This window comes from Tachysurus fulvidraco, chromosome 22 (assembly GCF_022655615.1).
Source record: "Tachysurus fulvidraco isolate hzauxx_2018 chromosome 22, HZAU_PFXX_2.0, whole genome shotgun sequence".
Classification (NCBI taxonomy): Eukaryota; Metazoa; Chordata; class Actinopteri; order Siluriformes; family Bagridae; genus Tachysurus; species Tachysurus fulvidraco.
This window is the reverse complement of record NC_062539.1, coordinates 9737360-9961030: the sequence shown is the minus strand read 5'-3', so window position 1 is coordinate 9961030 and position 223671 is coordinate 9737360. Positions and strand designations below refer to the sequence as shown.

The following is a 223671-nucleotide window of genomic DNA, read 5'->3' as shown; positions in this document are numbered from 1 at the left end:
ACCTTGTTTCCTGTCACAGAGTAAACACTGGGATTTTTTTATTGGTATAAAGAACTGCAAATGACAAATGAGTCTTTTTTTTACATTTCTATTGTTAGAATTAAGTCAGCTACCATTTACTTGATGACTGCATTTTCAATACTTAAATTACTTTATAATTTAATTACTCTTTACTTTTATACTCTTTATTTCTACTTGTATTTCATCTCAGGTGTTTTCAGCTATAGTTTTAATGTATCAGACACTTCCATTCATTCAGCATTCCAGCTTTCACAGGGCACAGAGACACATCTGGCAGCCACTGTGAGCCAATACACGAATTCCAAGGGGCCACTAGACTTACTAACCCTGAGTTAAATTTGAGTAAATTCCTTGGACCTCACACCTACTAGCACCCCTACATCTCCATTGTTCTCCAGCTTTTGTTGTGCAAACACCCCCATCACCTGTGAGGCCTGGCTCATTTGCATTTGTTCACTCCGAGTAGCTCAGATCCAAGGCAGACCAAACCTCTGTGTGTGACATAGAACCCTTCAGAAATGCCTCTATACAAAATAGTCCGTTTTATTTATAGAACATTTTGTGCTAAGGTTTGTCATTGCCATAGTACATATGATATTTATATAACCCTTGTGCAGACCTGGGGTCTATTTGACTCATCTGGAAAGTTGTGAAAATGTGTCATAACTTGGGTTTCCTTCCACATATTTGCCTGAAATTTACCAGGATTGTTCCAAATTATAGTAAAATTAATTTTGTCTTTTTGTTGAACTATGTTCATAAAATAAATACTTTCCTCCTCAAGTCCTCCCGAGTCAATTTGACTCGGCCACATTTAGTGGGGCAATAGGTCACACTTTAGATATGCCTTTGCCTATACATTTGTAAACATTTCACACACACACACACACGCGCGCGCACACACAAATTGGGCAATGCATTTCATTAGGCCTCCAGAAAAAAAAGCTACACTTTTGTAAATATTTCACACTTTTGATATGCCTTTGCCTAGCATAGGGCACACCTCGGGACCCGCACCAGAAAATAAAAAAGTCAGTAAATCTAGTGTTAAACCAAAAATGAACACAACAGCGAACCACAATTTAATATTGACAATAAGAACACATGTATATTTATATGTGGGTCGCCACAGCGCACGTGTGATGTGTCTACATTGTCACCATACACAGTATTAACATGACACAATGTACAGAAATACAAAGATTTATAGGTATAAATGAAGAAGGTGCATATGTGGGCATCTACACAGTATATGAGGGACATGGTATCACAGTGTGGTCCCTGCGAATGGTCAATTGTACAGACCACCCTGTGATGTGGTTCACGTGTTAGTCTTGCCATCATCAGATGGCTGCAGACCTGGCTGCTTCTTCCTCTTTCTTTTCCCCCAGTAACAACCTGGAAAGAAGAGGATGATGATTAGTGTGTTTTATTGCTGATCCCAAGACATCAAACAACATACATTCATAAACGTACTCCACTGTACACATGCTCAGAGACGCTTACCTGGCATGCTGGCGCACAAGGTGACATCCTGTCCTGGATCCCTCACTGTACAGCAGCTGGGTCCTTGGTAGATGTTCCGTCCTTTGTACATGTGGTATCACATGTGTCTTCCCCAGCTCCTTAGAGAAGATGTGCCTCTTGTACCGCTTTGACACGTTGGACTTACAGTAGGAAACATCTCGCATGTGCTGCTTTCAGCATTTTTGTGCAAAGTGCTCATGAGAATAAAGTTTTTCCCTTGTTGGGGCAGTAAGACATTATTGTTGTTACTGGCTGTTCTGAACAGTACTGTATGTGAAGACAAACATGGACTTTCTCTTTAGAAGCTCCTGGCCCAGGTTGTAGTTTGTGAACAAATTGTTTCAGGTTATGTTGTCTCAATCAAAAGTCATAACAAAACTGCATTTTTGCACCTTATAGATGATGTCAAGACAATACAGGAGAGTGTGAGACGTAAATATGTCTCACAGCTGCAAAAAAGTCCTACAGTATATGACATTTAACCATACAGTACTCTAACCCTACGACTGTAGGGAGGGTTGCAAATATGTGATGTTCACCAATTTTAATTTACATTTTGAGGAAGTTTTAAGCGGAACAAATACTTTTAACTATTGGTTTAATTTTTTAAAAAACTTGTAGATCAATTTGACCTGCAACATACTGTAATAAGAGGGTTAAACTCTAAACAGGTCCTAGATGCATGTCCTGAAAATATCTTGTCCAAATCACACTCTTGGCATACAGTACATTTGTCTTAGTTTTCATTTTGGTAAGTAAAAATGCATTAAATTTTTAAGAATGCTTGATGGTAATAAATGATCCGAAATCATTCTTTTTTAATTTAAGCATAATATGTCTGTGAAGATTCTCAGTCATCCAGGTGAAGTTTTCTGAAAGTTGTTCTCAAGGCACATCATTCTCCCAGAAGACAGAACAGTAGGAGGATGGTGAGAACATTGCTGATAACACGCAGCTCTGCTGCCCTAGTAAGCATAACAAAGGGGTGTTATCTCCCTCACGTCTCACAGATATTGTAGGTCAATCTGCAAACTCTGGTATTCACCTCCTGCAAATCTGAGGATTCCTATTAAAACTGATGTCTCTAATAGTGCAGTGTTGTTACGCTTGGTGATGCATGTTTATATATATATACACATGTAAAATAAAAACTGAATTTAATTTAATTTGCACAAGTTCAAAACCCACAGTGTCACCAAACACCAAATACAACATCCATCTGTCTGTCTGTCTCTCTCCAGTGTGTGATAATGACATTAAAGTTTCAGGTACTTCCTACTATCTTCCTGCTGGACAGGTACAAGGTGAAAGAGAAAACTGCTTCTATACTCTTAAAAAAATGTTGTCTCTGACCTATAAAGTCAGGGTCAGAAAGTGTTTGTGAGCAAAGCCCCATCTTCTGGTTGTGCCCTGGAATTGCATTACAACAGCTAAAAATGGGGGTGGCTACATTAGAATATTCACACGTCCTTGATTGCCTGTAGAGAGGGGCTCATGACAACCGCCTGATAAAAGTGTGATGAATGTCTGACTAGGCGCAGGAAAAGAACAATTTTGAGCCGCTACATCTGTAAATACTGCTGTTCGGCGAAGCCCTCAGAAGTGTGTTTAGAGAATATTAGTGAACAAACCGCATCATGAAGACCAAAGAACACACCAGACAGGAGCACTGTTCGATCCATCATCCGGAAATGGAAAGAGTACGGCACAACTGCAAGCCCACCAAGACATGGCCGTCCACCTAAACTGACAGGCCGTGCAAGGAGAGCATTAATGAGAGAAGCAGCAAAGAGGCCCATGGTAACTCTGGAGGAGCTGCAGAGATCCGCAGCTCAGGTGGGAAAATCTGTCCACAGGACAACTATTAGTCATGCACTACACAAATCTGGGGTCTCATTTATAAAACTGTGCGTAGGATCCCTACTAAAAGTTTACGTACGCCCAAAAGCCAAAAAAAAATCCGATTTATAAAACCGTGCGTACGCACACCTGTAAGCAATGTTTCCGCAGATGTGAACCAGCCTCGTATCCTGCCCTGTACGCCATTTTTACACGCCTATTACACGCTCCACAATTGCGCGGGAACGAGAGTGGACCTCGTTATAATGAGTTTCCTCTGTGTTCTGCGGGTTTAAAAATGGGGTGAGGAGCCAGCGTCTCAGGGGGTAGCCACTGTCGCCTGCAGGTTATAATCATACTAAAAGCAACATTGTTATAATTATATTAAAAACAAAATTGTTACAGTTTCTACTTTTTAATATTGTTAAACATAAGCAAATTCATTTTCAGATAGTGCCCTTATAGCAACATGAGTGCAGTCAATTGCGCCGATTACATTTGGGAAACCAGACATTGCTGCAAATTGCATTTTAATTTCGGCATATTAAGTACCATTCAAAACGACAGATATTATGGCACTCAGGGACGGCTGTGATATACCAGACATATGGGGTAAGATGATATATTCCAATAGAATTATTTCATATACAGAAAGGTCTTAGAGACAAAGTTGAGGATTACTTATAGTTTTTTTTATATAAATAATTTACCTGTCTGCCAATTCCCGTTGGAAACAGCCGGTTGCCAAGAACCCCAGAGTGGTGAGGACTTGTATTTGGACTGGGATGGCATGGTTCCGGCGTGTTGCCCTCTCTAATACTGGACCCAATTCAGCACATAGATCCAAGAGCACAGCTCTAGGGAATCTAAATCGGCTTATTAGCCAGTCATCATCATGGACCAGGAAATCATCATGGTCCCTGAAAACTCGTTCTCTCCTTATTCTGCCATTGGCGTAATCCTCCAACAGTGCCAGCCATCATGAAGCATTACATACCCTGGTCACCGGAGGATTTATATGTTTCTAGCAATTAGATTGATCGTTAACACATTGACAAAATCACAGAATTAATTTGTGGGCGAAAATTTAAGACGAAAATGTTATACTGAACACACTTCTTCATGACGGTTTTGTAATGAACACCGTAATAGTTAGGACCGATGATGAGTAGCGATTGTGCTTCATGACTGTATTTGCAGACTTTGACATTTTATGATATATGTACATTAAGGAAAATATTTTGTTTTTACACTGTGTTCTGCAGTTCTCTAATAAAAGGGTATTTCATGCTATTCTGTATGACATAGACGCGCCATCTCCTCCTGCGCTCCCGTTGTGGACAATGTGACTGTAAGGCAGCGCTGATTATTCATTCATTCATTCATTCATCTTCTACCGCTTATCCGAACTACTCGGGTCACGTGGAGCCTGTACCTATCCTCAGGCGTCATTGGGCATCAAGGCAGGATGCACCCTGGACGGAGTAGCGCTGATTATTTTTATTATTATTTTATTTTTAATACATTTTTTATTACGTTTGGATTTTACTAGAACAATCGGTACAAATAACACTGTTGGATTTAATCCTCATGATAATGTGGATATAACGTATGAAATGGAGTGAAAATTTAATGTCATTCTTATAATCGTTCTTCTCACATGAATTTTCTACAATCTAACTTCAGTTCACGACCTCACCATCTGTGTCGCCAATTCCCTTTGTCTCCAGAATGTGCGTACGCACGTCTCAAAGTTTGCTTAAAGGTGCGCACATTTTCCCGTCAAGTTTGTTTTTTATAAATCACAACCTTTGCGCGAAAACTGGCTTACGCACGTTTCCAGCCCCGTTTTGTGCGTACGCATGCTTTCTAAATGAAACCCCTGGTCTTTATATAAGAGTGGCAAGAAGAAAGCCATTGTTGACAGAAAGCCATAGGAAATCCTGTTTGCAGTTTGCGACAAGCCATGTGGGGGACACAGCAAGCATGTGGAAGAAGGTGCTCTGGTCAGATGAGACCAAAATTTAAATATTTGGCAAAAATCAAAAAGGTTGTGTGTGGCGGAACCCTAAAACTGCATGTCACCCTGAACACACCATCCCTACCGTGAAACATGGTGGTGGCAGCATCATGTTGTGGGGATGCTTTTCTTCAGCAGGGACAGGGAAGCTGGTCAGAGTTGATTTGAAGATGGATGGAGCCAAATACAGGGCAATCTTAGATGAAAACCTGTTAGAGTCTTTACTTGAGACAGGGGTGGAGGTTCACCTTCCAGCAAGACCATGACCCTAAACACAGCCAGAGCTACAATGCAGTGGTTTAGATCAAAGCATATTCGTGTTAGAATGGCCCAGTCAAAGTCCAGACATAAATCCAATTGAGAATCTGTGGTGAGTCCAATCCAATCTGACTGAGCTTGAGCTATTTTGCAAAGAAGAATGGGCAAAAATTCTAGATGTGCAAAGCTGGTAGAGACATACCCCAAAAGACTTGCAGCTGTAATTGCAGCAAAAGGTGGTATTGTCTCAGTGGGGCTGAATACAAATAAATAAACCTTTCAGATATTTATTTGTAAAAACAATTTTGGTCACCATTTATCATTTTCCTTCCACTTTGTGTTGGTCTATCACATAAAATCCTAATAAAATACATTTTTATGTTTTCAACGTTTCAAAATGTGAAAAAGTTCAGTGGGTATGAATACTGCAAGGCATTGTATGTGAAAATCAGTTCAGTATAGTTAATAGGCAGTATGTTATTTATTAAATAATTAGACCATGATCAGCACCTTGGTTTGCTTAGGGGTTTTTGCGTTAACTGGCAGTGTAGCATGTGAGAAACGTCATACAGTAACATAGATATATTTACAATTAAAAAACAAAGGATCACTGATTAAAATAAACAAAAAGGTATTCCGAGCAATGCACGTATGTTTGTTTTAAAAGCTATTATGAGGGATCTGTGTCTTACTGGGCTCAGATGTCTATGTAATGAAAAATTTAAATATTGAAATTGCTAATGAACACAAAGTTTTGCATGTCTTTTCTTTCAAATTTTTCAAACTTGTATACATTTTGTGATTTTTTTTCCTGATTCATTACTTCTTGCACTTGCTAAACAAGATAAAACAGCTTTTAGTTATTTTTTTAACTTTCCTATAAATGATGGTATATTATATATAATATTATATAGAAAATGTAATAGTAATATTATAGAGAAAAATATACACATGTATTTATTATTCATTTACATTTCTGGCATTTAGCAGACACCCTTATCATCCAGAGTGACTTACAATTTATACACTTGAGGGTTAAGGGCCTTCTTCAAGGGCACAACAGTGGCAGCTTGGTGGACATGGGATTTGATCTCATGACCTTCTGATCATTACTCCAACACCTTAACCACTAATTAAATTAATTACATGTTTCTGAAAGGCACCGATGTTTAACAACTGAATATTTACCATTAGAGCCTTTTCCTAATCACATGAGTTCTGAGGTTTTACAAATTCTTGTGCACTGGACCTGAACACAGCCTGAGTGTGTGGAACACAGCCTGAGCGCTGTTTCTGATTGGCTGAGTGGTCGCTCCTGGTAACGCCCCTCTCCCTAGTTTATTCTAAGGAAGTGAGATCACATAATAAACATTCTCTTAAAGACGTAGGCGTAGGGCCTTAAAGTTTTTACTACTTTCTTGATTAATTGGGAAAGCGGAATCAAACCAGAATCAGAACCACAAGGAATTTGGTTCCAGCTGTTGGTGACTCTCAAAAATACAGCATAAATAATACTATAACTGTACTAATAATATATACAATAATATAATCGTGCTGTATGACGATGTGTTCGCTTGCTCTACGTTGGCGTGGTTTTTTAACCCACGCGTGTAAGAGGAGCTGCTACGAGTTTAACACAGCGAGCAGAACGCAATGGCTACAGACTCACAGGAATAAAACAACAAGCCCGAAAAACTTCACCGACTACAACAGTCTGATGCTTTTACCCAAACCGAACATCCCCTCATTCTTCAACTTCGCTAAAGATGTGCTTGACTTCTGGGAAGAAAAGGAAAAGGTACTACATTCTGTTAGTGAATTTATTACTAGCTATAACTATTAATAGCCTACACATGTAACAGCAAAATAAAGTGGGTATTAATAAAGAAATAGTATTTAATATATTATTATTATTATTATTATTATTATTATTATTAATTATAACTAATTATTATTATTATTTAATAATAATACAATCTTATTGTATTATTAATTATAAATAATAATAATCATAATAATAACAATTATTCTTATTATTTTTCTTCTTCTTGTTATTATTCTTTAAAAATATGTTATAATTCAATTATAAAACCAATGGGCTATAATGCACTAAATATGAATTTAGTCTGTCAATATATCATTTACATTTCTTGCATTTAGCAGACATCATTATACAAAGTGACTTACAGTTTATACAACTGAGCAGTTGTTAAGGGTCTTGCTCAGGGGCAGCTTGGTCAACCTTCTGGTCAGAAGTCCAACAGCTTAACCACCAGGCTACGACATCCCCATTTGATTTTTAATATAAAATTTTTAATATCAAATTAAAAATACCATGGTCCAAATATTTTAACATTACTATATATGTAATACTTTATACTTTGAATTATAATTTCTAAGCATAGTTTACACAGTTTTGTTAGCATAGTTCATGGTTCATATTATTTCATGTTTCACATTGTAATTATTTTAATGAAATATAATGTAGTGTTACAGGGGGGTACGGTGGCTTAGTAGTTATCACGTTCGCCTCACACCTCCAGGGTCAGGGTTCGATTCCCGCCTCCGCCTTGTGTGTGCGGAGTTTGCATGTTGGGGTTCGATTCCCCCCTCCGCCTTGTGTGTGCGGAGTTTGCATGTTGGGGTTCGATTCCCGGTCCGCCTTGTGTGTGCGGAGTTTGCATGTTGGGGTTTGATTCCCGCTTCCGCCTTGTGTGTGCGGAGTTTGCATGTTATCCCTGTGCCTCAGGGGTTTCCTCCGCGGTCCAAAGACATGCTGATTGGGATCTCTGGAAAATTGTCCATAGTGTGTGTGTGCGCCCTGCGATGGGTTGGCACTCCGTCCAGGGTGTATCCTGCCTTGATGCCTGTGACCCAAGGTAGTTCGGATAAACGGTAGAAAATGAGTGAGTTAGAGATAATGTAGTGTTCAGCTGTGTGGAGCAAACTGTCAGTATAGTCAGAAAGGTCATAATTTAATTTAATTGTTAATGTATTTCTTAGTCATGTGCCCCTTTTCACATTAAATATAAAAACAATAATAGTAATAATAATAATAATAATAATGTAAAATGATACATTTCTTTTTGACTTGTGCAAGTTGCATATCATTTATGCTTAATACACCTGGCACAGTGATCCAAGCTGAACAATGTCTGTCTTTTTAGGCAGGTGGGAAGTCACCTTGGCCTGCGCTGTGGTGGGTCAATGATAGAAATAAAGAAGTCAGGTGGAGTTTTGAGGAGCTGGGCTTCTACTCTAGAAAACTAGCTAATGTTTTGATTGATAAATGCCGTTTGGTAAGAGGAGATCGAGTCCTTCTCATCCTGCCAAGAATCCCAGAGTGGTGGCTGGTCAATATTGCCTGCCTCAGAACAGGTAATCACACTTTTGCTCATGCCTGCATGAGGAATATCACAGTAGTCATAATCATCACATACTGGGCCTTCTATAACAGAAAGAAAAGAGTATGTTATTATTATGACTACTGTGGTAGTCATAATCATAACATACTAGGTTTTCTATAACAGAAAGTAAAGAGTAATATAATTTGCAGTAATATAACAAGTGCAATTTACTATGTTTATTGTGATTGACAGTAAGAAAAAAGTAAATAAGTCATAAATAATACACTGTGGTGTTCAAAAACCACCAGACAAGTGGATGTTTGTGCTTGCTCAGTCTCATGGGTTGCTTGCCTAGAACATAAATGACCAGGCTAAACAAAGTTAGCTAACATAAAATAATAACCTATGGGCAGTAAGTTAACTAGTTATGTGCCTTAATACAAACTCTGGGTAATAGACAGATATGTGAATTGAGTGACCTGACATCTGTAGTCTATGATCTTCAATAGCACATGATATTGACCCGCGAGTTTTAATAAATTTCAATTCAGTTAAAAAAAACTCTAGTGAATTTCATGAACAAATGAAATGAAAACAATGGCACCTTTTTTTGGTCATTTCTGACCTTAAACGAAAATAATGTTTTACCACTTCCACATTTTATGAGGATTAGTTTTAGACCTGAACTGAGGACTTTGACATGATCTTATGTAGGGAACAGGGCCATTTCTTCTTATGCTGTTGAAAAGACATTTTTGTGCTGGTCTCACACACTTCTGCCTGATAATCATCTACATGACAAAAGTGACACATACCAAAACCAGGCCTCATAAATGTGTTATTGTAGATGCCAGTAGTGGTGGAAGGCTTATCAGTAGGCTGTAAATGTAAAACCAGAGAAAACAGGGATTTTCAGTAAACACCAGTAAAAGACAACTGATTTATGTGTCTTAATTCTTGTAGAGATCTAAAGCTTCTATAAGCTTATTTAAGCTTCTATAAACTATATGTGCCGCCAAGAATCTGTAAGAATCTGTCACTGAGTGTGAGTATGCTTTCGTTATTAAGTTTGAAACAGTTTACAAAATGACCTGAAGACAAACAATGTATATTAAGAAACTGAAATTCTAAACCTTAATTGATTTGCAGGTCGAACACCGTATTATTCTTTCAATTCAATTCACAGTATTTCATAGATTTCATTGATTTATTAGAGGCAAGAGGTTCATACAAATATTCTATAGTCAGATTATTATGAGCACTCAGTGTGTTACCAGTGTGTTTAATCAACTACTATGTTTTAGCTTGACAAAAAAAGCTTAGCTACTTTCTTTGCATGAGGTTTACAATGACGTAACCATTATTCTTCAATTGAGCTTATAATTCATTTTCAGTTTTACATGGCACGTCACTTAAATGCATTCAAAACAAACAAAAAAGAGTGACACAGGATGTATTAAAGTGCTCAGCTCCTTAGAATTAACAAATTTCCAATTGTTCTGTTAAAATTTACCAGAATAAAAAATGTTTATGTAGTGTCTACAGGAGTGCCTTTCTGACCCCCTGCCACCCCTGTGACTAACTTGCACAGGTATTCTCATCTGAATCCTACAACAAATTGTTCAGATCCATACACACTCACTATTCTCTGACAGGTATAGTTCTGATCCCTGGAACATCCCAACTAACAGCCAGAGACATCCTGCATCGTTTGCAGGTCTCCCAAGCAAACTGTCTGATCACAGATGAGAGTATGGCACCACTGATAGAGGCTGTGACTCCACAATGTCCCACATTGACCTCTAAGCTTCTGCTTTCCAACAAGGAGCGACCAGGCTGGGGCAACCTTACAGCAGTAATGGGGTGAGAGTGTAGATTATGTTTCCTCCTTTACATTCCTGTTACTGTCATGCCTAAGCACACCCTTTACTCTTATGCATGTATGTTGCATTATTACAGATGTTACTAATGAAAGAACATCTGCATTCCTTCCTATTTGTGAATTCCAACACAATACTTAATTCATATAATTCATATTCAAATATTAACATATATAATGGTATATATAGCCTATCCAGTGAATACCAATATATGAGAGTGAAGGCTAAAACATGCTCTCCTAGGACATTTAAAGTCACTCCATCTTTATGACCTGCAGGAGTGCTTCTGCTGAACATGTGTGTGTGGACACATGTAGTGACGAGCCTATGACCATCTTCTTCACAAGTGGAACCACTGGGGCTCCCAAAATGACAGTTCACAGCCACTGTAGCTATGGCTTAGGGCTCACCGTCAATGGCAGGTGTGTGAGTGTGTTTGTGAGATAAAACTGCAGAAGGTTGCATTAAATAGAAACACAGAATAAATCGGCTTCCGTTCATTAAAATATGGACTGTGACCAGATTTTAATTGATTTTAAACTGAGAAAAAAACTAAAATTTCAAGGATCATAATTAGCATTTATTATCATCAGTAATATGAATCCTAATTTTATGTGTAACTTTATATGTGTGTATATTTTCGTTTTTGTTGATGCAGGTACTGGTTAGATCTTACTGATGACGATGTGTTTTGGAACACCTCAGATACAGGTTGGGCCAAATCTGCATGGAGCAGTGTATTTGGCCCCTGGACCCAAGGAGCATGTGTGTTCACACACCATATGCCACGCTTTGACACTAACACTGTCCTCAAGGTGTGTTTATAATAAATCAGAATGATAGTTTGATTGAATGATAGAATGATTGTTGCTTATTTTATGATTATGGAACAAACACCTTCTCCTTCTCCTCCTGTTTTAGACATTGTTTGTTAGTGTATTGTGTGTGTGATAATATGAAACTGTAATACTTCTAGATTATCATACTGTAATAAAGTCAAACCAAAACAACCCAATGTTTGTTTAAATGCCAAAACATACACGCCAATATTTTAGTGTATGTTTAAGTATTGTAATATTCTAGTTAATCTGAAACCATTTTCACTTTGTCTTTTAGACTCTCTGCAGATATCCCATCAGCACATTCTGTACTGCACCAACAGCTTATCGGATGTTAGTACAAGAGGATCCATCCAGGTGATACATCAACAAATTTTACCTCAGCTTTGCATTCATAAGTTGTACCCACCAATAACAACACTTTATTGTACAATCACAGTAGGTTTTCTCTCTGTATGAATGTAATTTTGTTGGCCAAACACTGCGGTGGCCATTTGTGCATCATGTGCGAGCAGAAGACCACACTGACACCATCACACTCCAGGATGATAACAGCAGTGTACTTAGTGCCAAGATTGTGTGTGACTTGCTGGAACACTGGGACAGTTTTACTAGTCTGTAAAATAAACAAGTATCAGCACAACGAACATGCTAAAAAAGAGTGCATATTAGACTAGACATAGCAAATGTCTATATACCTTTATTGGCATAACCAGATCTCATGTTTTGTCTTAATTAACCCTGATTACTATATCTACATAAACTAAACTGTCAGTCTGTGCCGTGTAGCAGTGACAAGAATCAGACTATACTGATTGGCCTAGAATAGAGTGCTGTGTGTGTGACAGGTTCCAGTTTCAGGCTTTAGAGCACTGCCTGTGTGCAGGAGAGCCCATTAACCCTGAAGTGATGAGAAAATGGAGAGAGCTCACAAGCCTTGATATCTACGAGGGATATGGGCAGACTGAGACTGTGAGTGAATGAGGGAAGTGTTTTACTCTTGCTGTTTTAATGAAGCTTGGTATTGAATTTGATTTCAATAACACTATCAGCAGCGGGTTCATTTATAAGTAAGAATTGTTGATACTATTCAATTCAATTTATTTGTATAGCGCTTTTAACAATCCCCAATGTCTCAAAGCAGCTATACAGAAGTATGGAAATAGAAGCGAGAGAAATAAATATCATATAATAATGAAAAAAATAGGGATAAATAAACTTCAGAACCCTCCTAATGCTAAAGGCTAAACCAATAGAACACAGGCTAAATCCAACATACAGCTGAACAAATCAAAGTATCTATTTCTCATAAGCATATTATCTTCTATTTTGTATTCTACAAGCTGAAAACTTTGAGACAATTTTTTTTTTGCTTCAATCGTATTTGCTAACCTAATGTTGGATGATTTGGCTGTGTCAGTGTTGATTTCAGTCAAAGCACAAATTTGATTTTATTTGCCTTCAGATAACAATATGTGCCTGTGCCAATGTAGATGTTATATAATGTTCTGTAAACAGTCATTAAAGTAGCAGCAGGAGAATATTATTCATTATCTTTATAAAACAGAATTAAAACAGAGCCGGACCTAATTCTATAAGATGACATTAGCAGGAACATAGTTGGGTCTATTGTATCTGTAAACTGTAATCTGAGATTTTCTTTTTGGTCATTTATCAGGTTTTAATTGCTGGCACATTTAAAGGTATGGAAATTAGACCTGGTTCATTTGGCAAAGCATCACCAGCTTATGATGTGCAGGTAATTATAATCTCTGTAGACGTTGCTTTAATATTTTTTATTCTGATAATGTATTTTATTGTGTTTGGTTTGTGAAATGAATGTAAATGAATGAATTAAACGAATTAGCACTTGTATTTCATTTATAACTCACTTTGTTATGATATATGTGGTGGTTATAGGTTATTAATGAAGAAGGAAATATTGTTGATCGGGGAACAGAAGGAAATCTGGCTATCAGAGTGAAACCAGATAGACCATTCTCTCTCTTCACTGAATACTTGGTATGTACTTTCTGTTTTATTTTGACACTCCTCTTTTGTCTATCTTTTGATAAAATCATTATTCATTACATATTGTGACACATCTGCAATCTGAATAAATATCAGATATACGAGATACTTCCATAAAATGATGATTAAACTGTCATAAATTCAGTCTTTAACTGTAGATACACTGGGTGCAGAATGTGTCTAGACCCCTTTTGTTGCATACTTTATTGAGTTATACATTTAATTTAAAATATGTTCTTTGAATGTCCATTAATGTACACAAAATAAGGAATGACAAAGAATGAATGAATAAATAAATAAATATCATGTACTGTAATAGAAATAGGAAGACTGGTCAGAATTGAAGGAAGGAAGATCACAGCCAAATACAGTGAGGTTCTTAAAGAAAACCTTTACTAGATAGTTTAAAATCCATAAAACATGACAACGAAGCAACTTATACAGCCATAACAAGTCTCTTACAGGCCCAAGAAAAACCTACACTTGAGTAGCCCTAGTCAAAACCCTGTAGAACATCTATGGAAAGACCTACAGATGGCTGTTCTAAGATAGCCCTAAATCAGTATGTTTGAATATGAGAAAATCTACAAGGATGAATTGGAGAAACTGTCTAAATCTGGGTGTGTGAAGTGGGAGTCAAAAGTAATTGCACAAAAAATGATAAAAAGGTCTGAATACCTAGATAAATTAGAGATTCTAGTGATTAATTTGCAGAAAAATTGGTAAATTTGGTCCTGACGACATCCCGATAGAGGTCTGGAAGTGTCTAGGAGAGGCAGCAGTGGAATTTTTAACTAGTTTGTTCAACAGGGTTTCAGAGAGTGAGAGGATGCCTGAGGAATGGAGAAGTGTGTTAATGCCGATCTTTAAGAATAAGGTGACGTGCAGATTTGCAGTAACTATAGGGGGATAAAGTTGATGAGCCATACAATGAAGCTGTGGGAAAGAGTAGTGGAAGCTAGGTTAAGGAAGGTGGTGGAAATTTGTAAGCAGCAGTATGGCTTCATGCCCAGAAAGAGCACAACAGATGCAATTTTTGCTCTGAGAATGTTGATAGAGAAGTATAGGGATCTTCAGAGGGAGTTGTACTGTGTGTTTGTAGACTTGGAGAAAGCGTATGACAGGGTGCCAAGAGAAGAGCTGTGGTACTGTATGAGGAAGTCAGGAGTAGCAGAGAAGTATGTCAGAGTGGTACAGGACATGTATAAGAGGAGCAGGACAGTGGTGAGGTGTGCTGTATGTCAGACAGAGAAGTTCAAAGTGGAGGTGGGACTGCATCAGGGATCGGCACTGAGCCCCTTCCTGTTTGCTATAGTGATGGACCAGTTGTTAGAGGAGGTCAGACAGGAGTCTCCTTGGACGATGATGTTTGCAGATGACATTGTGATCTGTAGTGAGAGCAGGGAGCAGATGAAGGAAAACCTTGAGAGGTGGAGGTTTGCGCTGGAGAGAAGAGGAATGAAAGTCAGTCGTAGTAAGACTGAGTACATGTGTGTGAATGAAAGGGAGGGAAGTGGAACAGTAAGGTTAGAGGGTGAAGAGGTGAAGAAGGTACAGGAGTTTAGGTTCTTGGGGTCAACAGGCCAGAGTAATGGAGAGAGTGGGAAAGAAGTAAAGAAGCGAGTGCAGGCAGGTTGGAGTGGGTGGAGAAAGGTGATAGGAAAATATCATCGAGAATCAAGGGGAAGGTGTACAGGACAGTGGTGAGACCAGCTATGCTGTATGCTTTAGAGACCGTGTCACTGAAGAAGAGACAGGAGTCAGAGCTAGAGGTAGCCGAGCTGAAGATGTTGAGGTTCTCTTTGGGATTGACAAGATTGGACAGGATTAGGAACGACTACATCAGAGTCCAACTCATGTTGGACGTTTGGGAGACAAATTTAGGGAGGTGCTTTCACATCTATAGTTCGGTTCATTTGGACCAAAAGCAAAAAATTATACATTGTAGCTTTTTAGCAGTTTTGGTTCCTTTTCACACCACACTGATCGTTCTGTTCCGCACCAGTTGAAACGAACCAAAATGCAGTCATGTGATAACATCCACATCACTCATTGGCCACATGTCTTTGAGCGTATTTCCTAAACTGCTTCTCGATTGGTCAGAATAAACATGCGGGAACTCCAACGAAACTCCGGAACTAAACAAAAAGAGGAAAATACAGGAAAATACAGCATACACCATGGAGAGACGACTGCGTGCTGCAATTATGTTCGTGGTTGTAATCTACTACATTGCTTGTATACAGCCCTCTATGCAAAGTCTTAATTTTCAGAATGAAGCGCGGATGCGGCTTGAAAATAGCATTTTAATGCACTGCAAACGGCGAAGACGCATCGCAAGACGGCGAGCATTACTTTTGCGAAACTGTGACATGCTCATCTTTCGAAAATATTGCCAACAACCCACTATGGCAGCTGGTTTGGTCCAAAATGCGCAATACTTTTTGCAGTTAGTTCTGTTTAATCTCGGACCATGTTCTCACCACAAATGAACCGCTCCAGAGTTTGCTTGAAAGCGTACCGAGACCAAGAGGAAGGCCAAAGAGGAGGTATATGGATGTAATTAATGAGGATATGAAGCTAGTGGGTGCAAGTGTTGAGGATGTGACAATAGAATATAGGGATAGAATATAGGGATAATATAGGGATAGGTGGAGAGAGATGAAGAAGAAGTCAGTTTAAATACATTTTCTAACAAAATCAATTTGTTCAAAAAACAAAAGGGGTCTAAATACATATAAACTCACTGTATCTATTTGCAACAGAAGCAGATATGTTGCCTATAGAGCGTTTGTGTTTCTCAAACTTCTACATTTATTCACTTATACTTGCGTACACAAACTAAGTGACAGAATGGGACCACTTTGTCTAAGCCCAAGAACCAGTTAAAGCAGCTTATGGACCAAATTTTTGAGTGCTTTCTGTTGCAGTTTTCATACTGTTTGTAGGGAGAGCCGGAAAAAACAGCAGACTGTTTCTGTGGAGATTTCTACCTCACAGGTGATAGAGGGATTATGGACGACGACGGATATCTGTGGTTTATTGGCAGAGGTGATGATGTCATACTGTCTGCAGGGTAAGAGTGGCGTCAAAAAAGTTTCCCGGGTGTCATGATTCCATTATTTCTGTCTCAGATTTTCATTATCATTAAATGTAAAATAAATGAAATGAAATATATTAAACTCATTATTGATTGACCTTCTGAAATGACGTGTAAAAAAGCTTAAACTGGCTTTAAAAGATTGTCCCCTGCTACTAATAAACAAACTGTACCTTTTAATCAAAGGCGTGATAGATAACAATAGACTAAATATTGTTCAGGTACAATTGTTCATGTGGAGTCTTAGTAATATTTTATTACATATTGTAAAAACACATTTATTTTAAGCATATGACAGATCTTATAATAATATTTAATTAAATGTCTTTTAACATTTTTAATAATTTTTAACAGCATTGTCTTGTATAAAAACAACAGGAAACAGTTATTTTCATTATAGGTTATTATACATTATAAATCTCTTAACTTCGTTATTATTCAATTATTCAAATTAAAGTCTACTCTAAAATAGTCTACAGTGAAATTAAGAGGAAGGTGGTGGAATTTGGACATTAAGAAATATATGTCCAAATATATTTTAAGTAGGGGTTTAAGTAGGATTATGACAGTGAAATGTCAATGTACCTTTTCTTCCATTCTCTTTTTGATTCACTTTTAATTCTCTTTTGGCTTTCTCAGATATCGTATTGGCCCATTTGAGGTAGAGAATGCTTTGATCGAACATGATGCTGTGGCTGAGTCAGCTGTGGTCAGCAGTCCTGATCCAGTCAGAGGAGAGGTAACATACTGAAAACAGCCTGCTTCCATCACTTATTTTTTATGGAGCTGTTATTTTGTATGGATTATTTACATCACAGGCTTACAATGTGAGAGAAAACAGCAGTCTGCAGTCTACAGTTTATATGAAGGTGTTTAAACTGCAAGGTTATGTTTTTTTGCATTGGTATCTTTTAAAATGGTAATATGAAATCCTTGGGGGGCACGTTCGCCTCACACCTCCAGCGGGGTTCGATTCCCGCCTCCGCCTTGTGTGTGTGTGTGTGTGTGTGTGTGTGTGTGTGTGTGTGTGTGTGTGTGTGTGTGTGTGTGTGTATGTGTGTGTGGAGTTTGCATGTTCTCCCTGTGCCTCGGGGGTTTCCTCTGGGTACTCCGGTTTCCTTCCCCGGCCCAAAGACATGCATGGTAGGTTGATTGGCATCTCTGGAAAATTGTCCATAGTGTGTGAGTGTGTGAGTGAATGAGAGTGTGTGCCTGTGATGGGTTGGCACTCCGTCCAGGGTGTATCCTGCCTCGATGCCCGATGACACCTGAGATAGGCACAGGCTCCCCGTGACCCGAGAAGTTTGGATAAAAGCGGTAGAAGATGAATAAATGAATGAATATGAAAACCTGAATGTTATAGTTGTAGCTCTTTTTATAGCCCTCATATTCACTCCTTTTCTCTCTTTCTCTTATTTAGGTAGTGAAGGCATTTGTTGTGCTAACTTCAGAATATAAACACAGAGACCAAAATGAACTAATCAGACAATTGCAGACACATGTGAAAAAGGTCACAGCTCCATATAAATACCCCCGCAAGGTAAACACACACACACACACACACACACACACACACACACACACACACACACACACTTCACACACACAGAGTAAAAATACATCAATGAATATGGTAGTGGATAGCAAACTGTATGTTCAACAACATACAACTGTTTAACAGGATATAACTGATTTAAGTGAAGTTAATTTAAGTTAATTTTTAAATGTTTGTTTCAACAGCTCACACATCCAGTGCAAATCTGGAAGGCCTGTTAATTATCTATCTGAACGACCAACATGTATATTGATTTGCCTCTAGTTAAACATAATTTATGAGCGATGTGACTACCAAAAGAGTTCTTGAGAACAAGAAAAGTGAACATCACTCCCAGCCTATAGTCCTTACACTGGTTTCCAGTATGTCTACAGCCATGACCAAATCAAGGAGAAGCTGCATGTATTTTTATGCTACATAGATGGAGTTAACCTCCAGAAGACCCAAGCTCAATCCCAATTGAAAAAATGCAAAGAAGTCAAGGTTAATTAGAAAAAAAGAAGACATTTATTGTATTTTTTACTTTGTTTTTAATTAAAATGGATATTTATCTTACTATTTATATATTTTATTGTGTTTATTGCACAATATTTGACTTATGTTTTATTCTGTTATACTTTGACTTGCCAGTAGCTTTGAAATCATTTGCCCTGTTATTGCTGAATGCAGAACAGAATACATTAGGCTTGCCACTGAAACTAATTGTCTTGCCACCTTGTCATATTATTATAAACTTCATTGTGACCTTGCAGAATATAACTCCCAGGCCACTGTTCTACTCAAGGAAATGCATTTTTACCTGTGCAAAAAGAATTTTTTTTGTATGTTTTTCTAATTGAAATGTGTTTCATGATAGATTGAGTTTGTGGACCAGCTTCCCAAGACAGTGAGTGGGAAGATCCGGAGGGTGGAACTTAGGAAGAAGGAATGGAGTCTGCCCTAACTTTCATAAGCACTATTTACACTTCAAATTCAAAACATATAATCCACAGAACTAAGACTGTATACCAGTGAAGACTCAAAATCATTTTTAAACACACTGTGACACACACCATCCTTTTTTAAAATGCCCTAATGAACATAAATCTGTTTTAATTTCAGTTCAGGTGATGAATGGATCTGCAAATTAAGAAAAAAAATTATCTGGGAATCAACCTTGTATCTGGATTTTCTTTCTTCAAAAGTTATTTTAAACAGGACAATCTATAGTCAGATATGGATATTTCAATTCATGTAATATTTTGTACTTGTAAACTGCAACAAAGAAATATTTCATCATTGTCACCTTCATCTACAGTGTATTTGTGATAACCACAAACATCAACATATTTCCCTGTACTAAGCAAAGTACTGAACTGACATATGCCTTGAGTGTAATAGCTTTAAATTTGCTTGATTTCATTCTTTCAGTCATATTCACTAAATCACTTCATTCTGTTCAGGGTTGCCTTGCAGTCACAACCAGGTTCACATTCACTTACTAGTTTATTCCTAGAGGTAATTAACAGTAGCCAAAACATCTAGCAGTTTTTAGGAGGTGGGAGAGAGCCAGAAACCCTTGGTGTAAGTAACCACATGCTCCACACAGCCAGTACTCAAATGTAAACATTTACCTGCAGATGGAGACATTCTGAGACAACTCACTCACTCACTCACTCATTTTCTACCGCTTTTATCCGAACTACCTCGGGTCACGGGGACTCAGGCGTCATCGGGCATCAAGGCAGGATACACCCTGGACGGAGTGCCAACCCATCGCAGGGCGCGCGCACACACACACTACGGACAATTTTTCCAGAGATGCCAATTAACCTACCATGCATGTCTTTGGACTGAGGGAGGAAACAGGAGTACCCGGAGGAAACCCCCGAGGCACTGAGTTCAAATGTTTTGAACTCAGATCTATAAAGCTATCTGTATACTTTGGTTAATAGTTTGTTGTTTTTTTTTATTTTATTTTTTTTTTTTTTATAAATTTTGCATCAATATAAGCATAAACAATCGATCACCGTAATCACTAATGTAGCTGCTTCTAGTATCTACAGTAATAGCTCCCAGATCTTTATTTCTGTACATTAGTGAGGTGACAACTTGAAGCTATCCCTAGATGTGGAGGATACATGTATGGCTGCACCCCTGGTTTCACCCTGTATCCTGTATTGTCACTATATTAATGAACTTGGTCACTTTGACCAGTGTTTGCATTCTGATTAGATATTGCGTTACACTGTACACTTTACTTTGCTGTTAATTATTGACACTTTATGAATGAATCATAAAAGAGTCCCAAATCTATGGACACTAAGAACTGTTTTCATTTATGATTAGAGGATGGATGGAATTGAATTCATTATTCTGCAGTCATTAGAAGTCATTTCTGTAACACAGCAGGAGTCCTTTGCTTTTCGTGGCTCGTTGTCAGATTTGTTATGGATTTTTCTACGTCCATGAGAGATCAGTGAACACGTGAAATGAGAGTGTAAAGCGTCATGAGCGTGCATTTTTGCTCTCAGCCCTGTTCGCTTCATAAGCAGCACTAGGATTCACCCGTTCTGAATGTGACAGAGCAAATTCTGCATTTTTTTTTTATCTTTTAGTTGATTCATTTTATTTTAGTTTTCTTTATTTTAGTTCCATTTCTCAGATCATTATGGCGTGGCCGTGCATTAGCCGGGTCTGCTGTCTGGCGCAGTTCTGGAACCAGTTTGACAAATCGGACCTGTCCGTCCCACTGACCATCCAAAACTACTCTGATATCGCAGATCAGGAGATCCGATCGGTCACCGGACACGTTCCCACCGAGCGAACGCAGACGCATTGTCACGCCACTCCGGAGCACAGACACGTTTCCGCGACTCAGGACGGCGGAGTCAACCGAGTGCATCGCAAGCGCGCGGAGGCGAGTTACAAACCGCCCGAGGACGCGCCGTTCCCCAGCGTGACCCAGTACAAACAGGACTATAAACCGTGGCCCATTCCAAAAAAAGACAATTTTCCATGGATTATTAAAAGCAGTCCTGGAAAGCAGAACCAGCTGCTGGCAGGAAAAGAAGCGCGCACAGCCAGAGAGAAACACGTTGAGAGCGAAGCGTCCAATACAAGCTCTTACAGGTAACAAACTAGAGGAAGGAGTGTTTCCACACCACTTACTGTACTGGATCAAATCGGCTACAGATGCAGTGTGAGGACGCTGTCTGTGATGAGTGATGAGTAATGTCAGAAATAATTTCTCAGAGAAATAGTAAGCAAATGGAAACATGCGTAAAATCAGTGTATAAGTAAAATCAAGAAACGCCTGGATAAGGGCTGTTGCATTGCAGTGGTTTAATATCGAATAGCCAAATGTAATGCAGTGTATTATGTAATGCACTTTGTTAACTGTGCCCCAAGCGAGGGATGAAAAAGAGGCACCGAAACCTTAATAATGACTTATAATGAGGCTGTGATACACTAGGCTGATCTCCTGGCTCCTAAATTGTGCTGTTCCCCCCCCCCCCCCCCCCATTTTCTCATAGCCCATGCGAGGAGATAAGATCCGATCACACACTAATATAGTGAGCCATCTCGATAGTGTGCACTAATAGAAAACGCCAAATCTAATCAGCACATACAGTAATGATTCAAAACGCAGGCCTTAAAAGCACGATTAAGCTGCACATTAGTTCATGTAAGTGCTGATGTGGCCCATTTCTCACAGTTGTTACTCACTGTAACACTCAACATTGCTTCTTCCTCCTTCATGTAATGAAGACTAATTATTTATCCTTTCATTTTTTGCTGCAATTGTGAAATTATGATGTTCTGATGTTACAGTCTGCTTTCAGAGACAGCAACTTATCCCCAGAAAATTATGCAAATATTCCTGTACGTGTGGAAATGCATGTCTTCATGGTTTGAATGTCTAGCAGCGATCACAGGGATTTTTGTACTGATTATACACCGATCAGGCATAACACTGTGGCCACTGACAGGTGAAGTGAATAACACTGATCTCTTCATCATGGCACCTGTTAGTGGGTGGGATATATTTGGCATCATGTAAACATTTTGTCCTCAGTGCTGATGTGTTATAAACAGAAAAAATATGCAAGTGTAAGGATTTGTGAGAGTTTGACAAGGGCCAAACTTTGAAGGCTAGACAACTGTGTCAGAGCAATTCCAAAAGTGCAGCTCTTGTGTGGTGTTCCTGGTCTGCAGTGGTCAGTATCTATCAAAAGTTATCAAATGGTCAGTATCTATCAAAAGTGGTCAAAGGAAGGAACAGTGGTGAATCGGCAACAGGTTCTTGGGTGACCAAGGCTCACTGATCCATATGGGAAGCAAAGGCTGGCCCGTGTGGTCCGATCCAACAGACGAGCTGCTGTAGCTCAAATTGCAAAAGAAGTTAATGCTGGTTCTGATGGAAAGGTGTCAGAATACACAGGTTTTTTTTGCATATAGGGCTGCATAGCTGCAGACCGGTCAGGGTGCCCATGCTGTCCCCTGTCCACAGACGAAAGCGCTAACAATAAGCATATGAGCATCAGAACTGGATAACGGAGCAATTGAAGAATGTGGTCTGGTCTGGAATGACGTTTTCATCGGGAATACATTGCACCAGGATGCACTATGGAAAGAAAGCAAGCTGGCAGAGGCAGTGTGATGCTTCGTGCAATGTTCTCCTGTTAAACCTGGGGCCCAGTTATCCATATGGATGTGACTTTGACACATACCACCTACCTAAGCATTGTTGCAGACCATTTACACTCTTTCATGGAAACTGTATTCCCTGTTGGCTGTGGCCTTTTTCAGCAGGATAATGCACCTTGCCACAAAGCAAAATGGTTAGGAATGGTTTAAGGAGCACAACAAGGAGTTTAAGGTGTTGACTTGGCCTAAAAAAACCCTTATCTCAATCCAATCGAGCATCTGTGGGATGTGCTGAACAAACAATCTGATCCAAGGAGGCCCCATTGTTTGTCTCAGCATTCTGAGTGCACATAGAGTGAATTAAAGACTGCTTTTTAAACTGTATAATGCACACTAATACTGCATAATTGTCAAACTGCTTAATGTAGATGCTCTCCCTGAGACCATTAGACACATCTAGATAGCTAGTGTTGTGGAAAATCTTACTGAATAAAAATCAATACCTCTGATGACAAGGGGCTTAGTCTGCCAAAAGCCAAACTATTGAGAAACAACAAAGATGAGACTTCTGCAGATAATCTGAATCAATAGAATTTTGAACCAGCCTTTTATACAACCTCTTTTTATACGTGCCACAATTATTTCCTATTTTCTTATCTTATTCACAAACACGATAAGAGCCCTGTCATTAAAAAATTCTCATCAGCATAGCTATCCATACCCACACTTACTGTATAAATTCTGATTGAAATAATCAGACTAACATCAATGTTGATTTTCTTGAGAATAAAGTAAATCTATTCATTCTCACACTGAAAATTGCTGATTTTCATTCTTTGTGTTTTACAAGGTTTCATTATAAATTATTTAAATGTTGACTTGACATTCATGATTGTAAGCATCAATATACAGTAGCTCTTGTGAGGCCTTGCTAAATCATAATTATTGTACTCAAGCCAAAATTATGTATATATCTGTATATGTTAACCATGTTAAATATTTGGTTCAGTATTCTCATCAGGATATATTTATATTTATCTATATATTTCCCTTCTCTGGGACTACCTACATCAAGTTCTACCTACCTCGAGAGCATCCAACCTTTCAGAAATTAAATATTGTGTTACAAACTTTGCATGTATTAGTTTCAGTGCTTGAATAGTTGTTACAGTTATTTAGAGTACACATTATTCAGTCAAATTTGTGTAGTCACCTACAATTATATCATATTCAATTACAGAATCATTCTTATTACAACAACAAATCAAATATTTCTATAAAATCAAACAAGTAAGATTTTCTATCAGCATTACAAGCAAACAAAAGTATTATCATCCTGAAGTATTCATTCTTTAGCAATAATTCACCTTGGTGTTGGCTCTTCAACCCAAATACTTTATTAATGGTAGAGAGAAAACATTGAGGAGAGGTTAGGCTAGCACTTTCAGTGGTGTGAAAAAGTGTTGGCCCCCTGTAAGCATCAATATACAGTAGCTCTTGTGAGGCCTCTAATAAGATCCTCAAAAGCTACACAGCATGCCAGGATCCAAAGAAATTCAGGAACAAATGAGAAAGGAAGTAATTGAGATCTATCAGTCTTGAAAAGGTTATAAAGCCATTACTAAAGCTTTGGGACTCCAGTGAGCCACAGTGAGAGCCATTATCCACAAATGGTGAAAACATGGAACAGTAGTGAACCTTCCCAGGAGTGGTTGGCCGACTAAAATTACCCCAAGAGCGTGGCGTTGACTCATCCAAGATGTCACAAAAGACCCTACAACAACATCAAAGAACTGCAGGCCTCACTTGCCTCAGTTAAGGTCAGTGTTCATGACTCCACCATAAGACAGAGACTGAACAAAACTGGCCTGCATGGCAGAGTTCCAAAAAGAAAATAAAGGCTTGTCTCAGATTTGCCAGACAACATTTTGATGATCCACAAGACTTTTGGGAAAATACTATGTGGACTGACGAGACAAAAGTAGAACTTTTTGGAAGGTATGTGTCCCATTAAATCTGGCATAAAAGTAACTTGTATGCTTGATTGCAGTTCTTTCAGCTAAGGGTGGCCCAACCAGTTATTAGGTTTAGGGGCAAGCACTTTTTCACACAGGGCCATGTAGGTTTATATTTTGTTTTCCCTTAATAATAAAAAACATTTAAAAACTGCATGTTGTGTTTACTTGTGTTATCTTTGACTAATATTTAAATTTGTTTGATGATCTGAGACATTAGTGTGACAAAAATGCAAAAAAAAGAAAAAATCAGTAAGAGGGCAAACACTTTTTTTCACAACACTGTACATCCAGTGTATGGCTCAACACATTTTCTTCTTTCTTTGAGGTACTGGAATCCAGATTCTTTGAATACTCAGAAATCCAGTCCAGAGTACAAGATCAAAGGATCATGCTTTAGTTCATAAATCTCTTCCTTCAGTTCATTGTTCTTATATAGAGCAGTGTTTGTAATTGTACCAGATCCAAGAGCCATCTGTTTAACAGAGGCCTGTACATGAAAGGACATCAACAAGGAGCCACAACTCCGCATAATGCTTGTTCCACAGCAGTTAACATTACTCCCAGCTTTACACACATTTTCACATCAAGTCAAGACTCAAGAAGCTTTAATTGTCATAGCTGACGCAGTACACAGGGACACACAATGTTTCTGGTTTTCCCTGCCTCTGGTAAAAGTTTTTCCAGGTGCAGTATTGTTTGGGATTTTATTACAACATTCATCGTTAAAGTGCATAATATACCCCCTTTAATGCCATGAACCAATTTAGTACCTGCTTGTTTTGCCATGTCATTTTACTAGATGAACGTCTACCCCTTTTCCACCAAGGCAGTTTGTGTCCTGGTTCAGAGCCAGAGCCTAATTTAAAATCAGTTCTTTCTTTTTCAACACCCATAGCACCGGCTCTGAACGAGGAATAGTGGTTCTTACGTAGCACCAAAACGTTGCTGGTTTGGTTGCCAATGTAGTTTTGCAAAGCCTTGAGCATTAACAGTAAAGCAACATCCACCATTGTAGATGTGTTTATGTTTGCCGCTACTGTGCTAATGTTGCTGTATAACGTTGTATACAGTGACGTAACACTTGGCTCAGTGTTGGCTCTCTAACCCAGAGAAAGGCAAACTTTGAACCAGCACTAACTCTGAATCAGCACTCAGTTCTTTCAGGTGGAAAAGGGGCATTAGCGGTTCTCCCAAAACAGGCAGTGCTGCATCCGTATAGTTAATTCATTTCTGGTGCTCATCTGGGATTCCTCTTGGCTGCTCTGTTCAGACTTTGTACAGGCTAGGATCTGGTATGTAGCCTGTATACCCAAATTATACCTTAAGCAATATCCATATGATCAACTCCTGCATGATTTCAAATCAGGTCAAAGGCATGTAAAACTAATGAGTCAGATTTACTGTCATATGGTTGCCCTTTAAATGCCAAGGGAATCATGGTATTTGTGTTTTTTTTAGTTTAGACCTACAACATCTTCTAGCTTATCCATCATTGGAACTGGCATATCATCCTTTATTCCTTCTCTGAATAATATGGTCATAACAGGATCTTCTTCAGGATCACTTTCTGTATTGTTTCCATAATTGTAACTGTATTTGAACATTTGCATGTGGGATTTCGGTTTCTCCCATCTGTTCTCCCTTGAGAGCTCTTAGATCCATTCAGGATGGATATTCTTTTCTAAGTGCTTGCCGTAGAACAATATTGGTCAAAGGCACTTCCACCTATCTGCTGAGTGCTTACAGCCGGTGTCATATATGCTACTATGTGAACAGCTACCATCTTAGTTGTTCCCAAAATCTTTGCAAGCAGTTTCTCGTGTCTGTTATAGCAAGCAATCTGCCCATTGTCTCTTCTTCAAACACTGTGATCCTCTTCCCACCCCCATTGTGGATGTCAAGATCGAGATCATGTGTGGCCCAGGGTACATTATGTGCCTGTGCACTAAACTAGGAAATAATGCTGTTGCTGTTCTGTGCTTAAGAAATGGATCTCAAAGGGGACTCAATCTACCTGGCACTGCAAAGAAACTGAAAAAAACAGAGAACAGACATGTGACTTGCAACAGTGGTCTCTATGTAGTAGTAGTAGTAGTAGCCTTTATTGTCACTGGTCACAGGTACCAGTGAAATTAGCCATCAACCTGCCCATACATACAATACGTACAATATGACAAGGGGGGAACCGAACAGGAAGACAGGGAATTGAAAAGAAATACAGCATAACACGAGGGAAGGGAGGAGAAAAAACAACCCCCAGACTATGCTCCGGTGGGGAGTACAGTGTGGGAACAGGAAAAACACCTCAGCAACATAAGCACATAAACAGTACGCCATAAACACATGACTTGCAACAGGCGAGGGGAGTGGATGTAATCCAACACAGGCAAGCAGCCATCAGGTCCTGCAGCCTTTATCTTTGGCGCTGGTCACAGACCCGCTTGTCAGACTGGCGGTACGAAGCGGCGACACGTGGGATGGGGGGGGGGGGTGTTTGCATATGTGTGTGTGTGTGTGTGTGTGTGTGTGTGTGTGTATGTAAAAGTGTAGGCCTGGAGAGTTGTCGCTCCCGGCATCAAATCTTGGTGCCTCAGTCCGCAAGATTGTCATAGCGATACACAGCAAATTTCCATGGACACAACCTTGATTAGGTCTCAGAGTCAACAATCAGAGGGTGTCTGTGGAAGTGGGGGAAGGAACGCAAGAGAGTCTCACTGCAGTGCTCTGCCAGGGGGAGTTGTTGTTCCAGCAGCGGCCTTGGCCGAGGCCAGTGCTGGTTGAGGGGAGCCTAAAGCAGATAAGTTTGGAATTGTTTGGTCTTGGGGCGAGTAGATGCATTCCAATTTACACGACTACTCTCTTAGTCAATTCTGGTCTCCATATCGATCCATTTTTCTTTCCAAAGCCATGAGCTTCTCCGTGATGTTAACCAAAGCAATATCCAAAGCAATGAGCTTCACCGTGATGTTATCCATATTGCGGTTATTAGTCCCAGCCTCAGTGCTGACCGCTCTGCCTACTGCATCAATCATAACGGGCAGCCTTGGGAGATTTTGAACAGCTGTTGCCATTTTCTGATTCTCTCGATAACCCAGGGCAATGCCTAATTCAATCAGCAGAACTCCTGTTATCATGGTTCCGAATAGGTAGATATCTTCAATGTCCTCCACGGAAAGAGGCGCCAGACACACAACCTGCCACGACCTGCCCATACCAGCTTCTCCTTCAGGGGTCTGACATGTGGGGTTGTTTGATTTACAAATTGTGTCATGAAAGAAACTCACAATATACAAATACAAATTCATCAGTTAATATTTTGAATATCAACTATGAACAAACAAAACACAATTTAAAGAGTACATTCATTTTTAGTCATTTTAGTTTTTCCTGCAGTAGTTCCTTCAAAATATAGAGTTACTCTGACTCAGAGGAAATCAAACACAAAATATTGTGTGAATGAACAAGTTATAAATATGAATGAAGTCCTAAATTATAAATAGAACAGTGTTTGTCATCATGGACAATTGTCCAGTTGGGGTCATTTACCCAAGAAGTTTGGGAACGTATTCTAATCCATAATATTTCATTTCTATCTGGATTCAGAGAGGAATACAGGCCCTGGGCAGGGGTGCAGTCATCCAAGCCTGTTCAGAAAAGGCCTACATTTCTGGCTACAGCGAACAGTGTGCCTCCTCCTGAGACCAGCTACCAGGCTGCCTTCAGTGCTGACACACACAGGCACTCAGACATCAGTGTGATGGACATGAGCGCACACTCGCAGCCCAACATCCCAGAGATGGCAGGCAGGGCTGAGGTCAGTTCCAGACCAGAGGTGAGTCGGAGTGTGGTGTCAAGTGTGTTTCCATATTGTTGATTTTATGCCTAATTTAACACACATTTGTTCTTTCTAATTAAGTTCCCCATCTAATTATCTTATTTCCTGAGTTGGCTCACTTGTGTGGCAGCACTTCATTATCATGCTGTGCTGTGACTGTCCTAGATTTGAGAATGAATAACCTGCCCTAATGTTTTCCCTGCACTTTCAAACTTACTCGGCTCATTATACATTTCATAAGCTGAGGCCTGTGTTAAGACAAAGCAAATGATCTGTGTAAATACTGTTAAATAATTTATTTTAGGGAATTTTTAGTAGATCTGCATATATTTTGGAAATGCTGACTTTTATTTTTCTCATTTGTTTTTTATGCCAATGAACTGTAAATGATTAAACATATATACATTTAGTGACAGCCACAGAACTACATAAAAGGCAAAGAGCTATAAATGGCAAAATGATGACTAAACAGCAAAAGAATAGGTTTGACTTCTGTCTATACCTTTAAAGAGTGCTGACTCCATTGTGTTGCACAGCCAACTTGTAAGCAAGCAGTCATCTGAAGAAAAATAAATAATTTATAACTGTCTGTTCCTACTTAATTGCAGAACTTTTGACATAATGTTGCATTAACTTACAAAGTACCATCGTCTTCTTAGGTCGGTTCTCTATTACCCAGTTAACAAAAATTTACCAAAATGCGTTTATGCAGGTTACATGTGAGTAAACTGTTCTCTCATTGGTCAGAGTGAGCATGTTTATGTTCCAGGGTTCTATTCAGTGATCATCCATCAAGATAGTCAGCAGCTCTGCAAGCTTATTGTGGCTTTCTTTTAAGCTGTTACTGTCTCTCTTTATTGAGAGATTGCTGTTTCAATGGTCTGTTTTTGAATTGCCACCACACTAAGAATTCTTTATCAACAAAGACCTATCAGAAACATTAACCTTCGATTTATGTGTGCCTTTAACTAAACTAACACGCGATTTAACACAATTCTGATCATGCATTGCTATACTATTGTGTTTGTTTGGAAGGAAGCTGAGACCAGCTCGTTCAGTACAGGACCCAAGACTATTGTGGTGTGATTTCGGGTGCACTGGAACTGTGCCGCAAATTCCATGAATGAACTCAACTAGTACTTGGGTCTGCACTTGTTTAGGAAGTAATGTAACTTGCACATATGTTTTAGCTAATGCATCATTAGTTTCCACAATACATATGTACCATGACTGGAAAACCATTCACTTTCAGAAATATCACAACAGTTGTGTAAATGCGCCTGTGAGCAATTCATAAGTAATTTTCATATCCATTTTGATAAAATAATCTGTGATTATATCTTGAATAATAATGTTAGGTGATTCGTGGTATTTCAGAAACTGCTGATTTCCTGGGATTTCCAAAATATGAAAAGTAGTCTATAGACTTTTCAGAGACACAGATAAAAACAACAACAAACTTAAAAGATCCCATGAGCAGCTACAGTATGGGCCACAAATCTTGGTAGAAGAGGTCAGAGGAGAATTGTTAGACAGGCTAGAGATGACAGGAAGGCTACAATAACTCTATAACCAATGAGCTGAAAAACATGTCGGAAAGCACATGTAGATTGTTAAGGAGAATGTGCTCTAACAGCAGAAGACTGGTTGTCAGATAAGATCAGGAATCAGAGGCTTCAGTGGGCACAAACTCATAAATTATTCAGCTGAAGATTGCTCCTATAATTGTGTGGTTAAAGGAAAGATTACAATCCACATCCTAACTCTTTTAATTCCCTAGTATCTATGTTGTGCAATGAATATTAGGCTGCTGTTAAAGATTACTGGCTGGTTGCTGTATAGTAGGGTTACAAGCTAAACTGTATTTTCTATCACTATTGTGAGGTGATTTTCAGAATGGCTCAGATGTTGGAAATAAAAGCTCAACTAAAATTTGCTTTACATACAGACAATAGTAGAGACTCTCAAGTTGTAGAGTTATGTGGTGCACAGTGTTCTGCACTCCTACTCTAATAATGTGACATCCACAATACATGATATGTGAACAGCTCAAAATGTTGCTGTTTTATAAGCTTTTAAACTGAAACAATGTAAGGTATTTAAGGCAAGCTATCAGTGTGATGAGTTATAATAGGCATAAGATCAGTTCAATTCAGTTCCTTTTATTTGTATAGCTCTTGATTGACTTTGTACAACACAAAGCTAATCATTTAAAATATATTGGTGGTTTTTAGTCATTGGCCTAAATCTGAGTACAATTATTCCCAATGTGGACTCACTAGATTCTATTGACCCTTGTGCATTTGTGTTCATTTTACGTCATCACAAATGCTTCTACTGTATGTCCCACAACATTCGGCATCACACATACAAACAGGTCATTTTATTTTCTGAACAAATGTAGCAATCATAATTGTATCGGGGTCGGTACAATGGTGCGCTTCCTGATCCACATGACAGCTTTCACATTACTAATTTATTCAATCTGTTTCATACAAATCTGCCGGTGTGAATACCCCCATTAATCTTCTTAATATGTAAAACGTATGCTTCAACACTGCCTGATTACAGCTTTGATATCTTTTGAAAATGGTGGTAAATGTCATGTAACACTACAGGAAATCTTCAGCTGTCTGCTTTGAGAAATGAACATTCATTCATTTTAGGCCATTAATGTTTTAACAAATATTATTTTCACCAGTTTTCCAGAAAATATGAATGTCTATGTAATTCTTCTGTATTATTGTGCAACCTCATAGCAGTGTATTAGATTTGGCCAATATTTCACATAGCCCTAATGACCAGTTGAAAAGACTTTATTCAGATTCTAAAAGATTTTATTCAATTAGTGAATCTTAGGGAATTTGGGGGAAAGAAGGGACTTATGTTGTTCGGTAGGTCAGAGCTCAAACCAGGGGCCTGTGAGCAAGGCCCATAAACCTCTCTGCTCTTGGGTCACTGTACCATGGCTGACCCTGCGCTCAGACACCAACTTCCTAACAAGTTGGGATATGCTAAGAAAATCATTTCGCTGTAATATATATGGAACAAATAAAAAAAGGATACTTCTTCTTTTCATGTTTGGCAAAAAAATCTTTGAAATAGGTGACAAGCAGAGTGAAAATGCTTCTGCTTGCTAACACTATTTTCAGAAGCTGTGTTGGCATCTTTTTTGCGTTCATGAGCATCTTTGACAGAAAGGTTGATTTCTTTTTACTCAAATCATTTTTCATTATTCGTGGTATTCATACAGCAGCTTGCATGGCAGATGATATTTTTATTTTTTTTGCAAAGATTCTAAAACCTACATAAGCCTGTCCCCTCTCTGTGCCATCTGCTCACATGTGTGATGTGTTCACCAGCTGACCGAGACACTACAGATGCCTGAACCATGTCCCATCTGGGCAAGAGATTAAAGAACATCACAGTAATATTGGGAGAGAAGATTATAATGAACAGACACTAATTCAAGAAGAATGTATAGCTACATTTAGGATTATTTCCCTTATTTATTATGTTATTGGACTTATAATAATAATAATACTAATAATATTCATATATTAATACATAGGAGAACTACTAAATTAATTGCTAATGTAAGGAATAACACACAGCAGACTGTGCAGTTGTACAGGGTATACCTGGGCAAAAAGAAACACTTCACCTGTCAGTCACAGCTTTCAATAATTTTGAATCACATGAAAAATGGGTGCGTTCAAATGAAAGTTTAAATATTTTAAGTTGTTTAACACATTATATATCAGAAAATTAAAACTTAAATTCATCTGATGTCATCTTCTGATCTAAAACAAAAACTTTTATGATGTTCCAATACATTTAGAGGGAACTGCATATATATTGTCTAATCAACTTTTGGGTGTATTTCAAAGTTATTCTGACCTTAACATTAGTTAAGTTTGTTGGATCCTGTGAATACTCAGGAAGAATCACTGCACTCACACCTAACATCTAGTGCTTGTAAAAATATTTAGTATTAAATATACAGTATTATAAATAATGCTACATAGGCCAATATTGAGAGACGATATACCCTGCTGCATTAGTTTAACAATTACCAAGGGCATCCTGGATCAATTTGTAAGGCCCTAGGTGAATACCACAGTGTGGGACAATGACAGTTAATTGATATCCCAAATTATCCACACAGTGTAATCAACATCAATTTCTTTCATGCAGTTAATTTTCAAAGTGAGTCACATGTTCTAGTTTTTTGACTACTTGTGTGGGAGCAAACAAGGTGCCATGTTATTAGTTCTTTAACATATCTAGATGTTATGTGCAGTATGCTGGAACAGTCTGAAGAAGATCTACATATGAGCATGAGGAACAGTCTGTGTTTGATGATAAATATAATTTACTGGCTCTTTAAAGTCTATTTTACTATGGGTTCTGATTTTAAATGACAGTAATTCTAGTGTTTGCAAATGCAGCTGGTTGTTGGCATAGCTCCAAAAGATGCTCGTTTACATTGCAGTTGATGTGGAATAAACCTTTTCACTACAGTAGATAACACTGCAATGCATCAGGCACACTATGCCATTTCAACCAAAATGTTAATAGCCCCATTCTGGCTGAACTGACCATGGATCCATCTGCTTAATGTTACAAAAAAAATCTTTGTGCCTGTAACCCATTAGACTGGACCAGCATTCCTAGATAAACAGGTCAATATGGCACAGCAGACCAAACAACTTGAAAATATGCATTTGGTCCTCTGAGAAAATCCCCAGCAAAACTGGCATGTTTGCATAGTCTCAGATTCACACTTATTAGTTCACATGCCCCATTTATATATGAGTTGTAAATGGAAAGTTCATGAGCTCTGGTACTCTGGGAATTATAACGAAATGTTATTATAGTTCTGTGACTGAGGCCAACTGGGTCACACAATATAGTGACCATCATAAGGTAACCTTGTTCTCGATATTAAGTCACAAATCTATGTTTGTGATCATTAGTTTTTGTAACAAATTAATTAAAATAGCCAAGATTTAGCTTATATTTCTCTGGTTTGGCTTGGTAATGTTGGCTGTATATATTGTCTCTTTGCCAAAATGCTTTCCAGTGACAGTGATATGCAATAATTCTGTGGCATTGTGAGTGAATGGAAACTGTGTGTTTGTCCTGTGCTTTAAGACTGGAGTTAAGCATCAGAATACATCAGAGTACTTGAAGAGATTATGTTGCCCTAGGCTGAAGAGGAAATGCCCCTGAAACGGATGACAATGACCCCAAACTTTATGGAGGCTTTATAGAAGTATAGAAACAGAATAAAATTTTTAAATTTTAAAGTTTAAAAGTAAGTTACTATATATCTCTAATGATTTTCCCTTATAAAGAAGCCAGGGGTGATTGGTAGCAAGGAAAAACTCCCTGAGATCATATTAAGAACAAACCTTGAGAGGAACCAGGCTCGGAAGGGAACCCATCCTCATTTGGGTGACACTGGACAGTAAATAATGAATATATAAAGAATGTAATTTCTTTGTATTTAAGTGGAATTAAGCAACCAAGAGCTCCTGAGCAATCAAAAGGTCAGCACAATTTCAGAGTTCAACACAGACTCAACACTAATTTCTCCCTGCCAAAGTCTTCAAATGATCGCTGAAGCAACAGAAGAACCCCATCTATGGCAATCCCACGAGTCACTGGCTGTCCATGCAGAACAATCCCCATCAGAGTGCACACTGAAGTACAGTATACACTAGTCATCTCTTCTGAGTGCATTTTTTTCTTTTTTGGCCAGCAACTACTACAGTCATAACAATTCTAAAGTTATAGCCGTTGGCTGCTCTCGAGTGCTGCAGATGTTTTTGACGAGTAAGCAAGCGGCTGTCTCCCACGATGATGCACAGGATATTGCAGTTTATGATACAATAAACACTTTTAACTTAAATGTGTGGCAGGCATTACTGTTTGCCAGTCTGATTCAGCCAAGACACTGTGAAGTATTGGCTCTGGTTGTGGATGATTGGATTGTTGATGGTGCATTCATAGCTCTCTTGTACACCAAAAACCACACAGACATATACTCATCTCAGTAAGAAAGGCAGAGCCCCTAGTTTGCTGTAGATAAAGGATTTCCCAATGAAATGGGTCCTCCTGGGATTAGTATTCTGAAGTAGTCAGATTGAGAGAGATTGAATTAGCCACATTAACCAGCTGGAACTGAGTGTAGTCCATCGCATCATAAGTTTACCAGCACTGTGTCTTTGCAATATTTGGGTCCTCTTGGTGTTGTTTGCCTTTGGTGTAAGCTCTTCTGCAAGCGATGTGCAGCTCATTGACTGGATCAGGTGCATTGCTGTTTGAGGGCACTCATTATGAGACCATTCAAGATAATGAATCGGATGCCTAAAAGCCAATCACTTTAACCCACTGAGTGGTAGACACAGTCACCATGATGTATAGATAGCATAAAGTGTGGCATAGTACTTTGCAATCACTCTTGTTTTAATGCTCAATTATAGGCATGCCCAGTGGTTTGAGTGTGAAAGTCATCACCAAGCACTTTTTCACTTGCTGAGCAATGGCCTCAATATACACCCACACAGCCAAATGGATGTAAAGAGCTGAATTAGCTCCCTTAGATATAATGTTCAGGCAATTATGATGAGCCATACTGCTTAAAGCAGCCTTCAGTGACAAAGGTTAAGTAGCCTTCATACTAAAATCTAACCAGTAGTGTTCACAGACCTGTTCACAAGGACAAGGGCTAAGGTTTTAACAGGGGTTCCCACTAAAAAGACTAGTAGCTAGTATAAAGAGCAGATCTAATCTTTAAAAAAATCCTTCTTCCCCATGTTAAATTTTCTTCCACTCACCAGTGTCCTCAATTTTGTCGTATCTTTCCTCTTCAGCTTGTCTTTCATATCTTATTACATTAACATTCTGCATTTCATTCATCTCTGAACCTGAACTGTCAGAACACTTTTTAAGGCAAAAAGTGTTGAAATATCAATCAAGATATTTCTTTTTTACTCTTTTTATCAGCAATACATATTGAATAAGAAATGTGGGTGTCATCGATCATGGATGTGCTCTTGAATGTTATTCATTTATTTGGTAGACCTTTATTCAAAAAAACATTACAAGTAACTGCAAGGTTTGGGGGTTTGCTCGAGAGAACTACAATGGATATCTGATTGTCTTGAAAATTGAGCTCACAATGTTCCACTAAATTTCAAAACCTAGTCACAACCTCCTTTACTCTATATGACTAAAAGTATATATTAGCTATATTAGAATTCAGTCTTCTGTGAAGGATTAGTGTTATTTGTATTTAAAGCCTGAATTATTTATTTATCAATTATTTTGCATCAATTATTACATTGTTTTAATAGTAAACTGACTTCTCATTTCTAGTAAACCTTTCATTTCTGTCTGACAGGAGCAGCTGGTGAGGACAAAGTTGTCTCCCAACCCGTCCGCTGTGTTCCAGAGTGGATCAAGAAACTTCAACATATGACTCAATGGACCAGTTAACCTAGAAAACACAAATGGATTTCAGTTTGAGACAATGCACACAGAGCTCAGTGAGGGAACTGTATGGAAGGTTTCATACGCTGAGGCAACAACCTTTAACAAACCAATGTTGCTGAAGTTTTAACTGATAATCTGATACCGGGTAATAAAACACTCAAGGCCATTCCATAGTTCAACATGGGTACAAACATTGGAGGAATGTAGGGCTAATTTCACTTAGTGTGAAATCTATGCAAGAGAATGAATTTCTGAAATTAATATGTTTCATGCCTTTAGCAAGTCTTTAGTATTTTGATATACAGTGTCTTCCATATATATTATTGGCATCCTTCATGAAAAAGAACAAAACATTACTATATAAAATCAATAATGCACTTAAGCGTACAGGCACTTTGTATAAATTTATTAAACCTTTTCTGGTCTAACTTTGGTTTTAAGTAGTGCAAATTTCACTACAAAAAATGGTTTTAAGTTACAGCACACAAGCAGCACAAAATATTTTGTGCACTGTAGAAGAAGATAGCACAAAGTCTGTTCCTGTAAGTTTGATGCACTATGTGCACGCCTCTGTTTTGAGCTCCTTTCATATTCTTAAGTTTATGCATTGAAATCCCTGTTGAATTCAGACCACAGAATTTTAAAGAGCAAAACTGAGTTTGTGGTGTTTTTTTCAGAAGTGCTATTTATGGCCAATAATAAACCTCCTGGCTGACGTCTGTATGCAGTTCTGTGTTGACATCAAAAACATGCTGATGGTGTGCATGTCCATAGACCCTGATTATGGAATCTAATGGCTTTAAATGTCTTCAGTACATATATATTTTATGTCTATGCTTGGTATTATAACTGCTTATGTATTCTCTAACCTGTGCAGGTCAACACATCCTTTTCTTTTGTATTGATAGTTCTTCAGAGTTTCCCATGGTAATGGAGGATAAAGGCATTTTACAACTGTACAGTCGTGGCCAAAAGTTTTGAGAATTACATAAATATTGAAAATTGGAAAAGTTGCTGCTTAAGTTTTTATAATAGAAATTTGCATATACTCCAGAATGTTATGAAGAGTGATCAGATGAATTGCATAGTCCTTCTTTGCCATGAAAATTAACTTAATCCCCAAAAAACCTTTCCACTGCATGTCAGGCGGATTGGGTTAGAATGGCAGACTTGACATGTTAAAAGGAGGGTGATGCTTGAAATCATTGTTCTTCCATTGTTAACCATGGTGACCTGCAAAGAAATGCGTGCAGCCATCATTGCGTTGCATAAAAATGGCTTCACAGGCAAGGATATTGTAGCTACTAAGATTGCACCTAAATCAACAATTTATAGGATCATCAAGAACTTCAAGGAAAGAGGTTCAATTCTTGTAAAGAAGGCTTCAGGGCATCCAAGAAAGTCCAGCAAGCACCAGGATCGTCTCCTAAAGAGGATTCAGCTGCGGGATCGGAGTGCCACCAGTGCAGAGCTTGCTCAGGAATGGCAGCAGGCACGTGTGAGCGCATCTGCACGCACAGTGAGGCAAAGACTTTTGGAAGATGGCCTGGTGTCAAGAAGGGCAGCAAAGAAGCCACTTCTCTCCAAAAAAAACATCAGGGACAGATTGATCTTCTGCAGAAAGTATCGTGAATGGACTGCTGAGGACTGGGGCAAAGTCATATTCTCCGATGAAGCCCCTTTCCGATTGTTTGGGGCATCTGGAAAAAGGCTTGTCAGGAGAAGAAAAGGTGAGCGCTACCATCAGTCCTGTGTCATGCCAACAGTAAAGCATCCTGAGACCATTCATGTGTGGGGTTGCTTCTCATCCAAGGGAGTGGGCTTGCTCACAATTCTGCCCAAAAACACAGCCATGAATAAAGAATGGTACCAAAACACCCTCCAACAGCAACTTCTTCCAACAATCCAACAATAGTTTGGTGAAGAACAATGCATTTTCCAGCACGATGGAGCACCGTGCCATAAGGCAAAAGTGATAACTAAGTGGCTCGGGGACCAGAATGTTGAAATTTTGGGTCCATGGCCTGGAAACTCCCCAGATCTTTATCCCATTGAGAACTTGTGCTCAATCCTCAAGAGGCGGGTGGACAAACAAAAACCCACTAATTCTGACAAACTCCAAGAAGTGATTATGAAAGAATGGGTTGCTATCAGTCAGGATTTGGCCCAGAAGTTGATTGCGAGCATGCCCAGTCGAATTGCAGAGCTCCTGAAAAAGAACGGCCAACACGGCAAATACTGACTCTTTGCATAAATGTCATGTAATTGTCGATAAAAGCCTTTGAAACGTATGAAGTGCTTGTAATTATATTTCAGTACATCACAGAAACAACTGAAACAAAGATCTAAAAGCAGTTTGGCAGCAAACTTTGTGAAAACTAATATTTATGTAATTCTCAAAACTTTTGGCCATGACTGTACATAAAAGGTCTTTTACAAGTTAAGCTTTACCTCCATGTAGAGCCAGTTATTTGCTGGATGTGAACCTCTGATGCCTCTTTCCCTATATGCTTCTTCCCTCAAAATTGACATTTATTTTTTAGCAACTTGAAACCAATGTTAATTTATTTTGTTAAGTAGCTCTTGAAATAAATAATGAATGCACTATTGAAATAAAATCTAGAATATTACTATATTTGTGATTTAATAAAAATAGTGTGTGTGTGCTGGTGAGAAAGTCACAGAAATCGCAGGTATGTTAGTGTATTATCCAAGAACATCTCTTCTTTTGTTAAAGCACTGATTCACTTAAAGCTGAAGATTGCTTTTGTATCCTTAACCTTCACACTGCTAAAGGAAATTAATTAGCTTGATCATTGACAAAACGGGTCAATCATTATTGAAATAAGTTGCCGATGTCGATTCAGATTCGACCCCAAACCTGCAAATACTGACAAGTGAATGCAAGTCGAGAGAGAAACCAGTAAGTAAACATCCTGCACTCACACAATGTTTGGTCTCACCCTCATTCTCTCTTTCTTTGTTTCCGAATGAGAAAATCTAACATCTCCATCCCTCACAATAAGAGAGAGGTACTGAGCACATAACCCAAACACGTTGTATACAATATCTCAGTAAAACATTTAGTGGCATATCTACCATTTTAATACAAGAATAGTCATTATTTTAGTTACATAACAAGGCAAAATATAATTGGTCATGTGTGTCTACAATACATTAAGATTGTTTAAACAGGTTATGACTGTTTAGTTAAGTCTGTTCGTGCACAGAGCACGTGCATACACAAAAATATACAACTGTCACAGAGCAAACAAACCTTGGCACCCACACTCAAATTGACATACATTTACAAACACGAGGACACACTGGAGAAACGCATTGCTGGTTCGTTACTTCTACATTAATCACAATGTAGAACGTGATATAGTCGAGTGCAAAAAGTTTAAATATGGGGGGAAAAAAAACCCAAAGGCAATAGGTCTACATTTAGTTATGACCACAGTGTACCCACCTAAACAAGGCAGTGTCTGACATGTGGCAAAGTTTATAACAGATGTGTCGATAAGAACAGGTCAAGGTCTAGTCAGGAAGAGTGGTGGGCTTAACAATTCCAGCTAAACAATTCAAAAGCCTGTTAGAGTATTTAAGATTGGAGGTAGTTTTAAAGGAGAGTGGGTACAGAGGTCTTTACAATTTTTTTTTATATCACATTCTGAAAAAGAGCTGCAAACCTCTGAACTGAGATCATATTCAGCGTTTTACTTCATTCTTTTTTTCTTCATTTTGTCCTAAAGTGGTGCAAATTTACACTCAACTGTATCAGCTTAGACTAAAACACTACTTAAGCTAACATAAATGGAATGAAAGCCAGGAGAATTCACCAGGCATGTCTGAGCCCATTAACTGCATTTGTTTCTAAATCAAATTTGGCTAAATTTCATCCTACAAAACTCTGCACTTTTAGAGAATTTAACACCACAAAACCTTCTGAACGAATGAGCCGTCTGCCACCAGAAACCTACCTCCTGAGCAGTTATGTTGTAAAGATAACTGCTGAATAATTTAGCTTTGTTTCATCTCCAGTGTAGCATACTAGGTTTAAATGTGGTTTAGTAACATGTACTTAGCAAGTTTGATAAGGTGTGTTTGCTCACGCAAAACCATACAATGGTGAGATACAGTAGGACAAGGTGTGAGAAAGGCTTACGTATGCAATGACGTAAAAGCACCTGAATATTAAGTCTTCAGCAAGTCTAGCAAGCACCGGCCATCTTCATAACAAAAATGCTTCAGCAAATGTTACAAAATACAACACTGGAATTTTCTCTTCACTGTGTAAGTTATCAGCTCCTAAACACACCTCCTGCAATGTTTAAGTCTGAAGATGGGCAAGACTTTATGGACCACAACAATACACAAAATGCACAACCAGCCAGCATTTTAATGCCAGCTGCTCAGTGCTCAAAAAAGAAAAGAAAAAACAGTGAATGTAGACTTCACAATAGACATGTGATTACTGATTTTCTGGTTGTGTCTCCTACAACAGCAACCCACAGATTAAGACTAGTTAATACATACAAGTACAACAGTGATCACACTACCATAACCATTCTGTATCACTAGTATTGCAAAGTATGCAGTCTACTCAGAAATGCACTAAAACTGACTGTAGAAAACCGTGAAATGAAGATGAATTTACTAACTAACTAGACACACAACAGGTTGATATATTGAGTGCCTCTTTTCCTCCCTCATCTTTGTATATAGGTGCTCGTGTAGATCTGACAAGCAGAGAATCCGTCACATTGGACCACGTTACTAAGCGCAATCTAAGTCTGAATGTGATACTCATAATAATGAAAGTCAAACAAAATACAAACATTGAGACAGATGGTTTGAACAGGTCCAGACAATAAATGTATGATCTTGTTAAACTCAACAGTGATGTCCATGTGTTGATAACTCCTGTACTGCTGTTACACCATCAAAGAGTTCAACATAACCGCTTCATTCCATCCAAACACATCTTCGGATTGTACCAGGCATCACAGCATGTTAATGTGATGCCTGTGTCTGAAGGGTCAGCCCCTGTACATTTCACACTTATTCACTGCTGAAAGCATGCCAGTAAGCATGCCAGTAATCTGTGCATGTGTATGGGAGTTTATTTTAGCAGCTCTGGAATTCCAAATCCACTTTCAGTCTTCATGGCCACCATCCTTCAGCAGGAAGCCCATGTACCTACCAACCCAAAAAAAACAACAACAAACAAACAAAAAATAAATAAACATTGACCTCAAAATCAATCCCTTAACATATTTACAAAAAATTGACAGCCATTGAACCAAATTTCTGCACTATTTTTATTATTCATTTTTAAAGCCACGAGAAACACACTAACATGATCGCCCTACTTCAACAAGAAGCTGTGAAAAAGCACATTAAATCATTAAAATAGGTAGGTAGCTGTACCTATTGGTGAGGAAATCACAGGTGGGTATTGAGCTGGCAGCCTGGTGTATATTCATGGCTGAGATTTCTCTGGGAACTCTGGGAGAAAAAAGAACAAAAGGAGGAAAAGAGAGAGAAAGAAATAAAGATAAAAGTACATGTTATAAAATTACAAAATAACCTTTATTAAAAATACTACTATACATACAACTCTTAACTCAATAGCAGCAAACCAACAGACAAAATCAAAATATAGTTGGCAACAAATTGTATGTAAATATAGTTGGCATCAAATTGCAAAGTAGCTTCATGTAGATTAGTTCCTGATGTTATGAAGCATGCTATGGCATGCATGACATCACTTCACTGAAGCGTTCATTTACACTGGCTACACTACAGTACTAGCAAATGCAATAAAAGGCAAGAAATGTAGACTTGGGTACAATATTTGCAATTTCATAAGGACACTGGGTATGTTTTATTGAGCGTCCTGGAGATTCTGTTGCACATGCAAAACTCATAATAGTAGTGTGTTGCATAATATTTTGCTTTCTGTACTGACAAACATTATTCTATAACATTACATTTTTTGTTGAAAAAGTGATTTTTTAAAATATTTTTGACTAAAAACAAATATTGTCTCTGTACAATACTGCGCATCTGGTGATGGTCTCATTGTATAACTTGTGTTCTGATGTGAGCAACAATTTGTCTCATGGGGAAGACTTTTGGCTAAAATGAGGAATGGTGGAAATGCCCTGGGTTAAACTGTTGTTTAATCATACCATTTGTAGTGTATTTTCTGGGCTTATCTAAGCTTATGTATGGCCTCAGCTGCAACTGTATATGTGTAACAAATGAGAAAACAACATGGGTGAGATTCAGATACAAAGAGTGTTGTTTATTGGTTAAACAGTGAAAAATCAAATCATAACCAAATTATGAATCGGTTCATAAAATCAAAATTCCAATCATAATTAAATAAAACAAAAGACATTAAAGTTAATACTAAGCTAAGAAAAACATGTTTAATTAAAAGTATTTTACAAAATAATGACTTGCCCATGTTAATTTCTCAGCAATGAATGAGCTATTTATCAGACACAGGTGGCGGGAAAAATCAGGAAGTATGGGAACCAAGGACTCATAATATTCTGTATGCCGGAGCTTTGATTACATCGGGAGGAAAATGTGGTAAAAATATTGCGACGACCAAAAGCGCAGCTGAGGACATAGCGAGCATAGTGCATTATAAAGAGAATGGAATAAAGGTGTATGATATTGAACCTCATTTTGTGGAAGCATGGATGTTGTGTCGAACCAACGCTGGTTGTGAATAAACTCAGATTTTACCCTGCACTCTCCAGTCTGATGAATTCGGGTCTTTTCTTTATTTTCTGCCTCATGCTAGTCAGGTCAATATGGTGATTGAATTCGGATAAATTATTTCAGTTAATCAGGTTTTCGTCTAGCTTATCAAAAACAGCATCTTTACACCTTTAGTCATTTTCAATCAATCAACTTGTCATAGATTTCAGTAAACATGGTCTTAAATAAATGAAAAGACCTTGAATGTTGCTTGAAGACAAACTAGCTTAAAACTTTTATTTAATATGGTTATTTTTATGCATGTATTTGCAGCTTTTGCATGTATGCTGCATCACCACAAGAATAAAAAGTATATGAAACAATTATGTTTCAAGTACTTTCAACTATTTCATGTGTATTGTTACAGATATAAGAGCAAACAGTTACCCTAATTATAATAACCTCTAAGCAAGCGAAAACCTTTGCTTGAATCACATATTTGATGCAATAATCTGTGGTAAGATGAAATTAATTGCCAGAATCAGTGTAGCAAAGATTTAAAGGCAGGGTTTTCGAAGCCAATGTCAACATTTGAAATCACCCAAACAAACATGCCCCTACCCCAAATGGGTCCCACCCCTTTATTGTTAGCTCCGCCCACACATACATATGTAACCCAGGCAAATAATGGAAAGAAATGTGACTATCATCACTGAAAGGAAGAGCAATACGACTGCAGATAAACAAACAAGCAAAAATGACAAGCATAATCATGCAAAGGACGGCATATATTAGTTCTGTGAAACAAAGTAAACCAACGTTACTCACCTATCAAGAAGGAAAAAAACGTCTCGGTGTAGTAAAGTTAAATTAAAGTTGAATTTCCCGAGTCAATAACTCCTGAGCTAAACACTGTTACTACACAAAACACGGTTGTAGCTGCCTCTCTACATTACTACGATATAAAAGAGGTGTTATTTGTGTAGTAACAGCATTTAGCTCAGGAGTTATTGACTCGGGGAACTCCAATCTGTGAATATGCGCCAACTTCCTGCTCCTTCAGTTCTCTCCAGGGCTGGAAAGCTGATCCTATATTAACACGTCCTACTTCTTGCCTTATTGTAATCCTTTCTTCGCTTTCTTTCATTGTTTTTAATCCTCCATGTCAATGTTAAAACCACTTTCTGCTAATGTCACACATGGGCACTGAACACTCTCTCCGCCGCATATTGACAAGCCCCGCCCCTTTCTGCTCATTGGCTACACGTTTGTTTTGATTTGTGTTTTAATTTTTGTTTATTATTCGGCGCGACTCAGTTTTCTGAAGCATTTCTCAAAAATCGGAGACCCTGCCTTTAAGAAATATACAACAGTGATAAGATTTTGCTAACAGTCTGTGTGTTTCAGAGAGAAGAGAAATGGACAGATGTGTGTGTGGGTGTGGGGTAGAGAATGATTGAGGCAGAAATGAAGATGTGTGTGAATGTGTATAAGAATCAGGGTTGTGTGTGAGTGACTCCTGAGAATGAGACCAGACAGAAATGCAGACTAAGTACTCAGCCCCATCCTTACACTGAGTTCCTGAATAACAAATAAGCTTATCTCTGCTAGCTCCTGCTTTACACACATAGCATCTCATTCTAGACAACACCATCTTGAGATCCCAGTCGCGATGGACATTAACGTCTTGAAAATATTGCATATTGACCAGACTGGCTCTTAGCAGTTTATAAAGCATACATGCGATATTGCATACTACTCTCTAACTACTCAAATATCAGTTACTGCAGTTAAAGCATTTGCTTTACACCACATGGTCAGAGTTTTGAGTTGTTACCTCAAAGTATTAGAACAGCAAGGCCATTTTTAAGTTTCGGCTATACAAAAAGGCACTTCTGTTTGCGATATGTAATTGTTGAGTGGCAAAAAATCTAGCAACATAGTTATATAGTGACATCACCAAACTGTATTCGTCTATTGTAATAAACAACTTCTTTCGGGTGTACGTTTATTCATGACGGCAGTGGACTCTGGTAAGCGAAGGCGTGGAGGTCTGTGCATTTATGTTAACAAATCATGATGCATGGACTCTGTTACTGAAAGTCATTGCTATGTTCATTAAGAGTATTTGATGATTAAGTGCAGACCCTTTTATTGACAGAGAGAATTCTCAGCCATTGTTGTAACTGCAGTGTACATTCTCTGGATGCTAACACTAAACCAGCTATGGAGGAACTGCGCGCAGCTATCAGAAAACAGCAGTCTGCACATCCCAAAGGTGCTTTCATCGTTGCTGGAAATTTCAACCCCTCCAACCTGAGATTTGTACTACCAAAATTTCACCACAATATCTCCTGTTCTACCAGAAGGGACAACACATTGGATCAGGTATACACAAACATACCTGGGGCATACACGGCCATTCCCCTCCCCCATTTGGGTCAGTCTGATCACCTCTCTTTCATGCTACCCAAATACAGACCAATGATCAAACAGGTGAAACCAGTGGTGAGGACAGTAAAGGTATGGCCAGAGGGAGCCATTTCTTCTATACAGCAACAGTTTCAGGATACTGACTGGAACATGTTTGCCTCAAAGGCCACACTGGACTCTCAAACAGACATGGACATTTACACATCATCTGTTTTGGACCATATGAACACGTGCAATGACAGTGTTACTACCATCAAACACGTGAAATGCTTTCCTAATCAGAAGCCATGGATGAACTCTTAAGTCCATCTCCTGTTGAAAGTAAGAAATGCTGCTTTTAAATCTGGCAACGCAGTGGACTACAACAGAGCCAGGGCCGACCTGAAAAGAGGCATCAGGAGAGCCAAACATACATACAAAATACACATAGAAGAGCACTTCCACAATTCTGACTCAAGACGCATGTGAAAAGGCATCCAGACCATCACAGACTACAAACCGTCACCTCAATCTCAACCAACCAGCAGTGCCTTCCTACCAGACAAAGTACACCCCCCATCACTGACACATCTACTGCTCACAGTTCACTTTCGTTCTCAACAAAGGACGTCTATTCAGCGTTTAGCAGAGTGGATGCATGCAAGGCAGCTTGACATTCACTGACATTTTCAACCTGTCACTGGCCCAAGCCACAGTTCCTACATGCCTGAAGACTACAACCATCATACCAGTGCCTAAGCACTCAGCTGCCAAATGCCTGAATGACTTTCGCCCAGTTGCACTCACCCCTATTGTTAAGAAGTGCTTTGCGAATCTGGTTCTGAATCACCTCAATGAGGGCCTACCACCTACACTGGACCCACACCAGTTTCCCTATCGCCCGAACAGGTTGACAGAGAATGCAGTTTCCACGGCTCTTCATTCAGCCCTTACCCATCTGGATAAAAACAACACCTAGCTGTTCATTGACTTCAGCTCTGTGTTCAATACAGTCCTCTCCACTGTACTGATCACTAAGCTCAGTGACCTGGGTATCTGTACTTCCACTTGCAGATGGATTCTGGTCTCTCTCACCAACAGACCACAATCTGTTAGGTTGGGCAAACAAGTATCCTCAACTCTCATTCTGAACACTGGCATCCCACAGGGCTCTGTTCTGAGCCCACTACTCTACTCCCTGTTTACCCACGACTGACTAACTAACATCTTCATCAAGTATGCAGATGACATCAAGGACTCTTCACATCCCAGTCACAAACTGTTTAACCTCCTTCCATAAAGAAGGAGATACAGAAACATGCGCACCAGAACCAGCAGGTTCAGGGACAGCTTTTCCCCCATTCACCATCACAATACTGAACTCTACACTATACCGTTAGAACACTGTAAAAATTCTGTATATAACTTCTCTAAAATTATACATACAACTTACATATCAAATATTGCATTTTTTTATACGTACATCTGCACGATTTTATTTGTGTATCTTACAGCCTTTATATTTATTTACTGTACAAATGTTTACACACACACCTCACACTTGTTAAGGGACCAAAAGTAATGGGACAGAATAATAATCATAAATCAAACTTTCACTTTTTTTAATACTTGGTTGCAAATCCTTTACAGTCAATTTGCAACCAAGTATTAAAAAAAAGTGAAAGTTTGATTTATGATTATTATTCTGTCCCATTACTTTTGGTCCCTTAACAAGTGGGATTCACATATGCAAACTGTTGTAATTCCTACACCGTTCTACACCGATTTGGATGTAAATGCCATCAAATTAAAGCTGACAGTCTGCATTTAAAGCACAACTTGTTCGTTTCATTTCAAATCCATTGTGGTGGTGTATAGAGCCAAAAATGTTAGAATTGTGTCGGTGTCCCAATATTTATGGACCTGACTGTGTGTGTATATATATATATTACATGCTGTAAATATGTTACATATTTATCTGCACTTGTCTATTTGCACAATTGCTACTCTGCACTTCTTGTAGATGCCAAACTGCCTTTCGCTGCTGTGTACCTGTACTATACAATGACAAAAAAGTTGTGTCTGTCTGTCTGTGTCATGTACAGCCATTACAATCATGGAAAGCATGTCTTTATGGACCTGTGCACAGGGCCACTATCATGCTTGAACATGTTTGGGCTACTTAGTTCTAGTAAAACAATCCATTAATGCGACTGCATACATAGACAACTGTGTGTTGCAATTGTGTTGCAACTCTATGGCAGCAATTTATAGAAGATGCACATTTGGGCAACAATAATTGGCCATACAATGAAATTATGAATACTGACAGCATACAATACACCTCCCAAAACTGTGTGGCCTCTTTGACTACAGGTCAAGAGCCATGTTCATGGACCATTAGACACAGGAATAAATAAGAATACAACAGTTTGGAAAGATATGTACAAAACTAAAAATGGACAGATGAAAAAAACAAATATTTGATGATACTTGGATTGATGAAGATACAAGAGGACTGCAAGGGTGCACATACCTGTTTTGAGGCGACTTCCCATAGGCATTTGCTAGTGATTCTCTCAGTACCTCACTGGCAAACTGTTGTGTGGCCTAAAAATAAACAATGACAGCCCAGGTCACATCAGTGAAGATGAATACTGTTCATTATTCAGCGGGTTTTTTAGGGTTTTCCCCCCAGACAATTTAAAAGTGACTGTCTAAACCTCCAGTGGACCCACACATTTTAAAAAAGGCAGACAGATTCCTGACATTAGACTGAAGCATCACTGTAATCAGCATCATCACTATAATCAGCACACTTTTTTTTAACCAAATTTAAGCAACAAACAAATAGAAAAAAAGTCTAAAAATCATCATAAAAGCAAACCAGGTTCACATCAAACCTAATGAAAGTGCTGAAGGGCATGTAGTGACAAGTGCACTGAATGCATCCTGCTTAATCATCTTCAGATTTGTCACTGTTATCTGTGAAAATATATTCAGAACTATGACAGAACTTGGCTCATGAATAAAGGAAATCTCCAGCTAACTAACTGTCACATTTTATTTAAGCACATCTGTGTCATTACCACAAATATGGATTTCTGCACTGATGAAATTGAAGCCAAAACAAACTAATCAACAGATTTAATCATAAAGTATATTGTGAATATATCTGATTATTCAGTGTAAGAATAAAGAAAAGTAAAATACATTAACACATTGTAGACTAATTTGATCAGCATTATGCAACCAAAATGAAGATACAGCTAATGCAGAAAAGTATAATTTTCTCCAAAAAATATCTACCTTGAGAATCATGGCTTCCACAACGGGAGCAAAGACATTTCTCTCCACTTCAACTGGCTGGAAACTCACACCAATCTGAGAGAGATGTAATAAAGAAAGAGAGGCCTAGATTATTAGAGGAGTTAAATGAAGTCTCCTGGAGACAGATGTAGGAACAACAGAATAGACAGGTCTAGTGATTGTCTGAATGATAAGTCACCTGCTCTGCTGTGTCTCTGACAAACTGGGAAGAGGGACATAACCCCAGGAAGAATTTGGGCTCCTCCTCTGCTTCCTCCTGCTCCTGCTTGACCTTGACCCTTTTGCTTCGGTCCTCTTCGACAGCAACAATGTCAACAGGCTCTGTGTCTTCCTCTTCTGGCTCAGTCTTTAATAACCTCTGCAACTGCTCAAGACGCTGACACAGTTCTTCACCATCCGTCAGAGTAGAGGGACACTCTATTTATACACACAGACACAAACAGTGCAGTGTTCTTACAGATTTTATAATCATTCAAGTGTAACAATGTTAAAAATCACATTTATGATCTGTTTATTAGAAGCACTTTACCTAGCCACCTAATCATAGATGAAGTTAAGACTATCTTGAGACAAGGTAAATGTACACTATCAACAATGAATCAGAGAATTTCATAGCTAACCTGTACATAACATTACTATAATCAGATCAGTGTTTAGATCAAACTACTTATCATTATGTATACAGATGCCTTATTTACAAGTTTCTTCAAACAGAAAATACCAAAAACAAATCTCCTGGCACAGGTCTTATCTTACTGATCATCAACGGTATGTGAACGTAAATGGTGACATTGTAAAGTTTGGTGTTCCACAGGGTTTTGGTTTAGGCCCACTTTGTTTTTCTTTATACATCCTACCACTCTATATCATCTTTAAATCATCTTTATTACATTATTAAAAGTGCTATACAAATAAAATTGAATAGAATTTTAAAACATAGTATGCTTAGCCTTTAATGTTATGATCACACAGTGTAATCTAAATCTTTAGAAAGTTTAGCAAGCCTGTGTTTTCAAACACACATTCACATATACACGCACGCATGTGCACCCTCCATGCAGAGAAAAAAGCACACTTGTTTTTACACGTAATAAAAACAAAAGATTTACAGTATTTTCCGCACTATAAGGCACACCTTAAATTTTCTCAGAAATCGGCCGTGCGCCTTATAATCCGGTGCGCCTTGTGTGTGCACCGAGTTCCAAAAATCTGTAAAAATGTTGTGTGACTTTGGTAAGCGCTCCGCTTGATTGACTGTCGGACCATTTCCCGCTGACACAGGGACGTAATACATACACTACGTACGTTGGCAGCGATAAACCAATCAGAGAACATTACGTAATACGTACAGTACGCTTACCTCCGCCACGCCTCCGGTAGGTACAACTACCGGTATGTTGCAAAACAACATTTGTTTCTTCCTAACCATTATGCGCTCCACACTCCAGAACAGTAGGTGGCGGTAAATGCACCTTAAGTTGGTTTGCCATCCGCCAATAAAAACCAGATGCTTACGAGGCACAATTCAAACTACAGGCTATCAGTTACACGGTTGTAAATGGGAATAGAGCAGCTGAAAGAATTCAACATCAATGAATCTATGGTTCGGAAGTGGAGGAAGCAAGAAAATGTACTGCGCCAAGTTAAGAAAACACAGTAGATAAGGACTTTGATGGATTTGTGGGAGAAAATTGATTAAAAAATAATGTGTGTGTATCGTTAAATAGTAGAATAAAGTTCAACTAAACTCACTGTTTTGCTTCTGTTACCTTTTTTGTAGACCGTATGTTTTAGCATGCGCCTTATAATGCGGTGCGCCTTATAATGCGGTGCGCCTTATAATGCGGTGCGCCTTATAATGCGGTGCGCCTTATAATGCGGTGCGCCTTATAATGCGGTGCGCCTTATAATGCGGTGCGCCTTATAATGCGGTGCGCCTTATAATGCGGTGCGCCTTATAATGCGGTGCGCCTTATAATGCGGTGCGCCTTATGTATGGGTTAAGTACAGAAATAGACCCGTAATTGAGACTTGTAGTGCGGAAAATACTGTAATCATAATCAGAGAAATTTATTTTGATAATCAGGACCAGCATCGGCTTTATGAAGCCCTACTGATTAATCCATGTTCCTTCAAATGTGGATTTATGGACATGCACAGGCACTGAGCCGCACAAACTCTGCAATTAGTTAATGAACAAAGGTCAGTATAAATGCTCTCAATCCAGCAGCTGAATTTAATCAGCCTTTTCTCATAGAAAAATAACAATCATAACATTTAATGAGGTCAAGCCCAGTTGTCACTGGGCTCAGAGCTCTGTGCAATCTAACATCTCTGTTTTTTTCCCACTAAGGTGTAGTTTAACACTAATCGCAACAAGAGGCCATTCTGGCATATCAGATTAAATCTTGACTACAACTATTAATCAAAATTCATAGTGTGCTGCATTAAACAGGCAGCTTGAGTAACAAATGGTGTGTCTCAGCAAATAATGTACCTTTTGTTCCGAATGATATAAACCTCCCTCATTGTTTTGCTCCAAAAGGTTAATTGGATGCCTTTTACCTCCCATTTTTTTGCATTAGTCCATGCAAATGTACACAAAGATTCGAAATATTAAGTAACCATTTAAAACTTTGTTTTAGATTTGTTTTAGATTTTAAAAAAATATTATAGTCAGAAGATCTTAATGCTCACTTTTATTTGGAGTTAAATAGGGCACTGAACCTGCTCTGTGGGTTATAAAGTGAAATCTCTCTCCTTGTCAATTAGAACTGCACTAGTTAATCACAAAATTCTGTAAGCTTATTAACAGAAAGAGCTAGTTGGCACGTGTCTCTCCAAGCATCTTCATCTGCCTTAGGACATGAACAGCAGTTCCATTTGCTTTGACAATTTACATTGTATAGCACAATTCAGTCTTCATTTTCCCTGACATGTAGCTGTTTGTAATAGAGATCTCAAACAGGATTTCAGTACTATAAATATTATTTTAACACCCACACACACAGAGATGCAGACCTGGCTCACTGTCTATCTGTGTTAGAATGTCTTCTATGGAGTCCTCCTCTATGCGCTGGGGTTCAGGGTCAGGTGGTGTGAATCCACGGAGACGACACCACTGGACCACTTCCCTGGTCTTAGGTGGGCTGAGGGCCTGTAGTCGTGGGTTCCGGTCTAAAATATCCTGAACTAGACGCTTCACTGCTACTGCCCTCTGGAGCTACACACACAAAATATGAGAGAATGTGAGAGTGAGCAATGATTTGACATTATGCTGACCTAAAACATATTAAAGTGCAATGACATATCTCTCGAGCTGAGAAAGAGTGAGCAAGATCCTCTTTCTCTCTGACACACACATACACAAAAGCGTGCGCACACACACACTACCTCTGCGGCTCTGCGTTTTCCAATGTTCCAGGAATAGTACTGCTCCACAGAGGTAGCACAGAACGGGTGGGAATCTTCAGCTGAGAACAAGCACACATGCGATTATATATTATGCAAAATTAAAGTGGACAGGTGGAAAAATACACAACCTGTGCCCAGACTCCCATAGTTTGCAAAGTGCAGAATCAAAGCCATTGAGACTTTGAGTTTTAATATTAGCAAGAGGGAGAGAAATGTCTCACTTTTTTCTGGGACAATCAAAGGAAATTTCTTCACTGCAGCTGTCAAGAGTTGCAACATGGTTTCAATATGTTCCGTACTGAGAGAGGGGGGGGGGGGGGAAAGATGGAGAGAGAGGGGTTATCATGATCTTGTCTTGTTACAAGGCAATATAAACACTAAGATATATACTCTAATTGTAACAGACATAAATGTAAATGCCACTAAACCAAAGGAACTGCTTTGGGTATGTGGCACATCCGTTTTTAGGCTTCTTTGCTACACTAAAATTATGATGTATCCTGTGAGCAGAGAATTTTCTGCATTTATCAGTAAACGACACAATATCAAGCAACACGTTTTACTGATAGGTGTAAACAAATTCCTCTTAGGTCTGAGATGTGGAAACTTCAAATATCTTTTAAAAACAGAAAATGAGTATCCTATATAGTATTAATCAGTCGGGAACATAATGGGTCACTGAGCTCTGTTTATGTTGATTGTTGCACATTTTATTTTATGGCATTTATACAGTGATTAACCTAAAGCGTACAGAGCAGAGAGAAGGGTCATTAAAATGTGCACAACCTGCCATGAAATGCACCTCGACTTGCTAACAATGCACTGGCAAAAGAAGCACGACTCAGTACTCAGCACCTGTGTTTCACTGCATACTGCTCTCTACCTTGTGTGTGTGCACAATTCATGGCAGGCACAATTTAATGAACATGCTCATACTGCTCTATGAGCTTAAGTTTTAACTTCTTGCTATAACCACTATTTGTATGTTAATATGTAGGCATGTTAATGATTTTGCCTAATAAATTAATTGTGGATTCTGTGGGCATGTTATTTAATTGCAAAGGGATGTAGAACATTGTAAGCAATTTGTTTAATGTTTAAAAGTGAATCAGTGTGTTTTTTTTCCTGATTTTGTGTGTTGCAGGCTGCGATTTTGGTTTTTGGTTGTTATTAACTTGATTTTTCATGTGTTGTGGCAATCCTGTGGCTGTCCTTACTTAAGAAGCTCATGTGTCGTGGTTTCTGTGCCTTGTTCTAGTTTAACAGTAGCAGAGGTGGCTGTGGGCAGGGGGGTAGATACTGTAGATAGAGGGGTAGAAGTGGGCGTTACTGGGGTTGTGCAGGAGCTGGATAATCCTGGTTCTGTCTTGACTACACAAAAGAAAATGCAAGACACAAAAGAATGTTAAAAAACAGTAGTTTTAGTACATATTTATGCATGCAGACAAAACACCTTGCTTCTCACCTTGAGCTAGAGGTGCAGTGGTAGAAAGGGAAACTCCACTCTGAGCACTGGATGCAGATTTAGACCCAGATTGCACTACTATAAAAACACGTACACAAGCTTATTACTGCCAGCCTTTGCTAGTCATAAATTGTTACAATTGTTAGGTTTTTGAAGGTTTTTGAATATTCAGAAGCTTTCTAATGGATCTATGTCATTTGGAGGTTTTATCCCCCAAAACACTTTGTATTATGCATTATCACTATGGCAACTGTGAGGCCTATTACAGGAAACAGCTAATCTAACGCCATGATGTTCATGTGCCCTTCCCACACACAGAGTCAGAACTGCTTATCATGTTGCCTTTGGACAGAGGAACAAATCAATCTGTACTGTAATTATATCCTGTAAGGGAGAGGGAAATGGAGAAAGTGAGAAGGCAAAAGAATAAATTCGATAGCGCCACTTAATAAAGAACAAACACCAGAGCACTACAGAAAGTCCACTGTTTTCTGCTTTGTGCATTTTCTGATCAAAATGTTTTAAATGAGAAAAAGTAATTAATAAGTGAAAAAATAAGACAGAACATTACTTGCACACAATGCAACTTGGTTATAGGGTCAGAGTGATGTGGGCTTAAAACCTGCAAACCCTGACAGGCTGTTGGAGCGAATGTGGGCAGAGTATGAAGTGTGTAGGATGAACAATTCTCAGGACCAAATACGCATTTTTATCCTGTTCTCATGCAAAGTGAGTTTGATTCTGAATCTCAAATGTTTCTTAATAATAAGAGAGAGAGAAGTTGATAAAGGAATAAAATAATATTTTAAAGATGTATGAAGGTAGAGAAAAAATGTGAAGAATGATTTAAGTAGTAAACATACAAAAAGTTAAGTACTCAAAAGGGCTTCTGAAATATAATACCACGTATATAGACATATACAGTCGGGTGTACATTAAAGTCTGCATTTGAATTTGTATTATTACATTCCAACAATATAAAGCAGTAATTTAATGTTTAGATTTAATCCCCTTACATTTTAAAGTACAATAAGGTACAACAATTAATCATAAATTAAACAAATCCATTGGATGAAGTGTGGATCCCCTAGATATCACCAGACTCTGTTTCTTTCCTTAGTGATGCTTTGCCAAGCTTTTAATGCAACGGTCTTTTATCCCTGCCTGCTCTTAGGGCAGTTTGCCTTTGGTCAGGAAAACAGGAAACATGGTCTTAGTCACATTAGATCAATCCAATTATTTGCCTTAAAAAAAAGTCTTGGGCTGTTTTCAGAGTATGCTTTGGGTCATTGCCCCTCTGCAGTGTGTAGCACCCTCCAAGGACTTTTATACTATTTGGCTGAATCTGAGTAGATAATATAACCCTTCAGAATTCTTACTCCTGCATTTGTCCTGACTTACTGGATCAATATATAAAGAAAACCAATATCGCTGTCAGCCATACATGCCTATATCATTTTGTCTTCTGTTGTTCTGGAGCGAATAACACAAATACGATCATGAAACAGCTGAACGCCATCTGATTACTTTTGGTCACTTTCAAAAATATGGAAGGGAAATCACATACAAGAAAGTGCTCAAAACGAACGCTGCTCCAGTTGAAAATCTACACAATCTGCAGCTCATATTCATGATTTAAATTCAATTCAAAATTACTGTGCTAGACAACTAAAAACAATTTTGTCAATGCACAAATATCCAAGGTGTCCATCAGCATTTAGCAATATATATTATATGGATAAAAAGCCTACACACCCCTGTTAAGGCCAACTTCCACCTTTAATGTGATCTAACCATCAACCAAATTCAAGTGAAAACCAAATCGAAAGTTTTCAGAAGAAAAAAAAACTACCAAACAAACAATTCTTGATCTAGGAATTGTATTCCCCTCTAGAGGGGATCTTCTGTGCAAAATCAAGTCATTCTGCAGATCTGGGCTCTGACAAGGCTATTGTAATATGTTGATCTTCCACTGAAACCATTCCTTTGTTAAATTGAGTTGCACTTTGGGTAGTAATTGCTGTTTAACAGAGAATTGCAGGTAGATTGGTGTTTGGAGCTATCCATGATTCCCTCTTACTTGATTAAAGCTGTAATCCAAGCTAAATAAAGCAGCCCCATGGCATGCTACCATCACCCTGCTTCAATGTGTGTATGGTGTTTTTGCACCAAACAAATCTTTCAGAATTATGGCCAAAATATTCATTTCTCTCATAAGACAAGAACACATTTTTTTAAATAGAAATAGATGTCAGCCCACCCTGCCTATTGATTCATTTAATCTGATTCATATTCATTTATTGAAAGATTATTGTCAGGTGGACGTATTCCTGTAGCACATTAAATTCTCCTGAATTTTATTTATATTGTCAATTTTGGAAGCATTGAAATATTGATGGTTTTAGATAATAGATGTTCCGTAGTACTTTTGACAGTGAGATCCTGTACATGATGTGCAAGATATTTGACCACGGCTTTAGCAGTTGAAAGAAACAATGATGATATCAGGAAAATCCTACAGAGACAGCTGATCTTTATTGATTTGCTCAATTGATGGCAGTTATAGGATAATTACTGATGAAAGTGAGGCTGAAAGTTAATTTCTTACATTTTCTTTTTTCCCTTTTTTCTTTTTTCCTCTTAAAGTATTCTTTTTTTTTCTTAGTTTGGCTGAATTTTGTTGGTTGCATTTATGACATTAAATGTGGAAAAAGTTCTGAAATTATATATTTGTTTAATCTTTTTATGTAAAAAAAGAGAGCAAAGCAGACATGAGTATGTCACTGAACAATGAAGTTATGCATAAAAGACACTGTATTGTACAGTTATGAGACACAGTATTCAAATGTTTTTAATGTTAATTGTCAAGGCACCCAAAATTCTTTCCATCCCTCCTGTTGGTTGCAGGCCTTATTTGCGCAGAATACTTTAGTTTATTTCCCTTTAGTGCATTGTTTATGTGCAACTTTCACAAGGACAGTTACAGCACCAACACAACAGAGAATGAGGGATATTGCATTACCTTTTCCAACAGGCATTAGGATTGTCTGGAGGCCTGTGGATGCACCGCTGATGCTGAGCTGCTTAAGCTGGTTAGCTGGAATCGTCAGAACCGTCTGTTGTGAGCCTGACTGCCCAGAATGTAGCTTTAACATGCCTACAAGATGTTAAAAAACATTGGTGCACAAGTGTGCACAGACACACACAATCGTGAATAAATTATATTTTTTAAGTTTTTAGCAGTAGTCAAAAAAGTTATACTATTTGAAATAATTTTGCAATTATAGCAATTCTGATTCAAAGCCTTGATCTTGCCTTCTATTTAAATTGTAAACTTTTTACAAAAAAAAATAATAATAATCACCTTTACACTAAACAAGATGGTGAAAAACTGTCAGTGACCTGAAATTGCAGCCGCTGCCTTCCCACTGACTGTAGCTCCTCCCACGAGAGATGCGGCACTGACCAATGAAGGACTGGCACTCTTGGGCACACTCACTACCGCCGTCCCTGCTCCCTTCGACAGGCTGATAAGCGGCATGTTGATACTTTTAGATGCCGATACAACGGCGCCTGTGTTTTTTGCTGCGTTAGCTGATGAGCTAGCACTCTTAGCGGCACTGATTACTGCAGCCTGATTGGCTGCCATCAGTAGAGGATGCTGTGCTTTAGTACCTGAGGAAGCAGAAGACACTCCAGCGACCTCTGCTGACTGGAGGACAAAACACAGAAAAGAGAATGTGTGTAATAATAATGACAATAATAATAATAATAATAATAAAGTGAAAGAATAAATACATGCAATAGAAGACAGTTTTCACCAAAATACAGGAAATAAAAGATTAAACTGTTATATATGTGCCAGAAATAAACAGCAAAACCACAGTCTAGTGCATCATCTTTTACTTTAGACATCCTTTAAACTAAAGGGTCATGTGTTCTGAACCATGCAGTAAAAATAACAATACAAATATACAGACATAAAACACATTAAAACACACATTCAAACCATGAAGATATATTTCACCTGCTGAGAAGTGGAGGTAGCGGCAGGTGAACTTGAAGTAGTTGCTGTGATGAGTCCCCCCGTCATCCTCAAAGTGGTACTGCCTGGTTTGGACAGATGTGCAGCCGTCACCGTCTTCACCGATCCATCAGACAGCTTTACCTGAGACCCCTGGGAGCCACCGACCACCTGTCAATTGAACCACACACCACGACAATGCAGTACATAGAATTTGTCAATATGAATGTAAACACCAAAATTATTTATTTATAACTTTTTTTTTTTATTATATATAAAATGCTGTTTGACGGTGAAAATTGCAGTACATAGAATTTGTCTAAAATGAAAATTAAGGCAGCAAATTAGGAGTCAACATGTTTTTAGTGAGATTTCTCAAAGAAATTCTAAAAAATATTTCAGGACAAAGCAATGCAGCATTTACAGACTTGTGCTTTGGCTGATGCATTTTGCTTATGTAATTATGTTGCAACCTCCTCAGAATATTCAGCAGACGAACACAGACTTCATCTTTCCCAAGTTTTGTTCCTATAAGAGAAACCGGTTTGCAGCAAAACTGACTGACAAAAAAGTACTTGATGAAGTACTTGATGAAAGAAAGAAAAATAATCAAGGCTCAGAGCTTGGAGAATGAGCAGTGAGAAGTACACCATAGGAGGAAGAAGGGGAGAGGAATGAGAGGAAGAGCAAGCACAAAATCAATAAGCTGATTCGCCCAAAAGGTATGTTAGGGAAAATAAGAAAAAAGGCAAACAACAAGAAGGAATTAATACACCAACACAGATTGACAGCAGGAAAAAACACAGATTAAGGAAAAAGAAGAAAAGCAGATTGTTCAATTTGCTTAATATGACCAAACGACTCATCAGGGAGGAAAAATGTCTACGACTATAGTTTAACAAGGGTCTTTAACAAGGGTCTTTTGTACATTTTACTCTTGCTACCAGATGATTAGTAGGTACAATTGGCAATGTTTATCTCTCATTATAAAAGACAAATATATCAATTTAGCGGCACAATGATACTAAACCAAATACAATTGATTAATTTAAGATTAATGCAGTTCACCCATGTGATTTCTAAAGAATACCTTGTGTTACTCAACATTCATCATGAACATGCAAAACAGGGAAACAAACACTCCCCCTATCTCTTTTATAAGAATCATTGTTCATGAGACATACCTGAGCCAAGATGGCTGCCTTCTGTCCTGCTGTAACACGAATGGCCTGCTGGGTAACAGAGGTGGGACTAGATGTGGCATGACTTGTGGAACTGGCTGTGCTCTGCTTCCCAGAACCCCCTGGTTGACTAACCAGAAACGTGCCCTGGAAAAGTCAATAACAAAAGGAATCAGTACAGTATAGACACCCTGTTAAAGTTATCTGCCAGTTGTGTTGTGTGTCAGTTTCTAATAAGAGAGAGAATGCATGGGTACTTAAATATAGTAACCGTTTTGTTTCACACGACTATGGAGTTTGTCATTCAATGTTAGAGAGTAAGACTATAAACATATACACAATAGACTCACCAGCCACTTTCTTAAAAATTACTTTGGATAATTACACAAATTGGTAAACAGACAATCATCTTCAATGGCTTCAGTTAATGTACAAAATCAGAACTGGGAATAAAATGATCAACATTGAGCATGTTTTTTTTGGGCCAAATAGTGTGATTTGATAGTCACAGAAACAGTTGATCATCTAGTATTTTTACACATGACAGTTTCTACAGGTTATACAGAATGGAGTGAGAAACAAGAAAACATCTGTTAAGCAGCAGTTCTGTTGGTGGAAACTGCATTTTGATAAGAATTGCCTAAAAAAATGGCCAGACCAAAGGCATAGGTAGGCTACCATGGCAGAAGAACAGGAATCTGAGGCTACAGTGGACACACACTTTTCAAAACTAGACAGTTGAAGTTGAAAGATAAAAAATGTTGCTGCTAAAAAGATAAAAAGAGTTCTGCTGCAGCATGCAGATGGAGCTGACCTGACTGTCAGCAATTCAGGCTGGTGGTTGTGTAATGGTGTGGAAAATATTTTCTTGGCAAACAGTTTTCTAATCAAGCATTGATTGAATGATACTATTTTAGTATTGTTGCTAAAAGCATGCATCCGTTTCTTGACATAAGATTTCCAGCAGCCTGCTACAGGAAAACTGTTCTGAGAGAATAGTGTGGTCCTACCAAGTATTGCTATGGTGTTCCTAGTAAGGTGTCCAGTGATTGTAAATCATTACAACATTACTGGTACTGCTAGTCATTATTCAGAATATTTAAACCAAGCAACAGCCTTAAAAAATTGTATTAGAAGTCTATCGGATGAAAGGACATACGGTTCTCCATCGAAGCTCAAGTTTTTTTTATTGTGACTGCATATATGTGATGCATAAAAAAAAAAAAAATACAAGTTGACAAAGATCATGCTGGCCAAAGGAATACAAAAGTGACTGTCAAGGGGCACTATTCTTTATTATGGAAGTAAGTAAGGTGACAAATAATGAAACGGCACTGTGTTGCAATGGTGTCACGATTAATACAAACCAGCAAGAACTGCTGAACCTGTCTGATGGTAAACAGACTGTGTATAAAAACACATTATGTCTTACAAAAGTAGAACAGGGGACTTTGGAAATAGATTTCTGTTGCAAATATAAATTTACGAACACTAGAATAGTATTTGAATAGTGTAACGTGTACTGACAATGTTAATGTGGATGTGTGTGTCACCTGTGGGGTCTGTTTCAGTATGTACGAGGTGCAGGACAGGCTGGTGGGCAGGCTGCTGGATCCAGAGCTGCTGCCGGACGACTGAGCAGAACCAGAAGAAGAACTCTGTGACTGGTGCCCTAGAGAGAAAACAAAATATAGTGAGTGCTGTTTCTAGGATTTTACCATAAAACCACAAGCTTAACAGGATTAGCGTTAGAGAGAATATGACACTGAAATGTATTAGTGTACACTGACCTGTGCTATTTGAGGCTCTCAGGATGGCTCCCTGTGGGATGAGCAAGAGTTTGCCCTTGCCTGATGGGTTTTTGCTGTTCGTGGTCAAGTAGAGCTTGGTGCCCGGAGGCAGGTTGGCCAAATTAGCCAAATTATTCACCGGTAACTGCAGCGTTGCCATTACTGAGGAGAAAGCAGACAATATGATGGCAAGAGAATAAAAAAAAAAAAAAAAAAAAAAGATAAGAGGACACTGCATTATTATTCATTCATTCATTTTCGGTAACCAGTTAATTTTGGAAAACATCAGAGAATCTGGAGCCTATCCCAGGGCGCCTTATGCGGACACACACGACACGACACATTTATTCACACTTGGAATTATCCTCCAATCCACCCACTGACATCTAAGTAGAAGAAAATATACGGACCTTTCACAAAAAGTCCACAAACACCATGTGTTTAAACCAGGGACCCTAGAGCAGTGAGGTACCAACACTATACACTACAACATTCTGTCAACTTTAATATAATGCAGAAATAGTTAATATTACAATCATAACACCAGGTCCAGCGAGGAAGCTAGATGCTACTGTCGCTAGTGTAACTACTAAACGGTAATTTCAGGATTTTTCCTCACACCAACATTTATTAATTTACTCAAAAAAATAAATAAAAAAATAAAAAAATATATATATACACATACACCTGTTTCCATGTTCTAGTAACATTGAAAAATGTGGGACTAATAAGGAGTGTTGATTGCACATTGTAATATTGCTCATATCTCTGTAACATCAGATGGAACTTGGATTACATTTTATAAAATCGCTTACTTCTTAGCAATTTCACATCCCTCAGTCTCTCACTTCCACACTTCCCACTTTGTTCCCAAAATACACAGTGTGTCTCATTTCTGTATATATTTATACACACACACACACGTATCTTGCATGAATATGACAAGAAGAGCTGTTTGCTCTAGTCTCAAAAAAGAAACCTTAGGTGATTGGCTGGCACAAAATAAATGATCAACAGATTTTGGTAATAAGCGTTTCCATTCCTATTTGTGCTAATATTCATCAGTGGTGTCATTTAAAATGTTCAGAAAATTAATGCCATTTTGTGTTGTCCTACAAGGTCACATTCATTGACGTGTCAACAAATTTAAATTACATGACTGCACTTTTCTTTGAGGAGACATAAAAGACTTGAACGCTGACCTCCACTCTTGCCACTGCCTCCTGATCCTCCTGTTGATTTGGCACCGGTGTGCACCTGCTGTACACACACCCCACTTCCGGTACCTGTTCCGCCCCCACTGACAATTGCTTTAGCCACGCCCTGTGCCACCACCTGCTTCTGTCCCATTACCTTGGAGACTGCAGGGCTTGACTTAGCAACCAGGATTTGACCACTGCTGATGGCCACCTGCTTTACTGCAGACTGCAGGGCAGAGCCAACTGGAATCCCCACCATCTACAAACAAGGGAGAGGGAGAGAGGGAGAGAGAGAGGCAGAGAAGAGAGAGAGAGCGTGAGAGATACAGAGCAAGAGAGGGAAGAGCGAGAGAGAGGAGAGGGACAGAAGAAAAACAGGGAAATAGTAAAAGAGATTGCATTATGGTGCTGAAAGTTGTGAGCAGGTTGTAAACAGACTATTGCAGATAGCAGATTTAAATAGTCACTCTGCACATAACCAAAGATAATAGATGAAAACCAGTATACTGCCTGGTGCACTGCAAATTACACAACAAAATATTTTTATTCCAATTTCTAGGTAGTTTGAGGGCAGAAGGCTCAACGTGACATAAGGGGTGGCTACAATAACAATAATAACTAGAATGTACATTTCCTGAAGAAAATGTGAATGATGCTTGCACGTGGCAAGTTCCCCTTAACATGCTGAGTGTTTTGATATATGACATGTCCATGTTGTGCTTCTTTTGGGGGGCGGGGCTACACGTGACGTCACATGAATACCCGGTGGGGTGCCAATACTTTTGGACAAAAGTTGCTACTGAAATAAAAATTTGTCCGGAGTAAGTTCCTAAAGGAGCTGGTCGAGTTTGGTGTAAATCGCTTGAAAACTTGCTGAGTTATAAACCTCCAAAATTTATAATGGAAGTCTATGGGGGGAAAAAAAGCCACTTTGAGCTTCCGTACCGGGAATTCTGGAATTCCGATAAACCGATATACCCTTATAAAAGTCATAGCACACCTCTCCTCAATGAGCCAGTCAATTTGACACCTCATTCATGGGTCTAGGACAAAAGCTGAGGGATAAGTTACGCACCGAAATTTTGTCCGGCACAATAACAAGAATGTTGCTTTGCAAGCACCAATAATAGTTTCACATAAAACCTGCATCGTTTACTCACTCAGGAAAATGTGAAGCCCTGGCATTCTAAAGACCAAAAAGATTTCATCCCACATATGATCATGTTCATGCATTTGAAATTTACCTTGAAATTTGAATTTTTTTTAGTCATATCAAACAGATGAACGATCACACAACCACGTTTAGGTAGAACTCAAGCCAACTGCACTGAAACAAACAATTAATAAATATATGATCCTGAATTAAATGGTCACCTTGGTAGGTGTGGCTCCTCCTCCTGCCCCCACCCCACTCTTCTGGGGTGACACAGCAATCATGTGACCCCCTTTCACAGTCACATACTGCTGTTGGGCTGGTGCTGTGGATCCAGGCTGCTGTTGTGAAGATGTCGATGTAGTTACTTCTCCTGGTTCCTGCTTAATGATCACCTACAACACGATGAATATTGGTGTGAAGTGATTACAGTCAAATTGTGCATTCGAGAAAACCTAATAAGCTGCTCTACTTCATTTTCAGCACGAGACAAGATGTTGTTAGAATGCATTTAATCAACCTTTATGGTGTATGCATGGTGACTGTGTGTGGACTTTAACTATTAAAGTATTAAATGGTTACTGGTACATTTAATGCCCTTATTAATTCATTTAACTACACAACAGTAACAAGAAAAAAATCAAATATCAGCTGAATATGATCAAGCATTTCAATCTCAATAAATAAAAATGATATTTTTAAATGAGATTATTTTTTACATTTTCATTAAAAGCAAAGAAAAGTTGCTGAAATACATGAATACGTTAGAGGATGATAAAATATGTGTGGAATTTATATTGGATATTGAGTACCACAAGATGTAATCCACTTTCTGAGGCTTTAAAGGTGTAGTGGATGTTGCTAGAGGAACTTAATGATATTTAGAAACTTAAAATACAGAAACAAATTCAGCTCCTAGGTTCAGAGCTCCCTCCAAAAATACACACATGCTGTGTAGGCTAGAAATGAAATCTGGCTGAAAGGCAAGAAGAGATGCACCCTTGTTCTGCCTGGTTGGTTGATGCCTAGAGTTTTGTACTGACAGCTGACAAAATAATAAACAAGAAATATTACAAAAGAGTGGCTGTGATCGCCCCAGCACAAGTACATTATCAGACACACTAATCTAGCGATTCTACAAGTATACTTAACGGACAAAAAAAAATAATCCGGAGGTCTTTACATGTACAGTATCAAGTATGTCTGGAAAAGACTGCACAGGGACAACATCAGGTTCAGTTTACAGAACTGACAGGCTCTCTAATGCACTCTCTCTGTCCCTCCTTCCCCCTCACACTCAGTCACACACAGCTGCTACAGGCGGCTCACTGCTTAACCTGGAGAGATCCATTAATATCTTTGTGCATGAAAATAGCCTGTGGTGCCAGGGGACAGAAAACACTGCAACAACCTCTGAGCCTGTCCCAGATAGAGTAAGAAGACACCTTAATCTACATTAACCATCACTGCACTAAAGAGCAATGCCAGAAGGCTGTAATGGATTGAAGGCCTAAAGAAAAATACAGAACGAGATAGAAAAGGATGGAATGAGGACCACAGACTGGAGATAGAGGAATCTGAGAAATGAAAGAGAAATCTGAGTAGAACAAGCCAAGCTCAATGCTGACACCATTACAGGGATGTCTCAACCACCACCAAGTCTAATCCTTCTTGATACTATTTTGTAAGGCAGAAATACTGTTCAAATAACCTATAAAAACCACACCAATACACACCATTAGGGTCATCGTTACTACGTCAACACTGACTGAATCACTTATTCCTATTTCAGAACTGAACAGAGGTCATGCAAGCTGTCATGCCATCAGAGCACAGTTAACATTCACTAATTACATTTTCCTAACCACTTGGTTCAACAAGTCTGAAACCTCAAAAGCTAAAGCTTCTAACATGAGCTGAGGAAGCTGTAATAAAATCTGTAATAGTCAGTAAGAGTTGCTTTAATTTCTTTAAAATGGGATGGACAGGAATGGATTCAATTTATCTAATTATCCACCAAGTGTTTTTTTCTGTGGAATACAATTTCTAGTCATACTACAGGTCTGTTAATGAATGGTGCTGGAAGTTGTCTAATAATTTGAGTCATTTTTGTAAAAAAAAAAGAAAAAAAAAGAAAAAAAAAGAAAAAAAATCCAAGTTAAAATGCATACACTGTTGCCTCCATTGACTGTGAAACTCCAAGTGTATATGAACAATCAGCAGCAAAAAATTGGAACAGTAGACCTTGCTATAATTAATAGAAGCTGGCCAAGAACCGAGCCAAGAACAACACCGTGAGAGAAGACGGATGTCTAATGTAAAACCTCCACATTTTTTTTATTATATTTACAATATAATACTGCAACAGCTGCTTTCTGCCACATTGTGGTTAAATCAGAACTTAAATAGGACAGTCAGTACAGGAATATAATAAGGTGCAGGAATAACACTTTATAAAAATCAGTAGGGTCCAGCAGTATGTTTACGTTCAGCAACGGTTTCAGTACTTTGAGTAGAGTTACTAGCGAACACTGAAGTAGCTTGCCCAGAACAGTCAGGTCAGAAACAGTTCTGCAATTACTAAGCTCTTCTGGGTCAAGCCCTGGCTTTTTTTTTTTTTTTTTTTTTTTTTAAATAGTGATTGCAGCCAGTTTTGGGTTTGAGGAACAGAATCAGTCTTGATCATAGAGAAGAAAAAGCTGATTTAACTACACCATTAGGTGAATAGGCAAGTGTTGTGCTTTGATCAGCAAGGCAGGAACCGGTGGGTAACATTATTGTCACCTGTGTGGGATCATAAGTTGTGCATGTTGTCTGCTGTTAAATCTGCAAGAAGATCTTTTCTATTGTGTCGTTTTTAAAATTCAGAAATTTACAGGGGAGTTCCAACAAGTCAAATAGTTTAATGAACATCTTTGTTAACGCATGCATGGTACGGCCTGAGAAATTGCTGATGTGTTCCATTTGGTGACCAATAGCTTTCAAACTGCAGACTCAGGATAAACTCTGAGGCACAAGGTGTGAAAGTCAGAGTTCTCTGGGAGGAGCAAGTTAATTCAGGGCAGCAGTGAGAAGCAGCTTCTCTCGGTAAAGACTGGAACCTGCTCAAGCATGCTCATTAAAGCGTTTTAGATTTCGTTTAGAAAGGTGTGTTGAACATCTTGCAGCTTATGTTCACAGATACCGAACTCCATGCCACACAGGTTAAGAGGATAAGGACCTAACATGCAAAAAGTACTTAACACATTTTGTTGCATCAACCTAACTATTAATTGACAGGAAGGCAGAACAGAGAGGTGAAGAACTATGTTTAATGATAAAACAGGTGACATGTAGGGTAAAAAAAACATCCTACAGGGATTATGGTCCTGTGTTGTTCAGAGCAAGATGCTGATATTGTTTTAACCTTTACATAGATTAAAAAAAGAACATCATGTCCACCACCTCAAGAAGTAGCATGTGGTTTATACTTGTACTGTACTTTAATGCTTGGTTCTGAACATTAGACTGTTGTCTAATAAAGTGGAGTGTAGTTACACTGTGCTGTGACTAATACACTTGACATGCAGCTAAGTCAGTATCAGTGCTAGTAGTGGTGGCTTATAGATAAACAAATTGTGTAACAATACGCGTGTTACAGTCAGCAATTTTATTCCCCCAATGCACAGTGGCAGGTTTGTGTAATAAAATGTCCAGTGAGTGAAGTTCCCCTTCTAAACTGACAATAGAGCGCATGCTGAGCAGATTGTGATGAGATACACACACACACAGTGCAGACAGTACTGAACAAATATGGACACAGACAACTAAAATATCAAACAGAACAATTTATCCTCTTTAAAAGCATCACAAAATGGCATACGCATACTCATACACTCAGGCTAATGACAAGCAACACTAGTGTGTGTGTTAGTGTGTGTGTACAGTCTACAGCATCACCATCCTTACAACTGGATACAATGATCCATGTTTACAAGTATGTTCTATTTTCTGCCACGAATCAGAGCAGATTCTTCCGTCCGTTATGTGGAAGTAGAACACTAGGCTTTTTCTTCGCAAACTGCAGCACACACTCCCATCCCAATTTCAGTGTGTGCATACAATATGCTCAAATTGGGATTTAGTGTCACACCTATGCATCTTCTCTTTCTGTCATTATGTTGAGTGGCCAATATTGCTAACAATAAAATTCCAGCTGCCAGAGAGAAAATCTAGAAAAAAAAGAGGCTACTGGGGTGCAAGACGGATATAAATTCTAAAAAGAGATGTTGCACTGTTCCAATGAAAGGAGTGAAATACTTACTTGATTTTTTTTGTAGATTCAGAATTTGTCTCAGAAAACGGAACCACAAAATAGTTATTTGCTGAATGACATTAAATGGTGACCTACAGCACAATCCACTCTGCGCTCTCAGTCAGAAAACACAAATATGTAATAGTTGTTTTTCAATTACTTGTGACGCCTACATAACAATTAGCAGCTTTTTTTAAATGATCCAAGAGATCACAGACTACCTACTTTCACATGGCTTGTAAATGCACATGTCCAAGTTCACCCAGTTAAAGCTGCATCGCAAAATGAAAATAACTAGATGCAAATGAACAAACTCTATTGCTTACAATTTCCTGCTTAAAAAAAAAAAATACACCTCCCCGTTTCTGTTCTCTCTTACCTTGACTCCAGATGAGAGGAAGCCGCCTGAGTGGACTTTCGGAGCAGGTGAGCGTGCACCCTGTGCAGCACCACTCTGTTTGGCTGATGGACTTCCTAAAGAAAAAAGAAATATTAAACATGTTTAACATTGACAATTCACTGCCAAACTAATTCCCCACAGTTTCAAAATTTCTGTCATCATACATGCATTCCATGTGAAAAGAAAAAAAACTGTCCATCACTATCTGACGTATACATTCACTGAACACTTTATTTTAATTAGCAACAACTGTACACCTATGACCCAGTGTGTGTGTGTGTGTGTATATAATATATATATATATATATATATATATATATACACACATACATACATACATATACATACACATACATACACATACATACATATATATTCTCCTCAGACAGAAATGCCTGAAAGAATAGCCAGGCTGTCAAATGGCCAGTCAACAAAGAATGCTGGTTCAAGTTGACAGAAAGGCTACAGTAACTAAGTACAGATAACCACCATGGACAATTTTGGTTAAGAGAAAACATGTCTAAGAATGATGAGGAACAAGCTCAACAAACGTGTAGAAAATGTATCCTGGTCTGATGAATCTCAATGTCTTTTAAGGCACACAGATGGCAGGTTCACACCAACAGCATGAATTCCTGAACCCAACTTTGTGTCAATAGTCTAGGATGGTGGAGATAGTGTAATGGTGTTGAGAATGCTTCTCTTTGGAACTTTTAACACCAATCAATCATTGCTTAAACGCAACAGCTTATTTGAGTATTATTTGCCAACCGTGTGTGTCCCGTTACAGGGTTTCCCGCAGCACTTTGCAGTTCGGGCGGCCCGCCTAAGCTGGGAAGCACTACCGCCTTAACTAGGTCGTCCAAAAAAAAATAAATCCCGCTGCCCAAAAGGCCGTCAAGTGCATCTCGGTGAATAGCGCGGACGCGCTTCACACCGTGAGTGGGCACACGCACCACACAGCCGAAATGAGAGAAAGACGTTGTCCGTCACTGTCTGGAGGATAACTAGCCAGTTGATAATACACGTGTCTGTGAGAACTGTAAGTGGACTTATGTTTTGGGTTTATTTTAAGCCTGTTATTGTATTAGTCTATAGTTCTTGCAAATTTAAAGTAAGTTAGCTGGAGATTTTGTTGTTTGAGTTCTTCACCTGCTAGCTAGGTTGCATGTGCCTGTTTTTAATAATTGTTAAATGTAGTACAGAGTCTGTGGTCTCTCTCACAAAGAAGCCCCCCCAACCAAAAGGAAAAAAAAGAAGAAGAAATATAGGAGACAAAGAAGAAGAAAAAATAAGGATTAAAAATAAATAAATGAATGTATACAAGTAAAGTTTAAAATTAATTTAAAAATATTAACTTAAAATCAGAAGGGAACCCATCCTCATTTGGGTGACATTCTACAGTAAATAGTGTAATTGCATTTAGTAAATAATTTCCTTTCTACAACAGTTAATGAAAGTGCAACCGAGAGCTCCTGAGGAACTAACGGGTCAGCACAGACCTGATTGCTGATAAAGACCATACAGCTGACTGACAAAATATTAAATATAAGATCTCTTGCATCTAAAGCTCCTATTGCTAATGAAATGATTACTTATCAGAAGTTTAGTGTTGTGTGTTTAACAGAAACAAGGGTCAAACCCAAACCCGAGTTTGTCGCATTAAACGTAGCTTTTCTGCCCGGTTATAGTCATATACATCAGTTAATACACAGTTATTCATGACTATAAGCTAGGCATCAAGCAAGAATCTAGACATATGTTTAGCTCATTCAAAGTACTTCATACAAACATATGTAGCCACAAAACCAAGTCTACTGAGTCAGTTCCTCTAATTATTATTTACAGTCCTCCTGGACCATATTCTGAATTCCTCTGTGAATTTGCAGATTTCATTTCAAACCTAGTTGTTTCTTTATACAAAGCAGTAATTGTTGGAGACCTGAATAGTCATTTTGATACATTAGAAGATCCTACAAGAACAGCAGATGTTTCCATCTTAGATTTGGTAAGGGTTAACCAGAAGTAATGAAAGTAAGTAGAGAGAAAAAACTAGCACCCTGGTACAATACACAAACTTTAAAACAATTGCAACTAAATGATCAGTATTTCGATTAGCATGGAAGGAAAGACTTTTGCTGGAAACTCTTTGCTGGTGTTGCTTGATCTTAATGCAACATCATGTTAGTGTTAAAGGGGCAGCCCTCTCCTGGATAAGGTCATATTGGACGGATCACTATCAATTCGTAGATATAAATGGTGACTACTCTAAACAAACTAACGTAATGTTTGGGTGTTCCGCAAGGCTCTGTTTTAGGCCCATTGCTTTTCTCCCTATGATGCTACCTCTTGGTGCAATTAATTACACACAGTATAACCAAATTATACACAAACATCAAACTGTAACACTGTAACTCCTGGCCACCACATATAAATTAGTCATGATAGAAACACATCTTCATAGCAGATAAAGATCCATGAGGGGGAAACAAAATGCAGTGTAATGCAACTTGATATAAAATTGTGTCTCTTTAGGAGTTTATTGGGCTGCTTGAAACGACATGTGTTATGTTTGTCATTGAAAGTTAAGATTATGCCAATTTTACTTGCTTAACATTTTCTTTTCTCTCACTATATACTTGTCTCTCATTTTTTATGTCTCCTCTCTCTAGTCAATTCTCTTTATTTCTCTTTACTTTCATTGCACTACATTAACAACCGAGTATCATATTATAGGCGATTTACATTATGAGCGGATTTGCATTCCTAACATGTATTTATTTAAAAATCATACAAGTAATAGATCAAATAATAATTTTGAAAAAATAATAATAAAAAGTTATTACAAGTAATAACGCTGTACATGAAATACCTGTAGTGGGTGTAGTCATGCTCATCACCTGACCTGGCTTGTCAGTACTGAGATACGGGTTGTTTACAGATGAGCTGGTCTTCATGTGTACAGGGGTGGAGGTGGGTGTTCTAGACAGGGGAGAGTGACTAGGGGTAGAAATAGGGGAGCCTGGAAAAACATGCACACAGGTGGGGAGACACACACACACACACATCATTTTAACCTGTGAAACTTAAAAAATATGAATTTCGTGAACTTAAAATAAATATCTGGAGATTTTTTTAATGAAAAATTATTTATTATTTAAACTCTCCTCCCATGGAGTCTCACCAGATACAATTTTGCAGCTCATGGTGATTGGCTGGAAGGATTTCCCAGGTGACTCTGCAGGACTGGGTGTCTGTCCCTGGGGCATGATCTTGCAGCTGGCTGTGATTGGCTGAAATGCTGAGCTGCTATGAAAGCTCTGGGTGATTTTCTCCACCCCTTTGGCTTGTGACACTGTTCCCTCAGAACATGATGATCGCACAGTCTCGCTCTTCACACCTGGGACAGAGAAAGGAGAATAGGTAAGAAAAGGGTGATGCATAGATGCTGCATCTTACTGGTCCCTCTGAACTCAAGTTAATTAGATTCACATTGTCCACTCTCAGGTTCTAAGAAAGCACTTTTTATTACAGGGACACTCACTTGTGTACAACTGGTTCACCTGTTGAATTAATCATACAGCTGATATTAGACAGTATATCAGCTGTAAAACGAATATGCTGAAATTTGCAAGTGCCTAATTAGAGTATTTACAGAAATGAGCTGTGCTTATGTATTACAGTGTGATCATCTCTATTGTTAAAGTAATCAGTGATCATAGTGATACCTTTTTCTGAGTTAGAGTCAGGAGACAGCTGAGAGGGTGACACTGCATGGCAGGAATTCTGGGAATTTTGACTTGCAGACTTTCCAGCCAGTGTACCATGGGCAGCTGTACTTGCCAGGTGAGAGGAGGAAGATGATGATGAGAAGAAGGAAGATGGGAATGGGATGAAGTCCTCACCCAGGGAGTTTCTATGTAACTCAACATCTACCACCTACAAAAAAGAAGAAAGTAAGCACATAATTAATAGGAAACTGCACTTGGAAGTAAAAACTGACACATTAACAGACCGCGTCAACAACTCTTGAACGATTTATCGTGTTTAAAAGTCCTTCAATCAGATCTAATGAAAATGCTTTGACTGGTCCTGTCTTCAAGGTGTTTTGGGCCACTGGTTTAAAAATATACTTTGAGAATTAAGTCAATAGTTTGAGAAAAAAAAGGCATAATATTTTTATAAATATTTCAAGAATAAAGTCAAAATACTATGACAAATTGACGCATAGCTGAGCAGTTATTGTTTGTTAAAATGACATGTATTTGAAGTGATCAGGCAGTTATCACCTTAAAGGCTATTGATGGTTACATCTTTGTGCCATTCAATTTGGGGTGAGGGTGAAGTTTCACAGGAGACAATGAGAACAATAATCAAATCTTTGATCCTGAAGAAGTGGAACTGGTTCTGAAGCGCTCCGTATTAACACTCCAAAGGCATTATGGCATATGGCCTCATAGAAAAAGACCATATGCCATAACAGATCATGGGTTTGATTGTTATACTGCAGTGTAATAAAGTTTTTGTAGTTAATTCTTTTTTAAAAATACAATTTCATGCATGTTTCATTTCAGTTTAAAATAATCTGGTCATGATGCGTCATTCTTTTCTTTTTTTTTTAAGCCACTCGTTACCAAAATATATTTTTGCTGATGTAATATGCTTAGGTGGAACTAAAATACCAGTCGAAGAGCAGAATGCATGAAAACAAATTTAACCTGATTATCTCGTACTATTCCTGAGTTTTCCTATTAGCTCATACCGTTTCTGCTCCAAGAGTCTGCAGTCCTGTGTATGTCCTGTCCAGCTGTGACAACACAGAAAAACAACAAAAAAAGTCAGCAACTTGCGGGTAAAGCTTACAAAAGCTTAAAAAAAATATCAAGAGTCGAGTCTGCAATAAAAGACACACTTCACTTTTTAATTTGGAAAAGGTTCCACAGGGAAAAGCAACAGACCTTCTGTCATCTCTCTCTTATTCCGTTCCACTCTCTTAACATTATGCTTTCACGTTTGTAGATAAATTACTCAAATTGTAAACATTTTATAACCACAAATAAGCTTAGAATTAGAAGACTATAATTGCTATAAGTGCTCTCTTGGTGGAAGGGATGGTATGCACTTTCTTCCATGAATTATAGCAACACTAGCCATTTATGAGCATCTTTAAGCTCATGTACACAGAACAGAGCAGGTAATACGTTCCAGGGTGTTTCCCTGCCCTGTGATGATACATGAGCAGCACACTGACAAAGATTTCACCCTCCCTGGTGGGTAGCTGTCACATGATGGGAAGAGTTAGCGAGTCAGTGAGAGACAATTAGGGAGCACTACAGCAAGACGGATGTGGTAGCTCAGTGGTTAAGTCCCTTAACCCTCAGTTGCTCAGTTGTAAGTCACTCTGGATAAGGGTGTCTGCTAAGTGCCATAAATGTAAGACAGAGAAAAATAACTCACAGAAAAGTAGGAGTTCTGACCTTCAGATTATGGATGATATCAATACGTTTGTTCCGCTGGTCTTTAAAATGAATCTGCACACGCACAGGAAACTCACCCCAGCCGCGCCGTGTCAGGTGAAACGGGGGTTCACTGCATTACACGAGGAAACACACATACGCCCACATACACACGTGAATAGAAGCACGCACATGCAGAGAGAAAGGAGTCATTCTGTCAGCAGATACTTCATACAGGGAAGGTTCGGTTATGTAGCATGCTTTCGTTTTTTTTTGGATAGTTATATTTGTAGATGTCCAATGAAGTATAAATAATTTCACAACAATTGTCTGCCAACAGATCCAGCTTGCAAGACTGTCCTCAAAACCAAATGAGGCCAAACATACTAATAAATAAATGTATGATAATTATGAATACACATTGATCAACCATAACACTTAAACCACTGAGAGGTAAAGTGAATTACATCAATTAACTAGACAGAAAGCAAACAGTCAGTTCTTGAAGTTAATGTGCTGAAAACAGAAAATTTGGCACATGTAAGGATTTGAGAAACTCAAGTCAAGGGCCAAATTTGGATGGCTAGAAGTGTCAGAGTATGTAAAAAACAGCAGGTCTTGTGGAGTGTTCTGGGATGCAGTGGTTAGTAGCTGCAAAAAATGTTTCAAGAAGAAAGAAAAAAAAACAGGGACAGGGTCATGGGCACACAAAGCTTCTTGATGTCCATGGAGAGTGAAAGCTAGCCTGTCTGGTCCAATCTCACGAAAGTGCTACTGTAGTATAAACCGCTTAAAAAGGTTAATGCTGGCTATGATAACTGCCATGGCATCTTCTTCTTCTACCGCTTATCCGGGGCCGGGTTGCGGGGGCAGCAGTCTAAGCAGGGATGCCCAGACTTCCCTCTCCCCAGACACTTCCTCCAGCTCTTCCGGGGGAATACCGAGGCGTTCCCAGGCCAGCCGAGAGACATAGTCCCTCCAGCGTGTCCTAGGTCCCCTCCTTGAACTGCCACCTTATTGTGGTGGAGGGGTTTGCGTGCCTGAATGATCCTAGGAGCTATGTTGTCTGGGGCATTTTGCCCCTGGTAGGGTCTCCCAAGGCAAACAGGTCCTGGGTGACAGGCCAGACAAAGAGCGGTTCAAAAAAACCCTTATGAGTAAAGTAAAATCAACGTCCGTGACGTCGCCCGGTAAGGCGCAACCGGGGCCCCGCCCTGGAGCCAGGCCCGGGGTTGGGGCTCGCATGCGAGCGCCTGGTGGCCGGGTCTTACCCCACGGGGCCCGGCCGGGCTCAGCCCGAAAGAGCGACGTGGGGCCGAACTCCTGTGGGCCCACCACCTGCAGGAGAAATCGTAAGGGGCCGGTGCAATGTGGATTGGGTGGCAGTCGAAGGCGGGGGCCTCTGCGACTCAATCCCCAGACACGGAATCTGGCCATGGCATCTTTCAGCAGAATAATACTCTGGATTATAAGAGGATTGATTTGGAAGAGGATCATGAGCATCCTTGGGTTGTGCTGCACAAACAAATCTGGTCCATTGAGTTTCCCAGGTCACTTCCAGGACTAAATCTGCTGCTAACATCTTGGTGCCAGATACCACAGAATACATTCAAATGTCTTGTGGAGTCTATACTGCGACGGGTCAGAGGTGTTTTGGTGACACATTGAAGACCTACACAATAATAGGCTGCTGTTATGGCTGATCTGTGTATGATTATGTGCATTTGTTAAGAACCCTTTTTTCCATGCTCAGAAAAAGCAAACTGTATACTTCAACACCTACCTCACCTCCACCAGGTCATTGGGTTTATAGCTGGGGTGCAGGAAGAACCAAACCTTCTTCACAAAATGGTCGATGCTGGGCTCCTTCCTTGAACCTCGGACATACACCATCCACTTATGGGTGGACTGGTCATTCTCTTCTCTCTTATCAGGAGCTATGTACCTGAGAGAGACAGACAGAGAACGATACACAAAGGAAGAAAGAATGAAATCTAGATAATTTGACAAAGGCAACTGAAACAAGAGACACATGATGCCATCTAACAAGACCTATGCATAAGAAATGAAGCGGCACAGATAAATCAAATAATGTACATTTTTAGTTGTTTGAAAGCAGTCATTAAGATGCTAATTTGATTTAATATTATATTAGTGATAATATTCACCTTGCTTTAGCCATCTTTATCTTTTTTATTCATGTTACATAGGTTTTAATTTATTTGTGCTTGTATAGTGCATTTCCCATTTTTGCTCAATGTTAATGCTTAATATGGTTAACAAGGCCTTCTTCTGTGTTGCTCCTGTGATGGTTTGTAACCCGTGAACATTTGTGTACTGCTGGGATTTCAATAAAATACTTAATATGATTTTTCTGTATAGAGATGACAAATTCTTGCAAATTGTTACATATTATTATATAATATTTGTATTACATTATACACATATTAGCAGCAACTATTTGCAAAAACAAAGTTTGAAGAAAGTGGGTATGCAAAGAGCACAAATGTTTCTTGACAGCGATATGAGGTTGGCAAGATCGATCAGGATAACAAACATTAGTAAAACCACAAAACGCCAAGTAAAGACAAAAACATCACGGTGTTGTACTTTGAAACGTTGCCCACAACAATGGTTTTCTTCACGTAGAGTCGTGATGCCTCGTCTCCCGTAGTGTGGAATGTGAAGTGCTGGTCTACAGATGATGGCACACCAAATGTATCCTATATAAATAGATGCCCAAGAAAGGAAAAAAGAAAAATTTATACCTGCATGTATTATATACACAACATTACATCCTTATGTTTCATGTGATGTGATATGCCATTCTAAAGACTTTGCATTTTTCAATTGCACTTTCATTTATACTGATAATTGACTGCCCTCATGTACAAGACATCGTCAACAAGCAGCAGTACAGAGGATGGGACCATGCTGCTTCATAGCTTTGTTCATTTGGATATCTACAGAACATAAGGGAAAGCTTTACAGAAAATGCTGAGCAGATATTGTTACACACTGCCTCAGTGAGCTCACCTTGCCAGTATTGCGTCCCGGTCTGCGCTCCAGATGCCTGAGGTCTTCCTCTTTCCAGCCCTGACTGTCTCTTTCTCCTGGCTCTGTTGGCTGACTCAGGGATTCAGTCTCTGAGTGGCCTACAGAATGTGCCTCTGAACCCTGGTTTAAAGGAGATGACGAGCGAGACGGAGACTCCAGGAAGCGCTTGATAGCTGGATGGTTCAAATCACTCACTGAGGACTTAAGGTTAAGGAGAAAAAAAAAGTGTGGTTCAAAATTCAAAATGTAGTAAATTTTTATAATCAATAGTCAAACATCTTCACAAACAATTAGATTATTAAAATTATTCTGTTGTAGGATGATTTTGATCATTCTGAATACTGCATACAGGGGACTAGAACCTGCATTTCTGGCCTGATACCCTATAATTATAAAAAGACCTGAAACACTGGTTTCTTTAAAAAAAAAATAAATAAATAAAATTTCAAGTCATACAGATACAGATGAGCCTTATATATTCTCTGCTATGGCATGGGTTGTGAACTGATCTGCATTGCTCCAGATTTAAACCAGGAAACCAGAAACAAACTGCATGTGTTATAAATTCTACTGCAGCGAGCTTTCACTTTCTCGCTTTAACCAGCGAGTGTTCTGGAGAAAATTCTCTCTGATGGATATCAACATGCATTTAGGTAAATTATTTAATTGAAGGCAACTCATTGGAATAAAGTCAGAAACAGAACAATTAAAAAAGGGGGGTTACACTGAACCGTCTGAAACAAAGTGAATTGAACCTCTCTCGTGCGCTCACACACACGTAAGGTAATTTAGTGCTACAAAGCCACCTAGAGTATAACCTGAACTCGTGATCAAACTGTGGATATCAACTACACAGCAACCCCTACCCACTACAACCCCTGACAAACAATTTGTTTTATAGCCATAATCTAATAATTAGTGGTTAAGCATTAAAAGGTAACAGTCATAGCAATTTAGTCATGTTGGTCAATTATCTGTAAGTGATGCAGATGGACCTTCACACTTCAACTAACCTACAACATTTACATCTATAAATAATTCTTGCTTTCCCAACATTTACATCAGTTGACACTTTAACAAAGTGAGAGCCGTTTTACCTCAGAAACTTTCATCAGGCCAGCACTGGTGTAGAAACTGGCCACAATGCAGGCTCTCAGCTTGTCCATCATCCTCCTCGCCTCGTTTAGACGCTGCAGAGAAAACATTTTGTACCGTTCACATGCCTACTGTTTCACATGAATGTAATTAGTATTTGCTAATTGCATAACAAAGAGGTAACCACACGCACCAGCTATAAAATAGAATACTCATATGTGTATAAACAACCACAAAGCAATACTTGTGGACATGTGAACAATCCACACCATATTTCCAAACTTTCCAAATCTTATAAAGCAAATGTTTCAAAACACAGATAACTACAAGGCCCAGCAAGTTTGCCATAAAGTCTTTGAAAGACTACACTATGCGAGAGAATTTCAACTAATAACTATAAATAAATAAACACAAACAAGACACACACAGACAGGCATTACCTGGCCAATGACCTCAATCTCATGTTCCTTGTTTTTCATCTCCAGGACAAACTGGTCTCTGATGATCGCTTCGATCTTCTGTATCGTGGCATCACGTGCTTAAAAATAAAACAACAACGACGAGACAAGAAGTTTAACATGATTTCACTGCCACTAAGTTTAAAGTAGGCATCATCAGTTTAGTGTACACAAGAGCAAATGAAGTTGCATCTATAACAGGCTCTATGTGATGAACACATCGTGGCGTATGATGTTAAAATAAGAAGATAATCAACAACGGCGTGGTGTGGGTCGGTCCAACAAGATGCAAAAGTTAGCGTTATAACCTAAAGTAAATTATTATCCTATAACAGAACATCCTGTGTGTTTAATTCTACTTCTACCAAAGAATTTATGTCCATTAATAAATGCCACATCATGGGTTTTTAAAAAGCATTTACAGTTACTAGTAATCGAATGGGTTTCATCAACTACAGAAATTCTACACCATCTGCATTGTTTTAAAGCAAAAACAGACAAGTTTTACCATTCTGTTCGAGTACTTTGCTCCTCTTGCTCTGCTGCACTTGGGTTATGTCTTCATAGTCTGGATCTTTATCCTCCAGTTTCCTTTTAATTCCTGACATAGCTGTGTGAAAGCACTTAAACAGATTCAGATTGCTGTTATCTGGCTATCTTACTATCTACACACACAGACACACATACAGTGTAATAAATAAATACACAATATAATGTTTTTAAAGAGATAAAAGTTTCTGACAGCTTAATAACATCCATCACACTGACACTATTAACGTTTATGCAGTTCAGTTAGCTAGCTTGCTAAAAATTACCTGTTAGCATGCAGCATTTGCCTTTTTTGTAAACGTAAAAAACAAACAGAAAAAACCCACAATAATATAATTAGCACGACTAAAAACGTAACCAATCGCAGTTATTTGTGCACATAAACGCAACAAACTAAAGTCAGAGCGGTGCCTAAATTTGTCTTTGAGCATTTAGCGTGGTTTAAACGCGTTGTGTTGACGCGAAATAAGGGACTCATTCAGCGGGCAAATGTCTCAGGAAACATCGGTGAACGCCTGAGGCCTTAGCCTAGCTGCTGGCTAGCGTTTAGTTAGCGTTGTGTAATTCAGTTAGAACACAGCAAAAAAACCAACAGCACTTTAACTAATCACCGAGATGTTATCTTACAATTTACACCCTCCAAATTGCGATTTTTATGCACAGTGCAGGCAGAGATATATGAAACAAGCACATAAACAAACCCGAATGTAAAGTTACCTGTGACACTACAGGAGACACAGCAGAAGATTTAAACGCGGATAAAGTTACAGCTGAACACACAGCGAGTTCATTCTGCCTGCAATTCTCCAAAATATCACAGCTTCTTTAGATTATGGCCTCTCAAACAGCATGCAGGTGATAATATAGTGTTGGTGATTTGTTTTGTATTGACGCTAGCTAAAGCCCAGGCTAACAGCAGGCATTATTCCATGTGTGCTAACAGCATGGAGAATTAGGCCTCGACATTTCAGGAACAGTCCACAAGATGGCGTTAAGAGCCAAACAACTATGATTTATTATAAGGGATAGAACAAAATTGTGCCTTCCTTAATTAGAAAGGTCTGGACAAGCAACTAACACGGCTAAATGTTGTTAGTTACATTTAGTCCCTAACATTAATTGTTTAGATCATCTCTCTCTCTCTCTCTCTCTCTCTCTCTCTCTCTCTCTCTCTATATATATATATATATATATATATATATATATATATATATATATATATATATATAGATAGATAGATAGATAGATAGATAGATAGATAGATAGATAGATATAGATATAGATATATACAGTACAGACCAAAAGTTTGGACACCTTCTCATTCAAAGAGTTTTCTTTATTTTCATGACTATGAAATATAGAGTCACACTGAAGGCATCAAAACTATGAATTAACACGTGGAATTATATACCTACATAACAAAAAAGTGTGAAACAACTGAAAATGTGTCACATTCTAGGTTCTTCAAAGTAGCCACCTTTTGCTTTGATTACTACTTTGCACACTCTTGGCATTCTCTTGATGAGCTTAAAGAGGTCGTCACCTGAAATGGTCTTCCAACAGTCTTGAAGGAGTTCCCAGAGATACTTAGCACTTGTTGGCCCTTTTGCCTTGACTCTGCGGTCCAGCTACCAGAAGTGCAAAGAGTAGCAATTGTGCAAATAGACAAGTGCAGAAAATTTATTTCATACTGGTGCTTCAGGTTTCAACTTTGTCAGACTATTGAACTTCTCTGACTAATCCTTAAATATCGTTTACCCATATATATTTTACCCCTTTGAACATGCCAAACGTATCAGAAGTAAATGAAATATAAACTGCTTCTTTTAAGAACAAACAGACATAATATTATGTACACAATATATATATTATATAATATATTATAATAACCAAAATATAAAATGGAAAAAATAAAAAGAAATTAAATTAACAACAACTATACTAAAATGTAACTAATCTAATACTTGAATAATTACTAATAATTGAAAATAGATGTATATTTATAGCATTTTATACTGTACCTTTATAGTACGTTTAGTATCTTTATTATTATTATTATTATTATTATTATTATTATTATTATTATTGATCTAACAGCCAATTAAATAAATAATAAACCCATTCATGAGAATTTACATGGCCAATTGTTTGTGGACACCTAACCATCACACCCATATGTGAACATCCCAGGTTTAGTCCCCGATTTGATGTTATAATAACCCCCACTCTTTCTGGGAAGACTTTCCACTAGATTTTTGTGGCTGTGGTGATTTGTTTATTTAGACATAAGAGCATTAGTGAGGTCTAGACAAAGGGGTCTGAATGCGGTAAGCATTCCAGTTTATCCCAATGGTGTTCAGTAGTGTTGAGGTCAGGGCTTTATGTAGGCCACGGAGTTCTTCCACTCCTACCTTGGCTGTGCACAAGGGCATTATTATGCTGGAACAGGTTTAGGCCTTTTAGTTTCAGTGAAGAGTAATTGTAATGTTACAACATTGAGAGACACACTATACAATTTTGTTCCTCAAACCTTGTGGCAACTTTGGCTGCTTATGTGTGAGTCAGATGTCCACATACTTTCTGTATATAGTATAGTTGCCAAAGCTTTATTTTAGGGACACATGTTGGTGATGTCAGGGACACTTGATTGCCTGATTAAATGTTGGCTTCAAGGGGTACAACAGATATTTCTTCTCAAACAATTTTATTTTTAAAATTGGTCAAGAAACTATATTCATTTGATGTGTTAGCTATGAGAGCCATTTTGTATGTAGTCCCCCACCTAACCACAACACACACACGCACACACACACTCACACACACACACACACACGCACGCACACACTTCTGCACCTGGGCCGTTATGACAGCTCTTACATGTTTACTTTACCTGCTTTTGTACACTCGCTTTGAAGGTAAAATTGACGTTTTGTCTGCAGTAAGCCATCCCACAGTTTTTCTTCACCTGTGCAGATACAACAGCTCTTACATGTCTGTTTTACCTGCTGTCACACAACACACACAGCCACCTGCTCACATATTAATCTAATCTGTGGGAGAACAAATCACAGACACATTGCTTACAGAAACATAATTTCCTATTATCGTCCAAAATATGATAGTATATCCTGCCATTTTGAGAAGTGTCAATCTCATGTGAACTATTTTGTTTTTTCAGCGTCTTCTGGAATCTCTTTCCAAATTAAGGGCTCCAGATAAATCCTTCCTAACACACACACACACACACACACACACACACACACACACACACACACACACACACACACACAAATAATATAGTTTTAGATAGGAGGAATGACTGAAATGCTAGATCAGGGAATAGGGAACAGCTCATCCTTTTGCTATTACTAATACAACGCTAAACTAGAGTAAAATCCTTGGAGATAAAATCACAGTTTCCATTAATAAATACTTCAATATTATTATACCTTATTATCAGGTATATATATATATATATATATATATATATATATATATATATATATATATATATATATATATATATATAAACTATAAAAATAGGACTAGAAAGTAGAATACCAAACAAATGATGACTAGAAAACCAGGATGCAGGTAAATCAAAATCAAGACAGCACCTTTAATAAAACAACTAAATTAAAGTACTACAATTGTTTAAATTCATTTTGTTCTCATTAATCTACACTCAGTAGCCCATAATGACAAAGTGAAGACAGAATTCTGGAATTGTCTATAAATTTATTAAAAAGAAAAAACTGAAATATCACATGTACGTATGTATTCAGACCCTTTACTCAGTACTTAGTTACAGCACCTTTGGCAGAAATTAAAGCCTCAAGTCATTTTGGGTATGACGCACCAATCTTTGCACACCTGGAATGGGGAATTTTCTACCATTCTTCTTGGCAAATCCTCTCAAGCTCTGTCAATTTGGATGGGGACCGTTGGTGGATAGCAATTAAAATTAAGTTACTATATATCTCTAACATCTATCCACATTGAGAAAGCCAGAGGTCATGGTGGCAAGAAAAATCTCCCTTAACTGATATGATGAAGAAACCTTTGAGAGGTACCTGGCTCAGAAGGGAACCCATCCTCATTTGGGTGACACTTGACAGTAATTAATGTAAATGTCAATAATGTCCGTGTCGAGGTTAAGGTGAGTGGAAGGAACCCAAATGCAGGACATTAATTTAATTAGAAGAGTTTAATAACAGGTTGTTAAGGAAAACCAGGGTGGCAGAAGAGATGTGATTTATAACACCACTGGAGGACTTGGGACCTGAGGCCATCCAGGACATAGAGCTTGCCCTCCGGACAGCCATCGGGAATAGGCGGGTTGGATGTGACTTCTTTGACTCTATGAACGTGCTCGGCAGCGGCCTTGACAAAATCCGGGTAAAACTGATGGGAGAGGGTGTCGGGCTTGACGTTCTTGGTCCCAGGGCAGTAGTGAAAAGTTGGAACCCCCCAAAGAAGAGAGCACATCTAGCCTGTCAAGGGTTAGCCTCTTAGCTGTCCGGAGGTACTTGTGATCTGTCCAGACCAGAAAAGGTTGTTCTGCCCCCTCCAATCAGTGACACCACTCCTCCAGGACAAGTTTGATGGCCAGCAGCTCACATTCTCCAATAGCATAGTTCCGTTTGGAGAGGGTGAGTCGACGAGAGAAAAATGCACAAAGGAGAAGCTCAATGTCCTTGGGGTCCCTCTGGAACAAAACAGCTCTGATGGTTGAGCAAGGAACTGGTTGAGCATGTCCCGCAATATGCCATTGACAAGCGCCTAGAATACCGCTGGAGCATTAGTTATGCCAAATGGCATCACCAGGTACCTGGCATCACTAGGTAGTGACCAGTGGGGGTGTTGAACACTGGGGAGTGGCATGTGTAGATTGACAGAGAGGGGGGTGGATTATTAGGTATGATTGTAATCATGTGATAGACAACATACATTAAGTGCAGACAGGGTCTTCGGCAAGACTAGCTATGACAGCATAACTGAAAGGGAGATCCAGAAGGTGACACAGACATGAGGGCTTCCTGGGATGTAAAGCAACTCACCACTAAGGGTGATAAGGTGACAGCATCCAAACATCCCAGTTTACCAAACACTTTGTGCCCATGATCCCTCGGGATTTGCTCCTTTACCTAAGAAAAACTATTCATAAAAAAAGCTAGACTAAATAAATGTGTATTTAGCTTGTCCTAAAACCACTCCTGTGTTGTCTTGGGTGTGTGCTTAGGGTCAGGGTCATGTTGGAAGGTAAACATTCTTCCCAGTCTGAGGTCCTGATTGCTGTGGAACAGGTTTTTTTGAGGATATCTCTGTACTTTGCTCCATTCAGATTTCCCTCAACCCTGACTAGTTTCCCAGTCCCTGCTGCTGACAAAACTGTTGGGATAGTATTGTGCAGGTGATGATCAGTTCCTGGATTCCTCCAGACATAACGTTTAAAATTGAGGCCAGATAGTTCAATCTTGGTTTCCTTTGTTTTTTCACAATTTTGTTCCTCACAGTTTGAGAGTCCTTCAGGTGATTTTTTTTGCAAACTCTAAGTCAGAGTGACTATCAGGTTCCTGGTCACCTCTTCTACCATGGTCCTTCTCCCGTGAATGCTCAATTTGGCTGGGCGACCAGCTCTTGGAAGAGTCCTAGTTGTGCCAATTGTCCTCCATTTGAGAATTATGGAGGCCGTTGTGGTCTTGGGGATCTCCGGTGCAGCAGAATTTTTTTGTAGCCTTCCCCAGATCTGTGCCTTGCAACAATCCTGTATCTGATCTCTGCAGGTAGTTCCTCAGTGACTTCATGGGTTGGTTTTTGCTCTGATATGTATTTCTCAGCTTCTATTGGAAATGTGTGCCAATCCAAATAATTTTCAATCAGTTTGATATATCACAGGGGGACTCGAATCAAGGTGTAAATGTCAGGACTCAGCTCGGACTTTGGCCATGTGCTTTGTGTTTACGTTTTGTTTTCATGTGTCTGCCCCGCCCTTCTCTTCCTGCCTGCCTCTCTTCCACACCTGTCCCTCATGTATCTGATTAATTATTTGTACTATTTAGTTTTGCCACTTTGCCTTGAGCAGGGCGGAATCCTCTGGTGTCTTTGGTTGTTGTCCTGTCTCAATTCTGTGTTCATGTTTTCCCAGTTTTTGTTAAGCTTCCTGCATTTGGGTCCGATTTTATCCCGTGTTCATGACAGAAGGATTCCGCCAGACCAGGACTCAGTAGGAGAGCTGCAGCTTGGACCGGCCAATTGGGAGCATTTATTTTTTTTTCTCTTATTGGATTTTTTCCCCCTGGACTTTGCGGTTTTGGTGACATTGGTCAGCATTTTTCCTGTGAGGGACGCCGCGCCGCTTCCAGTTTCTCCCTGGGGGGCGCCGCCTCAATCCCTTTTTGTGGGCCATGTCACCATCCCAAGTTTTGTTTTGATTTTTTTGGTGTCTCTCGGTTCTCCTGTCCTGCTGTGGACGTCGCTCGGCCCTCCTGTTCGGCTGTGGACTGGACGTCGCTCGGCCCTCCTGTTCGGCTGTGGACTTCCTGCTTGCCTCTGCACACTTGTCCCTCATGTGTCTGATTAATTATTTGTACTATTTAGTTGAGCCGCGTTGCCATGAGCAGCGTGGAAAACTCTGGTGTCTTTGGTTGTTGTCCTGTCTCAATTCTGTGTTCATGTTTCGTGTTTTTTAATTTAATAAATCCCAGTTTTTGTTAAGCTTCCTGCATTTGGGTCCGATTTTTTCCTGTGTTCATGACAGTAAAAATATCTTAGCAATAATCAATTGAAATGGGAGGCACCTGAGTAAAATTTAAAGTTTTGCAATTAGTAGTATCGTGTGTGTCTGTGTGTGTATGGAGTGTCACTCTGAGGTCCGGTGCAGCTTCTTGTCAATGCGGTGCAACTGTGAAAAAAATTGGGCGGGGCATGGCAGTGACATCCATCAGTATGACAGTGGCAGGATCATGGCATGAACAAGAAGATTATCCCAGCATAGCAGTGACAAAATACATGAAGTTTTTTGGGTTCATCAGAGTCAAGAAGAACACAGGACAAATCATGCTCAAGCATTTTATACTGTTTTCCCTCTTTGTAGTTTAAATGAGGTTCCGTGTAAGAACTGAGTGTCTCTTAAATGGCTGGATAACACAATGTTATTTAGCCAGATTTCTTTAAATGTTAATCATGGTCACATACACCTTGGCTTGGTATTGTTACAATTGTTATCACCCATATGGTTGGTTTAAATCCTGGTCACATAGTCCCTTTGTTCATGGAATCCCTGATGTCCTGCTGCCACTCCCATACTAACAATTTAACCAAGTTTATTCATTTAGAGTTCTAAACATATTACCTTATGATACTTAAGCCTTTTTAGGAATGAGCTCTTTCAGATGTATATCTTGGAGTTGAATCTGGGTGCATACAATCTGTAATTTCTTGCAGTAGCAACACTTTTGGGGCCCCGGAGTGGAGTTGGTGGCCTTCTAGGCAGAGGGGGTGGTTTAGATCTCCGTCAGAGCTGGGGCAAGTGTAGCAAAAAGAGTCTGGCAGCATGCAGTATGATCAGGCATCTTCATCTTCATCTTCCTCATCTGCAGTTTTCAAGGGCAAATCAGTGTGGGAGAGCAGAGAACAGATGTTAGCTTCAGCTGCCTAAGGCCCTTTACCTCTCTGGAAGGGCTGCTCCCCATGCAGCATGTGCATTTTCTGGCTGAGGGTAAAGAGTTGGGAGCCTCACTCTGATTGGGTGATGATTTTTTTGGCTGGAAACTTCCACCCAACCTAGCCACCATGTGCTCTCTGGCTGTCCAAAACAAATGCGGTGCTGAAGCATCGCTGTCCTTTCAGCACCACTGCGGAAGTAGCGATATTAGCGGGAGAACGATGTTTAAGGGTGCATGCTCTCACAGTGCCCCCATTCACTTCTGAACTTAGTAAAGTGTAGCAAAAAGGGTATTCTGGTATTCTGTTTCCACAGTCCATCGGCATTCCTGTGCTGTGCACCCGCTCGGTGTTGCAACTGAAATGAGAAGTCTTGCAATGCAAAGAACCACCAAGTAACTCTGGCATTAGTCTCGTTAGCCTCAGATATCGATTAGACAGGCAAAAGGGAGAACCACATACTTCCAGTGCTCAGAGGTGGTGCTGAAGGTCATTTTTTCTTTTGCACCGGGGCGAGGGCAACTTGCCAGTATCCTTTAGTTAGGTCAGGGTGGAGATGAACCGGGCTCTATCAAGCCGTTCCACTTGGTCATCGATCCGGGGAAGAGAATAGCCATTTAATACTGATACCTGGTTGAGTCGCCAGAAGTCATTACATAGGCACAGGCTTCCATGTGGCTTCAGGAGAACCACAATGGGGCTAGACCAAGGACTGGCAGACCAGTCAATGATGCCTTCCTGTAGCATTTGACCACCTTCTGCTTCTATGGCCTGGCGGCTGGCTTCGGGGACTGTATATGACTGCTGCTTTACCGCCACCCCGGGGGGTGTCTTGATTAAGGATGTACCGATCCGATATTTTGGATCGGAATCAACGCTGATCCAAGCATTTTGAGTGGATCGGGTATCGGTGGTGCCTGACGGATCCAAATTAGATACCTGTTGTCATGGGTGTCGGAACCATTATATGTGGGTGAGACAGGACCCACCCACTTTTTAAGACCAATAATATTGCACCCACCCACTTTTATATTTTTTTACGTTTCAGAGCGCCGCCAGTCGAATCCATTCTGCTTGAGGAATGCCCTAATAAATTAAACTCCATTCTGCAAGTTACCTACAGCATTGACCACGCTCCTGCTTCCTGAAATCCATGGGCGTCGGAACCATTATACGTGTGTGCGACAGGACACACCCACTTTTTATTTTCTTCTGACGCCCATGCCCGTGGTGGTCTATTAATGAACAGCAAACATCATAGACTATTGCTTGAACTTATAAGAAAAATACACTTATATATTAAATTACATTAATGAAAATAAATATAATAAATTTTATGGTAAATATGTTGCACAACTGCCTGTGACAGACAGGCAAGTTAGCAGGCACCCTTTCCATTTACCTCAGCACGTTAAACATGGGTGCAAGGTTTACTGTTTAATACATTTTGCATTGTATTTCAAGAGTTCTAATTTAAGATTCACTTTAAAATATTGCCTTTTCTTCAGAAAGTAATTTAATTTAATAATTGCAGTATATACAGTATATGTGTGTGTGTGTCACGGTTAGACAAAGGCAAGTGAGGATCCAATTACAGTAAATCCGTTTAATGAACAAAACACGACACAGGAACACAGACAGGTAGGCAGGACTAGGCAAAACACCGGGCTGATAGCAAAGAGGAAAACATACATACCCATATAATGACTCGTGACAGGGAAGTGAACAAACAGTGTATATATATGACATGTGACATGGTGACATGAACGAATCAAGCAGCAGAGACAATGAGAGACAGAGACGACACACCTGAGGGAAAGATTGAGTACAATTAGTGTCCATGGTCACAAACAAGTGGGCGGGGCAAAACAATGAGCAGCAGGGCAAGACAGCAGACAGAAACAGAGCAAACACAGACAGGCTCATTACAATATATATATATATATATGGTTTAGATTGTTATACCACTAACTGTTAACTGTTTGCTAATGCATTAATACTTTTTTAAGGTTACTTGTGTTTTCATTTTTCATCCAGTATTGGGCATTTTTGTATGTCTTTGCCAGAAACAAATAAATCTTAATAACTAAGCGAATTGTATAAATTCGTTAGTTTAAAAGGTAGAAAAAAACACAGATATCGGATCGGTATCGGCCGATACTGGCAAACGCGGGTATCGGAATTGGATTGTAAGAGAAAAAGTGGTATCGGTGCATCCCTAGTCTTGATCTCTAGGTGGATAAGATGGGTTAGGCCCGGGGGATGAGGAGAACACAAACTGGTCAACCAACTCCGTCTAATCCTGCCGCTGGGATGGAGTGAGTTGAGCCCCCCACTGGACCAAGGTATGCTCTCTGGTATCTATGGGGGCACACGCAAATTAAAACACAGCAGAGACAGGCTCTAGACAATTTTTCAAAAGGTTTACATGATAAAGCTGCGTATCTGCGTACTTACCTGGCTGTTGCAGGCAGTAGTTGGCAGTCCCCATCCTCTTGATGACTATGTACGGGTCTTGCAATTGTGCTAGGAACTTACAGGCGGTGGGGCAAACTCTCAGTTGTGTGTGGGTGATTGTAGGCCTTTTGCCGATCTCTCTGCCATGTTTTCATGTGTTCCTTCACAATCGGATTAACTTGGTCAATACGTGATGGCATTTCTTGAATTTCTCTGAGAGAAGACCCAAACCTCACACCTGTTCACACCTGAATGGATGATGCAAAGCTTTTCGGGCCCCCAGGTGGCCTCCCAGCAGGTGAGCATGGGCGAGGTGCATAAGCAGTTAAGTTTTACTCATGGGAACCACCAATGATTAACTTAGACCTCTTCACTCCATGATTTTATAAAGGAGCCCTTGGTGGATTAGGGAGTAAGTAGCGGGCAGGTCTTGATCGTTGTACACCTTTTTGACTTCAATCTTCATCACCTGGCCCCAACAATGGCAGAAACGGTTATCCTCCTTTTGCTTCCGGCCAAAACTGCCCTCCTTGGAAAACTGGTGATACATAGCTGAGACAGGGTTATTATATTTGCAAGGTGCCTCACCTTTAGATGACGTATAGTTCCTTTCTGAGCCATATATCCTTTCTTGGGACGAGGAATGGGGGTGGTTTGGCTGAGAACCCGGGCCAATACCGACCATTACCGGAAATACCGGCAAGGTATGTAGGGCACAGCCTGTTAGCCAGGCTTTGAAATGTTTTAGGATAGGGTACTCAATGGCACTGTCATTGCTCAGGGCAAAGCAAGAGAGCTGGGCTTCCCCAGAAAGAAATGGCATCAGAACTTGGGATGAATCCTCATCAGACCATTCTTTGCACAGCGCGAGATGCTCAAACATCTGCCGAAATGCATTGATGTAATCCTCTGCCATCAATTTGGTAAGCATGGCGTCACAAGAGGTTGGATACTAATATCCAGCCAGCTGCGTGCATGCTTTTGGCCAGTTCCTTGGTAATGGCTTGCTGCTGCAGACTGGCTTCCATCAGATGCTTAAGGACTTGCTCCATAATGACGCAGGGCCATGGGGTCCTTTAACGTCGTTGCTCAGGGGCCCACCAATGAAACCTTGTTGATCCTTGAACCTACATCTTTCTGAGCAGTTGTCTAGCACTTTAACCACTGAGCTACCACTTCCCACACCTACAGTATAACCTCCACTCTTCTAATAAGGCATTCTAGTAGAATTTAGACCAGATTTATGCCAATTCAGCCACAAGAGCACAAGAGGTTGGATACTAATATCCAGTTCTTTTTTGTTTCTTTCATAATCATCTTCTCTGTGTGGCTTGGGGAGAGGGTGAAACAGTTATCTGTCAAGTCAAGTCAATTTTATTGTCAAATCACCCCAGCACATGTTCTTTGGTGAGTGAAATTCTTGGGAGCGAACTCCAGAAATCGCAGAACAATTTACATACAGTAATTAAACAGAAATTAAGAACAGTTTATATACGGGTGAAAATGTGCAAAATGCTCAATACCAGGTGAAATTTGCAAATGTAAAAAAGATGCAATATGCTCGTACACAGTCAGTACACACAGTGTATGATAAGACACATTATATTTACAATCACTACACATTATATACGATATGTACTTTTATATATAATCTTTTTAAAATTTATGATTATAATCTTGATTGCTCTAAATGGTACTTTTAACTGATTATGTATCTTATATTATGTGACCTGTATGAGTACATCCTCAGAATTTCTGAAAACTAAAAGGGATTATAAAATTTCATATTTTTTTGCAAAAGGCCTATATTTTTTTATTTGACAACTAGAGAGATGCCAGTATTAAGATTTCCCTAATAGAAATGTAGTATGCTGATAACACCAAAATGCATTTGGAATACATAGTATAAAAGCACTAGTTTTCAGAATGACTGTTTTTGTTTTCTCTTAGAGTAATACTCAAAAACCTTTATGTTAAAAAGATTGAAAACTGGGGTGTGAAACACACAAACGTTTTTCTTTAATAAAAGATAGCACTGGTAACTTGTTTATAAAGAGACAGCTTTAAATGTAATACAATTGGCTGAAACTGACAGATAAATCTTCACACTGTTTATGCTAAAATGCAGGTTGATGTGGCTGAAATAAAATCCCAGTCATTTTCATGATCTGGCTTAGACCAACTAGCTATATGGCAAGGCTGTATCGAATAGCATAGGCACTATATTCATTCACACATTAGACACCATTGCCCCAATCTGATTACAGAAGGTTAGAGATAAAATGCTTGCACCGTGATATAATAGTCATACTCACACCCTCAAGAGAGAAACTCGTAACCTCGAGTGAAAGTGGAGGAAAAACTAAATTAGAGGTTTTTAGAATTGCGTATAAGGAAAGTATAGACAGTCTCTAAAAGCTGCCAGGGCTGAGCACCTGAGCAAACTCATAGAAAATAACCAGAACAATCCTAGGTTTTTATTTAGCACAGTTGCTAGATTAACAAAAAACAGAAATCTGAACAGACTATTCCATCACATTTCAGTAGTGAGGATTTTAGTATCAGGAATAAAATAGGTGATCACCCCGGTCTCAACTAAGGCTCTAGACACACAACTACAGTGCTTTACAAGTACAGGACAGGAAGAGTTAGATAAACTTATTACTACAGCTAAATCAACAACATGTTCACTAGTAACCCCATTCCAACTAAATTACTGAAAGAAGCGTTACATAAACCTGGTGAGCCTCTTCTTAATATTATTAACTCCTTGTTATCTTTAGGTTACTGTACATCCCTAAATCCTTAGAGTTGGCAGTTATTAGGCCACTCATCAAAAAACCTAATTTAGATCCAAATGAACTATCAAATTACAGACCTATTTCACACATCAAGCATCACGTTAGTTCTGGCAGGCCATGTCCTCAAGCGTGCACCAGCTGTTAATCAGCTGTCCACGACGTGCACCAATCCGGTTACGACATCCATATTAACCGACCTTTAAATTCCCATTCATAGAGCCGCTCTAGCGCCTCGCTGCTGCTTTGATCTAAACGGCGCTTCGTTGCTGCTGCGATTTAAACTCAGTGGCTATTAAGAGTTTAAACCGCAAGCTGTCTCCCTTTGTGTTCGCGGTATGGAACTATAAGCGGTCGTGATTACTACTGTTGTGTACTTTGAGACTATATGACGCATTTATTAAAGGATGACACACACACACGGACTAAACGAGAATGTTCTTTACTCACATGTGCAGAGAGAGACAAACCGGAAAACATGAACAACCGGAAACACACGCAAAAGTGCATTCTGGGAAATGTAGTTAATTAACAGCATTAACAACATACACAACATTTCCTCCCCTCTTACTCTCTGAGGTATAACACAAGATCACAGATTAACTGTACCACTTAACTTATAAAATTTACTTCCTATTATCAACATACCTATGAACATAGACTTTTTTTTATTTTTTTTTTATATATATATACGTGAACATTGAGTCTTTATTGTTGAGTCATGTTATACAATAACAATACGGTGACCTGGGAATGAGGCTAGACTACCCCAGACCCTAGCTTACCCTTAGGGGATTATTCTGCCCCAAAGCAATAAAGGTAGCCCCTAACTAAGTGTAATCCGATAAATGCCGAGGTGGACGCCGCTCCCTTACTGGATACCGACGGCCTATTTGGTTTCCATTTTCTGCCGAGGGAGATAATGGTTCGTTAGCAAAAGAATCATTTGAGGTCATCGTAGGCTCCTTTGTGGAGACTAATGAAGTTGGAGAATTTACATCAGTGGCATCTGTGATGTCAGGAACATCTGTAACGGTGCTGGCTCCACCAAGCAACTGATCAGTATGTCTCCTCCAGGAAAGATTGTCAGCAGTCTTAACCTTGTATGACACTGGACCTGTCACACAGGCCTCCACAGTAACTGGAACCCATTTCGGACCACTACCATAGTTCCGAGCAAGCACTGATGAGCCTGTTGCAAAGAGTCTGTCTTTGGCTCGCAGATTCCGTCGCTGTACTTGATGCTCTTGTTGCCGTTGAACAGTTTCTTTGAGTGTTGCTGGTTTAATCAGCTCAAAGCTTGTCCTGAGCTCTCTGTTGAACAGCAAATGTGCTGGCGACACTTTGGTGGTTGCATGCGGAGTACTACGATAGAAGAGCAAGAAGCTGTGCAAACGCTGATGGAATGTGCCCTGCCCGAGCGACGCTTTCAAAGCATGTTTCATGGTTCAGGATGGTAGGGTGATGACGTGATATGTTGTACACCATTTGCCCGTAGAAATGTGGCCATCTCGTGAGATGTGAATTGAGGGCCGTTATCTGAGACAAGTTGCACTGGTGATCCAAATCTACTGAAAATTTCTCCCAGTTTCTCAATTGTCTTTTCGGCTGAAGTAGATTTCATAATGGCCACCTCAGGCCACTTGCTGTGTGCATCCATGACTACCAACAGCATTTTGTCCTCGACTGGGCCTGCAAAATCAATATGAATGCGATGCCATGGTTTTTCAGGATATTCCCACGGGTGCAACGGTGCGTTGTGGTGTGTTACGTATGCACTGGCATGAGGTACAGGTCCTGGCTTTTTCCTCAATTTGGCCATCTACTCCCGGCCACCAGAAGTAGCTCCTGGCAATCTCCTTCATGCGGACCATTCCACAGTGTCCTACGTGCAGCTGTTTTAGCACTGGATTGCGTAAAGCCGGGGGAATAACCACTCTCCTTCCCCACAATAAACATCCTGACTGCACTGAAAGTTCAGGACGTCGAGAGATGTAAGGTTTCAGCTCCAGGTCATCGCTCTCCCCTTTGCCTGTCATAACAATATCCAGGACTCTTGACAGGACAGGGTCGTTTCGTGTGCCCCTGCGTACTTGCGCGGCTGTTATGGGGCCCGTTCCACCTGGCTGAAATAGAAAATTTTAGCCACCCTTGCTTCCTTTACCTTTTCAGCAAGAGGCAACCTGGACAGCCCGTCTGCATTTCCATGCAATTCCGACTTTCGGTACTTGATGTCATAGGTGTGAGCTGATAACAACAAAGCCCACCTTTGCATCCTACTTGCAGCAAGAGCAGGAATGCCATGGTGTGGACCAAATATTGCAGTGAGTGGACGATGATCCGTCAGCAGCGTGAATTTCCTTCCAAAAATATACTGGAAAAACTTACGTACTCCAAACACAATGCTCAATGCTTCTTGTTCAATCTGAGCATAGTTTGCTTCTGCTTTGCTCAGACTCCAGGAAGCAAACGCGATTGGCCTCTCTTGACCATTGGGCATGATGTGGGTCAAGACAGCTCCCACACCATATGGGGAAGCATCGCAGGCCAGCTGAATAGGAAGAGCAGGGTCAAAATGAGTGAGTGCATTTGACCTTAGAAGCGTCTCCTTTGCTTTCTTGAATGATTCCTGGCATTCAGAGTTCCACTTCCAACTATTTTCATGTCATAACAATTTGTGCAGAGGTTTCAACAGTGTAGAAATATTTGGAATGAAATGGTCATAATAGTTCAGTAAGCCGAGGAAAGACCGTAACTGGCTGACGTTTTTGGGTACTGGAGCATCCACAATAGCCTTAACCTTGGATGGGGATGTATGCAGACCAGAGGCATCAATGACATGGCCTAAGTATTCAACTGCATCTTGGAAAAATTCACATTTATCCTTATGCACTCTTAATCCGTATTCTTTCAGCCTCACAAGGGTAGCATCCAGGTGTTGTAAGTGCGACTCTTCATCCGTGCCAGTCACTAGAATGTCATCTAGATAACACACAACTCCTGGAAGCCCCACTAAAATCTGATCCATCGCTCGCTGAAAAATGGACGGAGCTGACGTAATTCCGAATGGCAAACGTTTATACCGAAATAGCCCTTTGTGGGTGTTAATGGTGAGAAGTTCTCTGGACTGTTCCTCAACATGCATCTGTAGGTATGCTTGGTTGAGGTCGATTTTGCTGAATCTCTGTCCTCCTGTCAACCCCGCAAAAAAGATCATTAATGTGAGGCAAGGGATATTGTTCAGCTGACAACACTGGATTTACCGTAACTTTAAAATCCCCACAGATCCTTATGCCTCCATCCTTCTTTATAACTGGAACAATAGGTGTTGCCCACTTATTTACACTGACTGGTTCCAGCACTCCATTCCTCACAAGTTCATTTAAGCTCGCCTCTACTTTAGATCTGAGTGCGTATGGCAGGGGCCGGGACTTTAAAAACTTTGGCTGGCTTTCCTGTTCCACTGTCAATTTCACTGTAATTCCTTCCATGCTGCCTAACTCCTGTTTGAAAATTTCACTGTGTTTTTCAAGGACACCTTTGAGGTCCAGGGTTTTAGGTGTTATCTTATGTATGGTCTGCCAGTCCACCTTTAGTTGTTCCAGCCAGGAACGTCCCATCAACGAGGGGTAATCACCTGCAACCACATACAATGGCAGTTTTTTTGTTTGTCCATTCAACTCAACTGTAACTTGGGTGAGCTCTTTCATGGTCACTGATTCTCCAGTATAAGTTTTAAGGACAACATCAGGTGGTTTGAGTGGCAGGTGGCTGAGTATTTCACTGTATACCGCATCTGACACCAGCGATACAGCAGCACCAGTGTCGATTTCCATTTTCACTGGCTGTCCTTCCAGCAGTGCAGTGACTTTATAAGCCTTAGTTCCACCTGCTACAGTGAGCACATGCAAAGGAAATTCCTCATCAGATGTGTCGGTACACTCTTTATTTTCCTGTCCGACTGTAAATACGCACTTCTTTTGTTTCCTTCTGAAAACTGGTTTCTGATGTATTTTTTTCTTTTCCGTTTTATTTTTACATGCCCGCTCAATGTGTCCCTTTTTCTTACAGCTGCGGCACTCCATATCCTTAAACCAGCATGAAACAGATGAATGTCCAGTCTTACCACAACGAAAACATGGGCTTTTAATTTCAGTTTGTTTTTCTGTCTCCATCTTGTACACTTTACTGTTTGAGCGCAATTGCTGGGCTTCTTTAGCAGCCAATTCCATAGATATACTTAGCTAAATAGCTCTTTGCAGTGTCAAGTTGCTCTCAGTTAACAGTCTTTTCTGTATGCCCTCGCAGCACATACTAATCTGTCCCGAAGTGTATCATTGAGCACATCACCAAATTCACAGTGTTCATTTTTTTTAGCACTGCCACAAACACTGCTACAGATTCCCCTTCTAGCTGCTGTCGTCTGTGAAACCGAAATCGCTCTGTAATTACTAAGGGCTTTAGGGAGAAATGTGCTTTAAGAGTGTTCACTATTTGCTCATACGTTTTCTCTCCGGGTTTCTCTGGATGCAGGAGGTTGCACAGTAGTGTATATGTCTTTGGACCTATTACACTCAAAAATGTGGGTACAACTTTCTCTTCAGTAATAGCATTAGCTGCTACAAAGTACTCAAATCTTTCTGTGTAAGAGCACCACTGTTCACTGCTTTCCTCAAAAGGACCCAAATTTCCAAATACTGATGCCATTTTATCCGTTCTCTGTTGTTTAACAAGCAATTCAGTCGCTTATCTGAATCGTTGTCTTCCCTCCCCACTTAGCAGCCAAGGCGCGAATTTGCTGAAGGTCGTAATTCGCGGTATCCTCGTTGCCACTTTTGTTGTGTACTTGGAGACTATATGACGCATTTATTAAAGGATGACACACACACACACACGGACTAAACGAGAATGTTCTTTACTAACATGTGCAGAGAGAGACAAACTGGAAAACATGAACAACCGGAAACACACGCAAAAGTGCATTCTGGGAAATGTAGTTAATTAACAGCATTAACAACATACACAACATTTCCTCCCCTCTTACTCTCTGAGGTATAACACAAGATCACAGAGGAGCTACCCTCCTTCCAGGACATCTGCATCAGGCGGTGTATAAGGAAAGCCCGGAGGATCATCAATAACTCCAGCCACCTGTCCCACAGACTGCTCTCTCTGCTCCCTCAGGAAGACGTCTCCGCAGCATCTGATCCCGCAACTTGTCTTTTGAAAATCATATCGCCCATACTACAAAAACAGCCTTCTTCCACCTTAGTAAAAGCTGAGAAACATCCTGTCTGTATCTGTGTTATGATTCAGCCCGGACTTTTTCTTCGTGGGGGGCGCCGCCTCACTTCCGGGTTGCGGGCCATGTCGCCAGCCCGAGTTTTGTTTTGTTTTGTTTTTTTTGTGTCCTGTGACATCGCCCTGCATTTGTCCAGTGGGGGGCGTCGCTTCTGTGGAGGATTTTTTTTCTTTCCCACCCTCCCTCTCTTCCCGTTCCTGAGAGGTGGGACTGGCCGCGGTGCATCGGGAGTAGCACTCAGCCCGGCAGCTCGGCTCATTATCGTAGACCAGGGGTGGCCAACCAGTCAGAGACCAAGAGCCACATTTTTTACTGTTAGTTTTTTACTGTGTAGCCACATCATACACCTGTTCACACATGATCATCACATTTTTTTCCCCTGCCATTTTGAGAGCGAACTTGACACAAATTGTTTATACAAATGATCTAGCTCCTACTGGGAAACTTTGAGGTATTTTCATCCCACTCACATGCGCGTTTGATGAAAATACCGTATTGAACTCAAGCGAAGCGAACACGCAAAATAAAAAGACACACAAACTTTAATATGAAACCCCTGTCGTAGATGACCACCAGGATGATAGTGGTGAACTCGGTGAAGAAGATAACATTATACACCTGTGGCCGTATTTGCAAGAAATGTTTCTGTACATTGGAATGAAATATTCTTCCTACCGGATGAAGTGCCTCTTATGCCTACCGAAAATCACAGAAATTTTACTTTTTACTTTTACTTCAAATACTTAAGTACATTAAATATCAGAAAATTACTTTTGATACTTAAGTACAGTATATATCAGACACTTTATGAGTTTTACTTGAGTAATATTCTAAAAGGCCACTTCTACCAAAGTCTTTTTCTAGTACGATACTTGTGCTTTTACTCAAGTATTGCTTTCTAGTACCTTATACAACACTGACAGTTCAGTTAGTCCAAGATGCAGCTGCCAGTGTTCTCACAAGGACAAGAAAGTATGACCATATAACCCAAATTTTATCATCTTTACACTGGCTACCTGTTAAGTTTAGAATTGATTACAAACTGCTGCTACTTACATACAATGTTCTTAATGGTTTAGCTCCCATGTATCTAACTAGTCTTCTAACATGTTACAATCCTTCAGGCTCTCTGAGATCACAAAACTCAGGACTTCTGGTAGTTCCCAGAATATCTAAGTCCACTAAAGATGGTAGAGCATTTTCTTATTTAGCTCCCAAACTCTGGAATAGTCTTCCTGATAGTGTTCGGGGCTCAGTCACATTTTCCCAGTTCAAATGTAGATTAAAAACCTATCTCTTTAGTCAGGCATACACATAATACATCCCATAATATTGTGCACTATTACATCATACTTGCACATTTTTTATGAACAGCAGATATGTTAATCCCTCTCCACTGCTTCTCTCTTTCTACCCTTCCCGAAGCATCCAGACATTGTACCAGCTCCGATCGTCTTCCGTGTGATGAAGATTTTGGACCTCCACTGAGATGAGGCCGACTCTGTGAGAATCCTGAGACATCTAGAGATCTACCAGCTCCAGTTGGACTCTGTGATTCTAAAGAGGAGATCTGAACTCCATGCGATCCTTACACCAATACAACATTTGTTTGACTGTATATTTATAATCACACCCTCCAGTGTCACCCATATGAGGATGGGTTCCCATTTGAGTCTGGTTCCTCTCAAGGTTTCTTCCTTTAACAATTCAAGGGAGTTTTTCCTTGCCACTGCTGCCTGAGTCACCTCAGACTTACTCATTGAGGATAAATACTGTACATACACATCGTGAACTATATATATATATATATAATCTTGAATTTTTTATTATATTAATTCTTTATATTATTCCTTATATTTACATTCTGTTCTATGTTTATGTTCTGTAAAGCTGCTTTGAGACAATGTCTATTGTAAAAAGCTCTATACAAATAAACTTGAATTGAATTGAATACATATTGCTCAATGTCTGCATGAGCAACAGGCAAGAATGATTATTACCCAACAGTATGTGGCATATCATTGCCTTACAGTTTTTCTTGATTGCTAAGACACATTTATTGAAAGCTGCTCTCCTTTTCTCTAAACTTTGAACACAAAACCCAATTCTCTAGCTACATTCACAAAACCTCAGACTCTCCTTGCAAAACCAAACTTTCACCTCAAAACAGTTTAATCTGTGCTCAAAACTGAACTATGTTGTCAAATCATGCCCTGAGACAATCAAAATTAAAATCACTATGGAACAGTCACTAAACACTACGTAGAAAAATAGAAAACACAATGCTCAGGACATAAAGCTGGAGAAATAAATTTTTATTGTTCACATTTTTATTATTACTGCTAAATGCATGTTGCAAAACAAAAAAAAAACCTGTGGATTCTGCACTTGTACAAACAGACAACACAGAAATCTTGTGCATTTACACGTAGCACTTGTAAAAACAAACAGAAACCTTATGCGTTTGCCACTTGTGTACAGTAAGCCCATGTAAAAATAAAGTACAAAAATACACAAATAAGTGCATTACTCAGCCACGGCATCATGTCTCCGTACTGGGTCAGGCCATAGCACTTCATCCACATCACAGGCCACATTTTGTCTGGCCAGGCAACGGGAAAAAAAACCCTGGCATACCGTATCCAGGCTTGGCATGCCTCCATAACTATGTCACCACAGGCAAGTGCCATGGCTTGCAGGAGATGTACCCTGGTGTAAGGTTGCCGTTCATATACCTTCCACCGACATGAGGAGAAGAATTCCTCAATGGGGTTTAGGAAAGGGGAGTACGGTGGAAGGCAAAGTTTGATAAAACCTTGGTTAATATTGAACCACTCTCTAACCTGGAGGTCTCTGTGAAAACTCACATTGTCCCAAACAACAACATAGATGGGATGCTCATCCTGCTGCCCTAACAGAGCATCTCACATGCGATTGAGGAAAATGAGGAGCGGGTGAGTGTTGTAGGGCCACAGGTTGGCATGATGGTGGACAACACCATGATTGCTGATGGCAGCACATAATGTGACATTGCCACCACGCTGCCAAGTAACTCCAACAATGGCCTGATGGCCAATCACATTACAGCCTCTCCTTCTCCTTCTGGTGAGATTAAACCCAGCTTCATCCATGTACATGTATTCATGGGGTCTTTCCATTGCATCCAGTTGAAGAACCCTCTGTAGAAATAGATATAGTTTTGTGAGTGATACGGAAAAAGTGATTTAGGACACTACAGTAAATAACCACTTAGAGTAATCAACATTGAATGTGTCTGGATTTATGCCAACCTGTACATACTGGAATCTTTGCTATTTGACTCTGTCTGAGTTGCGATCAAAGGGCACTCTGTATAGCTGTTTCATGCGTAGTCTGTTGCGCTTGAGGACACGATCAACAGTAGAGGGGCTGACACTGTTTATACCCTCAAAATTTACATGGTCCTCAATGATCTTCTGCTGAATTTCACTCAGTTTAATATCATTGTTCTCACGGACCATATCAACAATTAGGGTCTCTTGGTGTGGGGAGAACATACCTGTCCTCCCACCCCCATGTGGCAGTCTTTCAATTCTACAAAAAGAGAACATGGAGTTACAAAAATATACATGGAATACTAGGCCTACAAACAGTTACACCAACCTTCCATTACAATACTACAGTACATTGGTACAGTGATGTACGGAAACCTATATTTACTTACAGTATACTGTGGTACAGTATATAGTATGTCATACAGTAATTGCTGTTGACATTTACATACTGTACTATAATGTCAAAAAAAGGTAATTACCTCTAAATCTTCGGATTATGGTGGACACAGTGAATCTACTGATGTCTGGTTGCACCCTTTGTCCAGCCTCCCTCATGCTCATACCATGGACAAGAACATGGTCAATCACAGTAGCTCTGATTTCATCAGATATTACTGTTCTTTGTCTTCACTGACCACCTCTCACACAAACTTTTCCTCTCAGACTTCTATCCATTGTAGTGCTATCTGAACTGGCTTGCTGTATATGTTCTCTCACTTTATTAGCCACAAGTGTGATCAATTTTGAGTTGTTGTGTTCAAGTGGTGACACCTGTGCTTTAATTGTCTTTGACTTTTGTCACCTGTGCTCACCATTATGAAGCAAGGATGCATCACAATGAAAATGTGTTGGCAAGTTGTGTCTAAACAGGTGAAAAGTGCTTATGGTTTTGCCAAAAGAGTGATTGATTCAATCATTGGGTTCAGGCAACTGAGCATTTGGTTCAGACAATATGGTTTAGTGTTTTAGCAATTGAGAAAAACTGTAATATATTTCTGCAACTATATTAAAATATTATAGATGTATATAATATATACACCACCAAGAAACGAAATTCACTACAATGAGATGATTATCACAATTCATTATTCAGCTTTCATTTCCTGTTATTTACATCTAGATATGTTGGCAGACCATGACATTTTTGTTTGAACATTTTTAAAAACATTTTTTAAGCAATCAGATATTGAAACCTCTTTGACACTGACAATTTGTGTGCCCTGTTAGACTGATTGTTTAAACATTATATTACATTATAATAGCTTTGAATTTCTACTCTAGAGCTGAGTTTCCCCTTTGTTGTTAAAATAGGGTAAAACATTATGAAGAGCTGTCAAAGGAGAAATCAACAATTTGGAATGCCCTAAAAAAGAAAGGGACCGGGGCGCTAGTGGGACCTCGTGGAAGATGGCCGCTTAATTGGCCGCTGTGCTGGTTCCCTTTTCTTTTTTATTTATCTTTGGTTAATCCATTTTATGATTGAAGTGTGTTGTACCAACATTAATGTCGAAGAACGAAGAAACGCGTGATTTTCCACTTGAAACGCGTGAAATTCGCTCGCTGGGAACCAGTTTGGGCAATATTGACGGTAGACAGTATTGTAGCGCAAAAACTTGAGAGTCGTCGGCCTCCCTGAGAAGGCTGAACCTATCGCTCAGTTTCTTACCAGGATGTTGCCGAAGTGGCTAGACCTCACAGCCGATCCACATTTTGAGATCGAAAGAGCTCATAGATATCTCGGCTCTGCCTCAGGAGTAAACTGCGCTCCACGAAGTGTCCTGGTTCGCTTCTTACGTTATGCGGATAAGGAGATAATACTGCAACCAGTGCGGAAAAAACGCAACATCAGCCATGAAGGGTCGCAGCTGCGTTTCTTTCAGTATGTATCTGCTGAGGTGCTGAGGAAATGTCTGGAGTTCGACGATGTTCTTCACGGAACACAGATGCATCTTTTTTTCTCCCCAGCGGACGTCACAGAGTTTCTGAAGGTTTTAGAGGATAAGTAATAAGCACACTCGAGTATCTTATTGTATTGACTTTTAGTAACCCAAAGATCACTTATTTTGCAGTTACTTTGTTATCAGGACTTTATTTCTTTATCTTACTGACATCTTTATTTTATAATAACTACAAGAAAATCGCTTTTGGTGAGGTCACGCACTGTTAGTTAAATGCTCATGCCTGGGACGTTGAACTTTGGAGAAGGGAACTGGTCTTTAGTGCCCGCACCCCCTATGGGCACCACTCTGTATCAATACTGGGTATGGGGTATTATTATCCTATGCTCGGTACCAGTCGGGTACAGTTTCATTTCTATAGCTGTGCCTCGTCGTTTGGGGATGAGGCTGGAGGGCGGGGGGAGGGGTTTTTGGGTTCTGTATGTTTTGTTTTGTGTATTGAAATGCAAAAACTTCCTTGGTCGGTTCTACACATGTTTCAGATTTAATACAGTCTTAAGTGTTCAGTATTTATTACTTTTGGTTATTCTATACTATAGTTATTCTATAGACTACATACAATACAGCCAGGTTTGTCACATGGAATGTTAAAGTGTTAGGACATGTGATTAAGAGGAGAAAGATACTAACCTATCTTAAAAAGCAGAAAACTACAATTGCCATACTTCAAGAGACACATTTATCTGATTCAGAACATTTAAAACTAAAACAAGATTGGGTAGGACAGATATTTTTTATCCTGTAAAGCAAATACCAGGAAGAGGGGCACAATTATTTTAATTAGTAAACACTTCCCCTTTATTTTAGATCAACAGATTAACGACGCCCCTCCTTGAACTGCCACCTTATTGTGGTGGAGGGGTTTGCGTGCCTGAATGATCCTAGGAGCTATGTTGTCTGGGGCTTTTTGCCCCTGGTAGGGTCTCCCAAGGCAAACAGGTCCTGGGTGACAGGCCAGACAAAGAGCGGTTCTAAAAACCCTTATGAGTAAATTAAAATTAAGGTCCGTGACTTCGCCCGGTAAGGCGCAACCGGGGCCCCGCCCTGGAGCCAGGCCCGATGTTGGTGGTGGCCGGGTCTTGCCCTGTGGGGCCCGGCCGGGCTCAGCCCGAAAGAGCGACGTGGGGCCGATCACCTGTGGGCCCACCACCTGCAGGAGAAACCGTAAGGGCCCGGTGCAATGTGGATTGGGTGGCAGTCGAAGGCGGGGGCCTCGGCGACCCAATCCCCAGACACGGAATCTGGCACTAGGGACATGGAATGTCACCTCGCTGGGGGGGAAGGAGCCTGAGCTGGTGCGGGAGGTTGAGAGATACCGACTAGATATAGTTGGGCTCACCTCCACACACAGCTTGGGCTCTGGAATCCAACTCCTTGAGAGAGGCTGGACTCTCTACTACTCTGGAATTGCCCATGGTGAGAGGCGGCGGGCTGGTGTGGGCTTGCTCATAGCCCCCCAGCTCAGCAACCATGTGTTGGAGTTCACCCCGGTGAATGAGAGGGTCGTTTCCCTGCGCCTTCGGGTCGGGGATAGGTCTCTCACGGTTATTTGTGCTTATGGGCCAAATGGCAGTGTAGAGTACCCGACTTTCTTGGCGTGTCTGGAAGGGGTGCTGGAAAGTGCTCCGACCGGGGACTCCATTGTTCTACTGGGGGACTTCAACGCTCACGTGGGCAGTGACAGTGACACCTGGAGGGGCGTGATTGGGAGGAACGGCCCCCCCGACCTTAACCCGAGTGGTGTTCTGTTATTGGACTTCTGTGCTAGTCACAGTTTGTCCATAATGAACATCATGTTCAAGCATAAGGGTGTCCATCAGTAAACATGGCACCAGGACACCCTAGGTCGGAAGTCGATGATCGACTTTGTGGTTGTTTCATCTGACCTCCGGCCGTATGTCTTGGACACTCGGGTAAAGAGAGGGGCGGAGCTGTCAACTGAACACCACCTGGTGGTGAGTTGGATCCGATGGCGGGGGAGGAAGTTGGACAGACTTGGCAGACCCAAACGTACTGTGAGGGTCTGCTGGGAACGTTTGACAGAGTCTCCGGTCAGAGAGATCTTCAACTCCCACCTCCGGCAGAGCTTCAATCAGATCCCGAGGGAGGTTGGAGACATTGAGTCAGAGTGGACCATGTTCTCCACTTCCATTGTCGACGCGGCCGCTCGGAGCTGTGGCCGTAAGGTCTCCGGTGCCTGTCGTGGTGGCAATCCCCGAACCCGGTGGTGGACCCCGGAAGTAAGGGATGCCGTCAAGCTGAAGAAGGAGTCCTATCGAGCCTGGTTAGCTCGGGGGACTCCGGAGGCAGCTGATAGGTACCGAAGGCCAAGCGAGCTTCAGCCCGGGTGGTTATGGAAGCAAAACCTCGGGTCTGGGAGGAGTTCGGTGAGGCCATGGAGAAGGACTATCAGTTGGCCTCGAAGAAATTCTGGCAAACTGTCTGGCGCCTCAGGAGGGGGAAGCAGTGCCCTGCTCACACTGTTTACAGTGGGAGTGGGAATCTGCTGACTTCGACTGGGGACATCCTCGGACGGTGGAAGGAATACTTCGAGGTTCTCCTAAACCCCACCGACATGTCTTCCACTGAGGAAGCAGAGGGCGGGGGCTCAGTTGTGGACTCGTCAATTCCCCAAGCTGAGGTCACTGAGGTAGTTGACAAGCTCCTCAGTGGCAAGGCACCGGGGGTGGATGAGATCCGCGCTGGGTACCTCAAGTCTCTGGATGTTGTGGGGCTGTCTTGGTTGACTCGTGTCTGCAACATCACATGGAGGTTGGGGACAGTGCCTCTAGCCTGGCAGACTGGGGTGGTGGTCCCTCTGTTTAAGAAGGGGGACCGGAGGGTGTTTAAGTATCAGAAGAAGAAATCTTCAGTGCAATCCAATCTATACCTGCCAACAAATCTCCAGGACCTGACGGATTCCCCTGTGTGTTTTACAAAAAGTTTTGGACAGAACTCTCTCGCATCAATTTTTTTAATTCCAAAAAAAGGAAAAGACCTTCAAGAATGTGCCTCTTACAGGCCAATAAGTCTCCTGAATACCGATTATAAAATACTTGCTAAGGTCCTTGCTCACAGGCTCGAAAAAGTATTGCCATATATCATTAAGCCGGACCAGACAGGATTCATAAAATCACGTTTTGGCACAGATAATATTCGCCGACTATTGAACATCATAGATTCAATACAAGCACGTAAACTCCCAGCCCTTATTATCTCCCTGGATGCAGAAAAAGCCTTCGATAGAGTCGAATGGGAATTTCTTTTTGCCACTCTCAAGAAATTTAATTTAAGTCCTAAATTCATCGATTTGATAAAATTGCTTTATACTAATCCACGAGCTACAGTCACTACGAATGGTTTGAGAACATGGATAAGGCAGTGCCAAAACCTTTCTGGTATAACGGTGGGAGATGAGGAACATCGGATTTCTTTATATTCAGATGACATACTGCTGTATATTTCTGAACCAGAGAAGTCCGTTCCAGCAATATTAAAGTGTATTTCAGAATATAGCAGCTTATCTGGATATAAAATTAATTTGTCAAAATCCATGGTGCTTTCTCTTAAAATTTCTGCTTCAAATGATCTTGCATCTCTCTCACCCTTCAAAATAACTACTGTTGGTTTTAAATATCTCGGCATATTCGTCACACCACTATTTACAGATTTATTTAGAACAAATTATGCCTCTCTTCTGGATTCCATTAAAAAAGACCTTAACACCTGGCAGACACTCCCTATTTCTTTTCTGGGCAGGATTAACGTGATCAGAATGAATATTCTACCTAAATTTCTATATTTATTTCAATCCCTACCTTGTCATTTACCAAATGTTTTCTTTAAAGACATCAATAAGCACTTTTCTAAATTCATCTGAAACCACAAAATGCCTCAAATTAGGTTTAACAAATTAATGAAACCAAAGGATAAGGGAGGAGTCGCCTTACCGAACTTTCGTCTGTACTACTGGTCAGCACAGGTGAAGCATATGGTTAGTTGGTACAATGAAAGGACTGACTCTAGATGTCTTAATCTGGAAGCAAGGGCTTGTGCTCCTCTCCCAATAAAATTTCTGCCTTTTATTGCAAATACCAAAAAGCTTAAATGTGCCTCAACAAGTTTCACCATTTCAAACACCCTTCGGATAAGGAGAGACGTTAAACTGTATCTTAAGATTCCAGCTGAACTCACACTTTTCTCACCTATTGCTTTTAATCCTGACTTCCCTATATCTCTGCAAAATATTGGCCTTTCAGTCTGGTCTAAGTTAGGGATCTCGCAATTATCTTATCTCTTTTCAGGCGAGGCATTAAAATCCTTCCAAGAAATATCGCATCAATATAGTATACCACAGTCCCATTTCTTCAAATACCTTCAGCTGCGTCATTTCATAAAACCTCCGTCTGATAATGGTAATGAGATGTGATCTTACTGACATAGAACAAGTTATAATAAAAAACACTTTCTCTGATCTTGCTTGAAAAAAGTGTGGGAAAAAGACCTCGGCCACGGAATTACCGATATGGATTGGTCCACCATATGGAACAATTTGTTCCCTAAATGTACATCTTTGGGTATTCACGAACTCAACTACAGATTTTTTAACAGAGTTTACCTTACACCTTCACGTCTAAAAAAGATTTACAAAGACTCCTCCGATCTCTGTTTTAATTGCAAGAAACACAAAGGAACATTCCTTCACTGCTTCTGGTATTGTGACAAAATCTTTTCTTTTTGGACTAAAGTATATCATTTTTTACAAAGGCTCCTTAAGTTGAAATTTTGTTTCTCGTTGGAATTGTATCTGCTGTATAGTGGAATTGAGACTGTGTTCGACTTCCACACAAGGCAACTGTTTTTAAATTTGGTATACCTGGCAAAGAAATGTATATTGTTATTATGGTCTTCTCCTCAGGTACCTTCTGTTAAAATGTGGTTGTCTCAAATGTCCATATTACTTCCACTTGAGAAGCACACTTATGACATACACCAAAGGTCTAATGACTTTTGGCAGATATGGACACCTCTCTGGTGCCACATTAACAACCTCTCTTGATCCTCTGTGTTACAGTGTACATTTTGTTATTTGCCTGAATGTGCTATCTTTTTCACCTGATCATCCACTTTTAATTTTTTTATTGTATACTTGAGACTGTATATCACTATGTTTATGTACATCTGAGTAATAATTAAATAAAAACCAATAATTAAAAAAAGAAAAGAAAAAGAAAAGAAAAGAAAGGAACCACTGGTGTACAAATTGTCAAAGTTGTGAAACCCAAAAAAACAAGTCAAACACCAACTCACGATGTTGACAAAAACAGAAAGAAACATTCTGCCTGCCAATTTACAGAGAAATACCTAAAATCAGGAGGAACCTAATAAAGCAGCAATAACCCAAAACACACTGCCATCTCAACAGATGATCTTATCAATGGAAGAAATGGATCACTCACCAGGCCTTAAACTTACCTTCTAAAGAAAAGGCAAAAAGGAGGAACAACATCCCCCCCCTTCCATCCCAACAATGTTCTGCTCATCTAAACATCGGGTGGTCTATATGACTAAATATGATTGTTTATGCATCACTACCATAGGCAACACTTTCAAATGACTACTGACACACAATGTGTGATGGTAATCTTAAAAAAAATATTTATTGAAAACAGATGTAGAATACAGTACAATACAGAAACAGCTCTATCTCTCCCCCACACACTTATATGTACTGAATGTATATACCTTATATTAAAAAAGCATTGTTCAATTCACATTCCACAATTGAAGCTAATTATTACTATACCCACTACCATAAAATCTGTAACAGCAACAGATGAAATTTTCTTGATGCTTTTTGATAACACATAGCAAAATCTGCTAACTTTATATCAAAACAGAACTAAAAATGAAACAGACTCTTGTATATTTGGCAACACATGGCTATTAACTTATTTTTAAATGATCTAACCAGTTAATAATCAATTTACCTAATGACTTACATGTTCACACACACACATAGCTAGGAGCAAAATATGGCAAAAACATGTGCCAAGAATGATATATATATATTATATATATATATATATATATATATATATAAAATATAAACCAGGATTATTCTGGATAAATAAACTAATGCTTGGCTTTGGCAATAATTATTTTCCCTTTCACATTTTATAAGATTGATTTCCATAATATAATTTGATTTGGAAAAAAAAATAAAAAAATTGCCACCCAAATGCAGCTTTGTCACCTTACTTATCTAAAGCTGCAGGGCACCAGGAATGTGATCTAAACAAAAGAAACAAAAAAACTGAATAGAATTCATATTGTTTGCTTAGTATGAATTCTGTTATGGAGTTAGTATAGTTCAACAAAAAATAAAAAGGGTTCCAATTCTCAAATTAAACTCTTGAAAATTAGGTCTGGCACAAAAATGGCTTGGAGTACAAACAGAAGTATAAAACATGCTAATAATATAATGCATAAAAAACACAAGCAACATATTAAAATTAGATATCATAGCACTAACAATGACACACATTAACATGACATTAAGTGCATGATTGGGGTTTCTTTAAAACACACATACACACACACACACACACACACACAAAAGGCACAATGGTTGTCACAGAGACATGTTTAAATAAAAAGAACAAAACCAAAAAGTTTCACAGCAAATATGCTGCCTGGTTCAGAACAGTCCATCTTTCTGTTTTATCACACATCGCAAGGAAAATGTGTAAACCAACAAACGAAAAACTAAAACAGGAAAACACAAGTGTCAATAAAAGAGATTCAAATTCACACATCTTGACACTGATCAAGCAAATTCATCTACAGGCTATGTAGTTATTGTTACATACTGCAAAATACAAAGTCATTATAAAAAAAACATAACACAAATGCTATTAAATACAATTATAAATGAATAATGATGAACATGAAAGCAAGATGAACAAATTGTTGAATAAAAAAACTGAACAAAAGTAAATGAAAAAGATTGTTAACATAAAGCCGAATAACACACAAGTGGGTTGAAAAAAAAAAAACGTTACACAAAAGATACAATTGCCAAGCAGCTGATATATGAATGTTGCTGCTATCGTCCTGTCTAGAGTTCATAGTGAAGCTAAAATACTACTGCATGGTGTTGCATGATAGGAATGAACACACTGCCTCAGCATGTAATGATCTTAAAAGAAGAAGGGTGATTTACATTCTTTTACTGGGGGGGGGGGGGGGGAGCGAGATAGAGCGAGAGATGAGGTAAAGAATATGAGAAAAACATTACAGAAAGAACTGCAACGGAGGGAGAGAAATAATAAAAGATAAAGGCAAAACACATCAGGTTAAAATAACAAAAAAGAAGATGGTCATAGAGGAGGTGTGCCGTGTGTATGACTGGTGTCAAAGTAAGGAAACTTGTTAAAGTGGTGAGTGATGTGAAAGGAGTGGATCAGCTCTTCTTATATTGTTTGATCACCTTCAAGAAAAGCTGAACAAAACACACAAGCTTGAGCTCATCTCTTTAACATCAGTCCAGTCCAGATTGTGTTCTGAGTGTATTAACAGATCCCGCTGTGTTAGTATTGTGTGTGTGTGTGTAAGTGTGTGTGTGTGTGGGAGTGTCACTCTCAGGTCCGGTGCAGCTTCTCGTCAAAGCGGTGTATAGTGATGCAACCGTGACAGGAAATGGGGCGGGGCATAGCAGCAACACCCGTCAGTATGCCAGTGGCAGGATCATAACACATGATACTGTCAGAAGCCACACTGTTCTCACCACGTCCCCCCAGGATGAAGATCTTCCCATTGCACACCGACATGCCGCAACACTCCTAAACAGACACAGGAACACTTCTCATGACATCCAGAGTCTCATGAGCAAGAACCTCAAATGCACCATTGTTTGACCCCTGACAAAGCTTCCTGGCAGCAAATCCTTTCTTCTCACTTTTAGCTGGAATGTTCTCGGACATCTAAGGACATCACACTTAGGCCTCAGTGTGGTAAAAGGTGCTACTAGAACCTGGATAATTTCTTTGCTTTCCCTTGACATAACTTTAAATGTACACTGATGTCACCTTATATTATAGAATGATTAGAAAAGAGCTTTTGCACTATACTGTTCTGAGCTTTGCTCAAGCTTAGTCATGGATTTGTACTGTGCACTAAAGCTATATGAAGCTAGTCATATAGTATAGAACAAAGCTTTGCTGAGATACAAGCTTCTTCCTTTTTTTTTTTAACTATTCAAGAGATCAGACAGTGCAATGTGTGAAGTAGAGGTCTTCGACCGAATCACTTTTTACCCAAACCCGACGTGCATAATTTTATTATTTTAAAAAAAAAAGACCCGAGACAAACCCGAAAAAATTAGACCCGAGTCCGACCCGACTGGTTGGCAATTTTTTTTAAGTGGTTTAAGTGGTACACCCGAGACCTTTGGGACTTTGCCGAATCAGCCTGGGGTGAGAACAGCCATGTTCCACATACAATAGGTCAGCGGTGTCCAATCTTATCCAGAAAGGGCCGGTGTGGGTGAAGGTTTTCATTCCAACCGAGCAGAAGCCACACCTGATTCCACCTGTTTAATCAGTTGTTCTTGGCTTTCAGTAGACTCTGGTGTGGCTTCTGCTTGGTTGGAATGATAACCTGCACCCACACCGGCCCTTTCCGGATAAGATTGGACACCGCTGCAGTAGGTCATGTGTGCCTAAGCTTGACTAGTGTCGCACTGACTGAAAGGGGATCTGGTATCATGTCCAACCAGACAGCACTACTCTCTTAAACTCGTAAAAGGGACTCATAAAAAATAACTTTTCTGTTATTCCACTTCACACAACAAATCCAAAAACTTCCTCTTTGATTCTAGCTGTCAGTAAGAAATAAAAAAAGCAGATAAATACTGTTTCGATGATCAAGTGCTGCAACATGTGGAGTGTGGTTGTAGAGCATGGCAAACTTAACTGTCTGTTGATTGTCGTCTCATAATGAAGCATTATCTTTAGACGTGTGTTTCTGAGTCTGTGTGTGTGTGTGTGCTGGTACCTGTCTGCTGAAGGTGTTAACCACAGGCATCCAGAAGTCCTGTGCTGGGTCGTAGCAGTAGATGCACTTGGTGAGTCCGCCACACACGTACAACAGGCTGTTCAGAGACACGGCCGTGATGTTGCGCTTACAAATGGGAATGCTGGATCGCAGCAGCCAGCTGTTTGTCTCTGGGTCATAACACTGCACCTGAGAGTCACATAGACGCATGATGAGCATGAGGATCACCTACCCAGCCGTACACATGCACATATAATGGAGAATAATAATTCATTCATTAATTTTTTTAAACTGCTCATCCTCACTGGGTCACAGGGAACCTGGAGTTTAGGCACACACAGACTCCACACAATTTAGAGATGTTCAACCTAACACATCTTTGGTCTGGAAGAACTGGAAGAATCCCCTGAAGCATAGAGGAAGCCATGCAAACCCATAGGTGGGAATCAAACCCCCAACTCTAGAGCCACAGGGCAAATTTACTTTAAAATAAAATTACTGTGCACCCCACAATAACAATTGTGGAAAAGTTGGCTGATATTATAACAAGGATACAAACACAGACATTTTGAAATAATTGAAATGCCTTTTTGTAATCACGACACACTCGGGTAGGTTACACACTGCTTCTTTGTGCTCACTGTACAAACACTGCAATGAGAGATATGCAACAAAGGGTAGATTGAGTAAACAATGCTGTTTCTTAAGAAAACTGATTCCTAAAAAAACAACAAAGTTCAAGGGCACAAAAACAAAACCGACTACGATACCAGATGAAGGATGTTAATGTGGGGAGCACTTTAGTGAATCAGAGAATCCGTGTGAACAACGAGGTGCTCTAATCTCAAATTGAAAATGACTAAACAAAAACGTGACCACACAGAGACAGATTTACATGCTTTTGAATTTGTTTAAACATACAAAGAGCACTTAAGTGGAAGGAGAAATGTTCTGGAAACTGGTAGTCTGTGGAATAATTAGTAAGATGCGTGCTGTAGACACTCTCCCGTGGAAAAAGCCGTTTCAAATTCTTTTTCCTTTTTCCTTCTTGCATGTTCTCTGCAGCAGATGGCTGATATAACGAGAGAAAAAGAGAAACTCAATGAGAGCCGTTAACATCCTGGAGACAATACACACCAGTGCGAGTGGTTACCTGACACCACAGAAAGTCAATATGGACACATTTGTTTATGTGTGTGTGTGTGTGTGTGTGTGTGTGTGTGTCAGACCCAATAAAGCAATTTCCGTTGGTTTCAGAATGAGGTGCATGGCTCCAGTTACAGAAGCAGAGTACTATACACGAGTGGCTCTTGACATTAAGGTCAACAGAAAACCAGATTACTGCACAGAGCAGCTGCTCTTCTCCATCAACCACCTCTCCATTACATTGCCCACTTTTTTCTTTCCATGTTCTCTCTTACCTAGTATCCCCATTTCACCACAAATCAAAACAGATATAGAAGAGGATTTAATATATAAACTTTTAAAAAATCGTAACAAAGGTATATATATATATATATATATATATATAAACCTTAAAAAAATAAAAAATAAAATAAAAGTGGGGCTTCACAGTGGCATGACTGCCTCACAACCAGAGTTATCAAGTACTTATGTTCATTCATTCTTTTAGCTAACACACACTACCACTAACACACTTGCTCACCTTGTCTGTGCAGCTGTTCTCATCTAGCTCTCCACCGATGACGAACAGTCTCCCAGCACAGCTGGCCACAGCTGGACAGCTCACAGCCTCCTTTAGAGGAGCCACCTCCGTCCAGCGGTTAGAGAAGGAGTCGTACACTTCCACGTTACTGAGGCACGTCTGACCATCATATCCTCCAACGGCATATGCCTGCAAACACACACACAGCTTACATCTTCCTATCCTTGTGAAGACCACGGACATAACCTGTTAATGCAGTTAATTAATGTTATGCTACACCTAAATCCATGTGAAGCAGGGATGCTGAGGTTTCTGTGGTTGCTCCAGCATCCCAGATTGCAGGGGAAATATTCTATACAAATCCTATACTTGAATATTTTGATTAGTTTTTAGAGCCATACTTATTTGTTAGCAATTACAATTCTTACTTTATTAATGAACATGTTGTACTTGAACACAAATGAACTTTTCAGAGTAAGTTTTTAATATTACAGAATCTCCTTGAGGACTGAGTCTACAGGAAATAAGAGTCTGTCCAGTTTGTCTGTGATATGCCAATCTCTGTTTATCTGTTTACCTTCAAGAGAGACTTGAAGGTTAAAAACAGATAAGTGAGGGAACAGCTGAATGTCTTTGCTGCTCTAGGAAATGAAAAAATCTGAACACCATCTGAATTCAACCCTGCTGTGGTATAATTACAATAATAAGAATCATAATACATGATCAAAATAATCAGGTGTGAGGTCATAACTCACATCAGGTTTGCTGTTTAAAAGACCAGCAGCCAAAATATGAACTCTAATTTAAGCCGCGACCCCAAAAGACCCTTTAGCTCTAAAAAGTTTTATTATATATATATATATATATATATATATATATATATATATATATATATATATATATATATATATATATATATATATAAAATACCTAAACAAACACACTACCCAGAATCATTCACTACTTTCACATGCACAAAAGTTACATACACATAGCTTTAGTTTGTCATAGTACACTTCCTCGCTGGTATGCTCACTGCTGTGTGTTTAAATTAGTTCCTCAGAACTCGACTCCTATCTGTACATCACAAGATAAGAGCTCGCTCGCTCTCACACACACACACACACACTCACACACTTCAGGTTACAACCTCCTTGAAATATTTTACAACAGTTTCATGTGCTTATTCATAGTTATTCTATCACACATACTTTAAATACGGGTCAGATAACATGGTCACCTGAGCTGAATAAATTCATCATTATGATACATTTAATTTCGACCAGCTGCTGTGGGGAGAAACAAGATTAATCAGTCAGATTATGTATTCTTCCTCTTTCTGAAAGCCAGATTAACTCCACTCTAAGCAGAAGGATAGATGGCAGGGCATGAAGAACTGGAGGTTTAATGCAGGAGCAGAGAAAAGCGAGAGATCTGGTTTGATAAAATAAAAATAAATAAATAAATAAAACCATGTCACTTCCCACTAGACTAGACCACGAGCGTAAATTTCATGCAACAGTAGGGGGGACAATAAATATAAAATTTCTCATGAGCAATTTTTGAAGGGGGGGAGGGGGGACGGACACAAATAATACAGTCAATTGTACTTATAAAGATATTTCCCCACAGTGAAAAACTTTGTTTTTATCGTTATTTTTGTAGCATGGAAACTGCATCATTATGGATATTTTCAAAGTTTTTCCTCAGGTTCAATTACAAAGCAGATTTTTCTTCAAAACTATTTATTGCATTGTTTGTGTTGTTTACAGTTAAGCCATCAACATACTGTACAATAAAATATAAACATGACTGTTATTGTGAAAAATATATATAAAATAAGTAATATTTTGTAACAAAATCAATTATTAAATAATCACTTTATAGTAACTGCTCTATGTATAAAACACCAAAACGGCTTTGGCGTGTTAATTGTAGTGCACTATGCAACAAGCTATTGTAAACAAGCTAATGTTAACTAGATAAGTAATATTTTAATCGCTAATATAGCAAATTCATGGAAAATTACATCGGTAATCAGCATTTTTGCGGCAACTAAATTATGAATGAGTCTGCATCAACTACATTAAAGAGAATCACTTTATTTAAAGTGAATAAAATCCCCCACTTAATGGAGTTGAACATTATTTAAGCCGCAGCCACACACCTGATTCGTGCGTGCAGAGTAGGTGAGATGAACTAGTGGGAAAGCAGGCAGTGGGTCAAACCACTGTGAGGAAGGGGAGGGGGAACTCAACTGTTTCTAAATGCATTTTTTTCCTACTTACTCAATTATTTATGTATATATACACATATTTTTCACAATAGAGAGTGCGATATTCTTTAAATAATTTTTTGGGGGTGACAATCCTTGGATGAGGGGGAACAACCCTCAGGTGGGAGGGGACATGTCCACTCCGCCCCCCCGGGATTTACTCCAAAGACCACTAGATAATACTTCCTGTATTTATTTTTCACTGGACATGTAATAAAGGTAGTCTATAGTGACCCTGATAATAGGACAAAACTGTCGGATGGTAGAGAGTATGCACACAAGAATGTACAGAAAACAAGCAAACAGATGAAATGCATTAGTGATAAGCGTCAGTGGAGCCTCAGGATGCTGCAGATCACAGTCTTTACACCAAACCCTCCTCCTGCTTATTTAGTTGGTTGCAAAATGCTGTAAAGATGACCTCACCCTAGTGGTCCTGGCACCAGCTCCAGGAGAACGATTGATACATGCACTAAGAACTTGCTGGCTCCTTCTCCGAACTAACTAATTTTTTTGTTTAAGTAAAAGCTACTCATTAAAAAAAAAGTATTCCTAGGCATTAACTTTACTATCTACATATGTAACATTACAAATATAAACTAATTTAGAGAGCTTATAAAACTTTTTTTTTATACACTTCCCGTGCCAAGGGGACTTGAGACAGCAAAACTCCCACTAACATGGCAGTACAGCTGCTTCACTCATGATCACAGTCACTGAGTATTTTCTATAGCACCACATTTAATTATCTTAGTTTTATAGCACAAGAATTTTTTTTCTATTTATTAAAGATTTGCCATACTTTTTATCCATTTATATGTAGGCTTAATGTTAGTTTGCTATAATCCCTTATGTTCCAGTGTCTATAAACAATTCCCTCACCAGCCTTCTTTTTGTCTTTCTCTTGCAGCTAATAAAACACAAAAACAGCTTCTCATATTACTGAGAAACATTCAAATGTCCTCCTAAAACCTCCATTACACTCAAAAATAATGGCCAGTTTCCATGTATGTTGCATTCTGGCCAATAGGACTGGATACTTTTGAACAATTCTGTACAAGGGCTATTTGTGTTGACTAACAAGAATGCCACATGGGAAATCGTGTGCTGTATTACAGGACATGCCAGAAAAAGACTACAAATAACAGTTCTATAATTGAGCAAAATAGACCTGTTATTACACACATTAAAATAGATTGCTCATCTTTTTCCACTTCTCGAGTGTAGCACACAGTTTTATGTGTAGTATGTAGCATATAGTACGGAAATAGCAGTAGCACATGATGCACACTGGTTTAATGCTCATTATAGCTGCTATAGTGAACATGTACAGTAAATGTCAATACTGTCCAACAGTTACTTTTTTTTATTTATCTAGCAATAAAATCAACTAACCAAACATTTTATTAGGAACATGACACCAAAAGTTTTGTAAGGCCTCCCTTTGCTCTCAAAATGTTCACTGCATCGATTCTGGTCTATGATTGTGCCATTCAATTGCATCGGTCATGCTGAAAATCACCTGTTCTCCTGTACCACATCCCAAATGTGCTTCATTGAATTCATATAGATCCAGTGAGCGGGAAGGCCACTGAAGAACACTAAAGTCATTGTTATGTCCATAAAACTAGTTTAGGACTTTTGCTCGTGACATGTTGCATGATCATGCTTGATGCAGCTATAAGAAGATGAGTAAACTGTGGACATGACAGTAGGCACATGTCAAGCAAAAGGGGAGCTCAGTGGTTAAGGTGGTGGACGGTTGATGGACGCGAGTAAAAATACCAGGATATAAACATAGTACTCAAACATTCTGTGGCAGTCAAGCGATGATTGATTAGTATAAATGTGTGCCAAGAAATCATGGCATGTTAAGTGTAGGGTTTCATGCTGATCGCACAAATATTCTGACCCTACAATCTACGTGTACAATCTGTCTTCAGCTGGCCAGTTTTGAGGAGTCTGTGCCCACTGCAGACACGGAACTGTTAGACACGGAAGCCAACAGGATTATCATTGTAAAAATCCCAGGACATTGCAGAAATACACAAACCATCCCCTCTGGCACCAACAAGCATGTCACGATTAAAATCCCTGAGAGCTATCCAAGGGTGCTGGACCATACCTGCATCATTTTATGCACTGCATCCCTGCCACACGATTGGCTGATTAGATAATGGCTTGAATAAGAAAAAGTGTACAGGTGTTCCGAATAAAGTGTTCAGTGAGTGCATATGTTGGGATGTGCTGTTACAATCGGCATAAAGTTGTTATTATTACTGATGTACTGATGATTCATTGATTCACAATGATAAGATACAGCTAAAACAAACTTAACAACATTAATCTGGTGTGTGTGTTTGTGTGTGTGTGGATCGAAAGAGATTTTAAATTATGTAGAGACATAAATGAGCGCTCTGTTGAACACACACACACCTCTGAACTGTGCTTGTTACTGAACTGTAATGACAAGTCAGCCAGCTTGTCCACGTTTGGCCATCAGAAACAAAACCAGTCCAACAGGAAGCAGAAAAGCGAGTAGAGAGTCAAAAAAAGAGAGAGATAGAGATAGTCATGGAGAGAGACAGATAGAGAACATGAGACAAAGAAAGTAATAGAAACACACTGAAAATCTGATAACACAAGAGCTGAATCCTAAAACCAGTCCCGTCTGGAGCTCTGTGCACTGAGGCAGGAACATCCAAACTAACATCTAGTCCAGAGTACATTGCTCTCAGACCCATGGTGTGTATCTGTGCGCTGTGTAAAACACAGATTCTGCCGATTTGTTTTAACAATCTGTTTATTTATGCGAGTTGACAAAAAAGAGACAATTAACATTCATGTCAATAAAACAGTTGAGAGAGAGAGAGAGAGAGAGAGAGAGAGAGAGAGAGAGAAAGTCAGACAGAGAGTAAGGGAGACAGAATGAGATACAGACTGCACAAAAGAGATACAGAGAGAGACAAAAAGACAGAAACAAAAGGATAGTGAGATAGAGAGACAGACTAGGGCTATTCAAAAAAGACTATACAGAAAATTGTCCAGTGGTCTCTGCTACAGCAGCATCAGTTTACAAGTAAAGAGCTGGATCAAATAAAAACAGAAAAACGGTTAACTCCGTTGCTGCTATCTTAAAATCACTGCACGCTCCTTGTTATCTAATCTAAACGTTGCAAACACTTTGGCTTCACCAAAAGCTTAGTTGGATGTTTTAAAAAAGCAGCACTGTTGTATGGTAAACCTGTAAAACGACATCACAAGCCTTGCTACACACGTGTTTAGGCGGCATGGGGAAACGTTAACCAAAGCCTGCAGCTGAAGTTTAACGGATGACACTATTGATTTGTTTGGAGCTCCTTACCTCACGAACAGTCGAAAATAAATAAAAGGAAAATAAAATTCAGGCACACGATATTAAGCCAGTTACACAATACCAGGCTGGAAGCACTTTAGTGCAACATGCATCCCCATGCTGTAATTTTTCCCAAGACACAAGGAGAGATCTAATGTAATCAGAGTGCAGAACTAACTCAGAGTATGAAATGGATGAACTTATACTTTAAAGAGTTAAAACAGTGCATTTGTTTTTGTTTAGCATATCATATATGAAGCTATCGTATAGTCTGAAATAGTACGATTTACACCCATTGTGGAGACATAGTAAAAGAGAGATAAAATAGGTGACTCTAGATTTGGCTCTGAAATGTTTTTTTTAAAATCATAAACATGTTCAAACTGGGCTAATGTTATAAATGACTGACAAACAGCAGGAAGAAAAAATTGTGAAGTGACTAAACAACAAAGAAAAATGAAGTTAAATTGTAGGGATGCAGCTATCGATTATTTTAGTAATAGAGTATTCTATTGATTATCCCATCAATTAATGGATTAATCTGATAAGATATTTTTCCTTAAAGAGGAATAATAAATATGCAAGAAAAAATAAGACAGGTTTCTTAAAACGAACAACTAATTAGTTTACTTTTTAGAAAAATAGACATGTATTGCTGTAATTGCAAATATTAATAACCGTGTAAACTAAACTTATTTACTGCATTTAATTACCATATTACGTTCTCTGGTGGAATTTTGAATTTGGCAATAAAGTCTTCAAGCCACTCTGCAATATTTGCAGCCGGGTGTCTCTCCAAGTGGCATTGTGGTTAGGCTGTGGGATTGTGTGTGTGTGTGTGTGTGTGTGTGTGTGTGTGAGAGAGAGAGAGAGAGTGAGTGAGTGTGTGTGTGTGTGTGTGTGTGAGCATGAATATAAATGCATAAATGACGCTTAGGCTTTCACAAAACTTAGCTAATTGGGGACATCATAACTAGCCACTATTTTGATTTATGGTCTTAAAAAGTCACTACATATAGCCACAATCAACATACATTTATACAGGCCTTCATTTCAACTAGCAATCAAAGATTTAGGCTAAATACGAACGCTAACTTCACCTTGTGTCGCCTACAGTAAGTGGACATGATGTGAGGACTGTGCGTGTTTTTGGATGAGATGTTTGAAGCATCGAACTTGTAGTGTTGAGGTACGCCAGTTCAATCTTACAGAAAACACTGTACAGAGTTTTCTTTGTATTTTAGCTTGAAATGATCACAAACTTTGAAAACTTTCTGCCATGTTCTTTCGCCTGAATCTTGACCTCGCCCCCTTGTAACTCCATTTTTCATAGTCTGTGTTTACATCACATGTTCAGAGATTAGCGGGTTGTGCGTCGGTGATAATGGTAAGTGGGTAAATGCAGTGCTCCGTGTGTAGTAACAGTAAATGAACTAAACAAAGCCTTGATGATTGAGCCTTGATTTTTTTTGTATTCAAATTACTTTATTAACTCGAGAAATCATTTCTTCCCTATTAAATTGTAATACATTTTTTTATGCCAGGTGTTTCTCATGCTAATAGTTTTTAGAAAGAAAGAGAAAAATATTATATTAATGTACGATGTGAGCTCTAAGGGTATTGGAAAAGACAACTAGCCATTATTTTATAGTTGAAACAAAATGTCTGCCAAATGGTGAAGCAAAAACTTCTAATAACTTCGAAAAGCACTAATAATCAGTGTTGCTTCATTATCTATACAGAAAGGAACAGAACTTTGTGGTCTAAGGAAGGTGTATAGAAGGATATTGAAAATGAATATCAAAGAAGATTCTGAAAGACACTTAAGGCACCAGTCAATAAAATGCAATCAATGTCAAACACAATGTCATCTCAGGATCACAGCAGTGGACCAACAGAGGACACGATATACACTCATACATCGCATTCATCCATTTAATCATATTCACTAACCATTTTATCCTGAACAGTGTGGAGTCTATTCCAGGAAGACTGGGCTTGAGGCAGGAAGACACCCTGCATGGGACAGCCATTAAACTGCCCCAAGCACACACATTCACTCACACCTGGAGTTATTTAGCTTGGCCAATCTACCTATCATCATTTCTGAAATGTGGAAGGAAATTGGACAACCCAGATTAAGCCCATGCAGATGTGAAATTGCAAAGATAGTAACCTGAGCTCAGTGGAGCTGTGAGGTGGCAATGCTACTTGTGATTGGTTTCATTTAGACCAGATTCATGCTCTTTCCTTTTCCGTAACCTAGCTTCATTTCTGCTGTCGTAAAAGCTAGGATTGCTGCCAGTTATGCCATCATGTCCAATGCAGCTATGCATCATATTTATAGTCTTTACATGAGACATAGTGAATTTTCCAACGTATGTAGTTAGAGAGGAGTTCAGGCTGCAGGGGGAAGTGTCTTTGTTGGATACAAAAGTCCATGGAAAAAGCAAAAACAGGCCCTTTCCAGGAACTAAAATATCAAAACAGCTGTTGGGCATATCTGTCAAAAGTCTTACTACATTCTGGCAACAACATTCATGACAACTGAGAAAGCAGTGTGCTGAGAAAACAGGAATAATTAAGAAAGGATGGTAAGAACAATGACAAACATATGATATAAGCTGATTTCATACATGCCAGAATCTTGACATGGAGTCGCCGGATTGCAGCAACTGTTCATAAGCATTTAACAATGGTTACTAAACACAATACATCTGATTCAATTTCCTTAATCATTTCTTTTCTCATCATGTTCCTGGAAAAACAGAGACTGTGTGTTATTCTTTACACACATGGCCAAAAGTACTGCATGAAACACCTGACTGTTATACACATATGTGGGTCTTCCCCAAAGGGTTGCCACACAATTGGAAACAGAAGTAAGGGACGTTGCAATGCTTATAAAGACATGGTTCACCAAGATTAATTTGGAAGAACTCAAGCGGTCCAAACCCTGGTCAACACCATGGTCCACCTCGGAGATGAACTGGAATGTTGACTATGCACTAGGCCTCCAGACTGGACATCAGCACCTAACCTCACCAGAACTCTGTTTGGCTGAATGGGCAAATCTTCACAAACATGCCTCAAAATTAGAAGTGCAGGCTGTTTTTCAATCTTATGTTGCAGCCTGATCGGTCAAATTCATTTTTTTCCCCTTAATTAATCTAAACTCAGCAGCCCAGAATGAAAGTGAAACAGAATTCTAGAAATGTCTTTTAATTTACTAAAAAAGCTAAAACTGAAATATCACATGTACATTTGTATTCAGACACTTTACTCAGTATGTAGTTGAAGCACCTTTGGCAGCAATTACAGCCTTGAATCTCTTTTGGTATGTTGCAACAAGCTTTCACACCTGGTTTTTGGGATTTCCTGACATTCTTCTTTGCAAATCATGCGAACCATCGGTGAACAGCCATTTTCAGGTCTCTATAGAAAGCAAGTCAGGGTTCTAGTCAGGGCTCTAGCTGGTCCACACCTGTGTTGTTTTGGCTGTGAGCTTAGGGTCATTGTCATGGTTGGCAGGGTTTCCCGCAGAAAATTTGTTAGTTAAGGCGGTAGGGTTCGGCGGGTGGGCAGGTTCGGGGGGGCTTTCCTTTCAACCCTGACACAGGATCTCTTGAGCATCTAGTTCCTGGTCACCTCTTCTACTATGGTCCTTCTCCCCCGAACGCTCTGTTTGGCCGGGTGACCAACTCTTGGAATAGCCCTAGTTGTGCCAAACATTGTAGATTTGAGAATTATAGACCGCTGTGCTCTTAGGAATCTTCAGTGTAGCAGACATTTTATTTGTAGCCTTCCCAATATCTGTGCCTTGCAACAATCCTATTTCTGAGCTCCGCATGCAGTTCCTCAGAGACTTCATGGCTTTTTTTGGCTCTGATATGCATTGTCAGATGTGAGGCCTTCTACCAAGAGATGTGTGTCTTTCCAAATCATCCCCAATAAATATTATTTACCATAATTTAATTTAGTCCAATTTAGTTCGCTGCCAGCCAATAGCACGACGAAGAGGCGGGGCATAGAGTGTCATGATGATCGTCCAATGGCATGCAGGCGGATATGTGACGTAATTGGAGGGGCTGAAACAAGAACCAGACACCGAAAGACACCAGTGACAGTCACAAAAATAATAAGCAAAATTCAAAACATAAAGGCGTAACACAAGATGCAGAAATGATCAAGAGAAATGGGAGTCACAGGAGATAAAGCGTTGTTGCATGGGGTCTGAATACTTATGGACATGTGATATTTCAGTTTTTCTTTTTTCATACATTTGCAAACATTTTTCACTTTGTCACTTTGGAACCGAGTGTAGATTTATTAGAAAAAAATGAATTATCTAAATTAAAAATTATAAATTAATTGTTTTATCATCAGGGTGAAACATAAAATTGAAAATAGTCAAGGGGAACAAAATATTTTCTGAATGCACTGTATATTTTTTAAACACATTGTTTGATTTTATTAAATCATGGATTAGTGACCACACATTCTCCTCTCTTGATCCAATCACCCAATTTCAAATTATCTATGTGTTTTGTGTTAATCAGTTTACTCAGTTTCATGCTAGTGCTTTAATCTATCCTTGCCATACAAATCTGGCAACCCTGGTTATAGCTCAGAAATTTTAATTCAGCCAACCAAAGCTGAACACAATCCAAAAAAAAAATATTTTCACATTTTCTACAAACTACACAGTAGTGTTTATGTTTGGGTAAAACCCAATGGAAAGCAATAATAAACCTAAAGCATATAATCTGTAATTCACGGCCACACCATTTATTCATTCTCACAAAGCAGTCTTTATTTATTAAGAAATGTATTAAAATATTCATCACTACTCTACTTAACTTCTTCTTAGTCTTTAGTGAGCTTTTTGGTGGTTCTGTTATTGACCATTTGCACCATTTCCACCATCTCATAGTGGCTTTAAAGCTGGTCAAACTGTGGTACGAGTTACAGCCTAGTAAACTCAATGTTAACTGAAGATTTTTTTTATGCATTTCAAGTTGCCAACTTCTGAAATAAACTGGTGGCCTCAGAACAGCCTACAAATTTGTGATCATATAGAATTTAATAATAACTAGATTTGTAAAGTTTGGCATGAAAATCTTTACAAATTTGTGCTGAGTGTTTTGATACATCACATGTCCATTTTGTGGTCATTTTTATTTGGGGGCGGGGCTGCACATGATGTCATTCAAATACACTTGAAGTTCCCCTCATTGTTCTGAGTGTTGTGATATGTTACATGTCAATGTTGTTGAAAGTTTTTTGATTTTGCATATTTTGGGGGTGGGGCTACGGGACAACCGAAAGGCCAGACGGTACACCAATTTAAATCTGTTTTCAGAGTATCACCCTAAAGGAGCTGGCCGAGTTTGGTGTAGATATTTCGAAAGTTTGCAGATGATGGGATTCTGAATGGGATTCTATGTAAAAATAAGGCCACTTTGAGACCTGGGTACCCATTTCATCTTATACCCATTTCACCAGAACTTTGAGGTCTTCAATCTAAAAATTTTACACTCTATGGTCCTGTGATTAAATGGAATTTGTGCAGTTAGTGCCTTTCAAAAGGTGCCCTTCCACACAAAACTGTTTTTACTTGTATTTTTTGATGTATTAGGTCCATATGTGTTTGTATGTAGCGCAGTGAGTTTCCTATACAGCAAGAATGGCTGAACGTCAATATACCTGAAGAAGCCATTCTGCTGCAATTCCAGGTGATTGTAAGGGTAGTTCCTCTATCCTAGGCTACTTATTGCGCTGGGTGAATGAATAGTCATGCTCTCATATCCTAGCGGTTAGCGAATCGGAGCCAAGTATCATAGCTCATTGAATATTAATGAGAACTGGCGCAAATCGAGCTGAGTCTTCCTGCAGGCTTTCTAACCACACTAGAATGGCTTGAAACAAGGTAACCAAGGCAAATACGTGTGTCAGGGCATCTTTAATAGTTCCACTCTTACCTTTCCTAGCAGAACGGACATCTTGTGCCTCCAGCGGCCCTTGTTGAGCGACGCCACCCTGATCCACAGGTTCAGCTGAGAGTTGTACATCCACACATAACTACTGTTGATGCGTCCACCTGTAAAACAACAAAGGATGTTGTCAGTGATGACAAATTCCTCAGTAAAGGACACTGACGTTCCCCACATATTTACTGCAGTCCTGGGGAAAAAAACTTGCCTAAAATGCATAATACAACCATGTAACTAAAACATCATGTTTTTTGAATATTGAGAACCGTCTGAAGTATAACAAATTCAGTAAATCAACAGTTCTAGACTGATCATGCCCAGTACTGAAATTCCCACCATTGTGGCTCTCATTCCAAGCGAGTGATTCTTTAATCCCAGTAACTAAGTCATGCCCAGACACTTCCACCTGTTGCCTTTCTCTTCCACTGCATTTCTCTTTCGTTTCCTCTAGAAAACGCATTACTACAGAACTACCTGACAGGCGATCACAGGCAGTTCTCATTTTCAAAGGATTTGAGATCAACTTCTGTGGTAAATTTCTATAACTATGATTGTGAATATGATTCACCGAAGATGGATGTAAATATCCACAGATTAAATCGAACATTCAGTACTTTGCTTTTTTTGAGCTGCTGTAGTAAATAAACAGATACATAAACATACATGACCCTATTCTGTTTTACGTAACACCACCAGTTTAAACAGTATAATACGTTCCTTTTTCTGCTAGGCAGCAAAATATCTGCTGACTGAATAAATTTTTTATATTTACTAAATATGCTCACCATATAGAGTATAAGATAACGCATGTAAAACAGAAAGATCGTGTAGAACCGACGTAATAATTTAAGCTTTTATTTTGTTTAATATTTTATGCAGTGATAAGATGATTATATCACAAGGTGAACAGTAACAATAAAAATGTTTATTTTTACACAATATTATAATTGCAGTTCAGTCTCTCCTTTGTAGTGTATACAGTATGTACCCTGGATAACAAGGAAACAGGCATGCATAGAAAGACTGCTACGGAGTTCCTGAGAAGAGGAAACAAAACAAAACAAAACAAAAAAAAAACCACAAGGAAGTGAAAAGAAGAAGTGGAAAAACGGTATAAAATTAGAACAGCACTTAAAACCTCAGTCAGATACGCAAATGGTCATTTCTAGAGTTACATATCGGACTGCGTTTTGCGGTGCGTGACTCCCGCTGTTAGATTATTATCTGTAACTCGAGCAGATGCACTCGCTTTGACCTGACTGGACATCTATATCCAGGGCTTTCGAATCATTGACACCTGTCAAAGATAATTCCTGAAAACGGACAGTAAGGACAGAGTGAGTGTCTGTTACATCAAACAGCAGGATCAACACAAAAGACCACACAGACACACTGCATTACTGTCTCAGGGCCTTTTACAAAACACACTCTAACAGAAGCTATTTATGTCACCACAAAGTAGCTGTCTGGCCTGAAACATAGCTAGTATAAACACACAGGAAGAGCACCACCAGCATGTCAATCATCATTATGAGAAATTCCTGTTTCGAATGTTTAAGGTGAATGAGGTGAAACGCCCACAGGCTTTAGACTCCTGCGATGACTCTAAAACACAGACAGACACCATATAGTCTGTTAGTAATCAGACTGATTTCTCAATTGGCTGAAAAAACCTCAATCAATCTGAAGTTAAAAAGGGGTGTGTAGACCTGAAATAAGCCAGTAAATGTGTTACATTTGGTCATGTTAACGCTTGAGAGGATTTTTCAAAGTCACGTTGCATCTGCACAGACGTTTTGTTCATAATGCATGTAACACAATTGAATCAGATGAACATGACTTTTAGACTCACATTCAGAATGAATTCATTTGAATTGTTGAACATAGGCGCATGAAAAATTGGTTTCCTATACGCTAATCTGTAAGAGCTATAATACACTAACAGAAAGAACAGTAATTATGTAAGATCTGGGCCATGTTGCTATAGGAAAATAAATTGGTGTTCTGTGCCCTGATGTGAAGCGATCTCTTACTGTTATTACTCTGAAGTTTACTCTTTTCCTATTAAAGCACAATATAGTTTATTCCTCTTATAGCAAAGCAATTTGCCAAACATGTTTTAAATACCATGTTAAATTGTAATGCATTCATCACATGTTCTCTATTGTTCATGTAATTGCTTCCCACTGTTATATGCTTTCATTTAACACACCAAACATAGTTTTCTTTAAAGAAAATTGAAAAGTTTAAAGAGATGATTCCAACCAGCCAAACCTGAAGTGGAATATAATGTGTATTCTTCAGGCTTGGGGTTGGGTAAAAATGTGCAACATTTTCTATGTAGTCCCTTCAGACGTCACTTGTCTAAGGTAAAAGGTGTGCATAGGCTGTCTGGTCCATAAGTATTTGGGCAGTGAACTAATTTTCTTACGTTTTTTTCCTCTGTTCACCACCACAGTGGATTTGGAACAAAGCAACCAAGATTTGAATCAAAGTGTTTAAGAAAAAATGTTGCACATATTAAATGGTTCTTTTTTTTTTGGTCGTTTGGTTGCTCCCTGTTCAGGGTCCCCACAGAAGATCACATGGTCTGCATATCAGATTTGGCACAGACTTTATGCCGGATGACCTGCCGAACGCAACCCGCCCGTTTTTATCAGGACTTGGGATGAGAGCGTGGGATCCTGCCGCTGGACCACCATTAGGCCTGTTGCACATCTTAAAAATAATCCTTCTAATTAGGTTTCTTTTGTGGCAGTGAAAATGGAGGGACTATGTATAAATGGTTAATTCCTAAATCGGGGTACTCAAATATAAACTTGAAAGGTCCACTTACCAAATTTCCATTCAGTCTGAGGTCCGGAAAAGTGATCGTCAAATTACAAATAGAGAACTCAGAACTTTCGAACTATACACAAAAAACATCACGGTAGGTCTTAGTGTGAAAGGTGACACCTTCTTTGTGCCACCAGTTGTTTAAACTTTTACATAAAAGGTGTGATGGCCAGGCGGAGGCACTGATGTAAGTGTTCATTGGTGAGTTATGCATTTTTCACCATGTTCATGGTTGAAAAGGCAGATTCACAGCAGTATGTTGAGGGAAAAATTGTGAGAATTTGGAGGGTCATCTTCTGCAGGAGAGGAACACCTGCTGCAGTAACCATCTTCGTCCAGAAGGTGACAGGGTCACAGTGAGATTCCTGCAGAGCTAGGTTATCTTGGAGCTCAATTAGCTCTGTTTGGAGTGAAGCCGCACTGGCCCATGTGAAGACTTTTGTGGCTTTAATTGAGAATTCTGCAATATCTTTGACAAGAAAAGGATTTTCGATGCACAGCAAGACTTGTTTTTATAGCAGAGCCAAGTTCAAGCAAATCATCAGCAAGCATTTCAGTTCGTCTTGCAGCAGTAGAATCAGAACAGGGTATTTGGTTTATTTTATTGATTATTTCATCCTTTGGAGTCCCTTCAAAGAGAGCAGTCACCACTTCACTCATACACTCCTTGACTATTTCAGCATCATTGAAGGGTTTCTTGTATTTTCCCAGGACCCATGCTACTCTTAGTGAGGCTTCTGTTGCCCGCTTCTGTTGTGTGGCTGATCTAATTATTACACTGTTTGTAGCTTTATAGGATGATTTCAGCTGGTTTATTTTTGTTGTCCTTAACTCTGTGTTCTGAGGGTAATTTTGTTCAAAATATGCATGCTTGGTTTCATAGTGACGTTTTACATTACCACTTTTGATGATTGCTACCGTGTCATTGCAGATTAAACACATTGGTTTTTTGCTTCCACCGGAGAGCACGAATGCATATTTTTCTGTCCACTCACTTTTAAACTCACGGTTTTCAAGATCAACTTTTCTTTTCTTATCAACGGGAAGCTTTGAACAAGACAATTTCACTTTTAGTCAGCAAAAGAAATAGATAAAAATGTCAGTTACCGATATTTGCACGATGAGTCTGCCTTTCACATGTCTGACCCAGAGCACGTTACCGGTCTGGCTGCCTTGAGCGAGCGACGTTGCTATAGTGATGCTGTTACTGCTTCTGTGATTGGACATAGATGAATCAAACAGAGTAGTAGACGCTTCAAAGATATATAGCGTGGAATCACGATTGCACGCTGCAAGGAAAACTACGCAATTTGGTTTGGGCGTCGGTCCAGATTTAACCCTGTTTGGGTCCACACACGGACCGGAGTCCACCTATTGAGTACCCCGGTCCTAAATGGTTAATGCAATGTTGTTGTTTTTTGTATGGAAGTCTACACTTCAGTTAAACATTGACTGCTTCATAGGATTCAGACATTTGTGTACCATGTGCTTTACTCAGATGTGTTATATGAATTGTGTTATATTGTATAGCATTGTTGAATCTGTAAAAATTGTGTGCTATATTTCTTCACAACAAAGTTTTAGACTCCTGGTATCCTTAGCCTGTGACCTAGCAAACCACCATCGACGTGTTAATCAACGGAGACGTCAAAGCACTGAAAGCGTCTGAAAAAGTGCCATAAACGTACACGTATAAAAAGATTTAAAGTAACCACTTAATATGCATGTCAAACTAAGAACTCATTGTTTATTTCATATATTGGTTTATAGAAGAAATTTAATAAATCAGTCATCAGAAGACCAGGTCTACTGTATGTAGATCCAGTATTGAAGTTTTATACAGAAAAGCCCAGCTGAGGAGATAAGAGTGTACACAAACAGCATACGGTCACTTATCTCTGCCCATCACGACAGGTGAACAGTTTATCTAGCGGTTTGAGAGACGGTTACACAAAGCTGCATCTCCTCCTCACTCAGTTTGCTTTTACATCAAATACTTATCAAGTCCACATTCTGCTCAGCAGCTTTTCCTTGACAAACACATACCAATGTCCACACACACACACACACACACACACACACACACACACACACACACACACACACACACACACACACACGTGTAAATCTCGTAATAATAATAATAATCATGATTAATATAAATAGAAAAAATGACCAATTGTTGAGTTTAACTCAAGTAGATAAATGTATTTTTTTTATTTCCACAATCCTACCACAATCCCCCCAAGAAGCATCTAGTAGTTACTATAAACCCCTGACTATACGTGTAGTATAAAAGACCTAATCATAGACTGACAGTTTGTTGTAAACGATAAAATTTTTTTGGTCAAAAAGTTTCACTGCCAGCCCTAATAAATATACTTGGTGTAGTTGTGGTTAAATTTACACTAATCTACCCAAGTCTAACATACATTGATAGACACTGTTTCCCATTCAAGAGCTCAAAACATTCTCAACTGACCTTCACAGAAAGCATCCATCATCTTTCAAGAGAGACAGGATGAGAGATTAGTCGTTTAAGTTAACGGGTCAGTTAATAATGGGAAGTTTGGAACACTCCTTCACCCATTTCCAGTGCCACCCGTTCATCTTCTGGGGTTTGTGTTATTGTATAACTAATGTGTATCCTCCAAGGAAGGAGAGATTTCATTCAAAGCTCAGATGTCTAAGATGTTTCACATTTCTTAGTAATTTTACAAAGAAAACATAGCAGCATGTATGAGCAAGTCTAAAAGTCTACAGAAATTGACTTCCAGAAGCCTGTACTTACACACAACACGCATTACTAACACACAAAACAAAAGACAATGGGAGAGGGCATTAACAGCATGTGTGTACTTTATAGTAGGTGTAATGAGTATCATTACCATGCAGACACTTTTTGGCCATGAATCAGCACAGACAAGTGCAAATAAATAAATAAACAAAAATAACAACCACAGCTACACAGATAGGATCATATTTTGTGCAAGATGTGAATAGAACTGGAAGTGTATCTCCTATGTGCTCAGGGTGAATCAGACTTAACATAAACTACATCATCTCAAACAAGATTACATCATTCTTCACCAATTTACGTTGATAAAGCTCATATTTACAGAACGCAGTAGTAACAATAAAACTCGACACAGACGGGACTGTGGTCAAGGTCATGTTGGGGTCTGTGCTGCCATGCAATATTAAAAAAAACAAAAACAAAGACAAACAAAAAAATATAGCTGCAAGCAGCGATGGCGGGCCCTCGCACGTTTTTTTTAATCGCTATACGATGCCTCCCAGAAAACAATGCACGGTGGGCAAGTGCATGAAGTGGGTAAATATCAGTGGACTAATTTATGTTGTTACTGACCCATTTGGGGACTGTAGGTAAATGAAACCCCACATTTTAGACAAATGGGGGCGCTAGTGAGCCACTTAAGAGACACACCTTTGTCTGACCTTTTTGTCCACACTTAACAGCTAACAAATGTGATGTATGTGTCAAATTTCAAGTTAATCTAAGCATGCCAGAAGCCTTAAATATGCCTGAAATAAAAGTTAACTTTGACACGATGCCATGGCAACAGTGTTTGAGATATCAAAAATGCCTTCACAATTTCGCATTAGATTCAAATCGCATGAATCCTCTAGGAGGGATATTTAAAAGTTCATTGCATGCAACTGTGAAAAAAATCCACCTTTGTGACTGACACACTTCCTGGTGCCTGTTGGTGGCGCTATACCCGGGACTCACAATAAGCACATAGATGCGATCGGAATCCTCGGCCGAACAGACACACAACGTGTCATCACAATGACATTTTTTGGCTCAGATAGAAGACACTTCATGTTTCTCTGATTTCGCCATAACTTAGTCGCCTCGCCATGGCAGCACCTTTCGAGATATCAATAATCCCTTCGCAATTTAGCAAGTGCAATATCTCGGCATCATGTTCACAACTTTTGGTGTCAATCGCATGAATGTCCTAGGAGGAGTATTTAAAAGTTCACCACATGCAACTGTTGTGACTGACACACTTCCTGGCGCCTGTTGGTGGCGCTATGTCCGAGATTCACAATAAGCACATCGATGCGATCGGAATCCGTGGCCGAACATACACACCGCGTGTCATCCCAATAAGACATTTTTTTAGACATCTTTAGATATTAGACATTTCCTGTTTCTCTGAATTCGCCATAACTTAGTCGCCTCGCCATGGCAGCACCGTTTGAGATATCAATAATCCCTTCGGAATTTAGCAAGTGCAATGTCTCGGCATCATGTTCACAACTTTTGGAGACAATCGCATGAATAGGATGGACTACTTAAAAGTTCACCGCATGCAATTATGAAATAATCCAAAATGGCCGACTTCCTGTTGGGCGGAGCTCATAGTTTAGAGCGCGAAAGCTGTTCGGGTCGATGAGATATATATGCGTACTTTCATACGTGTGTGTACATAATTGCCCGATCTGTGCACAAAGGTTTGTTTTTGCATTACAGGGGGCGCTACAGAGCCCCCCTGCCACGCCCGTATTCCAGCCTTTGCCCAAGCCTAGCGTCGCCCGACTCTGACGTGTGTGCCAAATTTCAAGAGTTTTCGAGCATGTTAAGGGACCACAATTGGCCAATGTGTGCAAAAAAAACAATAGGGCTTCACACCATCGGTGCTCAGGCCCTAAATACAATAATTATTTATAATGATCCTATGACTTCTATACTAATAATAATTACAATCTAGATATAAACTATAACACCAATAAAGTCTTTTTATTGTAAACAATAGATATTCTTTATTCAGTTGTTTTTGGTTGGAGACCTTTTAAGAAATATAGGATTCAACTGGAAATATGGAATAAAGGACTCCTCCTGACTTGGTTTGCGTTTTTTTTCTGTACCCGAGGCGCTTCATTAAAGTAGGAGGAGGGGCAGAATTCACAGTAACTCTATTCTTGGTAGGCACTTGCCCACTGGGTTTAGTTTGCACACTATAAACAAAAGTTCACTACTTTCTTTATCTAGAGTTTTAAGCCTCATTTTTTAAATCTCAGGGAACCTGTTTTTCCCTGCAAACCTCAATCACATGGGTTTAACTAGTTAAACCCCGCAGAAACTGTGTGTTCTGAGGAAAATGGAATCCTACACCTGATCATGCCAAGAAGAATGATCAGAAAAACAACTTGAGTACAAGTTTCCTCATATTTCTAAGTATGAATCAGGTCAAGATGTCAAAGGCATTCAACCTGTGAGTCAGAGCTCATACATTTATTTCAGATTGAAAATAAAATAGCTGGCATTTGATCTTCAGAGCATCTGATCTGATAAGGTCATGTAGAAACAGTGCTTTCATTAAGATATCACTAACAATAAACTAGCACAAAACATATGCAAATCCAAGCATGGCCAACAGTTTTACTCATTTCTGTACAATGCTATCTTTTGCTTAATCGTGACCTCTGGAAGGCAGGCATGAAGTCATTTGCTCCGTCCTCTCCAAAAATGTGCAGCCAAACACTTTTACAAAGGAAACTTGGAACGCTGCTGGAGGAACTCGAATCCACCAAGCATCTCCAACCCCACCTCCAAACTCCACTGACCCCATGAACAGTCAATCAGACTTAACTCTAGCCTGCACCTACACCAATAAGTCTATGGGTCTTGCCATGAGGGAATATTCACAGGCAGCTCTTTCCTGATCTCACAGAAACAGATGTGATCTTTTTTCCCTGAACTGTTTCTGCACGTGCCTGAAAATACTCTGTGTCAACAGGGTATGAAAATATAAACCGGTCAATGAAAAGATTCCTTGGCAAATGAACTGCTTCTGAAAAACAAAAACCCATGAGCAGAGCTGAGTGTTATATTACTGAAATTTGAGAACAGATGTTTACTTGGAACCACCACAGATCTGACAAAAAAATCTTGCATGGCTGTTCTGTGACATCTGTGTAAACTACCACTACTGTAAGGAAAACAAAGTCAAATATTTGTAGTTCCTGGCTATAAATAAGTGAAGTGGTTGAGGTTTAGGTTGGTAAAGGTGCTTACCGACATCTCATTCAATGCAGAAGAAACACACACAAGACGTCGTGTTCGGATTTATAGCAGTTATACAGAAATGCGAGTTTGATAAGATCTCGAATCAGCAACCTGGTGTAGACAATGGTGTGACTCTCCTATGGTGATTAAAAGGGCATAATTATACTTGATCACATATAGGGCACTGATTCGGATGCAGTTTTGTGAGGTGGAAATACTCTGGATGGAACAGAGGGACAGTAAACTGACCTCAGGAATCACTAAATGCTGACTCACTGTATCAAAGAAGCACACAAAGCTGGTTCTCATGGCACCAAAAACTCTGCATGCTAAATAAATAATACTCCTTATGGAAACTAGAATGGAGAACCATTTTAAAAACCATTAAGCATAGTCAAATATAGTACACCCTGATTAAATAATCTAACATTGTAGCTTCATTTTCTTTATAGAAATGGTTGGACAAATGGAAACACACACACTGAGAGTACATCATTCAAGCGAGCTCACCTGAGACGAGGATGTCATTGCGCAAGGAGCACACTGCATACTCCGACTTGGTGAACTCAGGGTGTTTGGCCAGAGACTTCCACTCGCCTGTAACAGGGTCATAACAATCTGTGTAAGGCAGGTTAAATCCTCCTGCCCTCTCGCTGCCTCCGACCACCACGATGACCTCAGAAAACCCTGTCGACCTGCATCAGACACAGAGAGACCGTCAGATTGTAAAAGTGTGAGCCAAGTGTACCATTAAGTCTAATGGAAAATGAGTCACAGAAGAGATTTGTTTAGTTAGGAGAATTCTCATTATCTGTCATCTGAGCAGCAGCTAATCTTCCACATCAAAATTAACACACAAAAAGGAGAAAATACAAAAAAAAAAAAGAAAAAAGGCAGTAAAAATGAGCAAAATAAACTAAGAATTTCTTATATTACTATATAAACATAATAATTTATAGTAAGCAACTAGGAAGTCAGATAAACCAGTGTGAATATAAACACACACACACACACACACACACACACACACACACACCTGTTACTGTCTGTTTGACTTTAGGGAACTGTTTTTGTTCTCAAATCTCTACTAGATCCAACAGAAAAGAACAGCATAAATGTTTCCTTGTAGCAATTATGAGTGGAGCTCAACAATGTAACCCGCATAACATGATTTAATCTGATCATGTATGGCCTGGGTTTGATTCAGCAGAAAGAGTGTGTGTGTGGTGCTTTGAACAGTTGAACACACCAGTTAATGACATGTTGCAAGAACATACACACACAGCCTAAGATAGTAGGGAGAAGTTCATGCAAGAAAGTAAACAAATGAGGAGAGAGACAGCTCTCTGATCTCTCTCTCTCTCGCTCACATTTGCACAAACACACACACTCGCAAGAAAGAGAGAGAGATAGCAGACATTGCCCCTGGGCTAGGCGCGCGTGCAAGCACAGAACAAGAAAACAATGAGTTCAGTTGATCTGCCTGAATAGGGCGCCAATACTAAAGCTAACTTCAAATCATTGCCCAAATCTGTCATAGCACAGGTTACTGTGAAGGTTTCTGTATGTCTGTAGGTGTCATTTTACACAATAACCACAGAGAACATTACAAAAGCCAAACACACCATTTTCAATAACATTCTTTTTTGACAGTTTCACAAATAAAGGCCTCTGCTTCAAAAAAAAAAAAAAATCTGCTACACATTATCTACCTCATCTTGATGACTCAATCTTTTATGTTGAGGATTACAGCAGCTTTTTTTTTTAGCTGATGACCTTAAATTGTCATACAATAACACAATCAAGCGTAAACGAGATTATGCTCTCCGCAGTGTTTCAGTATCCATAGCGTACCTGCGTGGCCTGGTCCGAGGTGACATCATCTCGTTCCCAAGCACATGGTAGCGTCGGGCCTCGTGCAGTAGCTGGTAACACTCGGGAGCGTTCTGGATCAGCTGATCTCCCTCCACCTTCCACAGAGACATTGGAACAGGAATGTTGTGTCAGACACCATCATCACTATTACACTATAAAACTGACAAACAATTATAGCAAGTATTCGCAATAATGGATGAAATAGAATTGGCATAAAAATAACAACAAGGCATTCCACAGACTTCAGCTTGCTTCAGTGAATATTCTCACCTGATTTCTGTAGATTTGGAAGCAAAACCTGTTGCTGTAATCATAAAAGCTGTCCTGTGTTCATCACAGGACCCAAGTATGCTTATACTGAACGTCCTTTCAACATAATCAATAATGTTTGCCTTCTATTGCAACTGTATATATGTTGAGCAGAGGATGGGTCAATGAGACAATTGAGTATATTCTGATAACGTCACTAGATGAAATGGGAAAATGAGGCAATGTGGCAAGAACATTAATACATGACAATCAAATGCAAGACACTTTAGAGATGAGATGTAATACAATGTAATAGAAATATTAATGTTGATAACATTTTAGTATATCTGTGTCTTTTATGGGTTTTTTGTGTGTGATTCCAACAGCTAAAACCTTCACTGCAGCTTTTTCCCCTCAACATTGGCAGTGTACCTCAGAATTTTTTGTGTTTTTGTGGAAACTACTTGAATCCGCAAAATTGCAAGCACAGGATCCTTCTTTTAATCTACCATTATTAAAGATGCATAAGTAATTATTTTCTATGATGCATTCATGTTCGACCCATGTGAATCCAAGAGGACTTTGTCTGAATTCATGTTGTGATGACTGTCTTTGATTTAAATTTTTTCGCAAATTTGCAGTAGTTTAAAAAAAAATTGTATTGTGACAAAATCCTGAAGTAAATGATATATGGCAGCTTTAATAATGCTACTCACCGTCTGTACAAAGTAGTTGGGGTGCAATAATGGCAGCCGGACGTGCTGGAGCAGCTCCTTTAACATTGGCCGACGGTACTCCACGCTGTGGTAAACCCACCTCATGACGGCCTCAAACACCACCTCTTCCCTGCTCACACACAGCTCCTCGCTCGCTAGGTATCCCTCCAGCTCCTCCCTGCGCAAGTCCAGGAATTCCTCATGCTGAGCCACCTCTGGAAAATTCTGCAGCGCGTAGCCTCGACAGCGTCCAGCCAGCTGCTTGAGTGAATGGGTCTCGGCAAAACGCTGCATACCAAGGCAGTTACATGGATCCAACTGATCCTCAAGGAATTTGGCACAGGCGTCTCTCAGGGCTCCAATCTGGAAGAGGCTGGATGTCTCAAAGAGATACTGCACATTTTGTGTGGTAATTGTGGCACGACCTGTGTAAATATACTGCAACAAGACTTCCATGGCATCAGCTTGGACACCGCTGATCTCCACCAGGGTTTGCCGGCTCTCACGGTGGTCGTTGCAGAACATGGCCTTAAAATAGACGCTGCAGGCAGAGAGCATGGCACGATGGCATGGAAACTCTCGTCCCTGCACACCAATCACAACATCTGTGAACAGACGATTTGTGCGAAACTCGTCAAAAACATGCAGCACGCCCTCAGCGTGTGATGAGCCTGAAGAGAAATCCATGGTGTCATCCACATTCTTGGGGTCCATCTCAAAGACTTTACGCTTAACAGCCGGCAAGTCAGGGACCACTGCCGGATCCTCACGGTTCACACGTCGTCCCAGAATCAAAACCATGACTACTGACTGAGGCTCCTTACAGATCAATCACTGACAATCCCTGTGTGGTGATAAAGTACATCGATTTAACTTTTCTTAATTACTAGCATATCGAACCATTTAAAAAAAAAATTAATATATTTAATTATTTATAATATTTGAAAGCAATGGTGATGACGGTTGACAAATCATTTAAGAAATTAGTCTTATAGAACTTACAAATTCTTTTAAACCTTAAACAAACAATTGCATCTCAACTGTAGATTGTGTACTTTTCACAGAAGCATCTCAACAAAACCAAAATGCCTACAAGTTTTAAATCATAGCCTTCTAGTATAAAATAATGTGCTACTGATCAGGACGTTGTTGGTCTTACAGCTGCTCCCTGTTCAGATTATATAGCCCACATATTTGATTTGGCAAAATTTCTCTTTTCTGCCTGATGCCCTTCCTGACGCAACCCTCCCATTTTCCCCCTTGCCCAGGATTTGAACCCTGGCCGTGGCAATGAGAGTGCGAGATCCTTCCGCTGGACCACCAGAAGGCTGTACTACTGATTAGGATATTGTTTCATATTATGCTTTCTGATTACTATTATATGGCAATGTTAAAATAATATTTGACCGATATTATTGGTTGCCAATACGACCAAATTTCAAGAAAACACTTCTGACACACACGTTCAGCACAGTAACACACATCCTGCAAAAATTGCATAATACTGTATTTCATTCAGAGGGAGAGAGAGCAAGTGGGCAAATTGCACAACGTTCTTTTTTTTTCTTTTTCAAACTGTGTCCTGGGGTTGTTTTGATTTTTTGAACATTCAGAACATGATGAATAATATTAATAATCTTATTCACACGCACGCACGCACACACACACACACACACACATGTGTATATATATATATATATATATATATATATATATATATATATATATATATATATATATATACACACACCCATATATATATGGCCTATATATGGTTTGTGTGTTTGTATATGTGTGTGTGTGTGTGTGTGTGTGTGTATATATGGCCTATATATGGTTTGTGTGCATGCATGCATGTATGTATGTATGTATGTGTGTGTGTGTGTGTGTGTGTGTGTGTGTGTATATACACACACACACACACACACACACATACAAACACACAAACCATATATAGGCCATATATACACACACACAATATATATATATATATATATATATATATATATATATATATATATATATATATATATATATATATATATATATAAAATGTGCGTGTATGTATGTATGTATGTATGTATGTATGTGCATATATATATATATATATATATATATATATATATATATATATATATATATATATATATTAGAATATTCAATAAACTGTCAATTAGTAAAAAATGTTGCAATCCTAGTAGTGACCAAGATACTTAAAAACTCAAAGGATTAAGATTAATATTACGTCCTTATATACAGTAGACTTTTACACTATTCAAGTATGTTGTATTCTACCAGAGACCAAGAAACGCAGAAGGCTGGTACCAAAACATGAGCACAAATCCTATTGTGTGTCCTACTCCTAATTCCCCTGTAAACCAAACGTCACCAACTTTTAATGATCCACTGAATGCTGCATTATAAGAGTAGGCCTACAGGCTACAACAGGTGCAATCAAATAAAATTTAGAAAGAAATATTAAGATAATTCACTGTCATTTAACTACACTGCTTAATAGGTCCATGTCATTAAACTTACTGAAATAAAAAAATATATGAGACGAATAACAAAAACAACCACGTTGTTGTCACCTGTTCAGAAACATTGGCGCTCTTGAACACAACAAAGAGATACTACACAACAGAACAACAAAAACAACAATATAGTAATATTAATATAATATTGATATTTATCAAATAAACACAATAAGAATGAATACTGACAGCTGCTGAACCTACCTTAAACAAAAGAAGCAAACTTCTCACGTTAACACGTAAATAAACAAAAGAAACAAAGAGCAGAAGAGATGAGACGCATAACTGATTTCCCAGAAGCTTAATTAGTTCGTTTAATTTGGCGGAATAGTACAAAATATATGTATTTCCCAAACTTCCCACGTCATATCTTCCACCGTGTTGACACAAAGGACTCTGTTGAGGTCAATAACGCACAGACTTTTTATAATAAAAAAAAAAAAATCCCAACGGTCAGCTGTTGCAGGGAAACTGGGAAATGTAGTTTAAAAGAGCAACAAAGTAGCGTGCTGGATATCGCACAAGAACTACGTTACCCAGAATTCTTCGCGGTGAGGCCGCCAACGTGACCGACTTTGTTTGCAAACAAAACAAGCGCAGCTAGAGACGGCTGGAGGAAACTTATTTTGAATACGTGTTTTTCAGAAAGTGCAAGATTTTTCGTCATTAACGTCTGTCATCCTACACACAGCGAAAACGTGATGGATTTACAGCAAAACGTCGTCACGTGCGCGGTTAGGTTTAGTGTTTACATAGTGACGCAGCAGCAAAACAAAACATCATGGTGAAGCTTTCTGTCCATCAGGACACACAGCTTCCTGTAGGTGTTCTCAGAAATCAGGCTTAATCTTTATGGATCGTTATTATTGATTTGATTATATTAATAAGTCATTGCATTATTAATCAAAGACATTAAAGCTTTTGTATTTCCTCTCATGTGACCTAAACCCTTGTGTATCATTGCCCTGCTATTGTTAAGAAGTTTTTAATTAATTAGCTCAATTTAATTACCGAGCATTAGATTAGAAAGTAGTTGATTATGCTTAAATAGTGCCTCGAATGCTCAAAAACCTAGATCACTAGGGATCAACCTGGAAAACAATAGCCATAATATTTACTGATTATATTAATTTGCAGGATAGTCAAAAAGATTAAATTTAACATCATTTGGTAAGCTTATTTATTACATTGCTACTTGTAAATAAGCCATCTATGCACTTCTGGTTAGATGCTAACTGCATTTCATTGGCTCTGTACATGTACCTTGCACAATGACAATAAAGTTGAATCTAATCTGATCTAACCAAACCAGTTACCAAGATAGAATATAATCATCATCATCATCATCATCACAATGTATTAACTCTAAGAAGAGTTACAGTATTGTTTAATTTTACTTAATAATTTGACTACATGGTCATGCATTCAGGAAACAAAAAACAGGAAAAAAAAAGAATTTCCCTGGAAATCGATGTTGTGTTTCTGCCTCCACCTTCTGTCCCTGTTAATAAAAGCCATTCAGCTCCTGTAGCAGAACTTTCAAATTCCCTTGAAGTTAAGGGAACAATCAACAACTGTAAACCACATGTAGTTACTGTCCAAATATTGTCTTTTGTTTACTTTCATAATAAAGGTATTATTAACTATTTATTTATTTTTTTTCTTCATCCACTGTGATCATCCATCCATTTTTTCCTACACACAATGACAATAACTAACTAACTAAATAAATGGCAGGTTAGTGTAAAAGTGAGGGTTACACATCAGCAGTTTTTGTTGACCATGACATTTAACTTCCTATGTTAAATCTGCATAGGTTTACACTGGAATTGTTAGTTTACCTGTCTGTCAACATACCATATCCCCATCTAGTATCGCCCTCTTTTGGTTATTAAAAAAATACACCGAGTTGTTGTGTGATAGACATTGACGGAAGTATAGAAATATGCAATATATACCAGTGTGTGCAGTCATGTAAGTACAGTTCTAGAAACTGAGGCCTACCCAGACTTATATAGAAGTATGGATTCCCAGTGCCAAACAACTGGATGGAAGACTAACAGAGAGTACATTAAGAAGAGACCTTGAGAAGAACAGCACTCAGATGGGAACCTGTCCTCTATGTGACATGTGATAGTGGGATTATAAATCAATACTCTTTTACAACTTTACAATGGATATAAAAAGTCTGCACAATACGTATGTATTGAAACCCAAGATAAATTATGTCAGGTGCTTCAACTAATCTTAGATTACAGTAGTAATTAGGTTAATAAGCTGGGGAGTGGGAGAACAAACAAACGAACAAGAAAAATACAGTAACCATCGTCAAACAAACAGAGGAATGGAGTAGCATTGTGTCATCACCAAAAACAGGAAGTCCCTCCAAAATGTATAAAAGGAACTTACCAGGCTGCCAAGAGATTTATAACAACATTAAAGAAGTTCTGATAATATATGCCTATTATTGATGTGGATGTGGCCACAATCTCACATAAGGTATGTTTGGTGAAAAAAGTACATTACCAAAAAAAGAACACCATATCAACAGCAGCATGTTGGTGGTCTTTACCCAATGCCGACCAACAGATTTTGTCAAAGATCATCCACTGCAAGATTGTCAAAAAGCAAAGAAGGTTACTATAACAGATTAATTAAGTCTTCATCTCAAGGAAGGATAAACAGATAGAGTACTGAAGCAAGGCTACTGGAAACCAGCTGTCATCATCAAAGCAGCCAGTACTGAGAAATCCTATCATGTGTGTACTGCTGATGGAGAGGAACATCGAAGTAACATGCCATCTCCTGGAGATCAAGGAACCCCACAGCACCATCACTGATGAAGCCCAAAAGCATAACAATAATGGACCAGGCACACATTCAGTCAATAAGAGATACCACACACTGACATTGCACACGCACTCAGCCAAGCTGTAGACTTTACCATACAGACACCACTAAATGACCAGAGTTGTTGTGGACCTGTGAGTGTGGGTGGATCGCTGTCTTTATATAAATATATGTACCAAAAAAAGTTCATTCACACAATGCTATGTTATTCAACCTTTAAAATGTTTTTAGAAGTTTTACATCTATATTTACATGCAGAACAATTTTGCCAAATAGTCTTAGAACAGGCCTAGTAATTCAGGCAGGGCCAGGGAGCAGACAAGCAACGAGTCGTCACCCAGGGTTCACAATATAGACACTGTGTCTGTTTCCCAAGCTATTAAAAAATGTATATACAGTAAACAAAATTTGTTTTAGTATTGCCATAAATTTAGATCATAGTGAATAAACAGCCAGCACCTTTGATTTGAAGCTAGGAATGTTAAATTTTTAATCTCTTGCATATAAATCGCTTATTGATAATGAAATGTTTACTGATCAGATGTTTATTGGTCTGTGCTTAATAAATAAATGGTTTAAACCAAAGTTTGTGACATTAAATGTTATATTTTATAGGTAACATTTATATACATCAGTCATACGTAAGAATCAGGGCAGGAGGTGTCAAAGTTATCCATGATGATAAGCCATGCAAAAATCTAGACATAAATTCAACACATTTGCAGTTCTATATACTAACTTAACATAGGTCACCACAAAAAATAAGTCTATTGAGTTAATTCAAATAATTCTTATTTACAGACCTCTGGGGCCATATACTGAATTTTTCTGTGAATGTGCAGATTTCATTTCAAACCTAGCTGTTTCTATAGACAGAGCATTAATTTTGGGAGACTTTATTATGCATTTTGATGTTTTGAAGTTAGAAGATTCTCTGAGAACAGCAGTTGTGTTCATCTCAGATTCAGTAGGGGTTAATCAGAACGTAATAGGACCTCACGATGAAGATCACACTCCTGATCTCATTCTAAACTTCGGATTAAATCTAGAAAATATATTCACACTGGTTTTGGCAGAAAATCCAGACTACTAATTTAAAACCAAACAATTTGATAGATAATGCTGTAGATAATAATGTTACTGTTTCTGATCAGCAGAGACTGTTTTACTCCCCTTCTAGAGACTGGTTTATTTTCACAAATTTCTTCTTCAAAATGATCAACCTGCATACTTTATCCCTTACCTACCTCTTTCTTTAAACAGATAATTCCAGTTGAATTATTGTCCGAACCCATTCTGAAAAATAAAAAATTCTTCCCTTAGCACTGGCTATGTGCCGAAATCTTTTTACTTAGTGGTTATCAAACCCCTGATACCCTGAAACCCAACCTAAACCCCTGTCCAACTCCTAGGGCAATATCAAACTTCTCCATTATCTCCAATATATTAGAAAAAGTCAGTGCTCAGCAGTCATGCTCATACCTGCATGGGAACACAGGGCTGTCAAGTGTCACGCATTGAGAGTGGCAGTCAGGTATTTTGTTCTTTTGTCATGCTCTCCCGCCACACATTGTATTTCTCACACAGAAAAACTTTTTGACTATTTATGCAGCGTCCAAAATGTATCAGTCCGCATCGCTGTCTCTATGGAACCGGGAAGGAATCATGCACATCTCCTGGAGTTCTTAGTCGAGCCTGACACTTATCAGCCAAACAAAAAAAGAGGCTACACAATAGCCAATCAGAAAATAGCACTATCTGAGTAATAAGATTTAATGCAACAACCAATTAAAAAAACATATTCAACATGGAGGGTATTTTCGATGGTGGGTTTGAACCAAACCTCAAAAAGAAAAAAGCTTGTCTCTGGACAGGACATTGTCCTCAATCATGACCCTAAAAATGAGAGCCCTGGGAACAACATTCAAAGAATGTATCAGTCAGGATTTAGGCCTCATCATAGCTCAGAGACAGCACTGGTTAAAGTTGTAAATGACCTGTTATTGGCCTCTGACCTGTGTTGTGTCTCCGTGCTGGTGTTATTTGGTCCCAGTACATCTTTTTACAACACTGACTATGCTATTTTACTTAATAGGCTAGAACATGTTGTTGGTGCCCTCTCCTTGATTAGGTCAGATGAAAGAAACCAGCTTCATAAGATTAAAGATTGTGTGAAGGATATTAGACAGTGCATGCTTACTAACTTCCTTCTGCTTAACTCAGACAGGACAGAAATGCAGATACTAGGAACACAGGCAGCCTGAAGTAACTTTCTGATCACAGAGTAACCCTGGATGGTCTTTCTGTTTCATCATGTGCAAAAGACCTTGGTGTGATTATTGACTCCTGTCTCTCATATGAAGCTCATGAGGCTCCCTGTGACCCGAGAAGTTCGGATAAGCGGTAGAAAATGAGTGAGTGAGTGAGTGACCTTTAAAGCACTGAAAGGTAATTTTTTTTTTTATAAATGATTTTTTTTTTAATGATCTGTCATGCCTACTGCAATCAAAAGATACAGGCTATTTATTAATACCTCAAATAGTAAAGGCTACAGCAGGGGGAGAGATTTTTGTTACAAAGCCCCATAGTTATGGTACTGCCTTCCAATTAGTGTTTGGGACTCAGACACAGTCTGTGTATGAGTCCAGGCTGAATGCACATTTGTTTAATGTTTTTAATTGTTTAACTTTTTTATGAATAGTGTTTCTTAGTAAAAGGAGCAGATAGGGTTCCTGGGCACAGATTGTTTAGTGAACTGGAATGTTTGGATGTTGTCACCTTGCCACCATTGCAAGGTGCTCAGGTTTGCTGACTATGGACTGGTTGGATGTTGGTTATGTGGTTAAGTGGTTGTGTCCCAGGAAGCCCTCATGTCTGTTTCACCTTTTGGCTCTCTTTTAGTTATGCCGTCATACAGTCGGATGCAAAAGTTTAGGAACCCCTGACAATTTCCATGGTTTTCATTTATAAATATTTGGGTGTTTGGATCAGCAATTTCATTTTTGATCTATCAAATAACTGAAGGACACAGTAATAGTTCAGTAGTGAATTGAGGTTTATTGGATTAACAGAAAATGTGCAATATGCATCAAAATGAAATTAGACAGGTTTATAAATTTGGGCACCCTTGCCATTTTGTTGATTTGAATGCCTGTAACTATTTAGCACTGATTAATTGGAACACACAATTGGTTTGGTGAGCTCATTAAGCCTTGAACTTCATAGACAGCTGCATCCAATCATGAGAAAAGCTATTTAAGGTGGCCAATTGCAAGTTGCTGTTCTCTTTGACTCTCCTCTGAAGATTGGCAACATGGAGGCCTCAAAACAACTCTCAAATGACCTGAAAACAAAGATTGTTCAACATTATGGTTTAGGGGAAGGCTACAAAACGTTATCGCAGAGATATAAGCTGTCAGTGTCCACTGTGAGGAACATAGTGAGGAAATGAAAGACCACAGGCAAAGTTCTTGTTAAGCCCAGAAGTGGCAGGCCACGTAAGATATTGGAGAGGCAAAGGTGAAGGATGGTGAGAATGGTCAAAAACAGCCGACACACCATCTCCAAAGACCTACAACATCAACTTGCTGCAGATGGTGTCACTGCATCGTTCAACAATTCAGCGCACTTTGCAACAAGGTGAAGCTGTACGGGAGAGTGAGGCGAAAGAAGACTTTTCTGCAAACACGGCAAAAAATGGAGTTGCTTGAGGTATGCCCAGTGCCGGTACTGGGAATCTGGTTAAAGTTGAGGGTCGCATGGATTCCACACAATATCAGTAGATTCTTGAGAATAATGTTGAGGAATCAGTCACAAAGTTGAAGATGCCAGGGCTGGATATTTCAACAAGACAATGACCCAAAACACTGCTCAAAATCTACTCGGGCATTTATGCAGAGTAGTAATATTTCACAGTACAATGTTCTGGAATGGCCATCCCAGTCCCCAGACCTGAATATCATTGAACATCTGTGGGGTGATTTGAAGCAGGCTGTCCATGCTTGGCAACAATCAAACCTAAGTGAACTGAAGATGTTTTGTAAGGAGGAATAGTTCAAAATACATTCATCCAGAATCCAGATACTCATTACAGGCTATAGGAAGCAGGGGTTGGCAACCTTAAACACTCAAAGAGCCATTTGGACCTGTTTCCCACAGAAAAAAAAAACCACAGGGAGCCACAAAACCCTTTTGACAACTAAAATGAAGATAACACTGCATATATTGTTTTTTTTTTTACTTTTATGGAAAGTATAGAAAAAACTGTAGTGTGTTGCATTTATGAAATCAATGAACTGCTACCGAGTAAAAAAAAATTATTTCTGCAAGCAAACAAAAATATTTTGAACAGTTTGAGCTAACCTTAACAAAAAAGTTGCTGAGTTGAAGGTTACTTCCAAATAAAATGTTCAATGTCTAATTGAGTCCTCTTCGTATTCGTGACATCAAAATATTAAATTGCCGGCTGCAGCAAACCAAAAATGCGTCTGCTTCTGTGTCGAATCGGCAGTTATGACGCATATTTTAAGCGACAAAAAATTAAACACAATTCATTTTAATGTTACAAGAGCATCATAATATTATAATTTAATTTTTAAAAAACTAACTAAAATAAATTTAAATTAAATATTTATTTTCCAAATCTACAGGGAGCCGCAGCAGAGGAATGAAAGCTCCCGTGCCGCGGGTTGCCGACCCCTGGTCTAGAGGCTGTTATTTCTGCTAAAGGACGCTTTACTAAATATTGATGTGATTTTTCTGTTGGGGTGCTCAAATTTATGTGCCTGTCTAATTTCGCATTTTCTATTCATCCAATAAACCTCAATTCACTACTGAAATATTACTGTGTCCTTCAGTTATTTGACAGATTAAAATGAAATTGCTGATCCGAACACCCAAATATTTATAAATGAAAATCAGGGAAATTGTCAGGGGTTCCTAAACTTTTGCATACGAATGTAGCTAGTCTTGCCAGAGTCCCTGTCTCCACTTTGTCCATTGTTTATAATCATCACATGATTATAAGCATACCTAATATTTTTCTCTCTCTCACTTTTGTCTCTGTCAAGCTATATGTGCCACTCCTGAGCTCCCAGAGGTCTGAGCTCCCAGTATGATCAGACGGTCTTTACACTGCCGTTGCGTCAGGTTTGTGATCTGGTGAACATTTGAGGACTGGCAGTATGGAATTAGTATTAAATTTCTAATGAACTTTTAGTTCCTCAACAGCTCTTGGTTGCACATTCCACCTGACTTCAAACTGTTGTACAAAGGACATTATTTACTTTCTAGTGTCACCCAAAAAGAGATTGGTTCCTCTCTGAGCTTGGTTCCTCTCTAGGTTCCTTCCTCATATCATCTTAGGGAGTCTTTCTTTGCTCCCATTGCCTCAGATTGGCTTATTAGGGACAACTTAATTTTAAACTTTAATTTATTCCATGTTTCTAAACTTCTGTAAAAGCTGCTTTGAGAAAATTTTAGGGGTGTGCACACTTATGCAACTATGTTATTGTAATATTTTTATTTTACCTTTTCCCCTAAACTGTTTCTGACTGTTTTTTGTTACATTTTCACAATAAAGACTTTTTATATAAAATGAATATAAGACAAACAGTACAAAGGGTGTTGAATAAAACATTTTATGAAAAGTTTTCCAGGACAAGAATGTTAATGGTAAAATTACAATTTCAACTGAAAAAAGACATAAAAATACAACTTAAGAGGCTTTTATAAGAATTAGGATGGTAGTTAAAATGTTTAAAGGGTTAAGTCTAAGAAAAGTTAAAGACATGTTTAGCAGTCACATCACAGGTGTTATGGCCCTAGGTCTATTCAGCCTAAAGAAATCCAGCAGAGCCCCACGCAGGTCCTTGTACCTGAGCCCATACAGGTAGGGTGCCAGGGCTTTGGGCAAAACCAACAGGATGTTGCAGAGCACCAGCGAGACCCAAAGGCCCACACTAGGATGCAGCTTACTGCTGTAGCTGTACAGCAGCAACTCAATGATCAGTAGCAGCATGGGGCACACAGACAGGAACAGGTGGAGATAGTGAATGAGAAACGTTCCTTTAGCCCGTGATGACCGCTCTCCTCTCCACACTCCGGACTTGCTGGTATGACAGTACAGAACCACATATCCAGTGACCACCAGCAGCAGGGTGATTAGGACAGCAGTGACGGTTAGCAGCATGCACACCTGCAGAGGCTTTGAGTGGCTAACAGTTAGCACTAGCACCAGAGGCAGAGAGCAGATGTGTTGGACGCAAGGGCTCATTGTATGGTACCACAGGAAGAGACCCACAGACGCAGCGGGAAAGAAGACAGAAATGACCCAGATAGTAAAGACAGCTACATAGGTTCTGGAGACTGGCCACAATATAGCATAGCGTAATGGTGCTAATATAGCCAAGGAAGTGTCCAGCACTATGGCAGTGGCACTGAAGATCCCACCACTGTAAAAGATGGCCATTAGGAAAAGCATGGCAGCACAGGCAAGGTCCGACATCAGCACAGTAGCTGCATTCAAACAGGTGGTAAGCATGTAGAGAGCCACAAAGAGTAGGTCACTAACCAAGGCATTGGTCAGGAGAAGGTAACGTGTCTGCTGCCGCAAGTGAGCTCTGGACAGGATCCGGGTCAGGATGATTGGTGTGGTTAAAATTACAGCCAGAAATCCAAGAATGGGGCAGATCTGGAATACCCTCATATGCAGAGGAGGGAGAAAAACCTGCCACTCTTGAACAAACAACTCCATTGCAGTACGAGAGGTGTTAGTCAGGGCAAATTGTCTTCCAAGGCGCTCCGCCTGCCCCGAGCTGTTGTACCAATCACCAAATGTACACAAAAGTGACAGTACGAAATCCTCTGCAGCCATGAAAAGCCTCTCTGTTCGCCCCTGCAGAAGAGCCTCCATTACTACGAAAATCTACTTAAGCAAGTGTTCAGCACTGGCAGATCCTGCTTCTCCTCACTACAGAATGACAGGCAAGCGTGTGAGCTAGGTGATATTGAACGGTTTTGGTCATGTTTCCATGGAGGTGGAGATGAGGGTAAACATCACTTTGCAGGTAAATGGAGCAGAGTGCGCTCTCTCACTACACAGAGATATAAAAACAGATAGCTTAGCCACAACTAGGCCTGTTGTATAACTTAATCTACTTCTGTACATACACTAAAGCATGTTGACAAGTCTTTATTAAAGAAAGTAATTAAGAAAAATGTTAGTTGCAAGTAAAATACAGTTTTGTCGGGTATGGATTTAATTAATGAAACATCAGTTATATTTATTACATAGTCTTTGTATGTTAATAAATGAAACGAGTAATTTTTGGTAAAAAAAAAAAAAGTATTTCTGGTAAAAAAAAAAAAAAAAGCATCATGTTCCTGCAAATAAAGCTGAAATTCTGACTAAACATTACATCATACAACTAGACTAAACAGCTAGATGTACAAGATGCACAATATTTAGCTTTGTAGTCATGGTCTGTTAATTTTTTTATTGCTCATGATAGGCAGCATATTGTTGATACACAGCATTTTGTGTCTGAACCACATAAAACTAACCTGCTAAAAAGACTTTCCCGTGGCCCCACTGAAGCCAAAATTAATCAGTTTAATTAAAAAAAAAGAAGAAATAATTCTTATACTGTTTTATATTTCCTAAATGAAATTTTAATTTGTCTAGCATATTTATTTGTCTTATAACAATTGTAACAGATTGTCACAAAGCAGCTTTACAGAAATCCAGATAAAGATTTCAAACCCTAACAAACAAGCCAAAGACAACAGTGGCAAGCTTTACACAACATGAGCAAGAAACCTTGAGAGGAACCAGAGTCAAAAGGGAAACCATCCACCTGTATATAATAAAGTGAAACAGGACTGAGTGTGTTAGAAAATCGTTCACTATAAGTAGATTTTGAATTAAAGGACTAGAATAGCACCTTTAATGTGTGTAACCGTTTTTAGTCTTGAATGCAGCATTTCTTAACAAGAATATAAACGGAGAGAGGTTTTACCATGAGAGTAAAAATAATGAGGCAGTTTCCTCACAAATGATGATGACCCTAAGCCAGTGGTGTCCAATCTTATCCAGAAAGGGCTGGTGCCAGAAGCCACACCAGAGTCTACTAAAAGCCAAGAACAACTGATTAAACAGGTGGAATCAGGTGTGGCTTCTGCTCGGTTGGAATGAAAACCTGCAGCCACACCGGCCCTTTCCGGATAAGATTGGACACCGCTGCCCAAAGCAATCATAGATACTGTGATCTGGCTTTCAAATGTTCATTTAATGCCAGATGATCATTTTTGCTAGTTGTCTTTATATAACAGTAGAAATTAGCAAGATAAGAATCCCACTGCATTGTTTTGTAACCCACTAAATTCCATTCATGTTCATGCCATGTTGAGTTTTTTTTTGTGTAATTATGCTCTTTAAGAATCTGTTGGTGTTGGCGATCTGTTGGTGGTCTGGTTGAGCCGTCTTTTGCACAGCATCAACTGAACTGTCTCATAGACCTCCCGGTAACGCAAGCCATACAGGTATGGAGCACAAGCACGTGGCACAACCATCAGCACAGCCAGATTCACTGAATTGATCCACACAGCAAGGTGCAGATGGTTAGACAACTGCTTAAACTGTGCAAGCTCCATTGTGAACACCAAACCAGGTGCGAAGTATATTAACAACATCAGAGAGTGTGCTAGCAGCGTCACCCGGGCTCGCGAGTAGCGACTGCGCCATATCCCAGATCTCCTGGTAACCATATAGAGACGGACGTAGCAATAGAGGATCAGCACAGTGCAAAAAATCACCCACACGCTGAAGTAGATATGCAGGCTGACACCAATGTCTTTTTCCAGTAATCCTAGAATGAGCAGCACCAAACACACCTTCAGGTTCTCTGGGTTGCCCTGTTTACGGACCGCCATTACGACCAGCAGAGAGAGAGGATACGTCACAGCTAAGGCCCACACAACCCCGACTATCTTCTTTACACGTGATGGGGTCAGGATTTCATTGTAGCGCAATGGCCAACGCACAGCCATAAACGTGTCAATGACCATCAGCGTGACAGTTAACACAGAGGAGCAGTATGTAGTCACAATGGCAACCATTAAAACCTCACAGAATATGTAGTGAATTTCCATGTCCAGTGCATTACAGGAGATGTTGGCGAGGTTGAAGCAGAGGAAGAGGACGTCCGATAACAGTGTATTGGCCAGGAGGAGGTAACGAGTTTCCTGCCGGAGAGATGGACTGTAGAAGATGCAGAAGAGGATTAATGGGTTTATCACTAGAGTCATGGTAGTGAGAAGAACAGCAGGGATGAGCAGGAAATTCATTTGTTCACTTTGTATGACCAGGAACCAATGTGAAGATGTGATAGAGAGGAAGGAGTAATTCATCTTTGTATCTTCTTTTCAGATAGGAGCCGTCAGGATAAACAGGTTAAATTTTTTCCTACAAGATAAAGGATAAAAACCCAAGAAAGTTAACATTTGTTTTTAGTGACTATACAAACTTTGATTATTCAGCTCTTCACTTCAAATCACTTGATTTTCTTGTGGTTTAAAGGGAACTGTGGCAAGCCAGAAAACTGACAATTTTATCTATGCAACAAAATAAGTGGACAAAGTATGAGACCCTTATACTTAGATCACAAAGCCTGAATGCATCTGGATAAATGCTTTGAAATCAAAGTATATAAATGAAAAGCACTATGTTTGGAAAGAAAAAAACACTGCATTCCAGCATAAGAACCTTAGATAAGAATCTGTGAAACATGGTGGTGGTCGTATCATGCTTTGGGCCTGTTTTGCTACATCTGGTGCAGCGAGGTGCAGATGCTTAGATAACTGCTGAAACTGTGCAAGCTCCATTGTGAACACCAAACCTGGTGCAAAGTATATTAGCAAAATTAGAGTGTGTGCTACTATGGCCTACTATGGCGGATTTATTTTTGCTGGAGATTTCTGACTTAAAAATGAATACTAATTAGTTATTAGTAATTAGTAACTGCCACATGTTAACATATTCCTTATGCCTGGCATAACACTGACTTTTACAGAAACACAACAGCTCAATTCACAGCTCGAATCTTTCACTAAACATGACATTTTGCAGCTTTAAATAACGATATATCAATATATAAATGCAACTTGTTTGAGATATTGTTCATATCTTTCAACGACTTGTGTTATCTCAAGTATATTGACCTTAACAATGTACAATTTGGTTCAAGTGACTAACCCTATCTCTCCCCACAAATATCCACTTCTGATAAGACTTGGTCCAAATTATGGCAAATGCGGTGTGTAAAGGTGGGTCTGTTTCTCACATGAGCTGGTTGGGAAGATGGGTCTGTTTCTCACATGAGCTGGTTGGGAAGATGGGTCTGTTTCTCACATGCGCTGGTTGGGAAGATGGGTCTGTTTTGCACGTGCGCTGGTCTGGAAGATGGGTCTGTTTCTCACGTGCGCTGGTCTGGAAGGTGGGTCTGTTTCTCACATGCGCTGGTCTGGAAGGTGGGTCTGTTTCTCACGTGCGCTGGTCTGGAAGGTGGGTCTGTTTCTCACGTGCGCTGGTCTGGAAGGTGGGTCTGTTTCTCACGTGCGCTGGTCTGGTTATGGTTATGGCAAGTCATGTTTTTACTGTAACCTAAATATTAGAAATAGTACGGCACATACAGTATAGTGTGATATACCTTTTATGTTGGTGAACAAACCAAGTGGTGTTGGAGTATATGTGAAAGTTATTTGTTAGCATTATAAAAACAAGCGTACATGTGTAAAAACAACAGTAAAACTCATTTACATGGCTCATTTCCCTATTTCTCCTATTTCATTGTATTGTGTGTTATATTTGGTTTATGGCATAAAAACTATTTTTATTCTATTTATGCTCTAGTGTGTGTGTGTGTGTGTGTGTGTGTGTGTGTGTGTGTGTGTGTGTGTGTGTGTGTGTGTGTGTGTGTGTGCATATTCTGGGCTTATTAAGCAGGTAGTTTATATCTAATCACTTTACCTGAACCTTTTGTTTCGATAAACATGTCTAGATATTATAATTTAAACATTAAATACATTTGACAGGTTAACAAGCACTTTCCAGTTTATTTATTTATTCATTTATATAAGTTGACACAAATCATTTTACCTTCCTCCTGACCTGTTATTCTCCTGAACATAGAAAAAGGGATTAGATTCGAGGCTCCACATGCTGTTGTTTACATGGTCAAAATAATGTCCCCTGAAAGCGTCAATAAGTCAAAGTCTCGTCTGTTCTATCGATTTAAATCACTTTAAGCTAGGAGACACACACACACAGACAGACACACACACACACAGACACAGACACACACACACACACCAATCAATTCTACAGAAATAACGGCCACTTGCTTACCTCTTTTTTCCCCTCACACGTCCATTCCGTCCGTTCATTCACATCAAAGTGCGAATCGATTCCCAGACCTGCTGCTACACGCACGCTACAAACAAGCTGGCGCGCGTCCGAATTGCGCGTCAGCGTTGTACCGAAGCGTGAACGCGCACGCGACTTCACAAGCTCTCCATGCGCTCCAGGCTACAAAGAACGTTTTCAACCACATTTTACTGTCACTAAAGATATCTTCCCCCTAATTAGATAAGCCTAACTGTAAGTATCATTACAGCTTTTGGCATCACTGGGGATTTGTTTGAGCAAAGTTTTATGATACATATTTGCGCGTCAGCTTCCTGCTCTTACGCACATCATGTACACGGGATCATATGCATGGTGACATGGTATCGAATCTTAAACGTTCCTTTAATGCCTATTCAATGTGACCTCACTTCATCTTATCCCTCATTCGCTGTAAATGGGATCTGGAGCCCAGATCTGGAGGTCCTTTTGCTATTCATTGCATTTTACATTTCCCAGCTTTTGACTTACATTATCTAATTTTTTAAATTATTACTATTATTTTTTTTAACACACCTGAGCAATTGAGGGTTAAGGGCCTTGCTCAGGGATCCAACAATAGCAGAATTAGTGAACCTGGGATCGAACTTACAACCTTCTGGGATCGAACTGGGATCGAACTCACAACCTCTTCGAACTCACAACCTCTTCGAACTAACAACCTTCAAGCTGCTTAACACCTTCACCACTAGGCTACAACATGCCCAGTGTTTTTTCCAATAAGCTAATTACTGTGTTCAGGCTCTGTTTTGGTTGAGGAGGAAGATTCATACTTCACTTTTCAGCACTTACATGAGTCTTCATCTTATCATCACCAGCTCACAAACGCTCACGATTGACTGTCGCGCGGTTAAAGCACGCGCGCATGTCTCCCCTCCCCCAATTTATTCATCTGTTTGTATGTTTCCTGCCTTGTGTGTGTGTGTGTCCATTTTTTCCCCACTAAACATCACACCACTTGCAGATCAATGTCCTCTTGGAAGCGAAACTTACAACGATCTTGAAGCTCTAGTGGGACCGAGCATTCTGATTTATTGCATTGGAGTTTATGAAGAATTTACTGGTTCAGATTCATTTGAGTTTCCTAATAGAGATTTTGGTCAATTTTCTGAAATAGTATATTTTCAATTCCAGCTGATGCTTCTTACATATCAGCAACTAGTGAGTCAGGTGCCTTATAGTGATGGTAATGATACTCATGATTTTCATGTTTGGAGTTTGAGATATTGAGCCACAACTTTCTCAGTGTCACTCGTTGCATTTACAGGGCTTCTGAGTATTCTGAGGGTTTTTCACCCCACGGCTCTGAAAAGACGGACTTAGGACTCGCTACCAAAATAGAGGGAGGTGAATATTCCCACTTTGACCAGGAAAAGGATTGTTGTTCACTTTGAAATGTTTGACCTTGCATGCAAATGTGCATACAACAGTACAGTTACAGTTACACAAATGATTACAGTAAGTCCCCTTTCACTGTTGGTCTGTTTTGTGGGATAAGCAAAACAAAATTTTTTTTAATACTTAAGCAGTTTTGTTAAAGATTTGACACACGTGGTGACTAATGGTATGAGCAAGATGACATACTCTGTAACAAATGTTAAACTATGAGCTGGTGCAGGTGATACAAAGCTTGATGATGAGCATCACTTCAGATGAGTTTTAAAGTTTCAAATGTTATTTAAAATGAACAAAAATTTGAAAAGCCCATCATGCTATCGGATTCTTTTTCTCAAACTAAGCCCTACAGTCAGGATGCTGCCTCAGAGGAACAACGCACTGAAGTTAAAAAGCAAAATGTTCTCTGGCTCCGCTAATTCTTCTAACAGAATTATGTTTGTTTGTTCATTTATGTTTATTGTCGTTTGGTCAGTTTGATGTTTTTCATTCTATATAAATTTGTCATAAGGCATAATAAATGCTTATTTCTACTTTGTCACGTTGATGTTTGACACAGTCAGAAGCCACATCTGTCTGTCCTACTGCACATTTGCTTTAATTCTGGGAAGTTAAAAATAAAAACTTTCTTTATTCTCCAGATATAGAAGCCTTAAGTCAGGGGAAAGATACACAGCACCTTAAGCTACATCTTTATCAACTTTTGCCTGCTGGTAAGATTTATATATATTTACTTAGGAAAAAAAAGCTTTTTTCTCAGTTAACCTTTCTCAATTTTACCTCTGCAGTCAGTGGCTGTGTTTTGGCTCTCTTACTTTATAGGTTGCTGTGTGATAACAATTTAATTGAAATTTAATACATTTCCATGTGATGACATCCAAATACATTTTATAATGATCATTACCAGTCACGTGTTAATAGATACATCATTGTACAACCCAGAAGGAAACACGGCTAGCAACTGTGTTCAGTTGTCAACTGAATTCATACTGAAATTGTGTGGCAACAGTAAAAAAATAAAAATAAATAAATAATAAAAAAAAAGAATGCATTAAAGGTTATGAAAACTGCGTCCTGTTCCTTTTTTGCAGGTAATTACACTTTTGAGACATTTAATTCCATTTAGTTTGCATTTGGTATGTTGTGTGTGTGAGTAAATAAATAAACGGCATATGAATAATTATTTTGAGTTTTTGGTATAAAACCATGTTACTGTGGCTCAAAGCGCATGGACCCTCCTCAACATACAGCAGGATTGATTTGATATTGTTACAGTATTGAATTATTGATTAAAATCAGTGACTGAATTGATGTTGAACGTACATTGAATTTTCCCCATTGAAATAATATTATTTGAGGGTGCAAACCTAAAACATCAACACTGATTCAACTTGAAACTTTAACCTTAATTCAGTGTCGGTCTGCTATCTGATAGAAGAAAATCAATAAAATGCATGAAGATAAAAAACAATTTATGTTGATGTTAGGATGGCATATTACAAGTAGCAGATATATTGGTGATCAGTTTCTTTCTGGCTTCTTCTGATTTGTTTTCTTTTTGTAACTGAAAGACTTTGTGACTTCATTATCATCATCATCGTCGTCGTCGTCGTCGTCATAATCATCACTGCTGTACTCTTCACCTTGCTCCTCTTCCTCCTGCTCTCTTGCCACAAGTTTCTGAAACACATCAAACTCTTCCTGTGTAGCATTGGCTACATTGGTGAGATAAAGTTCCTGGGAGATGCTGAGAAAGTCTTTGAGGCGAGGGTTGAGGACAAGTGTCTGGCCCTTCTTGTCAGGGGTTTGGAACAGTCCGCGACGTTCCAGGAAGCTGTGACGACACCGCAGCTCCTCCAGGGTGAGGGTGAAGAGCTTCGCTTTCACCATCTCGGCTTGGCGACAACCCATACGGAAATATACATACTGCAATAAGAGGAGGGTACAATAAACTCTGCTGCATACTAACATGAAGAGTGAAATTCAAAACAAGAAGTCAGGACAAAGAGCAGCCTGCTTCACACTGGCTGGTTTCTTGTCTGGCTTCCTGACTCAAAAGAACATATTAAAAATCTTAAGAGTTCTGAGCTGGCAGCATTGCATGTTGAAAATGGTGAAAGCAAACAAATCTACTGCAAACACATGATGTACATTTCCTGAATTGACAATGTTTCAGAAAACTAAAGTGAATAATATAGAAAAAGTCTTCTTACCTGAAACATGTACTCCAGACGTGCAGGATCTTCTTCCACCACGTGTGGTGAGTCTCGGAGGACGTCTGCCATCTGCTGAGCAGTGAAATGGCACTTTTCTCTGAGAAGCCGAGACACTGCGTTCACCCTCTTCACTGGAAATGACAGTATCTTTGGGTAGTGGCTTATCACCCTCTGCAAACAGCCTGACAAATAGAGAGCAAGGTTTATTATCTAATTTCACTCAGCCATACTGTGTTTCAGTTCACAAATCCTGAGCCAATTTCCCAAGCCATAAATCACTGTTTCCATAATGACTGCTATGTCAATGTTGTGAATAAAACTGTCGCTGTCAGTACTGGATCTGCACAAGGAATTTATGGTTACACGTAAGTACAAATCAGATGTTTGTGGATGTCAGAACCCCTGGAGCTCTACAGTGACCATTAAATCCCTTAATAATGTTACTAACTCTCCACATTGACTAATGTCCAGATTCATGCACCTTCTTACAGTCGGCAAAATAATTATTTCATCCCCTGCTTATCCCCATCATTTTTACGGTAGGTTTATTTTAAGAGAGAGACAGAATATCAACCAGAAAAAATATTAATAAAGGTTATAAATTAATTTGTATTTGATCGAGTGAAATAAGTATTTGATCCCCAACCAACCAGCAAGAATTTTGACCCCCGCAGACCGTTTATGTGCCCATGAGGCACACAAATTATTCCTGTTCCTTCAGGAAAGTACTCCTAATCTCAACTCCTTATGTGTATAAAAGACACCTGTCACAGAATCAACCTCTTCCAACCAAAACCTCTCATGGCAACACCAAAGAGCTGTCACAGGACATCAGGGACAAGATTGTAAACAAGGCTGGAATGGGCTACAAGACCACCAGAAAGAAGCTTGGTGAGAAAGATAACTGTCGATGCTATAATTTAAAAATGGAAGAAATACAAGTTAACATCAATCGCCCTCGCTCTGGAGCTCCATACAATATCTTACCTCGTGGGGTAAGGATGATTCTGAGAAAGGTGAGAGATCTGGCCACAATTATGCAGGAGGAGCTTGCTAATGATCTCAAGGGAGGTGAAACAACAGTCACTAAAAAAATCATTGGTAAGACTCTTCGCCATAATGTATTGAGATCCCGCAGTGCCCACAATGTCTACCTGCTCAAAAAGGCACATATACAAGGTCATCTGAAGTTTGTCAATGACCACCTGAATGATTCAGAGAAGGCTTGGGAGAATGTTGTCAGATGAGACCAAAATTGAGCTCTTTGGCATCAACTCAAATCGCCATTTTTAGAGGCAGAGAAATGCTGAATATGAATATGATAGGATTTGGAGTGTATCTGTAAAGGTGTGGACCAAAATACCTCCTGAGATGTGTGTAAACCTGGTGGCCAACTACAAAAAAACGTCTGGCCTCTGTGTTTGCCAACGAGGGTTTCTGAGCCAAGTACTAAGTCACATTTTGCTTGAGGATCAAATACTTATTTCACTCGATTTTTAATGTTTGTTTTAAAATCCTGCAGCATTCAATTACAAAATTAGCAGGGGATCAAATAATTATTTCTCCTACAGAAAGAATAAAGGCAAAAAGCTCCATTGCATGCAGCGTGCGCACTACAGAAAAACCTCTGCTCACACATGACTTTAACCACTTATGATATATTGTTTTGTGCATGTAAGGGTATGTACACTACATGATCTTTGACCTGGAGAGATCCATGAAAGACATTAAATATGAAGTAAAATAATACAGTCAGTATAATTAAAAGCTGTTCACCTTCAAGCAGGCCAAGCTTCCTTAGATTCACAACCCGCTGTTGCAACTGAGATTCTTTAAGAGAATACAACTCAGGACATTTCTCCAGGATCTTCAGCACACTGCTTGGGTTTAAGCCGAGGCTGAACAGGACAGTTAACACTGGCACGTCATGCTTGCAGCGGTTTTTACTTGCTGTTTCATACACCAACTGAGCCTGGCTTTCAGAAAAACCAATTTCAGCCAAAGACTGTATGGTTAGCTCTGTCCTTCCTTGCGGGACAGTCTGAGCAGGAGTAGACAAGGGTGGAACCAGCTGTGATGAACAGAATGGTCGGTGAAGGAGAAATAATGGCACCCTGGCCAGTTCTTTCACAGGGGCACACTTTGGAAAGCAGGTTCTCCACGTCCATCGTAGAATCTGGCCCAAAATACAATGGCATATGATGATGGCTCAAAACACTTGTATCGATATAAAACACTTTTATTAGCTAGTAGGATGTGCACTCACTGTCATTTATGATAATATTTTATTATTTTTTTATATTAAGTATTATTATTATTGTACTTTTTGTTGGCAGGATAAAAAATATCGGTTATAACGGTCATTAGATCCCACTGAAACGCACAAACAGAGATAATGTAGTGCGATACGTTTACTTGTATTAATGATTTAATTATAATAATTAGTTACTAAATAGACAGTTAGAGATTGTGTGTCGGAAGGATTATCTGAATTTAACTTAAAAAAATGTTATTTATCTAATTTCTCAAAACAGGCACATGTACCTTTTAAGCTAAATGACGCAAAAATCATCAATGTAGCCTAGTAAGAAAACGACACACTGTTTGCGTGAGCTTTCTCAGTCTGTATGCAACGTGGACTGAACGTTACTATAGTTAACGTTAGTTACAGGTAGTTGATCCTTTAACAGGATGGTGATTAAACTTGATGAAAAATGAATACAAATAAAGTTCCAGCCAATCAGACTCTGGAATATAGAATATTCGGGTAGAAAAAGTATAAATGAACATAAGTGAGATAAGAGAGTTTGACAAATGCTATAAATGTAGTAGATTAAATAAGTGTTGTAATTAGGTGTTGCTGAATGTCTTTAAGTGTTTTATTCCTCTTATGCCACAGCAATGTCTGAACAACATAGTTTATTAACACATCATACCTCAATGTGTAACGTGATCGATTAGATTCTGACTAAACGTGCAGCTAGATTTACATTACTGAGCCGATCTCAAATGAATCTTTCGACTTTAGAGGCATAATACAGAATGAAATATATATATATATATATAAATACCTTCCACAAACTGAGTCGTACACACTTTAATGTAACTGCACCCATTTTGGGTTCGGCTGCTGTCTCGTCCTAGATAGCTACAGATTTGACATCTTCCCTCCACATTGTGTAATGTTCCAGAAACGTCCTTTTTTAACATGATCTTATGAACTACATCTTAAATTTTATTAATCAGCTGCACAAATGATTCAATTCTCTAGTTTTCTCACTCACCCCTAAAGCGGTGTGCGCTTGGCTACTCATTGGTCCGACTCCAAAGTACGTTCCCCCGAATACAATTCCGGTTATAAACTTCGTTCCGGGTTGTAAAGGACGAGACAGATATTTAGATTTCTTTTATTTAAATCCAGAACAAAATGCTCTTTCATAAGTCAAAGTAGGTTTTAATATCACAAATACAAAATAAAATTAAGATAAAAAAGATTTTATTCAATGTATTGTTTTATATAATATTTAAAATGTAAATAATTTAGTTTTAAAAGTCAACTTAAGAGGAGTTGTTTACACAACTGCTTCTTTTTATACCTTGCATTTCAAGGCTGTTCCTTGAACAAAACCAACACATTATATAAAACCATAGATCATGAAGCACTATTAATTGCTTTTACAGTATTCATTACATTCAGTAACTTTGTCCTTCAATTTAAAAATAGTGTTCTGAAACCAAGAGTGTAAAAATTCATACATTCATTGCTTCTTTAATCTGGGATTCACATAATCAGGGGCAAATACAGCCACCCCCCCCCCCCCAAACATGAGCTAGTCCTCTTTCTTCTATGCCATTCATTGATTTAATGTAGAAATGAATAGATGTTTTCTGAAGATTGGTTTTCATGTAGGACATCATGAATCTCGTCTTCAGGAACATCAAAAACAATGGGAAAGAGTAGCAGCACTGTGCTATTTTCCCCATATCCTTCTTTTTCAATATTTGAACCTTTTCCAAGTGCAGCTCTATGTTCGAAAGCAGCTCAAAATCTTCATTGGTCTTCAGGTATCAGTGAGATACTTGAGGAGTTCAGATTCCAGTGCTGCCATAGTTCTCCTTTGCTCTTCATCCTCTTCTTCCTCCATTTCCTCATCTTCATCCTGCAAAGGAGTCTCATCAGTAGCACCATGAGTGCTGGCCTCCTGCTGTACATTTGGACTGTAGTGATTTTGCTCAAAAGAATCTGCAGTCACACAAAAGACGACAAATCAAGTGAAATCCATAATAAGGGACAAAACAATAAGTACACAAAATCCACAAGCTGTTTTACACTGATTTTTAGAGCACAAATTGAAACAGGAAGAAACACATTAATTATATTGAGATTAAGAGCAGTGGAGCTCAGAACACAAGCACCAGATAGATATTCTGGATGATTTGGTAGAGTTTTTGCAACAGCAACAGAAATTTAAGCTACAATCTGAGAAGTTTTTATCATTCAAAGACTGAAAACTTTCCCCATGTCATTTATGCATGATGTCCTTGTTTAACTTGCATACATTCATAAAGGTTTTGTATCTGTATAACATGTCTGACAAGAGCAGTACCAGATCACATGGCTTGGGTAAGAGCCTCTTATGGAACTACATGCTCAGAGGACATGTCTATGTTTGATCAGGCGAAGGACCGATTCTTATTCAAAGGGGGAGGTTTGGGATGTTTTTCATTTCTTTAACTACACTATATGTGCTTCATCGCTTCTTAGCTCCTTCCTCCACGTACGAGAGGAAAGGATGCAAAGACAAAACTCTGACAACTGGAAGTAAGGTGTAATGACATTCTGAAACTGAATCCACAAAAACAAAATCAAATGAACACACTTGAATGATGATTTACTCCACAAAAAAATAAAGTTTCTCCTCATCACCTGACATTAACATTATAAACTATTTTTAGTATGTATTTAAATAAAAGTAGTTCATCAACAGTTCTATATAAAATTAAAGAAGGAAAAATAAATATCTTCCACAGAGTAAATAAAGAGCACATATGGAATAATAACAGATAGAGAACTGAAATAGATCCAAAAACAGCGAAATAATAATGTGACCATTGAGGTTACAAATAACAAACAAACAGAGCATCATATTTAATTTTTGTTTCTGTTAATCTTCTAGAGGGCCAACATTAATAAATTGTCTTCTGTTTAGATAAAGGGGGAAACACACCTCATTAAGCAAGCTGTGAGATGGTGTAGATCTGGGGTAAACGGTGTGTATGCCAGAACTACCCTTTAAATATACTTCAAACAGGAAGGAAGCTATTGAAAGTCTATTTCAGACTCTTGAGCTTTCTGTGACCAGGACTCTTTGGATCAGATTGAAAAACGTAAATCAGTTCATTTGCTGGTTTCTAATGATAAACCCACATACAAACATTCAACAACAATGAAACTGCAGTTGTATTCTGATCTAGCTTATCTTATGTTTTTAAATGTAAGGGCAGAATTACTTCAGATCAATTTGCGATGTAGCTCATGACCACAGTGACCGTGAGCTGTTATTTCTTTTTTTTCCCTATCAACTTTCAGTCATGTTTAAGATGTCAAGAAGGCATGTTTTGTCTGTGACATGCGAGCAGATGTTGCCTTTTTTCACCCAGATGTGCAGAGTACTCAAGAATAAAAGCAGGCCCCAAACCACAGGTCTGTGTATGAGAGAGGAAGCTTACCATGATCGCAGGGGAACACTTCACTCCAGCTATACTCTGCTAGGTTAATGGGCTGCCGAATCCATGGTTCGTGCAGAAGCTCCTCCAGTGTCATTCTTTCTGTCGGCTCTCTGTGCAGCAAACCAGCCAGCAGACTGTACAAATCTGGACACACACATTTTCACTATATTATCTGTAATAAAGTCAGTGCTTGCTAAACCAATGACTCACTGCTCATAAATCTCAGAACAGATTTGTCTACAGGAACCTGTAGGGATTAACCTACACCTATACACTTACCTGTAACTTTTACCCACACATAAAGAGCACTGCGGTTGGCATCTACATACATGACAAAAGATACACATTCATGCACACGCGATCTACCTGCAGAGACATCACAGGGGATTCTGAGTTTGGCTTGGATGGTCTCCTCCACACTACAAAAAGGGTTTTCACTGAAGAGTAGGGTATATACAAGTACTCCCAGAGACCACATCTCCAGTTCTGGACCTTTATACCTACACAGAATAGAATAGAAGAACTTCAGTAGAAAGCATTTACCATGATGTGGCTACACAGCATAATCAAATGGTTATGTCGTGTCTCTCACATGGTCACCCTGATTATTTGTCAAGTCCAATTTATGAAAGTATTCAGTAGTGTAAATAATGGGTCATCTTTATTTACATGCCCAGAGAATCCACAGGCACTTCTGTGACAGTGGGGACACCCGGCACATGTGACAGGGTATCCAGGTGAACACAAACTACTTTAGCTGCCTGTGACAGTCACACGTCGCTCCCAGATGCTCTGAATGAATTCTATGCTTAGTTTGAGGTGCAAAACTATTTAGCAGCAAGGACGACCACCTCTGCTCCCAATGAGCAGGTGATAAATACAGCGGATGTGAGAAGAACTCTATAGTTACCCCACAAAGTCTGCTGGACCAGACAACATCCCTGGTAGAGTGCTCAGGGATTGTGCAGAACAGCTAATGGCGGTCTTCACTGACAAACATTCCCGGAGCAGCACCGTCATTCTAACATGTGTCAAAACACTACCATCATCCCAGTGTTAAAGTCTACAGTGTCCTGCTTCAATGACTAATTGTCCCATCGCACCCACACCAATAGTGATGAAGTGCTTTGAGGGGCTTGTCACCAGGCACATCAAAACGCCAGCTGCCACCCTCACTCGACCCCTTGCAGTTTGCGTATCTTGGAAACCGCTCCACGGACAATGCCATTGCCACAATCCTCCATATGGCCCTCTTACACCTGGATGATGAGGACACGTATATACGAAAGCTGCTCATAGACTTCAATTCAGCATTCAACACAATCATTCCTCAGCACCTGATTGAGAACCTGAGCCTGCTGGGCCTGAACACTTCCCTTTGCACCAGGATCCTGGCTTTTTGACTGGGAAACCACAATAATTCTGGATCAGGCACACCATCCCCAGCACCACCACACTGAGCCCTGGTGCCCCTGTAGGCTGTGTGCTCAAGCCCACTGCTATGTGCCACAGTCTACAGCCTGGTGTAGAGCCAACAACCGGGTCTCTGAGCATTAGCAAAAGTAAAGAGATGGTTGTTGACTTCAGAAGAGCACAGAGTAAGCACTCTCCTGAACATTGATGGATCCTCCATGGAGATCGTCAAGTTTTACAGATGGACCACTGCATCCTGAGCAGCTGCATCACTGTCTGGTTTTTGGAGACCCTCATTCACGAACATTTACGCCACACGCTGCATTCGCAAAGCCACTGTAGTGTATTGGATTAAACTTTAAACTGAGGGAGAGACATCAGTCTCTGAGCCCAGGCATTGTTTAGTGTAGCCTTATCTGATCCTCTGAACATGAATGCGTTTAAATATACAGCGCTGCCTCTCTGTACACTGTGATGTCAATGTGACATCCCAAAACTTCAAATCTAAAAAAAACAACAACTTAAATTATACAAAAAAGCCAGATAACACCATGTGAGCATGCTTAGTGTGTAGGGGGAACGAATGTTAACGGCATGTACATACGGGTTTCCTTGCAGCACCTCGGGTGAGCAGTACTCCAATGTGCCGCAGAACGCATGGAAGAGCTTGCCTGGCTCCAGCAGGGTTGCAGAGCCAAAATCAATCATTCTGATATGAAACTCTGTGTTGATGATTATGTTTTCGTCTTTAATGTCCCTGTGCAAGATGCCTTTCCCATGAAGATAAGTCACGGCTGACACCAACTGTAAAACATCCACATGCTTTTTGATTTTTATTCCCAATTTTACTTTGGAATCATGTGTTTTATTTATGTGAATAATTCCTGGTCTGTCTTCAACAGCTGTTGTACTACGTGTGTACTCTGAATAAGTAGGGTCTCGCATAACCCAGCTTACACGCACCTGCCTGAAGATGTAGCTGGCAAGTGGCTCGTCCAACCTGGGTTGCATGTCAATAAACTCAAATAAGTCTAGGCCATCTCCATGTTTCTCCATCACCATCTGAAAGAAGTTCTCATTCTCGAACACCTCCAGCACCTTGACAAAAACAAAACAGATTATATATAAATATACCTTATGAAATGTACTACAGACAGGACAGTTAAATATGCACAAGGCTTAAATATGAAGTAAGCCCTCAAGCTGTCTTTGATCTGAAACCAGGTCTGGATTAGTTTTATGCAGGAAGGTGAAGTTTTAATCTCTTCCAAATCTTTCGTTTCAGTAATTTTTAATGCATGTAATGTGCAAAGATTAGTCAGATTTTTTCTCTCTTTGCTGAAGGGTTCGTAGGTTATGGACATGTAACTTAATGATTAAGCAAAAAAAATCTATGGCCATTTATAAAAAAAACATGCATATAAAGTAAGTGTATGCAGAACATGAATTTTTTAAAAGACATTCATATTAATTTATACAGAGACCAGACCATCCAGTGTAAATCAAATCACCACCACGACAGACGTGGAAATCTTAAGCATTCACAGAAGTACCTAAAACTCTGGGTGATCTTCAAAAGTAGATGATATTTAGCTGAAAATCTACCTTAACAATGTTGGGGTGACATAATCTGGCAAGTATGGCCACTTCCTGAGTGACCTGCCCCAGCTCAGGGTCTTCCACCCAACACTCTTCCACCACCCTGCTCTTCCTGATAAACTTCACTACCACCTTAGAGAAAATGAGAAAACAAATGGTGAGATTAAAGAAAGGGAAGAAAGGAGGAGAATGTGGACAGGAACAAGAACACATAACTTGAAAGGCTGAGATACTTAAAATTTCTTGTCTAACCTCTTGTTCATCATGACGTCGTGAAGCGAGCCAGACAACACCAAATGCTCCCTTCCCTATGGGTCGCATTGGATGATAGACTTCTTCAAACTGTCCGTCACATGCTCCAGACTGCTCCAGACTCATGGAGGAGTGCAGACCTTTACCATGGTCTGCTTCACTGACCTGAATAAGGGCAGGAATAGCCATTTAGATGCAAGCAAACCACATTTTACTGCCACTAAGAACCATATAAACTGACAGAGAAAATGCGACATCTATTGGTCTCACCTCTCGCAGGCTGGACGCTAAGCCATCTTCTGCGGAAGACTCTGCTGTAGAAGTCTGTGTGCTCTGCAGTGTCTCTTGCTTGTGTAGGAAAAGATGGCTTCCACTCAGCCATACGCAGAACACCACACCGTCGCTAGAGCCAGCAGCTCTACGCACATCACACTGCACCTCTAAAGGTCAAATACAAGCATACAGTCAGAAATCAGTACCACAACCACTGCTAGACAGGTACTAGTTTGAGTAAAATAATGCCTTGATGTTTTTAACTTACAATACATTATTCCTGTCCAAATTTAAAGTTTTATAATGAATAATAGTCCTATACCAATAGGTGTTCCGTCTCTATGGTAGCAGTTGGCTTGAAACCTGCCCTCCTTTATCAGGCTAGGTGGGCAGAGCGGTGTAGCAGGGGTGGACAGCGGCCTCTTTGGGGTTGAGGTTGCGGGTCTGTCATTTGATGAGAGCATCCCACTTTTACATAGCTCTGAGAATGGAGTACACAGTTCAGAATTTTTCAATGCCATGTTCCACTGCTCTGCATCTCCCTCTAAAATGGATAATTCTCTTGGTGATGGACTGACACATAGAAACAGACATTCTTGTTCAGAAAGTTTGTCTTTTGTGATGTCAGGGGGCTCGGTTTCAGGCTCAGACTCCACAATGCAAGGGGATGGAGTGCGCAGGAGCTCAGCGGTGTCACACTCACTTAGATCCAGCTCTCCAAAGGCAAGTGCAATTGTGTCACCATTAACATCCAAGTCTAGGAAGCAGCTGCTTGAATGTGCTACTTCTACTTCGTGTTGTGTGTCATCTGGTTTCTCAGGGCCTGCCCACTTTTCACAGAATCCTGAGGATGAGCGACTGCCTAGGGAGATCACCTCAAAGCTGGAGTTCTGGAGTCGTGTTGTGCAATCCTGGGACTCGAGCAATGCAAAGGTGTGGAGTAGAGCTGTGGTGGAATCGGCTGGAACAGACTCGTCACACTGAGCTACTGCTGCAGCTGCCTCCTTGCAAAGCTCTGTAGTGTCATCCAAACTGAATGAAATAAAAACATCATTATCAATCATACAACCAGAGCCAGAGACTAATGAAGAATATTTCTATGCTTCTTTTCTAATTTGTCTAATGTGGTGATTTAAATTTAAACGGGCAACCCACTTCCCAAAAGTCTAATTCCATACAAAACTCAATGCACTGCTTCACTTTTTAAAAGAAAAGAAGCTCAAACCAAACATGTTAAAAAATTTTAATGCCAGTGGACTGGAGATGTTTTGTTATGGATTTTGATTTAAAAAAATAACTAAAATAATAATAATTATATATACTGTATATGCATTTAGAAAATTAAAATGCTCATCTCTGCTACTTGGCCAGTAAAACAAGTTCAGAAATAAGACGCTGGATTAAATTTTTTTCACGATGCATGTACTGAGTTCAGGCTGCAGGAGCTCTGACTATTTCTGCTAAGTAACAGTAGCTCTAACAGGTAGGTGGAGAGGCAGTTCAGATGCTATTTCAGAATTATTTTACTGCCTGAACTTGCTGTTGAACAAGAGGTTAGTTCACCTGTTTGCAGGCAGGGGAGAAATTGCATGAACAGGGGCATGATGCTCTTGCTTGGTCCTGATTGCTGCAAAGGCTCGTCTCCCTTTTGCAGCACTTCCTTTTCTCTTCAGGGCTGGAAACAACATACTGTCTTTGGCCAGCAGAGTCTGGGGACCTTTTCAGAACATATACATTACAATATACAGTACAGGATCAGCATATATTTAAAAAGAAGAAAAAAAAAAGCACTGTTGACTGCAGAGGCACAAAATTGGCAGTGCCTTGAGGTCTTTTGTAGTGCACATTGTTGCATCCCTATCATTAAATATCATCTGCAGCCGAAGGGTTATAATAAGAACCATTATACCTATTAGGGTAAGGCAAGTATAAGATCACAAGCACCATGGAGTAAAGAGAGAAAGGCTGTAAATTAGAATGTACACAAAAGCAGATGTACTGCACTCCAAAGTCTACACTACATGTGCCACTTCCAATAAACATTTAAGAATAATTTCTTCTCCATAACAATAAACCAGACACAGAGAGGAGGGAAACAAAACAAAAAAACAAACAAACAACTCACTACACGTGTCTTGATTTCCCTTTGCTGAGGTATCACACAGAGATGGGCTTAAAACACCACTACCTCCACCGGAGCATGTGCAGCAGTCTAGGTGGATCAGAGTAGAAAAATATGGCATCAGCTAACTTTTACTCAGCTTTTATCATATTATGATGCTGTAAAGCATAAATATTGCCTGATGGATTAATCCTATAGTGTATTTTGTCCATCACCCACAATTTCTTGCCCCTCACTTCAGTTACTAGCTATCGGTTTATAACTCAAACTCTGCAATGAAAAGAGCAGTTGTACGATTTCAATCACAGTTCAGTTGCCAGCAACAAATCTTCCCCAATGATTGATATGGTCCTAGGTTCTCAAAATCTTTTGGCCCTTGAGCCCAATTTAGGACCCCAAATGTCTTGTAATCCCTTAACTCATTTATAAGAATTACAGACTACTATCAAGGATCATGGTCCTGCTAAATTGTAGTGTGTTACTATAATAAGATTTTGGAGCCATATACAGTTTTGGGATTATTTCTTAAATATTAAAATAGATCTTTAAACAAGATTCAATGTCTGGGCAACGCCAAAATAAATATTGATTATGGATTTGTGTTTGCTAGTACCTGTAGATTGGTATTTGTTATCCATGGTTAATTTGACTAGCCCCGGTCCTGTAATAACGTGATGCTGCCACCACCATGCTTTACTGCATATACAGGGTTTTTTGGTTTATAAGTGTTCTTGTTTTCGTACCAAACATCTCCCATGGTCTCTTCAGACCAAAACACATTTTATCATGTGTTTTATGATGTAGGTTGGCTTGGATGTTATTTTTGTGAGGCAACTCAAGACTCTTTGTGGTGTTCTTATATTTTGGTAATTCTTTCGCACACATTTCATGAATTCCTTTTAAAAATTACTTCAGTAATTAGATGAAACCAAGATGTCAAGAAAATCCTACTTAAAACGGCCATTTATGTTAATCAGAAACACTTATTTTGTGATTTTTATGGCCATTTTTATGTTCATTCATTCATTCATTTTCTACCGCTTATCCAAACTTCTCGGGTCACGGGGAGCCTGTGCATATCTCAGGCGTCCATTTTTATGTTAAAACACTTAAATATGAGGTCAAACGTGATTGTTTAATCATCAGACATATGCCCCAATAGAAGAGTGTGCAAATATATGCAACCAATATATGTTACCTAAAACTTTTCTCCTAAAACACCTGAAATAATCAACAGAAATAGTGCAAGTCTAATTAACATGGGTCCGTATTGGATGCGGTGCTGCTGTTGACTGCTGTAAAATAATCTCAACACAAGCTTTAATGTAAATAACTAGAGAATACATTTTGAAATCTTTTTAAAAATAAATCTTTTAGGGATTTCTTCATTCATCTTCAATAACCAACTTATCAGGGTCCAAGTGGTTATGAAGCCCTTGACCCTGGAACCATGGAAGACAATATGAGGAAGGAATGCACCCTTGGTAAGACAGCAACCTATCACCAATCACTATCAAACATTAACATCTCAGATTTAACTAAAGAATGGGAAAGCTCTCAAGATATTCTGCGATAAACCCACTGTGATCTGCCAGTTCACACCAGATTTCTCAGAGAATGCTTATACCTGCGTGGCTTCCAGAAGAGGATGCTGAGCCATCTTCTTGAAAGGACACTGGACTGGGGATTCTGCCAAAGGCAGACATCATCTCGTAAAAGGCTGGGATCAAGAAGGTGATCTTCTATACATGGGCAAAGATACAAATGCACATTATAAATGGCTTATAGGACATGACCCATCTAGCCAAATATTTCACATATAAGATGTGATTGTAAATATGACAGAATGCTTTAGTAAGGGTTTTTGTTGAATTCATTGACAAAGTAAACTGAAAATTGTGTTTTACTTTAAAACAGTAGGCATATTAGAGCAGTACCTTTCCTAGAATCTCGGTCATGCTATATCCCATTAGCAGAGGACAGTAGATGCTGTTGATACTTTTAATAGTGCCATTGGGGTAGACTGTTAAAAGGCTGCTGGAGGGAACAAATGTCCACAGTGATCCAGAATAAACCACATCTGGGAGGGACGAGCGCAGGTCTTCACCAGCACCATCTTTTATAACTGTATATGTGGTATGAAGTGTTTAATGTTAATGTTTATATGGTGTGATATTCTGTTTTACACTGCAGAAAACTCAAATCTAGTCAGTGACTCTGTGGCAATCATCTGGCTGAGCCTGTGGAAACAATGGATCAAAGCGTAAATACAGACCTTCTCCTGCATCACTGAATTTCTGGCTCAAAGGCCTTCCACAGGACACAGCGGCACGCAGTCTCACACATGCATGCAGCTCTGTGTTGCCCCTGCCCTGCAGACATAACTTCTGCACACGCATCATCTACGGGAGAACACACAGCAAGTCATTTAATCATTAAATGTTCATCCACAAACCCAAGTACTTAGACATTCACATTCCTGCTTCCGAGTACACAGCCACATAAAAATAATTTTGTTCAAGTATTTGTAAATCAGAGTGCGCTCTAAACCTTTGGTATGGTCCGACACTGCAGCGGAACTTGAAGTGATGGCATTAGAGACATGACTGAAAGCCCCATCATCACCTCAGCATCACAGCAACCATGGAGATGAGCAAAGGTGGAGTCACAGCTGAGAATCCCACCCTAAAGTTTTTGTAAAGATATGATATATAAGCATAAACAGTTTTGATGTGCCACTACTATTTTGTAGCAATATGTAATATTTACAGCTCATTACACAATATTTTTATTACCCACCCCCACTATCCATTTTAATAAATAAAGTACAATCCCATCTGAAAGTATGACATCAATTCATTTGTCTTGTTATACACTTAAGGCATTTCGGTTCGAGCTCACAACTGATCAAAGCTCTAGCTTTTATTTCCTGATTTACAGATACATGTAAATTTATTTGTATAGCGCTTTTAACAATGGACATTGTCTTAAAGCAGCTTTACAGAACACAAAAATAAAGCAAATAGTTAATATAAAAGATTAATATAATACAAATTCAAGATTAATATTAGATATATTTAAATGTGTTTGTATTTATCCCCAATGAACAAGCCTGAGGTGACGGAGGCGACTGGCAAAGAAAAACTCCCTTCCCTAAAGGAAGGAAAATTTATAAGCAACTTAGAAACTGATTCCTTTTGTGGCATACTACCCTCTTTTCTCATGTGCAAAAATATTGCCACAAAGAGTCTTAAATTAAATAGCATTTAATATTTGGTAGCAAATATCCCTTGCTTACAAAAACTGCATTAAGCTGGTGTCCCACTGATATCACCCAACTATCATATTCTTCTTTTATGATGCGTTTTCTGTCTTGTACGGCAGCTGCTTTCAGTTCTTGTTTGTCTTGGGTGTTTCCCCCTTCAGTCTCTTCTTCAGATAATAAAATGCTGCCTAGTTGAGTTAAGGTCTCATCCTCAGTTGTGCTGACCATGTGTTTGGTGTCATTTTCTTGCTCCATGATAAACTTCCTCCCAATTAGATTGGATTAAAACCTGTTACTGAAGCAGCCAAGTACAGTAAGTCCATTACATTACTAACACCCTGCTTATCTTGTGAGCTGAATGTTTTGGATCATGAGCAAATTAAAGTGAAATTCTAATACATAGCTCATTCTTTACACAAACCCAAAGTCTAATACATTGCAAAAATAAAAGAAATTGACTTGCTGTTCCAATACTTGTGGAGGGGACTGGAGTTAATACAAGGGAAGTCAAAAGCCCTATAGTAGCATCTTAATCCTTTAGAGCCAGAGCACCTTTCTAACACAAAGACAAATCCTTTATGTTGTTGAAAGTGTAAGCTACATGAAAGAGTGGACCAGATAATTTGATGTGTGCTCAATCACGCCAGACAGTATTGACTACACAGCAAATACAAATAGAAGTCTGACCTCTGTAGAGAAGGAGAAGTGGGCTGATATCCTCTCCACTCTCTCCAAACACAGTATGCAGGTTTTGTGATTATGTGAGCATGTCCACACAGACACTGGGAACTCAGAGCCTGGTTTACTCACAGCATTTACCTGTAGGGAAGAATGGAGCACATTACAAAATAATTAGAGGGGGAAAACTGGTGTAGCTCAATCTACAAATCTCGGTGAGCTCAACTGTCACACTGTGTCTTTTCTCCTTGATTTGATCAGGACTGAATCTCCTTGATTCGATCCTAAGTTCATGTTATTTTTCTAACATTCGCCACATGTTCTTGTAGGTTTGTCGTTACCTCCCACCTCCAAAAAATGTGCCAGTAGGTGAACTGGCTATGTACAATTGGCCTAGGTGTGAAGGAGTCTGCAATGTGATCATGGTGTGTATGGTACCCGGCAATGGACTGGCAATCCATTTTTGGTGTATTTCTGCCTCACTGCCAGTGTTCTTAAAAACACTTACCAGGATGAAGCAGTTATTACAGCTGAATATAATTACGTCATTGTGATAGTCAGCATATGATTTGACCATGAAGATGTTTTTATTTATATTGTTTACACATTTTTGTTTTATTACTTGTAAATGCTAATGATTTTTTGCCTCCAGAAGCTTGTCAAGTGTTCATACCACTTTTCCGGATATGGTGTTTAAGTTTCCTGCAGAATCTAGGATTTCCTCTCCCAACACATCCTCAGTCAACTGGCTGGTCTTCAGAAGGAACGTCAACATATGCCCAATCAGCTCAGTGCGTGTGTACTCAAAGAGTTTGCAGGCTTGCTTGTTCACATCCACCACCTTCAACAGATACACACACTTCAAAAAATCTTATACCTGCAACTTGCAGAACATTAGCACAATTAAATGTATTTTCTGTGCAATGGTTTCACGTCAATACCCTGGGATCAATTATCTTTTCTGTTTTTTTCTTTTTTTTGGGACTATGTGAGATTATACATGGAATTATCCATGGGACTTATTTATGAGGGCTGTTGATATAGACTAGACATTTACCCTGAATGCTCCTGGTGATTCCAGGTTAAAGCAGAACTTATATATATATATATATATATGTATAAAATCAGAGAAACAGATGAAGGTCATAGCAAAGAAAAGGTATAGAAATCCATTTAGGAAGAGTCAACACTCAAGAGAGCACAGAAAATAGTGACTGACCCATCTCCTGTCCTTCACTCTAGCAGAAGTTAGAGTGTCAATAAGCGAAGTTATAAGTAAGTGAAGCTAATAAACATTTGTACCAGTTTCTAAATAAAATTAAATACCAGAACTCTACAATAATACTCGGGCTGTGCAAAATGTCAGGCTGTTTCACTTTTTATTGGTAATAATCACACCTGTAGATGTATGACGACGCATGTCTGCGAGCATGATGGCACAGTGCAGTCTAAACACATTTTGATGGTTACCATAGTCAGGTTATTCTATTCAAGAGGTACTGAATAATAAGTATTATATCCTATTCAGTAAGTCTTGCAACCCGATGGTGTTATTATACCTGTGCTGTAGTACGGTCCACAGTGATGATGGCCTTATTAGGGTTGTGGATAAGCTTAAGCCCTTTCTTCCCAAGACAGGGACTTTTTGAGAGCAGTTGCTCAAGCTGCGAGCTCTCCGAAGCTCGACAACGGCAAGGAGAACCGGAAATAGGGGATAAAGGCACATCCTTCATCACTGGTGTTTTAATATCACCTAGGAGTAAGCAGAGTTACCATGTGAGGTTATTACATACACTTGCGTTCACATCAAACAGGTTATTTTTTGCTCATTAAATGATCTGTATCTCTCAGTCTCATTTGTATTTCATCTTTCATTGCCAAAGGTTTCAAGTATGTAATTGCACTGTGTCTGCTAAATGGCAAATTTATTCAAAGTTTATTTTGTTATTCAAAACACAAAATGGTTTTGTTTTGACTTTGATTTGTTTTGACTTTGATTTTATCTGTCATACATGTTTATTATATTTTCTCTGTCAGTGCTAATGATGTGTCATGGGTGTAACAGCAAAATGGGCTTCACTAGCTCAAAAGCATACAAAAATGTTTGACAAAATGTAAACAACAAACATGGCTGATACTGATAGGATGCATGAATCTACAGCCTGGGCTAGAATAACATCAACCCCATGTATTTTTTTTCTCTGTGATCAGGTTTCTGGTTCAACAAAGGTTCAAACATAATCCACTTTAAGAAATGTGTTAAGATCATATAAAATGAATACCAAAAATCTAGCTTTAGTTTTATTTTACACAAGGGCTTTGCGTTGCTAGGCGACGTCTAGCAGCCATCCTAGCGTGTTAGCCAAGTATTTGTTAGCATAGTTATTTGAAATGCTGTAGCATTTTGTCAAGTTTCCTTGTTTACACGTGTAAAGTGATCAAAAACGTTGTCTCACCTGTAGTGGAGTCTGGAGTCTGTTGAAAAAAGCTCTCCTTTGCTAGATGTTTTGAAGGAGTCACCAACTCCTCAAGTCCCAGGAGATCCGATTCACTCCTAGCAACTGAACAAACACTGACATCCCTAGTACTGACATGGCTACCCTTCTGTTTATCAACTATGTGGCGCCACAGCGACATTTTCTGCCCTGGAAACACACACGCATTTTGCACATCACGTATATAAACGCTTTCTATACCTTTATAAACCTATATAAATGAGTCCTATGAGTCGGTTCACCACCAGCTCTCACTACTCACCTGTTTTATTTTGTTCAAGAAACCAACCGCCACTCTGTCTGTTTCACAGCCAAGTCGAAGAGCACCTCGTCACAAAAACACAGTTTTCACCAAAACTGAAGAACTATAAAACTTTTTTTTTCAACGTACAGATCAAGAATCAAAACACCAGCTTAGTTAACGCGGATACATTAAGTCAACAAACGAAAATGCCGCGCCACAACCAACCAATAAAAAGGCCGAGAAAGCAAACGGGCCAGCAAATCAACCAATTAGAAACATCAGTGGGCGGAGCTTCATCTAGTACGCTTAAGAGAACTAACACCAATGGTATTATGAATTAATTCTTTTTGTAATGTATTTCTGAGTTTATTCTCTTGAAATATTATGACTTCTAGAAATCTTAAATTCTGCCCTGCCATTGTGGAAATGTGATTAATGTTTGTACATGATATTTACTTTGTTTTATTCTTGTACCCTTGGCGAGCGAGAAGCAACGCTGGTTGTACAACGGATAGAAAATGAATATAGATCCTGTCAAAATGTTTACACTTTGTTTTGTCAGGTTCTATAAAAATCATAGATTTAAACAAGACTTGTTTTCCCTGATCTAAATAACACGGCATAGCACAAATGCAGTAAATTTATTTCGACGTAAATAAAAGAGTGTATTTAATCGACAGGACTGACATCCTCATATGATCCTCATATAAGAGTAAGTGGGGCATCTTTGGCAGAAGCTACAGTCTTTTGGGGTATCTCTTACTGTGGCAGCTAAAGAAATTCAGCCTACCAAAAACAATGATGGTGCTTTCCTAAACCTCAATTATTGAGTCTGTGCTCACCTCCTCCATCATCATTTGGTAGGCTGCTGCCACTGTCAAAGACAAGAGCAGTATGTTATGTGGCATTTGCTCTGCTGAGAAGGTTATTGGCTGTAATCTACCACCTCTTCATGATTTGTCTACTTCCATGATCCTGAAGTGGGCAGTTAAGATTGTGGCTGACCCCTCTCATCCTGGACACAATCTCCTTGAGGCACCCCCCTCTGCCAGAAGGCTGCAGTCGATAAAGACTAAAACTTCAAGCCACAAAAATTATTTGTTTCCATCCGCAACTGGCCTCATCAGCGATATCCACGACCCAGCATTGTATTTTATTCGCCACCTTGGACATTAACAAACAACCCCACCCACTGTTCCCCACTCACCAACTCGGACTTTAATAATGCACCTTCCTACCTCAAACTGTGAGCATTTGCACTGGTCCACTTTTGTATATCCTGCACTAATGTACAATTAATTTTTCAGTGGTAATGTTGTAAAACATTTTTAATGGAACATTTGCACTGGCCAATTTGCACATCCTTCATTAATATACAATTAGGGTTGCTATTTTTATTTCCCTCTAATTCTTTGTTTATTGTTAATCTTGTAAATCTCTGTTCAAGTCAAGTCAAGTCAAGTCAAGTCAAGTCAAGTCTAGAAGCTTTTGTTGTCATTTCAGGTGATGCCGTACATAGTGAATTGAAACAACGTTTCTCCAGGACTACGATGCTACATAAAACAACACAGAGCTAAGTAAGACAGCACAGAGCTAAGTACCAAAGGATGAGTTGTCCTAGCAACATATTGCACAATGTGCAATCTAGTGTGAACAGTGCAAAAAAAAAAAAACATGTAAAAGAGTGCATTTTGAAATTTAGAGGATTTGCAAACACTAAGAGTTTACACAGTTTTAGAATGATTTGCCCATAGAGTTAAGGTTAGCACCCTTTCTGTCCATTTCTAAGTCCCTTTAAAAATCATATCTGTTTTCCTTGGCATATCTATAGTTTTCCCTTTCATTTTAATTCTTCTTATTGTTCTTTAATTGTTCTTATTATTGCTTGTTTTAGTGTTTTAGTGTGTATTATTATTATTATATTGTTTAATTCTATTTTGCTTTCATTATCTCTTGTCTTAGTATCATTTTTTCTGTGTATTTTCACTAACACTCTTTTATTGTATAGCACTTTCGTCAGTCCTATGGCTGTTTAATAATGTGTTTAAATAAAGTGAACTTGAATTTGAACTAAAGAGGTCTTTTGCAGCTTAGCGGTTAAGGTGTTGGGCTACTGATTGGAAGGTTGTGAGTTTGAATCCCAGGGCCACCAAGCTGCCACAACCAGGCCCCTGAGCAATGCCCTTAATTCTCAATTGCTCAGCTGTATAAATGAGATGCAAGTAACTCTAGATAAGGTTGTCTGCCATAAATATGTACACTTAAAATAGCAGCATTAAATTGTGATGTGCAGAACAGCATTAAAGTAAATGTGCATAAAGTGTATACACTGCTTACAGTGTTTTTTTTTGTTCAGACTGCAGGAGAGTGGAAAGTGAATGTTAAGGGAATTTGCAGCGTGTTGTGTAAATGACTATTATACAGGGAATAGAGACTCAGATTATCTTCTCACCAGACAGTGATCAGGATGCTCTTGGTGGTCCCGCTCTAAAATGTGGTTAGGATAGGTGGAGGAAAATGTGCTTTTCTCAGCCTTTATAAAAAGCAGTTGTACCTCCTTTCTCTGTTGACTCATCATTCTTACTTATGAGACAGACCACGGTCATGTCATCTGCAAAATGATGTGGCTTGGTTAGGTTTTGCTCATGGGTAACAATATTTCACAGTTCATAGCAAGCTACTCCACGGATGCTTTGATCTTATGCTTGGAGTCATTGTCTGTTGGAATATGTTTTGTGACCTGCTTTCATATATCTTTCAGATTCCATTAAGTTCTATGATAATCTCCCTGACTCCATACTCAGCACAATCCACGCAATCTGTTAGGACTACTGAACCCTCAAAACCCAACTCCCATCATGCACCACTATAGTGGAGTAAACTTCTCAAATATACACATTTTTTGTTCACGGTCACTGGTCTTTCCAGCAGGAAACAGGGAACTACTGTATGACATTGTGAAAAGCTCTCTCACCAGACATTGCAGAACATCCATTCTACATTCATCTACATTGACCACAAGAACCTTGACCACCACATGAGAAGTAAGACAGGCCCACACCTGCAAAAAGCTCATGCTCAGTTATATAGGCCCCTTCAAGATCGTAATGTATAGCCCCATCATTTTATGTCGCCTGCATGAACCCAGTTGTGCCCAGTCACTTCGGTCTGTTATTACAAACTTACCCTTACACTCCCATCATGCCCAGCAGTCTACAAACCTGGCCACACTGGACTACACTTCCAATAACACACAAACAGACTTCCTCATTCACAATCACCAGACTTCTGACCATACACACTAATGCTCAATCAAACCAAATCACATCAGGACTCTTTAAAAGACTACCTCAGGCAGAATCACACAATGAGGTATATTATCAGCTTATTGTGTGTAAACTGACTATACCAAGCCTTGTTTATGTGTTTGCTTACCTCATTTTCTGATGCTATTTGCCTTACCTAGTTTGCCCTTTTTTCCAATCACCTGACTTCTTGCATCTGTATTTATCATAGTCTTCATCTCATGACATTACCAAATTGTTTGATTGCTGTTGAACATCCCCAAAACATTATATTTCCACCAACAGGCTTCACATTTGGGATGGTGTTGTATTGGCATTCATTGGCACCATATTGTTGCAAGATACTTCAGGTGTCTTTGTTTAACTTCAAATAGGACTCCTTTTTCAAAATGGCTTTCTTCTTTCCACATGCAGGCTAGATGTATGCAATCTCTTTGATATTGTTGTATGTTGCTCAAGTTTTTTTCTGTTGGCTATAAAACCCACTAAGTTGCTATTTGGTTTGTGGAGGCCTCACTGACTAAATTTCTTCTGTCCCAGCTTTGTAGATTTTGGAAGACATATCAAAGTCTCCAGCTTATCTTTAAAGTCTTAAAGATCTTTTTATATTCACATGAGCAGTATCTCACAAAAATTGTTTTGTGAGGTCTTTGTGAGGTCTTTGTGAGGTCTCCATGCTGTTGCCTTCTTATTCAATCTAACAAGTTAAATGACTGTGGTACTCTGGAGCAATTGATTGATCGAGAAATTGTTTAAAGGGATGTTATAGTCTAGCTATATAACCACATATTGTAGTTTTTCATCTTAAATAATGTTAGAAGTATTGTATTTGAAAATATTCGCTGTAGATAGCACCACACATTTCTGACCACATTGTTACATTTATACAGACACAGAGAAGCCTTTTCAGTCCTGAGGTCTGACTTCCACTCCAGCTTACAGACTGGGCACCTTTGCTGGCTGAAGTCTTTTATATGTCTTTTATATATTAGCATATAACAGAATACCCAAACCTGAATGCAAGGTTTGTGTACTTTTACATTCGCAATTATCATTATTTTCTTTTTTTCTGGACTTATATATACACAATACTGCATTATCTATTGAGTGGGAAATAAAAAGTCTGTATTGAATTGTATTTGAACACACTATTAATCATAACTGTAATGTCTACATAACCAGCTCTTTTAGTGAATTGCAAGAAAAATGAGCCAGCAATTTGTAGAGGAGCTTTTTATTTCATTTCTAAAAGCAAACTGAACAATTAGGGTACTTTATAGCCTATATGACAAATCTGTAAACAGTTTGACCATTTCATTGGAACAGTCAGATTTAAATAAATAGTATTATGCTATGCATCATACTACATTTCTCTCCAAATCTGAAATCTGCAGGAGCAGCTTAAACACAAGCAACGACACCAGCATGATCGCTGCCATTTACAAACAAAGCTATTAAATAAAACACAAAACGATGTCTGAATTTTAACTGTAAAATCCAGCAGCAGAATATCAGATTCTCTTGAATAGGTACATAAAGATTTGTGGTAAAAACAGAACACAGCACAACCGTGAATAGACAACAGGCATACACTGGTATGGAAATTGGTATTTAGATTTTTAGAGGAAAATGCCACACAGTTTGGAAAGCACAGTATTTGTACATCATTTCTATGCTGTTTCAACTTGTACAGTATATCAGAATCACATTGTGTATTCATACAGGCATCTTTATCCAATATATCTGCAGCGTCCCTTATCAAAGTACAATTAATTAAAGCTTAACTTTTTATCATCAGACATGATGATTCAAACAGACTCGGGGGACGAGGGATGATTGACCATTAACACACTTAAGCATGCATGGCTCTTTTGACTGACTCAAGACACACTGAAACAGTATGGGCAGAATATACTGCCATTATGAGGATATAACAGCAATGGTCTACAGTAATCCCACATAACAGTGGGAGACACACTGACAGATCAGGAATGACACATATCCTTTTCAATCCCAGAATCCCTCAGTGGTGATAGTCTTTCTTACTGTGGGGTCTGTTGCCCAGAATTTTGTCAATCTCTGAGGCAATGTGAGGTGTAATCTTTGGAAGCACCTGAAATAAAGAGGTCATTTAAAAAAAAAAAACATTAATAACTAGAAGAAAACTGAATGATATTTGTTTATTCATAAAGAAAATGAATATTGTTTTTTAAATTTTAATTAAATGACAGTTTAAATCCAATTTACTGTAAAAGGTTGATCTCTTCCTCATGCTGAAGTTCGTTGTTCATGTCCGCTTCATGTTTCATGTTTACATGTGTTGGTTTTGTTTGTTGCCACTTGTCATGTCTCTGCACATGTATTGTCAGTGGTTATTGCCCTAATGTGTCGTGAGTAGCCTCACCTATTTTGAGGTTTTCTTTGATTTATCTGTATGTCTAGTTTTGTTGCAGTCTGTCGATACCAAGCCTCTATGTTTTTGCTACTGTACATTAACTGTTCTGATTTTGCTCGCCCCTGTACATTCAGTCTGTGGATTGCCTGGCCCCTGCCTTTCCCCTGCCTTTCTCCTGTTTACTCCATATTTCCTCGCATTTTTGGATTCTGCTTTATAACCGTTACTAACCATTAAACATTGTTCAATTGCATCTTATTCTGATTGTAGCATAGTATGTGTGTGTGTGTGTGTGTGTGTGTGTGTGTGTGTGTGTGTGTGTGTGTGTGTGTGTGTGTGCTGAGTGAAAATTTGTCTCATGGTTGATAAAATAAACCAGTATTCTTGCCTGTATTGCACCTAGGTTTTCTGTGAGTTGTGCAGGATTGGAGCTTCCCAGCAGAACTGAACTCACACCCTCATTCCGTAAGCACCAAGCTGCAGACAAGGAGAGAAGAGACAAGAGCATTTCAAAATAACTTTCATGAACTCATGTCATCAGATTGATTACCTCCACAGTCAACCCAAAGCTATTATTGTAGGTTAAAAAAAAAGGATGCAAGCAAGGATTTTCTTACGGCTCTCTCAGATTAAGACTTCAGTTAAAGTGAAAAAAAAAAAACATATTCGCAAAATAAGAGCATTTATCAGTTATTCAGTGTATTAATCCAAATTCTTGTTTAGCTTTACCCTTTAACATCTTAAAAGAATAATGTAAATGTAAAAAGCCTGATCCCAGATTAGTAGTGTAGAGTACTGAAATCGAAAATAATAGCCAGCAGCCTATTTAATTCGAACAATTCTGTACTAGGATGTAAAGAGACTAAATTATAGATCATTTCATTAGAAACATAGTGAAAGGATATAACATTGAAGATGAATAAGATGAATAAGCTTCTGTGGAGCCATAAAATCTTAGCCCTTGAGTAGGATGAGGATCTTGTATTTGTTTCTATTGTATGCAGCTAAGCAGTTGAGGTTTAAGGGCCTTACTCAAGGGCCCAGCAGTGGCAGCTTGGTGGTCTAAGGATGTGAACTCCTTCTTTTGATTAGAAGCCCAACACCTTATCCACTGATCTACCACTTCTCTCATAAAAGGTTTAATGGTAAATGTGGCTCTTTGGGCTGTGTCTCACCCACGGCAAGTTGCGGTAGTGTACAGCTAAGCTTTTCTGCAATGTGACTCAGCTCCTTCAGCTTAGCCTGTTGTTTTCGTCCATCCTCACTCACTATCTTATCCTTCAGCCACTGGTATGACTGGTTCCATACAAAGAACACATTAAAACAACACAGCAGGTTAAGCAATAGATGCTTTATGTATAATAATGATATTCAATATGAAATGTTATAAAACAATGAGGTTATAACAACATTTATTATTATTATTATTATTATTATTATTATTATATCAAATAATTATTTATCATATAATAAATTATAAAATAACATATAATTCAGTCAAAAATAATGTTGACCACGTTGGTATTCCATGAAGCAAGCTAATAAAAGTGGATTTTATTTGAAACAGCTTCATTTGACCAAACGTAAATATTTAGTCCAGGCCCAGTTCTATCAGTGAAGCTCAGGTGCAACTTATTTCCACTAATTTAAATTGCAGTTTGCCACTGAAGCTCTTGCACATGCAAACAATGTACCAGCAGCCGCAACAGTCGAGTACAGTGATATGGCAGCCAATGAGAGACAAGCGAGCGACAGACCTGAGAAGATTTTTTTATCAAAGAAAATTATGATAGAATAAATGCGTAAGAACATTAATACAAAATGTTAAAGGTAGGGTCAAGCCTTTAGGCCACCAAACAGTACAAAAATCAAAACAAATGAGCAGAAAGAGGCGGGTCTTGTCAATATGAGCGGAGAGAGTGTTCAGTGCGCATGTGTGCATATTCACAGATTGGAGTTTCCCGAGTCAATAACTCCTGAGCTAAACACTGTTACTACACAAAACGCGGTTGTAGCTGCCTCTCTACAGTACTACGATAGAAAAGAGGTGTTATTTGTGTAGTAACAGCGTTTAGCTCAGGAGTTATTGACTCGGGAAACTCCAATCTGTGAATATGCACCAACTTCCTGCTCCTTCAGTTCTCTCCAGCGCTGGAAAGCTGATCCTATATTAACACGTCCTACCTCTTGCCTTATTGTAATCCTTTCTTCGCTTTCTTTCTTTGTTTTTATCCTCCATGTCAATGTTAAAACCGCTTTCTGCTAATGTCACACATGCGCACTGAACACTATCTCCGCCCATATTGACAAGCCCCGCCCCTTACGGCTCATTGGCTACACGTTTGTTTTGATTTTTGTTTAGCTTGTCGTCCCGACTCAGTTTTATGAAGTATTTCTGAAATATCGGAGACCCTGAATTTAAATACAAAATACAACACCACATTTTAAATTGGTTCTATAATCAAAATGCTTACAACATATAGTACAAATAGTGGATTATAAAAAAGTCACCTAAATATATTACTGGACTAATTTAAAGCCAAAATTCTATATTTATTTATTTTCTTTATACTGTTTTAGAGATTTAAAATTTTATGCTGTCTATGTTTTTACTTCACTGAAAAAAGTTCATTGAAATGACTTCATCCAAACGTGCACATTTACAGTATACCACGTGAATAAATTGAGTTCAGCCAACATACATGAGTTGATGTATTTTCAAATCTCCAGAATAAGACAAACACATTACATTCACCCTCATCTCAGGTTCAAAGGCAGAACCGGCTGAAAAAACCACAGAGCCATGTACAATCAAGTCAATCTGATTCTGTCTACACATTTCAAAATAGACAATTAGATTAAATTTTAAAAGTATTTTTCTTAAAGCAAATTAAATCACATTTTGATAAAAATGAAATATATTTTTTCCTTTTTAAATATATATCCTTTTTATAGTGTACATGACTATATTGTCATACCTCAGTACATTGGAGCTTACAGTGAGCTTCATTTGGGGAACTGAAATTGGTAGAAATAAAGTTGGGCTTAACATAACCCTGACTTATTGAGATTCATGATTACTTCATGGAATACCCTCCCGCAGTTCTATTAATCTGCCATGTAGACACACCTTCATTGCTGCCCTAGAGGATTCTGGGACACCATTTTCATACTTTCCTGTGATGATTCCACAGGCCAGAGGAGACCAGGACACCACACCCACACCTGTACATCATGATGAACACAAATAAAGCAAGAATTAATTTCTATCAATGACAGGGTGTTTTGTCATTGATTAATTTTAGAAAATATTTTAAAATTTTAATGTACACTGTCTGGAACTCTACTGTCTGTTGAAATATCCAAGTTCTTCTAGTTGCATCACCTGCATCCTGACTTCATGTTTTGCAATGAGTCAACGACTATCATTGTCATATATAACTCAGTATAACATGCAATGCACAGTAAGGGGTTCTAGTTTAAAATTATTTCAATTAAAATTAGATGTCTAAAATCCGTATGCTTAATAAAGTCATACCTATTTTATGATACAGCTCCGGCATCTGCACTTCCACTTTGTCTCTCTGGAAGAAGTGATACTCGGCCTGCTCACACACTGGAGGGATCAGGTTGAACTGCCTTGCCACAGAGTATGCCTCCTACAGACAAAAAGGAACAGAGAGAGAAGTAAAGACTCTATTGATAAGTACAAGAATTGACTTTACTAATCAAAATGAGCTCCATTTGCAAATTAGCATCATAATTTGTTTGCATTTACCCGAAACGCATATATAAATATAGAATTGTCCTTCTTTCTTCATATCAGGTAAAAAAATAGGTAAACTGAACAGTGAAGGTAAATTTACATATATCTTTTTCCACACAAAAACTATAGTGGTTGTAGGTGGATCTGCCAAATGCCTCATAGTCATATCTTGCCAAAACATGTATGTAACAGAACTAGTTTCATTTCATTTAATACATTATAAAAGGATACAGTATACACCAGAAAGCATTATTATCTCTAGATATTACACATTATCTTAAGAAACTGAATATTATGAATAATAAAACATTCTGGTTGTTAAACAAGGCTTAAGGAAACCTGACAACTTAGACATATTAAATCAATCTGAAACAAATTGATGGGAAGTTAAAAGAACTACGAGGAATCAACATTGTTTGACTCAATTAATCCTTTTGCGCATGCAATTACCACTGAAAACGTTTAGCATGTCGAATCATCCTCATATATATTGGGCTGATAGTGAGTAAAAGTATTAGTTTTGGTTAAACCAGTTCTAGTTTAAGCAGACTTTATGCTAAATGTTAAACTATATACATGAATTTAGACATGTATTTCTATTTCATTTCTAACCACTGTTATTTTTTTAAGCCTAAAAATCTGACTAACCTCTTACAAACGATTCACTATGGAATACCATAGTGAATCGTTTGTAAGAGGTTAGTCATAGTACCATAGTACCATAGTACCATAGTGAATCATTTGTAAGAGGTTAGTCATAGTACCATAGTACCATAGTACCATAGTGAATCGTTTGTAAGAGGTTAGTCAGATTTTTAGGCTTAAAAGAATAACAGTGGTTAGAAATGAATTAGAAATACATGTCTAAATTCATGTATATAGTTTAACATTTCTGGGCTAGACTATTAGTTGTTGAACACTTTCTAGTCACAGATACCTTTTTAAACAAATAATGATGCAAATATATATATATATACTGCATATATGCAAACACACACAAGCACAAATGTTTCCCGGTGAATTCATGGATTTGTTTTTCCTTCTTGTGATTAGATCATGTTTCTCGTTCACAATATGCTGTATAGTATTGGAAATTGACCCTGTTGACTTCCTCTTTAAATGCTGTAAACATTTGTGCTGAAGCATAACTAGATTATACTGTATGGAAGATTTGAGATCAAAATACAAAGTTCAACTGACCATTATCTCCATAGCTGTCCAGCGTGATGTCCCCCAGTACATGGCCATTCCCTGGTTTATAGCATGAGTCATTGCCCTCACGATCTCTGAGAAACACAGAAGCAGCATCATACATTACATTACAATAACAATCAATAATCAATCACACAAGCTGCAGTTGCTTTTACAGTTTCTGCCAACACAAACCAGCATTTAATAGCTTTAAAATTCATACTCATGAGAAATCTACAGTTTGGGGTTTTAGGCACTTTATTAATAATTGACTTTGATGATTTATTTCTTATAGCAAAATTTTTGCTATAGATAGATACAGTAGATAAACAGACATGCACACACATTCTGTAGAATCTATAGATAGATTGATGGATAAATAGAGAGAGAGAAAAAAAGAGAGAGCGGTTGTGCACACAACTATCCTCTGTTTAGCAAACAGACCTCACCCGTTCTTCAGTGTTTTATTATGAACTCTAGATGGCATTGGCTTCCTAATTATAAGCTACACTGTGCAGTCAGTAGTCCTGGGACAGTAAGTACATGGACACTATAGAAAAAATTATTTGAATGCTGAAGTTCCTTAACCTGTAGTATTAAAATATAACTAGAAAACATGCCAAAGATTCCAGGTATTAAATATTTGTGCAAGCATAGGAGAAGGCAAACATGCAAAGACAAATCCACCCCGATTGCCTCAGTGCCATTCAGTTACCTGCTGCTAGTGCTGCTAATGAGACCTCATCTCTACCTAAAGAAAGTGATGCAGTGGTGCTTTAGTCTGTCCAACTGTCTCACCTCCTCATGTGTATACTCTGCTCACATAGATCTCGAAGGCTTCTAACAAGCTGAACTGAGTCACTGCCATCCCTCAACACTACAGTATCGTTTAATATCTTATTCTAAATATCTAGGTCCAACATTTGCCATCTCTACAGCATCATCAGTGGATGTCTCATTAATATGATATTTAACATAATGAAAGCTATAAGTAAGAAAAGGCGCTCTTGCGTTTTCGTTTTAGGAACTAACAATAAAACATAACAGCTTTTCCTTGTATTTGAGATTTTTACAATTTTGTTTTAAATGAAATCCCTGTTATATCAATATAGCCACATCAGTTACCAGCAAATTAGCATCAGAATTGCTAAGCACATCAAAAGTACAACATTTTAATGTTAACAGATATAATCTGTTTGCGATTAAGCTAAAGAATCTCAGAGAAAAAATGCAAATAAAAGAAGTATTATTACTGTAAGTAAATGCAAATATGCCACAGAGAGCCATTAAACTGCAACAAAGCATTTGGGTCTAATCACTTGGGTCTAATATCTCAAATCTTTCAGATATGAATCATCTGTATGCATTACTGTAGTGTATCAACAAATGTAATACCATTAACCTCATTATTGCAAGCTATTTGTCATAGCCGCCTAAAAAGCAAGTGCATACTGTCCTTAACAGAACCAAAATAATGTTACAGATGGACAAGTGATAGTTATTTAGCTCTTCATACTCTGCTATTTGGGTTTGGCAGAAATAAAGTGAATGAATATTAATTTCTTCCAAACAAGATATACACTGTTTTTTAACCCCCAAATTAGCTTAGTGTACACATAAATTAAGAAGCAACCTATGAGGCAGATTATTTATTTTTTTGATTAACCGTTTTCATACTGTACTGCTCCTAGATCAGCCAACAGGTTTGCACACTTACTGCCTCTCTAAAACAGCCTATCAGACTTTATGACAGAACTCCCATGAGACTAGAAATCCATCTCAGCCCCATGCCTGTGTTGTTTTATTTTGCTGCATTGGTCATGCTCAAGGCAGTTTGCTTTGCCTATTCCTCAACCATGTGCTTTGTTGACTTTGCGCTCCATCTCTCCACTGCAGTCCACAAGGGAACGATTTCCATGCATGGTTTTTAATTTCACTATATGCTACAGCAAAACAGGCTTTTCAAAAAGGATTTAATTGTCAATGTAATCATTAACAAGCGTGTGCACTTGTGCGAGAGAAGGTGAGAGGGAAAATGAGCGAGGAGAAAATAGCAGGCTTTGTTTAAGAGGCATACTGAAGCTGGAGCTGCACATAATGGAAATGAGAGTCTTCTCCCACTCATTCATTAGCAAAAGGGGTGTGTGTGTGTATGTGTGTGTATGTGTGTGTGTGTGGGAGAGAGAACAGTAGGAGGAAGTAACGAGAGGACGTCAGCTGAGCACAATACATCAGCACACAGAGAGGTGGAGAGAGATGGGTGGAATAAGAGCAGAAGTGGGAGAAAGGAAGAATGGGAAAATGCTGGAGGAGTTTTACATATCCAGCTGTAGGCCATGTAGGTATTATGCCTCCAAAAATGTCCTGCAGTGTTCTGCATGCACTTTAAGCTCTGCTTCTTTGCATTTTTGTATTTAATTTTAACAAGTTGTCTTTAGTGAGGATCTGCATACACACTATAATAAGGCTTACGATGTAGCGAGTATCATGACGACTATTCAAATAAAATGAAAAAACACGTTCAGAAACCTGTAGAATCACCAGCATGAGATAATCTGAATTGGCACTGCGGCAACAGGCACTGCAGCTTTCTTTCTAACCTCAATCCTTATAGAAGCAGGAACAATGAGTGAAATGTTGGCACAGTTTTTTAAAGAGTTTGAGAAATGTTGAGATGTAATGTGACTCAGGAGTCACTGCAAAATTGGGTTGTAAATAAAAGGAAAGAGAGAAGGCAATCTGAGTGTAGTAAGAGATTTCCAGTACACCCTCACACATGAATCACAGCTGTGTGTGTGTGTGTGTGTGTGTGTGTGTAAGGGGAGATACTTGTAATAAAGGTTCCATCCAGTATATACCGTGATGGTCATGTATCATTAATGTCAATAAAGGCAATGGCATGAAATATTTTTATTATAAATAGATTCGTAAGCGGTACCTAAATAGTTGAAAAAATTTGTAGTAAAATTTCATAGTTAAAAAAAACTGGACGTTAGCATTAAATTATACTGTATATATAATATAATATAATTCCTTGTTACTACAAGATGTTGATACGCTAAATACAGATCCCAAAAGGTAAGATGAAATCTTCCACCTTTGTTAGACGTAATATTCACGCAAACCTTCTGAATCTTATGTTTACCCAGTGTAAGCATACTTCAGATCAACTGGGACCATATCATTTAATACTTAAGCTCTAATGTATAATCTAATTCTCAGCTCTATAGTTTGATTTTGCATGGAAATTTTATGTTTCTAAAATCCCCAAATAACATTTCTAATAGATGACCTGTCTTGTGTGGGTCAATTTAGCACCTGAAATAGATTACCTCATAAGTAAAGCCAAAGAAAAAGAGCCCGATGTTTATATTTTAGAGCTGCAATGCAGTGACTGCAGTCCCCTGTGAGTGTGTACGAGTGTGTGCATGAAATGACCTGTCATTTTGTAATAATATGTGTAGGAGGCAAGTGGAAGATAAAGTATTGCTGAAAGGGTTTTGTGTGTGTGTGTGTTTGTGTGTGTGTGTTTGTGTGCGTGGGTGACATTGGTGTGAAGAAAGGAAAGCAAAGTGACTTCCTAATCATCACACCATGACATGATCATTCCTGAGTATGGTGTTAAGGCGTCTTTACCATGTTGACTTGAAGCAGCTGTGTTCAGTGTGGATTTATCACCGTAAATATGTATAATTTGTGAATTATATTTGCCACTAGTGCATGAAAATAGCACTGATGCGGGTCAAATCTCAGCATGGGAATAATTTATTCCACATCTATGATTCCAGTTTGGCTTTGAAGTCCCTAAGTTGACTCTGGTGCCAGTCAGTGTAAATATCTTCAGTACACTGTATTGTGCTATTTGTTTTTAATCCCTAAACGCTCTTGCTGTCGGAATCTATATCTCTCCATCAGCCTCTTTCTGCCTGTTTGATTCCATAATTCAGTTTCAATTTTACTGGCAGGGCATTTTATCAGCATGGCAAATAATACTACATTGTCTGGACAAAGTGTGCTATGTAAATATTAGATCATAAAAATGACTTTGAATAACGTTTGTAAGACTTTAGCAGATGCCGTTACATTACACAAGCTAACCTATGAAAGGTTCTTTCATGAGACAACCGAAAATGTGATTACACATGAATTATAATTGCCAACACAATAGAATTTTAGATAACTGCAGAATCAATGTTCCTCTCAATAAAAGAGAGCGATCTTTTTATTCCAGTGTGTGTTCAGTTTGGGGGATTAATCTTTAATATTATTTAATAATGTAAAGTTGTGGTGTAATAATGTAATAATGGCAAGTCGTGGTGTAATGGTGGCAAGTCGTGGTAATGGTTAGAGAGTCTGACTCGTAATCCTAAGGTTGTGGGTCCGAGTCTCGGGCCGGCCACGACTGAGGTGCCCTTGAGCAAGGCACCGAACTCCCCAACTGCTCCCCGGGCACTGCAGCATAAAAAAAATGGCTGCCCACTGCTCCGGGTGTGTGTTCACGGTGTGTGTGTGTGTTCACTGCTGTGTGTGTGCACTTTGGATGGGTCAAATGCAGAGAACGACTTCTGAGTATGGGTCACCGTACTTAGCCGTATGTCACGTCACGTCACCTCACGTAAAGTGTCACAGCTGCTGAATAATTTGGAAAAAGTGTAATTTTATTAGGCTCTTTGACTCCAGAATATAACAGTGCTATTGGTGACAAATATAGAAATGCTTAAGTCTGTATGATTACCCTGTCCTGCATTTTCTCTACTATTGAGTCACTGGTAATAAATGTTCCTGACACTTACTACTTAAAGGAAAGCAAAAATCCTAAGGCAAAGCAGATAAATTAGCTATTTTCTAAAACGTATTGAAGTCATTTTTTCAGGTTAAATAAATGCAGGATAAAGTAGGATAATATTCATTCATTCATTCATTCATTTTCTACCGCTTATCCAAACTTCTTGTGTCACGGGAGCCTGTGCCTATCTCAGGCGTCATCGGGCATCAAGGCAGGATACACCCTGGACGGAGTGCCAACCCATCGCAGGGCACACACACTCTCATTTACTCAAGCAATCACACACTACGGACAATTTTCCAGAGATGCCAATCAACCTACCATGCATGTCTTTCAACTGGGGGAGGAAACCGGCATACCCGGAGGAAACCCCAGAGGCACGGGGAGAACATGCAAACTCCATAGCATAATATTCAGCTACAAAAGTCTGAAAATAACATTTTTCTATTGTGTTTGGACACTTCTAGAGTATACAGTATTCAGGAGTATACAGAGTATACAGATGAGGTGGTGAGACAGTTGGACAGACTAAAGCACCACTGCATCACTTTCTTTAGGCAGAGTATGATTTGTCAAGACAAATAATGTTAGACCTTTTTTCCAGATTTAATGTGATGTAGAAACCAACAAATTTCAAGCAAAATAAAATTATAAAACTTATAATAACCTGCTTGCTTAAGTGTGCTGTTTATAATGGGGAATGTGAGTGTGTTTTAAGTAGAATTAAGCAACACATTTAAACGCATGTGCACAAGGAAAGGCTATGGGGGAGACCCACTACAGCTCTTTTACATAAAAGACCAAAACATCCAGACCTGTGGCACAACATGTCTCCTGAAACAAAAGCCCGTCAGCCAATGAATACCACACCCATGATGAAGCGCCGTGCTGGCAGCATCAAGATAGAGGCATCTTGAATCATAAATAACTGCACTCAGTATTTTGTCACAAAACCCTGCAAGACTCTGTTAAACAGCTAAAGAAAAAAGAAACCTTCTGGCACAATAACATAATAACCCAAAACACAAAATCCTGGAATGATTTGAACAATATTGTGCACAAGAGATTCCTTCGCAGTTTCACGGGGAATAGTTTTTGCAAGGAATAATTGAATAAAAATAGCCAAAAATGATCAAATTTACAAGTAAAATATGTTTTAGTTAAGGTTTTTGCACTCTTGTGTAAGTTATTGTACAAATCTTTTTTCCTTTTTTTTCGTATTTATTTATTTCATTTATTACTTTTTATGTTCCTAACGCTACTGCTGCCGAGGGTGTAAGGGTGCAGGTCAGGGCAGGGAAACTGAACATGGCTTCTATTCTTTATCTCTCAGACAACGGTGACAGCAATAACAACAGCATTCTCGCAGTGTGAGGCTAAGATCTTCGCCTGACCCCTATACCATAAGTCTGGAAAACATCCTTTTTCCGACAATTTTCTGTGTGAGGACAATACATTTAGCTCCTAAAGTTAGACATCTTTAGGCAGACTTGCGGCATCCATACCTTATGTGATCTTCGCTGGCAGAAAGTCAAGGTTAGTAAAAAGTTAAAAGCAACAATTCCACATCATTTTGGTGAAGAAGAGATGTCAAGATGTTACAGGCAGAAACATTCAGCCACATTGAGTTTTGCCATGCTGCCACAAAAACAAATGGTGAGGTAGAACGTTATTATTCATGCTATATTCACAATTAACATTCCAGCAGCTAAATGTACTAAACCAAAAACTATATCCAGATGCCCCCTACTCACTACAGCTTAACACTCCACTGAATAATGACTTCAGTTTTTTTTCAGGAATTCAGGCTTTGGTTCAGTTTCCATTAACAATATTTGAAAAGCAGTGCAAGCATTTAAGTTGAATGGCAGTGAGTTTTGACATCATAAAAAGAGCATTACCTGTCTGAGAATTCATTCAGCTAGGAATACAAGTAAAAACAACAACAATAAAAGATGTCTGCTATTTCCTGACATGTTTCCGTTATCGGAAAACTGTCACCCTCGTGCTGTCAGGTCAACTCCCTCTTCCAAAAAAAACTCTTTTCCCCACAGCACAACGCAGACTACAATGCAATAAACTACGCATCCTGACACCTTCCGACTTAGACATCTACTTAGTCATACCTGGACACAATAACCCATTTCCGCACACATGCAGTAATCACTCAATGTGTTGGTACCTGACCTGATTTACATTTATTTATATGTTGCTTATTTAATTGGTTATTAACTTTGTGAATTCTGTCACTTATCAGGTTTGCTGGAAAACTTCAACCAACACACCATGTATAAGCTCCACATCCCCATTAATCTGTTATAGCAACCTCTCTGCATCTGTATCCATGCCTCATACATCAGACCCACTGTCAACAACACCATAACCCACTAAACCACTCCACCTCCAAGTCAGCATGCTTCTCAGTGTTTGTGTCTCATGAATGTATTCTTTTTTCAGCTCATATAACATATTTAATTCTTATAAATTGCATTGTTGTGCAGCATGGGTCAAAATGTGCAGCAATGTCAAATTGTATCAGAGTCTAACAAACATCACCAGTCAACACCAGCCACATGTTGTATGCTAAACTGGTGAACACTTAGCTGTGTGATGTACCAAAAAAGAAAGTTTATCAGCTAGGTTATTCGGCAAGTCACACATGTACAGGTTCCCATTAAAATGTTCCTTTCTTTCTTAGCAAAAGAAGCTTGCCAATCAAACACAATGTCTTATTGTTCTAACATCATGCACTACAATATATAGACACCATCCACATTATAAAAGAAACTATTTCCCATGCTTTTGCAAAGAAAGCAAATGTAAGGATCCGTAAGGATTACAGAAAGTGTATAGAACTTTTTAACTTTTTTTTAAGCATCAGTATTGAAGAGGTCTTTAGACTGGCGGTATACAGTACATTTTGTGGAGCTGACATTTACATGGATTTGGTAAACAATATGACACAACTGCAGAAAAAACAAACAACACGGATGTCATGCAGAAGCTTTGCTTGGCTTGTCAGCTAGATCTCTGCAGAACTCTGCCATGTGGCAAAGCCTGTGACTGTCATTCACACACGAAACCTCTGGCTTCTCACAAATATTGTAAAAGTTGTTTTTTACTTCAGCTATTCATCGAGTCCTTGAGTGGTTGGACATAGGACAGATCTTAATTGGTGTGTGTGTGTGTGTGTGTGTGTGTGTGTGTGTGTGTGTGTGTTTGTGTCTGTGTCTGTGTGTGTCTAATAGCAGCAGGGAGTCAAATGTGAAGGTCAGTGTCCAACAAAGATTCCCTCTCCTGTTCTGTCTTTCTCGCTGTCTCTCTCTGTGTCTCCCTCTCTCTCTCTCTACCTACTGTCTCTTTGCCTCTCTGTTTCAGTCTCACATGTATGACACACGTAGCCATCCAGATGGATTCTCCTCACTCTATTTGTGCAAGTCTGAAATGAGCCACTGGTGAGAGACTGCAGTTATTTCAGTCATCCTGCAGCACTCTCTCTCTCCCTCACTTTCACTGCGACGCAGATCAGCCTAAAAATACACTGTCTATTCCCCACAGGTTCTCTTTTAATCCCATCTGAGAGAGAAAGAGACTAGTATAGAGAGGGATGGGGAAAGGGTGAGGGGCAGACTCATGACTTTGCGAGTCAGAATGTAAATATAGGGCAGCATTTTCCTCCATGTTGAGTAGTGAAGCCTGAATTATCTCAGGACATACAATATAAAAGTGACGCTGTGCACTGGTTAACAGTAAACAGCAAGCAAAACAGAAAAAAACTGACTCTTATTTAAAACTTTAGCTCAAAGCTCAATGCTCAAAATAAAGTATCCTTTTTATAAAATGTTTATAGTGATAGTGGAATCTGTTGCCAAAATCTGGAGAAGTTTGGTTATTGTTCAGACTGTCAGTCTGATAGATCAGGACACACTGCTGTACAGCTGGCTGCAATGTTTGTCGTATGCATTTCTAACTCAACCGCTCTGCCCACAGATTTCAGGATCAGATTCTAGCTTGTGGAGCAGAAGTAGTCTAACTGACCTTGTTTTCTACTGTTGCTCTCACCAGTGGACAGAACATGAATATACTTATCCTGGCATTTATACAGGTGACTCCCCTCGGCCTAAGCGATAGGAACAGGTGAAACTGAACTGGCTGTTATGCAATAAGGTATATCTTCTTGTGACATTCAACAGCTGTCTCAAATAAATGACTGTACAGTATGATGTAATATTTGATATAAATACTGTTGTTATTGGCCATTATTCCTTTGTTCTTCTGTTAAGTTCTTCTAAGTTTCTGCTTAATTGGCATTGGTTCCAAGGAATAATGAGCTAATCACCTATGCCAAAAATCATAAGGAAACGAAATACCTTAGGCCCAAACACTGAGATCAGTGCTGTATTCATGCCAGTGGAAGGGATTTTAATCTTGCCGAAGCTGAAGAGGATTCATTTTTAGGCCAAAGTGATTATGTGTAAAACCCAGTGGTGTGAACATAAAAACAGTTGATCTGTTGATCAAATCATCACACTTTGGTTTAAATAGCACCAAAGGGCACACACTGAGCATAACCAGGAACCTTCAGCAGGTTCACCTTAATGGAAGAAGGTCAATTACCACACTGTCACATTGGAGCTAACTGGCCACCAATACACACAGTAAGCTAATTGCCAAGGCATGATATTACCCCATTCATTTGCTGAAGTGATCATTAACAAAATATATAAAACCTAATTGTATCTGATGAACAGCCAGCAATAATCACAGGAGTAGAAAACTGTGGCATTTATTAACAGCAGCAGTGTACATGTACAGTATGCTGTATTGACCAAACCATGCATTACCTCTTATTCATTTATCATTATGTCTAAAATATTAAAAAATGTTTTGTCTGTTCAACTGAGCTCCTTATTCCAGGAGAACAATATCTTTCAATATCTCATTTATTCACACAAGCTTTTAACATATAGCCCCTGTTTCAACTGCTATTTTATGCTATTTTATGTTCATTGTGTTCTTAAATTTTTATTGTCTATTGTAGTTTTACTGGAAAGCATCCTGTGCTCCTTTTGGATGTTGTAAGGTGCTCTATAAATAAAATTTGATTTATTGATTGATTGATTTGATTTGAAGTGTCAGTCAGGTTTCAGGCTACATCATAGCACAGAACCCGCACTTAAAGTTGTTACAAATAATGACTCATTCTTAGCTCTGAAGACTACATCTCACTATTAGTTCTGCTTGAATTAAGTACTGCATTCGACACTACAGATCACAACATTTTTTTGGATCGCTTATAAAATGAGAGGTATTTAGGGACAGGCATTAAGATGTTTTAGATCCTACTTGTCTGATCAATACCATTTTGTAGATTTAAATAGAGAATCTTCCAGTTTATTGCCAGTTAATTATGGGTGTCCCTCAAGGATCAGTTTTAGGACCTCTGCTTTTCTTAATATACATTCTTCCCCTGGGAAGCATCATTAGAAGGAATGGGATTAACTTCCATTGTTATGCTGATGATAGGCAGTTATATATCTCTTCAAACCATATGAAATATCTAAATTGTTTAGGATAACCGAGTGCGTTAAGATATAAAAGTTTGGATGAAATGTAAGTTTCTGTTGTTAAATTCTGATAGAACAGAAATACTACTTATCGGTCCAGTACACAGAAGCCCTCACAATTCAACTACCATTTAGAGGGATATACAGTAACTACTAGCTCGACAGTAAAAGACCAATGAAAATCATATCGTCAATATTATAAAAAATATTTATAATATTTAATATAATATAATATTTACAATTTTATCATCCCTACACTGGCTATCTGTTAAGTTCAAAATTGATTACCAACTGCTGCTACGTACGTACAAGGCTCTTAATGGTTTAGCTCCCCTGTATCTACCTAGTCTTCTAATACGTTACAATCCTTCAGGCTCTCTGAGATCACAAAACTCAGGACTTCTGGTAGTTCCCAGAATATCAAAATCTACTAAAGGTGGAAGAGTGTTTTCGTATTTAGCTCCCAAACTTAGTCTTAATGATAGTGTCTGGGGCTCAGACACTTTTTCTCAGTTTAAATGTAGATTAAAAACTCTTTAGTCAGACGTACACATAATACTTCACATAATCGTGCTCTAGTGATTGCTAATATTATGAACAGCAGCTAAGCTAATTCCTCTCCCCTGCTTCTCTCTTTATACTAATCCTAAGGCATCCAGAAATTGTACCAGCTCCAATTGTCTTCTGTGCCATTAAGATTTTGGACCTTCACTAAGATGAGGCCAACCATGTGAGGATCCTAAGGCATCTAAAGACCAGCTCAAGTTGGACTCTACTCCATGAAGTATTTGGACATTCTAAGAGGAGATGCCAACTATATGTGGTCTTTGAGAACAACAACCTCCTCATTAATACACAATTGTTGGATTGTATAATATAATCACACCCTTCAGTGTCACAGAAATGAGGATGAGGGTCCTTTTTGAGTCTGGTTCCTCTCAATGTTTCCTCTTCCAGTTAAGGGAGTTTTTCCTTGCCACAGTCACCTCAGTCACATCAGGCTTGCTCATTGGGGATAAATACAAACACATTTAAATATATCTAATATGAAATGAATTATGTTTATGTTCTGTAAAGCTTTGAGACAATGTCCATTTTTAAAAGCACTATACAAATACATTTGAACGTATTACGAGTAACGTGAATATCAGATTTATGACCAATGGCCAACACTCGACAGGGATTGAACGAATGAATGCACCCTCTTTTACTTGTGATTTATTGATTATGAGATTGTTATTAAGTGAACTGTTAGTGTTATAATGTTCAATCTATGTAAAAACTCAGTTAAAACCTTAAATTAAAAAAAAAACCTCAATTGTAGCATAAAAATTAATTAGGGATATGAGTTGTAAAAGACAAAGACATTATATATATCCACAGGATAATGGAATAGGATGCCTTCAGTTGTTTTCAATATATTAAAAATAATTTTAATTTATAATACAACTATTATTATAACACAGCATTTATCTGTTTAATGAGAATGTGCTATATTAAGTATAAATACATTTCTATATACATTCATCTACATTTCTAAAGGAACCTAACCTCTTCTGTATGTTCAGCACGAAATAAAATCTGATGCTGAAAGTTGCTGCAGATTAAATAAATATAATTGTGCTATTCTGAACAAGTACATGTTTTTGTCTACAGTCAGTCCGGGCTGACGAATGTAAATTCTGTTCAAAGATTTGAATTACTTGTAGCATTGATCCGGGACAACTTGACCTAGACGTTCTTGTTGCTTCTTTAATGTGATTAGCAATATGCAAATTCGCATATCTAATGTGTGTAATACCAGCCTATCCTCCACTGCCACATTAGTTTCAGCAATGTTGACCTGTAGAAATATTTCCTTAAATTTCCTGTATAATCAAGAGAAACACTTACCCTCCATAGGAGTGTTGTTATCAGGGCGATTGGCAAAGACGACGTCCACATATTCTAACTGTAACCTCTGTAAAGACCCTCTCAGACCTGAAGAGGAAGAAAGCATTAAAAAATAGTGAGAGACTTAGATTATGGAGATTAGTTAAATATCAGTAAAATGTGCAGCAAAAATAAAGTTAAAATGAATTCAATATTCCCCCTAGAATTGGAATTGTTTGAAAAAATGTACAGGTATTCTGAAGAGGATGAACAAAGATCAAAGGGATGTGAAAGAAAGGGATGATGACAGATGACGAATACAGAGAGCAGGATTTATGAGAGTCATTGAGAAAAAGACACGCTCAAGCAGAGTTGTTGGGTATCTGTTAGGTGGACAGTGTGTGTGTGCGCGCGATTGCGTGCGTGCCTGCAAGCGCACGTGATGGTTGTCACCTCAAGGTGGTTTGCTCTAATTAATCCCATGAACAAACGCCACTCTCACCCTGTCACGTTTCTTCACGCTCCATAATCCCACACAACCCCAGCAACAGCAATCTCAGCGAACACATCTTTCAAGCGTGTGTGTTCCAGCCAGGCAGTGTTCTGGGTCTGCCGGCTCCATTCATGCAAGTATTATTAGCATACAGCTATTTCTGGCATTCGCAAGGGATAAACAAGAGATTTCCAGTTTGCTAACGCTATCATAATGTGTGTGTGTGTGTGTGTGTGTGTGTGTGTGTGTGTGTGTGTGAGAAATAGAAAGAGAGTTAAGTAGGTGTAAGTTAGCATGTGTCAGTGTCTGCTGTCCTTTACACATTTGTTCTCTATTAAGCAAGCATTAATCAAAGGTCATCTGGTTTAGCTGAACCATATACGCTGTTTGGCCAAAAGTACATGAACACCAGACCACAGCCATATATGGGCTTTCTCTAAACTGCCACAAAGTTGTTAGCAAGGAATTGTCCAGAATATCTTTGTGTACTTTCCCGTTTCTGAGTTCACAGGCCCTGTTTCAGCCTATTAATAAAACCTGTTCCAGCATGACCATGCTCCTGTTCACAAAGTGAGGGCCATGAAGACATGTTTTTTCCAAGGTTGGTGTGGATGAAACTGATCACAGAACACCCCTGGGATGAACTGCAACACTGACGCCACCCCCACACCTAACATCAGTGCCATACCCTTCTAATGCTCATGTGGCTGAATGGCTAAAAACATTGGCCCTAGAACAGAGACTTGTGGAACACCATATTTGATGAAGTCTATATAAAATCATACATTAAATGCAAAGTTAAGTGATAATTCTGTTAAAATGCAGAAGGACGTGTATAGTAATTAGAAGTGATCTCTGTATAGGTCACAGAGATAGGATTGTTTTCATAAAGTACTCATTGCTGTCACACCAAAGGTTCTATACTTACTATATAACTTCATATCTCTAATACAAACTGACTGTTATGACCTTTATTATTACTGCCTGTTGCCTCTGTTAGAAACACAATAAACCTAAAAATCAGAGTAATATTTCAAAGCCAGATAGGCACAATACATAAAAATTATTGACATGGTGCATTTGGTGAGGATTAAAAGCCCAGAGATACACCAGAAATAACCAGAAATAAAGGAGTGACCTCTCCTCCCCATGTAAAATGAATCAGTTTTGACTTAAGACAGGCTACTGTTTAGGTGTTAATTATGGAAGTGATTTAGTGTGCTAATATTTTAAACAGCTCCTAAATGTGCCAATGTTACATGAAGTTTAATTTATGTAGAGGTTTACAGGCTGTTAACTGATGTGATATGTCTACATGCAAATTATTATATAGTTATTTAAGTATTATTAAACAAAATCAATTACAGTAGTGGAAAAATGCCAGGATGATCTATAGTAGTGTGCAAAAATCTATTTTCACCTCACAAGCTATGGAACCCTAAATCAATTTTGCCAAATGAAATTGCTCAAAAGTGACATCACACGTCACTGTGGAAAAAAGTCTAAATTACAGTATATTTTACCTCACATCATTGAAAGCAGTATCAACCATAAAGCATTACACTGCATCAGCTTATTCAATTACTATTAAATGATAGTTATTAAGAAACCGTGAGAAAAACAGTGTCTTAGGTTCATTCAAACAATGATGTTTGAAATCTCTGTGAAAGAAATGTGAAAATGTGTAGACACTTTAGGTTCACAACAACTCACGTAAGTTTATCTTTTCAACTAAAACCCAAAATTATGAAATATAAAGGTCAGAGACAGAGGAATCTTTTCCCAGCTTTCCAAAGCTCAAACATATTGAGAGCACAAATATGTGGTCATGATAAACCTGTTAAAGACATGATAACCTGGAGGAAGGAACAAGAATAGAAAATCACTTATTTAAACCGCACACAGTGTAATTTTTAAACACTTAAAGAAAGGGTTAAATTCTTGTTGCAGTCCAACAGCTGCCAATAAATGAGATGGTCTAAGGAAAGAAAAAACCCAGTTGCTGTGACTGCAAATGTGTTAACCAATAACACACTAAGGTGCCCTTGTATAACTGTCAATCATTTCGAGCGTAGGTAGAGGAAGTGGGCAGAAAGTGCAAAAATCCTAGAAGGATAAGACCATGAAAGGCTAATGCCAATGGTAGGTAGCATAAAAATTGCTAGGGTGCAAAACAAAATATTATCTTAAGAAAGAAAAGAAAAGAAAAGAAAAGAAAAGAAAAGAAAAGAAAAGAAAAGAAAAGAAAAAAAATACGAAGGAAAGGAAGGAAAATACATTCGGTCAGTACGATGCAGAGCTCTGCTACTGCCTTACAGGAAATTATTCTGCTTGGCATAACATTAATTCTGGTGCATTTTTTGAAGAGTTCCTGTCTGCATTTCTTTTGAGAGTCTGATGTCAGGATTAGCTAGCTCTTGCAGCATTAAGCAGTATGAATGGATTAATCATGAAAGAATACAGAAGAGCGTTGGGATGTTGAAAAAGCGTCATGCAATAGAAAAACACTCAATTAAGACAAACAAAAAGCCACCTTCAATAATGTGCTTCCTTGAGAGACCTCTTTCTGTTTCTGCTCTGGAGAGAGAGAGAGAGAGAGAGAGAGAGAGAGAGAGAGAGAGAGAGAGAGAGAGAGAGAGAGAGATATTCAACTCTTGACCTCAGCATCATACTGTATTACACTTCTCATGTCAGAATTTTTTCCTAAAATAATCTGCTGTTGTTTTATGTATATGAGCTGACAGGTAACACTTGCTGGAACACTTGCTTGAACACTTGAGGGAATCACAACTACAAATTATTTTCCAAAATATTGAAAAATAAACTCCAAACAAACAAATCACACACACACACACACACACACACACACACACACACACACACACACACACACACACACACACACACACACACACACACACACACACACACACACTCTGAACGCTCATGTGGAGTGCTTAGTTTTCCTGAAAGACACTGAAGTTTATGTTTCATCCCCTTCATACATGCACTCAGTCTGCATTCAAGGCACCAAGGAACTTAGTATTTACTGACTCAGGACTTTCGGCTCACACAAAATAAAAAAGAGATTACACATTAAACATATTAGTTTGGATCTAAAAATAACAGTTGGTTGGTGACTCATCCATTTTAAATGTGTAGGGTGTACAGAGGCAGTGATGTACTGCCAGTAGTGCTGAAAAAACTGTAATTTGACCCCAAAAAAAAATAAAATAAAAAAACAAAGCATATTTAGATATTAATTATCCATCTATTCTCTTAATAATATTATAAAGGCAAACTGAAAAGACTTACAACATTCTACTAAATCTTGTTCATAATTTGCAATTCGCTGTTCAAATGTCACAGTTTCTTCTTGGTCAAGAATGGAACAAAAAAAGCTGTTAGGGTCAAGCTTCCCCAATTGATATCTGTTTGGTGTATAGTTTTTTTCCGGAAACTTCTCTTAAAACCCATGTATTTACTATCATTTTAAAACTATTACAAAACTACAAGCTGTATGAACAAGCTGTTGCATTGATGTCTATCTAGAGATCATTAAATCACTTAAAGCATATTTAATTTTATCGGAAAACAGTAGATAATTTTGGCTGCCACTGGATCAGCTGTAAGAGAAAACCTCTGGGGGTGAACTGGAACACTGACTGTTTGCAAGACCTTCTTATCCAACATCAGTGCTTATCCTTATCCTTATCCCTCACTAATGCTCTTAGGGCTGAAAGCACAGATCCCCACAGTCATGCTTCAAAATCCAGTGGAAAGTCTTCATAATATCATGGTTACTCAGGTCCATTGTCCTGAGTTTCACCATCACCAGAAGTGAATGTTATTAGAAGAAAAAAAATAGAAAATTAGATGTTCGAGAGAAATAGTAACGTAATTTTCCACTTAAAAATTAATAAAACTATTCTGTTTCTGTGCTTTTGTAAAGCCGCTTTGTGACAATGTCAATTGTTAAAAGTGCTATACAAATAAATTTAATTGAAAATTTTATTAACTTACTTCAGTTGTTTTGTAGCTATAAAAGCTATTGAAGATATTCCTAAGCTCCTGTTGTGCCTTTGGATAGTGGTAAAATGTCGTTTAAAGCACCAGACCAACCTTACACAACAATCCAAAATGACCTGGATGACTTTCCATCAGTGTTGTATAAAGTACTAGAAAGCAATCCTTGAGTAAAAGTAGCTAGATAAAGACTGGTAGAAGTGAAAGTCACCTTTTAGAATATTACTCAAGTAAAAGTAACGAGTAACGAAGATGCTTAGTGGAAATATAGCGGAGTAAAAGTATACATTTTATCTAGGAAATGTAGTGGGGTAAAAGTGAAAGTTTATATAAATTTAAATAGGAAAGTACGGAGACGTGAAATTTCTACTTAAATACGGTAACGATGTATTTGTACTCCGTTACATTACAACACTGCTTTCCAAGCATTTTGCTCAGATGAATTATAACTCAACTCAAACGAAGAGTAAAAACCGGATTAAGACTCTTGAATAAATGGAAAACCATCTTCAATTTTAGAACACAAATCAATCAACATCTCAACAGACTTTAATTCAGAGTTTTCAAAACCACTGCATGCTTTTTCTTCTGGAAAGAAACAGTGCTTTTTTCTTGCCATAGTTTTTATGGAATTTCACTCTCTACCTTGCTTTTTCTGCATTTTCCATTTTTTTCTTTCCCCAATTTTTTTGAACCTCTCAGTCTAATCCATCATTACGGGAAAGAGAGTTAGAGACTTAAGCAGTGTGTCTGCTCTGATTGAAGGGGTACTAACTCTGATCTGTGGAACTGATCCTCAGCTTAATGGCTAATGCATATTGATTAGTATCCCTATACATTACAATGTCTCTCTCTCTCTCTCTCTCTCTCTCTCTCTCTCTCTCTCTCTCTCTCTCTCTCTCTCTCTCTTGTTTTTTCTTATTTTTCAGGTGTTGGTTTCTTTTCTATGACAGCACAACTTCTAGATCTAGAGTCATGTCACATCTTAATCATATGTAACTTGAGGTTTTCTTGGAGCCTTCTCAGCAAAGGGCTCTTGTGCTTTGCTTTGATTTTATGATAATCAAATTAGAAAAGCTGGTGAGAGAATGACAGTTTAGCTGGTTTAACATAAGAAAGAGCAGGAATTAAACTATTTAATGGACAGTCCATGACATTTAAAAAACATTACACCATGACATTACACCTTGTTTTGTAATAAATAAAAGTGTATATGTGGGCAAATGATAAGAGTGAAATAAATTATTAATTATATAACAAGTATAATATAATATATAGAAAACACAACAACACACCAATAAATAAGTGAGATCCTGTATTTTTATGTACTCACTTTCCTCCCCAGTAAAGCTTGGTAGTGATCACTAGACTTGACCTCCTGAATAGAAAGATATACAGTACACAAACACACACAGACACACAGACACAGACACACACACACACACACACACACACACACACACACACACACACACACGGTCCAAACAAGTACACACAAATTAAACACATCTCAAATAAATCAGTCAGAAGAAGCGTGTATAATAATTTAGCAATATTTTACATTGCAATGGTAACATATCACATCAGTGTAACAAGCTATAGATTAGCAGTTTAATTTTAGCAATACATACTGTTAGTGCAATTTGCCTCAGTGGATTCCTACCTCCAGCATTTCTTCTTGATGATATTTCCAAGTATGATTTCAGCTCTGTGGGAGGATAACACACATCAAATATGTGCAAGCGTGTGTATCTGTCAACATCATGAGAAGTTATATTTTATCGGTATTGAAAAACATTTGACCAAAAGCTTGACATTCCTGTTATTGTGAAATGTGCAAGGCATTAGCTACGTGGTCAATGTTATCAGATAATCCGATTTCTTTCAATAGCCCAATTAACAAGTGCTTTACTGTATGTCTCAGATAGTACAAAGCTCCTGCCTTTGTACTCGATCCCCAACAGTCTTGCCGTGAGCTATTAAAAATTTAGCTTCATGGTTATTAGCAAACAGAGGTCAGAGTTTTTATGTAAATGCATTTAATTTGATTTAACTTATTTGAACACACTTCAGCTGTCGGTTGGAGTTCGCTAAGTCTTTGCTAGCTAGCATAACTCCTGTACCGTGTGAGGGTGATGAGACCTGGGAATCCAGTTTTCATTTCTTTTCAGAGTTTCATAGAGCAGCTAGATGAGCTTGGACAAAGGCACTAACTCTCACTTTATACATGAGGCTACCATCAGGTCAAATATCATCTTTCAGACTTCTAGCCATAGATGCAGTAGTTTTGTGCTATAGAGCTTTCTGAAGGCATAATATAAAAATGTCAAGTCAAATCAAAAGGGAAAAAGCTAATGGCTAATGCAGGTTTACTGTTGTTGTTCGTATGAAATACAAAAACATCCAGTTAAAGACGGTCCAGTTATACATGCAGGTGGTGTGTTTTAACATTGGTTATACAAAGCTGGTTAGATCAGACAGACAACAGAATGGTGATACTCACTTCCCGGCTGAGTAAACTTCAGCTGTGTCAAAGAGGTTTACTCCACTCTCATAGGCGATAGTCATTAGCTGCTCTGCTACCTACACACACATCCAGAAAGTTATACAAATGATTTGTTATTATTATTATTATTATTATTATTAATAAACTATATATATATATATATATATATATATATATATATATATATATATATATATATATATATATATATATATATATATATATAAACTTTTGTTTTGTTTTAGCACTTCAGTTCATGAGTGGTGAGCTAATATTTATATTAATAATGTTCTGTTTACTTTTTCTTTTTTTATTTCTTTATTTTATTTTTACTTACTTTCTTTTGTTTTTTTAAAGAAAATGTTCATACACAATGCTTTCATTAATACAGCTGAAAATAGCAGTGCAACATGCATTATTATGTAATGTAGCATAAATCAGGCACATCTGTCAGAGCTAATAATAACACATCTGCATATTTGGCATGTTTTGTGTAAGTAGCAAAACAGAGTAAAACAAGACAAGTATATAAGTTTCTCAAATCAGATTTTTTTTATTGTTACACCTATCAAATACTATATTGCCAAAGCTTAAAAATTATGACAAGAACAAATACAAATGCTGTAATAATAACATGCTGGGTGATAGGAGTCAGAACAATCTCTCTCTTCTCTCTCTCTCTCTCTCTCTCTCTCTCTCTCTCTCTCTCTCTCTCTCTCTCTCTCTCTTTCTGATGATTTGCGTAATGTGTGTTATTATTCTGAGTGACAGTGACCGTAGGGTGGTGTGTAGATTTGACCATAAAGGCAGCAGTGACAATTATAGATATTATTAAATTAGACAGATTACTATAGGGCAACAAAACAGGGGATGCTCTTAACCTTAATTTGATTAGATAGCCACCCTGATCTGACTGGACATCAGAAGCCTTGCTTCTGGGGACACTGAGTTTTCTGCAAAAGCCTTTATGATGGATGATTGACTAATGGGGCTGTGTCTATGCCCCAGTGAATGTCGGAGACAGCAAGAACCCACGCAGAATCTAGCTATTGTTAGTAAGAGAGCACCACAGAATGATTCATATGTGGTGTTACTATAGAGCTTGTGGTGGCTTCTGGCACTGCGGATATGCTGTTTGTCTGAGAGACGAATCTTTTATTTAAAATGAAACATTACTACTTGTGTATGCAGGTGTTTCAGGCGGACCCACCTCATCGGAAATCTGACCCCCAAATGTCACCCATGTTCCTGAAAGGGAGAGGGAAAAAATTAAGAAATTCCATGTAGTCATAGTTAATAAACAGACAAAATCGAAGAAAGAATTTCAGTCCTTTCCTCTGTAGCTTATTTGCCTGCAGGATGTTCAAAACAAGAATCTGAATATAAATGATCAAAGTAGAAAAGCTTTTATTTGCTATCTGTGACATTGATATTTTTGGCTGTAAAGTATATTGTATATGTTGATTAAAAATATTCTTCGATGTTAGTAACATCTACGCTCATCTTATTTGTTCATAATGAATGACTGAAGTACATGCTTATATATGAAAAATTGTTTCCATAGTTTAGAGTTAATGTATAAAGAGCATCATCAGTAGGAGTATGAAACGCTTGACCCTCAGAGAGGTTATTCCTATATTGACTTTGCCCACAGACTACAACAACCATGATTCATAACTTTTATGTGGCTCTGGGTAGAAGCATTGAGTCATCACTGTAGCGATCACAGTTCTCTGTCCCATAAAAAAGATCCACATAATATGACTTCAGCCATCAGCATTTCAAAAATTATAACATTCAACTTTCTCTCTCTTTCAAAAGAACAGAGTTTTAGTGTAGAAGTTCCAACCCATTACACAACAGGTGGCCTGTTTCTAAATGGTGAATAAAATTTAAATGGACTGTTATGTTATTTAACCTCAAGCCACTTTGAGGTTTCCTCAAATAGAAAAATATATCATTTACACTACAAGTTTTCACTACAAATTAGGCCATGCACAAATGTCTCTAGAATTGCAGTGGTAAAGATGCAACAATGGTGCAGAAAAACAAAACACATGCAGTGTGCAGAAGTATGAGAGTCCACAGCAGAGCACTCAGAAGTGAGTTGTTGAGCTGATACAAGGCTACATTAACTCAAATAACCCCTCTATACCAATGTGGTGAGCAGAAATACACCTACTGTAGGCTATTCAATACCAGGGCCCGTATTCATAAAGACTCTAAGAATGATCTCAGAGAGCTCCTAATTTAGCTTTAAAAATTCTAACTAGGAATCTTGGCTTAAGAGTGATTCAGGACCAATCACAGAGCAACTCAGAGCAAGGAAAACACAACAACGTTTATCTTAGAGAGGAAGCGGGGCTTAACCCCTGACTAGGTATGACACTTTCTTTAGAAGACTGTAATTGGTTGTCAAATAAATAAATACAGGAGTGTTTTTAAAATATGGTCTATTAAAAGCCTTCAGTTTGTCTCTATGTTACGATATTTGAGGCAATATCGTGTAGGGATGACATTTGTGACAGTTTATATTAGAGATGTGCTAACATCTGTATGTTACAAATAATAATAAATGTAAATGTAAACATCTTCAACACAGTGCAGAAATGTGCCAGTGGCAAATTATGTAATTTCTGCCAGTATGGCATTTTGGCACTGTTTATATATATATATATATGACATTTCTGTACTGCATTGGAGATGATATCTCTACATGATCTAATCTGTAGCATCTTAATAATAATAATAATAATAATAATAATAATAATAATAATAATAATAATAATAATGCATTTTATTTCATGGCACCTTTCAGAACACCCAAGGTCACCTTACAAGCAATATACAGGTCACTGCATAAGATAGAACACATGAACAAACAACATATACATATAAAGTGCATTTAAGTCTCAATAAAACATGTTATAAGAAAGCCTGTATAAAAAGATAATTCTTAAGATGGGGTTTAAAATTCAACAAGCACTCGCTATTGCGAACATCGAGGGGAAGATAATTCCATAGTCTAGGGGCAACATAACTAAAAGATCTGCCACCCATAGTAGTAAGTTTAATCCGAGGTACCACAAGAGAAATTGAAGATGAATCTTCGTAACACAATCATTATTAAATATTCTTCTCCCTCTTCACCTTTTCGCCTTTTTCTTCTCTGCTAAAGAAACTCATAAGCTTCTTAAAATTCCCCCTCACTACTCCTAAATCGTTCCCAAAATCGGTGCATATAAGCACATTTTCATATATATATATATATATATATATATATATATATATATATATATATATATATATATATATATATATATATATATATACGTATATATATATATATATATATACGTATATATATATACGTATATATATATATATATATACGTGTATATATATATATATATATACTTATATATATATATATATATATATATATATATATATATATATATATAAATAAATAGAAAAGAGAACCAAATTAATCCCTAATAACCTGCTTCTGGTGTTTAATAAAAAGAATAAAAAACATTGAATAAATGTAAAGCATAAATCATGAAATGTCTGAAAACAAAGAGAATTTTTTTCCACCCTATATCTCTTTCTCCACAAAAAAGAAGTTAACACTTTCGTTCTCTAAGCAGGAATGTTCTTTTATTGGGTTTTATAAATGAAGTGAGATGTGACTGAGAAAACTATTTCCCATCAACACGTTTCAGCCCTGCTGTGTCTTAGCTGTGTGAGTTTATTACTGCAAAGCATTTTGTAACTGTCATGGGTTATAAATTAAACATTAATACGAGAAAGCTTAATAGGAGGATTAGCAGAGCAGATGCCAGTTAAAGCAATGAATTATGTAATGCTTCAGACACAGTGGATGAAATCTGACTTGATGAAACAGGAGAAGAAATTTTTCATTCATTCATGAAACTGTTGCTTTTTGTACTCAAAGCAACTAATAGGATATTATAAATTTTTTGTTGTTGTTTTGTTTTCAATCTGGCTCATCACTTATTCATAAAGGCATTGATTAGTCAGGACACTTGGAGAGTGAGTGGTGAGAAACACAAAAAGCGAGAAAGAAGCTCTCCGCTGTGAAGCGGAAAATGAAGAGCTCAAGCTCACAGCCAGAGACTTATGATGGCGTTATAATTGGATAAAGACTCACCAAGTCCCAAACATGATACTCGCAATCCGGATTTTCCAAGATTCCTGTAAAGAAAATAAAGAAAGTTGTTGAATTCACATTCATCTGGTTTGTGGTGTAACATGAACAGTTAATTAAAAGCAGTGAATATTTTTCTCCATTGTCTCTCGTTTTCTTCTTACAGACACAAAAATGCTAGTAGGTAACTATGTACCTGTATGCTTGTGTGTGTGTGTGTGTGTGTGTGTGTGTGTGTGTGTGTGTGTGTGTGTGTGATGATAAAAATAATTGACTCCTGAATATAAAATGAATAAACAATAACAAATCCACTTACATTGTGCATATTTGTTTCATTTTATACTTTTGTCTTCTTCTACTTTCAGCTTTTTCCATTAGGGTTCACGAGAGCGAATCATCTGTTTTCAACTCTATCCTTGCATACTGTCGCATCAATTAACTTCATGTCCTCTTTCAACACATCCATATATCTTACATGGCAGCTCCATCTCCACCATCCTTTTACCAATATAACCATCTCCCTCCAAACCATCTCGATCTAGTCTCTCTGACCTTGTCCCCTAAACAGCCAACCTGAGCTGTCAATCTGATGTTCCTAATCCTGTCCATCCTCATCACTCCTAAAGAAAACCTCAACATCCTCATCTTTGCTACCTCCATCTCTGCCTCATGTATTTTCCCCACTGCTACAGTCTCTAACCCATACAGTATCACTGCTCTCACTACTCTTATACACCTTTCCTTTCATTCTTGCTGACTGACGCACTCCTGACAGGAAATGAGACGTGAGCAACCCAGATCAGTGAGAGGAGCGGGGGACAGTGAAAGTGTCCTCAGGCAATGAAGAATCCCAGTGACCTGAGTGGACCTGTTATGTCATTCACCAATAGTTAATAAGCACTAATATAACACTGTGAGGCAGGTAAAGTGGGCAAGACAGAATGGGGACCAGGCCACTAGCCTGTAGGAAGGATCAGCACTAATGTGGATGCTCCTCACGTCCTGCTCCTGTGGAGGACTAGAATAGAAGACTAGAAGAATTGTTGTGTGTATTATGGTCCTGATGCAAATTTAAGTTAACACCCTATCACTCTGCCCTTAATACTGATCTGGATTGATGGTCAAAGACAATCACATTCATTACTAATGCTTTTACAAAACAGTGTGGTGTAAGACAGGCTGCCCTGCTTTCATCTTAGTGAAAAAAGGAAGATATTTTTCATTCTTTCTGTCTTTCTCTCTTGCTCTCTTTCCCCCCACAGCATTTAAATGCATCCTGCAGTGACTATTCATCAGTTGAGATAATGCCATTAAATTGTTTTATGCCTTCACCAATTGCACTTAAAGCACCGTGCTACTCTGCAGTAGAAATCACATTAAGGGAAGCTATAATACTTTTATTCATCAGAGACATGCTGTTCTGCTGCAGTGAAGGTTTACACCTAATACACTTCTAATCTTCAGCAGTTATCACTTAGCCTAATCTTCATCTGTGAAAAATTCTACACTGCTAACAATTACAATTGCAAAATCTGCTCTCTATGTTAAGGTGTATAGTGTTTATACTGTAGAGTACAAAACAACAACAACAAAAAACTATTTTAAGCACTATTTCTGACCAATTCTGAGAAGTAGGAATGTTAAGCTTAGCTCTTAGAAGCCTGTTTCTATGATTCATGTCAACCATGATTTGATTTATACTGAGCCTCTGGCTTGTTGTCAATTTACATGCTTCATAGCATCTTACTGTCATTTAATACAAGAACGTTAGGCTTACAGGGTGGCTTCACATTGTGGCCTTCCAGCTCCATGGCCACATGTAGTGAAATTTGTTTAAACTAAACCAAAAAGGTTTTATATTGATGAACTTTTTTTAAACTATGCTAAATGTAGCTTGGGAAGACAGAATCATTTTGACAAGTGGCTTCAATGCTTCTCACCACCTCCTGAAGTGGTTTAAGTGATCAGATTTCAAACGTGTCATGGCTACATTTACACTGTCATGTTTATGTGGAGAATCCCTGTTTGAATATATATTCCTGGTACTCCAGATACATGAAATGAAGTGTATAAGTACATCTATTGTTTTTGCGTTGATATCAAAGCATGCAATAAGCTAAAAAATGTGCTAATGTTCAAGCTTTATACATTTGAATAGCTCACTGCTCAGTCATTCAGCTTCATGGAGTATGCAAATGCATCTTTACATCTCTTACTATATTGATCACTAGGGGATCGAAGTCTGTGCCTCTGATTCATTTTTAGAAAATGTTGTATTTTGTTGCCTAAGCATATATTTTAGAGTGATTATTGACATTTTAGTTTTAATGCTTGACTTTTATTATTGTTAATCCTACTTTACATGATGTGCTTCTTATAATTGTTTCACGACACTGATTATTATTAAACTGCAAACAAGGTTCAGGTTGTTAAAATATTGCACTGAAATTGAAACAGTCTTTGAGTAGATGAGATTTTTACTGTACGGTAAAGACACAATTAATGAATAAGGAAACTTTTATTGGAATATGAGTATGATTCTTTCTTTCTTTTTAACCCCCACTCCCCACCCCACCCCCATTTCTATTTCTATTTCTCTTAGCCATTGTTTTTTAATTAATTTATTTTTTTGTGTGATATGTTCATCCAAATTCACACCACCCATGTTGTGGCTGAGCTGCCACCTGTTAAAGGCAGCAGGCTGCGTGACGCACGCTGCATGTTCACACGTCTCTGTCAATTAGCATTATGAAACTAGCAGTTGAAACTTGTCATGTAACCCAGCTGGAGAGAATGGAAGATTTTGCGTTTCTTTTTTCCCTGTATGTTTTTCACAACTGATTTTAGCTATACAGCGGCTCTTGAATTCATGTTTTGTTTTTCCAAGCCTTGGTCATTTGAGCTATTTCTGACTGACTGCTATGCTCTCACACGTAGCACAGTGCTTTTGTAAACTATTTATGCTGATTGCAAAGGGAGAAAACACGGAGTTAGACATTTTAAACTCAATATGTAATGTATAGAAGGTTTTTATTATTATCAGAGGGAAAGATATTAAACAGATGATGGTATATTGTATTATATCAGTGGTAGCTTAGGGAACAGAAATGGGCCTTTATAGCTATGAATCATCCCAAAGTTGGTTCTGAATACTGTGTCTGGTTTTGCAATGCCTTAAACGCAGGCTCTTTTCTCTCCTGACACTTTTGTTGATTATGCAGTAGTTTTTCACTCTCTGTTCAAAAACATTACATCACAGAAGACCACTCATGCAAGGTGTGAACAAGGCCACAGATACAGTACAGGTTACACCAGTAGCACAAGTGACACCAGCGTGTACAGACATACAAGAAAAAAAGAGAGACTAAATTCACAGATAATAATAAGACATAATATAAAGCCAATTGCTCCATTGCAAGCAACCATCTGTGAATAATTACAAATACACTGAAATACAAGGACCAACTGCATCCCTGTGTATATCTGTATAGATCACTGATATTATGATTTAAACAAAGTTCATACTGATTTTTGTTAATGCACAGATTTGCATTTGTCTATATCTATATATTACTTTAAATTAATTTTATTGCTGACTTATAAACTAAGAGAAGTTCCTTAAATATCTTTGGTGAGTAAATGTCATGCCTTTTGAAATCGAAAAGAAAGACAATATTAATGCAGAGGTGGACTGCAAGAAGAATAAAAAGCGGCAATTTTAAATGAATGAACACATCTGGAAAAATGACAATACCTTACATTAACTTGTAGAAACTGAACTGTACTGTAGGCTGCAGACCAGCTCACAGGTTGAGAATGATATTTAATTCAATTTAATTTATTCGTATAACTCTTTTAACAAGGCCTCTAAGCAGCCTTACATAAGTATAGAAACAGGATAAAAATTGTAAAATCTAAAATGACTATTTATCCCTAACATCTATCTCTGAGTTTACGGTGGCAATAAAAAACTCTCTAATGATATTAGGGAGAAATGTTGAAAGGGAACCAGGCACAGGAGGGAACATATCCTCATTTGGGAGACACTGGACATATTTAGGGAGGTCTTATGTTACAGATATTTCAGTTACTAGTGTTATAGAGTTTCTACACATGTTTGAGTTCCTCCTTTTAATTCAATTCAATTTTATTTGTATGGAACATTGTTATAATGTACATTGCCACCAAAGAGCTTTACAGGAATCTAAAAATTCAGAATAAAAAAGACATTTAAATTGTATTTTTTTCCCCAAATGAGCAAGCCAGAAGCAATGGTAGTAAGGAAAAACTCCTTAAGATGGTAAGAGGAAGAAACCGTGAGAGGAATCAGACTCAAAGGAAAACCATCATCTAGGTGATAAACATCTGATACCAGTTTTCTGGTTATAAATAATTTATATAAGCATCAATATATAGGAATCAATTTTTGAATTCATAATAGATTTTTTAAGCCATTAAATGTTCAATGATGAAGATTGAAAATCTGACAGTGTTTTTTATGCTTATGGGGTTGCTTTTGGCAAACTATCTCCAGTCTGCATTTGCTACACTATGACCAGTCAATAAACAGGAGTTTACACAGAATACTAAATCCACACTCCTAAAATGAACTCATTTCTATGCAGGGCAGAGACTGCTTACGATCTCATTTACATTTGTTTCTGAAAGTATTTTCTCACAGCTCAGCAGTCCCTCAGTCTACTCTGCTGAACATTACACACTGCTGTGCACATTTGCTAAAGGTTAAACACCGGACCTTTGGATTTTTAATAAATACATAGAATTGAAATTCTGTTTGATATCAAGCAGCTTTCAAAGAAATTAAACACATTATGGTGTAATTTGAAGGCATAGAGACCGAAGGTGTTACTAACCGTCCAAAGTGAAATTACAGGAATTTTGATATTAGTGTTCAGTAGGGTTGCAAAGGGGCGGAAAGTTTCAGGTAAATCTCCGGAAAATGATCAGAAACTTTCCATGAGAACTTAATCTGGGGAATTTTGGAAATATTCATTGTAGACTTTATGGGGATTTATGGAAATTTATGGGAATTTACAGGAATGTATGGATATTATTTGGAAATATAGGGAAATTTATATAAACTATATCATATACAAACATAAATAAACATTTTGTTTGGTCATAAGCAGACATGCATGCAAGGTAATGCAAATTTTAAAAATTACGTCCTGACTGATTTAATTGTAAGTAGAACTTTAATTGATTATTTCATTGAGTAACACAAACATTATTATGATTGTAATAAACATAATAAACTTAATAATTGTAATAAACATTATTTTATAGAGGATTTTTTTTATTTCAGGGGGATTGAGTGTGTGAGAGGGGGTCATCAAATTATCTGTGTATATGTAACACTCCTAATTTACTGATTAATATTAATCAGTAATATTATTAAGAGATTAACTCTTATTAAGAGTTAGTAAGGTAATTATTAAGTTTAGGTATTGGGTACAATTAAGAATGTACTGAAGAATTAGGTAATGCAGAATAAGGCATTAATATGTGCTTAATAAATACCAATAAAAGGCCAATATTCTATTAATATTCATGCTACTAAGCAATTACTTAATTGGCCCTAAAATAAAGTGTAACTGTGCATGTTATGGAACAATGCAAGTACATGCAGGTGGTTTGGCCTCAATGGCCCTCCAGTAAGCAGTGTGCTGTGTTCAAGTGACCGAGGAATGCAGGGTACAAATTCAACTTAAATTGCATTCAATCTTGTTGTTTTACACAAAATTATGCTGTTGAGATTTTCTTTAACTACATTTAAGTTCCTTGTTATAGGCAACTCTGGATTTTTTTTTAAATTCCCAGTTTATTTCCATATTTTCCCGTTAATTCCCATATGTTCCCGTTAATTACAATATATTCCCATTAATTCCCATATATTCCCGTTAATTCCCATATATTCCCGTAAATTCCCATGGAAAATTTCCAGCCTTGAAAATTCCCGGAATTTTGCAACCCTAGTGCTCAGTGTGTTATTCCACTTATACCACAGTGATTTGACAGAAACTTCATTGTTTTAATTTACTCTTGAATGAGACATCATTCATTTTAACAGATTAAAAATTGATTTCAAACTAATTCTGCTGTACAGTTTAGTCTCTTTCGCTGTCTCTCAAAACATACAGCTTGTTATTTTATCAAGAAACTGTAAACTCCTTCAAATTATTGTGACAGTTACAGAGCGCTGAAAACCCAGACTCTTCCATGTGTAAAAAAAGATCTCCAAACAATTAACTTTAACGCATCAATGATTATATATTTTTCTTGTTAAACAAAGAATTAATTATCAGTCATTATTTATATGGAGTGTTCATGGTACAAGCATCTGTGTGTAAGCTGTTACTATAGAAACAATAACGTATTAAAACAGGTATAAAATTATAAACCTATCGCTCATACAGACAGAACAACATTAGGTGGGTGCTGAATGTCCGACACCTGAGTACCTCATTCTTACTTCATTTTTTCAGTCAGGGATGTGCTAGCTTAGAGGTTAAGGTGTTGGACTAATGGGCAGAAGATTGTGTGTTCAAATCCCAGATCCACCAAGCTGCATTGGGTTGGAGCAAGACCCTTAACTCTTAATTGCTCAGAGGGCATCTGAATGCCCTTCTCTGAATAAGTGCATCTGTGAAAAGCTGGAAATATTTTATCTTTTTAATAATTCCACTCTATTCAACTTCCTGTATAAAGGAAAAGTAGATTTATTTTAAATCATAACTGTATGTTTGCGATTACACAGATCTAATAGAGCTGTTTAGTACAGAGCAACATCACAGTGAATCAATAAAGAGCACTTGAACTTGAACCTTTGAAAACCCGGAATGTTGAAGAAACATCACATTTGTTAAGAGGATTAACGTGTCAGGATGAAACAGGATGGTCTCACACAGCTGCATGTGATGAAAGGAGTGTCTTGATGGTGTTTATACTAAAGAGGGTGTGTGGAACGAGGTGTGAAGTTTTGTTAGTCATTCACACGACATCCAGATGCTGAAAATATCAGTATTCCGCACTTCTGCAGAAATAACGTCCTTCTATATGGGTCACACATTCTGTGTGCATTTGAGTCTCATTATCAGATGCCCTCTGTTAAAGGGAATTGGTAACGAGTTTAGGAGACTCATGGGAATGAGAGTAGGCCTACAGTGAAGTCTCGGTGTGTCTCAGACCAGATGCTCATCTGAGAGGTGAACAAGCATTTCATTTGATTTTATGAGTGTGTAGAGATGTATGAGAATCTGTAACGCTAAACTTTGTAAAATTTGCCTTAGCAATTTTGTTAGTGTATATATATATATATATATATATATATATATATATATATATATATATATATATATATATATATATATATTAGATATTATACTCATAGCAGACCGGATTATACATTTAGCATATGTACGATTGTATAAGATAATGTACGATTGTAAATAGGAAATTGTGCAGACCAAAAGCAAGATAATGTAATGAACAAAACATCAGGGCTGATAGAGTTGGGACTTCAAAACCATTCTTGTTGGTTTGTGTCCACTCGACTGATTCAGTTAATCTGAACGCTTGGCCTGACTCACACAGAGATGACTAAGATGTCAGACTGATGTCATTGATTTTTTTTAAACGCATATGTAGCTGTTGTTTGTGCTAAAGCAATATTTTCTTTTTATACACACACAGCTAACAGCTACACAATATAAAAAAATAATTGGCATATGCCATTGAAAAAAAGCAGAGTCAAAAGGAAGGAAACAAGACAAAGGAGTAGGAAAGAAAACAGGGACCTGGAAGGTAAAAGAGAAGAAATGAAAAAAAAAAGTCAGAATGAGAGGAGATTTTAGAAAATATGCAAACACATTTTCCGTCTTATCTTTCACCATTTGTGTAGCAGGATATAGATGGACTCAATTTAGCCAGAAGGCCACACAGATTACTCAAAGCCAAACATTAAAAATTTCAGACATGTCTGATGATGGGAAGAAAAATCATACTACTTCATCTCTGCTAACTCATCAATATTGAAATATTTGTTTAAACATTAAAAGGCAATTATAAGGTCATTTGTCCATTATTATTATCTAGTCATATATGGACTGCACTGATTTTGTCTTCCCATGCTATAATTTGTTGGTGTATGTGTGTTCCATGTCTGGAGCTAAACAGTGATACCTGGTGTTTATTTCCTCTCATTATGTTCCTGGTCCACCATTGATTTTTGGGATTTATGTTTCTAGATGGCAGGCCATATGTCCTGGTACCAAGATTGATTTCCATTTCAAATTACTCACAAACCATCATATAAGAAAATAAGTTTATATGTGCATGGACTGGCATCCCATCCAGCATGTGTTCCCACTTCACAAAACCCAAGAATCCCACCTTTTAAACATTTATATTAAACTTAATATGCGTCCATTAATGTATTTACATCAACTTTTGACATTTCCTTTGTGATGTTTTGTGAAGTTTAATTAAACCGGGGTCATTTAAATGTCGGGAAAAATAAAACAGCAGAATATGTCAAATTTTAATCAATGTGGGATGCCCTAGTGTTTGTAATAATAAAGAAAAAGCCGCTGGTCTACAAATCAGACGAAATTGAAAATTGTCAGAATGATCAGTGTGTTTATGTCAACTGATTGTGTTTCTTTTTCATCTTTACCTCTGTGCTTTGGAAAATTGCAATGGCACAATTTATCCCCACACATAGGGACAGATATACAGAGAAAATACACACATACACCCACATGCACCTGTTGGTGTGTGATATATGGTATGTAATATATATACAACCTCACAGTGCCAGCTGCACCACTAAAACGCACACACTGTTACACACACACACACACACACACACACACACACACACACACACACACACACACACACACACACACACACACACACACACACACACACACCTTCACGTACACACATTTGCTGTGTGAGAGCGCTCATCTGCACTGCAGTATTGGGCAGTGAGGTAACTCCCAGACCATCCCCTCCCTCACAACAAATAGTGGTGTCAAGAGAAACACAGGCAGTCATTTACCCACAGAAGTTGTGCTTAAAGGTAAAAGCACTATTAAATCGGGCAAAGTATCAGCGCCTAAATCTAAACTGTTCCCTCTTCCCTACTTTGCCAAAGCAAAATTGATTTGGTTTCAGCGTTAAAATGCAGCATGTAGAACAAAGAACTGATGGTGTTGAAAGCTTTTTCACTGTAATAATATCTCCAGGAAATCAAGGCCAATAAAGGTGTTTTTGCAGATATGTTGTCTTGTACATAGCTGTATGACAATATCTTTGAGAAGTATGTAGTCACTGATCTGGTTTTCAATTTATTTTTACTAGCAAACTAATAAAACTCCACATTTGTTATTCATTTGATAATATACACGGTTGTACTCACACATAATGGTTTGGCTCTCTGCCGTGTCTTCAGTCTGTTGTTTTCAGCAACAGCATTATTGTTTTTTAGGTTCTGTGCATTGAACCGTTTGCTCACCAGCAATCGAACAGTTACAGTTGCTGCTGCTGTCATGGGGACTTTCCGAACCATGCACCTCACTGTCACCACTGTTTGCTTTTGACAACTCATTTACATTTATGACATTTGGCAGACCATAGTCTAAATGGAAGTGTGTCAAATTTAACAATGTTAAAGCCAAGTCAACGATTGTGCTGTAGAGGTGTAAAAAACAGATTTTCATATGAAAATCAGAATTGATTTAGAGCTCAGAGTAAAAAGTGGTTCTGGAAGTTGGAAACTCAGGGGAACCTATTACAACCTATTTCTGCTGGAAACTACTTCAGTGAGAGGAAAGATAAATGTAGAAATCAAAGGATTATGCCAAAACTCACAGCCCTGAGATTGACAGAGACCATCCTAGTCCTCAATACCAGATGTACTTTATATTTCTGTTTATTTCTCAGCTGTGACATCAAGGAATCATCAAACAAATCTTAAGTATTTTACTTATTTATTTTAGTAATTTTACATGTGGACTTAAGGTGCCTCCTCCAAGACATGTGAAGTCTATCTACGTTATCTACCTTCTTCCACATAATTGATGACTGATTTGGGAAAGAGAGTATGACATATTTCCCACCTATAGAGCACAGCCAATTTTGCTCCGTTGACTCTCAGACATGGATAACCAAGGCACCATCTGGATTCAAACTTGCAAGCTCCCTTAGGGCAAGCACTTTTCTGTTATACCACATGGGAGCCATAATATTAGTTTGAAGTATGTGATTTTTATGTGAGATCCATGTATTGAATCCACAATCACCATAGCCATCAGAAAAACATGAAAACCACTGTGGTGTTTATCTCCACTAACTCACCCACCCTAGCTATCATCCCTGCCCCAATGTTATTAGTTAATAAGTTCATTTTTGCCTACATTTAGACTGTGATTTCTATAGCTTAGATAATCATACACTTTTGTATCTCTAATGCTATAACCATTAATGTGGGTTACATTAAGTACATTTGTATGAATTTACAGCTCCGATCCGAGGAGAACACTTTGTTGACAGAAACACGCAAGGTGCTTGCTACTAGCCATCAAATAAAATAATGATCAAGGCAAGAGCAGGGTCAGTGATTCCCACCAGACACACAGAGGAGAGAACTATGTCATGGTTAACAGTATCAACCACGGGGATAAGGTCAAGGAAAAAGAGAACATTAATACAGAGAGAGAAGGTCATATACAACATTAAAAAGACTAAAAAAAGATGGTTTATTACAGTGTGGGATGAAATGTGCAACAACAAACCACTTATTGAAGATGCTTATCGAAGCTATGGTGTTATTATAGTTGGTGGCACTAAAAGACGTGGTTCATTACAGTCATTCTGACACAGTGAAAAATATAAATAGAAAAAAATGTGACTAGTGGTTACAGAGACATAACATAAATAAACATGACTCTGTAATGTGGCATGATGATGCAGCAAATGCACCACTGGTAAAAGTATGTGGACACCTTACCATTACACTCATACAGTATGTCTCTCTTCCCAATCTGTTGCCACAAAGTAGGAAGCACAACAGGATAGAAGTTTTGTCTGGTGTATCTTTACCATTTCTCCTCACTGAAACTAAGAGGTCTGGACCAAACGTGTTCCAGCATGACTATTCCCCTGTGCACAACAAGTATCCTGCACAAAGCTCTGACTTCAACCCCGGTGAACACCTTTGGGTCTTTGAGTAATTGTTTGTGTCATGCTCTTCCCTGTGCCCGCATGGGTTTTCTTCAGATTCCTCTGAAAAACATACAAGTTGTTGGATCGGCTAAAATGTGAGTATTTGTGTGTGTGTGTGTGTGTGTGTGTGTGTGTGTGTGTGTGTGTGTGTGTGTGTGTGTGTGTGTGTGTGTGTGTGTGTGTGTGTGTGTGTGTGTGTGCGTGGTGTATCGCGATGGACCTAGAACACAAAATGTAGCAAATAATAAACCCTGAATGGGAAACCAGTCCATCATCAAAGTGCATGTAATAATTTAAATATAGACCCTACGATATACAGTGCACTTATACAGCACAGCTAAAGAGTGATGGATCAATGGAGAGAGACTGGAATGGAGATTGGGAGAGAGATCGAGAGACATTGAGGGAGAGAATGACAGTAATTTTAAGTAAACGGACAGTGTTATGATATTGGTGTTTTATAAAGCTGGGTCACTTAATTTTGTTGAGTAAGACATATGCAGTCAATTCCTATAAAAAATGTACAAAACAAGGACATTTACTGATATCCATATAGTTACTTCAATTAAAGTAACCAATTAAATCTATTTGTAAATGAACATTTGTTTAAATATTTGAAATTGATGAAGCACATCAGAAAGTTCCATGTTGTTATGGAAACATAATGTTGTAAACATGCTTACGGTAATGTTGTGCTTCCTCTTGACAGATTGCACACCACAATGAATTATTCCAACTTGAAAAACCATTAGTTCATCTCTCTCTCTCTCTCTCTCTCTCTCTCTCTCTCTCTCTCTCTCTCTCTCTCTCTCTCTCTCTCTCTTTCACTCGTTCAATCAAAAACAGTGAGCAGAATGGCTAAAGGTGAATTAGAGCTTTCTTACCATACATTTTCTACTTTATTTGCTCCTAGAATATCTCTTATAATTTAGAGTAATCTTTAAATAAGTCTTAACTGAGACACCAGTTTTCCCTCACACTGGCACATGAAGTACTATACCTTACTATACATTATTACAGTTGATCAAAAAAGGGCGTTTAAATGTTATGGGATATTATATTAACAATATGAACTGTCTTTAACTCTTTAGTGTTATTAAATAATAATAGAGTAGTGAAATGATGATAGATATTACTAGATAGATTACTCAATGCTATCATAGGGAAACAGAAGCAGGCAAAATGAAGGCATCTGTATTTGGAATGATGGATGAGTGATGGCATTGCATTTCCAATATTGATTAGTCTATTGATGACAACAGGTCCGTGTGCCATTTTTTAAATGTTTTTCTTTATTTTTTTTTGTAGTATTTTTTGCTCAGGGAATAAAAAGACTGATTACATAGTTCCGTGACAGAAGAAATAAGATTTTTTTGTGACACCATTTGAGGTAAAGTTACAATAAATATGTTTGTACATACTAGTAATGACTTGGAAAGCCTATAGCAGTAAAAACCTAGTGCAAGTTTCTTATGACTACTTCATTTCTATGGTCCAAATGTGATTAGGCTGAATTTAGCTGGGTGGTGTTTCCTTACAAATGTATAAAAGACATACCTGTATTTCATGCCAGTGAGTTTGCCTGTGGACTCTTTCAGTGAGATGTGGTGGCGGTGTGTGAAGGATCCAAGGCTGCGAGCAATTAGCGCCACTGTGCGGAACCGAGCCCGGGCTGCACTTGTTGTGTTCGGACTCGCTGTGTTTTGCTTGGTTGGCTCATTGTTCCGTGGTGCCTTTAGCCCATGATCGGTGCATGCAAAGGACACCTGCATGGCTAGAAGTGAACTGGTTAAATCCCTGAACAGGAGCAGAACGAGGGAGAAGAAGACCGAGTAGCAAAAACTTCACAAGGTCCGAGCTGGAACTTACAGATGCTGATTCAGAGCCTGCAGGTTTTAAAGAAGACAGTGATGTCCTGTTTCATCTGTGCTGCGTTCTTCTGTGTGTATGGAGATACAGAGTGGAATGTCCTGGAGCTTCCCGAGCTCAGAGAATACTGTCGTCCTCATAAAGTGACAGAGTCTGTAGAGTGGCACATGCTGCGTTCAGCATAGCTCATGTGTGACTTACTGTGATTCTCTCTCTCTCTCTCTCTCTCTCTCTCTCTCTCTCCTGCTCTTGCTCTCTTGCTTTCACTCTTTCCGCTTTAAGAATTCCAAGCAGTTCCAGTCCCTGATAACAAATTATATGTTTTTATATTGATCCTTGTCCACTTCTCTCTGTTCTGTTCTTCTCTTCCTTTTCTTCTTCTTCTTCTTCTTCTTCTTCTTCTTCTTCTTCTTCTTCTTCTTCTTCTTCTTCTTCTCTATATTTACCTTACTATGTTTTCTGCTTCAGTGAGTATCCCCCTCCCCCTTAGGATACCAATGTAGGGGGGTTCCCTGACTACCGCAGTAAGACCACCAGTTAGAAAAACCACAGACGTTAAGCAAAAGGACAAACTGTCAAACTATTTCACATGAAGAGAGACATCCACACGCTGGCAAAGATAGGACAAGCAAAATTTCAAACATACAGCCGTGTCCTTTCAAAGCAGGTTCCTATTGAAGAAAGTGCTGAGAAGACAAAGGTCAAAAGAAATATTTCAGTTTAACCTTTTTTGCCCAAAACTAGCAGGGTGCAGCTTGACCAGTGCAGTGCTGATTTGAAAGAAACATCCGCTTGATGGAGGAACGTGTGAATGAAAAAAGACAGGCAGAGGAGAGGAGAGTAGTGAAGGAGAGAGAGAGGAGGGAGAGGAGAATGAGCCATGATCGCCGTGCTAAGTGCTGAAGGAGAGAAAAAAAGGAATCTGAGAGAGCGAGTGTGATGAAAACAGAGAAGTGCAGAGAGAAGGGGTGGAGAGAGAGAGAGAGAGAGAGAGAGAGAGAGAGAGAGAGAGAGAGAGAGAGAGAGAGAGAGGGTAATAGAAAGAAAGAGATGTGAAAGGAAAGGAGGATGCAAGCAAGAGAGTAAGAGTGGGTGAGAGAGATGCAGGATCACCGAAATAACAGCAATCTCTCACCAATGGCTCATTTCAGCCTAGTAAAAAGCGAGTGAGGGACATCTATCAGTGTGGTTTTGTGTGTGTGTGTGTGTGTGTGTGTGTGTGTGTGTGTGTGTGTGTGTGTGTGTGTGTGTGTGTGTGTGTGTGTGTGTGTGAGTGTGTGTGGGTGTTTGCATAATAGATAGATGTAGCAGAAGATAAACAGTAATTGTGTTCATGCAACCTGCACAGAATTTATCCTGTCTAAGGACGTATGTCCACAACCTAGGGATCATTCTGGGACTTGTAACTGCATTTCCCTGGGAACAAACTTCACAGAGTCTTTTCATATGCCTCATTTGCATCATACTCACAGATGAAATGTAACCCTAATGCCTTAAATTATTCACAGAAAGCACAAAGAGGGAAACCTAATGCTGATAGAGGGTACATTTCATCACACCGATGAATAGATGAAGTATCTGGGGTCAGTGTCTCTGGAAATTTTTCAGCAAGACCTACAATATTTATGAATATTGACACCACGATTATGCACATTCTGCTCTTGCCAGATGCCATGCACCAACCAGCCTTCATCTACATCTGTATGCTGTAATGCAGCATTATGCAGCTTAGTAAGCATGACACTCACCAAGCAATACACTTGCCTTCAGCAAATTTCAGCGCTCTTAGCATCATGATCTTAGACTTTAGATCTGTGCAGTTAACACTGACATGCTTCCATTTATTCAGTCATTATCCCTCAGTTACTGATTTATCCTGGACAAGGTGGATGGAAATCTATCCACACACAAGCTTATTTTAAATATATAGGTGATTTAAATAGCCAACCCACCTACAGGCATAATATAGCGTATATAATATTATTTATATACA

General features: G+C 38.7%; 9 protein-coding genes, 1 long non-coding RNA gene and 1 pseudogene across 18 annotated transcripts; 2 read left to right on the top strand and 9 right to left on the bottom strand.

Annotated features, from left to right (window-relative positions):
* The first annotated feature begins 7014 nt into the window (after positions 1–7014).
* On the top strand, positions 7015–19707 carry acsm3 (acyl-CoA synthetase medium chain family member 3). Of its 2 annotated transcripts, XM_027143299.2 has the most exons (13): positions 7017–7463; positions 8833–9043; positions 10668–10875; positions 11171–11314; positions 11551–11707; positions 12009–12088; positions 12580–12703; positions 13410–13490; positions 13652–13753; positions 16711–16838; positions 17502–17601; positions 18283–18402; positions 19274–19707. In XM_027143299.2, exons 1-13 carry the CDS (start codon positions 7224–7226, stop codon positions 19358–19360), a joined length of 1782 nt encoding a protein of 593 aa, XP_026999100.2. In that variant the 5' UTR covers positions 7017–7223; the 3' UTR covers positions 19361–19707. The 2 variants fall into 2 exon arrangements, with proteins under 2 accessions (XP_026999101.2, XP_026999100.2); XM_027143300.2 differs by lacking the exons at positions 17502–17601; positions 18283–18402; positions 19274–19707 and having other exon boundaries at positions 7015–7463; positions 16693–16817.
* A 467-nt stretch (positions 19708–20174) lies between these two features.
* On the top strand, positions 20175–37469 carry map6d1 (MAP6 domain containing 1). The gene is made up of 3 exons (XM_027143196.2): positions 20175–21528; positions 28668–28896; positions 36311–37469. The coding sequence occupies exons 1-3, from the start codon at positions 21068–21070 to the stop codon at positions 36386–36388; spliced, it is 768 nt and encodes a 255-aa protein (XP_026998997.1). The 5' UTR covers positions 20175–21067; the 3' UTR covers positions 36389–37469.
* A 2015-nt stretch (positions 37470–39484) lies between these two features.
* On the bottom strand, positions 39485–79386 carry yeats2 (YEATS domain containing 2). Of its 3 annotated transcripts, XM_027143238.2 has the most exons (32): positions 79117–79386; positions 78666–78686; positions 78359–78473; positions 77833–77930; positions 77395–77487; positions 76277–76498; positions 75851–75963; positions 75024–75185; positions 73262–73373; positions 72547–72591; positions 71513–71723; positions 70969–71184; positions 70657–70806; positions 67764–67858; positions 63312–63485; positions 61941–62196; positions 60739–60900; positions 60502–60620; positions 58952–59095; positions 57771–57938; positions 57146–57455; positions 56766–56900; positions 53744–53821; positions 53496–53649; positions 52500–52576; positions 52258–52337; positions 51886–52087; positions 49043–49281; positions 48844–48918; positions 48071–48144; positions 41836–41913; positions 39485–41604 (listed from the first exon to the last, which is right to left on the bottom strand). In XM_027143238.2, the coding sequence occupies exons 3-32, from the start codon at positions 78456–78458 to the stop codon at positions 41562–41564; spliced, it is 4185 nt and encodes a 1394-aa protein (XP_026999039.2). In that variant the 5' UTR covers positions 78459–78473; positions 78666–78686; positions 79117–79386; the 3' UTR covers positions 39485–41561. The 3 variants fall into 3 exon arrangements, with proteins under 3 accessions (XP_026999039.2, XP_026999038.2, XP_026999040.2); XM_027143237.2 differs by lacking the exon at positions 78666–78686; XM_027143239.2 differs by lacking the exon at positions 78666–78686 and having other exon boundaries at positions 78359–78460.
* Positions 79387–87640: 8254 nt separating this feature from the next.
* LOC113640657 lies at positions 87641–95541 on the bottom strand (annotated as a pseudogene).
* Positions 95542–98920: 3379 nt separating this feature from the next.
* LOC125139934 lies at positions 98921–102799 on the bottom strand. The gene is made up of 2 exons (XR_007139089.1): positions 99912–102799; positions 98921–99800 (listed from the first exon to the last, which is right to left on the bottom strand). It is a non-coding gene; the product is annotated as an uncharacterized LOC125139934 (long non-coding RNA).
* Positions 102800–107528: 4729 nt separating this feature from the next.
* On the bottom strand, positions 107529–138912 carry klhl24a (kelch-like family member 24a). 2 transcript variants are annotated; one of them, XM_027143236.2, is made up of 8 exons: positions 138693–138912; positions 135955–136798; positions 134969–135084; positions 133625–133809; positions 124228–124346; positions 112617–112805; positions 110951–111139; positions 107529–109737 (listed from the first exon to the last, which is right to left on the bottom strand). In XM_027143236.2, exons 2-8 carry the CDS (start codon positions 136753–136755, stop codon positions 109537–109539), a joined length of 1800 nt encoding a protein of 599 aa, XP_026999037.1. In that variant the 5' UTR covers positions 136756–136798; positions 138693–138912; the 3' UTR covers positions 107529–109536. The 2 variants fall into 2 exon arrangements, with proteins under 2 accessions (XP_026999037.1, XP_047662324.1); XM_047806368.1 differs by lacking the exon at positions 138693–138912 and adding an exon at positions 136971–136980.
* An 8049-nt stretch (positions 138913–146961) lies between these two features.
* LOC113640633 (probable G-protein coupled receptor 148) lies at positions 146962–148681 on the bottom strand. The gene has a single exon (XM_027143190.2). The coding sequence runs from the start codon at positions 148249–148251 to the stop codon at positions 147139–147141; it is 1113 nt and encodes a 370-aa protein (XP_026998991.1). The 5' UTR covers positions 148252–148681; the 3' UTR covers positions 146962–147138.
* A 926-nt stretch (positions 148682–149607) lies between these two features.
* On the bottom strand, positions 149608–152935 carry LOC113640634 (probable G-protein coupled receptor 148). 4 transcript variants are annotated; one of them, XM_047806521.1, is made up of 4 exons: positions 152743–152935; positions 152494–152516; positions 151713–151998; positions 149608–150801 (listed from the first exon to the last, which is right to left on the bottom strand). In XM_047806521.1, exon 4 carries the CDS (start codon positions 150744–150746, stop codon positions 149772–149774), a length of 975 nt encoding a protein of 324 aa, XP_047662477.1. In that variant the 5' UTR covers positions 150747–150801; positions 151713–151998; positions 152494–152516; positions 152743–152935; the 3' UTR covers positions 149608–149771. The 4 variants fall into 4 exon arrangements, with proteins under 4 accessions (XP_047662477.1, XP_026998996.1, XP_047662478.1 ...); XM_027143195.2 differs by lacking the exon at positions 152494–152516; XM_047806522.1 differs by lacking the exons at positions 151713–151998; positions 152494–152516.
* A 2714-nt stretch (positions 152936–155649) lies between these two features.
* mterf4 (mitochondrial transcription termination factor 4) lies at positions 155650–159801 on the bottom strand. Of its 2 annotated transcripts, none has more exons than XM_027143289.2 (4): positions 159695–159801; positions 158187–158586; positions 156408–156592; positions 155650–156120 (listed from the first exon to the last, which is right to left on the bottom strand). In XM_027143289.2, the coding sequence occupies exons 1-4, from the start codon at positions 159722–159724 to the stop codon at positions 155716–155718; spliced, it is 1020 nt and encodes a 339-aa protein (XP_026999090.2). In that variant the 5' UTR covers positions 159725–159801; the 3' UTR covers positions 155650–155715. The 2 variants fall into 2 exon arrangements, with proteins under 2 accessions (XP_026999090.2, XP_026999089.2); XM_027143288.2 differs by lacking the exon at positions 159695–159801 and adding an exon at positions 159482–159688.
* Positions 159802–159889: 88 nt separating this feature from the next.
* On the bottom strand, positions 159890–174693 carry pask (PAS domain containing serine/threonine kinase). Its single transcript, XM_047806519.1, has 20 exons — positions 174500–174693; positions 174199–174387; positions 173302–173495; positions 172416–172583; positions 171752–171883; positions 170350–170484; positions 170075–170201; positions 169737–169924; positions 169427–169541; positions 167803–167889; positions 167241–167394; positions 166000–166709; positions 165675–165844; positions 165405–165569; positions 165159–165284; positions 164517–164651; positions 164158–164357; positions 162507–162640; positions 162141–162284; positions 159890–160653 (listed from the first exon to the last, which is right to left on the bottom strand). Exons 2-20 carry the CDS (start codon positions 174377–174379, stop codon positions 160472–160474), a joined length of 3447 nt encoding a protein of 1148 aa, XP_047662475.1. The 5' UTR covers positions 174380–174387; positions 174500–174693; the 3' UTR covers positions 159890–160471.
* A 4311-nt stretch (positions 174694–179004) lies between these two features.
* On the bottom strand, positions 179005–222630 carry kcnab1b (potassium voltage-gated channel subfamily A regulatory beta subunit 1b). The gene is made up of 14 exons (XM_047806724.1): positions 221367–222630; positions 208563–208606; positions 205599–205636; positions 204386–204465; positions 203546–203590; positions 203216–203260; positions 200390–200433; positions 197385–197471; positions 185148–185233; positions 183720–183840; positions 183312–183406; positions 181357–181477; positions 180570–180658; positions 179005–179899 (listed from the first exon to the last, which is right to left on the bottom strand). The coding sequence occupies exons 1-14, from the start codon at positions 221579–221581 to the stop codon at positions 179810–179812; spliced, it is 1200 nt and encodes a 399-aa protein (XP_047662680.1). The 5' UTR covers positions 221582–222630; the 3' UTR covers positions 179005–179809.
* Positions 222631–223671: the final 1041 nt, after the last annotated feature.

Excerpts from the sequence above, each read along its gene's own strand:
- pask (XM_047806519.1), bottom strand. The coding sequence starts at position 174,379 with ATGTCGCTGTGGCGCCACATAGTTGATAAACAGAAGGGTAGCCATGTC. Across the intron at positions 164,358-164,516 it reads CCAGCTACATCTTCAGGCAG|TTGGTGTCAGCCGTGACTTA; the intron begins GTGCGTGTAAGC and ends GATGTTTTACAG. Across the intron at positions 162,285-162,506 it reads CCCCTGTGATGTCTCTGCAG|ATTTGTACAGTCTGCTGGCT; the intron begins GTAGATCGCGTG and ends GTGTGTGTCCAG.
- kcnab1b (XM_047806724.1), bottom strand. The coding sequence starts at position 221,581 with ATGCAGGTGTCCTTTGCATGCACCGATCATGGGCTAAAGGCACCACGG. Across the intron at positions 203,261-203,545 it reads ATCAAGAAGAAATGCTGGAG|GAGGTCAAGTCTAGTGATCA; the intron begins GTAGGAATCCAC and ends CTTTCTATTCAG. Across the intron at positions 180,659-181,356 it reads ACTACCGCAACTTGCCGTGG|CTTGGTGCTTACGGAATGAG; the intron begins GTGAGACACAGC and ends CCTTGTCTGCAG.
- yeats2 (XM_027143238.2), bottom strand. The coding sequence starts at position 78,458 with ATGTCAGGAATTAAAAGGAAACTGGAGGATAAAGATCCAGACTATGAA. Across the intron at positions 75,186-75,850 it reads GTTGTGGGCAACGTTTCAAA|GTACATAGCTCCTGATAAGA; the intron begins GTACAACACCGT and ends TGTCTCTCTCAG. Across the intron at positions 73,374-75,023 it reads AATGACCTGGTGGAGGTGAG|TGAACCCCCGTTTCACCTGA; the intron begins GTAGGTGTTGAA and ends CGTGTAATGCAG.
- LOC113640633 (XM_027143190.2), bottom strand. The coding sequence starts at position 148,251 with ATGGAGGCTCTTCTGCAGGGGCGAACAGAGAGGCTTTTCATGGCTGCA.
- map6d1 (XM_027143196.2), top strand. The coding sequence starts at position 21,068 with ATGGCGTGGCCGTGCATTAGCCGGGTCTGCTGTCTGGCGCAGTTCTGG. Across the intron at positions 21,529-28,667 it reads TCCAATACAAGCTCTTACAG|AGAGGAATACAGGCCCTGGG; the intron begins GTAACAAACTAG and ends ATCTGGATTCAG. Across the intron at positions 28,897-36,310 it reads AGGTCAGTTCCAGACCAGAG|GAGCAGCTGGTGAGGACAAA; the intron begins GTGAGTCGGAGT and ends TCTGTCTGACAG.
- LOC113640634 (XM_047806521.1), bottom strand. The coding sequence starts at position 150,746 with ATGAATTACTCCTTCCTCTCTATCACATCTTCACATTGGTTCCTGGTC.
- mterf4 (XM_027143288.2), bottom strand. The coding sequence starts at position 159,526 with ATGGGTGCAGTTACATTAAAGTGTGTACGACTCAGTTTGTGGAAG. Across the intron at positions 158,587-159,481 it reads TACGACTCAGTTTGTGGAAG|ATTCTACGATGGACGTGGAG; the intron begins GTATTTATATAT and ends ATTTTGGGCCAG. Across the intron at positions 156,121-156,407 it reads GTCTGGAGTACATGTTTCAG|TATGTATATTTCCGTATGGG; the intron begins GTAAGAAGACTT and ends CTCTTATTGCAG.
- acsm3 (XM_027143299.2), top strand. The coding sequence starts at position 7,224 with ATGACGATGTGTTCGCTTGCTCTACGTTGGCGTGGTTTTTTAACCCAC. Across the intron at positions 17,602-18,282 it reads CTGATCCAGTCAGAGGAGAG|GTAGTGAAGGCATTTGTTGT; the intron begins GTAACATACTGA and ends TCTCTTATTTAG. Across the intron at positions 18,403-19,273 it reads CATATAAATACCCCCGCAAG|ATTGAGTTTGTGGACCAGCT; the intron begins GTAAACACACAC and ends GTTTCATGATAG.
- klhl24a (XM_027143236.2), bottom strand. The coding sequence starts at position 136,755 with ATGGTTTTGATTCTGGGACGACGTGTGAACCGTGAGGATCCGGCAGTG. Across the intron at positions 135,085-135,954 it reads CCAACTACTTTGTACAGACG|GTGGAGGGAGATCAGCTGAT; the intron begins GTGAGTAGCATT and ends TCTCTGTGGAAG. Across the intron at positions 112,806-124,227 it reads TGTCCGTTCTGCTAGGAAAG|GCATATGCCGTTGGAGGATA; the intron begins GTAAGAGTGGAA and ends GTGTGTTTGCAG.